This window comes from Pseudoliparis swirei, chromosome 22 (genome assembly GCF_029220125.1).
Source record: "Pseudoliparis swirei isolate HS2019 ecotype Mariana Trench chromosome 22, NWPU_hadal_v1, whole genome shotgun sequence".
NCBI classification, from domain to species: Eukaryota; Metazoa; Chordata; class Actinopteri; order Perciformes; family Liparidae; genus Pseudoliparis; species Pseudoliparis swirei.
Window position 1 is genome coordinate 9,331,710 of NC_079409.1, and position 255,567 is coordinate 9,587,276.

Genomic DNA, 255,567 nt, shown 5'->3' on the forward strand with positions numbered 1-255,567 from the left:
GACTGCACTGCTACACAACCTTTTGGTTTCCAGCAGCAGGTTTTAGATAGATAGATAGATATATACTTTATTAATCCCCAAGGGGAAATTTCCTTTACCTCTGCAACAACGATTCACGCTGTTCATCCCATGTGTAAGAGAGACAGCGGCTGGCCAGAAGAGAAAAGTGAGTCATAGTTGAATTCTGTTGCCTATTCAATAATCCTCGTCGTCATGGAAACTGCAGAGCTGACAAAAAGTATTAACCCTCTGAACCCCAGACAGATTTGGGGCGTTTTTTTGTTGTTGTTGCTCCGGTCACATGTTGCTCTCTGTGGCCTCGTGTCTCACAGCAAAATATAAGTCATGCATCTCTATGGAAACGGCACAGTCACGGCTAAAAGCAGTGAGAACAACATATTTTTGTGTGCAGTAAAGCAAAATGACCATGCCATACATCTTTATAAAAGAAAAAATGTATACGATAAATTATTTTAGAAACATTGTAAAACCATCAAATATATAAACATGTATATCAGTACCCATACATGTTGCCAGTGTTGGAAGGAATGGAGGGCTCTAGCTGTTATATTCATTTATCTCTATATATATGTACAGCCTCTACTTGCAGCCTTGTCCTCTCCTCAATGTTCAGCAGCCTGCAAATGTCACATTGTTTGTCACGTGACTGTTTCTCAGGCCAATCAATCATGGCCTCCTGGTTGGCAGAGAAGCGCATCATTTAATGTATTTTGTTTCGTTTTCAAGCCTCTGGTTTAAGCACTAGGTTTATTCGTGGCGCTTTTTAAAATGAGAAAGTAGAATCAAATATTTCTCATGAAATATCACAATCTTGAGTTTTGGTTAATGAAGTTACTAAATTACTGAAAAGAAGCAATGCATCAGTTAGGCTCAAATCAAATTTGGCTGAATCAGTTATGTTACGTATGCTCCTCATCTAGTTATTCAAATACGAGCTAACTTCAATCTGTACATATTTTCCTGGCTTTTCTGACTACAATGTGGCTCTTTTCAATGATATGGCAACTTTAGCTTATTCTTCTACAGACTGTATATTAACATGGTGTTACTAGCACGGAGGAAAAACACTTAAGATCAGGGATTAAAATCGAATTATTTGTATTTTATAAACATTCAGTGTGAAAGAAAAACAGGCTCACAAAAGGAGTTGACAAAAGCCAAAATACCCCTCTATCTACATCAAGTCTTATGCTGCGGCAGCATCTGGGAGACATCAAATTCACAGAACCTGAGACAATACAGAGAATAACTAACAGCTCTGGCTTTTTGCTCCCCTCCTCTCATTGCTGGTTTCTCTTCCTGTTATTCTGTCTCTTCTGTGAGCCTTTTCCTGTCACCTGATGCTCAGAGAAAAATAGAAAAAGGTTAGGGTGGGGTCAGCAAGGACTGTTCTGTTTTTTCCTCCGTCCACAATTTTCTTTTCATGTTTAAAAAAAACAACAACCCTCTATCACCTTACATAATGTGATGCAGCCGTCTTATGCTATAAAATTAACAGCACTTTTTCAAACGGAAGCTGACCTTTCAAAACTGACATCCCACTTTTTAAAGAGATCACATTCCCCTTTCTTCATTTACCGACTGATACTGGATAAAATATGACACTTTTGTTACTTTAGCTACCGAAAATCTTGGTTTACAGGCAAAGTGGGCACTGCAAGTGCTACGTATCAAATAAGTGCTAACTCACCGGGCCATCAAAGCTCGGCCAGTGGGTGTGCACATGGATACATTTCACTGCTGTCTGACTCATGTTGACCCAATGCTCATAGAGAGCCATCATGCTGATTAATAAGCAGTGCAGCTCTGGGAAACCACGAAATAGCGGGAAGCTAAAACAATCCCGATCCACATTAGACTCTTCCATGACCCACGATACACCTTGTGATGGCGACAGGGTTCACAGAGCACAGGGGCAGGTCCAGAAGCCAAAAGTCTGTCCGTGTAAGGTGCTCAGAAGAGATCAGTGGCTAAAAGAAACCCCAGAGGTACAAACACTGGTAAGGCAGATCTGGGCTGTGTGACTCAGCCGAGGCTTTCGGCATATGGGAGAGGGAGCGGTTTGGGGTTGTGGTTCTGGGTGCGATTCCCAATCACTCTTGGGAATTTTTAAAGAGACAAAACAAAATCCCACAGAGTCTTTTATTAAAAAACAGCAAAGTATAAACAAAAACTATATTTTAGAAATATTTACATTGAATTTGTGACAGTTAATACAAACAGTCATTCACTTTGTCTTAATTAATATAAAAGTCCACCTTTTGTCTCTTTGGGCCGAGTCAATGATTGACAGGCGTCCACAAAGCAGCGTTAAATGCCCAAATATCACTCGTCAATGAGGAAGTTGATGAGGGCCGTCCTGGGGGAGAGGATGGCTCTCTTGATGTTGCGCTCGCCAAGAAGCTTCTGTCCAAACGGGCTCTCCAGGATGAACTGCTGCACCCGCTCAGAGTCTTTAGACACCTGCAGCGGCACAGTCACTGTCCCACAGGCCTTGTTGTTTATCTGAGGGTGAGAAATAGATACTAATTGGTTGTGTCAAATGTTCCCCTTGAATCAATTCTCTATCTGGAAGCAGTTCTGACAAACCAAACTCGTCATTCCTGGGATAAAAGGCCCCAAATAACAGACTCCACCTCTCCCTCCATATATATATATAGAGAACCCTTAAAACACATAGTTAGTGGTAGGTATGGGAAGGGCACTCTGGCAATGTTCTGAAGCGAGTGCATGTGTGCACACAATAAATGTGATCTCTGGAAGTGGTTATAAAGTAATGCTGTGTGTGTGTGTGTGTGTGTGTGTGTGTGTGTGTGTGTGTGTGTGTGTGTGTGTGTACTCAGCCTTGGCTTCCCTTTTGGGGAAAACCCAAGTACGTGATTAGAGGACAGAGGGAATCGAGGTTACCTCCACAGGGCTGAGAAAACCCACAACAGAGAGCTCACAGCTCAGTCTGAAGTAAAACCAACATCATCATCATTGAGCACAAGAGTGTGAATGTGTGAGTGTGTGTGTATGTGTGTGTATGATTTAGGACACGCACACACCCCACTTTGGTTATTATTATTATGACTTTATTAATTGGTATATTCACGTTTGCTCCTGCAGCCACTAGTTTTCACTCACTCTCCACCCTTAAATCTAAAGTCTTCAGTCCATGATTACATACACAGTCTGTATTTTCTGGAGAGTCTATAATTATATATATGTGTGTGTGTGTGTGATGCTCCTTTACACATTTTCAGTGTGAGAGTGTCCACCCGCGCGTGTGTTATTAGTGGTATGCTTTAAGCTAAAGAGACAATTGTGTCAATAATTAAAATCCAGTAACTGAGCCACCGTGTTTTTTCCTAACTCACTGTTACTCTCTCACCCTCATTTCTAGACACTTTATTTCTGCCCGTGAGCTCAATCACACAAATAGCCAAAGCTCTGGGTTTGGCAGCGTCCGACAATCAGAGAGAATATCCAGCTGTGATGGGACGCTTTGGATCCGAGCATCACACACGCCAACACTGAAGGCACACACATTAATACACATGCATGCACAGACACACACTCGCGCCATGATAGCAAAAACAGTCAGCTGATTTTGTTTCACCGGATGGATTGTACTTCTGTTCTCTTGACAGAGACGAGAAGGCACAAGACACAAATGAAAAAAAAGAGTGCAAGTGTGTGAATGTGTGAATGTGTGTGTGTGTGTGTGTTCTCCTACCAGTACAGACAGCTCCACAAAGTCAGGGGCCTCCAGGTACTCAGCGTCCACAGTCGGCCACAACTGTTGCAGGACGTCTCCTCCCCGCTGGAGGAGGTGGCTGACGGGGTGTTTCACCTGGCGAAGACCTGTGAGAGACCCAGGAGGACACACATGAGAACAAAATAGAAAATATCTACTTTCACACCACTGGATGGGGAGAAAAACAAGACGTGAAGATAGACTAGAGAAAAGTGAATGGGTTATCTTTCATTGAGCAAAAAGAAATGGCTCAATGAAATTACTTTTTATGTAATTTATTTGACCAATTTCTTTTTCCTTTATTAACCCTTGTGTTGCCTTCGGGTCATTTTGACCCGATTAAATCTTTAACCCTCCCCCCGCCTTTGGGTCATTTTGACCCGATTCAATGTTTCACCCTCCTGTTACCTTTATATTTACTAACATATTTTACCCTTTGGGTTCAATTTGACGCCAGCAATTAAAACCTCCAGAAAATTATTAGAATTAATATTGTTTTCCAAGTTTAAGTGTGAGGCACTTTATGTTTGTTTGTTGACTACCGAAAGAACACCGACATTAAACATTGAATGGGGTCAAATTAACCCGAAGGCGGCAGGAGGGTGTAATATTGATTCGGGTCAAAATGACCCGAAGGCAACACAAGGGTTAAAGAAAAGGTTTCTTTTTGAAGGGTCCAACAACACCCCACCAGCCCCTGTCCTGTCATTTAAACCGGCAGGTGTTCATCCCTCTGGAGGCACAACACCCAGAGCTCCCAGCGCTGTTTTCAGTTTCGTCTGATGTATAGTGAGTCTATTTCAAGTTGTATGGCCCGTGTTTGTCTAGGATGCCATTATAAAAAAGAAAGTGTGTGATTACATCAGGGCTGGGCGTTGGCATTAGATAAGTAGCATGTATAGCTGAGGCAACTTCCTCTTACAGACATTTCACCACAAACCTCATATACTTTTGTTCATGTGTCAGTCCAACATGTAATTCATCACAAGGTGACCTCTATCTAAAGTCTAAAATAATTGAATGAATGGACAGTATAGTAAAGTGCATTTGATTATTTTACAATAATTTGCAAGTCACCAACCTGCCCAAAGTTCTGAAGCCAAGTGCGGAGCCATTGGTGCCGTCATCAAAACCAGCGCAGCCAGAGCTTCTTCAAACTCAACACTGTGCTGCACCACCTTGACCGTCGTACTCTACACACACACACACACACACACACACACACACACACACACAGAGAGAGAGAGAGAGAGCGAGAGAGTTGAGCGGTAAATGATGAATTTGAAATCTTGATCTCAAGGAGCCGGAGGGCATACTCACACCAAGTGTATTGGTAAGTCCCATCAGTCGAGAAATAGCTGCGTTAAAGAGGAAGTCCTCTGTGAAGTGAGATGTCACCTGAAAATACAGGTGATGCAGTCAGTTAGTAAAAACTATAAAGTCTGAGGCTTCGTGATCTGCTTTGGTTCCTGGGCATGTCGACCGTCTGTGTCATGGAACCATTTTGAGAAGAATTATGAGAAAAACCATCAATAAAATGATAACATCTTTAACCCTGCTAGCACACAGACTGCTATCACCAAACTGGAAACCAGCAGCGGCTCCATCCCACTCTGCTCTAACGAAAGAGGAAGACGAAAACTGAAGACGAGTTACACCATATCTGGCATCCCTTATTCGACCACTTCAATAACTGCACTAATCCTCCCCACACTGGCCTGGAATAAACCAGATTCACAAGAACACTATTAACATCAACATCCACTTTTTTATCTCACTCCATTATTCTAATTAATTAATTTATTATTAATGATACATTTTCCTGTTGCCTTTATTTTAACTGAAATAAATTACGGTATTGCAATACTGTAAAACCTTGATGTGTTTTTATTTCCGTTTACATTTTTATATTTCCTTAATGCTTGTTTAAAAAATATCTCTTCCTATATTGCTGCTGTAGGTTTCCTTTTGAAACCATAAATAAAAAAACAATGAGAGGCCCAAAAGAGGAGCCTCCTCCCGTTATCACCATGTGAACCGGCTGAAGACACACAGCATGTCCACATTTCCCTGCTTCGGCTTCTGGGAAGAAGAACCTGTTTGGGAAGGGCCTTAGGGAGCAGGCGGTCGATCACCGAGGCTTTTCTGAGGGACGGATCAAAGCACAGCCTTGGCTTTGGGGGCTTATGGCAAACAGCCAGAGGTCCTTTAAAACACCAGCCATGAGGGCTGGAGAGAGAGAGAGATAATTTAAACCTGGCAGCCAAAAGAGGCTATTTATAAAGTGTGAGAGGAGACGCAATGGATTTAAAATCAATTCCCATTGCTTTTACTTCGGGTGTTTCAGGTGGCGATAGATGTTCAGCGCTGGATGGAAAGGCAGGAACTTTGGACCGTGTACTATCGATGTGTATAAAGCTTTGCAACAGTCTATTGCAGTGAAAAAAGCTAAAACATAGTTTTTATTTTAAACTGCATATTAAAAACAACCAAAGAACTATTACTTTGGTACTAACAAGATAAATCAAATCCAATATAGCCCAAGATGACAGCTGCTGATTCACTTATGTTATTGAAGGAAGATAAGGATGTTAAATGTGGGCCCATTACTGACCCCTTCTGGTAATGACCATGGAATATGCCTACTACGAACTATTCATACACTTTGTCATACTCATTTGAATGTATTTTAACTCTAAATCTGTCCTTCTGTACACATGACATCTATTGCACCTGTCCATCCTGGAGAGGGATCCTCCTCTGTTGCTCTCCTGAAGGTTTCTTCAATTTTTTCCCCCTGAAGGGTTATTTGGGAGTTTTTCCTGATCCGATGCGAGGTTTTGGGGCAGGGATGTCTATGTGTACAGATTGTAAAGCACTCCGAGGCAAATTTGTAATTTGGGCTATACAAATAAACTGAATTGAATTGAATGACCGTAGCAATATCTAACCGTTAATTAATGTCACCGTGAGACATTTTGGGGCATTTATTCCAGCTGGTCTGAGACTCTACCTCTTGAATTGCGTAGTTCTTGTTCTCCCAGATCTTCTTTGTCTCTGCCAGCTCTTTCTTTTTCAGCAGGGAGGGGCACGGGACGTCTCCGAGCTGCCGAGCCCCCCTCAGCTTGGTTACCAGCTTCCAGAGCCGAGACTGCCATCGCAGGACACCGGGGAGGGCATCCGCTGATGTGGTGAACACACACAAACACACACACACAGACGGAAAGGATATTACAATATGACATACTGTGGGATTTACTTCACTTGTAAACAACAAACATTGGTTTCTTTGGTGGAAACAATTCATGGCATATGGATAACACTAAATCTCACACAGCCAACATGCTCTGACATGTGTTAAGGATGCCAAATAATAACACGCGGTGTTGGTGTCATCTTGCAGGGCATTTTGTCTCACTCTTGACATTCCAGAGGATGTCCTGTTCAGGGGGTGCAGCGTAAAGGGTGTAGAGTCGCACCGTGCCCACGCCGTACTGCTGCACCACCTCCTGGGGGTCCAGACCATTGTGTTTCGACTTGCTCATCTTCTCCCATGTCACCTCAACACGGCCACCGCCATGCACCACCGGCTCCTCATCTAGAATAGGGAGGTTAGGAGTCATGGGTCAAATATAGCCAAACGGAGGGTTTTTAAATATAATTGTTGTCCGACGAGCTCCTGTTCGATCACAATATGTAAAATACAATAGAAGGAACACTATTAAAGTCTAAATCAATCTGAGTCTGTGGCACTAGGATCTTCTATTGTTTCCGTTATCAATAGAGAGAAGATGAAGATCCTTGGGTGTGAAGCCAATTGTTAAATCAAAACATTTGTTGCAATGTGATTTTGTCAAGAAAAGCTAGTCATTCAACTTGGAAAAGCAACACAGCACTAAACAGAGAAGGGTTGCTTTTAGAAGCACAAAAAGGTTTTGAGGGACATTGATTTAACACACTTCAATGAAAAAACAAAAATGTAATGATTCATTTGTTTTTTTCTGGCAGAGCCACAGGGCCCTCTGTTCTCCTCTCTCATCTGTCATCTGTCCCAGATGAGTCCAGCTGGCAAACACCCTGCACACTCCATATGTGTGTACCTGTGAAGTCGATTTCTTCTCTCTTTAGGTACCGGCCGCTGTCTGCTTGTTTGAAAGTCTGGCCCTTGATCAGACCCTGGACCAGCAGCTTCCGAAAAGGCTCCCTGAAAGATCGGGGGAGGAATAGTTAACACACAGCCATGAATGTTCACAGCCAAAGCCGCTGACAGCGCCGTGCACTGTACCTGTGAGCGACAAGACCCTGATCCTTGCAGAAGTGACAGAGGAAGCGAGCGTAGTACAAGTGCATGACAGCATGCTCCTTCCCTCCGATGTACACGTCCACCGGCAGCCAGTGGTCCGCTAGGTGGCGATCAAAAGGCCTGCAGGGGAAGAGCAACGTTTAGGGGAGCTGTGTCGTAAAGCTGCCGCGGAAATTATGGTATTAAGAGATTTGTTAACAATAACAGCTAAAAAAAAGAAAAAGAAAAGTCTGAAGATGACAAGATAGTTTTTTTTTTATTATTCGGTTTAGGGAGCTTTGGTGAGCTGCTGTCGATATGAGCGTTCTATATCGTGTTGGATTATAAGACTTTTACTCATGTAGTTTTATTCCTCCAGTTCTACTTTGTTTTAATTGTTCATTTCTTTAAAATTCTATTTAATTATTTGGACTCTTATTTGTCAGACTTTATCTGATTATGGTGGTGAAATGTTTCATGTAGATGACACAGTGTAAAGCTCTTCGTAATTTGATTTTGAATGGTGATCAGGAACTGAGAATTTGACAACATGTCCTCAAACATTTTGTCACACTGGTTGTTATGCGCTTTATCTACATAAACACACACTTCCTCTAGGGGGCAGGCTGAATCTGATACACAAGGATACACAGGGATGAAATAAACAGAGGCATCCTGAAGCCTCCTCTATCTCACAGGCTTCACAACAACAACAAAAGGAATAAAGAAAACGTGGTAAAATAATATCCGTTTTAAATTTGGCAATGCAGACTTCCTCTAAACACAGCGTCTTGTGTTCACTGGTAAGTATTTGTGGAGAAAGATCTATCCGAGATGAACTGAGACCAGGCCGTTTTTCAGATTTTGAGCTGATGCGTTGAGCCTGACCGGCATGATGGTCGGTCAGTCTACTATCTCTGTGTCACCTTTTGCACCAGTCATTACTCTCCTCCACTCTCCTGTCTCTCCCGCCCGGAAAAAGGTTATGAGCTCACACGGCTGAAAATAATTTACCAAGTTGTTTGGCATTAGCCCAGGGAACTCTAATACATAACTAAAATCCCCCCACACACCACCCTTTCCCTGTTTCCTTCATCTTACTTGCTCTCTAGCTTCCTATTTTCATCGTTTTTCCTTGTGCCCATAAGGCACTAAAGGCTCAGCAGGCGAACTGAAATGCACAAATGGTGTAATTGCCTCTTCTGTTGTGCCATAATCTGTGCCGCTAAGAAAAGTGATGGGGAGACCAGCCCCCCCTCCTTTTAGAGCAGCTTTTGAGCTAGGTCAGGGCACCGGGAAATTAATCTCTTTTGTTGAGCTCAGGGTACGGCCACAATCCCAGCAGGTGACAGCCAGAGCTCCATAATCTCTAATGGCGTTTGTGTGAGTCTACACAGGCCGTACATGCATGTTTGAAAACGGGTAAGTGGGCATAATTATGTTCTTGAGTACTACTTTACAATAGTGCCTATAGACACTTATTTCAAATGGAAGTGAAGCGTGTGTTTGTGCGTGTGTGTGTGTGCGTGTGTGTGAGAGAGAGAGAGGCAAGAGAGAAACAAGAAAGTGAAGTCTCAGGAGGAAGCTGTCCATACCTGTCTGTGTTATGAGGGTCTGTGTATCTAAAGTAATACCAGGCAGAGTCCACAAACGTGTCCATGGTGTCGGTCTCCCTCCTCGCTGGGCCCTTACATCTGGGACGGAGAGACAAAGAGAGACAGCGGAGGCCGCACAAAAAAAATCTATATTAGGCCGACGAATTAGAATGCGAACAAATGAAAAAGAGGTCCGTTTGTGTGCGAAGTGAAATGGAACATTATGTGATCTGTGTGCGAGTGTGAAGCTGGCTCCATCTGGATGTGGGGGTCATGTCCCTGTGGAGAAGCCCAGCTGAGGCCAGGCTGGCACCAGAGCCCCGTCCCCGTGCCCTGACTAACAGGCTGTGCTCACAGGGAGCGAACTGGCAGGCAGAACACATAATCATGTGTTTGTGTTGGAAATGCCACCTCGTGCCGCTCTCTATTCAGGCCAAATAGCACTTGGGTACGTAGTGTGAATCTGCCAGCCTCACTTTCACAGTGATGGAGAAGAGGACATTTGCAAAGCCACGAGAAAAGAAATAATTCTTTTGTTGTTCACACGTAAAGCACGTAATGAAACGGTGAAAGCGGCTGCCTTTTACTTTATAATGAGTCTCAATAGGGTTGAAATCAGTGTCCCAGAAAGATAAACAGAAGCAAAGCTCTGAGCTTTACTAAGTGCAACAGAGCAGGTATCGTATCCTGGACCTTATGGGATGTCTCTGTTTAGTGTTACATTCATCTCACAGTTAAAAACATTTTTAATACCACACTAACACAGACACCCCCCCTCCCCTCGACCACCTACCTTACCAGTCTATAATAAGGCACTGATGAGGAGGCATGAGCTGAAGGTTGCCTAGCAACAAGGCTTAGGTGTAGCAAGGTTAATATTAGGAAGCCAAGTCTTATCAAATATGATAAAAACTCAACAATATAACAAACTATCACAACACAATTAAAACTTCTCAAAAGTTCTGCAAAAAAAATGAAGAAACTTGGCTCAAGGTAATGAGGTCTTCTACCTCCTCTCTCACAAGCGATTGGCCAATCAGGGGCTAGATTGTGGTCATTTGACAGGCAGCTGGCGGGGGCTACAGTCAGACTACTGAGGCTCAGATGAGACGAAACACAGAGCTCCGCTCTCTAAAGCTGGCCCGTCTCTAAGCCATGAAAGGAGCCCAGCAACAACAGCAGGTAACTAACTCTGAAGTGACCTCCATGCACGAGTGTAAAGCGTGAATGTGTGTTTGAGGGATCAGCCAGAACGAGTCAAAGGGCCCCGAAAACAGATGAGACCGGAGAGGCAGCTGCCCACTGCCCGACTGCTCTCTACCCGTAGGAGATAGTCCTCTTTCTGTGTGTGTGCGACACAAACTCGGTGGTTTCTCTCTCTTCACCTGCGAATTCATGGACCGACACACACTTCATGCGCACCTTCTCAGCGAGGCTTAGCCGGGGCAGGGATTCAGTTGGCAGGCCAATTGACAGTGCTTCAGACGGCCAGCGACGAGATGAGCACACAGAAAATGACTTACTCAAGGACAAATAAAACTCCAAGTCTGCCGCCCATCTCTCATCTGTGTTCCTCTCAAATTTTAATTGGACATGGTTGACGAGTGAAGAGAACAAATTTCCGCGAAGACTTGACGCAGGGGAGAGGAGATAACGGCGTCTTGACGATTATAGCCATCAATCACCGCTGATGGGGAGGAATTACAAAAGCTTTGCGGAAGTGACTGCACACAATCTGATGACTTGTGCCATCTGCGACTGAGTGGGCCGTTGTTTTAATCAACATGGTGCCATGACGATGATTAGTCTCATTCAGAGAGGGATTCCCATGTCATCGAGGGACTCGGCTGAGTATGCATTCTCAAATATGTGCACTGAGATGACTGTGTGTGTGTGTGTGTGTGTGTGTGTGTGTGTGTTTACACCTCGGCACAAAAGGTTAATGTGTGCGTGTGCGTGCAGTATTTCTGCACAGCTGCTTTATGTTAACACACATAATCATCATCATCACCATCTCATGCTGCTCCTGTCAAAGATCGTACTCATTACATCACCCCATCAGAGAAAAATTATTCATCACAAAATCCACAGGCTCGCTCTGAACGCTTGTTCCTGTAAAGCCGTCAATCTTCTCGGCCTGCGCTGACAGAGGGCTCATCTAGTCAGTGCTAGTCTCTTGAGGAAATGCAGGAAGTACGGAGGAAAGGCTTGGCTCTGGAAAGGGTTTATACTCATCATGCAGTTATCACTCCACAAAAAACACAAGGGACCGGCTCATTTCATCTCTGTAATGTCAAAAAGAGACAAAAACACCCGTCACCATTTCTGCATCCCATCTACAGCGGCAACGGGCTAAATGTGAGCTACTGATCGGCTCATGATGCCGTGCGACAGCAGCTGGCCATGAATCTGTAATTGGCTGCGAATAAGAGAAAATTATTTAAGGGATTCCCACATTCACTAGGATAAAACACTTAAAATATTTTGAGAACACAGCCATAACTCATTTTAATTTGTCAAAATCACTCATTCAAGTCAGGAATTTACAATCTCTTTGGCTATTGGTCCCCTAAAATGGAGGAAAGCCTTCTTCTGACCAGTTTTATAAGTTATCAGATAGAGTTGTGATCAACAAAATGTAAAAAATTCTGTTAACCACAGATCTCATTTCAAGCATCTAATCAAAAAGCCATAAATTTTAAAAAAACATTGCCTTTTAGACGAGCGATTTGGAAATGGAAATGGATTCATTTACAGCTTTTTGGACAAATTCCTTCGTATTGTGATAGACTGATGGTTCATCCCATCTCATACAAAGTATTTGTAAGTGCCTGCCCTTCTCCAAACAGTTTCCAATAATGTCTTCTCAGTTGATGCTGTGTAACGAACCATCTGCGCGTTCGGTTTCCTGTCACATGCAACCAGCCAACAGTTTCACACTTCCACTGATCAACAGCCAGGAAAGACTAATGAGCCAACACAGGCAGTGAAGGAGAAGACCCCAAACTCGTAAACATGAATATGAACCATGCAGGTTTCAAACTTTTAAGAAATAGATAGATAGATACTTTATTTATCCCGAGGGAAATTTAGGGATAGAAATATGGGTTTTGCAAATGTTTTGTGAGGAAAGAAATGCACTCAACACGTTTGTTAGCACTAATGGAGACGCATAAGCTGCTTGCTTTTAGTCATGCAAGCTCATGAGGGGTGAAAAAGGTGACAAGTCTGTTCATTGAGTCTGTTCCATGCGGTGTTGCCAGGTCCGCGGTTTTCCCGCGGAATTGGGCTACTTTTGAGCGGTTGCCGCGGGTTGAATTTGTTGTCCGCTGGTTCGGGTCGACCTATTTTGCATGCAAATTACATGAATATCTTTAAATAAAAATCCATATTTTAAATGAAATAATTTATTTATACCCAAATCCTACCAAACTGACTCCAGATCAGCACGTACACACATGGACATGGGACACGCCCACATACACACACTTTAAAAGCAGTGTATATGGTTTGGCACGGGCATATTTTGAGTTCTGATATTGGGCTGGTTTTATTGGCCATTGGGCTGGTTTTCTCACACAGACCTGGCAACCGTGGTTCCATGATTCTGTTCCATGAGCCTGTTCCATGATTCTGTTCCATGAGTCTGTTCCATGATTCTGTTCCATGAGTCTGTTCCATGAGTCTGTTCCATGAATCTGTTCCATGATTCTGTTCCATGAGTCTGTTCCATGAGTCTGTTCCATGAGTCTGTTCCATGATTCTGTTCCATGAGTCTGTTCCATGAGTCTGTTCCATGATTCTGTTACATGAGTCTGTTCCTTCCTCTACCTGGTTGTCAGTCACAATCCTAAAATTATAACTTCTATACGATACCTGCCATAAATATCATGATACCCGATACCAGAATACTATACCATAAATACGATACTGGTATATTTCTTTACAGTAGTAATGAAATAAAAAATGTTAAATGTTAAAGCCGAAGACGGTCTCAAAAGCTCCGCAACTTAACGCCATTATGATTAACACAAGGACTTACACTGAGAGAAAAAACGATCAGGCGTCAAAAGCTCACCTCGTCGTTGGACCCACAGGAAACCCAGGGAGGGTGACGTGGCCAAGACATCGCCAAGACTATCACACACAATATCCACTGCTGCAGGGGGTAACAAACTTTAGTACCCGGACAACCGAGGTGATGGTCCTGACCTCGCTGGATGACCAACAGACTGCTTGCGAGTTCACGAACACACACTTGGATCCTGAAGGAGAACGGATCATTTCCCCAGTGCGCCCCCCACTGTAATGTATAATAATATAAATGTACAATAATACCGTAAATATTGATATTTTGAGTGGACACAATTTTGCCCTGATGTTATAAATCTATGTTTATTGAAATAAATAATTGTATTCATATCAATAATTTGCCACGCCTGCCATATCCCAACAGCACACACAATGTTTGGACCAGTCCTAAGATTGGTTTGTTTTTTAATAAAACATGTTCTTACCTGGGACACTTGCAGTTCACCCAGTCGTGAGCAGCCTCCAGTGGCGACGCACCCTTTCCTTTGAGAGATGGCATCTTTGGTAATGTAACTGGTAACTCCTCCTCAGGGACAGCAACTGGACCACAAGACCCACAATGCACTACGGGGATGGGTGTGCCCCAGTATCTCTGCCTTGAAATCAGCCAGTCCCTGAGCTTGGAGCTGGTAAGGTGGCCGCCAACCTTCTGCTCGGAAGCCTTCAGGGTAATGGAGTCAAATGCCTGCTCTCTGGTGAGGCCTGAGAACTACAGAGAGAAGAGGACAAGAAGAGAAGCGGTACAAGAGATGCTGCAAAATCATAGCTTACTAATCCTGAGTCATTTGATCAATGCTGAGGTCATCGTCAACAGTGCAAACCTCATCAGAGTTGATCAGCGTTTGTCTCCCGTCTTCATCACTTTTCAGCACAGTTGGACACCTCAGATTCAGAGCTCTGGCCACAGACATGTCTGCCTCACTGCAGTCTGGGATACCTGTCAGACACAGATACAGCACGATTATGTAAACCAGTCAAAAGAAAATATGGACACACGCATAATTGATCTCTTGAGAGAGTAATAAAAAAAAACTCTCTAAGCATGTTGTGATGTAGTCGACTAATCACTAACAATCCCTTGGGTTGCACCTCCACTCTGGGAGACAAAGACCCACTGGTTTTTACATCATTGTGGCATCCACAGTCCCAATAATATGGGAAAGACGTATTGTAAAAACATTCATCTTCAAAATGCCAGGAGAGTTCAGGCAGCATATTAAGCACAATCAAATACACAATGTTGTTCTGTTTCTCATCTTGATTTACATCTCTCTATTTGGGTTTGGTATAGATTCAATGAGGGAAAATCCAAAAGGGATGTTTCATCTCATCAATGGGCATCCTGTGTTCCTGTTCGAGTCAGCCTCTGCCTATAATAACAGCTCAGAGATGAATACAAATGACCGGTTACAATTTCATGGTGACACAGATACACACCAATAACTCACCGATCACAGCATCCAGATAGCCATCAAACTCTTCCTTCTGAGATATGACCAGCGGAACCTCGTGGCCAGTGAAAAGGTTTTGAGCAGTGACCTCTGTGAGCGAGTCTGGAGAGCAGGAGGTGTGAGTTTGTGGTAGCTCATTACAATCATTCACCATTTAGCCAGAGAAAACATAAAGGGAGCCAATCAATGAATTGTGTCGCTGATATGAGACAAATTGGAATGTGTGTCTTTCACCTTCCGACAATACAGGAAATCATACAACAACGACGGACCCGAACACAGACGGGCATCCTAGATTCTCACCGGTGCCTGGCTGAAAGGCTTTCTCCAAAGCAGAGCGCACTGAGCTTCTACCGTGCAGCAGTCGGTGGGAGGGCAGGATGGCCAGGTAAGCCGCTCCGAACACCGTCTCCGGGGAGGAGCTGTAGGCTGACAGGGTCTCCCCTGTCTCCTCCCCGTTCACCTAGGAGATGAGAGACGATGCACGTGAGAACCCCTCTGGTCCAGATGCACAGGAGACGATTTAATGAGGCCCGCTGACTCCTGAGGCCGCCACGCAAATGGTTTATTCTGAAATATGATACCTGTATATTAAAACACATGCCAGGGTAAGTTTTAGTCATTTAAAACAAAAATATGCTGCATTAGAATTGTTGGCACAAAAGCATTGTTGCTTTTGAAATACTGAAACAATCAGTCATTTAGTTAGTGGGGAAAAAGTACATTAATTATTTAAAGTTTATTTATTTATCATGTTGAAAACTGAATTATTCAGTGGCCTTGTTTATTCTACTTTATACTTCCAAATTACTTTGATCACGAATCCCCATTCATCAACATTGAGGTTAACAGTAAATCTTAATGACACCTTTAAAAAAAATTAATCTCCAATGGATCTGGTATTTTGTTCCTTCAGCCAATCAGAGGCAGAGAGGGGCGTGGCTTCATGGAAGGCAGGACGGCCAATGGCTCTGAAAGGATGACTTGGTTTATGAATAAGAGGGCCCTTCAACATTGCACACTTCATGCTGCTATCGGTGTGTTATTCGCTGTTGTTGTTTGTCTGTTGATCAAGACATCAACAGTGGGATCCGTTTAATATTATTCATCAAAGAAATTATTATCAAATAATCTGTTAAATTGTCAGTCGGAGCCTTTAACATGCAACATGTGCTGTGCGTAGCCCTTTCATACATCATGAGGCTACAATGTCTTTAATCCTATAATTATTTATGGATGACACACTCATTCTGGGGGGTTCTGGGGTAATGAGTATATGTCATGTTGTAGAAGAGCTTCTCATACATATCTTCAGCCCCCTGGGGAGATAATTCAGCACAGAGTTCCTGTGACATTGTCTGATGATGTAATAGGAGACAAGCACTTAACGGCCCCTGGTTTACACTTTAATTATGCATTCTGCCATAGAAACACAGTATTGTATTCTTAAAGAAAGACTCAACGAAACACAAAAGCACTCTCACATCTTCAAACACTCTTTCCTCTATAAATAAGGAGATTTTGTAAAGTAAGGGACTGACTTGAATACCCATTTTTCAGTTACTTTTTCAAGGAGAACGGTGTAATAAGGGTGCTCACAGGGCTCTCAGCAGGCTTTTTGCTAAAAGACCGTTATGAAGAACCGTTAATATGGCTTTTAGAAAACTCAATAGAAACTAATTTGTGACGTCATCTATTTGGGCAAATTGCCTCTTGCCGATGAATGCCCCCGCTGGATGTGAACAACAAAGCGGACATTTTTATGTTTTGGTGCATGATTTCAAATAGAAATGCATAAATAAACAGAAAAATCCAAAGTGAAGTAAGCAATCATTGCTCGGGGACAAAGAGATGAGAAACTGAGGCTGGGAAGCGGGAGCAGCGGGGAAACACTTGGTGGAAGAAAGTTGAGACATTGAAAAGAAGTGAGAATGATGAATGAATAAAAAGAGAGAAACGGGAAGGGAGCTTGGATTCACCTTGAGCTTGAAATCGAAGTTGCAGCCGGTGCACTCTCCAATCCAGTTTGCCTGCATGGCTTTGACACCATACCACTCTGGAAGGTCTGCCAGCGCGTCCAGGAGAGGCTGGAGAAGGAAATCAATTCACAAGTTCACTTCTTTGGGCGAGTTTTAAGGGCTTATTTTCCACTTCACTGTAGAAAAGAGATCATTATGGAGAAGAAGAAAAAAAGGGGGGGGTTGTTGTCTAGGATAATGCAATTGACTTCAACTCAGTATGGCCTCTTTCAAAGCCGGGGGCCAATCTATTTTGAGAAAGCAGCGGAGCCGTCCAGGTCACATTATGCAGACAAAGAGGGATCTTTCAAAAATCCTGACCTCCACTCGCTCTACTTCCTTTGATATCACAAGGCAATCGCCTTTAAAGTGCACGCTCTCTCTCGCACACACACCACAACAGTTATTCTGCATGATTAAAGGAAGCTATGCATATCAACGAGGCTCAGGTCAAAAAGCCACAGCTGGGCTGAGGCCAGAGATGTTCAAACTCTCCATTTCCTTCCCCGTCTGTCGCAATCTATTACAAAGAAAGTCCCCCTCACTGCGCCGCTCAGCATGTAGTACCTCATCACGGCAATATCAATACAATCGTAAACACTGGCTATAGTCGTCACCAGCGTGGCCAGTTATGGATTTGCTCCGGAGTGGCAGGACGCAGAGGATCTGTGTGAACGAGACGTTCTTCGGAGGAGAAGCAGCGAAACGGAGACGTTACCGGCAGAAACAGGAACGCGACGACGGACCACTAACAGAGGCTCGAAAGAGAGAGACCGTAAACGTTCTCACTTTCCTGGATTAGAAAATATAGTTTGGCACCGATGCAGGAGTAACTGAAAGATGTACAGGAGTCTCCATGGCAACTAAGAAACGCTTGAGAGAAAAAGGATAGTATAGCATAATCAAGGATTGAATGTGTGTGTGTGTGCGTGTGTGTGAGAGAGAAAAAGAGACATCTTGTGCAATGACAACAATATTACACAATACAGCGATACAAATGGTTCAGGGATTTGAACCAGCAACCTCAGTCACAAGATGTGTGTGCGTAATGACACAAAACCCTGCGAGCAGCTCTGCTCATATCTGAGAAGCACACAGAGTCCTTTAGGCGACACTGCTGTGTAATGGACAGGTGTGCCCGAGTGTAACATGTGTGATTATGCATGAAATTGAAAACGTGACCATTCTTTTTTCTTTTTTTTTTACCCATCCTACTAATAATATGCAGTCATCTGTGTCCTGGAACAAACAATATGGTTACAATTGATGAGGAAACTATTAGTGCAACGTGGAACAATCTGACAGCTGGATAAATAATGTCTGAAGTGAATGTTGTCGAACAGACTTGAACACGTGTACGGGCAAGCAGGGAAACGCACACGCGGGAAATCAGGCCAATTACAACACGCCGCGCGGTTTCACGCGGCCCTCCTTTGGTTCCATCTGTCTTTCTCACTTCTTTTCCTTAACACCTTCCTCCCTTCCCACTTCTCTATTCGTCAGAGAAAATTATAAATGCAGGAACACATTGTCATAGCAGGCTGCTTCCACCTCCTCTCACACCTCTGACATGGACGAGCACGGTCGCCCTCGGCGCGGCGGCTAGCACTCGGCGGACGAGCTGATGTCTTAATTTAAATGAGAAAATTGGGAAAGGAATTAACAACAAGGACAATCGTGCGTTTTTGCATGTTTTAACCCGTTTATAAGAAATCACGTATCAACTATTGACGACCTTTCCTCAAAGCAAGGAGGACGTTTTTTAGATTGATTTCACACCCACCAGCAGGCTTCGGTCTTGATGTTATTTCAGCACGATGTGACACGAAGCCGGTTGATGCTCTACCTCGCTGGGCCTTTAAGCTCTTGAGGCATCAGTTTGACTAGAAACAAGTAGAGCTGAGACAACTATTTGGATATTCAGATACACTACCATTCAAAAGTTTGGGGTCATCCAGACAATTTCGTGTCTTCCATGAAAACTCACTTTTATTTATCAAATGAATTGAAAATTGAATAGAAAATATAGTCAAGACATTGACAAGGTTAGAAATAATGATTAATATTTGAAGTATTAATTTTGTTCTTCAAACTTCAAGCTCAAAGGAAGGCCAGTTGTATAGCTTATATCACCAGCATAACTGTTTTCAGCTGTGCTAACATAATTGCACAAGGGTTTTCTAATCAGATATTAGTCTTCTAAGGTGATTAGCAAACACAATGTACCATTAGAACACTGGAGTGATAGTTGATGGAAATGGGCCTCTATACACCTCTGGAGATATTTCATTAGAAACCAGACGTTTCCACCTAGAATAGTCATTTACCACATTAACAATGTATAGAGTGTATTTTTGATTAATGTTATCTTTATTGAAAAAACAGTGCTTTTCTTTGAAAAATAAAGACATTTCTAAGTGACCCCAAACTTCTGAACGGTAGTGTATATACTGTGGCAACTGCGGATCAGTGGTTCGCAGGTGCGCCTGCGGTTCGATCCCCGCCCTAGTCGATGCGTCCTTGAGCAAGACACTTAACCCTGAATTGCTCCCCGGAGCTGCGTCTACGGTGTATGCATGTAATATGATTGTAAGTCGCTTTGGATAAAAGAGTCATCGAAATGAAACGTAATGTAATTATAATGTCATTTTCAAGCAGACACTTCAATCGTTCTCTGGTTTTAGCTTCTCAAAAAGGAGAATTTTCTTCTTTATTCCGTTTGGTATCAATGCAAACTGGATGTTTTGGGGTTTTTGAATGACAGACACACAAAACATTTGAAAATGTCCCCTTGGGCTTTAGGAAATTGAGATAAGCATCTTTTTGTTTGGTAGTTGTATCAAACTAATCTGGAAAAAAAATAGTCGGATAAATCAATAATTGTAATATTCTAATAATAATTAAATAATTAGCCCTAAAAACAAGCAATAAGACAATCATACAATCCAACCAGAATGTTTCTCAACTCGGAGAAGGATGCAGCAGCTCAGTGCATCGCCGTAAAAGGTGGAGCTTCTCATCAGCCGGCCGGGCCCCTGGGGACATTACTCCGACTCCGCTGGTCTTTGGCTTTGGCTGGTTGGGAGACGCTAAGAATGATGAAGTCCAGGGGTCTGATTGCATAACGACAGGAGCAGGCCTGCAGCAGCTGCTGCTGCTGCTGCTAAAGGGTCAGCCATGATTGTTATCAGAGGAGTCCGCCGTTCAATTTGGCACACATGAAACTGCTGGCCAACCATTCAGACCGGCCACTTGTCACGTACACATATGTATACAGCTCTCTCTCTCTCTCTATCTCTCCCTCTCTCTCACACACACAAGCCATACCTTGGCATAGTTTGTAGTCTTGATGAACCATTGTGTGAGCAGCTTCTGCTCCACCAGGGCGCCAGACCTCCAGGAGCGACCATTTTCATCCACCTGCTCATCAGCCAGCACTGTCTGATCAACAGGGTCCCAGTTCACCACAGCCTGGATAACACAAACACACACACACACATTTAGATGAACACACAACCAGTCACCCACCACACACATTGAAAACGCAGAGCTTAGGAAGTAGTTTGACCATTTAATAATCAGTACAAAGGCTTATTTCAAGGTCGTCCCATTTGATTAAACATAATCAAAAGGGCTCCTACCAAGCACTCCCTTTTGCAGTTCACTCATTTTCTTCCAGGAGTAACTGGTGAGCGGCTTCAACAATTTCTGTAACGGTCAGCGACCTTAAATCCAAACCAATCATTATTCCTTTCAAAAGAAAACCAGGATCAGCACTTGAGTCCAAAGCCGTTCCTACCTCTTTCTGATAGGCCAGTCCTTCTTCAAAGAGCTTGATAAACAGATACTGAGTCCACCTGTAGTAGTCTGGTAGGCAAGTGGTCACTTCCTGTCAGGAAAAGCCAGAGCAAGTCAGCTGTGTGTGTGTGTGTGTGTGTGTGGTGTGACGCAGACGCAAGAGACATGTAAGCATCCGCTCCTGCTCACCCGTTCCCAGTTGAAGCAAAGGCCGAGGCTGTCCAGCTGCTCCCGCATGGACTGGATATTGCTGAGGAGGCGGTACACAACGGCAACGTTCAGGTTTGCATAAACAGTGAACGTTCGGAAGAACAGATGCAATGTGTCAGAGACCTTTTAGTCCACTCCTCTGGGTCGAGTCCTCTCTCAATGGCTGCATTTTCAGCTGGAAGTCCAAAAGCATCCCAACCCATCGGATTCAACACCTGTGGATGGAGTTCAGTATTAGTGGTGAAACGCTCACGTAGACAACCATGTTGATCATTTTAAGTGATTTAACAACAGCAAAGAAAATTAAACATTCCCCTTTTTCAGCTTCATTAAACGCAAACATGTTCTGCTTCTTTCAATTCCAAATGAAATATGTTGACAAAAAAAAGCTATTTTGTGATGGTTATCACAAGTTGTGATATTAAATAGACTCTTTATCAAGTACATTTGAACTGTACAACAACAACAACAATACATTTTTGAATAAAGGGGGACTTTAACAAAAAGTTACAGGATTATTGCTTACTTTATTAGATATGTGACGAGAGGATTTTATGCAAAGAGTTAAGAGTTCAATCTAAATGTGTCATTGCAGGAGGTATTTAATTCCCCCAACTGCAGCACATGTTGACCCCTATAAGAAGAGGTATCTGCTGTGATCTCAACTCCATGACATAGGGTGGTTAATGCATGAAGACCAACTTCAATTTACACGTAATTACAGCTGTTACATAATGTAAAGGCAGGTGTGAAGAAAGGTTACGCTTAGAATGGAAGATCAGGCTGCGAAAGCTTTTAACCTGCACGCCTGCAATCGCACACTAAGCTATTTTACACCGAATTTCCTAAACATCACAATCGGCTGTGACATCCTCCCTTCGTTTGCCTTCCCTCTCTCTCCTTCTGTAATTGTGCGTCCACATCGCCGTTTACCATCCACCCTCCTTAACATGAATCCTTGTCCACGTCTCCTTCACTCATCTCTTTATCCCTTTTGTGAGTCGGCTGTGTTTTTCTACTCCGAGAGAAGCGAGATGAAAGCACAGGGTGGAAGGCGTACGCAAAGTAGGAGAAGCGGAGTGACAAGGAGTCGAGGATTGGAGAGGATCATCGCGTGGACTCTAACGGGTCTGATGTTTCAGACGAATCGGTATCCTTGGTAACTGCCTCATTTGTGAAGCCGAGTACTGAATGGCATTAGGCTAAGAGCGCTCAGCACAGCGGACCATTTTGACAGCTCAAAAGGAATACAGGCACAATGAGAGCAAGGCACAGGCCGAACTGTCTGTTAATAAGGGAGCAGGGAAAAAAACATGCAGCTCATTAGGATGGATACGCTTCCATGTTGTTTATTCAGTGTAAATACTCCATTAAAGTGAGACAGTATTCATGAGGGACCGGCAGTGATGGACAGGCTGCGTCATCAAGCTCAATTCTCAAAGTTCAAAGACAAAGACAAATTATCTTTTCCCTGCCGATAGCTGCAGCTCCACTTATCCGTATATCCACACAGAGAGAGAGTGCTAGTCCGGCTCCTCGCCAACCTGTCACCGTGGAGCGGCTCACAGCACATTTCAGAGCTTGAGCGACAAGAGGCCGTGGAAGCTGGACGTGGGAGTCTGTGTACGAACACATTTATAACAATCCGTCCACTGTAATGTGGAACGAGCAGGAGCCGAGGCCGAGGCGAGAATGCGCGGCTCCAGAATCCTCGCGCCGATTACAACGGGGCCAGGGAGTGTTTTGGTGAGAGGTCCTGTGAATGCATGTGACCACCCACACAGCCCCAGCTAGAAGCTACTCTCCATCTGTGGCAGCTTTGAAATGCAACTGCAGCATGTCTCTGTTTACTCATCGCTCTTATGGATTCGGACTAGACTCTGGTGATTGCTTTAATATTCGACACTGCACAGTTTTATATTGGAGCCCATGTGCAAAAGCAACTGCAGAGCAAAGCACAAGAAAAAGAGCATTTTCGTCCAATTACCGCGGGATACCGCCCTCGTCTCTGTACTGTCAGAAAAGACTCGAAAAAACTATCCGTAATCTAACCGAGCCCAGCACCCTTTCTTTTATTGTACAGATTAAACAAACCAGTTTTAATGTGTAATTAGTGAGCTTTAGAGTTGGAATATTGAAAAAAAATGATGTCCGAGGCTTCTGCCTTCACCCAAAAACAATGAAGGTAAAAGGGATTTAGTTGTGTCCTTTTCACAACACTGAAAAACAGCAACATCAATGTGACCAAAGTAGCCATTACTCTGGATAGTCAGGAGACATCAGCTTTCATAGGAGCACCATCACACTTCCAGCACCAGCAGAGCCTTTTCACAAAGTGAGCTGTGGACAATTCAAGCCTTTTGGACAACTTGTTCAGCAATACGTGTATATAATATCTAATATTAACAGTAGTCACTTTCTTACTTTACAGTGATCAAATATCTCTTTAAAGCCCAGGAAATATCTTTAGGCTGTGACAGCTGACAGAGTACCTTCCTTAATTTACTCGTGAAGAGAGCAGACTGTGCTCAAGCAGCAGAACACGGTTTGCTTTCCGACAGACGCTGAGAAGAAGAACACTGCTGGGCAGGAAGCAGTCGGCAGTCATGTGAAACAAGAGGTTTCTGTTCGGGGAGAGGCAGACAGACGTAGAAGGGAGAAATCCACCAGGAAAATAAAAAGGAGAAGTTCGTCATCCAATCAGCCACATGTCAGACTATTGACAGGGACTCGTGAAAGGACTAAACACCGGTTGGTGTGATGTCCGGAGGTGTGTGTGTGTCTGCAGAGGGACGATCCGCCGTGAACCGCGTGTGCAGTCGAGCTTTATTGAAACAGGTTGTCAATTTACAAGAACTAGGAAAACAATTCCTTGCCTCCAACACAATCATTTTCACATGTATCTGATATTTATTAAGAATAGATTTAATAGGTCTGTGGTGCCATAAAAATGACTTGGATCACAGAGGATCATGGAAACATATAATCGGGGTTAAAACTCACAAAAGCTGTGGATTTAATGTTTTCACCCAGCAACAGACATCTAATAAAACTTGGAGACAAAAGAAGTCAGCTTTATAAAAGAAAATGCTGAAATTAATTTAAATAATCGAGCTACAATGTGAACAATGTATTTCTCCTAAAACAAGTTCCACTTGGAAATATGCAATATATTGTCATAAATCATTACACTACAGTCAGAATCAAGCACAGAACATTCGATGTTTTTCTCTGTAACTGCAAACTGAAACAGTTCTGTTCATTTAGCTCTAAAGTACTTAAATTCATTAAATTAGAAAATACTTTTTTCATTTGGCAAGTATTTAATCAACAAAGGAGAAAATAAAAATAGAAGTTACCATGTGGTTATTTAATATAGACCACTTATATTTTGAATTACCAGAAAACATGCTACATCGTGACACCGAGATATGAAATTACCTTTATCAAGAAAGAAGATGTTGGTCATATTATATATAGAAAGTAAAGTAATTAAGTATAAGAATAGAGTATTTCTTCTGTGTTCATATCAGATAGCCAATACTGTACAACATTATGTCCCAAATACAGAGATCTCTATCATCACCACATGAAAATGCCCAATGATGCGGTCCAACACAGTGGTTCATCTGTAATATCATGGGAACAGCCAGCATCTAATCATTTTCAAACCATTTAACCCAGACAGGAAAGCAGATATCTCACTATTATCCCAAAGTGCCTCTCATGATGACACATCCATTATCAGTGAAGCCGCAGAAAAGGACTCAGATGGGGGGAAGATAACGAACAATAACACAAACCCGGGCTTAACTGAAAAGTCAGAAGCTTTGAGACTGGAAACAACTTTTAAAATGCATCATATTATTGATTCAAAATCTCCACAGACAGTGAATGGGATATTGAATTTGTTGATCTATAATGTATCTATACACCGAAATAAGATGCGAGAGCAGTCGATTTATCTGGAAAACCATTCACTATCAGAGAGATTATTTGTTTATGTTACATTTATACAGTCTACATTTTTATTTGATTTCCGGTTTTAGGAAAGAACACATTATAAGACGTAGGAAGTGTTGTACAACATCTCTGACCTTCCAATTGGCTTATCATGATGGTGGAGGCTCTAATGATGCTCTAAAAACACTACAACTCACTTTATTATGGAGCATCTTGTAAATCCTACTGCTTATGCTGAACTAATGTTCATGGATTTTAGCTCATCATTTAATACCATACAGATGGAGGAAGAAAAGAAGATAACATCAGGTGAACGTTAACTCTCTGACAAACAGATCCTAAGTACAGAAGCTCCTCAAGACTGCATACTCTCTCCACTTCTTTTCATATTCCGACACATTTTCCATTTCTAAATACTTTTCCAGATTTTATTTCCTTTTCTGCTGATTTTTCCAACTACATTTGACCATCGAGAACTAATTGCATGACAGTGAGCCAGCATGCACAAGACCAGGACCCTGAAACTGAAGCAGCATAACGGAATCCAGCCGTCATTCATTGTATAGCTCGCACCTGTGCTTTTTCTCCTGTGAAAAGTCGAAGTGTTTCATAAAAACGGCCTCTAACAAATGTACTTTCATTTCTAAGCCCTAGTTTTTAAAAAAAGATTTTTAGTTGAATGCACATTGACCTTGCTTGTTTCAAGGAGGATAGCAAAGGAAATGAAAAAAACTGGGACGTACCTGATGGCCTCTCATTCTCTGGAAGTGGCCGAGAGTGTCACTAATGGTATACACTCGTACATGTCCCATGTGTAGTTGGCCTGATGGGTACGGAAACATGGAGAGGACATAAAACTTCTTCCTGTCGGAACTCTGGGGAAACAAAAAAATACACAGAGCTGTCAGAAGAAGAAAAAACTCACGAGATGTGAAAGATGTGAAAAAGACATTGATTTCACCCCCAAGATACTTGGTGCAGGGGGTTCATTTTCCATCATCAGTGTGGCTTTTGACAGACGCATCAGCCTGACGAGGTCAGGACAGGAATAATAACTCACGGCATACAGAGCGAGAGCGCTGACTGGCCTCTGGCGTGCTACTGTACGAGCCGCTCTGATTATGCCTGATTTACAGCCACAACACTTTCACCAAGGCAACACAGTGAGCGTGCTGGTTACAGCCAGCTCTACGTGATTACTGGAAACCAAAGTCATGAATTTTCCAATAAGTTAATTAGGGACCAGCGCTGTCATGAATGCACTTAATCAATGTCGGTCGGTCCCAGACAGCCGCACGATCGGCCCATTAGGATATATAATCAGCCAGAGCGCCGGGACTGAGACGAGCTATGTAGGGCGGACGCCAGTAATAGCCGAGAACACTTAATGACCTATTCATTCATTCCTCTTAAAGAAAAGGCTGAAGGTGTTTCCAATGTTTACATATACAGACTAGAATGGGCACTTGGTAGAGCGCATACCTTCGCACATCACAAGATTGCGCATTGAATTATGAACATTTTAGCATTAGTTGCATGCCAATTGGATACAAATTGACCGTGCTATGGTAAAAAGAAGATTTTGACCTTTTCATGACCTTGACCTTTGACCCGATCGATCCCAAAATCTAATCAAATGGTCCCCGGATAATAACCAATCATCCCACCAAATTTTATATGATTCGGTTTAATACTTTTTGTGTTATGCGAGTAACACGCATACAAATAAATAAATAAATACACGGCGATCAAAACATAACCTTCCGCATTTTCAATGCGAAGGTAATGATCCAGAATAGATTTATTTCACTCATTCGAAAGTGTTGACAGCCGTTGGTACCGAACGAGGGTCCGGGTTTTTATCACTCTGTACACAATCATGAAGCATGTTTTGGTTCCTGGCTGCATGTGGATTGACTGCAAATTATGCCATTATTTTAATCATCTCATAATCGTTATTCCTCCAAACATAAAAGAAAATCGAAGGAGAATTTGCAGCATTTATCAATGTTTTACGGTAAACAAATTCATATTTATTTATTTTTTATCCAAACGAAGAATCCTTAATGTTAATACAGTTTAGTCACATCTTGAAATGATTTGGGTCCTGCATAAGAAATAAAATGATTGAGTGCCACAGATCAAATCAACCCAATCTAGTGATAGATAACAATTGGTGAGGCTTTAAAACAATTAAAAAAATTCAGACCAAAAACACGACAAGCAATGGGACTTTGCAAAGTGTAATAAATGTAATAAAAGTGTTCACATTATTTCCTATTAAGAAAACGTATGTAATGGAATAATGTTCGTGACGACTTGGTATGAAATGAAAGTCCTCCGATTAAGGGATTAGGATGTATCCAGGTTTCTGAAACCACGACATGATGACTCCACACAGACATGGTACACCAGACCATGACTGTGACGTAATGGGCTTGTCAAGATGTCACCAGGCTAAAGGCTATCGGAAAGTGCATGAAAAGGCCTGCTTACCTCCTCCAGCGCATCCTTCCGCCACTGTGCCATAATTCGTGGGTGCCACCATTCTTCCACTCGGCGTCGGGTCTCTATTTTATAGTGCTTATCCCACACTCCCGTCTCACTGAACAGGGAGCGGGTGCTGGGGGACCGGAGTCGGGCTACTGGGCTCAGGCGAGCGACGCCAATTTGTCCGGACCGGAAAACACCCAGCGGATACAGAGCCAGCCTTCTCACTGACACCTGCATGGCTTCACCACCTGTAACATAGACAGAGTCAAACAAATAATCCAGGTGAGATCACCTATGAAATTATCTCACAGATATATTGCTAAAACAAGTAGTTTATTATTTATGGGGATATATTGGCAGAAAATAACCATTAGTCTGCCTTGTTGCACCACCATGTTTCTACAGTAGCCCAGAATGGACAAACTAAACACTGGCTGGAGAGGGAGGGTTAGGATGGTGACGATCTTCAACCTCTAAATCCTACTCACTCTTCCTTTCAGAATCAGAGAATTCAGACTTTCTTTCTAAAATAATTACTCCACCCAATGAATCGATCATTAAAATAGTAGGTGTTAACTTATCGATTAATCATTGATTACCTTCGCATTGAAAATGCGGAAGGTTATGTTTTGATCGCTGTGTATTTGTATGCGTGCGTGCGTGACATTCGCATAAGTAAAAAAGTATTAAACCGAATCACATGAAATTTGGTGGGATGATTGGTTATTATCCGGGGACCGTTTTATTAGATTTTGGGATCGATCGGGTCAAAGTCATGAAAAGGTCAACATCTTATTTTTACCATACCATACCTTACCATACCATACCATTTTTATCCAATTGGCAAGCAACTAATGCCAAAATGTTCATAATTCAATGCCCAATCTTGTGATATGCGAAGGTATGCGCTCTACCGAGTGCCCGTTCTAGTTAATCATTATATCGTCTTTTCACATTTAGCCACACGAAAACAACTCAATTTTTTAGTATTTGATTTTAGGAAACATCAATTTCAACAACATGCTGTTGTACATCACCGCAATACAATTTCAAAGTACAGCAAAAATACTGAATCATCATCATCCAAAACTAAATTACTGCATCTCCAACTTTATTTTCCTTTATCACCATGCTCATGTCTCAAACAGCGGTGAGGTTCAGATGTTCTGAGTTCGTGGGAGTGAACACGTGAATCCCCCTGAAGGCTCTGCAGCAGCTCGCCACGTGATTTTCTCTCACAGTCTGTGTTCTTTGCACCGCGTCACTCCCACAACTGCATGACTTTGTGAAATAAGGGGGTTTTTTCAGCATGATGCGATTACGCCCAGCTCTGGACAGGCTGTTCCTGTTAAACTCGCCCGCTCAGATGTGAGGATGACATTTTCAATCAACTGATAATTCACCAATTTCTCTGCTTCAAATCTGACATTACAGGGTATGAACTACTCTGACAGCCTCAAGACATCACCTGCATGGAAGTTCCGGCTTCCAGAATATGTTTGAGCTTATTTGCATAGAGAGGATGAAATGTGTCAAAATCAGCACATCGACAACAACCAACTCATTTATTGTGGGCCAGTTCAAAAAAGATGGAGCACAGCTGTGAGGCTAGACTTCCCTTTGGCTTGATGTAGGTCAGACAGTCAACTGCATGGAAGAATAAAACAAATTGACCTAATTTGTCTTCTATGCAACACACACACACACACAGTTTTCAAGGTAACATGAGCTATCCGCAGTCAAATGCTGCTTACCTGACCTGTCAAGAGAATATGTTCACAGCAGTGACACATCCGGATCTCAGACAGCGAGACCTTTAGAGGTGCTGTGTGGAAGAAGTGATAATCTGTACGCCCTGATACAAGCGATAAAGATGGAAAAGAAAGAGGTAAATAAAGATGAGGATTGTTGTTCATCTACAGCTGTGGGAGAACTCATTTCAATGGACTCAACTGGAATAAAAAGAGTGTCGCTCACTTAGTAAGAATCTGACCACGATGGACAGATCTTCAGGGGGATAACTCTTTCCCCTCAACCAAATTAGTGGAAAGCCATTAGAAAGTGCTCGCTCCTCTCCGCCACCCACCTGCTTGTAGGAATGTGTTTTTTCACTAAATTCTCTGGAGGATAACCAGAGCATCGCAGCAGCCAACGCTCCTCCCTCAGGCTGGGCGAGCTGAGCACTCAAGGTTGTGTTCATCTCTGACGGTGCAAGTGAGTGGGCTGAGGCGAGAGACGGAGAGAATGTTTCTATGGTGACTTGGCTCATCTATTCGAGTGTCTCCTGTGAGGAGTGACTGTAAACTGCCAACAACAAGTTGGTTCACTACAACAGAAGAATTCTTTCTCTGAACATCTGCATCATCTTATTCAGATTCTGGTGTAATACTACAGTACTTTTTGGGAAATATGCTGCATGTTGACAGCTCGGTCAAACCACTTTCTGTTGCTGAACTAACTCATTTAAATTATAATTTGGCTCATCTTGGACTGTATTATGTTGGTAAAAAAAAAAAAGTGTACGACTGCTTTATGGTCGGACTTTTAATTTAATTAAACCACTAATGCATTTGAGAAGTTTGGCCTTGAGACGGTTTGGAGGATTTGGAGAAGAAAGGATGGTTTTGGTAAAACTCAGGTATTATATTTGTGCTTGCAGCAAATAGTTTAAATACCCAGTCGTGATATTACAGCGATGTACTGTAGCGTCATCATTTTGATATTAGATATTGTCCGGGATTTTTGGTCATTATACGATCATGAAATATCTTAAAAGTTACACTTTGTGTTCTTACGTCTAAATTAGTTGTGTCTTTACGTTGTTGTAGTTGAGTGACACCATGAAGTCACAACACTACAAATAATCCTGTGTCAAAAAATTACTTTGAATAAATGAAAGAGCCGAAATGACAAGTTCTGAACATTTCAAGATAAAAATGAATTAGCAATCATGTTTATAAACGGTTTACATTTTTCCAATCAAAAGCATACAATATTGCCTAGTGAATGAAACTTCTCAAATGGCAAAGATGTGCTGCTTAGTCGGTTTTAAAGAACTGGCCTTTCCCAAATCCCTATACATGTAAATAATAGACACTCAACTATTTTAAAGACCAAATAAGAATTGAAAGGTATTCGACAGATTAACAGATAATTAAAATAATGAATAGTTGCAGCCTATAATAAATAACACCTGAAAGCACCAATGGGCATCAAAATAATATCAATATTGCAAGATCTGTTCGGAAATATCAATGCTCCTTTGCCACAGCCTACAATTAAGATAGACACTTCAACCTCTGAATCACGACAATACAGACTGCTGACATGTCAACGATATAAAAAATAAGATGTCAAGAATGTTTGTAATTTTTCACATCTTATCGGAAAAACACACGTGATTAAGGTTAAATTGTGCAGCACAAATGTAACTTGGCAACATTGGACCGCATGACTCCGTTAGGCAACATATCAATATGCTAGCATGACATTACGTGACATTATAAAGGTGTGTATCCTCTTCGCGGAGCAGCCGGTGCTCTGTGAGCCCAGCGTCCCGCTGCTGGTCCAGGTCTGTTTGTGGTGTTTAATGTCTCGTTTCCTCGTTGAAAAGCTCAGTCTGTCTGCTGGTCGAGTCACACTGGAAGTTTAAACAGCATTGAAGACAAACACCACTCTGGAGGTCCTTACCGTTTTGTTTCCTGCTCCTTTATTTCTGGGTTATGATCGTAATGACATAAATCCAATAGTCATATCATATGAAAGTCATACTTGGCTTCTAAATACGCGGTAAATGACCTGTTTCTCTGGTTCACGACTTCGGCATAGGCGCTGCCATCTTGGATTTAAATCAACTTTATCAACACGGCGTACGTTGACAAGGACAAACCATTCAAAACAATACCATCTTTCTGTCTACTCTATCTCGACATCTTCACATTTGTAACTTCTTAATCTTGAATAATATGTAAACAATATGTGTGCGTGTGCGTTTGCGTGTGTGTGTGTGTGTGTATGTGCAATTATGTGCTTCATTGTTGCTTTCAGTTATGTAAGTGAGTTATGGCTAGGAGTGTTACCTTATCACCCTTCATTCTCCTCCTGCTACTATTATTATTATTTTTTAATTAAAAACTCCAATCACATTTTCATTCCAGTAAAGTCTCTACTCACAGATACAGAACATAGTTTTCCTCAGCTGAAATAACACATTTGAATGAACATTGTTACATTCATTGTCCAGAGTCTCAGTTTCAATTTTATTATTTTTATTTAACACCTAAAATACTTTTTAAACTATATTCAAGCAACACTTTATTGTTAAACCCCTGGTGTGTTATTTTAAATAATTTGTTCTCCTCTGGGGTCAAATGTGCATCATTCATTTTGCATCTACCAAAGTAAATCATAGTCCCACATTGGGAGAATTACCATAAAATATCACTGAAAAGGATCTCAAATGTACTGCCAGCAGCACCACAACGGCAGACGTTGTACTTGATGTCTGAGAGGAGAACCTTTTCTTTGATCAACTTCCAGCATAACGTGATTGTTGACTGAGAGAACGCCTTCCCTCACTCTCATCTTCATCACACCTCTGAGGAGGAGGAAGCGGTGTCTCCTCAGAGCATCTTTTCTATACGAGCTCATGTGGCTCTCATCTTTGATCTGATGTTCATACGGAGGTGGTGAAGGAGGGAAGAAGTCAGAGCCGGGGAGGGGAGAGAAAAGAGAGGGCTCCTCGGAAAATTAGAAAATAGAGCTCCTCGGTTCCTGACGTCAGAGAGTTGGATCCGGGGCTCTGCTCAGGGCACAACAGGATGTGGCTGAAGAGGACGAATGAGAGGGGGAAATTAGTTTTTGACACAGTTGAGACACTAACGCTCTACACACAGCCAAAGATCGGTCTGCAGATGCAGAGGGAGGCTTCCTGATGAATACGTCCTACACTCACTTCCTCGTCGTTACAGTGTTTCACGGAGGACTGCAGGTGCCAGAGAATGATCTTTTATCATCTGAAATCCTGGACTCATTTGGAAAATAGGCCCCCTTCCAGATCTGGTTTTTTTTGGTGCTCCTTTCTGTTAATAATACATCTGTTTCACAAAGAGAGGGAAACCAAAGTGTGGTCACGTGGTGGATGCAATATGTGAGCTGAGGGTAAAAGAAGGTGAGCTTGAAAGTCAATTTATGTAGTCAGCCTTCAGTGAAGTGCTTTCATGTGTAGAATCAATAAAACAGTTTGAACTCAAGCAGATCTAAAGCCGTGAAAGACACTGGGAATATGACAGATGTTATACCTTCCTACTCATTTTAAACAAAGACAGATTTCAAAGCTCTGTATGTATTTGGATGAATACATGCTATAAGTACCAAATACATCCAGTCCCTTTGTTTATGTGTAATTTTATGGACAACGGGTGAAAAAAACAAGAAGAGTTTACGAAAGGAGAAAAACATCTTGGGACTCAAGCATCAGAGAAATTGGTTTGAGTTTTTCTCAATAATGTCAATATTTGTGACATTAGGGATCAATGAAAGTTATTTTTGGGGGGTCGGACTAATACATTTTTAAGGAAACCGTTTAATATTCAAGTAATATTTGAACATATTTGATCGACAGTAGCCGGGCAACATCAACCAACACAACTGCAACTGTCCTCCAATTTGATTGTTGCCAAATCCTGATTGAATGGATGATCAATAGTCAAATAAAAGTGACTATAACTATTCATATTAGTTTGATTCCAGTCAGGGACCATTGCTGCACTTTCCTGTGTGTATCTTTAATGAAATAATGTGTTGTTTGTTTGATATAGTTTCATTTTTCATTCATGATACATCCGAAAAAACAAGATAGCCATTTTCTTTTTAATCCCTATTGTTGCACAGACATTTGCATATCATCGGTTTCAATGTAAAAAGTCAGAAGAGAAAACAAATAATATCATTACCACGAATACAATGATTAATGTGCACATTGAGAAACCATCAGAAGCTAATTGAACAAAAAATGGTAACCAGGTTAACATAAACACAAAGTACCACACAGTAATCTCCTTATCAGATAGGTCTGATAAGGCTCTCCTCCAAGTCAATATTATTTTCAAAATACTTGACAAATAAGGAAAAATAATATAACTGCAGCAGAGGGAAGCACGATATCCTCGGGGAGCGTCTGAGTGAGCAACGCCAATTTATTGCCATAGAATTGTGGGATAAAACGAACCCACTGAAATAAAAAGTAGAATCAGTTCTGTGAAAGTCTCTTTATAGTTTCCAGCACTGTGTTAGCGTTCCACTTCATTTATTTCCTGATAGTTAACATTAAATAAATAAAAACCTGCATGGGATCAATCCTCAATTTAATGGCAAAGTCTTTTAATCATTTATTGTTGGTATCAATAAAGTTGTGCCTTTTTGGACCGCTATTGCGTCTCAGGTACAAGCGGCCTCTGTTGTTTTTCAAACAAATCACTTTTGAAAGCAACCAATCATCCTCCTTCTCCACCCACATCCACCTCCCCGTTCCCCCCATGACAAGCAGCCCATAGTAATCAGCCCTTCCCTCCCTCCCTTTGATGGAAGATTGCATTTCACAGGCAGAGAACCAGATGACAAACGACCACGGAGAGCAGGCCGGAGCAGCGACGCGTTAGGTTGGAAGCAGACGAAGGGAGGTGGGGGTGGCGCTAACTTGTCTTCACCTGTCCACGATGACCTTTCATGGACGGGTGTGTGATTCGCAATCCCCATCCGCTTCAATGAAAAGTAGACCGTTGGTGCCGCGGAGAAGTAATCTCACACCATCTCAGAGAACGGCGAGCAGCAGGCTGACGGGGCTCCGGCTGTGGTTCTGGGAGCCTGATGAGTGTGATGTTATTTCCAGGACCGGTCTCACGTTGACAGCCCCTTGCGTCCTTCTCTTATCTGTTCTCACGGAGGACAAAGGCCCGAGAGAGAGACATGCAAGTACAGAGGAGATGAGGAGGTTCGGATCTGGAACGAGATCTTAAATAATCTGGTCACACGTGTCTGGCAGGCAGCATCGCTCTCCATCCGAATCTTTCTTGCTCTGATTCTCTTGCACTGCTGCACAGCTTTCACTCACTGAACATGGAAAATGCAGATTCCACAACAGGCAAGCCAACACACATTTGTTACGTCTTCCCCTCTGACTCCCCATCCAATCTGCCTCATTTCAGAGCAGCTCCTTGGCAATTAATGGAACTAATTAGTGTACAACTCCTCAGATCCCTCCCCACTCTCCTAGATGCACTCAACTCTTCTGTAATTGAGGCTCGGGGGACATTCTTATTAAAATACGAGTACACTGAGTTCAAAATGAATTTACGTATGTAGTCTTGAGCATTTTAATTGCTCTCTCAAGGTTAACAGTGAGAGGATTACTTTATAGTAGTAATTTGGATGAACATTATCATTTGAACATTTTCAGTTTATGCTATACAATTGTACTCCACTACATTTAAGACAGTCAACAATGCTATTTTTAATCCACAACAGGATTTTGACACCTTGCTTAATTTCGTACAATTTACTCAGAATAAACAACACAGTAAAAAACACACTTTTTAATATTAAGGAATTGCTGATTACACGTCTATCTGTATTTTACGTCTGCTATTAGATTTTTATTTCAGAGTTTAAATAAAGTAGATTTACATTGATATATTGGTTATTTTACTTAAAGAGGCGCCACAATAATTTAGCATTGCACTTGCATAAAGATGAGACTCATAAGAGAAACTAAGGCGTGACTTTTCCTCTCTAGTACTCTTCAAATGATCACCAGAAACATCCTTCCAGAGGAGCATTTCTCCTCCTGATGAGTAAACTGAACTTTATGTGTAAGATAGGTGAAATAAAGGAGGAATACTTTATCCAGTAAACGGTATGAAAGTAAAAATGACTTGATTTGCAGTATGAGGTATTTTTGAAAATGTTTGGCATCAATGCCTGAATATGATCTGAAGAATGCTCTGTCCTTCGTCCTCCGACTTGTGTTGTTTCCTCAGAGGAGAAAGGAGAGTCAGAGACTCTGTGCTGCAGCTGTGTGAGAGAAACTCACTGACAGCCATGAACACATCATCATGATGTTTGTGTCTGCCGTATTATCGACACCGACACCAAACATGGCAATAACAATTACTTTTATGATTGTCATCAACGAAACAGAATATTTCTTCGACGCCGCACACTGTTGCCGTGGTGATGAGTCCTGGCAGTGATTGGTGCTATGACAGGCCTGCTGGAGACTTGAGGGATTCACTGAGCTCAGCTGTAAAAATAAAAAAAATGTAAAAAAAGAAGAAGAGTAGCAGGAGCGTTGAGTCTATGAGGACGTTCTCAGATCCTCAACTTCAAATGAAGTCAGGTGTCTGCGTGAGTTGGTGAGTCGGACTAATGGTGTCTGATCCAGCTCCGTCAGCCAGGAGCCACGAACAGGTCCTCCTTTTGGTTTCCTGAATAAAGAGCCACATTTTAAGAAAATGAATCTTTCATAAATTCTCCTTCGGCACAAGAGACTTTCATCTTAGTCCCATTTGCATTTTTGTCACCAAAGCAATTTACATTTTTATAGCATAAGTAATGAACACGAAAGTCATTTACATTTCCTTGCTCTGTTCACCAGTGCACTGTCTAGACTGGAGCATGTCTGAGGTGGAGGGACCCGCATTTGGAAGCGTGTGGGAGTGTTTGTGAGCAGCAGAGAGATGTCTGGATGTGCAGAAAGAGAAACAAACAATTACATGATTATTTCAAAACAAAAAACGTGAAGTAAAATATTCATAATCAAACAGAGACAAGGGGACTGAAGCTTTCAGGTGCAAATTGACACCAAAGCGTCTTTCACTTCTGATGGTCCTCACATCAAATACACAGAGGCGGGCCTCTGGAGCCAATTACACCATTTAAACATCACAGAAGAAAACAATTCATACAATGGACATTATATTACCCAGCCTGCAAAGTTGAAAGAGAATAATTCATCACGATTTTGCCTCCGGTCAATGACCTGATTCTGTTAATAGCTTATTATCTTTCCTGATGAATTATGTATACATTGTTAGAAAGAGTATTCTGGTAAAAGGCATGGCTGTTTCCTCATTAAAAGCCATACACACTATTTGAAAAGGATTACCATCAAGATGGAGCGACAGTTAAGTGATTGACATCTCCTCGGAGGAGGGAACAGTGTCTTCGGGAGGGTGGACACAATAAGAGCAACACCAATAAAATATAAAAACAATATAACAAACTTCCATTTAATGCAATGTTTTTATTAACAGAACTGTTGATTTGAATTTGAATTGTTTGACCGGTTTGTATCATGTTACAAGGCATACACGAACACGGTAGATCAAACAACCACACTCCTGGATATATATTCAAAGTGCTGGTTACAAAACGGACGTTTCTCTCATCGGTCCACTTCAACTCTGAGTTGCATAACCGTAATGTTTCCGGGGCCGGGGGTTGAGTTTAGGCCAACGCTGCTTGAAACCGTCCTCGCTCAAAATGACCCAGGTGTTCAACCACTAGTCCTGATATTTTAACTTTTATTACAACTGAGATTAACTGCAGCTGTGTCCCCAGCTGTTAATGTAATCAGACTTGCTGCTGGTGATAAAGTGTTGGATCCAAAACACAAAGAGGGGTAAGGGCCGTGAGTGTGTCCTCTTCAGCATCAGATGCAGCAGCCAGGTGATACACACTGTGTACAAACCCCTGCTGCTGCTGCTGCAGCACAGGGAGGGACATGTTTATTGATGGATCTGGCAGCCTCTGAGTAAACAATATCGCTGAGAGAAACAAATACCAACGTACAGAAAGCTCTCAGAGCAGAGAACAGATGAACAAACAAGCAGGCGGATTACGGACAGTTGGGTTTCCCTCTCTTGGATGTTTTCATATAGACCAGCGAGGCGAAACCAACGTTTTATTGGACCATCATGGTTTTTGTTTTCTATTTATTGCATCTGATATATTGCCTATACAATGTCTGTTTAGGTAAGCATCGTCTAATAAACAGTGCAGAGAGGAGTTGTTTTGAATGACAGTGATGAATGAATATTTTGCATAACATCTCTCCTCGCCTTCTTGAATTACTCCAGTTGTATCCCTAAAAGGGAAGGAAATACATTCATCTCTTAGTCGACATATACGAGAACATGTGGCCATTCATGGTGAAGAAGTGAGAGAGCATGTTGCCTTTACCTCGTCATCACCGCTGCTCTTGAGCAAGGCCCTTGAGCCCCCGCAGCCAGTGGAGCTGTCAGTGGCCAGCGTTCACGCCGGCTCAGTGATTGTATTCTGGTCACATAAAGGTTGCTTGTTAATCTTTAATGTTTGGGATGAAGATTAACTCCTGATCTTTCAGCTCTCTGGCGCAGATGACAACAGTAAAAGTCGCTGATGTGATCACTTGAAATCCCATCATGTTTGGGAGCTTATTGTGACCTTTAAAGGAATCATTGTCGATTACCAAAATTGAATTTTAAAAGTACAGCAGTTAGAAATGTGTTAAGCTTTACTTTCAGAAGGAAAACATTGTAAATATATTTCCTAGCTCATATCCATGGCTGTTAGATATACATGGCTGAGCATTTTTTATAACCTATAGGGGTGTTTCACAGGTATTTAATTGGGTTGTTCCAATATATTTTGTCTCTCCATATTTCAATTTCACACCTTTTTACACAATAAATACATAGATAAAAGATGCACTTCTATCCCACCAGACCCTGGCAGTAAGATGTTTTTGAAACAGCATGTATACCTTTATAATAATCGAATATATTGAAAGAAAATCTGAAACAGATCCGTTAAATATAAAATATACTTTTACTATTACATTAAACATGAGCAGGGCGTTGCCCCCGAACGTTTCCTGCAGGCTGTCTCACTTATTTGTGTTATTCACAGACTTTTCTCAGATAAAAAATAAAAGAAGCGATGAAGAGATCAACCACAGAGACTGGACTTTGTTTTCAAATCACTTCACTTCCTTGAGAAAGTTGCAACGAGCGCATCTGTGTGTGAGAGGACTGCTGATTGGAGGATGTGTGTCTATGGTATATGAATGTAAGTCGCTTTAAATAAACGCGTCAGCTAAATGGAGTGAACACACCGGAGGCTCTCCCCTCGCTCTCCCCTCGCCGCTCCCACCTCAAGTGACAGAGTGACGCTCAGAGAAGCTCCGAGCTGTGATGCTGGCAGCGCGCGGAACTGCCCAGCCTGCTGCTTCTCCTCCTCCTACTCCTCCTACTCCTCCTCCTCATCCTCCTCTACAGGGAGTGCGGCGCACAGTTGGAGATCAAGTGAGAAGGAGACTATCCGAAGGGAGGCGGGAGGGTGCGGGGGGGACACGGGTATGTGACAGGCTTTGGACGTTTCCAGGCACACAAGTCGGGCGGGGAATTGAATTGCATCGCGAATCTCCGTCGGAAGCGACGTTATTACAAGGAAAAAGTGGCGTTTTGAAGCACACTGCGCGCCTTGTCCGTCGCCTGTGGATCGTCACAGCACCATGCGAGCAGGTGAGACGCGCCCTGTGCCATGCTGAACGACTCTCCGACTCTCCTGCTGGCTCTCACCGCGGTGGCCGGGCTTCTCCAGCGATGTCAAGGCTGGAGCGACGAGGACCTCCTCATGCCGCCCATCAACTCCTCCAACGGGTTCCTGGCCAACCTGGAGTTGGACGTGCGCTTCTCCAAGCGGTCCGCGGAGGAGAGGGAAGCCGAAGCCGAAGCCGAAGCCTTGCCCGACGGCTCCCCGCTGCAGACTCTGTCCCAGTGCAACGTGAGCGTCCAGAGGCTGCTGCCCACCTCGCTGGTGGCCCGCTGGGACAGCAGCTTCGGCTTCCAGTGTGACGTGCTCATCTACACCACCAACAACCACGGGAGGGCTTTTTTCTCCGCGTCTTTAAACAGGGCGATCTCCCCTGTCGTCATCGAGCACCTCGGGGTCAACGGGGGTCAGCAGGAGCTGCGGCTGTGCGTGGGCTGCGGGATGTCCCGGTACCGGAGGTTTGGTCAGGGCAGGTCGAGGGGCCAGCAGGCCGGGGATCAGGTCACTTTCTGCTGCATGGATTTCAGCCTCGACGAGCTGAAGGGGGACAAAAGTTGGAGGTTGAACAGAAAGCCCATCGAGTCAACACTTGTGGCTTGTTTCATGACTTTGGTCATCATTGTGTGGAGTGTTGCTGCTCTCATATGGCCAGTCCCGATCATTGCAGGATTTCTGCCCAATGGGATGGAGCAAAGGAGAACGCGATAATTGAAATAATCTTTATTATAATTAGCCTGTGCTGCCTATACTATAATTGTAGCCATTCAACTGTTCACCTGAATGAATGATTGAGGAGCTTTGGAGACACTTTGACCCAATGTTTTAGTTTTGGGTCCTCTTTAATCCTTATTAGAGCTCCTCATCATTAGGACAACCAAGGTAAAGTATATGGATTATACTAGCCAATAGTAATCTGGGACCAACACCAATGTGTTTTGTATACCCGTGTAGGCCTTCCTATAGATTATGTCAGTGTAAACTGTGCACACTTTTCTCTTTAAACAGTGTTTGTATAGTTTTTAATCTTTCTAGAAAGTTGTTGCCTTATCCCATGTGTTGGATTTTTGCCACTGAAAACTGAACTTTAAAGTGTGCTGTCACATATATTACCTATCGTCTTGTTCAAAGTCAATGTAATACTTTTTTCCCAATACGTTCTGAAAAAATAGATGTTGTTTCTGATTGACATAGAGAGGGCTTCAATAATTATATTGTTATATTTATAATGTCAAGCTCTATAGGCGTGCTTATTTGTATTCATGTTCCAGCAGTTTCAATGAAAATAAAAATGACTATAGGCCATATCTCAGATTCTGTCTGAACTGTTCTCTGTATAGCCTGAATCAATTTACTTCAAGTGAACACAACATGCGATGTAAAGTTAAAAGGCAATGACTGTCAAACTGTGGAAAATATACTGGGGTTTCCAGTTTAATAGGTACACCAAAAACCAATACAATCAAATGCAACAGTCCTGCAATAAAAAGTATTCATGAAGGTCATAATGTTTAGTTTTACTGAAACTGTTGAAGAGAAGCATTAAATCAACTGTGTGTTAATTTTGAAGGATGTAGTCTGTGGTGCTGTTGAGCTGCATTTAATTATATTGTAGATTGATATAAATGGGATGAACCAAATAATAGAAACATCTGTCAGCATAACATAATAAATTCAACCGCTCCTCAATGAAGGTTACAAAATGATCATAAAGATGATCATGTTTTAACACGGATGAGGTAAAATTGCACAAATATTGATTTTTATTTGTTTAATGATCTCATAATTATACTATACTTTAATTATACATTTTGTTCACACATTGTATTAAATGCAGATGTGGAATTATTACCAGTACTTTAATGTCAAGGTAAAAATAAATGTTAGGTTGTTAAATTATTGCTGCATATTTAACAACATTTCAATGTTGTAGCTGGTCCAGGTAATGTTAATGTATACATGGTTCTGGAGTTTAATTTACAACAAATCATAAAAGCTCATCATAAAGCGTTTAAAATCTGTATAAGTAAAATCGTTGAGCGTGAGATCATCTCTTTGTTCCTCCTCTCTTCATGCTTTGCGCATGAATATTTGAAAAATGTATTGTTACAAATGGTTGTTTTACTACTGTATTGTTAATATTTCCTGACTCGTGGCTTTGCCCCAAGAAGACAGTTTCTCCACAGACAGCCTGCCCTTATTTCCAGTGTAAATGTGTATTACTGTGTCAGTGTATGTGATGTGGCTCGCTCATGCAGGAGAGACTTTATCAACCTCATCTATCAACGATACTGTTTGTATCCCGCTGAGCTGTGTGGACAGTTTATTATGATGAAACATTCATAGTCGATGTTTATTTGTACAAATAAGAAATTTTATATAGCCCCATGGACATTAAATTATTATTTTTAAAACACTTAATTGTCAGTTTAATAAAGTAGCTCAATTTTAACACTGTAGGCATAATCTAATTCAACAGCCCTTCAATAAATCATCCTTTCATTGGGGTGCACAAAATAACAGAAACCTCTCAGCGTAATAATATTATTTGAAGGACTGTCGAAACAGACGGCTATGAAGTGTCCCTATACATCCTGAAGTGGACAATAATAGAAACACATTCTTAAATATTTCTATACTGGGAATCTATTTGTTTGTGTTGAGTCTGTGGTAGGCCTATTATAATATAGCTATAATATGGTAGGCTACCACTGGGCTCTAGTTATATATCATAAGAACTCAGCTTTGTTGTAGTCTATTTAATACGTTAACGTTATTTAATTTCTTTTTGCAAATAGCTATCTGTCGAAATTATTCTGCAGCACACACAAAACTAAACAGTAATATTTTGCAGTTTCGGTTCCAATCGGTACCTTACCTGTCAAAATGGCCGACCTGGCCACGCCCTTGCATTACCTAGTGCTGTAACGCTGCTCACACACTCACGCGGACAGGAAGTGGAAGAGTCGATACACCACGCGCTGCCTCGAGCGTACTCGAGCAAGAAATGTGGCGTAATAAAGTCTCAGCTCTGGACGTGAAGCGATGAGATGTGTGCAGATATCCGGATGAGATTTCCCTCCGGATCCGAGAGAAGAGCCTCGTAGGGCAGCATGTCCTCCTCGGGAGTCCCGCTTCGGCTTTTACTTCTCACGTGCGTCGCCTCCACTGTGTCCGGTAAGTTACGGCTCCTTAATTATTAAACAGCAGGACGGAAACGCTGATGAGGTGAACGATCTGCCGTTTCGATATGAACACGGATGTAGTGCTCACTGATTGCGTGGAGACACGTGAATGTCTCATCAGACGTGAACAGTAGGCCTACGTCTCGGCTGTTATTATTGTGTTGATTACTGCTTATGCGGCTGATGTAGACTTGTTGGGGGACCTGGGGGACTTTAATGATTGCTTTGATTAGTCCTGTCAGAGTAAAGAGAGATGTGAGCCGGGATCAGCATGAGGACACGAATGAAAGTAAAGACCTTGTTGTTGGATCAGTGGGGAGCTTTTGTTGTTGTTGTCTTCAACATCTCGTCATCAACAAGGCTGGCAGAAGTAATCTGCTGTGTCATGTGTCAGATGATGGGTTGAGCCTGTTTTCTCCCCCATCAGACACGTGCATCCATGTCTAAATATAGAAAGAGAAATAACAGAGTGTAAACCAGGCTATGGGAGACAATCAGCCGTCAGGTGCAGCTGTGTGTCTTTAACATGGCCCTGTTTGCTTTGTGCAGGCCCGGTTAGTCATCGAGGGAGTGAAGCCCAACCGTCGGCCTCATCTCTCCACACAGTTAGTCATTGTGTTAATAATTTAGCTGGACTCGAGGGGGGGGGGGGTCATTGTGTGGTTCCATGTGACTCAACACTGAACATCTTTTTTGTTATTTTTAATCAACGTTTCGCCTTTTTCTCTTAATCACAATTTCTCGCATTGTTGTTATCCCCCGACTCCCCACAGGAGTCCTGAAGCTGACCGTCACCCCTGACAGAGGCACCGTCTTCAACATCAGCAGTAGTCAGGTCAAGGGTTGCAAAGTGTGCACGGGGGCAGGAAGCTCACGGCAATGTAGCCCGTCCCTCGTGATTAAAGACGGCCCTCCGGTCTCGATGGAGTTTGAGTGCTCCCGGCCTCAAGATGTGTTCAGCGTGGAAATTGTGCGAAGTATAGGTAAATATGGCCGTGCGGCAAAGGTGTTATTTGATTCTGCTTTTCAAGAGCTCTTTTTTATCTCCCAGGACTAATGCAGTTGGATCTGCTTGTGGTAAACTCATTCATTCATCTCTCTTCTCAGAATGTACCACAAAGTTGTGCAATGGCCACATCATCCTGGCGGCCTCCGACTCACTTCCTTTGCTGAATTTCAACCGCAAGTTCACCTGGAACCTGAAGGCATCTGCGCCGAAAGCGTTGAAAATAGATTTCAGCCCCTCGGGTATGAGACAGATCAATCCATCTGAGAGATGTCCAGACAGACAGCGCTACACCCTGCAGGCCTTCCAGACTACGGGGAGCGTGACTGTGGGGAAGTACTGCAGAACGGGCCCTGTCGGTACCGCTCAGGTGCCCAACCAGGGGAGCTTTTCTCTGGAGGTCCCAGCTGGCCAGAAACTGCCAAATAGCCGGTTTGACGTGTCTGTCGGGGAGGAAATCAAAAGTGAGCTGGTGTCTGAATGATCTCCTCTGCCCCTGTGTGGTCACACATCACGTTATTTCACCGTTTTATGTGTCCTTTTCACCCCACCTCGCAGCTCTTGCCAAAATTACCCTGATGTTACCAAAAGGGACCTCGTCCACCGAGTTGCTCTCGCCGAACTACCCGGACAGTTTTCCTGATGACGACGTGATGGAGTGGTACTTTCAGGTCCCGGATAACCAAAAGACAGCCATTCAGTTCTTGAATCTCACGCAGCCGCTTTGTCTGAAGAAGGATACCGCGATGGAGTACCACAGCAACGCGAGACGGGCGACGGTGCGGAGTCTAAAAGAGCCGCAGCCGGAAGACATGCAGGGAAAGTTCGGCCTGAAGCTGAGGAACTGCGAGATGGACAGAAGGCGTGTCGGTTCTCCGGGGCTGTCGCTGAAGCTCAGGGTGTCTTCTTCAAGAGCAAGATCAACAGGTGTGCTTTGCATTTCTTTTTTACTTTCAACCTCTGCCAAAGATGGTTACGTATTTGGCCCTCTGTAAACGTTACGGTATACCTCTTAAATATTTATAAAATGAAGTGGCAGGTAGGTCTCTTGTGGGTGATCTGGGTCTTGAAGGTGGTTGTTTTTATCCACACTGTGTATGAAGCCAACTGACGAGGGTTATTTCTGGCGATGATATAAAAAATGTTTCAACTGAGATCTTAACATTCGCTGATAAATATTCGTGGAACGTTTAGCAGCTGAAGAGACAGAGATTTGCCTCGGGAGACTAAAATATAGCTATAAATCAGTGATTTATAGGATTCAGCATGAGACAGAAACTCTTAATAATAAAGTTGCTTTCTTTCTTGCCATGTCGTCAAATATATACAAAATTGTTGCTTTAAAGTGACCACGTGCAATTGATCCCTCAAACATGTTTGGTCTGTTCTTGTCGAATCATTTCTTTCATGAAGATGTGAAATTTAAAAATGAAAGCTAATCTGAGAATGCTAATATATCCCGTTGAAGACGTTTAATAGAAAGCAACATGGTGACTGGCTCAGTGTTGGTGCAGGTTTAGCTGTGGGGTAAATAGTTTAGAGGGAGAAAGATGTCTCTTCTACATGTTGCAGCAGGCGAGCAATCATGAAATTGAGCTCATATTTATTTGCTGTTTTTCTTCATGTTACAACAAGGGTGCAGTTTCATGAGTGAGGAGTTTGATATTAAAGGATGGGTAAGTGGGCCTTGTGGCTTTAGCCCTCGGGTTTTAAGATAGAGGAGCTCTGAGATTGCTTCATGGATGACTCACAAATCACTCCACACATTTTCCATCAACGATCGGGGAATCTCGCTGAGCTCTCCAGGTCAAATCGAAATTCAAATTCCTGTTCGACACGGTTGGGCTTTGAGATGCAGCTTCACACACACATTTTCGTGTGTATGTGCTGGTGAGAGTTGGCGAACAGAATAAAATGCTAACATGTCACCGTGTTTTTATTCTGTAGTGTCGTGTAAAGTGGACGTGAGCCGAATGGAGGGCCTCACTCTTCACATCGAGAGGGTGAGACCGGCCTCCGACTGCCAGATGAAGATGAACTCTGTGCCCAAGGAGAAGATCACAGTTGCATCAAAGAGCGAGCTGACTTTCCAGGACTGCTTTCCTGAAGACGTGCATGTCACCGCCATGAGAGTCATAGGTAAATCCAGATGGAAGTGCTTAGCGGAGGCGTCCCTGGGCCTGGGAAATAAACCTGGATTCATTCTTTTAAATCTCCATACTTTATTAGATTTATAACCAGAGAATCATGTCGATCCGAAGAGTTCTTGTTTTGGGATGGGGGTCAACTGGCCCGCTGGCGTTGAGATTGCAGTGAGACACGGAGAAAATGTGATGTGGTCTTCGCAATTAATCATCTTTGATGGGACGTGTCGAGTCTTGGCCAATCAGCGTTTAAGAGCGCTCGGCAGCCCCGCCTCTTCGCAGTCAATGCGTGCAGACAGCATGACATGGAGCGGAGCTAAATCGTATTGTTTTTAACGTACGGATAACTTGTTAGTATCGATCCACCGTGCAGCATGACAGCAGTCGATGTAGCGGGCTGACATCCACGCTAACCCGAACTCCCCAAACGCTGTAGACATCTTAACGCTGATTGGCCAAGACTCGACACGTCCCATCAAAGATGTTTTATTGCGAAGATCACCACATCACATTTTCTCCGTGTCTCAGTGCAATCTCAACGCCAGCGGGCCAGTTGACCCCGCCCCCCCCACCCCAAAAGAAAAACTCTTCGGATCTACACGATTCACGTGGATGAACTATTTTGATTTGAAAACGGCTAATTTCGCCGAAAAGTGACAAGTTTGCAGGTATGCTCATGTTTTACCCATTTATTAGTATTATTAGTGTGAATTAGTGATTGGAAAGTGTTCTGTGGTCCAACCGTTGAACCCTGATATAACAAGTAGTTCAACTTATAGTGTAGGACACTTTTTCCTATTCATCTGGTTTAATCAACACGTAATCTAGTCATCATTTAGTATTGGACGTTAAAGGAGCGGTGCTTTTAGTGGTGTGCAGATAGTTAAGGTTTAAGTTGTTGTTCGCCGCTCCTCGTCAACATTACTCTGCGTAAAAGGCCGTCCCTATTGATCCGGATATATCTGTGTAACCTCAGTTTCTGTAACTAGTAGTGTGAAAATGCTTTTTTAGAGTGTCGTCGCCTCAAAGACTGCCCGAAGACGCCGGCCCGTCTGTCGGTCCCCGTGCTGCCGACCTGTCTCCCCGCCCCTCTGAGTAGTGTGACCTGGACCCTCCGTCCTCCCCCGCACGGCACAGTGGAGCTGACCTCTCCCACTGAGGCCCTCAAGCAGTCCCTCCCTGGGCAGCAGTGCAACAGCAGCATCCTTATCAAAGTGGCCGAAGACGACGGCACTCCCATCGGACACTTCTGCCCTCAGGGAGCCATACATACGGTCCAAATCCACACCAACATGTCCGTCACGGTGTCCGGCGTGGAGGGCAAAGCCCTACGGACGCCTTTCAAGCATGTGCTGAATGCCCTTTTTAAAGGGGAGATATCAGGTACCGAGCCGTGTCCGACAAGTGAAATAAACACCTGTTTTTCAGTGATATTAAATATTCTTTTCTTTCTAATCCTTTTCAGAAAGATACATATTCACGGTGTCTCCGAAGAGAGGCACTCCCGTCCTGCTGGCCACTCCTGGTTGGCCAGTAGGAATGAAGTCCTACTCCACCGTCTCCTGGATCGTCTCCGTGCCTCCGAAGATGGACGCCCATCTGATGTTCGCCAACGTCAGCCAGCCCAAGTGCAGCAACCGTCACGCGAACATCAAGGTGCAGAGGGTGGGCTTTCCGAAGGCGGAGTACAGCCGCAGGGAGGACGAGGATGCAGAGAGCGAGCTCGCCGTCTCGGGGAACTTCTACCTTAACATGTCCAACTGTATGCCGGAAAAAGGGTATTTCAGCGTTATCACCGAGGTCTCCCTGCGGAAGAGCAAGAGTAAGAGGGCCTCCTGGTTTTTAAAGGCATCTATAAGAGTGGTACTTTTAGCCTGCACACTAGATAACTATACATTAACTAGAAAATGCATTTCCTGCTGAAAATGCGTTGGAATGCTAACATCTGAAAGTTTGAAGCTGAAATATAAAAAAGAAATTGCTGAAAATAGATAAAAATGTCTGAAAATAGCTGAAATATGAAAAGAATAGCTGAAAGTATCTGCCAACAGCTGAAATAGGCTGAAAATAGCTTAAAACATATGAAACTAGAACGGGCACTCGGTAGAGCGCATACCTTCGCATATCACAAGATTGGGCATTGAATTATGAACATTTTGGCATTAGTTGCATGCCAATTGGACAAATGTATCTTGCTATGGTAAAAAAAAGATTTGGACCTTAGCTTGACCTTTGACCCGATTGATCCCAAAATCTAATCAAATGGTCCCCGGATAATAACCAATCATCCCACCAAATTCCATGTGATTCAAGAAGATTTGACCTGTTCATGACCTTTGACCCGATTGATCCCAAAATCTAATCAACTGGTCCCCGGATAATAAACAATCATCCCACCAAATTTCATGCGATTCGGTTCAATACTTTTTGAGTTTTGCGAATAACACGCATACAAATAAATAAATAAATACACGGCGATCAAAACATAACACGGCATTTTCAATGCGAAGGTAAAAAGGGAAACTTCCTGCTGAAAGTGTTGAAGCACGAAAGTATTGTGTGGAAATGTATAACTGGAAAAGATAAGCACAACTTTATCATCTCAATATTCAAAGATATGAATCACAACCCAAGAAATGTTAGAGAGGGGGAAAAGTCAGAAATGAGAACCAGAGAGAGAAATAAATAAATTAATTGAGAGACAGGAGAAAGATAAATAAAAAAATAGAGAGGGAGAACCATGGTGAAGGATAGACAAGATCTAAACACTGAGTGGATTTTCTACAAAGGCATTTGTTAAACCCTGTCAAAAAAACATGATCAAATCACCAATGAGTAGAATCAATAGAAGAAAGATTCAGCCGAACACGCCGATATGTTTGTTATTTTTGTGGGTTAAATGTGACCTGAGAAACTGAAGCTGGTTCTCCTCTGATATCTCTCTATTTATAGACACACACGCACAAATCGTTTGTGTCAGGTGTTTCACATTAGGCTAATCAGAGGCGGATCTCACACACACTCTTGTTTATCATACATTGTGAACCCCACACGCACACACAGACCAACATTTGTGCACACGTGTGTGGCCCTGTGCGTGTGTCTTTAAAGCGAGAGATATCAGAGGAGAACCAGCTTCAGAGTTTCTCAGGTCACATTTAAGCCACAAAAATAACAAACATCGGTTTAATAAATGCTTTTGTAGAAAATCCACTCTGTTTAGATCTCGTCTATCCTTCACCCTGGTTTCTCCCTCTCTTTTTTTATTTATCTTTCTCTCTCTTGTTCTCATGTCTGACTTTTCCCCCTCTCTCTCATTTCTTGGATTGTGATTCATAACTTAGAAAATTTAGAAGATAAAGTTTTGCTTATCTTTTCCAGTTATACATTTCTACCCAATATGTTTGTGCTTCAACATTTTCAGCAGGAAGTTTCCCTTTTTGATATGTTCAGATGTTTAAGCTATTTTCAGCCTATTTCAGCTGTTGGCAGCTATTTTTAGCTATGTTCAGGTTTAAAAAAAAATATTTGAGCTATTTTCAAATATTTTCAGCAATTTAGTTTTTATTTTTCAGCTTCAAGCTTTCAGATGTTAGCATGCCAACGCATTTTCAGCAGGAAATGCATTTTCTAGTTACACATGCTTTTCTGTCCAGCACCAAATATTTAACATAGATGCGGTTGCTTTTTAGAATACTTTAAGCCAAGCTAGCAGTGTGGCTACATAGATGCACAAAGACATATTTTAACTATGCATTGCCAATTTTCCAATACTTTGGTTTATAAACAAATACCTGCTAAACTAATGGTATTTTTATAAGCCTTAGCTGTACTTTGTGTTTAGCATAGACTCTAGACTTGTTTTATGACCCGAGAAACAATACAACCCCTTTTTGCCGCTTTTTTCCATGAGTCGTAAGAGGTCAATCAACATTCAGTAGCTTCTTTTTAATTGTATGGACAATATAATATTCATACACGGATTGTACAACCGAAAGTATTCAAGCGTGATTGTATCCGTTGTTGTTTTCTCTCATTTAGACCTTCTGCTGACCGTCATCCTGAGTGTGGTGGGGGCTCTGTTGGTCCTCGTTGTCGCCGTGCTGGTGGTTGTCTGTGTGGTAATCAGGTGAGTGGATCGGCTTCACGTTCTTCAAATGTTATCATTTATACTTAAATTTAGGATGTTTTCAGATTACTCTCTTGTGGAAATAATTCTGCAAGTTTATTATTTTATAATATATAACAAAGTGCTTTGTTAAACTACATGTTTGCCTCAACCTGCAAGAGATTCCCCCATCCATTTCATTTAGTATTAAACTGGTCAGCGGTAGTTTGATGGCGTATGTAACTCTTCAGCTCTCTCTCGTCTTCTCGCCTCGGCCCAACAGGAAGAAGAAGAAGAAGCTGAATCATCAAGTGTCCATCTACAATCCAAACGGCACCAGCTTCTTGCCGGGGCACAACGGCTTCCCAAAAACCCGCGAGGACAACGAGTCCCACGTGTACGCCTCCATTGAGGACACGCTGGTCTACACGGACCTGCTGAGGAAGGGGGCAGAGATGGGAGTCTATGGGGAGTTTGACTCGCACCAGCCCTTAACGGGGCACACCGACTCACAGAAGCCCCTGGTCTCGAGAGACGGCGATACAGACGACTTGCCCGTCGGGACTTACCAGCAGTTTCAGGCTCCTCCCCTTCCCGTCAGGCCCCTGAGCCACGGCCAACCCATGGTGGACAATGTGCTGTACCAGACTGACGGTGAAGAGGAACACTCTCCGAGTCTGGGGCCGCGGCTGGAGCCAGAGGGCGGGAACTGAGGAGAAGATTGGATTCAGCGTTCTGCTTTTCACTCGACCTACTTGAACTTGGAGACGTTCGTTCCCTGGCGTCCTTGTGATTACCTGCTTTGCAAGAAGCCTTTTGTTTTCTCTCGAGCGTAGTTTTGCACCACAGCCATGGCACACAAAATAACCCTGTTGAAACCCGCCTGCAGCCTTTGACCTCGTTTCATCTTCGATGAGCGCAGATCAAAATCATCCTCTCGGTTTTGCCACTTTAAACATATCTCTGGTACTTTAAGGAAATTAATATTTTTCCTCTGATAGATTTTGTACATATCCTGGTTGTTTGTGCAGGAGCAGATGTGGATGCTGTTTACATGCAGAGTTGTTCCTTGTTTCAGCATTAAACCCACACAGAGGAATCCACTGCTGTTACAATGCAGTTTTATAGCGTCATCACAACATGATGTCCGAGTGGCAGGAGATTGCCACAGCTGTGCATTTGCACCAGCGAGTAACTTTTAATTGTTTATCACCTGCTATGGAGACTTGTAGACACTGTCGCAAAACACCACACATGTGCCTTACAGAGAGGGAAATGTGATCATGTTAACACCGTCTAGGATCTTGGAGTGTTTTTTAGTTGTCCTTTAGTTAAAAAAAAAAGATTGTTTTGGTTCTTTGTTGGACCTGTTCTTTTGGGAACTTCAAGGCTGATCTGCTGCTAGTCAAGTGATGTGTTTCTGTGTTTTTTTGTTTGACGAATAAGAATCCCTAGTCAAGGACTATATATTTCAGACTAAAATCCCTGTACAAGCTTAATTGCAGTCTGTGAGCCAAACGTTATCTTTGTTGGTTGACTGAGTTGTGTTCTTGTTAAGCGGTAGCTTTTAATAGAGGGTGTAAAGGGTCTGTTCTGGGTCTGTTCTGTGTCTAGTCCTTCTACTCTGTCTACTGTGTCTTCTCTGTTTCCTTGATTGTTTCATCCCCTTCACCTGTCCTCAGCCACTCTCGTCTCGTTACCGTCTCATGTCGTACACCTGTTTTCCCTCCTATATATTGTGCCACTCTTTCCCTTGTCTGTTGCTGGATTGTTGTCTTTTTTCCCGTCGTCCTGTGTATATGTTCCCATCGTGGATCCTGCCTGTTTTCGACCCTGCCTGCCCCTTTTGGACCTTGTTGGTTTTTGTGTGGAAACATTTGCCTCATTAAAGAGCGCCTTTTTGTTAATCTACACTGACTCCTCGATTCCTCTGCGCATGAGCTCCTGCACCTCGCTACCTGTGGCGTTAGCCTTGATAGAGGGACTGTGCGAGGCATAACATTTAACATAAGTGTGATGAGTGCTTGTGTGTTGTTGTGAAGTCAGACTTAGTGGCTCGATCTAAAAGGTAATTGTACGCACAGACTCCTAACTACGCTAGGTTAGTCAGGTTGAGATTTTCTGTACAGTTTTTGACATTAAAGAAAACGACAACAGAGGATTCTAATCTTTATTTAAGATACCGATTTTAAACATTATGCCTGACTAAGAAGATGTCAAAATATTGACTTGTCTCATTTGAAAGAAAAGTGTGATTCAAGATTTTACAATCAAACTGAATAACGTGTGTTTGTCTCGTTAAGCCATGTCTCCTCCTGAAGTTCATTAAATGGACTGCAGAGGGAGACAGAGTTCCTAGCCATAAGTCCATTCTCACTCATAAGGAAATAAAGTGTTCACTGTAAAAACAATGAAGTAAGAGCCGTGTACAATGTGTCCCTGAATACTCAACAGGCTGATTGAGTTGTGATAGGACTGGGATGAGGACACGCCCTTCAATGACACACTGCTGTTGACTATCTCAGCGGATGTCCATGGAGACGTCCAAACATGTTGCTCTGATGTAACCCTCCTTTGGATGAGAAAGCCATTCAGAGTGCCAACACAGAAATGAGGTGTTCATGATGTGTGTAGGGTGGAGACAACGACTCATTGTCCTGCGCAAGTGGGGACAGATGCTTTGAGAAAAGTAGGACCAGGAAACATCTGGAGAGTGTGAGTAAATAAAGTAACATTATGCTTATAACTAAAAAATACATATTGCAAAGACGAACCATCCAGTAATTATTTTCTTGATGAATATGCTATAAGATGCTGGAGTATTCGAGAACAGAAGTTTATTTAGTGTATGTTTAGCAACAAGCATCAGTGGATCTCAAATGGGGGTACATGGATTTCAGTGTCACTATTAGATCAAAATGATGATCATTTGAGTAAGTAAGACATCGTTTAAATGTTGTATAATAACTAGAATATACTATATCATAAGGTAGACTTCTGAGTATTTATTAAATGCATTTTTCATTTAAATACTGGCATACTTAATAGTATAGTAGTACGTGACAGACCAGCTTATAGGTGCATTACCGCCACCTACTGGGCTGGAGTGGGGAGTAGTTTATATTTGGACGATGACGTTGCCACCGCAGTGCAACTCAAAAGGACAATAATTTAACAAATGTGTTAGTCACTCCTGTGAGATATATGTATTATGTTATCACAAACATTGGATCATAATAATAACGTGCTGAATTAGTATGAACACAAAGTGTGTATGATTGTAATGCATCAGCTGTTTCTCAATACCAAGTAAGCCAAGTACAGAGTTGTATACTTTGGAGTTTGGTCCCCAGACCGTCCGCGCACATCACTCGGTCAATGGTTTAAGAAATGATGCAGCCCTTTATTTTTCAATGCATTGCATAAAAGTACCCAATACTCTACATGTCTCATTCTTCTCTGCTAGAAGTATTCAATGCTCATGTGAGTGTTCATCGGCACAGCGTGGCGTTGATGTCAGAAACCAGGCCTCAGACGATGTTGAACTCGCACACAAAAGCCCTTTCAGCCCGGCAGCTCTCGTCAAACCACTTCCCTTTGGCTGTGGTGGAGAGGATGCCACAGTTCTGGCTGCGGCCTCCGTCTGGCTGCAGGGTGATCTCTGTCTCCCAGTTCTTGAAGCGCACGCCGGAGCCTGATTGGTCCACCCACTGGCCATCGGTCACCATGTCGTTGATGCCCAGCCAGATGTGCTCCTCTGGGCCGATGCTCTGGCGTACATAGTGGTAGAGCTGGTCGTTCTCGTCTCCTGTCAGAGGAGTGCTCAGGCTGCCTCCCATGGCGATGCAGTCCTCGCTGGCTGCGTGGAAAGTCTTCTTTGCCATGTCAGCCAGGAAACACTTGCCGATGACCTTGGTGCCTCGCAGACACACTGAGAGGGAATAGAGAGAGAGTGTCACTGTGGCTCGGGTGTTATGATCTCCATCAATGGAAAGATGTTGAATTATATTCTATCTTGTTGTGAGATATACGTATTGATTTCCTATTTGTGACAAACTTCCTTATTTCAGGACAAATACCTGTCTGTAAAGCCTGCTTCTCTTTCAGCAAACTCAGCTCCTGAACAATATCAGTAATCTGTTTCTTCAGCTCCTCGATTGCAGCGCTGTTTTCAGAGTCTGTTGAGTACAAAAAAGGCGGAATGTATTCAAAAGACTAATGCAGTCGGTATGGAGCTGTCACGTACAGCAGTTTAGTGTGATTATTCTCTTATGAATGGATTAAAGAAGGAAGGATATTGCTTTCATATCCGATGTCACGTTGGTGACCTACCTCTCTTTCCAGTTCTTTTCTTTGACGGGGTCTGCTGCAGCGTGCAGTGTGCCAGCAGGAGGAGGCAAAGCATCAACCAAACCCCTTGAGCTGCCATAATAACTTCGAGAAATACTTTTAAATCCACCGTTCAGAAACTGTTTTGGTTGCAGCAGCATGAGCTCCACAGCTCTGAGCGTTGGGCAGACACAGGATGTTGTGTTTTACACGCCCGGGGTGGCGGAAGTTGGAACAGAGTGGGATGAGGAAATCTAATCTGAGAGAACAAATGACGTAGGCCTACAGATGTTTTAAAGATGTTGGGGTTGCTTTTGAAACTGGTCAGCAGGGCTTTGCAGAGTTAAAGACACGTGTGTGTGTGTGTGTGTGTGCGCGTGCGTGTGTGGGTGTGGGTGCAGTTTATTTATATTTCACTTTTCACAGACAAAGTGTCATAAAGGGCAGTACAGTATACCATTTTGCAATAACAAGGGCCAAAAAATGTCAACAGTTAAAAGAGAAAAGTACAATATATACACAGCCAAAGATGGTGCCATATAATAAATAAACAGAAAAGACAAAAAGCAGGCCATTAAATATTTAAATTGACCAAATGCCTGTGTAAACACGGATGTTTTGAAATGGAGTTGTGTGTGATTGTGCTCCAACAGGCCAGATGTTTTGTGTGGTGTGTGTGTGTGTGTGTGTGTGTGTGTGTGATTGTGCTCTAACAGGCCAGATATTGGATGTATTGTGTGTGTGTGTGTGTGTTTGGGGGAGGGGGAGGTTCCCACATCTGGATCTCCTCAGTGAGTCGGGCGAGGTGCTGCTGACACGTGGCAGAGACTTATATAACTAGAATGGGCACTCAGTAGAGCGCATACCTTCGCATATCACAAGATTGGGCATTGAATTATGAACATTTTGGCATTAGTTGCATGCCAATTGGATATAAATTGACCATGCTATGGTAAAAAGATGTTGACCTTTTCATGACCTTGACCATGACCTTTGACCCGATCGATCACAAAATCGAATCAAATGGTCCCCGGATAATAACCAATCATCCCACCAAATTTCATGCGATTCGGTTTAATACTTTTTTACTTATGCGAATAACACGCATACAAATAAATAAATAAATACACGGCGATCAAAACATTACCTTCCACATTTTCAATGCGAAGGTAACAAGACTGTTGTGAATTTATATCGTGTTTACGTTTCATCCGTCTTGTCAGACTCGAGTCTTCACGACAGGGTTTCAGTGATCTCTGCCAGCACTCTCCCCTAAACTTGCCTAAAGGGTTTGTGGTCCTACGTCTTATTTTGCACTTTATACTTTATATTGATTTGTCTTGCACTTTATTAATATGTGTGACAAGGCTTTGCTTCTTCTTTATTGTTTGCATGTCTATTGTGGAATTAATTCAATACATTTAGACAAAGACAAAGATGTGATTTTTAATCAATATATTTGAAAGAAAATGTTTACAAAATAAATTAACAATGAACCAGGTTCTGCAAGTAGTCCAACAATTTGACATTCATTTAAAAGAAGTCATTTCTAATGTAAAAAAAAGGTCCAGGTAAAGGCAGTTTGTACATATACAAGGATACATACAGAATAACAAGCTGCCCTGTGCGCAGCAGGCACGTCAACGCTCACGTCTCTGATTCAGAGATCTAGTCGGCGTCACGAAGGTACAAACAGTGCATGTGTCACAATTCAGGATTCACTCAAATGCATAGTTAGTTAGTTCATTCACTTCAGTCCACGCTTCTTCACTTTGACCATCAACACTTTATCTTCCCTGGATTAATAATGGTGTTGACGTATGTAATGTTCTGCTGCTACATGCTGTGCTTATATTACAGTTTTACATTATTTTTGTGCCAACAGGTAAAGGTAACAACCTACTTTGTTATTATTCCATTATATTAAATGCATCTGTATCCCGTTCTTTCCTTCCCTTTGATCCATATCAATTGCTGCCGTTATGTTTATTTATTGGTTTCCTCCTGGGGATCAATTTGACTTTACTGTTCATACTTTACAGTTTTGCTGCTTAAAAAAAAGCTCCTTTCATATTTTTCTTTTACGGCAACTTTGATGTGCTTTGTGCATTTGTTCTTTGCTCAAAGGATAGGTCAGCACCACAGATCAATACCAAACCCTTTGCATTGAAGCTCGGATCGCTCAGTCTCCAAACGATGCAGCTTCTCTGTTGGGATATACTATCTCGGTATTTAATATAGTGTATAATAGTTAAGCTTCTTTTTCACAGTGCAAGAAAAAAGAAAGACTGAAAAAAAAGGTACATATTCACGGGAACACACGAGGTCTGCAAAATCACAAACACAAAACAAATACAGCGAAGTGAGAAAAAAAAGCAACAACAAAAAAAGTATATTTTTGAGGTAAAAGCATGCAAGAATAAATGAAGTGTGCCTTCAAAAAAACAGCAACGAGTCCTCTTCATCTTGTTGCCATGGTAAACTATCTGAAGCCTCAGCAGAGCGCTGAACGCCGCCCCTCTGGTCTATGTTGGGCAAAGCACTGGAATAACAGCAGAGATGAATATTAGCAGAGCTTTGAGTGACCGGGGATGAAGCTTCAGCATCACAATACATTTCATAAAGTGGAAAGATAAAGAAAAGGAAGCACAAAAGGAACACCTGTTATTGCTGAGGGCAAACCTATTTGTGAAGTAGGGTGGGTGAGGATAAATACTCATCATAATGATCAACAGGCTTAGACACGTGTCTTGAACGTAAACCTCAGGGTAGATAGAGCCTAAATGTGAGGGGTCAACCATGCTGCAGACAGTCACCATGGTTGGTGCGGAGTGGAAAGGAGAACGTGGGGGTCAGGCTGCACTGCAGTCCAGTGCCGGAGAGGGGGCGCTCTCCCGATGTGAGCGGCGACAACCACAACACAGTGCAAGTCACATGAGAAACCAACCTCTCCATCCAGTCGCTCACACCACAGCTAGTGAGTGCGAGGCAGCGATAAGTCAGACCACGACAAGTAGAGAAAAAACATGAAAACAGAACACGTGTGAAAGGCGGGACATGAGAAAGAGACGCACGTGTTTTCAGGTGCTTTCAGCGAGAGGCCCTGAAGGGCCAGACAGGATTTTATTATTCTTTTATGAAGCATAGGCGGATTGTCTGGCCTTCAGGCGGCTTTTGTGTGGAGTTCAATTTGCAGCTGGGACTTGCTTGATGTGGTCATTTGTTTTGTACAATTGTATTTACTGCTGCATTGTGTAACGCAGTTATACACAGGAACCGGTGAGAAAGCTCTCTGTGTTGATGTGTTCAAATACTTCTTAAATACCCAATATATATTATGATTTTAAAACTATTAATATTTGCTTGTTTTTTGTCCAATAATAAAACATATATAAGCGACAAACTTTACATTCTGTAATGTTGGTTTCAGCACCTGCTCTCGACTGCAAAGAAAAGCAGCGCAACTCTAACTTCATCAAACTAGGGAGCGATATAAAGCAGGTTTCAAGAAGATTTCACAACAAACTGAAACTCCAAACAACTCATCAGTATGTGATTAAATGGCTAAAAGTAGAGTGAGGTATTCATTATTTATACTGTAACATGTAAAACAGCCGTTGTAGTTCTTTAACTTGACGTCACCAGGACCAGAAGGGCGCAGACACACTGCCAACACGTCACAGCCCCTTATTCCACAGTGTGGAGGAGGAATATGCGGATCGCAAGAGAATAAAGAAAACACTCATTCAATAAGTAGATAGTAGTAAAGTTACATTGTTGCTATAATAGTGAATATGTGTGTGACTTAAATAAGCTGTTTCATACCCGAGAGGTGAAAAATAGAGCCTGATTTAACAAACACATCATATAAAAAAGAGCAGACTCACGCATTGTTGATATTTATCTATTTATCTATCATTATTTATTCAGGGGGACCTTATGCTTTATGATTACCTCATTTGTTATTCCCTAAAAAAAGATGCTTACGAAAAAGAAAGCAGTTGTCCGACCTGTGATGCGACACAAATAGATAAAAACAAATGTAGAACATGAAAGTTGATGTTGTGATGAAATGTTCATCTCGCCCCACGCATAGGGCCGTCACAACGAGAAGAGAAAAACGCTCACCTTTGAGAATGTAGTCCGTCAAGAGACTGGGCACCTTGTCACTGTCGTCCCTCATGGCTTGAAGGACTGCAGGAAAGCAGAAAGTGGAGGAGGAGTGAATGGATCAATCACAGCCACTAAAATACAAGCCGATGAAGAAACTCACTCTTCGTCAGGATCTGGAGGTCCTCGAGCGACGGGGGGTGCCCCTTTTTCTCATAAGGGATGACTGTGGTCAAATACTGGAAGCCGTCGTAAAACAGAGGGAGAGGGGAAGGGAAAGGCAGTTGAGATAAAGGTTTTGTGTTGGAGGTTTCTGTGGGATGACTTTCCCATCAAGGTGTAAATGTTCAGTGCAGAAAACAAGAAGAGAAATACACAGCAACCTGTCTGTCACTGCACCCGCTTCCAAAGGTTTGCCGGAAGCTGTTCTGAATGACAGAAGAGATCCCCTCCACGCTGAAGCGCTGAGGAGGACGGAAGTGGAGAAACACGACAGAAAGATACAGCGTGTAGGAAAACAAATGCAGTGGGAAATGAAATAAGCTGAAAGATATCACGTGAGACCAGAAGGACTCACTGATCCGACCGCCTTCTGGCCCTGTGGCGTCCCCGCTCCGCCTTTAAGCTTCTTCTTCTTCTTCTTCTTCTTCTTCTTCAGCAGCTCCCGGTGCTCCTTCTGTCGATTTTGTACATCGATGAGCGCAGAGATGAAGCTGTTCTTCACCTCCTTCTCAAAGTCCAGCTCGTCCCTGAGAGCCAGCTGCAGCACCAGCTCCTCCGAGAACATCCTGATGTTCGCCTCAGTCTCCTCCAGACGTTCATTCAGCTCTGCAACACTCAGGGTCCTCACCCCTGGGCCAACCACACACACACACACACACACAAACAATTAGGGTTCACACTCTTTTCTTGAGATCATTTTCAGTAACGATCTACAGCTGGATTGACAGACAGGGTTCACACCGTACACGCACATGATCATTATGTGGAAGTCTGATGGAAAAGACGTGCAGTCTATGGCTATAACTTTACAGTGACATCATCTCTTAGGCCTGCCATTGTTTTAGAGTGTTCTTGTTATCAACAAATCCCAATAAAAGATGAAAATTAATGATGCCTTAATTGCCATTCCTTGTCCGAGGCTCTCGGTCCAATGATTAATTTTCATAAAACATCCGGGCACGGTAGTTTTTAGAAAGTAAAATATAATATGTGTCTTGCTGAGTGGGTTCTCTGGTGAGTGTGTATGGCTGTGGGAAGATGTGTGTGCGTGTTGAGTCAAAACAAACTGCAGCACCAAGAGTCATCGAAAATAAAGGAGCAGGCCACCCGGTGGGACGGCGTGGCAAGTTGACACGCTTTTGGGCAACAATGGGAGTTACATCAATGCATCGTCAAGTAATTGTGAGATACCTTTGTTCTGATGACACATCACAAGAGCACGTTTCATGGCAAATTACTGCTTAAGACTTCCCGGTCAGTGGACACTCACTGGACTCGTAGTCGGGGCTCCTGGTGAACCGCTGGACTTCTAGCGAGAGCATCGAGAGGTCCGACTGAGAGTGATTGGGAGAGTCCTGCATCATCTCCTCGATCTCCTCGATAACCTGCACGGAGCACCAGCACACACATCAGAGAGGCAGCACTCGATATGAATAACCCAACACGCATCAGTTATGAGGAGGGACTCCAGCTCTCGTTCAGGAACTTGACACCGTGTGGAGTCCGGTGGCTAACGGCCCCTTACCTGCTCTGCTGTGAAGAGGGGCTCCTCTGGGAGGCAGGAGACGATGATGGAGTGCATGTCCAGCTGCTCTCTGAGCTCCTCCTCGTCCAAAAGCTCCGCCGTGACATCAGTCTTACTCTGGCCAGGAAACCGAGACGAAGGAATTTAATCATAGCGCTAAAGCCTGGCACAATTAATATTTGAGAGATGAGTGGAAAAGAGATTTGTGAGGGGAGGGGGGCTGAGGTCATGGGGAAACTGGGACAGAGACTCACAGCTTTCTTCCCCAGGTTGAATGTGGGGACATGGAGGGAGCATGTTCGAGAACGTTTCCAATCCACCGGCATCACGCGCCCAAAGTTACCGGTCAGAGCCTTCCAGAGTCTGTGAGGAACAAACAAACATGTCAATCCAAAATGCTGAACTGTATTGCGATTATTTAAGTTCAGTTGACTTGTTATAGTGAGCACTACACTCGAAAATCACGAAATGGAGGCATGGAGTTTGACATTTACCAGAGGAAGTATAACAAAAGGTGTTGTTGAACTGCATTATGGGTAATGTGAAGGTTGTGAAGGAGAGGGGGATTACTGACTGGGATAAAACCAGGAGAGGTTGAGGGCACACTTGAGAGTCCTGTGCTTGCAGTTGAGCACCTTTTATGTACATCGGTGTATGGAAACCTAACTTTTTCATACATTTCTAGTGACGTTTGTAGCAACACACCTTCAACACATTTCAGTTTCATACCCACAAATGTCACAATCAGATTAAACTGCTTTTATGTGGGAGTATAATCCTCAACAGAGCATATCAAGTGGAAAATACCATAAATTATGACATTTGAAGGCATCACAGAAGCCCAAAGCTACTGTGACATGGACAATGTTTCATGTTTGTAAAGTGTTTATTTCACTCTGCAGTTTGTTCACTAAACACATGCAATGCTGTTGTAATTATATTGTAGTTGTATGCAGTTTTAAAACAATATATATCATCATATTTAAATATAACATATTTGAATCTGATATATGACTGAGCCAATTCATATTATCAAAATATTTGCAGGTTATTTTCCTAATGATCAACTAATCAATTAATCATCTGACCGTTTGAGCTCCTAATAATCATCATCCGGGGTATTTATGCAATAACAATATTCACGAGGATAACATACAAGTTGAAACAATTACAGATATGCTTCAATCACTTACGAATCACCAGTGCCAATTTCGAATAAGTAACTAAATACAAAAATATAAATTACTTTTCAGTCCACATATCGGCCAATACCAGTTTTTTTTTTAAGCCATTGAGGGGCAGACACCGATATTATGCCGATACCAGGGCACCTGTTGCTGAACGTGTCATGAATGTAGCTTACATTCCCAGTCTGTTATTACAGAAGTAAATCAGACCGATATCTCAGTTTGAATGGCTTAACAAAAGATGGTGGCAGTGGCAGCTGTCACTATCGACCCTGCACGAACAGATCTCTAGAACAATGTATTGATCTTTCCAATGGGACGTATTTACGTCCCATTGGAAAAAACATGCCTTCATATCAATTTGAAAATGCAAGCTGCAGCATCGAGTTATAGCGTCAACATCCACATTATATATAGAAAAATAAAAAGATAAACTGTCGCCTGAAGACAGACCGGAAACAAACAAAACCTCACTCGTCTTTCTCCAGCAGCGAGTCCTCGGTCATCACATCCACGGGGGCGACCCTCTCCGTTTCGGGGCTACAATGTTGGAAGCACGCGGATAACCTCTCGTCAAACTCGTTCACCAGGTCCTCCGAGGACCGGAACGCGCCGGTGTCCCGCGGGGAGAAGCCTCCGTCCTGCAGCTCGAGCAGATCGCCATCATCCAAGAGGAGTGGCGGCGCTGCTGCTGCCGCTCCCCCCGCGGAGCCCTTCATCGCCCAGTCCGAAACCATGCTCAGGTCCCCCACGATCGGCCAGTCATCGTCGAAGTTTGCGACGGGTGCAGCCATAGCCCGGACCGGCCTAATAGCCCCGGGTTATGGGCGGATGTGCACCGAGACCTGCGGGCCTCAGCATCCTCTCTCACTACCCGCAGCGAGCCGAGCTGACCCCGGACAGTATGGCTGCACCGCCGGGCCGACTAGTGGCGGACAACCAAAGCAGAACTGCGGTCAAGCCAGCCGCCACTTCGGAAAACACAGTCAAGCCAGCCCGCACGATTTTTTTCGGTACACGTATATACCAGGCATTACGGTACGAGCGTGTGAAAACTGTCTTCAAAATAAGAGCGAACTTCCAGTGAACGTGATATGACGAAACACGCCTTTAAATACAGATATAGTGATAGATTAAACTAATTGAAGAGATGAAAAATCACGAATTGAATGAATGATGAATACAATACATAAAAGAAGGTAATTATTCCAATATTGGATGTTCTGATTTAAAATGTCAAAATAAAAGATATAGAAAATCACATTCATGCGCAAATGTGTCTAATTTCAGAATAGAATAACAAGACTGCAGTGTAATTTTTTCAAGAAAGTTACAGATTTGCTTAAAATAAAATTCAAATATTGGCATAATATTCATAATATTTTTTTCTTCTAACTTTAAATTGAATTCATTCAAAATCCGCACAGTAATATCTCATGAAAATATTCATGGGCCTAGCAGAGGTCACCATTAACAAGACTGCAGTGTAATTTTTTTCAAGAAAGTTACAGATTTGCTTAAAATAAAATTCTAATATTGCCATAATATTCATAATATTTATTTTTTGCTAACTTTAAATTGAATTTATTCAAAATCCACACAGTAATATCTCATGAAAATAATCAGGGGCCTAGCTGAGGTCACCATTAACAAGACTGCAGTGTAATTTTTTCAATAAAGTTACGGATTTGCTTAAAATAAAATTCAAATATTGGAAATATATTACTATTATTTTCTTTATGAAGTGCTTTCATTTAGAAATCAAACGTCAGAATGTCTTGATTATCTCTGGATGACACTGAGGTACTCTACCATGAATCAGAAGTGAAAATATTTTATAACTACGCACCATTCTAAATCTATTCTGAAATTAGACACATTTGCGCATGAATGTGATTTTCTTTATCTTTTATTTTGAAATTCTAAATCAGAATGTCCCAATATTGGAATAATTACTTTTTCATTTAATGTATTCATCATTCATACCATTCATGATTTTTCATCTCTTCAATTAGTTTAATCTATCACTATATCTGTATTTAAAGGCGTGTTTCGTCATATCACGTTCACCGGAAGTTCGCTCTAATTTTGAAAACAGTTTTCACACACTCACACCGTAATGCCTGGTATATACGTGTACTGAAAAAAATCATGCGGGCTGGCTTGACTGTGTTTTCCGAAGTGGCGGCTGGCTTGACCGCAGTAAAGCAGAGGGCCGTGAACGCACCGCTATTCTGCCCCAATCAGAGTGTGGATATCAATATCATGTTTCAAAAAGCAAAACATACAAACAAAATCATAGTGCCTCATCATTCATTTAATAAGTTGGTCATAAAATGCTAAATACGCTTTGACATGCGTGAGAAGTGTGTGTGACAACGAGAGACAGAAAGAGAGAGACAGAGAGAGTGGTGGAAACAGCGACCCCCTATGGATGAAGTAGGAACTACAGGCGTCGCCTCTTTCCACTATATCTGTTGTTGGCCTCGCGTTGCTCGTGGAAACGGACTCCAAACAAAGTGAAACCCCGCGAGGAGCCGACACTCAACCCAGCTTAGAGAACTACGAAGACTAAACTTCCCAAAAGCGGATCGGCCTCTCCTGCCTCCGGGACAATGAGCTCACCTTTGTCGATGCTGAAGAAAACGAAGCGCAGTCCACTGCAGGGCCCTGTGAATGAGCGATGGTGGGTTGTTGACGAGCAACACATCTAGGTGCTACTGGTCAACTGTGACGAAGTCAAATAGGAAACTTATACATTCATCTGTGTTTGACCTGCAGGGGCAGACACAAAGTGCCTCTCAGGAGGAACATGTTTAAAGGTGGGTTTCTAGCGCAGTAGGCTATTAGACTAAACATGAAGACTCTACTGTGACAGGTGACCAGAACAGCCTCATCACACTTAAAACACACGCGATACAAAAACATAGTAAAATGATGTCAAATATAAAAAATGACTATTCTAATATTATATATTGTATCATCAGATAATCCTTATGTATGTACATCACAATTACTGCACAGTGAATACCTTCAAATAGCTTCACACACATAATAATAATAATAATAATAATAATAATAATAATAATAATAATAAAATCCTCAGCTGGAACCATAACATGTTGGTATATTTGATGAAAAATTACTTGATTAATTACTAGTTAACTGATTCATATAAAATAATTGTTTCAGCTGTTGGATAATTTTATTCATATCAAAGCATCATATTTAATAAGTTATTTATACATTTATATGGTCAAATAGTTATAGTGGACTAAAAAGTACAATACGTCCCTCTAAAAGTGTCATGAAAAGATAATACTCAAGTAATGAACTGTGCCACAAATATGTATTTCAATACACTAGTAAGTGTTCTTAGTTACATGCCACCATTGATGATCATACTAGTCTGAGAAACAGATTTTGGACTTTCACATATATATTTGTTTGTTGTGTGTTTTTTGTCTCAGAATTTCAGGCATCAATGGCTGCTGCTGCTGCTGCTGATGATGATGATGATGATGATGATGAATCCTCTGATCCAACTCCTCTTCTTACCTATCACACTGCAGCCAATGATGCCACTACTTCAAAGTCAAAAGCCCGACCAAAGAAAGGTATAAGTTAATAAAACGTTTTCTATCCCAAAGTAAAGTACATCTTTTGTTTATTGTTAAACACACTTTTAGCTCACTACATCAACATATATACATTTGAAGTGCAGAGGATGCTTTTACATACTTGTAAGACTCTTTAGGTGCTCCGCCAAGCGACTTTGAGCTAATGTCTGCCATGATGCGACGGGTCAGCCTGCTGGAGCAAAACGTGACGAGCCAAGCAAAAGAGATAGAGCTCAAGGTAAAAACACGCACCTCCACCACGAGAGTTAAACTGTAAAACAGACTCCTTTCAAACACGTCTCTTTGAATTTCTTCTCAAAAGGATGAAAGGATTTCAGTGTTGGATGCCGAGCTGAGGCTTCTGACAGAACTAGGTAACACACAGACACACCTCAGTTGCTCTCCTGGTGAACAAAAAGGGTTTGTTGTGTCCACATCTCGGCTGTGTGTCCTTGATTCAGACGGCACCCACCCGAGTTGCAGCGAGATCCTCGAGAGGAGGTGCCAACAACTGCAGAGCCAAGTGTGTGAAATGGATGTAAGTTTATCTAATACAACATTGTATCATGATGTCAATGTTGCAATGATGTCATACTGAATTCTGCTGACCTTGCAGGGCTTTCTGGAAGACTATGGTTTGATCTGGGTGGGAGATGGTGAGAGTGAGCAGCCAGGTAGTCTCAATCTCATCTTTACAGCTGAAACATTTGCTCTGCACAGAGCTAGAATGTCACTGTATACTTCTTGCCGAGAAAGGATTCTTAACATGTTCTGGTATCTTTCCTCTGCAAAGACTCCCCTTTGGTCAGGGGCTTCAACATGGACTTTGACCTTGTGCTACAGAGGACCAGTGTTCTGAACATCCTGGCAGGGGAGGGAGAGTCTTTTGTCCAATCGACAGCCACGGGGGCACAGTTTGCCCAAAAGGATCCGATTCAACTGGGTCTCTACCGCAACGGCATCGTCATGTTTGAGGGTCCTTTCCGCTCCTATCAGGAGCACAGCACCCAGGTTATAGCGGGAAACCATTAAATACTTAAATCTGAATTATATTTCTGAGGTTCGAATTCTCTCTTTGGTCTTTGCAGCGATGCATGCAAGATCTGATGGACGGGTATTTTCCATCCGAGCTTCAAGAAAGGTTTCCAGACGGTGTGCCCTTTAAGGTTTGTTTAGTTTTTCTCTGGAAACAGATGTGAATATGTGGGACTTTGCTACTTGTTAAAAAATGCTTTTGTGCAGGTTCATGACAGGCGAGATCAGGATTTCATCTCCAGGACACCTTGGAGCAAGTTTCCTGGCGAAGGAAAGGCCATTCGTGATGAACCATCGAACGCTGTCGGCTCTCAATTACCCGGTCCGTCCTGCACACGTCTCACCGAATGATCAAAATCAGACCCGAGGGGGGAACTCCCCATTCTTAATCTCACCTTTTCTTCTCTCCACAGGCAGGAAGTTGAGCACAGATCAGTTCCTGAACAGGTTACCGAAAGTGGTCGTGAAGGCTGGTTGTGTGATTGACATCAGGGACTCGCTGAGGGCAGTCCTGCAGGTGAGCAAGGATCCACCTCATTCAGGATGCCGACTCACCGGAAGTGTTTGTACACACAGGTCTTGTGTTTTCAGCAGAAAGCAAATGCACGTCTGTGCTAGTGCTGAAGCTGCACTCGCCTCAGGATGCTCATGTCTAGTACTTTCACTAGGGCTCATCTGATGCACAGAGCAGCAACTCGGTGATCCTCGTAGACACACCGGCACTGCAAGTGATACAAGAGAGGTATTACAAATGTTGTCTTCCTATATATATATATATATATATATATACACACACACATAAATATATATATATATTTACACACACATAAATATATATATATATACACACACACATAAATATATATATATACACACACATAAATATATATATATATACACACACACACATATATATATATATATATATACACACACATAAATATATATATACACACACATAAATATATATAGACACACACACGCATATATATATATATATATATACACACACATATTCACATACACACGTCATTCAGTGTAAGAAACAAGCCGTATTGAATGTGTCAATCGGTGTTGAAATCATTTCCCACCTCTGCAAGCCTGTAGAAATTGCAAGTAAAAACAGGGATTATGGGGTTAAAGGAATTACTAGATTCAAGAACACACGGCGTGATGTAAGGCTGATTCAAATACTGGTTTGATGTAAAGACTGTGGAGATTACTGGAACACGAGTCTGCTAAATAGGGCACATGGACAGCTTGTGACGGGGCTGAGACATAAACATACCAAGTATGTTTAGAATTGCATGTCTGAGTTACATAATGAATATCAGATCGGTTGTTCACCGCCACCAGACTGCAGACATCCAGTCCTGTTCGGCCTTCATCTGCCCGTGATGTCATCACTCTCAAGGTGAAATCAGAAGACGGGAATCAGACGTACATCCTGAAAATGTGCTTCTCAGAAACAATGGGTGACCTGCGACAGCATCTGGACAAACGCAGGTGAGAAACCTGCCAACGTAGCTTTCCTGTAGCTTCCCTCTTTACGACATGTGACACCGGTCGCTCGTGTTATCTTGCATTAGAGGCGGCGGACTCCCTGATTATGACGTCATCAGCGCGTATCCACAGTGCCACTATGACGACGACCGCCAGACGCTGCAATCGTGTGGACTCACCACTAACGCTACTCTGCTGGTGCGAAGGAGCAAACACCCTCATCCCCCGACGGAAGTCAATAAAGTGAACCGATAAAAAGGTTTCGCATCAGTTTTCTGCGCGGCCATGACGTCATCTTGGACTCTTCGTAGAAGGAAAGCACAGGTGTTACTCACACTAACGATGGCTCAGAACGGTCCAAGAGTCCCAGCAAGTCGTTTTGATGTTATGCAACATGAATACAGAGATTGCCTTTAAAAACGGAGTTGGTGGCTGAATCAATGTAAGTGATGACAGAAACACATTTGATAACACTGACGGACAGAAACGGGCTCGAATGTGGTTCGATCATGTCATGGAAGAAGTGACAGTTAAAACACCTTTTAGTTCACATTCCGGTCATAATGTGCATCGTATTAACATTATATTTGCAACACAGAATGTACACCGTGACAACCATCCATCAATCAGCAACTTCTAATAAAGAGGTGTGAGTGTACCTGCGCACGCATGCGCAGTAAATCGCATCAAGCTACATTTTAAGACCGCCCCCTTTTTCAAAGGATTTGAATGGAACGGATTGGTTTAAATCAAACTTCCGTTTCACTCGGTCTCTAATCTGATACGTTTCACGGCTGATACAGATCCGGCATATTTAACCGTTGTTCAAGCGGGTCGTCTGGGCTTTCTGCACAGGAGGTATGAAAATACTGCATTTAAAAAACAAAATTAAATGTTGAAAATCTTTATTTCTAAAATATGCAAATACAAACAAGGACCAAAGTATGAAAATATAAACATATTTTTCCCTTTTGCAAAACATTTGAGATGTTAAGGCATTTCCAAAAGACTTTCCAATGATACATCTTGTGCTACTCAAGTTTTTAGAAGGTCCCATGAAATGTGAAATGGCTCGTCTGTACCTGGGTGTGGGATTTCTTTCTGTAGGATTTGTGTCAAGTCATTGTTGCATATATTTATATTAAAATCCCTTTCTCCACCTGTAAAGTGTCACATTTTTTTCTTTTCTGAAATGGCTTATCCTACAAACATACAACTCCATCCAGTACAATGTGATTGTTGAGTTGGGGATGAACCAGCCAACCCCCTCCCATCAGCATCGCATTACAACATGTTCCCCTTTCCCTCAATGACTGATGCCCATCTTTACACTCATCAGGCCCAACATGAAACATCAGAGCACAGGAAAATAAAATCACAATCTGAAAGACACTTCATGGGACCTTTACACAAGTTTGCTGAAACCTTTTAGCACATTAAAGAAACATATTAGGCTTTCACAGAGTTTTCAATAAAAACAATAATACTGAAGATTAATACCGTTTCTCAGTTAACCACTCTGTCAAATGCGAGTCAGCCATTATGAACCTGAAATGTACAGTAAACTATGACGGTATTCATCTACATGGAGCAGATTCTGCAAAGATCACCCAGACAGAATAGATTTAACTCGCTCTGTTTATCTTCCAAGAACAAAACAGTGGCGGGCCTCAACAAACTGTGATGTGGCCCAAAGGTATCTGCTACTTTCAGAGTCAGGGAATGTATCGACAATCCCACTGGCTAATACGCTGAGAGAAAGGTCATATTGGAAGAGTCCGCTGCAGCCCTTTGTGGTTCGTCTCACATCAATTAGCATTGCGGTTGCAAACGTGACAGAAAGGCACATGTTGGTATTCATTGAGAACGAGGCCTGCAGCGGAGAGACGCATGCACAAACATTCACAGACTTGCACGACTGCTTCGACCAGTTTCTTTGGTAATTCAACTGTTGTAGGCCCGTTGGTGTGAGAAGCCAATTTGGTATTAAACTCCCCAGTATCAAGTCTCTTACAGCACAGCAGAGTCTCATGTTACAGCGTTCACCATTGTAAATAATGGTATGTTAGTAACATTTACTTGTGAATTCAGTTAAAAGCACAGGTTAAAAAAAAAGTTTCAGTTGATTGTCAACCACTTCTTTGATAATTTCCCACGAGGAGGGGAAATTCAGATTAACATTAACACAAATGGTTATCCACGAGAATGAAACGTATAAGACTGTTTGGTTACCAACAGTATTCGTGTCATTATTTAAAAAAAAAAAAACACGCACAAGGCTTAAGGATCAAGTATTAGAGGTAAGTTATTTTCCGTTAGCCCTTGGACTGAAATAGATGAACTCTGGGGGGGGGGGGGGGGGGGGGTGCTGAGCTACAGGCAGGCTGAAAGATCAACGAACAGTCAGTCGAGAGAAGTAGAAGCGAAACCATTTGCGCTTTCCTGTGTCCTCATTTTAATAAAATTTAAAATGGAGTCCTCTTTCTGACATTCAGTAACCCGTCATCAAGACGAGCTCGTTTCAGATGCTTCAACGGCGTATGCCAGTTTCCTACATCACCCGGTTGGCAAGGTTACTGGGTAATGCAGTTTTCTCCCATGTCCTGCGCGTACCGGTCCAGTATTACGTTGCGTAGTTCCTCGACATCCCGCCGGAGTTGCTGAGCTTCAACCAGCTTCTTCTGCAGCACCTCTGGACTCATCCAGTCCTCGCCCAGCTCTGCCACTGGTGGAGGCGCTGGGAAAAACAAAATTCCATTCATGATTCACGTTGGACAATTCAATATTTCACAACACTAAACTGTATCGCGTTGAAACAAAGTTCAAGTTAAGCCGGTCTTACATGTGAGACCGAGCAGCAAGGAGAGGTTGGGATCCTGTCCCTGAGCTCTCTGCGTCAGAATGCTGCACAGGGAGCGGAGGTCCCTGAGGCAGGACGCGATCTCGACATGAAGCCTCCGTGTGAGACGAGTCCCAGCTGGCTGCGGGGCAGAGGACGCCTGGTTGGTGCTCCTCTGCTCGGGATCACTCATCTGCTCCTGCAGGGTCAGATTCTGCTCCATCAGCTCCTGGTTCTGTGCAGACAGCTGGAACACAGCAACCCCGAACAAAATGATCCAGGGAAAGTGTCGGGCCGTTTACAGGATCATTAAGCGACTCTCTGCATAACACACGGGAGCGTTTGCTTTAGTCTATCGTCTCACCTCCTTCATGGCTGTGTGGAGCTCTAACTTATTCTGCTCTTTGGCCAACACATCTTCTCTGAGGGCCTGAGAGCTGCTCTCTTCTTGAGATAGCTGATCCTCCAAAGCCTGCAGACAAACACAATTAAAAGACATTGCAAATGTTAGACATTGATTATGGAAACTATAAACTGAGCAGGAACCACCGAAGTAATTTAGACTCATTGTGAAGAGACAAACACCTGGATCTGGGTGCCAAGTTGTTCCATCATTCTGTGCTGCTTCTCAATGACCTGCAAGAGAAGAACTGAGCTTTAACACAGTGCAACCATCAACTCATAAACTGATTTATAGTCACACATAAACAGTACAACTGCAATTATAAGGACAGAGAATGAACAATTCCTGTAGCCCAATTTGGGATGGATCAATTTCAAAGTAATTCACTAGTTGTACTTGTAGGTGATGCAAGAAGGAACACAATGACATTATTGACAAATAGATCATGGGGACTAACTAGAAAAGAACACATGCTAGCTCAACATGCAAGGTTCCACTTCTGTATTAAGTGATATATTTTGCAGTAGCCCCAATTTATCAATTGTCTTTGTCATCCAAGGAGTATTCAAATAAGTCTATCCCACAAGTATGAGGTGTACCCAGAATTTTTTAAAAGAAGGTTCTTGGTGTCTGTGCACTGCAACGACTATGATGATGGAGTAATTTAGTAATGCCCCCTGACTTACTCAAATAAAGTCAAAACACAGATAAATGGATGTTTATCACCGTAAATGCCTGCCAGTGGCTTTACCGAGTCAGTTTGAGTGAGCTTTTAACCGGTTGTTGCGATGTCCTTGAACATTAAGGGTAAAGCTAGTAAAATAGTCTGTGGGACAGACTGTAAATCTCTTTCTCGCCCTGTACAAAAATTCCCTTCCCCTCCATATATTTACCACAGACCAATTTTTAGTCACATGACATGACCTGTGCGAGTCAGAGGAACTATTCTCATCTCAGGAGACAGCCGCTGCGCCGTGAAAAAATAGTTTGCGCACCGCAGCGTTGTCCTTCTCACTTTTGAGTCCAAAGCACGTTTTAACTGACAACAATGGATTTGTGAACATCCTCAAGTAACAGACCTTTTTGAGTCTCTGCTGCTCCTCTCTCAAAGAATTGTTCTCTCCTCTGAGCTTCTCCATATCAAGGGAAGGCAGTCTGGTGCCATCCTCAAGGCCCTGCTGTACCCGCTGCTGCATACTGATGAAGACAAAAATAAAAAAACACACAAGTTATTCCTGTTTTTAATTAACATGCCTACTGAGAGGATGGTACATTGTTGTTGTTGTTGTACTGTGTGCTTGTACGTACTCGGTAATGGTGGTCAGCAGGTCCCTCTCCCTGCGTTTCTGATCTTCCAGCTGCGTGTCTTTTTCTCGTAGTTGTGAGCGCGTCTTCTCTAGACAGACCTCCATTTCTCGTACCCTCTCTTGTAGCTGAGCCGCCTGCTGTTCAGCCTCTACAAGCTGAAAAACACAAACACATGTCCAGGTTTAATGATCGACACTTCGACCCAGAAACAATGGATGAAACTGAAACAGAAATGCCCTGACCTGCTTGTTCTGACTCTGGTAATCCTCCAAGGTGGGCAGGTCGGCGAGGTAGCGCTCAAGAGTCTCAATGCGCTGCTGGTTCTCTCTCTTCAGCTCGGTCTCTTTTTGACACTTCTTCTTCAGGTTGTTGATGTGTTTGTCTCGACTGCGGATCTGCACAAAGAGGCAACAGCGGTAAGTAGGATAATATGCACAAGAAGGAACAAGTAATAGGTGTTCACAACTCAAGGGGAGAACATGTGAGAAGCTGTTCCTACGGTTCCATGTTTAGATTAGATTAGATTCAACTTTATTGTCATTACACATGTACAAGTACAGAGCAACGAAATGCAGTTTGGCATCTAACCAGAAGTGCAACAGAAGTATCATAATAAATACATGATATACAGGTTATGCGGAGATATAAATATATATTTCTGGGGTTGGCCTGAAGGAAGCCACTTCAGCTCCATTCATTTGGCTTTCTCCAGCAAACACGTGTGAACTTGTTATGCAGTCATACCAAACAGTATATTTATCCATTTATGTCTTGAGCTTTAAGGGGATTTTATGAATAACAACTCAGAGTGAAGTCCCCTGTTCAGTGTTTTGTATACTGTGTCCTGTAAGATCAGCTGTTTGTACAGCTGTGGCCAGATATTCAACATTATTTGAACAGCTTCTCTTCATTACTAACAATAACAAAGTAAAGAGACAAAAAGAAGAAAAGGGCCTTGTTACATTACATTACATGTCATTTAGCAGACGCTATTTTTCGACTTACTTACAAGTGCATTTCATTTCAAGAGTACAAACTAAGAACAACAAAGGTGTGTTTTCAGTCTCCGAGGAAGATGTAGAGACTTTCTGCTGTCCTGATGTCAGTGGGGAGCGTTCCACCACACTGAGGAGCAGGACACAGCAACAGTCTGGATTTTGAGGTGATTAGCGGGAGGTGAGGCAGGCACAAGCTATTGGCTGTTGCGGGCCGAGAAGCGTGCGGTGTGTGTGTGTGACGGATATCCCGGATGGGCCGGGGGCGATCCGTCCGCACAGCACGTAACCAGATGCGAGCAGCCACCGTAACCAGTGAGGAGAGGAGGGAGTGGGTGTGGGTGAATTTCGGGAGGCCTGCAGGGGTCGATGGCCTTTAGCAGGTACAGCAGCCCAGAGGAGCTGCAGTAGTCGCGTGAAATGACCAGCCTGGATCAGAAACCTGCGCCGCCTTCTGAGTAAGAAGAGGACGATTCTGATGTTGTGCAGCATGTACCTACAGGAGCAGCGTCGTCGCAGGTAGCGATGTTGAGGCCGAGGAGTCGTCACCCGAGGTTGTTCCCGGCCGTCCGGCAGGGGCAGGCAGAGATTCGTGCCGCCACCCGTGTTTCGGATGGTGGAAGAAAGAGAGTTTGTGGGTGTCATCAGCATAGGTAGGGAGGAGCCAGCAGAAAATGACAGAGAGAGAAGAGAGAGAAGAGAAGTAGAGAAGAGGAGGAGGAGGGACCGGAACCCCAGACCCTGAGGACCCAGAGTGAGACAGGACAGATCTCAGACACACCAAGTAGTGGGTTCTAGGTGGGTCTTTAAAAGAGAGGAAGAGAGAGAGCGAGTGCAGGTGTCCTGAAGAGAGAAGAGAGGAGAAGAAGAGAAGATCAGATCTGTGCAAATGCTGCAGAAAGGTCAGGAGAGGGAGAGGGGAGGAGAGGGGCAGAGGAGAGAGAGAGGCTGCAGTGGGACAGGCCAGAGAGGTGGCCGGGCTGCCGCCTCTGTCGAGTGCCCGTGAGAGAATCCAGACTGGTGAGGGTCAAGGGAGGGAGATGGGAGTTACTGTGGAGGACACTTGGCTCAAGGAAGAGAGGAGAGAGAGAAGAAGAGACGGAGAAGAAGGAAGAAGAGAGACCGGGTCGTCAGGAGAGGGGTGACGTGGGCCTTCTCAGAGAGGCTGCAGAAGGTTAAGAGGTTGAGAGGAGAAGTTTAATGAGAGGGCTGAGGAAGGATGGAAGAGGGAGAGGTGAAGGTCAGGAGGGACAGCCTGAGTCAGGGTGGGGTGTGAGACGGGTGGGGGGTCGGAGGTGTCAGGTCAGATTGGTGAAGAAGAAAGAAGGAAGAAGAAGGATGAAGAGAAGAGGAGAAGAGTGGTGGAATGAGGTGGTTTATGAATGGGGAGAAGAAGGAAGAAGCATATGTCGGTAAAAGTGTTTGTAAAGGAATCGGACAAGTGAAAGGGAGGAGAGAGGGGGGAGAGGGAGGGGGGGGGGAGGGAGGAGGGGAGAGTTTTTGGGGTTTGAATTTTGGTCAGGTAGAAACGAGCTTTGGCTGCAGAGATAGAGAGAGAAGGAGGAGAGGAGAGATTGATGAAGAGCTTCCGCTCCGCTTGATTCGACTTTTTTCTTTTTCCGCCCGCCCGTGGCGGCTCTCAGCTCTGACGTCCAGAGTCGACAAACCACGGGAGGAGAGAGATTTCCGGTCGGTGTTTGAAAGGACAGACAGGGAAGAGAGGAGAGGTCTGCGGCAGGTTAGGATGGCAGTGAGTGAGCAGCCAGTCAGTTGAGAGAGAGCAGAGGACAAGGAGAGGGAGAGAGGAGGGACAGAGGGGCAGGCAGGTGCGCACAGGTGCAGAGAGAGGGTGAGGGGGTGGGGGTGGCGAGAGAGACATGGAGGAGTCACAGTGAGGGTTTAGGGTAGAGCAGTTTCTGTGAAAATGTAGTCAAAGGTGGTTGCCCGGCTTTGTGAGTGGGAGAGACTGAGAGGTTAAAGGAAGACAATAAGAGTAGAGATCACATGACTTTCTGTCAGAAGGATGAGCGGGGGCCGGTTCATGTTCGTTAGGAGGAGAGGTCGTCTCCGTCGAAAAATCTCCCAAAAGAAAGAGGGACGAGAGAGACACACAATGTGAAGTGGACCCGATGAGTAATGTCACCCGCAACTCAAAAAAAAGTCAGTGGGGAAGAGGAGGAAGTGGGGACAGAAAACACATGTGGTATGGGTGAGGTGATACCTCCACCACCCCTACCAGAGAGGTGGAGGGTGTGTAGGAGAGGAGAGAGCAGAGAGAGAGCAGGTAGACGTGTTGTTGTCTGCTGTCATGTGTCAGGGAAGTCAAGCGACTGCTCCACAGCAAAGCCTTGTAAAATAGATAGGCACCGATCTTGCCATTTAAAAACTCCTCAATTATATTTATTTACTTAATGCTACTTTGTGTTTCGCTAGCTTGCAACACTATGTCAGGAAGTTCTGTTAGGCAAGCACAAACCCTCTCTTCCTGTTTCTTCATCTCCTCCGCATGTCTCTCACAGGTCTCCTTCAGGCTGTCAATTAGTCGGCGTGTCTCTGCCTCAACTGCACCCAGTCGGCGCTCTGCCTCCACTTTTTCCAGAACAACACAGTCGGTGCGCTCGGTGAACTGCGCCCTCAGGAAGGCATTCTCCCTCTGGGCCTCCTGTAAAGCCACAGTGCAATAGTTAGGTTTCAAAGGTTCTTGAGGGTAAATAGTTTGTAAGACATAGGGGTTCTTAGCGTTACTAACCTGTAGCCTCAGCATACACATATCTCCATAAGAAGATCCTCGACCCAGGAGGGCTCCATGGACTTGCAGCTCGCTTTCCCTCAGACGCTGCTCCATCTGGGTCATATGCTGCTTTTGTCTGCATCACGACCAAGTTCAACCAGTCAGGAAAAACAATAAAGTCATTAACATTGCAGAAAAACTCTGTGTAAAAGCACTGTATAGGCCATGGCTTTAGGGGGACAAACACATATTTTAACTATATTAAGTCCTTTAAACAGACTCAATTGTGCAATGTCACAGTCTTAAATCAAATAAAAAGTGCATCACTCATTTTATGATTATAAAATAGTCCCAGAATGTCCCCAAATGAGCAGTAAAAAAAAAAAAAATCTAAAAACGCTTGCCTCTCAATGATGAGTTCCTTCTCCTTTAGCAGACTCTCACTGGCTTTGACCAGAGCATCCCATTTGCCAGACTCCGAGTGAACGGGCGTCGAGTACAGAGATGGGTACTGGCCCACTCCAGCACTCAAAAGCTGCATCAAAAAGACAAACGAGAGCTTCATCATGTGGGGAAAACACATGGCGGTGATGAGACGCAAAGATTAAGAAAATGTTGCATATGTTTGCAGAATGTCATTCCACCTCAATTACTATATAACGGCTTTCCTCCGACACATACTGAAAGCTCTGCTTTAGTGGAACGATCATTCTAACTTAATCTTGCAAGAAGTTATAAGTTACATTCAGATAAAATCTATGGCTCTAATCAGATTGTGTGTTTGAATATTCTGCCCAGTCTCAGTATTTCAAATAAGTAAAAAGTTTTATTAAATTGCATTAAAGAGATAACATGAATATGTCAGCACACAGAATGAGGAAGTCACTCCGGAGTGGCGCTCAGTCAGCAGATGGCGTGGGGCAACACTGCTGAAATGGTAAAGATCTGTTGTGTAAAACTAATTTAGCATGACAAGAGCTTTTTACAAACGGCAACGGGAAGCTGGGACAAGCTGCCTGGTGTTGATCAAGAAAATAATTTCTGTCATCATGTCATCATTTAATAAAATAAACCTGACGACACAAAAAAATCCTTTGTTATAGTGATTTTGCTTTTGTTTACTTACTGAAAAAATCCCCCCATAAAGTAAGACAAGCTGTCTGTATGACTGAGCAAGGAATGTTTTGCCACCCAGCAGCAGCATTGTGAGAAAAAGTTAAACTAATGTCTACGATCTACACTATGATACAAAAAGAGCAGTGAAAGTTTTGAAATGAATACAAAAGAAAACCCTCCACGTCCCCAATTTTGTGGTTTTTTTTTACCCCCAATGTAATATACACTCTTTACTTTTCGAGGATAAATGCTTACCTGCATTTGTTCCACTTGCATACGTAAACTCTCCAGTTGCTGCTTATGTTGCTGTTGTTGCTGCCAGCTGGACAGTTCACCACATCTGTCCTGCCGCAATGGCTCATATCCCTTGGAGCCGGTATGCTCCCTCAGCAGACTGAGAGGGTTGGCATAAACTCCAGCGGATCCGGCCGCACCAGGCTGACTGCCCCTCTGATTAGAGGTTTCTGCTGTGCCGGGAACCCCAGCCCTAGCTTCAGGCAGAACCTTATAGCTGTGCTCCATGCCTCCCCTGTAAGCCTCAGACACACAGTCTGGGGTGTCTCTAATCCCGGTGGCCTGTAATCGGAGTCTGACATCAGGGCATAACCCCCCCAACAGGGCCGACTGATTTAGCGTAGGTTCCACAGCAGGAGTGTCAAACCTCTGGCACTCATCCATTCGAGTGTGATCCGAGGGGAAAAGAGAGTGGTCCAGCCCATTGACGAGGCTGCGGTAACGGTTCAGGCAGTCTGGCTTTGGCCCCGCATGATTACCTCCCACATCGTCCTGAGCATCCAGGTTGGGCGAAGATACCGATTTGGAGAGAGAGGAAGACTTCGAAGTGGAGCCACTTGTGGTTCTGGAGCCAAAGGAAGACCTGTGACCCTCAGAGGACAGAGAATCCTCCTGGGCCAATGGCTGAGGCTTAGAGGCCAGGGCTCCGGCCGTGGATGGCATGACATGTGCAGTGGGTATGGGGATCTGACTGCGGATGGGCTGGAAAGGGGGGCTGCTGCTGCTGGAACTGCAGAAATCTTAAAAGAAGAAATGAAATTGGAAGTTAATCAAGAGCCAATCCCTCATCTTTCAATATACGGATAGATCTTGTTAAATCAGTGCAGAATTTCGAGAACACTACTGCAGAATATTTTCTCCATTTTCAGTCAGTGATGTAAAGTAGATGCAGCAGGGTTTATGGGTGGCCTACTTTGATGATGAGGTGTCACTACTGAAAGAATTAACTGGCTCAGACTGACCCAACCCAGGGAATAGGCTTATAATAGACTAAAACTAATGCGCAGAATAAAAGCTCTAAATTACATGATTAACTCAAACATATGTTGCTATCTAGCATTGACAAGCGTGTCTTAGTAGCCATGCCGGTGTACATCTAAAACCATTAGAATCCAGTCTTACAATATAACTTTTTTTTAAACATACAAAGAGAAGCGTCTTTCGAGTTTGCACCCAATCCCACCATTATTAAGCATGCGCAAAAATGTTAACTGACTTTATTTGAAAACCTTAGAGATCAACTTCAGAAGCACCCAACATCACCACTAACAACCTACAGATATCTCCACAAGCCCCAACACAATTTAAAGTTGCGTAACTCTGATTTTAACAGCATTACAAACCTGAAAGACCTGTTGAAGTCTGGAAACCTGGCTTTCAGTCGGACGCAACAAACATGCTTTTAGCAGTGGCATGTTTTCTACAGCTGAACTGAGGTGAGCTCAGCTGAAGAACGCTTGAAATCAAAACCAAAGTCCGTCTTGTGCATTTCTGGACAGTACCAAATCGACCGATGAAGCCAAGACTGACGAGACTGACAGCGGAGCAGCAGCCAGGCCCGGTGCCCAAAACCGTATTGTCCTGGAACAGCTAAACCAGCTTGTACCAAGTTCTGCGCAACCACACAAACAGGAATACACCGGAAAGGTTAGGGGTATCTATAGCCCACCTCTCATGTTACAGAGTGATCTGTGGGTACCGCTTATTTAAGCACCTTGCCTCCTCCCACTGTAACTTTACACACACACACGTGTACATCCAGCCAAAACAACAACTTCAATAAACTAGAAACTTTTCACAATCACAGAAGAAAATAAATAAGGTTAGAATATTATTTAAATGTCACGTTTAAAATGGGTAAAGGTAAAACTTCACACATAAACAAAAAAGCCTCGAGGCTCCACTCATCATCATGACTGGCTCGAACAAGTCTAAACCATCCAGAAGATCATTTGCTCGATGTTTGCTGAACAGACATTCTTGACATTATGACATTCACCTGCAGCTGTAAAAACGTTGCCGCGAAAATAAAAAAAACAAAGATCCTTCTTATTTATACAAAAACACAACCGTCGACCTGAAACAGCTTTAGAAATAATGCTGTTTAATCTAAGGCCCAAGTATGCCATATACATCATTGTCTACAACGGATCATTATTGGGGCTAAATTTGGGGCTAATTGTCATGTTGCTCGGCAAGGCTGTCGGATCAAGTGTCAGGACAAAGCTGAACAAGCACCAGTTGCATTCTCAACAGTAAATAAACAAGGGAGGTCTGAAGAGTTACATTCAACAACATGTCAGCAGGGCTCCAGACTGCGACCAAATGGTCGCATTTTGCGCCTAAAATTAGACACAGTGCGAGTAAATTTTTCATCAACTCGCGCATGCGCGACCAGTAAATTAGCAGATTTCTTTTTTTTGTTATTAAATATTTTTGTTGTTTACAAACTTGTTCTACACTTCAGCCCACTATAGTTAGCGGTAATGCCTGAATGACTGGTTTGCTAACCGACATTAACTCCAGAAGAAGAAGAAAGGAGACGAAAACCGAAGAAGAAGAAGGCTGGCCTGTGTGTGAGAGGGGGGGGGGGGCTAATGTGTGAAAAGAGGCGCACCGCAGCGGAGGGCCGCAGAGTGAGAGGTCCACGAGGGGATCCTCACCACCGAGCGGCGTCCCCGTCCCCCGAGTTGAATCACTGGGTCGACTCAGCCGACTCTCACATGTCTGAGCCCCTACAGACTGATGCTCACGGTAAACGCATTCGATCTGGAGCGCGCGAGGGTTTTGATAACGTTAGCGGAAGGATTTAAGTGACAACATCCGGTTTTGCAAAGTTAGCGGAAAGAACCACGTGAAAAAACATCCGTTTATCAAAATAAGATGTCGACAAATCATACACTAACATATAAAAGTAAACAATGAACTGATGTTGTATCTTTATAGATAGTTTCTGAGATTTAGCTTAAATTATGCTAACATTAAAAATGTTTACTGTACCAAGGAAGAGTTTATAAAAATTAGTCAGTCTTTTGTATGTTAAGAAAAGTCCTGTATATAGATTTCCCAAGAGTTCCAGGAAATGAATGATGCAGATGTGTTCCATACATATCTGAAATCCTACAATAGCAATCAAACAATTTTAATGTATCAATTAGGAAATTTTTCAAAGTAAAGTTCTAAATGTTTAAAGAAATCGGTAATTTCTTTAATGTTTGAGTTGCTTTATATATGTATTTCCTCATAGTCCTAGGCAATAATGCTACACAATAAATAGAATGCTTCAATCAACACCGTGATCGGTGATTGGTATTATCGGATCGGCAGATACTGATTTCAGTGATCGGTGATCGGTATTATCGGCGATCGGCAGATACTGATTTCAGTGATCGGTGATCGGCACCAAAAACCTGATCGGTGCATCTCTAGAAACCAACAAATGTTTTGATTGGCCACATCAAGTGCAACATGCACATGCTCAAGGTATGTTTCTCTTCAAATATGTTTAAACTCAATACAGTAACTTCTGAAGAGTTCTCTGTTGTGAATGTTTTGCAGTTCATGAAGGCAAACAGGCATAAGATTGTATATTGTCAAATTATTTATCAGTAATACAGTAAAATGATGGGAAAACTTTGCAAGTCGATTTATAGTGTGTCAGGGTTTTTCCTGCAGAGAAAATTTGGGCGCCTAAGCCGTTTTCAGCGCCTATGACAAATCCCGAGCGCCTAAGGCAAAAAAAAGTCTGCGTTGAAAAAACAAAAAACAACTGTGTTCATCAGGTTCATGTCAGCGAATATGTTCTCAATAGTATGTTTCAAGGAGGTGTGCTCACCTGTGTGCGCGTATCACGGCAGAGCGGCCAGCTGCTGATCACGCACTCAATAGCTCGACTGCATGAATAGAAGGTGCGCGCTACGCGCGAAATTTTTTTTTTGGGGACCACCCAAGACCCATTTTGACCCAGGAAAAAGTGCGCCCCTAAATTTTCTGCTTGCGCCCCTAACATTTTAAGTTAGGAGCGACTGTGCTCCTAGTTAAAAAAGTTAGTCTGGAGCCCTGTGTCAGTAGTATCCATAACACCTCTGTACAGTTGTGTAAAAACAAAAGATATATATATATATATATATATAAAGTGATTATTGGTACTACTGACACCAGGAGATTGTAACATACCACTGAAAGATCCACCACAACGTTTACCAAGTGGCAAAAGACAGTATGTGTCAAACGTTTCATTGCCAACACACATAGATATAACTTCATATAAAGAAACCATTGACTAGTTAAAGAATTGTTATGAACTGGCAGCATAAATACCAGATTTGTAAAGTTAAAACCGTACAATGTTGATATACATCTGATGTTTTCTCAGTCTATTATTCTTTTGTGATTCCTGTTGTCCCAGCTGGACAGCTATTACATGGAACCTCTCCGATACTGGGTGTTCATTTTTCCACTCATTGTATGTATCAGAGTACAAACACAGGTACGCCCCATCTCCAGTGATATTCAACATTTTCTCTAGAGGGAAATTCCCATTTTAAATCAATAAATGTAACTATTTTTTAAAAAGCTTGTTGACTAGATGTGACATTTCACACCACATGCAAGGTCCAGTTTCCATTTAGCTGTCCAATCCTGTCATCCCAACACACCATCCTCTTAATTAACTATAACTCCAGAGTACTGCAGCAGAGCCTCAGGGAATTTTGTCTGGGACTTTAATCTACCTCTGCACATCTCCTGAGCACCCACAGTGGAGCAACATTGTTCTCACTCATTAAATAGCCCAAGAACAACCAACAAAAACTTGAAACAGTCTTTTCAGCCTCAGCACAAATAAGGGTCAAATGATAAACAACAACTTTGCAGAAGTTATCCAGAAAAAAAGTGCAGTAAAGAATCTGTAAAGAGTACAAACTTGACCTCCAGTAACAGTCTCCAAAACAACGTTACACAACACATGCCGGGGAAGGGGAAGAACAAGTTGAAGTCATCACCTTCTGTGCTGTCAGATGCTGAGGTGCCAAGACCAGTGTCCCCGCTGTCCGCTGTCCCAGGCCGGCGGCCAAAGCGGCTTTGAAACTTCTCTGACACAGCTGGTGTCTGCCACTCCATGTCAGCAAACTGAGCTCATGGAAATTTGCAAGACAAGACAATTGGCAACAGAACAGTAAATCAACAAATTGCGAAACGATTGTTTACATTTTGACTGCATTGTGTCAACGTACCAGCGTGTTGTGGTTCGATGTATCTGTGTGAGGCTGTCATTCCATACAAGACATTGTCACCTGATTGAGATGAGGAAACAAATACATTATAAAACAGTACAGACACGTTGACGTGATAGTTTAGTTTAGTACATAATGAACTTGACAACATTATCAGGAGCCAAACTCTTGGGATATCTTGATATAGGCGAGTAAAGATGACTTCTCAGTCGTTAAGTAAACTAATCTCTGACAACCTATTCGTACGATTCGGTGAACTGTGGAAACAGATCTCGGCAGGTAACTGGGAGTATGTGATGAAGTAAACGTCCATAGCCTTGGAGACAACAGCTGTTAGCTAATGACTGATCTGCTCACCTGTCAAACTCATCTGCCCTCAACAACCTCGAGTGTTTTCTGAGTAGCAACACAAATAACAACATGAGCACATGTCGTCGTCACATAATGTGTTACACAAATATTTAGCTATATCCCGAGATGCGTCAGGAAGTTGTACATTAAGGAAAGTAAATCTAGTAATCTAAGTGCTGGTGCCGGCCTGGCGTTTGAGATGAATCCTCTTTACTCGCTAACGTTAACTTCAAAAAGGAAATTTCGAGCTATCAGCTAACGTTAGCTAATCGTAACCAACTAGCGTTAGTTAGCTAACGTTAATTGTTCAATTACATATAATACAATGTTACAAGCTAAATGTATGTAGATACATAGCTGCCTACGTCAGGGCTGCTTTAAAGCGACAGCTTATTTATGCTTTCCTCGACACACCATTAGATGTAATTGTCCTGCACCGTTACTCATTATAGCGAGCTAGTCCAACAAGCTAACCGCTAACTCATAGTTACTCCGGTGAACGTTAACGTGAAAAAGATCTGCTGACGTTACTCAAGCTAACTTATGTGTATAAACAGAGTTCAACGTTACTTCACCGTTAGTTTCCACGTAAACACAAACTGCGGCAACAAATCTCGGTTTAAAGCTGGAAACCAGAGCTGAATCTGAAACATCCGCTCCTGTTGTTCCTCCGCGAGCCAACGGAACAGACGAAGACACAACGGCCGCTTGTTTCGTGTCACGGGACCGCCCGTTGGAAAGTGACGCTTTATGTTGTCTGAGAAACCGTTTGCGGGTTTCCTGCCTGCACGGTGTGTGACTCCGCTCGGGTTACATTGGCAAAATACAGCCCGCGCACGAGGGACCCAGTGTTCCTGAGACTTCTTCAAATGTTGTTACTCGTGCAGCAAAAGAGATAACTAACTCTAGGTTGTTCTGCCTTAGAACCACAAACTACTACTGACACGCAAAACGAGCGAACCTTACAAATATGTGTCGAGTTGGCTCGAAGGACCTAGAAAATAACACTTTCAAGAGTTCAAAAGTAGAAATTGGTACCGTGGTAATTACAGTGGCACATGCTGAATATGTATTGGTTTATTGCGTAAGCGCTATATTTGTAATATAACAATATAATATAAATAGACAACACAAAACACACCAGGAAATACACATTTCCTATTTATCATATACTTACCATATACACATGGTGGAAAAAAACCCGGTTCTACCGACGGATAGTTTAGACACTTCTGCTTTTCGCAGAACAGCTTTGGATGACAACGAATATAACGTTACACAAATGCTAACATCCGATTGTGACACTGATGTATTTTCTTGGTTTCATAATATATTATGCACAACAATTAAAAGAATAATGCAATTTCATCTGCTTGCAAAAAATGTGCTGCCTGATGTATAATTAAAACAACTTTGTTATAAAGCCTCACAATCAGTGTGAAAACACACTTTTTCACAGGACTTTCTGTACTGCTGTCTGCTGAATCTCTGAGAAACACATCTTTCCAGCATGACACGTGAAGTGTAAAAGAGCCTGCAGGAAGCAGTCCAAGGGCAAAACGCCTGAGAACATGTGTTTTGTGTTTGGGCCCTGGACTTTATTGAAAACAACAAAGTTGAAGAGAACTGACATCGGTTGTGATGAAGAAATAGAAGTAATGTTAAATATTGTCTCTCTCGTCTTCAGTACCCACTTTGATCTTTAATCCCTCTTTAATCGCTCTGCTAAAATGTAAATATATTATTCATCCATCAAGTCTGGTGCTTATAAAGCGGTACATTTTTTTCTGACAACACTAGCTGTTGCTTTTCATTACACTAAATGAGAAAAACAAATGCATAAGATAATAATATATACAATAGTATATTAACACCCTTCAAAATTGGATATATAATTGCCTTTACTAATTTTGGGTTCAAAAGTTATGGTAATGTATTAACAAATTAAACCCTTTTAGACCGTGTAGTTTTTACAGCTTAGGTTCATTACTTTTGTTTGCCTTTTTGCTGTTCTATAAATCGTTTATGTGTGCTTTAGTTTTTAGGCAAGATATGCTTTTATTCTGAAATAAACACGGTCCGGAAATGCTCGACCTGTTTTAGCTCACGTCAAGAAATTGAGTGATGCGCAATGAGGATTGTGTTCATGTCAGAGGAGGTTTCAGCGAGAACCCTGTCAACAAACTCAGAGAGAGTGTGATTTATCAAGTTGGTTAAATGGACTTCCTTTGACAGGAGTCTGTTCAGGTCAAGGAGAGGGGTGAGGGTGATTTAATGCTCGCGAGTTACACTCACGTGAAGTGAACGTTTTGTTTAGCTAGCGAAGGAACGAAAATATCGGCTAACGGCTGCTACTTGGTCCACGACGGGTCTCTGAGGCCGCTGCAGAGGAGCTGACGACCCGTGCAGGCCAACTGCGGCTTCACGGTACATACGTGTCGATGGTGTCGAAAACAATCGGCCGATCATAGTACCGACAGCAATGCAGATGCTAACGTGTGCTAGTCCGCTCATGCACTCGCCTTGTAGAGGTGTTGGTTGACGGGAGAAACCCCCCGCTGTGTTTGGCACCACGTCTGTTCAGCTGACGTTACACGACACGCTGATGTTAATATTTAAATAACACACAATGAGTGTATAAGTCAGATTGCTCACCAGCTTGTACGTACCTTTGCTCTCCAACTGATGTCAATGTAACGTAAACTCTGCCTTGTGGGAAACGTCCTCATCCCGTCTGTGTTTTCAACATATTTACAGCTTATTCTCGGGGGAGAAAGAGTAGATGTCACCTGAGCTCTGACCCCCTGGAACATCCAGACCCTTCTTTATGTTTTGTGGTGAGGCCATGACTACTGTCAACATCACCCGCGATATCCTGCACCGGCAGATCAGAGTGAGTATAAACCCATTAATCAATCTACCAACGAGCTGACAAGTTGTCTCAAGCATAAAGTGGCTGGGCTCACCTGAAAAGACTCTTTGAACCAAAACGATTGTTTACATTTTGTGTTGATCATCTCTGGTGTACAACACATTGACTTGTGTCTTCAGGACAAGAGAGCGGCAGGCTTCCAAAGGTCCTATCATGTGACTGATCCTTTCATCAAAAGACTTGGACTGGAGGCTGAGCTTCAGGTGGGTGTGGATATGGGTGTGTTAGTGTGTGTGGATGAAGATGGAAAGAGTTGTGAAAAGTGAGAGAGAGAGAGAGAGAGATCAATATTTCTGTGCATTGTCATCTCTCACAGTTTCTACTGTCTGTCTCCACAGGGTCATACTGGCTGTGTGAACTGTTTGGAATGGAATGAACGAGGAGAGTAAGTCTACAAATTACAGTCTCCAACTAGGTTGGATTACTGGCTGTTTTATAACACAATATAACGATTGTATATGGTCTATTACATATGTATAACGTATTAGGTACACACTGTATACACACACTGTAAAAAATATAGCCAGCAATTGATTCAGCTCATACATTTCCTGGTATATTAGATCTTAAGCCTCGCCCCAAAGTCTACAGGTAGTAAGAGTATACAGTGATATCTCTATTGCACATATTAACGAGATTCATTCACAGTATAATATTTTAAATGGCATTAGTAGGAAAGAGCCTCATCAATGTAGCTTGACTTGCCCTGATGATTGTTTTTGTTTTCAGTTTACTTGCCTCGGGCTCAGACGATCAACATGCCATCATCTGGGATCCATTCAAACACACAAAGCTTACAACTATGCACACGGGTCATGCAGCAAATATATTCTCTGTGAAGGTAAGGGGTGGGGGGGCTGATTGAATGATGGCTGCATTGAATGGCAAGAGAGAAAGTTGGCTGAAATCATTTACAGTGGTTACATTTCCAGACACACAGATAATCTACGCGTCATAATGACATTCAAATGTATCTGGAAGTAATCTGCTGGTAAAACACATTGCTCAGCTTCACCTTACTCTGTCTTTAGTCATTAACAATATCTCTCTGTAATACAAATTCACCTCCTGTACATTAGGTGGCACTGTTGGCCACTCAATGAGTGGCTCGTTGATTGAGTGAACGCTGTTCCAGGCAGGGTTTAATTTAGTTTCCACACACAAGTCTCAACAGGGGTTTACCACTGTCGGTTCAAAACAGACGGTCAAAATACTGGAGGGGAAATGTTCGTGTCAGATAATGTGGAGGTGACATTTAAAGCTGTTAATTGGATTATAAAACATGGCATAGGATTGGGAATATCAATGTTTAATCTTTAATCTGTGGTTACTGGCATGAACCGGATCACTATGAGGTTGAAAGAGAAGCCATTGTGAAACATTTGGTTTAATGCTTATCAATTAATTCGGGTGTTTTTTGTTTGTCTGTACAGTTCCTCCCTCACTCAGGGGACAGAATTCTGATAACGGGTGCGGCCGACACAAAGGTCCATGTGCATGACCTGACGGTAAAGGAAACCATCCACATGTTTTCTGATCATACAAACAGAGTGAAACGCATTGCCACAGCACCCATGTGGCCCAATACCTTCTGGAGTGCTGCAGAGGACGGCATCATCCGGTTAGAATTAAATCCCCAAAGTCAAAAAGATATCCCCTGCCTATACCCTGCTCCAGGTAATGTGTTTACTTTCTCCTTTTTTCCGACAGACAATATGACTTGCGGGAGAGCAGTAAGCGCTCAGACGTGCTGATCGACCTGACGGAGTTCTGTGGTCAGCTGGTTGAGGCCAAGTGTCTCGCGGTGAACCCTCGGGACAACAACTACATGGCAGTGGGAGCCAACGGGCCTTTTGTTCGCCTTTATGACATCAGGATGATTAACAAGTACAGGTTGGTCAAATTTCTGATGTCATGTTATGGTAATAATTTTACTCAAAATCCCCATTCCAGGTTTTTACATGCGAATACACACAACTGGGTTTTAACCAAGTTATTTTCTTTCACAGAAAATCTTTAAACCAGAGCACATCAGCAGCTGTGCACACATTCTGTGAAAGGCAGAAGCCCATCCCAGACGGAGCTGGGCAGTATTATGTCGCAGGTACATATGGTTTAATTGTCTGGTATCAAATTAATTGAATGGGTACATCTGTATTATAATTATATAGTAATTGACATGAGGAAATATTCAGTTTGAAAGTGACTGCAGGATGTTGAATAACATTACATTCTGTGACTGCTTTAATGCTCCAGGACACCTGCCAGTGAAACTCCCAGACTACAATAATCGCCTGAGGGTTCTGGTGGCCACCTATGTCACCTTCAGCCCCGATGGCACTGAGCTACTAGTTAACATGGGGGGTGAACAGGTAATCCACTGAGAACGAACAAAGAAATGGGCAGAGGAGTTGATTATTTCTGTTTCAGCGTTTAATCATTTGCATTGTTTATTTGTCTGGTCTTCTAGGTGTATCTGTTTGACCTGACGTTCAAACAGAGGCCATACACCTTCTTACTTCCAAAAAAGTGCCAGTCATCAACAGGTAGGTCTGTGCATTATTTATTAACAACAGATCTTGATAGATAGATAGATAGATAGATAGATACTTTATTAATCCCCAAGGGGAAATTTGTCGTCACAGTAGCAGCACCAATAAACTAAACACACGAGTATAAAATATAAAATATAAAAAACAGGGATGAAAGATATAGATGTATACAAGTAAAATATAAAATACAAAATGAAGTATATACACTACCGTTCAAAAGTTTGGGGTCACCCAGACAATTTCGTGTTTTCCATGAAAACTCACTTTTATTTATCAAATGAGTTGCAAAATGTATAGAAAATATAGTCAAGACATTGACAAGGTTAGAAATAATGATTTTTATTTGAAGTATTAATTTTTTTCTTCAAACTTTGCTTTCGTCAAAGAATGCTCCTTTTGCAGCAATTACAGCATTGCAGACCTTTGGCATTCTAGCTGTTAATTTGTTGAGGTAATCTGTTGAAATGTCACCCCACGCTTCCTGAAGCACCTGCCACAAGTTGGATTGGCTTGATGGGCACTTCTTGCGGACCATACGGTCAAGCTGCTCCCACAACAGCTCAATGGGGTTGAGATCTGGTGACTGTGCTGGCCACTCCATTACAGACAGCAGACCAGCTGCCTGCTTCTTCCCTAAATAGTTCTTGCACAATGTGGAGGTGTGCTTTGGGTCATTGTTCTGTTGGAGGAGGAAATTGGCTCCAATCAAGCACTGCCCACAGGGTATGGCATGGCGTTGCAAAATGGAGTGATAGCCTTCCTTATTTAAAATCCATTTTACCTGGTACAAATCTCCCACTTTACCAGCACCAAAGCAGCCCCAGACCATCACATTACTCCACCATGCTTGAGATGGTGTCAGGCACTCTTCCAGCATCTTTTCACCTGTTCTGCGTCTCACAAATGTTCTTCTGTGTGATCCAAACACCTCAAACTTGGATTCATCTGTCCAGAACACCTTTTTCCAATCTTCCTCTGTCCAATGCCTGTGTTATTTTGCCCATACCAATCTTTTCTTTTTATTGGCCAGTCTCAGATATGGCTTTTTCTTTGCCACTCTGCCTAGAAGGCCAGCATCCCGGAGTCGCCTCTTCACTGTCGACGTTGACACTGGCGTTTTGCGTGTACCATTTAAAGAAGCTGCCAGTTGAGGACCTGTGAGGCGTCTATTTCTCAAACTAGAGACTCTAATGTACTTGTCTTCTTGCTGAGTTGTGCACCGGGGCCTCCCACTTCTCTTTCTGCTCTGGTTAGAGCCCGTTTGTGCTGTTCTCTGAAGGGAGTAGTACACACCGTTGTAGGAAATTTTCAGTTTCTTTGCAATTTCTCGCATGGAATCGCCTTCATTTCTAAGAACAAGAATAGACTGGCGAGTTTCACATGAAAGTTCTTTTTTCTGGCCATTTTGAGAGTCTTATCGAACCGACAAATGTGATGCTCCAGATAATCAACTAGCTCAAAGGAAGGCCAGTTGTATAGCTTCTCTCATCAGCAAAACAGTTTTCAGCTGTGCTAACATAATTGCACAAGGGTTTTCAAGGGTTTTCTAATCATCCATTAGTCTTCTAAGGCGATTAGCAAACACAATGTACCATTAGAACACTGGAGTGATAGTTGCTGGAAATGGGCCTCTATACACCTATGTAGATATTTCATTAAAAACAAGACGTTTCCACCTAGAATAGTCATTTACCATATTAACAATGAATAGTGTATTTCTGATTAATTTAATGTTATCTTCATTGAAAAAAACAATGCTTTTCTTTGAAAAATAAGGACATTTCTAAGTGACCCCAAACTTTTGAACGGTAGTGTATGTATATAAAATGAAACATATGTATATATATATATATATACACACACACAAACAAATATAATACAATGACTGTGCAAAGTATACAAAGTACAAATTGAATGGTGCTTCATAAAGATGCACCAAGTACTGTATCTAGAAATGTATTTGTGGTTTCTGAAACGTTTGCTTCCCAGGAGATGTAAAGAACGGAAAGACGACCAATGGCGTCTCAAACGGAATCGTCTTGCCAACCAGCCGTATTCGAATTGCTGGAAGCAAGATGCGTTCGAGGTTTGTCTGTTCACCCTGTCAATGATGGTTTCTTTGATACCGATTGGCTGTTTTAAAGGTCTGAGCATGCACACACTCGAGTTACGTTTCCTCTGCTCTCTTTGTTTTAGTTCTACCGAGCTCCCTGTTCACTTGGAGAAGATAAAGCAACAAGCTAATGATGCATTTGCACGGCAGCAGTGGACGCAGGCTATCCAGCTGTACAGTTTAGGCATTCACCAGGCCAGCTGCAACGCCATGCTGTACGGGAACCGGGCAGCAGCATACATGAAACGCAAGTGGTAAGCCTCTTTGTGTCAACGCACAGAGATGATCGTCTGAACGCTGTTATTAGAGCAGTTATCAAGTGTTTGTTTACATGTGTGATTTGCAGGGACGGAGACCATTATGACGCCCTTAGGGACTGCCTGAAGGCTCTCACTCTAAATCCTGGTCATCTGAAGGCTCATTTCAGGCTGGCACGCTGTCTGTTTGAGCTGAAGTATGTGTCTGAAGCTCTCGAGTGTCTAGATGATTTCAGAGGGAAGTTTCCAGAGCAGGCGCAAAGTAGTGCCTGTGATTCCTTGGATAAAGATATCAAGGCTGCTCTCTTCACCAAGACAGAAACAGGTAGAAAAGAGTGAACTGGAGCATGGCTGAGTTACACTAGCTCTAATTTTTTGTAACAAGTGTGTACACAGTTTGATCTTGCAATGAACATACAAACCACACTGCCACTGGGTCATTCTTTTTATTTTCAAAATCTAAAAATGCAGTTGGGAGAGTGAAGCAGAACTAAAACAAAGATGTCTGCTGTTGTGCTGTATTTGTATAGCTATGCATGTGTGGAAGTAAAATAAAACTTCTGTTCATTTGTAAATGTAACTGATCGACTCTGTGGTAATAATTTTCTGCTTTTGTTTTACGCCCTCACCAGCCGAAGATAAGAAGGACAACAGCTCCATTCGATTCCACTCCTTGAATCGGAAGGAGTCCATCCCTGAAGATGAGCTGGTGCTGAGAGAGCGCAGCTTTGACTACAAGCACAGATACTGCGGTCACTGCAATACCACCACTGATATCAAAGAGGCCAACTTCTTTGGAAGGTCAGTAGATCGCACTGGCAGTTTGCTGAGGCCTCACTAGGGGGCAGTCACGAGCTCTGTGACTCAAGACCTTCAACAGTAAAGCTACAGGGGAGAGTGAGCAAAAAGTTACTGTGAAAAGTAGCTTCCATTCATGAAACCAGTCTGTATGAACCTGTATATGCCAGGTTTTGGGATTGCGCAAAAGTTAAACAGTTCTTGGGCGGTTTAAAATATCCACTTTTAAATCACAAAGACCATTTAATTTGTGTTGAATTTCACAATGTAACACAAAGTTCAGTTCCCATCAAATGGTATACCACACTGCTCAGCTGGGTTTCGTCAGGCCGTGTGGTTTCCCTTTCTCTACAGCAAAGGCCAGTACATTGTCAGCGGCTCCGACGACGGCTCATTCTTTATCTGGGAAAAGGAGACTACCAATCTGGTGAGGATCCTGCAGGGGGATGAGTCCATCGTCAACTGCCTGCAGCCCCACCCCAACTACTGCTTCCTGGCTACGAGTGGTATTGACCCCGTGGTTCGATTGTGGAACCCTAGACCAGAGGTAAACAACTGAAACATATTTTACAAATACATTTAGTCATATTTGGACAAATCATAATGCACAGTGTGCGTCATGATTTCATTACATATTTCCAAAATCACACGGATTCTTGAAAACATCCTTCTCCATAACAGCCGATTGTGTATCCCTTTCTTACCGTGACCCTTTGGCCTCCCCTCTGCTCGTACAGACGGAGACTGAGAACGGGCGCGTGGTGGAGGACATGGAGAGTGCTGCTCAGGCGAACCAGCGGCGTATGAACGCTGATCCCTTGGAGGTCATGCTGCTCAACATGGGCTATCGCATCACAGGGCTGCGAGGCGTTGGCTCCGATGGCTCCGATGACGAAGACAGCTCAGAGGGACAAGTGCAGTGTCGGCCGAGCTAAGCAAATGGGCCGCCGTTCTAGAGAATGGACGTAGGAAGCGACGCACTCCCCCAGCTCCTGTTTGAACCTTTATTTATCCCCTCCCCCGCCCCACAATCTGACAAAACATTGACATCGCAGCACTATGCATCACCCTGCCCTGTCTATGGAGAGGACCAGTGGAGACCACCTTGGGGAGAGGAATTAATGGAGTGGAGACGCCCATCTCGCCCCCCCGTTCAAGCACCAGCCTCAGTCTCCCCCTCCACAGGGGGGGTGCGGGGGGGACACCTTTTGAGGAGTGCACCTTTCACGTCACTACTCTGTTCTTCAAGAAGTAGGAGGAGTTCGGCACTCGTCCCTCCTCAGGTTTATGTTGGAGAGACACGCAACACGCCCGCGCTCAGACGACCTATTTTCAGGTCTGTGTGGCCGCACAGTCGCAGTATCCTCCATAGAGGGTCAGATCACAGACTAGAAGACAGTGCTTTGTTGCATCTCCTGTCAGCTCCGCGGTTGGAGCTTTGAGTCTTAGTGTCTGCTCATATCAGAAAGGCTGCACACCCGAGTCATTCACCCCGGGTTGGACTTGGCCAGGTTTTCAGTGTTTATGTTTCAGAGCTTTGATCACAGGAAGCCTAGAATTAATTGTTGCTCCAATGAAATGTATTTATAAGCCCTATATAGTTTATATCTGTCAGAAAAAAACAAGGGGTTTCTTCTGCCAATTTCAATGGCCAAGGATTAATGTCTGCTTTCTTTGTTTCATTGAAACAACTGTTTGCCATTCTGTACTCCTTTTAGTCGAAAGGTTTTTCGACAATAGTTTGTTGAGATCAACAAGATGTCTGAAGAGAAACATTTGTAAAAAAAAAAAAAAAAACTTGATAATACATTGTTTTGTTTATAACTCAAGTCTCATTAATTGCAAATGTTGTTTGGCAAATTGTATTTTTGAGGATATGGCAACAGCGCGCTAACTATTTGGTGTGTGGCACTTGCAATTGTCCTCCGCTGCAGTCAGGTGTGGAGTCCTGCTTTCATGAGGCTCCTCTCACTATAGTTGTGTGGCAAAAACGGACACAGAGCCATCCCATCTGTTGCTCAGAGAACAGTTCATCGGGTCTTCTTTGTCCCAAAATAGGGTAAATATTAAGTAAAGAGTCATGCAACACTCTTTAAAACTGTGTTTTACCTTGTTTATTAATTTGAGATACTCTGATTTTCTTTGAAGAATCCTATGATAACCTTTGTTGAAAACAAAGTAAAGAATACAATTATTGAACACGGCCTGTATTCTTGTTTTTTTTATTATATTATTAATTTGTCCTTTTAAGTGTAACCGTTACACAACAGAGCAGCACTGACACATTATTAACTAAGCTCGGAAGATAAACTGTCGATGAGGCTGCTCATTCATCAGTGTCTGCTCTGCTCCCCTTTTGCTGACTTGGGCAACAAATATGAGGTCATCACAAGCTTGAGTAGTTGGGAGTGCATCTTCTGCCCCATATACTGGCAGTAATGAGGTGACCCAGCTTTGGCAGTAGTGATGAGCTCATGGCTGACTGAGTTAGGGAAACGGAGCTGTTTGTAGATGTTGGAAATCTCTCAAAATAATGTTGCCTTTAAACAACACATGAGCACATTCAACATGATAAAATAGCCATTTTTACTGTGTTCCTTGGAGTTATAACTGATTGCAGACACGTTTTTATGAATAATACAACAAATAGCCTCATAATAAATACATACAAATAAAAGCGTATAGTATAATATTGTTTTTTCTGGTAGCACTTTGACGACTGGAACCTCGTTGTACTTCAACCGGATCAAAAGGTAAACAAGCCGTAAGCACAAGTAAACGGTGTTGCGTTCATGGACCGATCGTTGTTCCGACGGAGCGCTGCCGCCTCCGCGCCACCTGGCGCCGGCTCTGCGTCACTGCCTTTCTCGTGTCACTCCAGGCAGTGATGGCGGAGGTGGACGAGACCGAGATTATGATGAACTACCAGGAAGACTTCTTGAAAGGCGACAACAAAAACAGCCGCTACCCGTACTGCATCGTCTGGACACCTATTCCCATTTTATCGTAAGAAGCCAACGCATGTTGTTGTTCCTGCTCGCTGAGCACGAGACGAAACAGCGCGTTGTTGTTGTTGTTTTTTTTTTTTGCTAACGTCAAATGAAATGAAGCAGCTTTACGTTAGCCGCTAGTTGAATCTAACGTTATTTCCTTTTAGTAAATGACTGCGATGCATTTACTTGTTTCTCATTCATTGCATGTATCGTGACTCACAATAAAGGCATCAATGTATCGCTATCTGTTGGCTGCATCCTGCAGGTGGGTGCTCCCCTTCATTGGTCACATGGGTATATGCACCTCTTCTGGAATCATACGAGATTTTGCAGGGTCATATTTTGTATCGGTGAGTATTTTTTATATGAGTTTTGTTGCTTTTTTAAACACTCAAATGATATGCAATGATCAGCTAACACACTAGTTTCTCCTCTTGTAACAGTTAGATACAAATGAACCTTCAATCTGAGATGTCATGCTGACCTGTTGAATTGTTGAGTTGCAGGCATCGAACAATTACTCCAAGCACGTGTATGTAGGATTCATTGAGTATATTTAAAATGTGTCTCTTTTTTTCTCCCTCAGGAAGACAACATGGGCTTTGGTAGACCAACCAAGTAAGTATTAATCAATGTATTGTATAATAATCGTAGTTTACACCTAATCACACATGTAAGTGAACGCATTGGTTGTTCACTAATATCGCAGGTATTGGAAGCTTGATGTGGACAAAGTCTGTGGCAACGGGGCTGCCACATGGGACAAAGCAGTGCATGATGCCTCTGAGGAGTACAAATGTAGGCCGGTAAGACGATATTTAGAGTTCCCGGCGCACCCTTTTCCACATTAATAGTCACAATGTAATAACTGTATTTTTTCTGTTTTGCTGAAGCACAATCTGTGCTTAGATAACTGCCATTCCCACGTTGCCATGGCCCTCAACCTTATGCACTACGACAACAGCACCTCTTGGAACATGGGCAACCTTTGTGCGCTGTCTCTTGTTCGTGGAAAACATGTGAAGTAAGTAATTGCAATAACACAACGAACTGTTCACACATGGAACCAGCCTCACTTTGAGGTTAGCATCTTGTTCATAGGTTAATACATTTAGCGACAGAGCATATATTTAATCTGTCTCTCTGTGTCACAACTTTAATTGGTATACAGTGCACCGCTACATTGGGTCGGAAGCTATGAAAACCATTATAATTTTATTGACGAACACACTAATACTTTAACATTTATAATATTTACCACCCATCACATTATAACTATATTCCAAACACTTTTGTGGTTGAATGTCAACGACACTTGTGGACAGAAGCAGCCTGCGTTTGAACGACCAACTAATGTTTGATCCTCTCTGTGATCGAGTTGCAGCTGGAAACGTGTCTGTATCTAACGCTCTTGCTCTTGTTTGTTTGTGCTGGTTGTATCATCACATGGGTTTGGTCAAATAAATTTTATTTTGCAAATCACAAATTTGCCTCAAAGTGCTTCACCATCTGTACAATGTGTGCCCTCTGCAACAACACACAGCCTCTATCCCTCGATGCCCTCTTTGGATGGGGACATTATATTGTGGGAAGATAGAGACACAGGTTGGGTTTCTTCGTCCAGGACAGACAGGCGTGCAGAAGGTGGCGTGTACACACAGAGAAGAGAGAAGAAGAATCGCACGCGAGCAGAGGGAAAATATGGTCGCGAACAGTTCTGGTGCCAAACGCACCCCAAGCATCTTCATCCCTAACATGTACACGTGCTGTTTTACTGGACGCGACTGAGCTTTAAGAGACACGTGGCTCAAAGAACCCCTCATCATTCTCCTCTGACCCACATTGAGAGGAGCTGTGGGCCTCGGGGAGTAAAGAGATTGGACCATGTGATACTCCCAACACACCTCGCCTGTGCTTGTCTGTCCAAAACACACAGGAGAGAGTGTTTCGCCCTCTGCCACACAAACATGTCTGAGCGTTAATGCGTCCGCTGAACGTGTTATCCTCTCTGTCTCCTTCAGCTGGGCTGCGTTCCTCAGGACCTGGCTCCCCTTCTTCATGCTCTGCGGATTCCTCGGCACCTTCATCCTGACGTTCAACCTCAAGTAGTGGAGTGAGAGGTTCCACGGGGATGGCTCATAGACTTTGGTTGTACTTTATATAGTATTATTGTCTGTTGACGTGAATGATTCAATTCAATTCAATTCAGTTTATTTGTATAGCCCAATTTCACAAATTACAAATTTGTCTCGGAGTGCTTTACAATCTGTACACATAGACATCCCTGCCCCAAAACCTCACATCGGACCAGGAAAAACTCCCAAATAACCCTTCAGGGGGAAAAAAAGGGAAGAAACCTGGAGGAGAGCAACAGAGGAGGATCCCTCTCCTAGGATGGACAGATGCAATAGATGTAATGTGTACAGAAGGACAGATTTAGAGTTAAAATACATTCAATGAATATGACAGAGTGTATGAATAGTTCATAGTAGGCATATTCCACGATGGAGACCTCCACGATCCATCAGGCAGATGGCGGTGGGGAGGAGGAGTGCGCGGAGTCTCAACAGGACAGTGGCGTAGTCATGAGCAGGAATTCCACGACCCAGACGATCCATCAGGCAGATAGGATCTATGCCGTCTCATAGGGTCCGATGACCCCATGAGACGTAAAGTCAAAAGGACTTCGGGAGAAAGCAGAGTTAGTAACGTGTGATTGAGAGATGAAAATTCATCCTTAAGGAGAGAAAAAGAGGAGATAGGTACTCAGTGCATCCTAAAACGTCCCCGGCAGCTATAAGCCTATAGCAGCATATCAAGGGGCTGGACCAGGGCAAACCTGATTCAGCCCTAACTATAAGCTCTGTCAAAGAGGAAGGTCTTAAGTCTACTCTTAAACGAGGTGACTGTGTCTGCCTCCCGGACTGAAATTGGAAGCTGGTTCCATAAAAGAGGAGCTTGATAACCAAAGGCTCTGGCTCCCATTCTACTTTTTAAGACTCTAGGAACTACAAGTAGTCCCGCATTTAGTGAGCGTAGCTCTCTAGTGGGGCAATATGGTACGACAAGCTCCTTAAGATATGATGGAGCATCACCAATCAAGGCTTTGTAGGTTAAGAGAAGAATTTTAAAAGTGATTCTTGATTTTACTGGGAGCCAGTGCAGAGCAGCTAGTGCAGGAGTGATGTGATCTCTTTTCTTAGTTTTAGTGAGAACACGAGCTGCAGCATTCTGGATCAACTGGAGGGACCTAAGAGATTTATTAGAGCAGCCTGCTAATAAGGAGTTGCAGTAATCCAGTCTCGAAGTAACGAACGCGTGAACCAATTTTTCTGCATCTTTTTGAGACAAGATGTGCCTGATTTTTGAAATATTACGTAGATGAAAGAATGCAGTCCTTGAGATTTGCTTTACGTGGGAGTTAAAGGACAAGTCCCGATCATGATGGTGATGGTATTTGTACAAAACATTATGAAGAAACAAATGAGGGACTTTCTTGTGTGTTAGTGGTGTGGCGCTCTCTGGGGGCATTGAAGCGCAAACCAATCAAACAAATCAAAATATGTTTTTTACAGTTGAATGTGTTAATGCAGTCGGTGAATAGGCTCCAGTATCTTCAAAATTCACCATCACAGTTTTTTATACGCAGTGGGCTCTGTGTTTGTGTTTCTCTTATTAAGAATTGATAATATGACGCCACAGTGGAGCAATATGGTTGAATCCGGAGATGTACTTTTTCCAAGTATAGCAGTGATGAATGTGTTTTAGCACTGGCTCATGCACATTTCCATTATGAATCGCCACCGAATAGATCAAGTATTCATCAAGTATTTGTTTCAGAGATATGAGCCGCGACCAAAGATATATGAGGAAGGACACGCATGTGAAAAATGGCGGTATTGTACCGTACAAATAAAAAGCCCTCCTTCATTCAATTGTCTTTCCTCTGGTATATAAAGACTAACATGTGAAGTGTTTTATTTAACATTTAGTGTATTATTTGCTTGTCTCCACAATTTGAATGCGTTGTGAATCTGAATGTTGGAATGTTACTGGAACTAATATACTACATTATGTATTGTTTAGTTCATGTGTTTGTATTTGAAGCTATGCACCCATAAGTCTTATTAATTATTATATACCTTTATCAGTTTGATATTTCTGTTTCTGTGACTTGTGGCAGACTGATGCAGGTCACAGGCGGTGGAAGCCCGAACCCTCCTCTGTACCTTTAAGGGACCCACGCAACTTTTTCATCCAGCAGAGTCTGCGTGATATGAACTACCATCAATTTACTGTAACCTTTATTTCCAGAGAGGAGCCGATGAGGAGGGGTTGATGCTGGAGCTCTCTTTGTCGCCTCTGCAGCATTTGATTAGCTAGTAAGAAAGAAAAGCTGTGTTTATAATTGGACGTTTTTTTTTCTGCTTTCAATTTAATCTGTATGTTTAGTTGAGTATTCTTTAGAGATGTGGGTTTTTGCTGTCCGGGTGTTTTTGGAAATCCTTCTCTCTTCACCATACCAGTGCTTGGAGTGCCCTTTTGGCTGTGAGTGTTTTGCTGTCACTCGTACAGTAAAATGTGTTTCTGAGGATCTGCTCGCAGTGCCACAGAGCACACCAGGATACGCCAAGACAGTCATCATCACAGGAAATAATATACACCAGGTTGGACCTGAGTCCTTTACAGAGATGGAGAATGTCACCAATATCATTTTAAGCAATAATCGGTGAGAATGTCAATGTGTTGTTTTTTCATTCATCTATATTGAGCCATATTTGGATAATATAAAAAAAATTATTCATGTCTATCTAATAAATAGCCCAGATAATGTTTATTTCTCTGAAGTTGTTTTGTGACAGTACATTGAGTTGTGTCCAAGCATGGAAATACGACTAAATGTCTCAGGACAGATGTTACAGTGTCCGTCATCTTCACAGGATCACAGAGATGGCGTCCCACAGCTTCTCGGCCCTCATCAACCTGCGCTCCCTGGACCTCAGTGAGAACCAATTGGCCCTCATTCACCCCGAAGCTCTCAGCATACCTGGCAGTCCTCTTCAGGAGCTCAACCTGAGGCACTCGCTGCACAACTTCACCGCCCCGACGGACCTCACCACGGCTCTGCGCTGGGGCGGTCTCGGGGGGGGCTCCTCCGCCTCGACCTCTCTGGGAACCACCTCGCCCTGCTGCCCCCGGGGATGTTCTCCCACCTGCCCAACCTGCAGCAGCTCTTCCTCACCAACAACTCTCTGGTGGCTATCTACAGTGGAACCTTCTCTGCTACGAGCCGCCTGGAACTGGTGGACCTCACACACAACGTCTTCACTACATTCAGGGCCGACGCTCTACAAGAGCTGCAGAGGCTTGGGAACATCCAAATCCTCCTCGGGGACAACCCCTACACCTGCTCCTGTGAGATCAGTCATTTGGTGGCCTGGCTGAATGAATCGAGAGCTCAGGTAGATGTGAACGCCGTACGGTGCGCCTCACCACGAGGGCTGCGTGACACCCGACTGCGAGGGCTCAGCGGCCATGCCATTGGATGTGTTGATCCAGTCCAAGGAGAGGTGTTGGACCTCACCCTGCAGACATCCTATGTCTTTCTCGGGCTGGTGCTGGGCCTTGTGGGCATGGTCTTTCTCTTCGTACTCTACCTGAATCGCAAAGGTATGAAGAAGTGGATCGTTGAGATGAGAGATGCATGGCGGGAGGTTCTGGAGGCTTATCACCACCGATGCGAGGTTGACTCGGACCCTCGGCTGAGGCACATCTCTGCGGAAAACAGTGGCAGCAGGGCACAAGGGAATTTAGGATGAGCTTTTCCCCGCCAGCTGCCAAGTGACTCTTGTATTGTCAAGCTTCCTGCAGACACACAAGTCAAACAGATGGCAACCTCTCCACCTGTGAACCTATGATTTAGAAATAAATAAAACTAGAAGCATTTGAGGCAAACTATTTTAGATGTGAATAATTAGTTAGTTGTTAGATTAACGATGTGTTTTTAGCTTCCTACACATACTGCAGCTATAACGGATACAATCCTTCCTCAAAATGCCTTTGTGTTTTCCAGGAACTTGTCTCTGTAAATTGACTTTAATATTGATTATCAGACTTTTTCTAAAAACGTAATATATAGGCTACATTGAAAATATATAGTATACTTTTATAATCCTTACACACTGTAGAATAAAAGACATAACTGGTTCATGGCATTTTACATGTATATTGACCTAAGAAACTTGAACCCATAGACACCCACAGTGTTTTATTTAATCAGGTTAATACTTTAATTACAATTACTATGTATCTGTATTGTGCCAGATTGGAACCTGTAGTTCAGTAATATTAAAATGAATATGCATGGAATAAACTGTCTGATATGCAACTCATATTTAGATGAATTCTGAATAAAAGTAACTTTTCATGCATCTGTTTTTCCTGCTTAATTGGGTCTGCAGTGCAACCACATGACACCACGCTGCACACACTCATATTGTTCTCCTGGTAAGGTGGCCCTACTATTTCAGTTCAAACAGTGGGTGATTAAGTGTTTCAGTAGAGGGAAAATAGGGCAGAATGAAAGATATTGCTTGGAAAACACCTGCTGGCTCTGCAACTGTGTGTACGTGTGTGTGTATGTGTGTGTGTGTGTGTGTGTGTGTGTGTCCAAACAAGCCCACTTGTCACATTGTCATGGAACATTTCGCCATCATTTATCACGTGGTACCAAATTAAAATCTGGCTATGGAAATATCAGAAGTTTGAATTGTGTCTTCTCTTTTTACTGTCTTTATCTCTTTACCGTCTTCTTCTCTTTTTACTGTCTTTATCTCTTTACCGTCTTCTCTTTTTACCGACTTCTTCTATGCATTTGGATTCCGCGGCTCTCTTTCTGATGTCTTCTTCCCTCCTCTTTCCTTCTTCTCCGCGTTTATATCCGCCTCGCGTGACGTCACGACTCACCTGTGGGTGGGTGTAGGATCTGGGGTTAGCTGTAGCCGCAGGTATTAGCCAAACATTGGCAGACTCACGGCAGCACAACAAGAGTTGTACGGGAAGCGCAGACGACGCGAATGAGCCGCGTCGCGTCGTTTGCTCGAAGGAAACCGACTCCAGGTGAAGCGAAGCGCGTTGTTTCGTGGAAGTTAAGTCACCTGGAACTCTGCGAGCCGTCGGAATCCGTCGTTCCTTCTCCGTGTGTCTAAAGCGCTGGAAGAAGTTTTCTCCGCGAGACTTCCGCGGTGTGCTCGCCGAACAAGTTATCTGAGATAAAAGACGACCACAAAAGTGTTTCCTCTTATGCGGTGAGTCAAATGAAAGACGTTTTAATGTTGATTGAGTGTTGGTCACACATGCACTCTGGGCCAAACGAGCCTCTGAGAGCGCGACCCAATGCAGTCGATGCCCTCCGCTTTATTTACATTCTCCGTGTTTCCAGGGAGGTTGCTTCACTGTTTACTACATCGCTCTTTTACGCAGGCTAATTGAACGTGTCATGGTGCATTTAATGATGCACGTCTGTGTTGCAACACAATGGCAGTTTTACACCTGGTTATTATTATTATTATTATCTAAGCGTGCCTCTTCCACACCAGGTCCCAGGTGTTCTGAGCCATGCCTGGCCACAGCACAGGGGCTCCCCAGGTGTCCCGCCACCACAAGCACCATGTCGCCAGCTCCAGGGCGGACAAGTACCGGCCCGCCCGGACTATATCCAGGAACAACGCGGCCAGCCAAGACGCCTACAAGGCTCCTCATGGGGAGCATATGCATGAGCACCACACTGACCACACCCGGTATTCGGAGAACAAGTATGGTCGCAACAGAGGCCAACCGCGAAACGGCACGGGTCGAGGCTCGGAGACTATAGGATTTATCCCCGGGTCAGCGGACAGCACACCGACCAGCAGACATGCCTGTGGCTCCTGCGCCTCCATGGGCTGGACTGGCTGTAAGGCTTTAATCTGCTGCGTACTGACCTGTGGATTTTACGGCAGCCGAGAGCCCTGCCTGCCCGTTAACGAGAGCTCGACGGACCACCTCCCGAAAGCAGGCAGTGAGCCTCACCCTCCTAATGGCATGGCTGTGACCAATCCCACTTGTGGCATCCCTTTGGAGTCCAGCAAGTCTCCCAAAGCCTCCAAGTTGCCCGCGAGTGACAGCTTCCGCTACCCGGATGTGCGCATCGCCGGGCAAACGGTGAGGTATCCGGTCGCCGCCCCAAAACGAACCCGCACGCCCGGCAAAGGGGAAAGCCAGCGGCCTGTGAGCAACACCAGCCTGTTATCCCGCGATGACTATGACCTGGACGACCTGAGCGACACGGGCACCGACATTGACTCTCTCATCACCAAGAAGCTGCTGGAGCTCTACGCCCTGCACCAGATTGACCAGCTGGCCAAGTGCACCTCCGACTCCTCTTTCTCCCGCAAGACCAACGAGATCAGCGAGCTCATCTACAGCATCGCTCAGGACTACAACCTGGAGGAGCAGGAGGCCGAGTGCAAGCTTGTGCACGGAGTCATCCGCATCAGCACGCGAAAGGGCAAGAGGAACAAGAGCCACCCGTCGACGGGACAGCGGCCCAATGGGAGGAGCGACGGGACTCTCCCCGACAGCGGCAACGAGACCATGACCAACACTTTTGTCAGCAGCGACTGTAAGGCTACATCAATCATCATTTATAATTACTGCTGCGTCACTCTTTATTAAATGCTGCATGACAACTCTTTTTTGTTGTTGTCCTCTCATAGTGTCTGTTGCAACGCTGCTTCTGTAGCACTAATACACCAGGTCATGACAATAATAATTGAATTTACTGAGGCAAGTTGATACAGGCCCACGGCGTCTCGTAACGCCGATTGCGCCATCGCCAAAGTGACCGTATTAATCCTAAAATGAGAGTGCTTTGATGTCTGTTGAAGCTCCTTTGTTGGCCTGTGCTCACTTTGTCTTCTCGCTACAGTTCCCGAGGTGAAAGTGTCGGAGCAGACGCCATCGGACGAGCTGGCGAGGAAAATGAGACAATACAGCGGGAGAAGTGAGTGCATTCTTGGTTTCGTGATGGTTAAGAGTTGGATGAGAGCCTTGATCACAAGTGTGTGATTAGTGGGGACACTTTCTTTATTATTTATTCGGAGCACAATATTTAACTGTGCAAATGAATAATCGGCTAGTTTGAATGCACTGTGCAGATGGAGGTCTTTAGTCATGCTCGTCACTGAGGGATAATCTCCACCCCGGTGAGTCGGTGCGCGGGGCTCAGGCCAGCTGTTGTACCCGCTCTCTACTCGACAGCAACGTGCACACCTCTTTAACCAGTGAAAGCCCCACATTCCTGCCCCTTTCTCCGCATATTATAATCCTTCGCTCATTAGCCGCCTCCCCACCCACCCCCTTAACTGCCACCTTACACCCACCCATCAATCTGCCTCATTCTCCCTTCCCGCTCAGCGGTCACGCTACACCACCCGCTCCGAGCAGCAGATCGAGTCACAATAAATATACACGCCACGTACTTCATCGTGTGATTTTAGCGAGCGGCTTCGGTTACAGATGGATTAATGCGCACCGGCCTCTCTCCCGTTGTTGTTCGGCGGCGAGGCGGTTAACAGGACGGCGTGTCCCGTTACGCCGTCTTTGAATGAGGGTACACCACATTGTGCTTCCACAACTTTCACCTCGGGACCTGGGAATGTGTCGGTGTCCCGAGTTTTACACCTGGGCATGAAATGGAACCTCCACTGTATCTGCTTTTTGTCTGTGGGCTATATTTTGTGTTTGTTTGTCAGCATATTAAATAAAGCTCCTTCTCTCACAGCGTACTCCTCCAGCACCGCCACGGCCTACTCGCCCTACCATCACAACAACGAGGCCGACTCTTCGGGCGCTCCTCTTCTGCTCTGAAGGGTGACACGGACACAGGCGTACCTGTACTGACAAGTGAAATAGCCGATCACATGGACAATGATATACTTCTGCTATTGTTGTTGTTGTTGCTGTTACTGAGTGGAGCATCTTTCTTTTTCTTTTTTTTTTTACCAGGGGTGGTGCTACTTCTGCTTTTAGTGGTCCGGCTAGTGTTTGCTATTGGAGTGCCATTTTAATCTCTTTTTTTTTTTAAAAGCTCTCCGCCAAATGACCCACCGAGGAAACGATTGATGAGTGTGTTCTTTTTAGTTTTTTTTACACGGGGAAAGACAATGCCAGTGTGTATGTATTTATATGTTTCAAGTTGTTTTTAGAAAAAGAAACATGACTACACTCCGTACAATCTCAGCAGAGAGTGCCAGAGGATAGAGACTGGTGGTAACGTAACTGTCCTCCTTCTTGTCTGTGATTGTTTGTACAAGCCATTGTGCACGTTATGTATATGTATATATGGGCCTATTGACTCCTGCCACGCAGACTCCTTGAAAGCATGTCTTGACCTGAAACGTGCATTGTTAAGCCATATTTTGATGTACATATTTTAAATGTCAATGTTACTCTCTAGGTTTTTAAACCATGTGTGGCATTAACCACAGCTTTTTTTATTCACAGATAAGTCTTGTTTTTAACAAAATAAAAAAAAGCTTGTTTATGCCTTTTTCATGTGCATTCAATAAGGAAATACAGAAGTCCTCTAGTTCATATCGTAGCTTCCACAAACTGTCAGCCCAAATCCTATTATCCAACTAGCTACTTCTCTTTATCTCGTTGGATTATTGTTGTCAAACTCATCTCCCCGAGGTCACCGCGTTGTGCCAGGAAGGCTTTTTCCGCCCTCGGCAAAAGAAATAACTTGTTTGGCGGGTTCTGACAAAAAGAAAATAATATCCTGGGCTTTGTCTTTGTCATTATTGCAAAGGAAAAAATCGTAAACTTATCCTGAACTTTAAGTCAAATACATTTTAACTATATGAAACTAATAAATAAAATTAAAAATATATATTATAGGCTTAAAAGTAGTTTGTTCCCTTACATGGTGCAACTGTCCACTTCGGCAATTATTACATACTACTATCATTGGCACCAACCAATGTGAAGACTTCAGAAGACTTGAACAGCACAATGAGGCAGACCGCTGCACTAATGCTGGGTCCTCAGGATTCTCTTGAAACACTGGATTCTACTGAAAATAGGTGGAAAGATGTTTTGCTTATTTCTAGAACAAGAATTCTACTCGACTAAACCCGGAAAACTACAAGTGAGCAATTCCTCTGAATTCTTCTGTGTCAAATGTTGAGCCTTTAGTGTGTGTGTTGCGCTGCAGTTGCCCTGTGTAACCCCGTTTCCTCTGGCTCTCTGCCCCCGCCAGCACATTCCTGTTTTACCTGTATGAGGTGTCGTGAAAAAGCTCACGGTTTCACAACTAGCATACCACAGGCTGGGGCCGATTAAAAGGCCTCGTTCAATTTGAAATATCTAGCCTGCAGATTGTGCACTGTTTTTTAAATTTTATTTGGATAGTTGATTCAGCATTCACACATTTAATCCACTTTAGTGCATTGAACACGGTGGTAATTATTTTGCGTGGTGCTTTTATTTTGTTGAACATTTGTGTATGTGACAAATGTATCAGGGTTCAGGTTTAGTTCACTCCTGAATGCTTCTGTGGAATTATAGTTTCTCGAGCGTAAATGTGTGACTTTCACTATTTTCCATGAGAGGGAGACAAAGCACACACTGAAACGACTGTGATGTAAACATGAAGGGGGATTACTTCCCTGGTATGTGGATCATGTGAAAGGTTTACCACCTTTCAGCAATGATATGATATGCAACCTTTCCCTTGCAATCAGGTGTAGTTTCATCCAACAATAACGATGACAGACTGTCGCTTACTGGGCCTGACATTTAAAAAATGACTTCAAATATGTGCAGAAAGGAAACACCTGTCACACCGGAGAACTAGTACAATGCATTTTCCCTTTTCTGAAAGCTTCTCATATTATTGAAACAACTTTTCAAATCACCCATACGTGTTTCTAGAGACAACTTTAAAATAATAATAATACAAAAAAGGAGGCTTGAGCAATACTTGGCTGCACAACATGTCGGCAATGAGGGAAATGCCAAACGAGCTGTTAGGTTGAAGATGTCCATAACAGTGTTTTTATTCGGAGTTGCACCTCGTACTAAATACCAATATTCTGTCTTGCTGTGAGTGTTTTTAAAAGATTGAAACAGATCTTCACTATTACGTTCACGTATAAAAATATATTTATTTGAAATTTCCTGTCAGTGCAGCATTTATTTACAACATTGAAGCGAACAGAAAAGACCTCCAACATCAGATACAGTGGGTTCTGTCTGGTTATGTGTTAACGGTCAAATCTTTCAACTTCAGCAGATAAAAGATTTTCAGACTGGGCCTAAAGTGACCTGAGCTTCGATGCGAGTCATTCACAGTCTCTTGTTCACCAATTCACATCCCACTTTCAGGCATTCCTCCATGTCGTGAGGAAAACATTGCTCTTCAGTCCAGCTGTCCTTGTCTATCTGCAGAAGAGCATGTCGACCAACAGCTCCAGCAGATCCGCCTGGCCGGTCACGGGCCGGAAGAAGAGTTCAGTGATGAGGCTCGGTGTGATGCTCTGCAGCATGGAGGCTGTGAGGAGGATCCGAGCAAAGCGCTCCCGGTCCCCTGGGTGAAGGATCTGGACCACCTCGCTGAGGGCATGCTGAGCTTCCTGTTGCAGGCCTTCAACAAACAGAGCTGCCTTTAAATCTGGGACATCTGTTGGGCGTAAAGGCAAGACATTAAATACTGAAACATGTACAACGCTGTGTTTGCAGTGTTCTTCCAGCAAGAGATCCACATGTTTTAATTTCTACATCCAACATCAAATGAATACATACCTGGATTAAATATTGTGATCCCTTTGAGGTATGCATACTCTTTTGGACTCAAATCCAAGCTCCAAAACGTTTTGAGGCAGGACTGGAGTTTGTTGACACCGGCCATGGTGGGCTGCTCCCTCTCCATCTCATATCGCTCCTGGCGATTTAGGAGGATCTTTTTCAGCATGCTGTCGGCCGGTGTGTCCGTCACCTCAAAGTCCACATGCTCCTGGGCCAGACCCAAAATAAAGAGCGGTGCCCAGCAGCCTTTGAGAAGTGAGAACTGGTCGTTCGGTGGCATCTGGTTGAAAGCAGGTAAGTTCTTCATGAAATGGACGGTTTTGACCAGAACTGCTGACGCCTCTTTGCAGATCTCCGATGGCCTTTTCAAGCACACTGACCGTCGCAGCTCACAGGTGCATCTATGAGCCATTGAATTGTAGTTGAAGCCGTTTTGGCGGCTTCTGCTGCTGTCCATTTGGCTCAGGATGTTGTAGAGGATAGGATTCGAAAGCGTGTCTGTGTTGGTTGTACAATGACACCCGCTATCCATTTTTATAGGCTGTAGAGAGCTGTGCAGGTAGATGTAAGAGACTTCTCAACGGATGGGCTCTGCAAGAGCGTGTGAGTACTGCTGCTTCCTCCAGTGTGCCCGTATTTATAAGGCCAACCCGCCCCGCTAAGTAGACCTTGACTTGTCAATACACTTTCTGTGAAAAACAACCATGCGCTCTGCCAGGTGACTGACGGAATAACCCTGGGAAACTGATAAGCTTTTCTCAATGAAAAGGATCTGGTGGAGTAACGCCTGGAAATTGAGAGGGTTGGGCCTTATCTTGTCGGTGTCATTAACCCAGGCAGTACCAGGCTACCAAGGACTGCAGACTGCCAGCTCACACCTGGAGAACTGGAATGAAGCCAAAGCTGAGCGGGGCCATTGACCTGTAGGTTGTGTCCTCGTGAAGTGTATCAAGTTTTGTTTTGTTTTTTAAATAAATGGGTCCTGTTGTAACCTCGGAACAGGACTGTCATTTTAAAAATAAATAAATTGGTGGTATACAATTGACCAATCTCTTTTCTTTGTTTTACTAGTTTGCCTTTGATATTGATTAAAACAAATAAAAAATGCAGTATTTTAGAAATGCTATTGAGGTCATAAGTCCCTCAAAATACCAACGACAAAGAAGAAATAATCTTTTCTTTAAATTATTTATTTCAATAATTCAGCGTATTGTTCATTTATGCTTTCTGTAAATTGAATTTACTCATAACATGTAAAACACATGAGTCTAACAGGTTTCATCGCCATGCTAGCAGCTCTTTGAAGCTGTACTCAAACACAGTGCTGCTTTGAACTAAATATTAATGTAAAAATACGGAAATACTCACAATGACAACATTAACCTCCTAATGCTGAGCAGGTTTATGCTTTTATATGTTTACCATGTTATTTTTGCACATTACCTTGCTTACATTTGGTTATCAGCACTAAACACAATGTACCATTGATAGGAATGTAATAAGGTACACATCAAAGTTGAATTGTATGATTCAACACTCATTAAGGTTATTACAATTTATCCTAAGGGGGACATAATGTCTTAAATGTAATGGCAATCCATCCAATTATGAGACAAAAAACGATCTCATTGTGGTACTAAAGGGAACGCCACGGGACCCAAAGTCTGCAGGATTCATCCTCTGGGGAACATGTGTGTCTATACTGGATGTTGAGATATTTTAATCTGGTCCAAAGCTGTAGACAAAATATAATATATAATAATGTATAAAATATAATGTAAAAAAAACCAATTTTGCATTTTCCATTGGCAACTCTTCAGTTGTGTTCTTGCTAGATTTGTAACAGTGATAACATTAGATAGAGAAATCTTTTTTAAATTCTAAAACAATTAAGGTCGGTCATGTAGAACAACATCAATAACCCTCGCATCGTTTTCACTGAATACACTTTGTATACACTTAAATACACTATACATTGCATTATTTATCTATCAATCTATTTATCTATCCATCTATCTTTCCATCTATCTATCTATCTAGAAAAAGGAACTCCAGTTCATGACATTGGGAACACACAGTTCAACGCTCCAGTGTTCATTTAAATTGGTGAACTCTAATTTGTTATCTTCCCTGTGCCTGGCACGGAGGCTTGAAGCTGATAAGCTAATGAGCTTACTTTATTGTTGTCACAAATAAACAGACTTCTCATTTTCAAAGACAAGTTGTTCTGGTTTAAACATTTAGCCCCGTGAACCAACTAAATGTTTTCCACATTGTATAGACAGCTGACTTTAAACATGACATATCATATATTTATGGGGTCACCTGCTGCACAAGCCAAGAAGCCTGAAAGCATCATTGTAGAAGACCTGAACCACAGGGCAGCGGAGTCAAGGACAGTTGAGTAAATGACTGCAATAAAGAGATTACGAGCCAGACACCACTGGCAGCACCAGCCACCGAATGTTTGTTTTACTTCATCAGTCTCTTTACTTATCCCTTCAACGAGTCATCCAGAATAGGTTACTCGCCTCCTCTTCTTTCCTTGAGTGATTTCATTAAGACAAACTTTGCTTTGTAAGACGTGACTAAATCATGATGGACTTCTGCTTCGAATGCGTGATAAAACGACGCAACGTGATCTTCTAGAACGTGACCCGTTCAGCAAAATGACTTGTAAGAAAGCCTTCGAGCTTCACGAAGCAGGCGGGCAGTTGTAAATGCTTGTGATAAGCGTTGTGTTTATAGACGTTTGGAGCAGGCAGAGACGGACACGGAGGACGGACGCTTATCTCCACCAAGACAGTAAAAATACAATGGCCTTCATATCCTGCTATATTCTGAGATCAGGCAATGAACAACGATGGACACGATGTAATTGGCTGGCACCTTCGGGTCTTGGTCTTTGAAAAAAGAGATTATTGAAATACATACAAACTATAAAATGTATTAAGACACTTGACTGTAATAACCTTATCAAGTTAACCCTTGTGTTGCCTTAGGGTCATTTTGACCCGAATCAATATTACACCCTCCCCCCGCCTATGGGTCATTTTGACCCGATTCAATGTTTCACCCTCCTGTTACCTTTATATTTACTAACATATTTTACCCTTTGGGTTCAATTTGACGCCAGCAATTAAAACCTCCAGAAAATTATTAGAATTAATATTGTTTTCCAAGTTTAAGTGTGAGGCACTTTATGTTTGTTTGTTGACAACCGAAAGAACACCGACATTAAACATTGAATGGGGTCAAATTAATCCTAAGGCGACACGAGGGTGTAATATTGATTCGGGTCTAAATGACCCTAAGGCAACACAAGGGTTAAGACTATGATAATGATAAAAAGGCCAACCGTTGCATAATTTTGACAATAATTGGTTCATCAGATCCACTGAAAGACTGTTTGCTTTTCTGGTAAAATATTGACGTTTGCTCTTCTCCTGGTTTTATTTTGTGCAGGTTATTGAACTCTCTGTTTGTACTTGACCCCGTGTCTGGCACGTATGGCACTTGACCTTGACATACTGCTAATACATGGAAGGTTCACTTACCTGACTATGTTCTCAAAATGTCATCAATCCAAAGGTGGCAGTTAGTCTGACTTCGTGGCGAGAGGTCATTTCAATCGTTGGGGGAACATTTTCTTTGATTTTCCTGGAATTTTTTTAATGTTCACATCAATTCAGATTTTTTGTTTTTTCAGGTATACCAAAAAATGTACATTATTAATTTAGAAGACAGCACACATTTAAATATAAGCTAGATCCAATCCAACAATACAACTTGAATGTTTTTTTAGGGAAATAACAATAAGAATAAATTACTGAAAAAACATTCATCATCTAATACTGGAGAGCTCAGAGTGAATACGAATGAAATGGGCCATCCTGTGTCTTTGCATTTTAAAGGTGTTTGATAAAAGGTTAAACACATCAATATAAAATGGCCATTCCAATGTTTTTTAATGTGCACAGCATGGTATTCCAAGGTATTGAAAAGCAATTCCTCTTTCTCCTTTTTGCCTTTGTTTACTATTTTTTTTCAATCACATACTCTTCTTCTAGAGTTTCACTTTTTTGTTTTTAAGGTCTGCTTTGGCATTCAAGAATGTATTGTGTTCAATAGAAGGAAGTGTTTTACATTTTCCAATGTGACCAGTGTTATCAGCACTGGTATGTGAAAACAAATGTAAACAATACTGAGTGCAAAAGTTTAATTCCAAAACTCCCGTGCAGGCACCAATGATGTGTGTCTTTTGTGACAGGGTGTCATAGTACATCTTCTCTTCCTTGCTCACTATTTTTATATGTATTTTATTTTCCAGAACAAATGGATATTTGGTGCATCAATTTGTGGAACTCTGAGTGCTTAGATAGATTCGAGAGATTAGATTAGATATTCCTTTATTAGTCCTACAGTGGGGACATTTCACGATCACAGCAGCGGGTGCACATTAGAGCATTAATACAAATAAAATATAAAAATAAAACACAATAACAATACTAAATACTAAAATACTAATACTAAAATATACAGAGGAAACAAAATATATACACAAGGCAGTGACCAAAGTGAATTTCCAGCAGAAATGACCGGACACAGCAGGGCCCTCGTGTGTATGAAATATGTGTTTAAAAGTTTGTTTATTGTATAATTATGTTAATTAGAAAATGTTGTGGTTTTAAAAATGTCCAAACATGTACGACACTTTTGATGATTAGCATGGACTTCAACAAGGCAGGGTGGCTATGACTAACGCACAATAGGTGTGTAATATGATGTGTAAAGTGATGTCAGGGTAAAGATACTCCATTCTAGTTTTACTGCCTATTACACACAATGATAAAAGCAGAGGTGAAGGCCATATAAATAGTTAGCTTGGGTTAATGAACTCTGGCTGAGTACATTTATTGATTCTCTCTCTGAACAAGGTTAAAAATGTACTGTGAAAGATGTTAGGTTTGTTAAAGGACAGCACATTGTGTCAAGTTTCCTGCTCAGTCACAGCCTTACTGCCATTTTGACTAAATCAATAGATGTGTAATTTAAAAATAAAGCCAGAAATGCTGCCTTTAAATTAGAATTTGAGTCTCACAATTACATTTTTCCGTTTAGCATTTTAACTTTGAATTGTATCAAGGATACAGGGATCACTATCAATGTTCTGATCAGTGAGTTGCTTGTTAATTGTGTTGTAGATTCCCACAGCGGACCATTAAGAAATATCTTCTAAAAATGCCAGTACTAAGGATTGAAGAATTCCCCCCCTTTGTACAGGTTTTCTTTTTTTCTCGTCAGAGAGCTTATGGTTCTGACACCACTGATGTGGTCTATAAAGTCTAGTAAGACATTGTCTTGGCTAAACTGCTCTTTGTTAATCCTTGGATGTACTTAACGATCACTCTATTCCAATCTCTGAAAAATATAATTTCCTGGATATCAGGGATATTTTGACTGCAACAACTTCATGGTGAAACAACAACAACAACAACAACAACAACAACAACGCACACAGATACAGAGGTCTAAGACCAGAGATCAGGCACGTGCACAGATAGAGCCCTAGTGGTGCTCAAGCACCAGCCCCTTTGCTCTGGATGAGTAAAGTGCCCTTTTTGCTGGAGAAACATTTTTTTTATTCATCCGTATTTAAGAATAAATGTTACTCTCTCTGTCATCAAGTCCCCCCAAATGTGTTTTATCATCCGACGGGGCATTTATTTGAGTTCTTGTGAGAATTTCGCCCTGACATGCTCCGCGACGCTCACGGGCCCCCCCTCCTCTCCCTCCCCCGCCACGCTCCTCCTCCTCCTCCACTTCCTCCTCCGCGCAGTGCTCCTCGCGCCACCAAACGGGTGCACCTCCTTCTCCTCTGACCCGCAGCATCAGACACACAGATCATGACGGTGTTTGTCCCCTGACGTTGTTTTGTGATCAACCACAACATTAACGCTGCTGAAAACATGACGTCACAACTGGTCCGACGTTTCCTAAAAAAAAATGTTATTAAACTCCGTGATTTCAAAGCCTCGTCCAGCTGTTTACTGACGTTCAGGGCGGTTTTCCTACAGGCGGTATAGGCGGCCGCCTGGGGCGCCATTCAGAGGGGCGCAAAAATGCGCCTTTTGCTGGGCAGTTTTTTGCACCCCAACTATATCTCCAACCAATATTTTGACGGCATTGCCAGGCAGAAAACAAACAAAAAACATTAAAGCTGCAAGCAGCGTCGAACGGGTCCTCGCTCATCTACGCCGGCCGGAGACTCTGGCCGGCCGGAGACTTCTCTTCTCTTCTCTTCTCTTCTCTTCTCTTCTCTTCTCTTCTCTTCTCTTCTCTTCTCTTCTCTTCTCTTCTCTTCTCTTCTCTTCTCTTCTCTTCTCTTCTCTTCTCTTCTCTTCTCTTCTCTTCTCTTCTCTTCTCTTCTCTTCTCTTCTCTTCTCTTCTCTTCTCTTCTCTTCTCTTCTCTTCTCTTCTCTTCTCTTCTCTTCTCTTCTCTTCTCTGCTGGAAATCACTGCTATATACTCTGTTTCGCTGCTCCGTGACCTCACGACTACGAGCGACGTCACCGCATCAAAGCGCAGACTGTTTCCATGGTGACTCAGTGACGTCACGGAGAATGTCTTGTCCGCGAGCGCGCGATTACAGTTTTTCTCGATTGCTTAAACACATTTTTTGAAAGCATGCCTCGTTTTCTCAAAACTCTAAACACAAATCCCAAAACCACTCACACAAAATGCAAAACCCTTTATATCTCCTGCAAAATGCAACTTTGCTTTCAAAACAGCGTTATGTGGATGTTTTGGCAACACTGAATTTTCCCAGCTGCTCCTGAACGCATCATCTCACTCTTCCGGTAAGCTCCGGTTGCCAGCAGCGAGCATGATTTCTTCTTCTCTCCCTCCCGTTCCCTCTTGCTCAGTGTGTCTCATGTATAGTTATCCCTCTGCCTCCCTTAATGATAACGATACATGCAACAAGTGTAGTTTATTTGCTAGGTTGGAGGCAGGTCTAAGTGGGTTAGATGCACGGCTCCGCGCTATCGAAGCTCAGACAGCTATGCTAGTTAGCCCGCCCTCTCCCGTAGCCGGCGCGGAGCTACAGTCAGCTGTTAGCTGTTCTCCGGTGGTGCCCGATCAGCCGGGATCGTGGGTAACTGTTCGCAGGAGTAGTAAGTCTACACAGAAGCTCGCTGTGCACCAACCACTTCACGTTTCCAACCGGTTTTCCCTGCTCAGCGACACACCCGCTGAGGAGCACATCCTGGTTATCGGGAGCTCGATAGTCAGGAACGTGAAAATAGCGAAGCCGCGGACTACCGTCGTGTGCCTCCCGGGGGCCAGAGCGGGCGACGTGGAGTCTTGTTTGAAGCTGCTGGCTAAGGACAAGCGGAGATACAGTCAGATTGTAATACACGCCGGTGGTAATGACGCCCGAGCCCGCCGCTCGGAACTCACTCAAATTAATGTGGAATCCGTGTGTGCTTATGCCAAGACGTTGTCGGACACCGTCGTTTTCTCTGGCCCTCTCCCAAATTTGCAGACAGACGAATTGTATAGCCGAATGTCGTCTTTCAACCGTTGGCTGTCGAGGTGGTGCCCAGCGAATAATGTGGGCTACGTAGACAACTGGAAGACTTTCTGGGGAAAGCCTGATCTGATGAGGAGAGACGGCATCCATCCCACGTTGGACGGAGCGCGTCTCATTTCTGCAAACATAACCAAGTTGATCAACGGACAGCCATATCTGTGACAACGAAGGGTTAATGTCATAAAGCAGAAACAGAGTAGCCCCATGCCCCTGTCATCCCTGTCACCCAGTGTCCCCCATAGCACATCCCTCCCCCGGGGCCTCCCCCCCTCTCACCCAGTCCCTCCCAGAGCTCCATAGAGACTGTGTCTGTCCCACGGCCACTTAAACTTAAATTAATTCTATCAAAAGAAAGCAGAAGAGGAGTCGTACACAATAACCTTATACAGGTTAACACCATTATTTCAGCAGTGCAACAAAACAGGACTATTAAATGTGGTCTCCTAAATATTAGATCTCTGTCATCTAAAGCTGTGTTACTAAATGATTTAATATCAGATAATCACATTGATTTATGTTGTCTAACTGAAACCTGGCTGAGCCATGAAGAATATGTCTGCCTAAATGAATCGACTCCTCCAAGTCATATTAATACTCACATTCCTCGAGGCACCGGTCGAGGAGGTGGAGTAGCAGCCATCTTTGAATCGAGCCTATTAATTAATCCTAAACCAAAATTACACTACACCTCATTTGAAAGCCTTGTTCTTAGTCTTTCACATCCAACCTGGAAAACACTACAGCCAATTCTGTTTGTGATTCTGTACCGGCCACCAGGTCCATATTCAGAGTTTATATCTGAATTCTCAGAATTTATATCAAGTTTGGTTCTTAAAACTGATAAAGTTATTATTGTTGGAGATTTTAATATCCATGTGGATGTTGATAATGATTGCCTTAGTGCTGCATTCATCTCCTTGTTGGACTCGATTGGCTTCTGTCAGAGAGTACAGAAACCCACTCACAGCTTTGGCCACACGCTTGATCTTGTTCTTACTTATGGCGTTGACATTGAGCATTTGAACGTCTTCCCACAGAATCCTCTTCTGTCAGACCACAACCTCATAACTTTTGAATTTATACTACCGGAGTGTACTCCGTTAGTCAAAAGTTTCTACACCAGATGTCTAACTGACAGTGCTGTAGCTAAATTTAAAGAAGCGATTCCTTCTGTATTTGATTCGATACCACGTCTCAATCTAACAGAGGACTCCTGGTCTAACTTTAGTCCGTCCCAGATTGATCATCTTGTTGACAGTGCCACAGGCTCTCTGAGAATGACACTGGACTTGATAGCCCCTCTGAAGAAGAAGACAGTGAGGAAGAGGAGGTTTGCTCCCTGGTATAACCCTCAGACCCGCAAACTAAAGCAAACGTCACGAAAGCTTGAAAGCATATGGCGTTCAACTAATCTGGAAGAATCCCACTTAGTTTGGCGAGATAGTCTTAAAACTTATAAGAAGGCCCTCCGTAATGCCAGAGCAGCCTATTACTCATCAGTAATAGAGAAAAATAAAGACAACCCCAGGTTTCTCTTCAGCACTGTAGCCAGGCTGACAGAGTCACAGCTCTGTGGAGCCGAGTATTCCTAGAGACCTCAGTGGTAATGACTTTATGAACTTCTTTAATGAAAAGATTTTAACTATTAGGGACAAGATTAATAATCTCTTGCCCTTAACCAGTGCCAATCTGTCCTCAAGTGGAATGGCCTTGGAAACCGCTGTATGCCCTGGTGTATATTTGGAGGGCTTTTCTCCCATCAACCGTGACCAATTATCTTCAACGGTTTCTACTTCTAACACATCTACCTGTCTCTTGGACCCCATCCCGACGAGGCTGCTTAAAGACGTGTTGCCTTTAATTGGCGGCTCTCTATTAGATATTATCAATGTGTCTCTGCTAACAGGCCACGTACCACACTCCTTCAAGGTGGCTGTTATTAAACCTCTCCTGAAGAAGCCCACTCTGGATCCAGAGGTGTTGGCTAACTACAGACCAATCTCTAACCTCCCCTTCCTCTCCAAGATCCTTGAGAAAGTGGTCGCAAATCAGTTGTGCGACTTTCTACATCATAATAGTTTATTTGAGAAATTTCAATCAGGATTTAGAAAACACCACAGCACCGAGACAGCACTGGTGAAAATTACAAATGACCTCTTAATGGCAGCAGATAAAGGACTCCTCTCTGTCCTGGTCTTGTTAGACCTTAGTGCTGCATTCGACACCATTGACCATGACATCCTGTTACAGAGACTGGAGCAGTCGATTGGCATTTCAGGCACGGCACTAATTTGGTTTAAATCCTATTTATCAGATCGATCTCAGTTTGTATTTGTAAACGATGATGCCTCGATAACCACCAACGTTAATCACGGAGTTCCACAAGGTTCTGTGCTTGGACCAATTTTATTTACCTTATACATGCTTCCTTTGGGCAATATTATCAGGAAACACTCCATAAACTTTCATTGTTATGCAGATGATACTCAACTATATCTATCGATAAAACCAGAGGAGAGCAACCAACTCGGTAAAATTCAAGCATGTCTTAAAGACATAAAAACATGGATGACCTGCAACTTCTTGATGTTAAACTCAGACAAAACCGAAGTAATTTTAATCGGCCCTGAGCACCTCAGAGATCAATTATCTGGTGATGTGGTTTCTGTAGACGGCATTGCCCTGGCATCCAACACCACTGTAAAGAATCTTGGCGTTATCTTTGATCGGGACTTGTCCTTTAACTCCCACGTAAAGCAAATCTCAAGGACTGCATTCTTTCATCTACGTAATATTTCAAAATCAGGCACATCTTGTCTCAAAAGATGCAGAAAAATTGGTTCACGATTCGTTACTTGAGACTGGATTACTGCAACTCCTTATTATCAGGCTGCTCTAATAAGTCTCTTAGGTCCCTCCAGTTGATCCAGAATGCTGCAGCTCGTGTTCTCACTAAAACTAAGAAAAGAGATCACATCACTCCTGCACTAGCTGCTCTGCACTGGCTCCCAGTAAAATCAAGAATCACTTTTAAAATTCTTCTCTTAACCTACAAAGCCTTGATTGGTGATGCTCCATCATATCTTAAGGAGCTTGTAGTACCATATTGCCCCACTAGAGAGCTACGCTCACTAAATGCGGGACTACTTGTAGTACCTAGAGTCTTAAAAAGTAGAATGGGAGCCAGAGCCTTTAGTTATCAAGCTCCTCTTTTATGGAACCAGCTTCCACCTTCAGTCCGGGAGGCAGACACAGTCACCTCGTTTAAGAGTAGACTTAAGACTTTCCTCTTTGACAGAGCTTATAGTTAGGGCTGAATCAGGTTCACCTGGTCCAGCCCCTTGATATGCGGCTATAGGCTTATAGCTGCCGGGGGACGTTTAGGATGCACTGAGTACCTATCTCCTCTTTTTTCTCTCCTTAAGGATGAATTTTCATCTCTCAATCACACGTTACTAACTCTGCTTTCTCCCCGGAGTCCTTTTGACTTCACGTCTCATGGGGTCATCGGACCCTATGAGACGGCATAGATCCTATCTGCCTGATGGATCATCGAGGTCTGGGTCGTGGAATTCCTGTTCCTGACTACGCCACTGTCCTGTTGAGACTCCGCCCACTGTTGAGACTCCGCCCACTCCTCCCCACCGCCATCTGCCTGATGGATCGTGGAGGTCTCCATCGTGGAATATGCCTACTATGAACTATTCATACACTCTGTCACATTCATTGAATGTATTTAAACTCTAAATCTGTCCTTCTGTACACATTACATCTATTGCATATGTCCATCCTGGAGAGGGATCCTCCTCTGTTGCTCTCCTGCAGGTTTCTTCCCTTTTTTCCCCCTGAAGGGTTATTTGGGAGTTTTTCCTGGTCCGATGTGAGGTTTTGGGGCAGGGATGTCTATGTGTACAGATTGTAAAGCACTCTGAGACAAATTTGTAATTTGTGAAATTGGGCTATACAAATAAACTGAATTGAATTGAATGTCACCTCAAAAGGGTATTTTGTTTTCAAATGACAAACACAGCCCATTATATGAGTAGACATTCTAAGCATCGATTGAACACTGATGTGCTCAATGGAAAACACTATGAAATGGGAAAACACCAGTATGAAGGCCTTATCAGGAGCATTATGCCTTTTCATTTCCAGTGTTACTGTATGCTTTCTCCTGTTGTAAAATATTGTGAATGTATAATGTTTTAACTCAAAATATAAAACAGCACACAAATATACAACTAAAATGTTTCTTTCTTTTTTCTAATTTTTTCACAGAACAAACAATAGAAAATAGACCACTACAGTCAACAAAAAAAGAAAGAAAAGTGTAAATAAAAAAGGACAAAAAAATACTCCTCTGCCTCTCTGGTCTCCTCTACCTTCCATGTTTTCATCCATTCTTCTTCAAATCAGGAGGTCACCTGTGGCCCATATATTGCTAAAGCCTTGATTCCAAATTGCACAACAGCCGTGGAAATGGAAGTTTTGCCAATTGAATAGCAGTGTGTTCTGTCTGAACACAAGGAGGTTTTGGCATTGATGAAGTGTGCAAAGTAGAGAGGATGGTGTTTAGTGTTTTGAAGAAAGTGTGGTTAACAATTGAAATCTGTGTCTAAAGCAGATAATTGTGCTTATAGTTTAGCAGAATTGGTTTAGGGAGTTGGCACATGAGTTACAGGTTGTGGTTATTGTGTTCTAAGTTCCAGTTTTTGTGTGGAATCAATCGAGAAAAACTGTAACATCCGCCAGCTAAATCTGCCAGTAGGTGGCGCTTTGAGTCTGTGAACATAGTCATGCATCATGTGTCCCTTCGTGAAGTGTAGACCACTTCATGTAAATTCAATGTAAAAAAAAAAAGTGATGAAAAAAGGCGGTCACATTATTTTGGGCACGACGAGGGAGTGAATGTGCACCGTTGATCAGGGGGGCGTAGCCGGAGCGTAGTTCAGCACAGATGTGACATTTTCTCAGGGATTTTGTTCTTTATTTAATGTTTGTTCATTGTTGCGATCGTTGTTCTGTTTATTTGAAAGAAATTCAGTCTTGCAGGGCAAAATAGCGTTTGAAAGTTGAAATTCCGTTTTCGTGCAAAATCGTTTTTAAATGTATTTTTTTGGGTGGGGCGGGGGGCGCCACGAGTGAAGCTCGCCTAGGGCGCCAAATGTGCTAGGGCCGCCCTTGCTGACGTTAGTTATGTTTAGAGAATAGAGAGAAGAGAGAGAGAAGAGAGAGAAAAGAGAGAGAAGAGAGAGAGAGAGAGAGAGAGAGAGAGAGAGAGAGAAGAGAGAGAGAATTCTTATTCCGTTCTATTTAACAGGGGCTAGTCTAGGATTTGCGTGGCCAGACTGAAAAAAAAATCATACGGCCTCTATTGTTCAGAGGGCCGGGTCAAATGTGGAGGCGGGCCGTATTCGGCCCGCGGGCCGGAGTTTGAGGACCACTGCTCTTGGCTGTTGATGTCTATCAAGATCGCTCATTTTGAAAATGACGTAAGAGGGCAAAACGGATCCGTATCAGACCAGCGAGGAGGGCAATACGTGGCTGGCATGACGACCCATGAGCCAATCAGAACGCTTGTACTGTTGTTGCTATATAATAATTCATCTTTATTCATAAAGAAAATGTAAGCTAGTGGTCTGATGCTGCCAGAGGAAACACAGGTCGAGGATGTATTGCATCATCAGTGTATTGCTGCTAATGCTTCAACTCTGTCAGAATTTTTTTTTAGCATTGGGTGCCCTTTTTTTTGGTTTGAGCACCTGCCCCCCAAAATGTCTGTGCACGTGCCTGCCAGAGATTATATATATTTTTATTATTATTTAGGATATATGGTTTGATATAAGAGAGGGCATACGTGCATGATTGATAAAGATATAATAGGAATCTAATCATTACTTTTGAGCAGAGATAATGTATCTTATATCAGGAGCCTTTATCTTTTACCATCGAACTCTGCTTCTCTTTGTTTGTCTTGCTGTAACATGTATGATAGTATAAAGTATACGCTATAATATATATATATATATTCGATTTTAATAGTCAAAGAGAAAACGATATAATAGTGTAATATAAAGAATATGCTATGGAGTAGCAAAGAAGTAACCACAGGGCAATAACTTGTTTCGAACGTCACAGGAAGCGGAAGTGACGTCATTTTAGACGACGTCTGCTGTCCAGAAAAGAAAACAATCATGGCGGACTCTGAAAGCGTATCTCTGGTGTATTTGGCAATAAGCAACATTCCTGTTGCCTTACGCTCCGCGGATTTGAGAAATTATTTCGGGCAGTTCATAGAAAGCGGCGGTTTCCAGTGTTTTCACTACCGACATCGACCGGAGGTCCTCAGGGAGCCCGAGCTGTCCGGGGAGCCCGTGTGTAGCGATGGCGAGGAGAGCAGCTCCAAACAGCCGGACACCGACCCGGTAACGGGCACCGGCGGCTCCCCGAAGACGTGCTGTTGCATCACCTCGCTTCGTGCTCACGATGCCGACAGACTCGTCCGGATGTATGCTGGGAATAACTGGATCGACCCGAAGGGGAACTGGCTGGCGAGACGTTGTGTTATTAGACGAGTAAAGGTTGCAGGCGACCACGGTTAGTGACGCGTTATAATCACATGCGGGTGACGGGTATCTTTCCTTAAAAAGTGTGTTGAAGATAAGTGACCAAAGCTGCAGCTGTGTAATTTTCAGTCAAAAAACTAACTTGAGTCCTCGACTAGTTTTCTAGTTCTATATCTTCCATTTGAAAACCGATCTCTCAAAAGTCAAAGTGAGAGAATGATGTCATCTATACCATGGCTTCCGTGTGTTACAGCTTTCTACAAATGGTCTTTCTTTGTTTAATAACGTGTTATTGCTGCTTGTACATCAAATTGTATTTGATCTTTTTTAAATATTCTTTCAGATGATGGGTCATTCCCCTATAAATCAAAGCACGAGCAGCGCTACCGGGTGTCCTTGACGGAGAGTTTCACAGAGGCCGACCTCAAAAGTCTATCTGAGCTGAATCCACCAGCTCTGATGCAGAATGGGAACGTAGGCACACCCGTGAAAGTGTTCCTGCAGCTCATCCAGTCTTGCCGACTTCCTCCGCGTCTCATCCGCAAGTTGGGCCTCATTTTCCCCAAGACCAGCTCCAACCGTCGTTACGGCAACGTACCGTACCAATATTGGGACAGCTGGACTCTTCCAGCCACTGAAGAGACCGTCTTAACAGCTGCTGGACATGAAATTTCAGGACCGGGCACTTTGGCTGCTCGATCCTCAAGACCGAGGCAGCTATTTGATTACACAGCAACAACAGAGACGGATGAGCCACAGGAGGAGGAGGAGGAGGAGGATGATGATGATGATGTACCGTCCTGTGCAGATGATGTGGGTGTAACTCCTTCCTATTTATGAGTAAAATGTAAAATATAAATTCACAGTTAATATATGTAAGCTGAATTGTCCCCAACACTTCTTCACGGAAGTTTGACAAGTATTCATTTTGTTGGCTTTAGGATGACGATGGCTGTGAGGAGTGGGAGCGCCACGAGGCTTTGCATGAGGACGTAACGAGCCAGGAGCGAAGCAAAGAGCGGCTGTTTGAAGAGAGAATTGAGTTGAAGTGGGAGAAGGGCGGCTCAGGCCTGGTGTTCTACACCGACGCCCAATACTGGCAGGAGGAAGAAGGAGGTAAGCAACAAAATCAATCGTGCTGTTTTCCACACTTACCAGAGGAAGCTCTTTATATGTAACTCTTAAAATATATAATAACATATGTTTAAACATAAATAAATAAATAGCATTTTATCGGATTTATGTTTACAACATTAGCCAGCATGCGTGTGGGAAGTCAAACCAAAAAAAACAAAAAAATTGTGTTTAGTTTGTATCTGACAACGTAATTCGAATAAACTAACTTTCACTTTTCGATTACAATAATAGATTTTAAAATATCAACTATTTCTGCAGAATTTGTCTAAATCTAGTCAAAGTACATTTATGATTAAAAATGTAATAATATTATCGCTACTACAACTTTAAATAGAGTGTATTTCCTTGATAACATTTATGTCGCCTGTGCTTTTCTTTTTAGATTTTGATGAACAAACGGCAGACGACTGGGATGTAGACATGAGTGTTTACTATGATAAAGGTATATTTAACGTTTGTTTTACATCCGTGATTAACTTAATTGACCCAGGGAACCAAGCTGAATTATTTCTGCAGCATCAGTTTTTCTTTAACCCAACTTCCTTTCACAGATGGAGGTGATATGGATGCCCGTGACTATCTCCGAATGCGGTATGAAAAAAGGATGAGGGAGGGTCTTGAAGATAGATCTGGACACAGTCAGTCTCTTGGCAGCTTTGAGAAGTTTACGAAGGTAACACGATGGCCTATTATTTGACTACATATTTTCTATAGTCTATAAGAGCAATTTTTTGACATTCTTCTTTTTGTTAGGGCTTTGGTCGTCGTTTGATGGAAAAGCAGGGCTGGAAGGATGGTGAAGGATTGGGAAACAGTCAGATTGGAATTCCTGACGCCCTTGAGGGTGATGGCCAACATCCCAATTGTAAAAGAGGCTTTGGGTAAGTAAAATATAACTTCTTGCATGTTTGCCAGTGAGTGGAAACTGTTTTAAGTCCTGATGCTAATGTAATTATTCGCTGCAGGTATCATGGAGAGAAACTTTTCTTACATCCTGTAAAAAAGGCCAAGACAGATTTTCATATAACTACAAAGTATGACAAACCCAAAGACATCGACGAAGGGGACACCTTGCTGAGACGTCAACCAAACACTAGTATGAAGTACAGAGGCTGGCAGCCAGGTGGCACCATTGGACCACGACGATAACAGTTACATTATTGTTATTCCACATGTTTTGTACTCGCACATTTTTGTATAATTAAAGCTTTTTTTTTACTTTTCATTCACTTGTGCTGATTTTGTCAATTTATAAGATTACAATATAATATAAAAGATTAATATCTCAAATTACTATCACACAAAAACTTGTTTTTGTATCTTAATACTTCATATTATTATGGAGCTTCATGGCGTGCATTAAGGATGCAGCGAGTTGTAGGCACAAACGTTGCTAAATTCTATCAGTCAAATAAAAAATAAAAAAATGCTTTTATTCTGACTTCTCGGTTGCGTAACCCGGATGTACTTAGTAGCGTAGCCGGTTAGCAGCCGATGTACGCATGCAAACGTACCGACGGCAGACGGTAATTATCCATCAGTACTTGTTACGTTTGCAAATTAAAAGTCTCAAACGTCGTCACAGAAAATGTCGCTAACATTAGTTCGACTTCTCTATGTCCACATAGTAACATAACTTACACATAGTTCGCGACTCCTGGTTAAGTATCGAGGTTTTGCTTTTGCAAGTAACGTTAATGGTTAAGTCGGCGTCTACGTGCTAGTATCTGACGCCGAGTGACTCCACCAGGTAACAACCTGGAGGCTGATTCCCTGCGCAGAGCATCACATGTGGACGCCCTGGTCCCGTCGAATGTGACCTCTCCAGCGACACCATGTCCAGTCACGCGGGAGCAGCGTCCTCCCTGCGCTTCGGCCAGGTGGTCATCGGACCTCCGGGCTCAGGAAAAACCACCTACTGTCGGGCCATGCAGGAGTTCCTGACTCAGCTCGGACGCAAGGTGGTCATTGTGAACATGGACCCCGCCAACGAAGGACTTCCGTATTCCTGCGCGGTGGACATCGCGGAGCTGGTGGCTCTGGATGACGTCATGGAGGGCTTGAAGCTTGGACCCAACGGCGGGCTCATCTACTCCATGGAGTACGTTGAAGTCAACATGGACTGGTTGGAGAAGAAGCTGAAGGAGCACGGTGACTGTTACTTCTTGTTTGACTGCCCTGGACAAGTGGAGCTCTACACCCACCATACTTCAGTCAAAAATATATTCGCACAGCTGTCCAAGTGCAATTTCAGGGTGAGCCTCTCAAACTATCAGGGGAGGGGAGCCATGACGTTATCTGCACAGTCCTTGTGAATGTACAATATTCCCACATTGTAGATCACAGGTCTTGTGACTCTCCCACCCGTTCTCTCCTTCTTTCAGCTGGCGGCTGTGCACCTGGTGGACTCTCACTTCTGCGCAGACCCAGCCAAGTTCATCTCTGTGCTTTGCACCTCTCTGTCCACCATGCTGCACATGGAGCTCCCCCATGTCAACATCCTCTCCAAGATAGACTTGATTGAGCAGTATGGCAAACTGGGTAAGTTAAGGGCTACCGGCTCCCTCTCAAACAAAACAAATGTTCTAGTCTCAACGATAAAGATTCATACTTGTTGATCTGAGGAATACAACTATTCGTATAACTTATTAATGTATTTTACTCCATGGTGACATTTTTCTTTATTTGTATTCTTGTGCAGCGTTCAACCTCGACTTCTACACAGAGGTCATGGACCTGACCTATCTTCTCGATCACCTCACTGCAGACCCCTTCTTTAAAAAGTTCCACCGTCTAAATGAAAAGTTGGCAGAGGTCATACAAGATTACAGCCTCGTCTCCTTTGTGCCTCTCAGTGTAAAGGTATCATTATTGTTTGATGTTTTTGAATAATTTATTGTTCTATATTTCAAAGAATGACCTTCAGGTTCAATATAGTTTACACTGCTAGTGGTACAATAAGATTATTTTACTATAATTCCAATTGAAGAATGCTTCAGTATATTGAAAGTGTAATCCGCGGGCGACTCCGGATTCAGAAAGGGAAAGGGTGGCTCGAGCTAATATAGAGGCCAGTTGTACATGGCTGTCATCAACCTTCTGAATGTAAAATAATTGAATGAAAATGACCTTTTGTATAGGTTGTATGCTGCACTAGCAGACCATCCACAAAAAGTAGAACTAGCTGAACATGTCGCACTCTAATATTAAGTCACCAAAGCCAAATGACATTTCTAAAAATCACTCTGTAGGAATGTCATCTCCTCAACAGGTAAATCATTTTTAGCATTTTAAATCTCGCACTGGATCAATTTTCTGGAGATGGATTGGAGTGCGCTGTCTGCACTTTATTCGCTCCCTGGCATTATTTCCTCATGGAGACTGATATGATGCTGTCTGTGTACCCAGAGAAAGGAGTCTAGACTGCTGTGCCATTACTGCATATGGGACTATTAATTCATACAAATGGAAGGTTGGCACTCTTGTTTCCATCATGGTAATGTCTTTTCTGCCCCCTTAAAATGATGCAGACCCTATTTTTTCCTCGGTTACTAAAGTTATTTAAAATGAAAATTTAAAAGGACAACAAAAAAAACATACTTTTGACCTTGATGAGGACGGTATGCTAAACTCTGAGCACCGGAGGAAGTTTTGGATTTGATGGCTTTACATGCATATGTAGCTTCCCTCAAAACACCAAATACCTTGATAAACGCATTCTCAGGCTGAACGAGCTGCACAGACTCATTTCCAAGAGGGCTGAGGACAAGTGAAAGCAATCAACACTGACTCTTGATAGGATCATATACTTTATGTGTGTATATATATTATATATATATACATAAACCTCTCAAATGCTTCTCTTTTCCATCTCCAGGACAAGGAGAGCATGATTCAGGTCTTACGAGCAGTCGACAATGCCAATGGCCACTGCTTTGGAGACCTGGAGGAGAGGAATCTGCAGGCCATGATGTCAGCTGCAGTGGGGGCCGACTTCCAGTTCGACTCGTATCCTTTCCTTATCTCTATGGTGACTCACGGTGACTCATCTGGTTCAAAATCAAACCTTAAGATTTACGGAAAGCGGCTGAAAGACTACGACTTGGCCTGAATCATGCTTAAAGTAACCTGATTCTTACAGTGTACATTTTAAATGTGTTGTTGTGATTTCCTTAACAGTACCTCAGTACACTTGGCGTGCAAGAGCGACATGTTGAAACCAGTGGAAAGACTGTGGAGGAGGAAATGATGGATCTGTAAATATATAAGGACTAAACTGGAGGCCTTTTTAGCCCCAGTACACCAGGGGAGTCTTTGCAGCATCCATCTAACTTGGCCTGGATTCTGAGCCTCTACAAAGGTGGCAGTTGGAGAGATGGGAACTACATGTGGGTGTTGTAGATGCGTCAAGGTTGCACCACACCTCATAAAAGTCACTGCAAGCAACACTGAGGGAAGTAAATGCAAAGCTTCTCCAGTTATCGCAGATTTTCCGTTTTCAATAAATGCCCTTATATTTTTTTGAAGTCTATCATTTAGGTTTTATTTTGTGAAATGTTTTTAGTCTCTTGAACACACAAATATCCTTTTGAGTGTATTCATCATGAAGAGGTCACATAAATAAGCACCGTTATGTGTCTTCTCTGTTGGAATGCATTAACTGGAAATAAAAGATGAATGTTGATACTCCTTGGTGGTTGTTATAGATTGCTTTTGCATACATTTAGTTATTGAGTGTTTTGGAGAAGTATGGCAAAGATTAAATGAAGGCTTTGATTTCTCACGCGTGTCCTCCTGCCATGTTCATATTGAGAGAAACGGATCAAAACAGACCCTTCCCTTGATATGTAGTGGAAGATAATATATCTTGACAATCGGCAGTGCCTCCAAGATGCTTTCACATGTGCGTGCAGTGGCTGACTAAATAACAAACACTTCATACTTTATGTTCATGTAATATTCTTACCCGTAAGGCAAATACTTTAATAAGCAGGTTGAGAACAAACGGATTTGAATTTTACATTTTAAAAACTAGGTGGGTGTCTGAACAAATGTAAGACAAAGTACTATAATGCTAAGTATAGGATAAACTATGATTCCAGTGTTTTTTATATAACTGCAACATTTGCAGAGCTTTCTGTTCTGTACAAATGGTTCTTTTGAAGCATGCAAATAAATCATGGGATACCTGATAATAGCATAACGACATAATGTCCAAAGATAATAACATAACTGCATAATGTCCAAAGGTGAATAAAAAAAAACATTGCCAACAAATCCGAAAGGATTGATGACTTTCGCCAGAGCGAGTCCTCCGCACGTGACGTACATCTTCTGTCCAGCAGGTGGCGCATGAGCTTACAAATCCCACTGCCAGATCCCCCCAAAAGTCTGCTCCAACTTTTCCAAGCAGCCGGAGCAGAAAAATTAAGTCAGGCGGGGAGAGGAAGCTACATTAAATCTGTTTCTGCACAACTGGCCCTGTGTCTGGTCTCTTGGATGGAAGACCCTCTGTCTTTATAAGAGCAACTAAAACTCACTTTTTTAACTTGGGGGGGGCGGGGGGGATTACTTTTTCCACTGCTGCCGTTGTACTCTCTTAACCGTGAAACCCAGTTTAAAACCCAACATCTGCATTATAAATGTTCCTCATTACAACCCCCTCACACACGCATTTAACACGAGGCGTGTGCGTGTGTGTACTTCCCATGCGTCGTTGTAACCATTCTAAAATAAAGCGTGATCCACTTCGCGAGCTCGCGCTGCTTTTTGAGAAAGCACATTAACCTTGTGTGGTGTGACGCGGCTGAGGAATGATATGTGCCTGCTTCTGCTCTCTGCTCTTCGTGCATTAGGGGGTGTGTCAGGCAGAGTGTTGAATTGTGTTCCAATGTTTGTACATGTGATCAAGAATGCCTTCTCACTGGTACTTCCTGCCTTTCCCCCCTGTATAAAACCCCTAGAGGTGGATGTGTGTGTGTGTGTGTGTGTGTGGGTTAAAGAGAGACTGCGTTTGTGTCTGTGTGTGTGTGTGTGTGAGTGTGCGTTAAAGAGAGACTGCGTTTGTGTGTGCGTGTGTCGTTAGTAAGACAATACTTACACCCAGCAATCTAAATCTTAATCGATGTCTAACTATTAAACGCCTCATACGTCTTAAAATACATTTAGGTTTCATGAAAACTCCCCCAGTCGAGCACACGATCATCTCATCCCCGCGCAATGCCGCGCACACACCCTGTGCGTTTTGTGGATGCCAAAACATGTCTGCTTCATTGGGATTGAAGAGAGGAGGGGGGCGAATACTCAATTTTTCTAATTGTTGGGAGACTTTGAAACTGTTCATGCATCCTCTGTCTGGTAGATAAGGTTTGTTCCTTCATCCCCCCCCTACCCCGGCATGGTTCAATGTTAGTAGGCTGAGAGAGAGAGCGAGAGAGAGAGAGAGAGCTGGAGCCTGTGCACCCATCCCCCCACACTCAGCAGAGGAGTGTTTCTGCTAGAGTGAGAGACAGACAGAGAGGAGAGAAGAGGGGGTGGTAGAGGAGAGCAGAGCAGGCAGGGGAGGGAATAAGAGGGAATGTGCATTGGTAGTCTGATTTGCTGCAAGGCTTCCTCCTTCTACTCTGGAAAAACCTGTGTGCGTTGCCTTTGCTTGCCTAAATACCACGCAGAAGCACCGGTGGGAATTCAGTAAAAACAATAGTGTGCATAGGCAGATTTCTGAGCTGAATATATTCATAGATATGATCATTAATGCTCCCTCACCCCCAAAGTCAGAATTAGAACTGTGTGTACAGGCTTCATGTGCAAGTTAGGCCAAATCCACTTGTATCATTGTATACGATTGCAGTGTGCGCAGTACAGCTTAACACTGACAGCACAGTATCCACAACTGTACTATACATGTATACACACACCAACAACATATACATACATACATGTAGATATATTTAATGAGTTTATTTCTTCACCTCTCTGTAGTGATCACTAATGGAAATCCTCAGCCATATGGATGTTTTTGTAACAAGCAATTTGACATATAGTTATATCGTTGTTGTGCGTGTGTTATTAACACAGCATGAGTCAGTTGTGAGAACATGAGACTGTCTTCATGTGGAGAAAAATATTCCACCTATGAGGGATAAAGACAATGTGGTTGTAAGAAGAAGAAAAACAGTCCAGTCCGCATCGCAGTGGATGCAGCTCGTGTTTTGCAGCCCTCCGTGTGGCTCAGTAAAATGGCTGTATGTAGCGGAGCCTCGTGTTGGTTGGGTTTGCTCCCTGCTTCTACCCGGACTCAGTAACACAACTCCCACAACAATTTCTGTCGTTTTTTTACGCATTGTATGGAGCGTCCATCATATTTCTAACCCATTTACGGAACCGGAACCGGGATGGCAGCCGGATTCGGTCCGGTATAAGGGGTGGGAATGAATCGGCACAAGGATACATGGTTATAAACAATTATTTATATTCAATGCTAGCTTTTGATTGTGACTGACTCGCCGAGAGAGGGAGATAGAGGTGGTGGGGTGGGGGGGGTGGGTATATCATGGCCGCTCAGGTCGCCACTCTTAACACTAGCCCGCCTTCCGAACTCAAAAAGCCCGATCGAGACTCCAAGGAGGAGTCGGTACCGGGGGACAAGCAGTCAGACAAAAAGCAGCCGGGCTTGGACAGCGGATCGCCGGGCCGGGGGGATCTGCAGGACGGGACCGACGGTGGAAATGCAGGGGGAGGAGGGGAACCTGAGATGAAGAACGGGAATGGGAACCCGCCCAGGGCTAACAATAATAACCAGAATGACTCCGTCGGACCGGAGGGGAATAACCATCCCGGTTTGGTGCATCACCACGGCACCGCGTTTCCTCCCTCTTCCTACGGATACAGTCAGCACTACAGTCGGGCCCCTTTTCATCAACATGGCGGACAACAAAGCCCTGGCATGGCAGCTGCTGGTCCGGTCGTGCAGTCGAGCAATATGATGGACCCGTATCAACCCAATTCCCACGAGCATGGCTTTTCAAACCACCAGTTTAACAACTACAACCCGTTCCCGAACAGGACCCCCTACCCCGGCCAAGCGTACGCCGTGAACTCCCCTCGCAGCAGCCAGGCGCCGACAGCTGGGGGGCAGCCAGCTAACGCGAAGCAGCAGCCGCCGCCAGCAGCGGGAGGACCCGCGGCGATGGCCGGCTCTTACAGTAACCAGAGATATAACATTGGGAACCCTCAGCCTACATCCACGCCGACCCTCAACAAGCTCCTGACCTCCCCCAGCTCGACGCGGGGATATCCGAACTACCCGTCTAACGACTATGGCAGCCAGGACGGCGCGAGTAAGGGACCAGCAGACATGGGCAGCAGCGGGCTGTACGGGGGGAGCAACCCGGGCTGGCAACAAAGAAGCCATCACCCGTCACCTTTGAGCCCGGGAAGTGCCGGGCAGCCACTAGTTAGAAACCAGGTAAAGTCACATTACTACAGCCACACGAAGTGGGCTCTAGCACGTCTCCTTCCCTCCTTTCCTAGCTCACAACGTAGCAGGCCAGCCATTGTCTGCTACTAGTTCGCAAAGACTCTAAAATGGCTGCCTCTCTTGTGTGTGTTTTTTTCTTCTTCCCATTACACCAGACCGTTAAATAATAATCGTTTTAAACGCATCGATACATGTATGTAACAACACGCGAGTCGTGGTTGAAGGAGATATAAGTTGTTGAATCGATGTGAGGACGTTCAGGCAGCCAAGAAGGCCTCGACTTTGAAAAGGGGCGAAAAATACTCAGCGAAGACCAACGGCTCGGTTTTTTCCTTCTAGGATGTCTTCTCTAGGCTTGCTATCTTTTTAATTAACACCGTTTTCGTCTCATTAATGTGCTTATACTGTTCAAGCATGTGTCCAGGAAACCTATTCACAAACACCCATTCATTTGTGATAGTCGCTCGCAGTCGGAATTATATCGTATTCCTGCCTGAGAAGCGACCACTTCGTGGCTCCGACATGAGGAATGTGTTGCATGTGGAATCAGCGGCTCGCGGGAGGTGAACTGCTCGCGTGGATTCGCTTTAAATCACTCAAATGGTCTGCACCATGGCGAGGAAGGGTGAACACGAAGTCACTTTCATCACATGGGAATTCACGCTAAATGAGTTTCCCCGTGCGGAGAAGCTGCAGGGCTCCTTGTGCACGTCGCCTGTGAGCAGCCAGCTCAGCCATATGAGTGAGTGATTGCAGTTTGCACTGGGATTTGAATTGTGGAGGTAAAATCCGGCTGTCAAAGCCAGGAGATAGTTGGTCTTTGGTTGACATGCTAGCTGAAATCTGATTGGCTGCTCATCCGCTGCTCATGGCCATTTCTAATTACATGTGATTCAAGGCAACAGTTGCTGATAAGAACACACTGTATTAATTCACCACAGGGTCACTAGAGGCATTGCTGTTTCACTGCTCTGCTCCATTCTTAGCCAACAGTGTAGTGTGGGAGCAACTGGGTCATGGATCATATTGTTTTAATTTGATCATTTGATGAGTATTTCCTCATATGAGAAGTACACCCAAATCAGTTTGTTAGTACTCGCATTCATGCATGCAGCATGGTTGATGGTTAATGTATAAACGCACAGCAACTGTACTCTGCATCATTAAAAATGAGAAGTACTATATCTTATATGTATCAAATCCAAATGGAAAACATACACCAGCATTACTCCAGTCATTAAATTATTACAACATAGTGACTTAAGACATCTGAAGTTCTGTTACTCTCATGTCTATGGTTTTCTTGTTATTTCGTTAGATATTACTTTTGGTTTTCTTTTATATTCACTAGTTGGACTGTTGGGCATCTTTGTTTCATATTATACATTACTACACAGTAGCAAAAGGCCACACTGACTTCTGTCTGTGAGGGTGTGTGTGTGTGTGTTGCTGCTGCTGCTGCTGTGTCTGGCATGCCACACAAGTTTGACTGTGTGACTGCAAAGAATTCCCCCCAATCCTCCCCCCAAGCCAATCAGAAAGCAGACCACATCTCTCACTGGCCCAGGGAGTTTCCTCTCTGTCTTATGCAGATTAGCCATGTGCTGCTCTTATTTATTTTACTTCATTGTCTTGGATCTGCGAAATGTCAGGTACGGCATTTTGCATACTATTTGTAAAGGACATTTGTTAAGCCGAGGACGCTCCTCTCAGCAAAGTGCACAAGTGGGAATTCACTTGATGTAATGGGATGCTTTCAGTTTTCAAGTAGACCCTCTCTTGTTTGAATTATGCTAAAATTCCCCACCTTTCAGTGCCAAATAATTTTGGTGGTGGCGAGGGAATAATTGGATCCTAAATATAAGGCACTAGCACAACACCAAGCAGACTGCATTGATGATTTAGTATCTCCTCGTTTTTTTTCCTGTGAGAAGAGGTTTATACTAACGGTTGGCTTATAAACAAGAGTATGCTTTTGTGCATTTTTCACTCTCCTGCTGTTGGGAAAGTACTTCGTTCAATTCTGGTGTCATTCATTCAGAGCCAAACTGCCTTCTCTTGGGGGGGAACAACCTACTTGGACCTGACTCAAAACAGGAGCACAGCTGGGATATGTTTAAGATTGGGCAGTCTGCCCTCCATTCAAAAGCAGATATATATAGCTCTGTTGACTTCCAAAACTATGGCAAAGTGAGGTGAGAAAAAACCCAGGGTAATGACCGTGGGAAATGAGGTGAAAAAAACCGCACAATTTCTTCATTCATTGAAGTTTGTTATTACACTTTTTGGGTTTGAAAAAGTTGTACTCTGCAGCCAAGTATTTCATGGACACACTGTAATGGCCTAATAAAGAGGGAGGCTGTGTGTCAGTTGTATCACTTGCCATTTAGATTTCTTCTATGCTTTCTGGTTGTTGACTTACTGTATTTTCTCGTGTTATTACCATGTACAGCCACCAGATCCTATGGACCCAATGGGAAAAATGAGGGGCCAACCATACGGAGCAGGCAGTCCATACAGTCAGCAGTCGCAGCAGGGGCCTCCCACAGCTCCACAACAGGGGCTCGGTTACCCTGGCCAGGGTTATGGCCCTGCAGGTCCTCAGCGATTCCCAGGGGGAATGCAAGGACGGTCCCCTGGCAGCATGGGTAGCATGCCGTATGGTCCACAGGTACTTAACATAGTTTATCTAATTTAGAAATAAGTCCATTATGAAGTGTCTTCATTTTATCAGTATTTGTGTTTCTTCAGTTTGTATGAAGACTTTGTTGTTTTTGTGTGCTCTGTGTAGATGGGATCTTATGGACAGCAAGGACCAGGAGGCTATGGCTCTCAGGGCCAGGCACCATATTACAGCCAGTCTGGCCAGACTCCTCACTCAAGCCAGCAGCAAACTCCATACTCCCAGGCCCCACCAGGACAACCGGGTGGCCAGACACCGTACCCAGGGCAAACCCACCCTCCGTCGACTTCTGCGCCGCACACCCAGGGAGGACAACCCTATCAGCAGCCCCATATTCCCCCACAGTCTCAGGGGCCACTGCCGGGCCCATCCCAAGGGTCTCCACAGTCTCAGCCCCCATACTCCCAAGCCTCAGCCCCGCAATCTGGCCAATCCCTCTACGCCCAGCAGCAGGGTCCTCCCAATCAGGCTCCGCAGCAGCCAAGTTCCCAGGAACCCCCCGGATCACAGGGCCAGTCCAACTACCCAGGATCCACACAGGGGCCTCAGCAGCCCCCCCCACAGCAACAACAGGCACAGTCTCAGCCTCCACAGCAACCACCGGGACACAGCCAACACCCACAAGGCCAGCCTGCAGCATACCCGCAGCAGAACCCGCAGAAGAACCCGCAGAAGAACCCGCAGCAGCAGCAGCAGCAGCAGCAGCAGCAGCAAGCACAACAGTCACCTTATCAGCGCTTTCCTCCACCACAACAGCAGGTACTTCCCTCAGTCTAGGATCACGTTCAACAAACTTAGTCATCTTCCTGTGTGTGTGTGTGTGTGCGTGCGTGTGTGGGTGTTGTGTCCGACTCCGGCAGTATATTTAGGCATATGTTCTGATGTCTTTTAGGAGGTATCGCAGGACTCATTTCAGTCAAACACCCCTCCATCCACTCAGCCTAAGTCTGGCCCAGAGGACAGTCAAGGCCGCCCCTCCAGCCTTCCGGTCAGTTGCTTGTTATAATACTGCTGGAACAAAACCAAAAAAAATCCTTTCACGCTGTTTTTTTCTTCTTTTTACCCTCGTGTAAGAAAGAGATTTATTTGTAGTCACGACATATTTATTTGACTACTTATCAAACAGATGACAATAGGAGGCTCATTACATTCACAATAACCCAGTTAGTGCCTAGTATCAACGTTTCTTTGTGGCTGCTGCGTTTTCTGTCCCTTGATGAGTTCAGACTGCAGCACATTAGTGGTTGTTGAGAAATGACTATTTGGAAAAGGAGCTATCTGAATAGGTACACAATTACTTTTGGTGAATTGAAATTACATGGCAGGGCTCCTGCAACATGCTGACTCAGCTCGCAACCTACAATCCCTCGTAACCACGACAACTCCTGGCACTAATGCACTCTAATTTTTTCTTTGAAAATGATAAATATGGACTAGGGCCTCTGGATGTGTGTGCGTGTGTGTGTGTATGTGTGTGGTATTTGTATGTGTGCCACAGAAAATGAATTTCAACTCTAATATTATAGCCAGCGTGTAAAATACATATTGCAGTATTAGAAAAAGTTATGCATAATTGTATACAATATTGTCTGTTTCAAAATACTGAATCTTCTGAACTTGTAAACTTATAAAATGATTAGACCATGTTTGCTGACTGACTCCTGTATGTCTTTTCAGGACCTGTCAGGGTCCATTGATGACCTGCCCACAGGCGCAGAGGGCGCCCTGAGTCCTGGCGTGAACACGTCGGGTGTGTCGAGCAGCCAGGGGGAGCAGAGTAACCAGGCTCAGTCGCCCTTCTCTCCCCACACGTCTCCCCACCTGCCAGGCATCCGAGGGCCCTCGCCGTCTCCAGCTGGCTCTCCTGCCGGCGCCAGCACACCCCGCACGGGACCACTGTCGCCCGCCAACATGCCAGGTCTCTCACACACTGAAATGACGACGATTGATTACCAGCAATGTCTGACACTTGTGATCTAGACACCCAATGATTTGTGTTGTAGGTCATAATAACTATTTTGTGTAGATTCTTTTGCCTTGCATGACAATATTTTGTCTCCATACTTTTATAAAGACCACAAACAAGAACAAAACCATTGCTTTCATCATTGATTATCATTTAACAGTTTTTAAATTTCCCCCTAAGTATCTCTAAAGTTAGAAAAACATGGAATGACTCAACTTTTATTTCTGGTTTCTTATTGTCTCTGGGTCTCATCTACACTTCAAGGTGTTACGTTATGTTGGCTGGACAGTGCTTATTCACAAAACATTCATTTCTAAAGGATGAGCCAACGAGTCTGACAGGGTTAAAATGTTAAACACAGCTTTGAGAATGGGTTGTACTTTGTCCAACATGTACTTGTTGGACAAAGGTTTGACCAGAAGACTGCCGACTACTTAGAGAGACCATATTTGTGTTAGCTGTTTTTATAACCTCAGTGATGTGAAACTCAGTACTTGTATTGTAACCTTTTTGAGCCGTCACTAACTCAACTTGAATATTATTGTTTAGTGACCCAGATGCCTCCGAGGCCATCAAGTGTGCAGTCGGATGGGAGTCTACACCCGGCAATGAGTCAGTCTCCTATGGCCCAGGACAGAGGTACGATGCAGAAAAAATGCAACGTGTTCATTATGTTAACGTGTCAAGAGTGTTTGCCATAGTTTCTGAGTCTAACCACGTTGTCCCTCTTTCTCTTTCAGGGTTCATGCAGAGAAACCCTCAGATGCCCCCTTATGGCTCCCCCCAGTCAGCCTCGGCACTGTCGCCACGCCAGTCCTCAGGGGGACAGATGCATCCCGCGATGGGCCCCTATCAGCAGAACAACTCAATGGGGGGCTATGGACAACAGGGAGGACAATATGGCCCTCAAGGTGTGTACTTTCTCATTGTCTATGTCATGGTTTTACTTGAGATATTTACTAAATTTGGAAATTCTGTAGATAAATTGTGAAATGGCTTCCAGAGGCTCAATGTTTAAGACTGGTTTCTAAAGGTGTTCCACTTAATTTACCATCCATTTGTAAAGTTTGCGGTTGTGCATATCCCATGAGACAAACCTATGGAATATATCTCCCCGGCCTCACAGGAATACCATGCTACCGTTGGTCCCTCCCTCTGACTCTGTAGCTATTTATAGCTGTGAGGCAGAGAGTCAGCTGACAGAGCAGAGCCTCCTGTCAGTAGAGCTGAGACTGTGACGAAGGCTTGTTGCTCAGGGTGCATCGCTCTTTCTGCTAGCACACTGTAGGGAAAGTCGGATTCACACAGCTCTAATGGAAAAGACGCCAGCTATAATAATTACATATTATTGTTGAACACAAATAAACATCTCGGTGTTGCAGTGTTTTTTATCAGACCCATATCCAGTTAAAGCCAAGTGATTACTTTACCTGAATATGTTCTGCTGAAATGTCATCCTTAGGTTATCCCCGGCAACCTGGCTATGGCAACATGCCCAATGCAAACTACACTGGGCCAGGCATAGGCCCAATTAACTCCATGGGAGGACAGGGTGGGGGACCGCCATATGCTGGCATTCCCCCAGGAAGGATGCCTCCTAATCAAATGGGAGCACGCCCCTATGGCCCCAATATGGGTCCGAATATGGGCCCCAACATGGCTCCGAACATGGTTACCATGCCACCCCAGATAGGCTCAGGAATGGGTCCTCCTCCAGGCATGAACAGAAAGCCCCAGGACCCCACTGCCATGCAGCATCCTGCCACCAACTCCATGCACAACAGGTTGGTTGATGATGTTCACACAAGACCTCTGATTGACTTCTCACAGATGCTGGAAAAGGAGATACGTGGACCGAACTTTGTCTTTTATGAATAATAAATGCTCCTTTATTCTCTCATCCGTCCAGGATGCCTGGTTTCCCCAACATGTCTCCAGGCATGATGGGCGCCGGCCCACCCTATGGCCCCCCCATGAACAACATGCCTGGAATGATGAACCCTCAAGGTGGATCACCTTATCCTATTGGTCCGAACATGGCCAATAACTCAAGTGGTAAGTTTTACAGAGATAACCACACCTAGCGTTATCCTCTTTTTAATGGGGTCATTTTACAGCTAATTCCAATCGTTATGATTGTGTCTAGGTATGGCCCCCAGTCCAGAGGTGAACAACAAGATGAGTAACAAAGTAGATGGGAGTGGAACGCCAAAGCCAGAGCCTAAACCGAAGGTAACCTGCCTACTACATGTTGTAATGACAGTATTTTGGAAAATCTTTGAAAGTCTGAACACTTTTGAAGTTTCAGTCCAGTTAATTCATGTTTTTTTTATCTTGCACAATACAGAAGTCCAACTCTTCCACCACAACCAATGAAAAGATAACACGGTTGTATGAGTTGGGACCAGAACCGGAAAGGAAGATGTGGGTGGACCGATATTTGGCCTTTATTGACGAGAAAGCCTTGGGCTTGACCAACCTGCCTGCTGTAGGACGCAAACCCCTCGATCTTTTCCGGCTCTATATGTCAGTCAAAGAGATCGGAAGCATGGCGCAGGTTAGTATTCTGATATAATGTATAAACATCAATGATGTCCTAAATCCCCTTTTGTAGTCTGTATTCTAAAAATGATGTCTCTGTTTGTCCCCCAGGTGAGTAAGAATAAGAAGTGGCGTGATCTGGCCACTTCCCTGAATGTGGGTACATCCAGCAGCGCTGCCAGTTCTTTGAAGAAACAGTACATCCAGTGTCTCTACGCCTTTGAGTGCAAAATTGAGCGCGGTGAGGACCCTCCTCCTGAGATTTTAACGGACAACAAAAAGAACCAACCGGCCAAGGTCCAGCCACCCTCTCCAGGTTAGAGTGCTACTCATTTAATCTTTCAACACGCTTTTAAGTGTAGTACCAATTCAGCCAACCACATCCATGCACTTTAAAATCCACAAACATGCGTAACTTGCCGAGTCATTAAAGTCCTTTACCTTGTCTGTCTGATCCTCTCTTATTTCTGAAGCGTCCCTGTCCTCCACAGCCGGGTCAGGCTCTTTGCAGGGTCCTCAGACACCCCAGTCCACCAGCAGCTCCATGGCAGAGGGGGGGGATGTAAAACCTCCCACCCCAGCCTCCACTCCTCATACCCAGATGCCCCCCATGCCACCTGGGTCCAGGTGATTGTTATTAAACACCTGTGGTTTTACCATTTGATTTGAGAAGACATTTTGATTTGATAAACTAATTTGGTTCTTCCTTTCTCTCGGTCTCTCCCTCTTCTCTCGTAAATTCCCCTCCCTCTCGCCTCTGCTTCTCTCTAGGAGCAGTGTTAACCTGCAGGACCCCTTCTCTGAAGGAAGTGACCCTGCGTTCCCTCGGAAGAACATGACGCCCAACTCGGCCTACCAGCCAGGCATGAACACGCCAGACATACAAGGGCGCATGGGCACCTACGAGCCCACCAAGGACCCCTTTGGCAACATGCGGAAAGGTGGGCACACTGAATGGACAAGAGCCAAATGGAATATCTTATCCCAGAAAGTAAAGTACTTCCATTAAGATCCATTCAGTTAGTCAGCTCATAACTTATTTTACTTGTGAATGCATTTCCAGTCGGGGAGCACTTTCTACCTGCTAGCCAAGGCCCTAACAGCGGGGCGGGGGACCAGCAGCAGCCCCCACAGCAGCAGCCACCACAGCAGCAGCCTCCATTCAACAGAGGACCGCCTGGGGCCATGGGCACAATGCCAATGGGGCCCAGACAGCAGTTTCCCTATGGACCAGGCTACGAAAGGAGGTAAGAATCATTGAATAGAAGAAAGCATTTTCAAGGTCATTGAACACAGTTCAATATAACCAACAGCTATTTTAATGATCAGTGACTCTTTAAATGTGCAGGTCAAGAAAAGTATCTGTAAAGCTAAACTTCTTAATATTATTTGACTGAAATTGTACTGCCAGGGATTTACATTGTTCTGGTACCAAATAGATAGTAAAACCAAATGCAATCTTTAAATTCAGTCAAACATATTGGAAAAAAGAGTGTGTTTGGACTGTGGAACATGTGTCACCATGTAGACATGCGAGTCCACTGTATTTAGTTTTTTATGCTGGCGCGACTGGTAGTTGCTGGCTTACGTGCCAGATACAAAATTAAAAAATCTAATTTTGTTGAGTCGATATTTAATTGCAATAAAAGTATTCATGTAAACCTTTCCTCATTTTCATGTGCGTGTCTTTTTAATGATGAGCTCAAGCATAAATGCGTATGTCTGTTATTGTTTTATCAGACCGGAGCAAGGAGTGGGCCCAGAGGGCAGCATGGGGGCCGGTGCCCCTCAGCCAAACCCGATGATACCTGCCAACGCCGACGCTGGGATCTATTCGCCAAATCGCTTCCCAACACAGCAGCCACGGTCAGTTCACATTTCACTCTTTGCCAATCTCGAAGCTATTGTCAAATGGAAACTGTTCATACGTGATATTTTTTGTTCTCTTCTCTTATTGTACAATGTAGTAGCAATTACAATTATTTCAATGTTTATTATCTTGACCAAATAACATAAACAGTAATATTTAACATTACAATACAACACTATATATTTTCTTAATGTGTAAAATATTGACTCCATATCTCTGTCTTCACAGCTTTTTGGTTTGGGCTTTTTTTTGATTTAGTTAGTTGATTTAGTATAATCTAATCAAGTGTGCTGAACGTGAAGCTGTAAACCCAAATAAGCCCTTGATAGGATATGATAGGATATTACTTTATTCATTCCCAGGGGGAAATTTGGTAAAGCAGCAGCAAACATGTTTACATATATACACAATACAAAAACATAAATTAGCAGGGCAGGACATATTACATTTAAGAATTTAAACGATATCTTTCAGTCACACATTCATCACTATAATAAGCCAAAATGTTGACTGTGTGTTTGACCATGACTTAATCCAGGGAGTTTGAGATGCATAAAGTGTTAATGTTCCAACTGACGATGCTTAATGTTTGCAGGCATGATTCCTATGGTAATCAGTATCCTGGACAGGGAACGCCCCCTACAGGCTCCTATCCAAATCAGCAGCCTGGAATGTACCCACAACAACAACAACAGCAACAACAGGTCAATGATCCTCCTTCACCGCAATAACTCTCACTATGCTCAATGCACTGTTTTCATTTTGTTTATCCGTTCCTCTGCGACTGAGCTGCTGTCATGTATTGGATTGGGTTGGCTTGAAGCAGGACACTGCTATAAAGCTGTGTGTTCATTCTTACATTTGTACTAACAATGGTGTTGAATAATCTCTCCCTGTGCCTTTCTGATGTGTAGAGTTACAAGCGTCCTGTGGAAGGAGGTTATCCTCCATCTAAACGTCATGAGACTGAGTACAGTGGGCCCTTCCATGGTGGACAACAACCGCCGCCGCCGCCGCCGCCACCACCGCCGCCACCGCCGCAGCAGCAAGGATGCGCCCCGGCACCCTCTTCAGGACAGCCGGAGTCGTACAATCAGTACAGCGGCAGTGGGCCCTTCCCTGGCTCTGATCGCCGTCCACCCGGCCCAGGCAATCAGTTTCCTTTTCCCTTCGGTCGTGAGCGTATGCCGGTACCAACGGGGCCCAACGCTCAGCCCAACATGCCCCCTCAGATGATGCAGTCAGGTCCCGAGGGTCCTCAGGGAGGTATGTGGCAGGGGCCGCGAGACATGAACTATCAGAACTACCCTAACCGGCAGGGTGGCCCCGGGGGCCCACCCCAAGGACCTGGCTACCCGGGCATGAACCGCTCAGAGGAGATGATGTCGCCAGAACAGCGCATGAATCACGATGGTCAGTGGGGGGGTCAGATGGGCCCGCGGCAGCCTACTTATGGGCCAGCTGGGCCTGGGCAACCTATGCCTCATGCAGTACAGTCCACCTACCAGTCCCTTCAGGGTGTGCAGAACCACATTCCACAGGTGTCCAGCCCGGCGTCCATGCCCCGCCCCATGGATAGCAGAACATCACCGAATAAATCTCCCTATATGCACGGAGTAATGAAGATGCAGAAGGCCGGCCCTCCAGTGCCTGCATCTCACATAGTGCCCTCTCCGATGCAGTCGCCTCTCATAAGGCGAGACATGCCTTTTCCCCCAGGCTCGATAGAAGCGTCCCATCCTGTCCTGAAACAACGCCGGAAACTCACCATGAAAGAGATCGGTACGGCTTTTTTTTGCTATTTTTGCCTAATGCTGCTTCTTCCAGCTGTATTGTCTTAAGTTGTTGCTAAGAGGGTATCCTTTCTGTTTTTTTCATGATTTTTTAGGAACCCCGGAGGCCTGGAGAGTCATGATGTCATTAAAGTCGGGGTTATTGGCTGAGAGCACGTGGGCCTTAGATACCATCAATATCCTCCTGTATGATGACAACAGTGTTTCCACCTTTGAGCTCAACATGGTGAAACTTAACTATTGTTCATAACAATACACAATATGTAATGATCATGTCTAATTTAACAAAAACTCTGCTCTTTTTTTCAGTTGCCTGGCCTACTAGAGTTGGTGGTTGAGTATTTCAGACGCTGCCTCATTGAAATCTTTGGCATTCTGCGGGAGTATGAGGTGGGAGACCCTGGCCAGAGGACACTGCTGGATCCTGATGCCTTGAAAAAAGACTGGGACAGCACGGAGGAAGACAAACTGTGGGCCGATGACATGGAACAAGAGGAAGGAGATGACGACGAAGAAGAGGAGGAACAAGAAACGGAGGCGCCAGCTCGTATAAAAGAGGAGGAAGAGCAAGCGCAGTGCTCCAAGTCTCGGGGTCAAGATGAGAAGACGGAGGACGAGGAGAGGAAGAGCCAGGGTTCGTCCTCTGATCAGACGGGCTCATTGCAACCCGTATCTGCCCACGAGAGACCCAAACAGGCCAGCAAGTTTGACAAGTTTCCCCTCAAAGTGGTACGGAAGAAAGACCCATTTGCGACCGGCCATTCCAATAATCATGGCAAACTGCAAGAGTTCGACAGCGGGTTACTTCATTGGAGCGCTGGAGGTGGAGACTCAACCGACCACATCCAGACCCACTTTGAACCGCGCAAAGACTTCGTGGAACCCCGAGAACGGATATACGTGCCCTCAAGTCTGCTAAAGCGGCGAGTCCCAGAAGAAGTGTTTCAGGAAAATATTTTTCCAACTGAGGGAGAGAAAAAGAAGAATCAAGATGAAGAAGAGACATCCCTCTCAGAGAAGGCCAGCCCCTCCCTCAGCGGCGAGGAGGAGAGGAAAACGGATTCCGAGACAAAGACGGCGGATGCAGCCGATGACAGCCAGCAGGAGGGCGACAGACCCGGTCCTGCCCTCGACGGTGTCTTCACCCAGCGGGCGCAGCAGACTGGCGTCATCCTGGAGGACGAGCCTCACAGCAAAGACGAACGGCCGCTCATTGCACTGGCCAACTGGCAGGATTCTTTAGCCCGCCGCTGCATTTGTGTCTCCAACATTGTCCGTAGCCTCTCCTTTGTGCCAGGCAATGACCACGAGATGTCCAAACATCCAGGGCTGCTGCTGCTGCTGGGACGCCTGATCCTGCTGCACCACAGGCACCCCGAGCGCAAACAAGCGCCACTCACCTACGAGAAAGATGAGGATTCAGACGAGGGAATGGGCCAAAGGGATGAGTGGTGGTGGGACTGCTTGGAGCTCCTGAGGGAGAACACACTGGTTACGTTGGCGAACATCTCGGGCCAACTGGACCTCTCCGTCTACCCCGAGAGCATATGCTTGCCTCTTCTGGAAGGTCTTCTCCACTGGGCTGTCTGCCCATCAGCAGAGGCCCAGGACCCCTTCCCCACCGTCGGCCCCCACAGTTCTTTGTCGCCTCAGAGACTGGTCCTGGAGACACTAAGCAAACTAAGCATCCAAGACAACAATGTGGACCTCATCTTGGCCACTCCGCCATTCAGTCGGTTGGAGAAGCTATACGGGAACCTGGTGCGGCTGATTGGAGACCGGAAGGTTGCGGTCTGCAGGGAGATGGCGGTGGTCCTGCTGGCCAACCTGGCCCAGGGTGATCCGATGGCGGCCCGAGGAATCGCTGTTCAGAAAGGAAGTGTGGGCAACTTGATGGGCTTCTTGGAGGACAGCCTGGCTGCCACACAGCTTCAGCAGAGCCAGAGCTCTCTACTCCACCTACAGGGGATGCACTTCGAGCCCACAAGCCCGGACATGATGCGGCGAGCGGCCCGGGCTCTGCACGCCTTAGCCAAGGTGGAGGACAACCTCTCGGAGTTCACACTACAAGAGTCCCGACTCCTTGACCTTTCAGTGTCTCCCCTCATTAACTCGCTGGTTTCTCATGTTATCTGTGATGTACTTTTTTTGATTGGCCAGTCATGACAGCTGTAGGGAGCCGTGGCTCCACATGCTGGGGTTTTTTATCCCCATTCCCCTCTTCCCTGGAAACCTGGCTTGTGTGTAACAGGGCAAGAAAAGTTCAAGTGACTGTCTTTAATTTATGAAACTCCATCAAACTCCATTCTCTGAGCCCTCCCCCGGCCGTCCTCGCTCGAGGAGGGTAATCACAGAGCTGTGGTGGATTACAAACCAGAGAGATGCCCACATAGTGACACTACTTGTAACATCATGAATGCCAACTGGATGACAGAGTCGAGAGCGCCACGTTTGGGAGACTGTTCTGCACTTGGGGGAAAAGTACTTTTTAAATAAAGATAAATAAATGAATAAAGAAATAAATAGCTGAAAAACAAAAACTGTAACCAAAGTTGCTGTCTCGTTTACAGTGAGTTTGGGGGGACACAGTGTGCCCTAGCTCTCCCCTCGAGGGCACAATGAGTCTGTAACTGGTTGAAGTTCAGAGGTGAAGCAGACTGACCAGTGGCCGACTGGTTATAGTTGCTGTCGTTGGATGTTCACCCGTCAGCCCGACAGTAGACTAAGTGCTGTCAATAGACACCTTCACCGGGGAGGCCTGTGCAGTAGATTGTAGGACATTTTCTGTGCCGTACTGCTCTTGAGTGTAAGCATTCTGTAACACACGTTTCACACAGACGCAGAAGATGCAGCTCTTCGAGTTTTGAGGTCATTTTAGTTTGGTGTTCAACAGAAAATGGCTTTCTTCCCCAAAGTATCAAGAACCTACAACACCCTTACCTCCTCTTATCCCTTGATTGTATGAATACCCTTATGAAAAGAAATCACCTCTTAGGACTGGTTTTCAACTTCAAATACAGCTTTGCTGTGGTGTATATATAATGTTGTACATTACACTTCCCTTCTCTGTGTCTGTCTCTGTCTGTGTCACTATTCTCACACTTGTTATCGGTGAGGGATTGAGGCTGACGGGAGTCCCCACTGATTAGACCCACACCTCTGGTCTCTCCACAGCTCCGTAGTACGACAGACACGGCTTAAACCTGTTATCTCCTGGTACAACAAAATAAACTAGATGAAGTACACATTTGACAATTTTTCTTCAGTCATGGATTCTGCATATTTGTATTTCAGACTATGTAGCTAAGACAACATGTAAATTCCTCCCTTTTCCGTTTTTGGCTCAATGAATATCATTTATTCAGTATGAAATCTTTATACTATATGTTCCACGTGGTAAGAATAAATGTACATTAAATCTTCGTAAGCTGTTTGATGGTTTTGTTCTTCTGAAACTGAACTCTTCTGGACGGACAAGTCAAATGAATGTTGACACAACATTGGGTCAAAAATAATTTACTGAAATGCACGCTCCTTCGCTTCAGTGCTCAGAAAACGTGTCGGGGAAACATGATCTTACTTAGTGGACTCGACTGTCACCGGTTATTACTGTCTCTATATTTCAGAAAAATAACTGCATTTAAAATGATGTAAACAGGCTACATAACATAAAGCCTCGAGGATGACCACGCAGGCGTTCTCCCTGCATTAACTTCACATGACAGAACTGCATTATGATTTATTTAAGCCAACATTTCAGCATATACCGTCATCGAGGTCCAGACAGAAACAATGAGGTAAAAAGAACAACCATAGATTTTAATGATCAGATCTCAAAGAAGCACTGACAAAAAGCCACTCTTTTTAATCCACATTTAGGAGGGTTTGTGTGAAATAGCCACCTTCAATCCAATCAGATGAGAGATTAAAAACGACAAGCAATGTCCTCACATGTTTTGAATGAGGAATACAATACCCGCACCGCTTGAAAAACCAGTCCAGGACACAGAATGGTGCGGAGCTCCGCCTGCTGGGGAGAGACGCATCATTTGCCGTCAGCTGACCAAAAGATCCGAGACACGACGCAAGATTATAAAAGGTAAGGCATTATAATCTAAACTACGATTAATCGTTTTTTGCTCCACATGTGCGGTTACGAATTACGCACGACGCAGAAACCCCACGAGGGTTCTCTTTTATCCGGGCCCAAATTTTATTTTATTTTGAAATGACCTCGATCACACCGGAAGTGAAAAGAGCCATTCGAAACGAAGCAGAGCCGCTGCTGCAGTGTGAGGATGTGAGGACAAAGATTGCACCGGAGCGAAAAACAAATGTTGATTATCGAGTTCAATAACATTGGCTCTGTTCGCCCTCTCTTAATGCGGGAAACGCAATGAAAACTAGAACATGCTGCATCTCATTCGCCGAATATTTTATTCCCTCCTATGTTTTATAGAAACTATGACGAATCCAGCAGTCACGTCTCCGTCACAGCAATGACTATGGACGTCAGAGCAGTGCTGGAGTTCGCCGCCGTCACCAGGGGCCTGTCGCTGATTTTGCAGGTAAGTTTTAACCAAACTTGAATGTTGTGACATCGTAAATATGCTAATTTATTATATATAACGTGGTTTTGTTATTAAATAATAATGTCTCTCGAGTCACCTTGGCAATTGTCCTGGGGGGGGGGGGGGGGTAAAATTAGTAGTAAGATAAAGTATTCCTACTTACAACATAACCGGCAAAGTGACTGGGTACCTTTGTGTTTTGTTTCTCAAAGACTGTTTGATGGCAGGATTTATTTTAACATTGTCGACTATTTCTCCCCCAGGCCGTCTTCAACGCGGTCATCCCTGATCACGACGCTGAAGCGTTCAGGCCCCCAAGGGCCGAGGAGCCTCTGTACTTGGACTCTGCAGTGGAGTGGTTGTTGGGGGGCCTCTCCCACTGGGATGCCGAGCATTTCCTCTTCATCGCCGAGAGAGGGTACCTTTACGAGCACAACTTTGCTTTCTTCCCCCTCTTGCCCATCATCCTCCGAGGCCTCGCAGAGACGCTGCTGTGGCCCCTGAGCGGCTGGCTGAGTGTGAGGGGTCGCCTGCTGGTGGCCGTGGCTCTGGGGAACAGTGCCCTCTTCCTGTTGAGCGTGGTCGCCCTGTACGCACTGAGCAGGATCGTCCTCCAGGACCGACGCCTGGCTCTGCTCTCCAGCCTGCTCTATTGCATCACACCCGCCAATGTCTTCATGACCGCCGGGTACTCCGAGAGCCTTTTCGCCGCGCTCACGTTTGGTGGTCTGTTCCTCCTGGAAAAAGGGTTCACCTTCCGAGCGTGCCTGACCCTCAGTATAGCCACTGCAACGCGATCCAATGGACTTGTTAACATCGGATTCCTGCTCTACCTTCCATCGCTGCAGGCTATTTGCCAGATTCGCGTATATCGAATGACGACGAAAGGCTACAGGAAAGTCTTCCACTATATTTGGGCCGTCGTCCGTGTGCTGCTCACCTCCCTCCTGGGAACTGCAATTATTGCCCTTCCCTTCTGTGCGTTCCAGTACTATGGGTATCGGACGTTTTGCACGCCGTCCGTCTCCCTGGAACGGATCCCTCCTGCTCTTCTGTCTCTGGCTGAAGTAAAGGGGTACCGGGTTCCAGATGAAAACGGTCCGCCGCCCCTCTGGTGCATGAGGCCTCTCCCCCTGCTGTATTCTCACATCCAGGATGTGTATTGGGATGTGGGCTTCCTCCGCTACTTTGAGCTGAAACAGATACCAAACTTCCTCCTGGCTCTACCCATGGCCACTCTCGGCATAATGGCGGCTTATGCATATTTTCAAGCCAACCCGGAAATGTGTCTGAGACTCGGACTGTGGGAAACGGGTGCAAGTAAAGGGCTCGACAAACCCACACCGGGACTTTTCAACTCCAGAGTGTTTGTTTATATCGTTCATTCCACAGTACTTCTGCTGTTTGGAACACTGTGCATGCATGTGCAGGTAAGGACATTATATAATGACACACACATATATATATATTAGGGCTGTCAATCGATTAAAAAAAATTAACTAATTAATCGCACATTTTGAAATTCATTAATCGCGATTAAAAGTATTTCTTTCTTCTAAAGACTAAATCTTCTAAATTAACGAGTAATCACTTCAGACAGCGTGTATTCTAGACACTTGTTTAATTGTTTTCTTTTTTAAAGACAAAACTTCACACAGAGCTGTGTTTTCAAAGAGGCTCCTACCTATAAAGTGCCAGCGAGGTATTTAATATCATGGATGATAAATTGTTTCTTCAGTGAAACATCAGATTAGTAAACAAAGGTGTATTTGAGACCCCATTGGTCCTGTCATCTTTAACATTGAACAGCAGCAGAACCAGTGGCCTTGGTAAACTGACAAATGTGTCATGTTAACCCTCTGGAGGCTGGGGGCATTTTCTCCATTTTACAAAATGTAAATTCACCTTTTAAAGGCTTTTGCATGTGACACATCCCAGTGTTTCCCCCACCATTCTATCAGGGTGAGGCCCCGCCCCCCTGTAATGTTCTCTATCGCGCCAGATTACAGCAGAAGTAATGTAAGGTTCTTTTCTTAAAGACGTCTTTGTTCTTTTATTAAACTAAACGTCTGTTGTTGGTCGTCTCTACAGCAGCATGTCATTCTGTCTCGACGTGTCGGTCACTCTTCTCGGCTCTCCGTCTCGCGCGCCGCAGAGCTCCATACCGGCGTGTCTGCGCGCGCATCGAGGCGGAGCAACAAAATAAAGTCACCTGCACCTTCCGCCCAGCGTCACCGACACGTCGCCCTCTGTTTCTCTATGAATATCGAGGAGCAGACGGGAGGAAGGAGGCGGACTGCCGCGGTTTGACACTCAGAGGAGTGCAACAACTTCAACGCACACCGGAAGTAAACAAAGTTGCGTTAAAATATTTTAGTGCGTTAATCGCGGCCAAATTAATCGCATAGATGAACGCGTTAACGCTGACACCCCTAATATATATATATACACACACACGGTGTGTAGAAGTGCAAGTCAAGATTTATGTGCGCATGTCTGTCAACTGTTAATTTCCACTCATTCCCATTTTTTTCTCTACGTTTCTAGGTTCTCACCAGATTCTTGGCTTCCTCGTCTCCCGTGCCTTTCTGGATAAGCGCTCACCTGCTCCTCCTCAATGAGCCGCTTCTTCACCGAAGGAAAACATCAAATCCCAATGTTCAGCTGCAGGCCGATTCCAGAAACAGATACAGGCACACACCTCAAAACCCCATCATTGCACTGCTGCCGCACTTTAAAAGCTGTTCTCCTACGACGCAGAGCATCCTGGGATACTTCCTCTCTTACTGGGTGCTGGGCCTGGTGCTGCATTGTAACTTCTTGCCATGGACATGACTTCAAAGATTACTCCAACCTTTTTTTAAGGCAATATGTTCATGCAGGACTGGGCAAAACACATCACATGTTAAATCTCGCACAGGTGTTTTTCAAATGCATCATCAATAGTCCATTTGAGTTATTGCAGTAGTTGTTCATTGCAACCGCATAATATTAATCTATACGTGAATGCAGTATTTTGTCAATGTGACAAAACATTACAAATTCACTAACTTCTATTTAAGTAATTTAATCCAAAGAAAAGAATAATTACTTATAATGATCTCGTCTAGTCCAACGTAGGACTTTCTGATAAAATAGCATCACATTTTTGATGCCGATTTACTCATGCAATGCATAACCAATTTGATTTGAACCTCTTGGTTAAATGACTTTGAGAAAAAAGTACAAAATGTAAAATATTTCTGAAACTTAGTTGAACACTGTTTAGTTGTAAATATTGGGAAGACTGGTTGTATAATGTAATATAGCACTGCATGTTTGGAAGAATTATTCCAAGTTATGGTTTGGGAATATTTGAATGTGAAGGAGAAACTATTTAAATAAAGTGTGTTGCTGTGAAAGAATCTTCAATTACATTTAATATTACTGTAAAACTGCTATATCGTGGGGGTTTTGGTAAAAAAGAAAAAGAAAAGTTAAACCAGAAAGTTTACCTGAATTTAAGATGAATCCAAACAACAAATGTGAATTCATGTAAATGGTTTATGTGACTGCAGACGTGTGCACCGACATCTCTTTAACACCACAAGAGGCTGCTAGAACTCCGAAGGCTATTTAGTCCACTGCCCACCTCCATCCTACAAACACCCACAAATATGTGGGGAGGGTGAGATAATGAGTTGCTATGGGCACTTAATTGTATAAAATAAACAAATGGGAAGGCAATCCAAACAAAGTATGCTCTTACAATGACCTATTGCATTCAATTGGAACACATTACTTGGTCATAATGTTTCACCTTAAATGTGTACCCTGTTGCAAAGGCTAAAGAATTAAAGATTGCAGTGTAAAGGACTTAGTTGCATCTAGTTCTGAGGCTCAGAGGCACAGAACACTGACCGTGGAGTCAAAACACTTCACACTCTGAGACCATCACCTGTTAAGCACCACCGAGCAGAGAGCACTCGCCATGGTAACGAGGGCATTGTGGTTCATTCAGGAGCTGATGGTGGTTGGTTGGTACAAAGCCAGGGGTATTAAATAAATGCTCCTCTGCACAGTCAGTCTGCAGAGACATGTGGCAAAAAGGTCAGACTGTAGATCTTTACATAGTTATGAACCAACAATGATAAGTTAAGAAACGATTAATTGTATATCATTGCCAATTTTCTGAATGCAATGTTCTACTTTATAAATACCCACCATGTAAACCCTCTAGGTAAGTGATGTAAGCATGCATGCAATGAATAGTTATATTTTCAATACGGGCTGTAACTAAACTATGGAGGTAAAACGCAGCAGCTGGAGCCACTTAAGTGGAGCCGCACGGATAATTACTTTGCACGCGCTGTTGTTGTTCCGCGTGCGGACGTTTTCTCCGTTATATGTCAGCGTCGAGTCCTGCGTGCATACGTCAACATCCACCTCGTGACGTACATTGGTAGACAGCGACACACACAAAAAGGAAAACGGAAACGCGAACTGCCACAAGAAGCTCGAGCCGTAGCCCGTCCGTGGAATTTATGGTAACGGTGATTTAATACAACCAAACAAGTCTTATTATGTATGAATGGCTTTATTGTAACTATCGAAGATGGTAGTTAAACTTGAGTCAACTTCGGAAGTGATTCGGCCCGTGAAGCTCTGCCCCGGAGGAGACAGCCCTCACTGCTCCGCCAGCTCGCGGCCGTCAGCTCCCCGGATGGACTGAACGCGCACCGGGGGCCACGTATCGACGGGCTATGACCGCATCGTGAGAGGACGGGCTCTCCATAACGCGGCCGAGAAATGAGAGTCGTTTTGTGAGTGCCTACAGCGACCTCCGAGCACCGTGTCCAGACCGTTCACGGCTCACCATGAAGAACTGCGAGTACCAGCAGATCGACCCGCGGGCGCTGTCCGTTTCGCCCATGTCGGCGCAGAGCGGCGCCGCCGAGGAGGTGAGGCCGGTGCAGCCATCGCGGAGGAAATGGGAAGTGTTCCCGGGGAAGAATAGGTTTTTCTGCGACGGACGGATTATCGTGGCCAGACAGAGTGGCGTCCTTCCCCTGACACTGGGCCTTATTGTTGTCACGTGTGGCCTTTTCTTCGCATTCGAGTGAGTATATAGCAGTGCTCTTTTGTACGTTTCTTTCTAGTGAGCCTTGAATGCAGCATTGACATGTCTATTCTAATGTGTGTGTGTAAATATATATATATATATATATGTGTGTGTATATATATATATGCTCCGGGATTAACTTTTTTTCTTTTCTGTCTCTTACAGTTGCCCTTTCCTCGTGGAGCACCTGACTGTCTTTATTCCTGTGATCGGTGCGGTTCTTTTCTTGTTTGCGGTCACCTCCCTGCTGAGAACCAGCTTTACAGACCCGGGCATCCTACCCAGGGCCACCCCGGAGGAAGCAGCAGACATAGAGAAGCAGATCGGTAAGGCACAATCTTGAGTCGCATATGCAGAACAGATGGGTAAAAGAGCTTTGCCATATGGAGGGGGAGGGAGGGAGGGAGGATATCTCTGATGGACCTCAGAGACTAGTTTACACAAAAGATCTTTTTATTTGTGTTTGAATTATGCCTTTATTATATTAATGGAATGCTTATTGGGTGAACATCACATGTGCCAGTCTCAGTGATCCCTTGCACCTTTCTATTTTAAGACACCTCAGGATCCTCTTCATATCGCCCCCCTCCACGGACCAAGGAGATTCTCATCAACCAGCAGGTGGTGAAGCTTAAATACTGCTTCACTTGTAAAATGTTCCGCCCTCCTCGGACCTCCCACTGCAGCCTCTGTGACAACTGTGTGGGTAAGGATGCGGTGGGAAGTTCCCGCTTACGCCAGCTGCACTAATTAAACTCTACAACTTACTATCATTGCCAAGAGAAACATCCCATAGCGCTTGGCTGGTCAGTTTCCAGTTGTCATCATCCAGCGCACCTTCATACGCTAATCCTAATCTGTCTGGAAGGTGCAATGGTGAAATGGAACAAAATCCCCAAAATACAATTATAAAACCGAACTCTTACCAGAGACTTAAAATGAGTTTAATGCCGGGCGACTTTGACCGAAATTAAAATAAGCTTAAATTCACATTAAAAGTTTGTATAGCAGTTTTTTTTCTTAAGTGAGCAGTTCCGTATGTGCAGGCTCTGTGCAGTCTGTCATATACCGGGTGGCCTTAAAGGCACCATGTCATCATTTGGCAAAACCAAGCCAGCTGTCGATCACACCAGGGTGATGTTTTAAGACAAATTCGGAACGTGTGAACCTAGACGAACAAATCCTGATTTAATGAACGAGTCATATTAATTCCAGGGTAAGAGTGATTGTGTTTTATAATATTGAATATACGTACAACAACGTGTTGCGTATTAAACTGTACTACTACTTTTCTTTCCAACTTATATGACCATGCCTCTCATCTCTGTGTGCGGTTTCCCCCCCTCAGAGCGCTTTGATCACCACTGCCCGTGGGTGGGGAACTGTGTGGGCAAACGCAACTACCGTTTTTTCTACAGCTTCATCATCTCTCTGTCTTTTCTGACATCGTTCATATTTGGCTGTGTCGTCACGCACATCACCCTGCGTGAGTATTCTCACAACGTCTGGAGACACAAATGCACTCGGTAGTTGTGTGACGTTCCTGTCGCGTTGCCACAAATCACTTTAACATTACTTTGTTTCTGATTTGTCCTTTTTAAATTTTTTATTTCCAGGTTCTCAAGAAGGTAAAAGCCTTGTTCAAGCCATTCAAAAGAGCCCTGCCAGATATCCTTTCTACATATCATATTTTCACTGAATGCAACCTGTTTGTGGTCAATGAGATAATATTCTAATTTAAGACTCTTTAGTGCCAAGAAATAGCACACGTCACACATTTCCTGCTGCTCTTCAGCCTAAGCCCGTGCTTAATCGGATCAGAGGGTTAACGACCGCAAAGCAGTGCTTTTAGGCGCATGGCGCTCAGAAGGTTTGTTGCCTCATGTTCTCTCTTGAGATGATGTTACCGTCTAGACAAATACAGAAGGCATCACTCCAGAGTAGTTTGATTTGTTATTCACAGACAGGGTGTGGGATAGTCTCCTCCATGGTGGATATTATGCAATTCAGAAAGAGACACACAGACTGTTGTTATTATCTCACGGAGCAGGTGCTCTAATTAGATCATTAACCGTTCTTCTGTCACCATTATGCTTTAAAGGCCTTCATGGCATTATTCGCTGGTATACAAATCACATTTAATGAGCAACATGTCCTTTTTGTGATGGATTACATGTTTTGAAACAAATGGAAAACCAGAGAGTTACTGCCTGGATGGTTGGGAAAGAGATTCATTATTTTATGCAACAACTTCCATCTGGGTCCCAGTGGTGGAATATACGGTACACCTTGAAAGCATTTTTCTATTTTTCTCTAATTCTTATATTAGAAACATGTGTGATGTGGTTGTGCGTTATTTGTAATACGATAGCTACAGAGTTAATATTAATATCCCCATATGTTATTGTGTATATTTCATTAAGTCATGACATTGAGACTTAAGGCTGTTATAGATGTCGTACTTTGTGCAGAAACTCGACAACATGGGAAACGTTAGTAGGTTATCTTGATACATTTGCATAACTACTTATTCAGACGTGCCATTTTGATTTTTATTGTCATTTTTAATTTCCATTTGTCTGAAATAATCATAGGTATTGGTGTTATCATGCCTTAACTCTTCTGTGTGCACTGTGGTGGAGTTGGTGATTTGTTTCTTCTCCATCTGGTCTATTCTGGGTCTCTCGGGCTTCCATACGTACTTAGTCGCCTCCAACCTCACAACAAATGAAGATGTAAGTACTCGTGGCCCTGTATGACACCGTTCAGTTCATGGTGCTTACAATTCATCCACTAACTCTATTCTTTCTCTGTGCAGATAAAGGGCTCTTGGTCAAGTAAAAGGTGTACAGAGGAGACTGGGAACCCGTACAGTTACAACAATATCATAACCAACTGCTGTGTGACGTTATGTGGCCCAATGCCCCCAAGGTGAGTGAAGAGCTCCCCATCTTGGAAGACTTTGGTAGTATCTGTGAAACCCATGAACATGTCCTTGATTAAGGCGTCTTGTCCATGTTAAAGTGCCCGCTAACATAATCCTCTGGTCTGTTCTCTAGTCTGATTGACAGAAGAGGTGTCGTGCCTCTTGCTGAGGCGAGCCCTGCTGCTTCGGCCACGGAGGTAGAGCTGCCCCCCTTCCTGGCCAAGAATGACTCGAACATGGTAGGATGAACCAGCTTGTGGCCCCTCCCCTAATCCTGACCGTCCCCATAGCCCCTGTGATGTTGTTCGGCTCCCCCCCCCCCACCCCCCTGTGTGCCTTTCCACTGTGTCCACTTCTTCATCCCCCAGACTTCTAACACGAGTCCCTCCCAAGTTGAGTGGCCGACATGCAGCGCTTCTGTTTTTATATCCAAGTCATTGTGTATGAAAACAAACGGCAGCACACAGGTTTTTAATTGTGAGTTAGGTAGTCAATGACTGGACTGGAACAACGTTACTCGGGCTCAGCCTCGGATGGATTGGAACGCAAAATATAAAGTTAAATTATCCACAGTAGCAACTATGACACTGGCCAACTACTACTACTGACGAGGTAATGTGCACCACCCAGCATGCCGAGACAACACTGCTGTGTTACTTTGTTCAAGCTTCAGAACAAAATGTCTTTGACACCACCTGGAACTCTTTTCTTGGATCACTGAGCAGTTAAGAATGCGTTAAAGTGGACCGAGTTTGAGGAGTTCTTAACCATTGCTGAGTCACGCCGTCGGAGCGCTGCAGATCGGTTTGTGCTGTGGGAATGTGATGAACACATGGATTGTTGCACTTTTTGATGATTGACTTGTATTTTTAATTTAAATTCAACATGTTGCTGTATCTACCTCCTAACTGTAGTACTCTTTTTGCCTTCATGTCGTGGTGACTATGTGTGCACACCAAAGACTTCATTATTGCCTTTTTAGTGTATTTTCATATTTTGTATTAGATTTATCAGCACTTTATCACAGATCATTTGACACATGTCTTGAATGCATTTGTCATTTCATATGGTCAGCATATCATTTCATAGATATATTATTAAATCCACTTGTACTTTTCCTTTTACATACATTTTTGAGTTATCTAAAGTGTACTTTAATGTGTTTTAATAAACAACATTTTTGTATGCATTTTTGAGATTTTGTTCTCTGTTTTGAATTTACTATGCCTTTTTCATTTTTTCCAGTCTTCATGTGCCGGACTGAGGTGTAGTTTTTTTTTCTCAGTTATACATTAGTGAATGTATAGATTATTTTATTATGAGCATTTGTTTTTTATGCCTAACTTCATTGCTCGATGAAAGATCTGCCACTCAAGTGTTGTATCCATTCCACCCTGCTAGGAGGAGAACTGTCAGGAGTTTTCTTTGTCCTGCACAGCCTGAAGGGCACATCTGCTTAGACGGTCCATGGTAAGCGTAGGGCTGGACATGAACCGACCACATCTCTTCACTTGCCAGCCACTGTGTGTTTATTTTTTTATTTCTGTGTGATTTAGGTTTGAAATCAGTCATTTGACCAATTATATATTTTTATTTTTTGCTGTTCATAAACAGTTGGGCAGATCTTGTGATTGATGTGGAAAGGTGCCCCTCGCTTGTCAATGTGCATGTGCCACTTTCATTCATTCTCGTCTCGTTAACATTCGCTCGCTCACTCTGTGGAATGCAGCTCGTGTTCGACGGCTGACGACTTTATTACTTGTCATCTCTGCGGTTAGCCGAGAGGTTTCCGTCTCATCTGTGGGGGTGTTTTTCATGCATGCATAACCTGTATCTCCCTCTATCGGAGCCCGAAGAAATAGGAATCTGCGTCTCCACATGCCAACCTCTCCCCGCGTTGCATCGTCTGTCTAACTCGCCACTCCTGTGCTCCTCCATTTGAGTCTCAGCGCTGTCATGGCTTTCACTGTCCTCCACTTCTCCACGACGGGCTTTAAGTGTTCTGTGCTGTGTTTACATTGCGGCTCACCCCTTCACAACGCACCCTGGTGTCGGGGACCCGGTTCCTGCAGGTTCTTGACCTCTCTTTATTTCTCCACTCTACGCAGTGCACTCGGAGCACGAAGGGTGTGCTGGAGAGGATGTTTCACTCCTTTGACTCTCGCGCCCTTTGCCCCCCTGGAACGCCAAAGAGCAGCCGTGTGGGCGTAGAGGTGTCCAGCTCGGCCACGTCCTCCGCGGAGCGCTTACCGTGTGCCGGCTGCTCGCGGCAGCACGCCCGCCGGCCGGTGGCCGCTCCTTGCCCCCCGTTCAGCAGAAGCAGCGAGAAGAGAGACTCTCTTCGTTCCGGCAACCCGGCCTTCCGCCTGGCTTCTCCCTCCCCATCGTTGAGCCGCACGACATTGATTCTGGGCGAGGGGCCCGACATTGGCGCCATCCCGATACCCTGAGTACGCCCAGTGACCATCAGGAAGTGGAAGGAGTCGCTCGACGCCGCTCCGGCGATGTGATTTGGGGCTTTTGCATCGTGGTGGTCATGCTGTGTGTTCGGTGTCTCAAGATGTCCTTCTGATGAAATGGTGAAGCGTCACTTGGAGGGTTTTTATGTTCTGCGAGTTGTATCAACAATACTACACGCGTGTCCTTCAGGAAGAAGGTCAATCTTAGTAATACTTGCAAGCACAATATAGAGATATTTTTTTAACACCTTTTTATTAACACACCCAGAACATGCCTCCACACCTTCCACTGAGCCTCAAGCCATATGCCACAGTGTTTAAGTTGCTAAAATATGATGCAACGGGGTCTTTAAATCCTGGAGTACTTACAGTGGACGTGTGGATGCTAAAATACAGAAACACAAGTTTAGATTTACTGAACTGGCAATGCACTGAATAGTGAGCCATTTCAGGATTTTCGACTCCAAAGTTGGCCTTACATCATGTTCCATACTTTCTTGTCATATTGACCCACATCATTCTGATGTCATCTGGTGGGACCAGCTTGACGGTATTCAGTTTACATGAGCAATCAGTGTGAAGAGGTGAAGTTTTCATATCATTTTTTTCATGTTTGCATTTCACGGTCTTGCTGTATTTTGTAGTCCGTTCTGCATGCTGTGTGTCGCCGATGCTCTGAAGCTAAATGGTGAATATATTTTCTTGTGAGGTGTATCACTTGTGTCCAGATATTTTTCACGTATGACTAGTGACGAAATAGTTTCTCTCCAGATTTTATACTTTCCATTCTTTTCTTGCTCCATCTCATTTGTTTAAAACTGACGTATTTAGATCAAAATCAGATTATCTGCTGCCCACCAGGGCGCGGATTGCAGTGTTTATCCCGGACGCACTGTTTCCTGTTGATGTGCTTTGCTGGGTTGCTTCCAGTGATCATCTGTTCTGTTTCTTCTTCTTTGCCTCGGGGCTCTTCGGCCGTGCGTTGCCTGTTACGAGTGTGTTGGCGGTGACAGCGCAGACTCCACGTGTGGACTGTCTCAAGCAGAGGAATGTTAATGAGGTCTCTTTACACGCTGCTTTTCACGGCTGGGACCTTTTTCCTCTTCTCACTGTATGAAACTTGACCCCTCTGGTCTGTGCTGCAGGACAATAATAGTAAATGGCAGCAGTAGGTTTGTGCCACTAGGGGGCGGCATGTGAATACAGATTGAAGCCCAGTCAGAGGACAGTTGAGTAACATGACAACCACTAAAGGCCTTTCTGATGTATTATTTATTTACTTAGTACTGGATCGTAGAAGCTGTCCATAGTTTGTGAGTTTGTGAAGAGCCACGTTGCCATAGTCAGTGGGTCGGTCATTTATCCGTCTGCATCAAGACCCCCAGGTTGTGTAGACATCTGAGTGTCACAAGCAGTGCTTGTATGTTTGTAGGATGTAACGGTGGAACTGTAACACATGGTCAATAAAAATGTTCACTTTTGTTGGTTTTTGACATTTTATTCTGATGTTATACAGACCCACTAATCGCATTGAAAACCTCTGTGTTCACTTTATTTAAACTAGAACGACTTCCAATGTCAAGCTGTAACGATGTACAGTGATCCATTCTGACAGCTCCTTCATGGAAACTATGAAGAGATGCGTTCAGACAGGCAGGGATCCAGCAACACAGAGCTCCTGCAGTGTGGACCGACGGGCAGGGAGCATGCGCCCGAGTTGGTCCATCGGGTTCTCATCTTGTTCTGTGCCAAGGGTTCTACTTTGTTACGAAGCTGGTTTGCCTGTAATTATTGAAATTGAAAACAGGAGAAAAAGAGCCGAAAGGCCAGCGATCACAACGGATGCACCGCAGCAGCTGAGGTCGGACTGTGACTTCACTCAACTGTCCCTTCTGGCTGCAGTAAAGTGAGAATGTTGTTTTTTGGTCCTCCAGAATCACTCTTTCTTTGGAAGAGGTGTCTGCATGTGGCAGCTGGTGTCTGCTGATTTGATTCGCCATGCTTTAAATGCACAATTGTGGGTTGTATACTGTGTGTGTGTGCGTATATATATATATACACACACAGTTTAAAAATAATAGTTGTATTTATTTGCCAATTTTCCTTTTAATGCTTTATAATACAAATGTTATTTTTCTGAAATGTTCACTGTTTTTAGAAGAGTTGCCAGAGGAGAAAAATATGTACATAAGTACAGGAATAAAAAGACGTGTGAAGACTAGTGCTACCGATCTGACTGTCATGGATGCATAACAGAACCACGCAGTTGTCATTACATTTGATCCCCTTAATGTATTTCCAAAGCTTTTTATGGATCTAATACATCAGTTGACTTCAAAAGACTCCTTGCTGAGGCAAGTCCGTATACCTGTATATCTTAAGCTAACATAAAACAGATGGTCAGACTCTTGGCTCAGTGTCTCGCTGGAGGCAGAAGCCCCACCGCCTCAGCAGCTGTGTTGCATTTCGACCACAGCCTTTCCATTGCCTAGAAGGCCAACACTTGTTTGCACAAGAGCAATCTGAAGATCAGTCTAAGTTAACAACACCGGCGAATGTAGGTCATCAGCGTGTTTTTTAGTTTATGTCCGCTTTGTTGACACGAGGAGTCCTCGCTGGCTGCAGGTGATTATTCGCTTTCAGGAGTGTGTCAAGCTCTTCAACCCGTAACGGTGTGGCACAGAGACCGAGATGGCCGCCCAGTCAGAGAGTATGAGTGGCCTGCTTTACTGCTAGGTTTTAGAAGAAGAGGATGTATTTTCATCAAAAAGTTTAATTAATTTGACTAAGTAGAAGGGGATCGCCTGTATAAGGCCGAACCGTCTACCCTTTTCAAGAGATAAGTGTTTATTATAGCCTACAGACTTAGCCCAGACTTCATTGTCTCATGTGACACTTTCACTTGGCTGGGTCCTTCTCTTTTTATTTTATTTTATTTTTAAACGCATGAGCAACACACAGTTATCGAACAGCCTTGAAAGCCACGCCTTTCACTTCAAACTCATCAATTCCAGCTCTTCCAAGAAAATAATCCTCTGACAATTCCCCCGCGGCTGTCATCCGCTCTGTGATTCATTGTGCTCGTTCCTCTTCAGGGAGCCACGTTGGGCCCCGCAGTCATGTGCAGTCGTGTGTCACGCTCCCACAAGTCTTTTCCTCATCGTTCGCTGGTCTAACCAGAGAACAAGTGCAGCACCTCTGTGAACAAAACAGGTGACTCACCGTCGAGGCTGCCGTCAACATCACTTGATGCTGTGATTTCGAGAGCAGAAAGTGCGTCTGTGCCGGGCAGTGGAGCTTGATATAATCAGGCCTGTCCTGAGCACAGCCAACCAGCTGCCGGGCTGCAGCTGGTGGAAACACATGAATCCTGTGGGCAACTTGCACATAGTGGTTAAGATTCAGAACACAATTAAACAGCCTGCCTTCCTGCATACTTGTGTACAGGTGGATGTATGCAACACACGTATGCGTTTGACCCCCTAACAAGGGTCAGAGCAGAGCCGCAGTTTGCGACTCATGCAAACGAGCTCAAACTAAAACACAATGAAGATTTCTCCAGAGAATATCCATGGCGACGTGCGCACGCCCGCGTGTGGAGTTTGTGCAGCACTAAACTGTGTTTGTTTACTGCTTTTCCAGGGATGTCTCTGAGTGTAACAAGGGTGGTTTGTGGCAATGTACGTGTGAACACCTAAAAAGCCGCGAAAGCCTTTTAGCACATAGAGATCATGATCGATCAGTTCAGTGTTATCCGTCGGGCGGTTCGAGTTTGATCCAGTCTGTGGAAAGATTAGAGAAGAGTCCGTGTCGGGTTACAGATCTGACGGTCAGTGAGGGGATTTCATCCAACTACGGTTGTTTTTCATAAAAGCCATAATCTTTAAATGTAGGTCTTGATTATGGCCTCTTATCTCACAATTTATCAGATAAACTATTTCCTCTATTCCAAGATACCATATCTGCAACATTTTGTATTTGATTTATACTTTATTTTTTTAACATGCAGATTAGATAAGTGAATAATCAGTCAGAAGATGTGAGATCTTGCAGTGGAAAAAGGTCGACTGTGCGTGGTGGAGTGGAAAGAGCTCCCCATGGAAACCTGAATATGTGCCATGGAGCTGAATTAGTGTACCAGGGTACCACAGGGTCAGACCTTATCACAGCAGCCATTATCATGCAGTTTGATAAGGCCTCAATCCATCTGCTTTGCAGCACATGAAAGTTACATCAACACGGATAAACATTTCTCTGTCAACATTCACCAGTGAGCATCTATCTCTCACTCACATCGGAACAGTTTCTGATCGCTGACACGTTTATCATTTAAATAATGTAAATACAAAATGTGTGCCCTACACAAGTCATTGAAAAGTGAGAATAAATACCGCTTTGAATACCTTTTTATCACGTAGTTGATATACAAATAAGATTTGTGTTGGTTAAATATTCCTGTATTCCATTGAATGACTCTAATATCACGACTGCGTGGAGCTTTGTGGCAGCCATAATGTGCAAATACAAACAGTGCAGGAATGGGGTTATGTACAGATGATGGTTAGATAGATAGATAGATATATACTTTATTAATCCCCAAGGGGAAATTTGTCGTGACAGTAGCAGCAACACACAAGAGTAAAAACAAAACACAAAATGTAAGAAACAGGGATGAAAGATATAGAAGTATACAAGTAAAATAAAAGTAAAATACAAAACAAAATATATATGTAAATATACAACACACATGCATACACAACACACAACAACACTGACAAATCAAATACACAAAATATTAAATATAGACAGAGTGCAAAAAGCAAAGTGTGTGTATGAGTGCAGAGCTAATGAAATGCAATGTGTGTGTATGTGTGTAGTGCAAACAAATGAGATGTGTGAAGTGCAGATGGTTGTGCAATAACCTGCTTTATAAAGGCCACTGGAGTTCATGTCGGACTTGGTCACGGCGCAGGTTTATAAGGCGGCACCAATAAAGGGAGAAGGTAAAAGAGGTGGTGCAATGGGACGGAGAGATAGATTGTGCTGCTGAGTCACTGGAGGGACATGACCAAACATATTTCCCAGCGTGTTTAAATTCATAACGGAGGCCACAGTGCAGTTTTTCGAGGAAAGAACAGGATACATGCTTCATGTCTCATTGCTTAAAAAGCAATTAGATATAGAGGAGAAAAGGCAGCAGATATTTTCGAGTAAAACACAAGGTACCATAGAATGTGCGAGACTTTGGGCTGGATGTTGCTGCCAATCGCTCTACACAGAATGCAACTCAGAGCAGCTTCTGGCCATGTGTGCAACACGCCTGCCTGCTGCCTGTTCTCAGTTACACTGCTACATAAATCTCAACCCTTCACCTGGAAACCTTGTGTGAATCTGTCAAAGCTACGGAAAAAAGATCCACGTTGTCTTTTATTCAACATTCACAAACACCTGCCATGAATTTGGAAAATGTCCGATCATAGGTATGTTAATCTAATTAGTGTGGTTTGCCTATTTGATATCAAAACGTGTTTGGTTGTTGCTCTTGGAAGATCCAGGCCCACTGCATGCATGATGGGATACACTTTTGACCGATCCCATAATCCTTCCAGGAGGAGGAATAAAGGAATCTGGACGACGATCTGAGAAATGTGCTGCTTATACATTTTCGATGACTTTTTCAGAGCAGTATCGGTTACTGAAGTCATGTTGCGCTGATATGATCAAGAGCTCAACAGCCATCATCTCGGAGGGAACCGCATCATTTTGCGGCTGAGCTCGACCCCAATGGTGTCCAGTGAATCCACACAGTTGCTCCCCAACGTGTTGCACTCTTTATCGCCCCTCGGGTGGAGTTATTCTCTCAGCTACTGGATAAGGAGGGGGGGTTGAGGAGCAGGATTTCTGGGAATGAAATCGGAGCTTGCTGCTAAATAGGGGTTCCCTCTCACTTCTGGTAAACGCTCCAGAGAGAGAGAGAGTGCAAAGAGCCAGTTCTCTTCTCTGGTTGCTTTCAAATATGTAATGTCCACCACAGGCACATGTGTTGAGAAAATTACAGAACAATTAACATTTTTAAGCTGTTACGGTCACACTTTGTGTACTCGGCGGTATCTGCACATCGTATGCAGCTGTCAACTTGTTCCTTTGTGCCTGTAGGGTAGTGGATCGCATTTGATCAGGGGTGAATCCCCCCAATGGAGAACTAACAAGGAACCATCCACCACTGAGAGGTGAATCCAACCAGGGTTTATTTTATTTTTGTGTGTAGTATTTGACATTATGGTATGCTAAAGGTACCCTCACTGGAATGGGTGTGGTGCAGTTGCACAACATGATTTCAACTTTAGTTAAGGAAGGACGTCCCAGTGCAAGTAGGAGGTCCCGGATATACAGGACGAGGTGAGGGTGTTTTATTATCAGGGCCGTACCGTCTACACATGCTCGTCTATAAGCAGTAGTAAGAAAATATATATTCAGCATACAGGAGATGCAGTGGAAAAGGTATGCATGACCCCCCTAGTTCTCAGTTATCACACAAGTTGAGAATTTATTGGAGAAATTTCACCATCTAAAGGAATCTCTCATCTTTCCTAGTTTGATATGGATCCATGTTTCTAAACAGCAGCAACTATTTGAGTTACATTATTTCTCTTTCAATAATGTATTTGACATAACACACAACTTCAGCCTCAACCCTCCCTCTCCCTTACATCCTTATAGAGTAAAGTGAGCTGAGCCTTACGTAATACATAGCAGAACACTATATGTGACCGTTGAGCTTTAGAGTGCTTCTACTGCAATAATCTCTCTTCTGTAAAGAAACTGTTCCAGCGATGGCATAACTATGCATCAGCAGTAGGAGGAGGTGGAACATATTGCCTCAGCTCTCAGTGCTGGGGAATCTACAAAAAAAAGACGAGAAATTCATCCTATAACACAAAACCATCTCCAAAATGACTCATAGGATCACGTCTTAACATAACCATAATCTTTGGGAAATAGTGTATACGGTTTGCTTAACAACATTGTATTTGACTTTAGGCCATTATTTTATTGCTTTTTCTCCACTAAGTATTTTTCCATTTTAGTGTGCAGGTGTGGACAGAGCTGGGAGCTGATGTATAATGCCACTTAAAGCTTGAGTGTATTTTGGTGCGTTTTTATTTTTTTCCCAGCAGTACACCGGTCGGCTGTGCCAAGCACTCCTATAATCAATCAAGCAGGCAGCGGAGAGAGTCTGACGTCAGAAGCGTGGCTGCCTGCGTAACCTCGCTCCACTGTGTCATAGATTTGTCCTCCGGAGCGATCTAAAGAAGTAAACTCAACCTCTCTTATCACACACTCTGTGGACCGCAGGTTTAGGCCCCGGAGGTCCAGCCTGACTAACCAACTCAACCCGGCTGAATAGAGACAGGCTATCTGCAGCCGTGGTGGACTGAGCCTGGCAACAGACTCTGAGAGAATTCAACTTTTCATTAATTCACAAAGTAAAATTAAACAAGCAGTGTAACGACAGCCATACTGTGTATTTGCAGCAGCTGCATCACTATTTTAGCTATTGCAATACTGTCCACAGTCACCCATGAGGCACACTCTAATAATAGCAAAGACCTGTCCAGTATAACATGTCCTTCGTGACAGATGAGGGGCGTCTTCTTGGAGAAATAATTATATCTGTCTTCGCACGCTTGGTGATTGTAACACTTGGCCGCTTGTTGTTTGGCATCATCGATTCTCAGCCAGGCTTTTAACCCTTGTGTTGCCTTTGGGTCAATTTGACCCGATTCAATGTTTCACCCTCCTGTTACCTTTATATTTACTAACATATTTTACCCTTGAGGTCAATATGACCCCAGCTATTAAAATCTCCAGAAAATTATTAGAATTAATATTGTTTTCCGAGTTTAAGTGTGAGGTACTTTATGTTTGTTTGTTGACTCCCGAAAGAACACCGACATTAAACATTGAATCGAGTCAAATTGACCCGAAGGCGACACAAGGGTTAAAACACGTCCAATCGTTTCCTCACACTTGAGAGAAAAGCCAAAGGGCCAGAGGAAAAGACAGAGACAAATATTTGACAACAAAACAAATGACTGTCTGAATTCCTTTTTCAAAAAAACAAACAGAAGAAGAAAAGTCTTAAAAGGACTTCCATTGATATTACTCACGACAATAGCAGATTGTTTCCTCATGCGTAGGAGTGGAACATACGCCTGTCTAATGCACCATTTGTTTAAGGTGTGTTTGAATACTGGCTATCTCACCGCGCCTACTAGGCTCACAGTCTCAGTTGTCATGGCTCCAGCAGGATGTCAACTCAGGGATAAACAGAGGATCCAGGGGCATTATCCTGAACTCACAAAAGGTGACATGTACACAAAGTGGTGAACACATTTGAGCAGTTATTTTTTTATTTTGTCTGATTTGCGTCAAATGCTTTAGTTCCACTGCATGAATGAATTGGCTTCACATCCGTGTGACCTCCCTCTGAGGCTGTGAGGGAACTTGAGAATGTCAAGTGGCCTGACATTTATCTCCCGTCACTGTTCCCTCGTTCCCAAGTGTTTCGCATTCAGGTAAATGCTGGTTCTGCTCGCAGGATGCACAGCTGCCACATGGAGGGTTATTTATAATCGGATGACGCAGATGTCTGACATCGGCACCTGGCAGGCCTCTCAGCTGGAGACGCCTCTGCCCAGCTGCCCGACAACCGGAGCGGATGCTGTTGCCGGGGAAACAGGATTATGTTGACATCACAGGATTTGAAGTGATCTTCTGCGGAGACTAAATCCACAGTATGCCCACGACCCAGACCTTTCGGAGGCTTGTGGAACACTGTCAACTTCCTGCTGTGTGTTGTGGACAATGATGTGAACTAAGTACACACACACACACACACGCGCACATGTGCATGTTTAGGGAAGACAATGTGCGTAAGAGTGTGTGTCGGCCGCTGCGGGTTTTATTGCTGCATCACTAAAAAACCCACACAGATCAATCATGAACTGAATTTTACTCGCTCGTTAACATTTTACAGGTGCACTAACATGCTGTGCGCACATGTATGATTTGTTAGGGATTTTATAAATGATGACATTTTGGGGTCATTTTAGAAAGAGGAAATTACTGAAGATTTCACCTGTCTTGTTCACTGACAAATGACGCACCAGCAAAAGCTTCTCACCACACAAAGAGTCATGTCTGTTATTGTGTCAGGTCCTCGATTGGAGGATATTTGGGGAAGTTAAACATATATTAGACTCCATGCAGAATAGGATCAGATATATAGAATCCTCTCGTGTTTTAACAGACTGAAAGATTTGGGACATTCATAAACTGGAGGTCACTGAATGCATCGGACAGCAGCTCAACAAAGCAATCAAAGCAAGCTAGTATGTGTGTGTGCTTCAGATGGACCACTGCGTACAGTTTTAGGCATAAAAATACATAATGTTCCATTCAGACCAGAGGAATGTCTCTGTATCTACACCAAAAACAAATAAAAAAGCACTCTGCACCACAGATAAGGAGCCAGAGTGGAAAGAGGGGGCAGTGAGGTATCTGAAAACGTAAATGGAAAGCTTAAAGGGCATCACGGGTAATCGGAGCCTTTTCAAAACCCCCTGCACAATCGTGGGCTAATTGAATGAATGATTGGGGTTGTAGACATTTTTATTTTCCCTTCGGCTGAATAAACAAACGACTCAAAGGTAAGGCCATCCTACTTTAAACAAGGCCATTTACTAAAAATGATAAGGAACTATAAGAATATGTGGCAAGCAACATTATAAACGTTTAATTGCTTGCTATCATAGTTTAAATACTCTGCGGTTGACAAACGGCTCCTGGATTTCAGGGAAATAGGTGATGGTTTTCTTAAAGTTTTCTATGGAGTCTGTTTTATGAATCAGATACTGTAAGTAAAGATTTTGAAAAAAGTTAGAAAAACACATACATTTGTATTATTATTTACAGTATTCCGTATTGGGCACACTGGAAAAACACTGTGATGTTGGTGTGGATGGAGACAAATAATAATAGTTGACTTTTTATAGAGTTTCTATGAGTCTGAGGAAAATGTTGATAGTTTAAAAGGCTTCACTTTGCATTTCCTAAATAACGCAACTCACTGCTAAATTAGCCGTGGCCTCCAAAAGCTCCCATCTACTTTGCCCCCTTATATGGCATCAGCTCAAGAATGTACTAACATTTACTCATTCCTTTAACTATAATTACAGAATAAATATTAATGCTCCAAAATCTAGTTTTTTTACCACATCAAGAAGGCAGTAGCTAAAAACAATCAGAATAAGATAAGCGAGTCTCAAACCAGCCTAGCTCAGCAGGCTAACACTAACTGACCTTTACATGGCTTATTAAAATAATTTCATTAAATATACATTTATTTAAATTTTCATTAGAATAAATCGGACAACAAACCTGACATGGATGTTTGTGGATCGGCTAATGTGTTCCCCTGTGCCATTCAGACGATGTTAAGCCTGTGGCAATGATTTATAATCAGCATTAAAAAGGGTTTTAGAATGATGTTAAACGGTTTAGCTCGGAGGAGAAATACAAACATGTAGGCCTAAGTTGTTGTGACAAATAGGAACAATACCGGTCCCAGCTGTGGAGACACTGGTACAGCTGTCTCTTTATAAGGCATGTGGAGTTCTTTGTTTGTGTTTTGCTTGTGGGTTTGTATGTATTGTAATGTTTTGTACTATCTGGACCTTGAGTCTGTAATAAAAGTGTGATGATGATGATGATGATGAACATGAATGCAGAACATGCTTTGACTTGTGACTTTGGCCCTATTGGTTCATTTCACCTGTCCAGATCTCGATACATCATTCAAATAAACATGAAATAAACATGAACACAATTCACTGTGGTCGACCCCACCATCTTTATTCATCCATGGTCACAAGTGGTAGAAATACAACTGGTGGAAAGTAGACAACGACTTCTTTAAGGGTTCATAAGCCGAGCCGTCTGTTTAGTAAAACTTGGGACAGGAACATTTAGTTTTCTGGATAATCTTGCTCGCACTAAGTAACTGTTTGCTTCTGTTAAAGTGCCAGTTTCAGCAAGGCCTCGACCTTTCTCTGAGCAAATAAAGAAGCCATCATGCAGGTTGTGTGCAGACAGCTGTAATCAGACCGCTGCCATTTTTTTTTAACCTAAAACACGAATTACCAAATTGCAGATGACTTAACGCTCATGTCTCCCATCGCTGCGGCGTGAGATCAACCAAAGATCATTTTAATCGTGATGATTGTTTGAAGGAAAACCCTGTCAGCGTGCACGGTGCACGCGGAGCAGAGCGGAGGGGGCGGAGTCTGTCTCATGCGTCACAGAAAGGGCAGGTCCTGCAGACAGGGGCGTGCATAATCAATGACCAAACGCAGCAGCCAATCACCGGGCTCATGCTAATGAGGAGGCTTTAAACCCTCTGATGAATCGGTTCTCTGCAGACTCACCGGATTGTAGCGGCACACACCGGGAAAACGGCAGCTCCCACCTCCAGCACCTCCGACTCCACACACTGTGTCCTACTTCCTCACCTCCTCAGTACTAACCGGACCTCCCTCGCCGCTGACATCCACGGGAATATCTCACTTGCGTTGAAGAGAGAGGAGCTCAGCTGAAGACGAAGCGCTCGTTCACATTCTCCTGATATCTATCTTCTTTTTCTTGTTCTTCTTCTACCTTCTCCCTGATATACTCGCCATGTCTTGCGGTGATGCGTCGGATCAGAGTCGGCGGTTCTGCGTGTTGTCTTGGGATCAGGTGCAGCGCTTGGACTCGATCCTGGGGGAGGCGGTGCCCATCCACGGCCGGGGAAACTTCCCCACTCTGTCGGTGCAACCGCGGCAGATTGTCCAGGTAACATCATCCGAATTTAACACATATGAGGTGGAATCTTCTCCAGCTGACTATCCTTCCGTCACTTGTTCATATTATCTCAGAGTGATAACGCAGGACACAATTAAATACGTACATGTACTCCCCCGACCAAACTCAGGATTTAATTTACAACATCTCGGTTATTTCGATTATTCCTGGTAGGCTACTCCTGGACTTTCATGACGTATTGCATACTTTTGTGTGTCTTTCTCTACAATGTATTCTTTTAGTGTGTTTTTAAAATTGTTTCGAAAGCAGCTGAAGGCAACTGAGACACATCTGTACATCTTGATGACTCGCAAATAAATAATGCTTAATTCTAATTTGTCAAACGACAGACTGGGCAAACTCAGATTTATGTTGGTTTGACTTTAAAATGTTTGAAACTGACACCATGGCCCCTCCAAATTTCCAGTCACTTCTACACTGTGGCTGGATCTCATTTCCCTTCTCCTGGCATGCCTCTTGATAGTTGGCTGAGTATTAATGGCAACATAAATGCCATGATGGAATTTCAGAATGAACATATAGCGTCTTCCGAAGTCCTTTCCCCCCCGTTTAATTCACACATTGATATATTCAAGTCGAGCTCAACACTCACGTGAAGCTCAGAGCTTTATACTTGTGTTTTTTGTAAAGATGAATATGCTCCATTGAGCGTGCTAGAGACTTAAATACAGGGGTTAGCCCCAAATGTGGGACTCTGTTTCTCCTGGATTTATGGAAACTTCATATCATTTTTATTCTGCTCAAATCTGCCACATATATATATTTTTACATGTCATGTAGTTGTGCCTTTTCTGTTTTGCATCACACTGTCTGTGTGTGGACCTTTGTCCCACTGCAAGGTTAGAGGGTTAAACCGGCTGCAATAACATCCACTGCAGCATCACTGAGTTCTAGAGTCCAAGACGTGACTGTAACTGCAGGTCAGATAACGATCTGTTCTCAACTTTTTCAGTGGGGAACACGATGTACCGCTGCTCCTTGCACTGTTCCCCCCCTCCCCCCACACACTTTTTATGAAATCCTTTTTTTATTTTTTCAGAAATGAGCAGGACTTGGCAACATGTGTAAAGCTAGTCGGTGCCTCCCTGTGCTTCCACAGATGGGGCCTAATCTCTCACTTGTAGTCAAGTGTGTCTGGCTACCTGTCGTCAGAGGCCAGCGGGAGGGAAGGTATCAAGTGGAGGCTAAACCCTGAGTGTGGCTCCGACTGCGCTGACCGGCCACATCGCGCATTAACGCCACAATATTATTTCTTCTGCTTGGAATTTGAACCTCATCTGCACCACTTTATGGATGCATGGTTACAATGCTATTACTGCCAAGTTATGCATTTATCATGTTATCTGTTCAAACTCTCCTGGCCGGAGGGACCTTTTATTAAATGTTTGTATGTACATGTATAGATAGCGGCAGCTTGTTATCTCATCACCATGGGGGGGGGAGTTAACAGACACTAATCTAAGCGGCCACTGCCAGTGGGGAGATTTAGGATTGTGTTTGTGTGTGACAACTATTTTGACTTCAGGTTTTACATGTTTGAACAGCAAATTTATTTCAGCCTTTGTTTGCTTTCATTAGTCTGCTACGTGCATTGGTACATTCACTGAGTAAATACCTAACCTCTTAGTTGAGTTGTTGTCGAGGCGGCTGTCGCTCAGAGATGGAGCCCGTCTTCCTCTAAATGGAAGACCGGTGGTTCGATCTTCAGCTCCTCCAGTCCGCATGCCAAAGTGTTCTTATAGGCAAGATACTCAAACCTAAATTGCTCCTGAAGGCTGAGTGAGTTGTGTGAATTGGTTAATCTGTGCGTGTGGTCAGGAGACTAGAAAGCTGCTAGATAAATGCAGTCTATTTTAGCTTCCTCTTAACTTTGCTCCCAACATTTTGAAAAACGCTAATATAGTGTTTATGGCAACTGAGCTGCATACGTTTGTCTTATTTCTGACATTTCCACGTCGTGACTGCTAGCAGTGATATTAGCACACCATGTTCAGCTGTAGATCATCCTCTAATGTGGCCGCACTGAGCCGAGACAGTTTAAACGGGTCACTGGGACAAAGAAGGCAATAGCCACTGACCTGTAAGGACCTGAGGTTGTGACGTTGAGCTGAATCTTTTTTATTTTTTAATTTTTTAAAGGCAGGCCATCAATGCTCCAGCCACTGGTGTGTACTTGCGTTTAGTTGCAGGTCAGGGTTATATGTTTTATCACTGTTTGATATGATAAGATTATCTGTTGGTGGTAGGTTGACTGTTTGAGCTCTTCAGATTAAATTCAAACTGAAGCTTGTGGTGATTAAATGGATTTTTGTATGCAGCTATATTAATCTTGCCATTACAAGGTATTGATTTCCTCTAAGCCTATGTTGAGTTTATTTGCAATAAAAAAATTATACATTTAAATGTATCTTTTTCCTCAACCAGTGTAAATGACTATTTCCCTAATGACATGCTGTGTCTGTCTCGTCTCTGTTCAGGTGGTGCGGGCGAGGCTGGAAGAGAGGGGTGTGTGCGTTAAAGACGTGAGGCTGAACGGATCCGCTGCCAGCCATGTGCTCCATCAGGACACTGGACTGGGCTATAAGGACCTGGACCTGATCTTCGCCGTGTCGCTGAAAGACGACCAGGCCTTCCGTCTGGTGAAGGACGTCGTGCTGGACTGCCTGTTTGACTTCTTGCCAGCCGGAGTCTCGAAGGAGCGCATCTCGGCGCTGACCCTCAAAGAGGCCTATGTACAGAAACTAGTGAAAGTCTGTAATGACACGGACCGCTGGAGCCTCATCTCGCTGTCCAACAACACGGGCAAAAATGTGGAGCTAAAATTTGTGGACTCTTTGCGGCGGCAGTTTGAATTCAGCGTGGACTCCTTCCAGATTTGCCTCGACTCTCTGCTGCTGTTTGACCGCTGCTCCGAGACGCCCATGTCAGAGAGCTTCCACCCCACTGTGATCGGCGAGAGTGTGTACGGGGACTTCAAGGAGGCCATGGACCACCTGTGTCAGAGGACCATAGCTACGCGCAGCCCGGAGGAAATCCGAGGTGGCGGCTTATTGAAGTACTGCCACCTGCTGGTGCGAGGGTTCACGCCCTCTTCGGAGGTGGACATGAAGCACTTGCAGCGCTACATGTGCTCGCGCTTCTTCATTGACTTCTCCGACATCGGAGAACAGCAGAGGAAACTGGAGGCCTACCTGCAGAACCACTTTTCTGGGATGGAGCACAAACGGTACGAGTGCCTGATGACTCTTCACCAAGTGGTGAACGAGAGCACCGTGTGTCTGATGGGCCACGAGCGGCGCCAGACGCTCAGCCTCATCTCCATGCTGGCGCTGAAGGTGCTGGCTGAGCAGAACGCCATCCCCACGGTAACGAATGTCACGTGCTACTACCAGCCGGCTGCGTACGTGCAGGACATCAACTTCAGTAATTACTATATTGCACACGTGCAGTCGCCGCAGCTTTACCCGTGCAGTAACTCATATCGGACGTGGCTGCCCTGTAGCTGAACTGGCTGAAGGTGGACTGAAGACGAATAAAGAATTAAAAAAAGAAAAAAATGAAACCCATTCATGCCAAATGTGACTTGACTAAAACAATCCTGTACTGCTGTACATCTGATTGAGCTGACATTTTTCTCACTCGTATTCTCTTGCAAAACATCTGTGAGATTGCTGGTCATTTCTGAGATGTAGAGATGATACCTTCTTTAGGTATAAAGTATCTTTATGAAGCTTTATGTGTAAAAAAAAAAAAAATATTATGCGGAAACAAACCTTTTTAAGCTGGTGATATTTTCATAGTCTGGCTTTATTATTATTTTTCTTATTTTAAATGACATAACTGGACCAAAGATGTATTTGTTGTTCAGAAAGGGAATGCTGTTATAATTCCAAGTGCCTAAAATGAACAATGACATGTTCTAAAACATCTGTAAAGTGAGAACTCTGCATTCAGTGTTTACTCGAGTACTCTGTCTCTCTTTTCAAGAACAGAAGCATTCATTTTTGTGAAATTAAAAATAATGGAAACTACAGTTATTTTTTGTATCGTGGTTATTTTATTTAAACCGTGGCCTAAAATCCTTGACGTTTTAACCTTTGGTTCTAAGGGCATCAGTTGGATTAAACTGGTTGCCTATACTACTTCACCATTCACAGTCAACTTGTGTATATTCTCACATGGACTTCATAAATAGCAGGTTCATTAAACCTGGACTTGGTAGTTTGAGCTGTACTTGCTAAACTGACGACGACGAGGCAGTTCATTTCCAGTAACCAGATCCCTTGAAATGCGTATATTGTCGGCTGGAGTGAGTTGCATTTGTTAAACTGGGTTGAGGATCCATTACAATCTGAGGACATGAACCATAAGGAGGCTTTTTCTAAAGCACAATGGCTTCACTCTCCTCTGCGACACTAAAGCTTTTTAACAAAGACTGGCCTGTTCTCCCACCGTTGCTCTTCTGGAAACCCAGCCCTGTTTGCTTGACTGAGTCCACATCCATGTCATTTTATTGAAGTGTTGAAGTCCAAACATCTTAAACTGGAATGATCAACTTTATTAAAAGACTAAGATGGTGGAAACGACGCAGCTCTTATAGATTACTAGCAAAGCCGTGGTTATTCATGGGCCAACATTTACATCCACCGTGCAAAGTGGGAACACACCGTTTATTTTGCCATATGTGAGGCACTCGATCTCCACATGGAGCTCTAACTAGATTTTTAAGTTGGGTGTTGAAAGATGGTATGAGAAATGTGGTGTTATTTTAGCGTGTATACACAGACTGCCTTATCTTTTGTATTAATCTCTTAAATACAGGGTTTCTGGGAACGGGCCGTACCAGAGCCAGGCTAAAGTAATGGACTTAATTTTTCCAATATGACATTCTTTTACTTTGTGTTCTATTATCTTGGAACCTCAGGGGAACCTGCAGGCCAGTGCTCTGCTGTGAGCATAATATAATTAATAGAAACTCCTACATTTTGATATTGGATCCTTCTCCAATAGCTAATAACCCCCCCCTTATATGATGTATTGGTACAACTTTCCTATCATTAAAAAGGGAACTCCGCCAATTGCACATACAAAGATGAGTTAACTTACTGGTGAATGCTACTCCACTTATAAATAGTTGTGTGATGTCTGAGCTTTCTAATGTCTGAGAGATTTTATTTATTTCTATCTCGGCTTGGCCTTGGAGACTACACATTCCTAACGGTAAGCCTGGGTTACAAACTGAGGGCAGGAGTTTGATTCATTATTTCTTCAGTAAAGTGCAAAACTAAATCAGCGGAGCGCCCCTCAAGCCATCCTGACTTGTTACAAGTTGGGGCAACTTTGGAATCTTCAGTTCACATTAGTCAGAACTTGACTTTTTGGATTCATACAAAAATCAAAATGACACGTGCCCTTATGACTCCGGGAAGTCTTGACGGCCCCAGTGGAGATGATGTCGTCTTCTATATTTTTCAACCTTTGCCGATAGTGAAAAAATACATGCATGCTCAACTTCATGACTTCTTTATGCTGCTCCATTTTTTTTTTGCAAAGGACCTAAGAGACGGCCTGTTTCCTAACCGGCTTTTCCAATACACCTTCCTCCCCTGAGATATAGTTTATGGAAACCTACAGCGATTATTAACTATAACCCATTATTCATTGTCCATATCTGCGGTTTTCCCTGATCATGATGATCCTTTCTTCCACTTTGTAGAATAACAGCAAGTTGCTTCATCAAAGGCTACAAATGTTTGGAGAGGACTCAAGGGCACAGTTCAGCGTTCAACATACTGGAAATGAGTTCTTACTGACTCGAGGCCAGAGTTTTAAATCTAACATCCTGGTGATCTGTCATGATCGCGGCTCTGCTTGTTCTGGCACTACATCCACGTCCCGTCTGTACGGTGCTCCTTTTGTGTTCGCTGTACAAGCAGATGTGAGTGTTTAGCATCTCAGGGTGTGTCCTCGCAGCTTTCTTATAATATTTGCACAAAAGTGAAACAATATTTTTATGATCAATATAACATATTTCGTTCTTTGCAAGCAAGATAACTTCACTGCCCACCAGTAAAGAAATGTTTCACTTGGATTTCACAGAAACACAAGAAGCAGTTTAACATAACAGCAGACATTTAATTTGAGCTTTAATTTGGAGAGTGTGCGTGTCGGCTGAGGTTCTGTGCACACATCTGTGTGAAAGGAAGGTGATGACAGGACAGAGACGCTGTAATGACAGAGATTTCACAATTTCTTGTCACAACAAAAATCAAACTTGCCCCGGCCCTGTATCTGTGCTATTACCTCTCTTAAAAAAGGCTTTATTCACCAAAAGGAAACGATTATAATGTCCCACTAACCCACCATCCATTGGGAGCTTTTCACTTCGGGCCTCTTCTTGGTGCATTATTTTTGCTCTATGTTGTCTCCTCCTGTTTTAAATTAAGCTGTTCTCAGGAAGCACATGACTGTGGATGTGACATCATCCAGAGGGTGCAAAGGGGAAACACATGTCTTAGTTCAACTGAATGATCGAAGCAAGCTGACATTGCAGCCTCAGCTGGAGGAGATGTGTGTGTTGCTGTGTTGCGTTGCTGTGTTGCTGGGGTACGGCTCTGAGAAATGTCCACACGTTCTTCATGAGGGGAAAGAGTCCAAACAACTGTGGCATAGTTATCTCCTGGTGTATTATAAAGAGGAAACCCCTACTTAACAATAAGCCACAAAGCCTTAGTTACTGTTGTCAGGTGAAAACCATGTAGCTCCAACATTTTAACTTAACTTAACTTGAGCACAAATCAAGGGTATTTTAAATAGCGGTGACTATAAGAGGTTGAATATATTTCTTTTCTGAATAAAAAGCCTTTAATTCTGAAGTTATTTGAAAACATGAAACTTAAAAATGTGTCTGAAACACAGAAACTTGTCTGGAAACATGAAAATGTGTCTGAAACACAGAAATTTGTCTGGAAACATGAACATGTGGAGAGAGTTCTACCTGGATGAAAACATGAACATCCGGACAGCAACAAAGTCATAAAGATTGTTAGGCCTTCAAACATTAAAGCTGTCTAAAAAATGATCTCGCCTTCAAGTAACAAAGCAGATTTACTCCAGTACTGTACAGATGTGAGGTACTTCTATGTTACATTATCCCTCTACTTCACTGCAGTGCAAAAGGAACCATTGTACTTTTCACTCCACTACTTTTATTTGACAGTAAATGTAAATGAAAGGACTTGCGCCTCCACATCGATGTTTCCATCGATGGTGTATTGGACCTGTAACCAGGTGTACGTTGGGTGGAGCTATGCTGAGTTTCACATGATATCACCAAACTCTTAGATTGATGATAACACTGAACAGACAGGGTAAGTTGTCGCGCCCAAATATGTTTAATTTCTGGTTTAGCATTGATAAAATAAGGTACCAAAATAGCCTGCAGGAGAGAAATATAATCTGTTATTTCATTTCAGAGTTCGGGGGGGTGGTGACTGCAGATCCAAACTGCTGCTGAAGGCAAAATAAAGTGTGAGAGACACTCACACAGGGAGAGCCAGCGCGGAGCATTCCTGGCATTACAGCACGCTGACAAACAATCCTAACTTTATCCAGTGAGCCTCGCCAAATGAATGGCTGCAGTGTGTCGAGTTTACCCACAGAGGGGTGCAGTGCCCGGCCCGATCCTCCACTCCTTCCCAATCCAAACACTGTCATGTCTGAGGTGCAACTGTCAACTCAGTGTCGGCATTTCTAAAGCCTGGTCTTTAGTGTTTGCACATGCAATTCGCATGCAATACTTTTTGTATTATTCATGTGATTGTCATTGTCATTATTAAAGTACCAGATGGTCTTTTTCATGATCCTAACATTTATACACCAAAAACATGGTCATAAATTCTGCAAAATACATAATGCACATGTCGGCTTCTATAAAAAAAAAAAAAAGATCAGTCAGTTGGGACTAGAAAGATTAAATAGAATAAAATAACATCCGCCTTGTTCAACTATAAAAGGGATTTTATGAGAACACAACTGTTCGACAGGCCCCACTCAAAGATCAAACGATGGCATGCTATTCTAGCGTCATACACCCACACAGCCACACATGTAACTGCATTTCAATCATTATTCTCACTCTTGTCTCTTGTAAGAACAAAAGTAATGCAGTGGAGATTGAAAGTTCATTTTTGACCCGAAAAATTATGATAACAGACAAAAATAAACGTCCGTCTGTGGTTTTATCATTTCACGTGATCTTATTGAGCTCCCCGTTGTCATGGAATTGACCATTTGCTTAACTTACTCCGTGTGTTTTTCTGCTTTCACGTAAACCGCAATCTTTGACATGTTTGCCCACCAATACCAACGCGGTTGCCATGTGAAATCCTCCTTTGGATTCTTCAACATCAGATGCACGTCATGTGGATCCCATCACCAAGACCCTTCTCACTGATGTCCCCCTCCCTTCATTCCTGCAGCAGGACAGGAAGTGCATGTTGAGAGAAGGGTCCGGTTGTGCTCTTCAGCAACACTGTTGGGGGAGAGAGGGTTGTTGAAGATGTCAACGGGGGATTTTCAACAGATGGGGGGGGGGGGGGGGACAGACACACACTCATTTGAGAGGACTCAGGTTCGATTCGATATGTGTTGTTTTACTCGGGGCCCAGTTTAACTATGTTCCACATCTCAGAGCTGCTCTTCCCCTCCTGTCGTCGGCTGCCAGTGTCTGAGGTTACCAACTCACTGATCAGCTCAATCTGGAAGTAATACATTCATGGCTTTTTGTTGATATTAATCTGACATAAATCATTAAACAGTCCATCTCTTGATGTTGTTCGAAGGTCATTGGAGCACTTTTGAGGATGGCAATCTTTCCACTCAAAACCAATAGCTTCTGTCATTTCTTCTCTGTCTGCAACTGGAATCAGATGGAAAATGAGGCCTCTTCAAAACACATAAATCAGAGATTCGTTTCGCCGGTCTACATTTCACTTCTGAAAAGCTTTTGCTCCAAACTCTCAGGGAACTGTCAAAAAAGATCATGGCAGCCTCAAGAAAACTTTTCACTTGTAATTTTCCCCTTTAATGACAGATCTAAACTTCTTTTTTTAAGTCACAGTGCTGTTATTAAATTCAAGATTGCAAACAGATTTTTAAATTTTATTGATGCCACTGCTGACAGACATTTGTGAGGGAAATTAGCAGCGTTTTAAAAGTAAGGTATCCATGCACTCAGGCCATACATTTCATAGTTGGTAGTGAACGTCAAGAGAATAATTTAATTTCAAGATCCACACAATTCACTTGAATTCAATTTAAAAAGAAATATCAGATAATTTAACCAAACCAAACATTAGGAAATCCATCCATCCGTCCATTCTCATCCGTTTAGTCTGGCGTCGGGTCGCGGAGGCAGCCGACCCAGCCGGCTGACCCAGACTTCACTCACCCGCAACCTTTTCCAGCTCATTCTTGGGGATCCCGAGGCGTTAGGAAATATATCTCTGATATGGTACAATAATTACTCCCAAAGATTAAACACTTTTCTGGTCCCGAGGACAAAGCCAATGGATTTTCCTATTAATTACTCAAATGCATATCCAAGCATAACTCTATGATCGTTAAACTGCCAGAGGAAGTGAATTAGGAGCAGACAATCACCACCGTGTGTTCCAGCTGTTCTGCTGATTATTTTTAGTGAATGTACTGTCTGTTAGTTTTTATGGTGAGATGTAAAACTGAGCAGTTTACTTTTCTCATGAAATTATTTTGTCTATCTAGCAAAAAGTTTATTGTTAATAGACGTGGCATAGGCAGGACGACCTGAGGAATAATAATAAGAAGGAGCTAGTTTCCTTCATGCGATAGGCCCAGTAACTTATCATTAACTGTTATTTCAAATATCCTGCTGAAGCGATATTTTCTTATTACTAATACCATTATATATTTCATGGTGTGTTGACTTTGGTGTCAGTCTTTTGTATGCTTTGGGTTCTATTTGGGTTATATTTTCCAGTCACTGGTTTTATCTCGATCGGCTGGAAGCGTAGCACCAGAACGTGTAGATCTGGAACAACTAGCTTTGTCCATCAACCGCAACATTGAAGACAAGCCTCAACTTTCCCTGTGGGTAAGATGATCAAATGTGGCCATTTTACAGTTAGGACATAGAGCACTTGAGGCTTGGTTGTGCTCCAGTCTAGTCAGCCTGTTTCCTTTGAGCTCACTAGTTTTTCTCTTGCAAGACTTCCTCTAATAGTTTACTTGATTGTAATGAAAACTGAATACGTATGAAATTTGTTTTTATCTAAAAGTTGCTCTCAAAGAGAAGTGCTCCTTCGAATAGTAAAGCAACCGAGGACTGTCTCCTACGGTGTTCCCCATGGCTTCATCTGAGGCCTCAATTTATTTATATAATATTTACATTTGCTTTTTTTTGAAGCCCTCAAAGTTGCAACACTGACAACTTCCAGCTTAACTTGACCTTCATTGTTCAAGTTGGGTTTCAAGATTTTCTCCAGCTTAAAGACAGAGATCCTGAAATGTCTCAAGTGGGTCTTTGTCTTTAAATGTGTGTACATCTGCCAGACATCTGGGTCCTTTTAGACGGACACATATCTTCTGATGCTTGATAGTGAAAACAAATCTGTGACCCATCTTACAGCTGCTCGACAACAAAAATAAAGTGACACCAGAGGCTGAAGGAGTTACATAGGAGTGGTACGCCCTGCTCAAGTGCAGCCACCTGTAACCTTTGGCAATCACCCAAGTAATGCAGCTCAATAACCTGCTTTTCACAGAGACATTCATGATTTGATTGGATAACATTGATTTTCCTCATCTTCAGAATCGTTTTGTCTATTTCCTGACGAGGATGGACATTCCTCTGTTGAAGTATGCATAAAGCGAGCTGTCAATCAGCAGTCAAAAATAAAGTAAAATGACACGAATAGAACATTACATTGATGTTATAACAGCAGAAAGAGAAAATACATACATTGTTGTCATATGATCTGTTCGCAGGAAGTCAGAGCAAATGGATTAAGGTCTCAGCTGAGACATTTCTTCTGCTCTGAGACCTTTTAACGTTCTGGACCCCACATAGACAGAGAGTGTCTGTGTGCAGCCAGTGACCTGAACCAGAAACACATCATCCTTTTTCCACCTGCCCCACAAGACACACACAACCCACCCACAGCAGACATGCACTTGCCTAACACATACATACACACACACACACACACACACACACACACACACACACACACACACACACACACACACACACACACACACACACACACACACACACACACACACACACATATCCTGACAGACCGAGGCCTCTTGGTCCTGACATCACCCACGCACTACCAAGTCTGCCTTTGTTGACTTTGGGGTGACCCCCAAGGCCATCAGGAGGCCTTTTAAAATATTTGTTATTGCAGCTCTTGGACATAATTCCTGATTACCTTTGGGCTGTTTGATCCTCAGGTGGTCGCAATAAATCTTCCGTGAACTTGAAACGAACACTGCAGAAAGATGTTTGCATAGCTCATGCTTCTTCTTCTTTTTAAATATTTCTTCTTCCCATAAGCAAATTTGTTTTCTTTTGTGTATTTTTTGTTTTGTGCCTGATGTGGACAACTTGTACTTTAGGACAGTTTTCTCTTAGTTGAATAAAAGAATAATTTGATTGGTTCCCAGTAGTTACTTGAGTATATAAGTTAATTACAACAAGACTTCAGAGGAGATCTTGGTACAGCTTGTACGCAAAAACCTAAAGTCACATTTCATTCACTCAGCTTTACCCTGTAAGTCCCACGTCACACACATTCATGTCTACTTAAAACACCAGAGAGCAGGCGAAACACTGCTGTGTAACGCTTTATCATGACGAAGGAACTTAATCACGGTCCTCATCTTATCTCTACCAGAGCCTCCTCAAATAGCGCAGTGTGAAGGACTCTGAGGCCTCTCAAAATACCAAAACATGATATTTGATGAATCATACATTTCTTCATGTCTAATAGTATTTTTCCATGACAGTGGCCGATTTCACTGTTTTAAGTTCCCACTATGGAGAAATTTACAGTAAATGGAAAAAAGGAGACACGAAACTGATGTTTGTTTTTTGGGGCCAAGGCTCACAGTTATGCATATACACACAAAAGATGATTTGATCCCACACAAACAAGTTATTAAACATGGTTGTGCAACATTTCAATTAAATAAACCTTCATTAGCAACAACAAACAACAACATATACATCTCTTAAAATGATTATTATTATGGATATGAACAGGTGAGGAGACAGAAAGTTTAAGCCAATGGCCGCAGCTCAAAGAAACCAAGGGACAACAACTCGAACACAAAGCAATACATCAGTCAGACAGTCCAGAATATAAAAGAAATATAATGCCTGGAGCTACACATTAGCTGTCACACACATACGTCTTCTGCATATTGCACAAAGTGCAGCTGCAGCCCGAAGCTACATCTGAGGACAGAATAACAGAGATTATAATAAAGGAAAAAGCATTTTTCTCTTCTCTTGACAAGTTGATCGCCGTCATTCTTATAGAGCTACATTCTGATCAGCTCTGCTATTTTTCTCTTAACGGTTGTGCAACAATATATTACTTTTCAGAATGTATTTCCCTGTGTCAAAATATAATTTAATTTAATATTTGATTTAAATCAGTCAACGGGAATTTTGAGTTCTTTAAAGCTATTCACATATTGTTTGGTTGAGTATCGAGTATTTATCTATAATGTGGGCCACATCACACTGCCACATCTATTATAATTTTTAGTCCTAACAATAAAATCCGATAATTAAATATTGCACTTCCATTAACAAAAAAAAGAAGGTGAAAATTGATGCAACTGAGGCCGAAACAATTTTTTGTAGACATTATATATACATTGCTCAAAACCAATAAAAGTGTCTTTATCCATGCCAGGAGGAGGTATTAAAACATGTTCACTCTTGTTACCCGTAGGTAAAATGTTCCATATGGTTTCATGTACTTCACCGCTTTTGATTGAGTTCTTGTTTTAAATTGCAAGAACCACATTGGTGTCTATTACTTCTCTCTATTACACACTTGGAAACATCTCCAATGGAGGCCAAACAAAGTCTTGATTGAACCTAAATGTGTGACATCTGTGGATTTTACAAAGTTGTGCTTCTACAAAGTCACTTCAGGCCCTGAACACAAACATCTGATTGCAACGGAAAGCAGAAATAAAATGGCTAACAAGGAAAGGAAAGGAAGATGCTGAAGGTTTTGTTCTGCGGTGCTTTAATTGGATTAGTCGGCAGTTGAGGAAATGAGAGTAAAAGGGAATTTGCACACTAACACAATCTGGGCTGCTGGCATCTGAACTTCACTTCATCAATTAGCACAGATATTATTTTGCAATGAGGGCAATTATTGAATCCTATTTTCAGTTTTTGATCGGTTGTCTGACTCGATCGTATCAAAGCACATCATTCTTTCCAGCCGCTCTTTCATCCAGCACGGTCTCGTTTGGTTCTTTATTTTAAAGGATTTCTTCCCCCTTTCAATCTCATATGCACTTGTTTGTCAGCATAATGCAGAAGCTCAAACACAAACGGAGAGAGCTCAGAGATCAAATGGCAGCCTTGGGAAGAACCACAGGCTCTTTTTGCAGACACACTATACATATGACTCAATGTCTGCCCTGTGTGCCACTGTGTAATTGATGGTTGTGGATAAGTAATAGTACATACTTCACATATCCCTTTCCAGCTTTCTTCTGCCTTTTACTGTAAATTCATCTGTGTGTTATTCACGGTGCAGTAATGAATCCTTTTCTTCATGATCTGCAGTGCAGGTGACTTCCAGTAAAGAAACTGGAATCTAAGTCACAATTGGGGTTAAATATATCTTGCTCAGGGCATAATTAAGATTTAGTTTGGTTTGTCATTTAGTTATTTTAGTTGGATTGTGTCTAACGGTGGCACCACCAGTTATTTTGGTCAAAGGCAGCCTAACTTAGTGGCAACGCCAATACAGTTTGGGATATGTCAGATTTGGTGTGTGTGTGGCAATAAATAGAGACTGAAGAGACAGCTGAAGACACAAAGATGTTCTTAAAGTCTTTGGGTGGTCCAACCTCTTCGGGAGATTCAACCTACTTTTTGCCAAACTGTGGTCATTATTAGCAGACGAACAAACCCCACCAGGCTAGGATTACCTTCCAGCCAACTGCAGATGTCTAAACAATTCTCCCACTCTGTTTTGACATGCTCCATTACAGGTTATGCATCCTGCACCAGATCCAGAAACAAATTGATAGCTAAATGAAATCATTAATTTTCTAGTCTGATGTCATCCAAATATTGCCATAATTGCCCAGGCCTGGCGTCTCTGGTCTGTGACTGTGGGAGACACCAGTGCTGGGTGAGGTGCTCGGATATAGGAAAGTAGAGCGGTGGATGTTCCCTGTGTTAACTCTATGTCTGTAAAGCATGTGTGATAAACTGTAGAGGTCATCAGGGCCGAGGGACCACTTCATTCTGTCTGCTTGGAAAGCTCAACCAACAAATGAAGGCCTTTCACTTTTCTTGTGCGTTTCCAAGCAAAGACAAGATATGACTTGATGTGGTCAGACCACGGAGGCTAATGATAGACTCAGCAGCGGCTGATCTTCAGGGTACTTCAGGGAATATGAATGCACACAGATGCAGTTATGTCACCATGTCGAGCCACCAGGAAACGTCATGGACCTATGTGCCTTGTGTCGGTCTCAAGGAATACGAATCCTTCTTTAAGGTGTCTGCTTTTCTTTATGTACATCAAGTATTCAGATCCTTTCGTAAAAATATGCAAACATACTGGGTCACAACTAAAAGTCCTGCACTCACAATTAAAAAAAGTAATGAATCTCATCAGTAGAAAAATGTGATTAAAGCTGCACTAATCAATATTTAATTCACCAAAAATGTTTTAATGTCAACGTAATGTGAATGCTAGTGGTGACAAAACTAAAAAAGAAATCTAAATTTCAGCAACTGTTGTTCCCTGTACAGAGTATTTTAGTGTCTTCAGCTCCTTGTTTAGCTCCAGTGGACCAGTACTACTACTGTAGACCACCAGAACCGAACACAGAGCTGTGCTGGACTCCGGGTGACACAAAGCTGGCTCCAAAGTAATCTATGTCCACTTTATAGAGTGTCAAGTCCCTAAATAATGAAGAGTACTGTACATATGTTAATAATGTTGGGGTTGCAGCTTGCTTCTGCTTCTGTTTTGCCGGTTTAAAGTATCATAATATGTTGTGCATTAGAGAGTTTATTTTGTCCCATGGCAGGGAAAGAGTGAGTGCGGAAGGGAGAGCAGCTCTTTTTCTTCATCCTCCGCTTCTTTTTTTCCACAGCCCCCTAGCCGAAGGGTTTCGTGCACAGAGTTCAAGGATGTTGTGGGTTGATCGCTGGTCCTTCCTCTTGGCCTGCTTCCTCTCCTATAGCGCAGGTAGCTGTCCCACTATCTCTAGCTGCCAGTCACAGGGGGACGGGTCATGCGCTGAGCCTGTTGTGTAAGAGCGTTGTAAAGAGATAACACTTTTTGCTCTCCTCCAGCTTTCAGACTGTACTTTCACCTGCGGTCATTCACACAGTTATCTTAAAATACTTGCACCACAAACAAGAGTGTCACAGTTTGTTCTTAGATTAATGGGACATGTTTCATATCTCAGAGTTTGAAATGTGAAAACACTTTACCGTCAGGTCAGAGTTTTCCAGCCAATACTGTTACATAATGACATATAATTACATTGGAGAGCACTGCTGTCTACATGAACTGTCCAAATACAATGAGTATGTTTCCAGACAGAGGAATCCAAACCAATTAAAACCTCAAAACCTTCACCCCACTGATATTTAATCTAACTTCAAAAACAGACTGTTGCGACATGCATCTCCCATGTCTTCGCTTCCCACAGCCATGGAGACTTCCAGCAGCAGGGACGTCTCAGATCTGAGCTGGAGTGGGGCTCCATTCCCAGCAGACTGTGGGAGTGACTTCATGCCTCTCAGTACTGTGAGCGCGTTTCCCCTTGAAAAGATTTGCTATGAAAACAGTCAGTAAGTGATTGCTTCCAAGAAGTTGTCAAAGATTGGATGCACCCCCCCCCCCCCCCACACACACACACACATTGGATACAAAGGACCTAGTGGAAAGCAATCACCAAGGTAATATCGAGTAATTAAGTTTTCTAAATGTTGGTTTAACTGACCTCAGCTAACTAAAGCAGCACACACGTGTGCAATTACAGGCTTGTGTTATTTTAAAATATATCGTTCCAGTTCAATAGGATCACTTCAAACGCTGACTGCGGGTCTCTGCACTCATCAGACATGATTTAATAATACATGTTCCTGCAAACAGGTTCATTGAAAGGAAGGATTATAATAAAAATATTGAAAAAGATCAATCTTTATTTAATTTCACGGGGAGCTCGGAGAATAAAGCCTGCTTCAAAACGTTGCACATATGCAATACGTGAATAGAAACAAATAGAAGCAAAAAAAGAGGTGAACGCGATATATAGTTTGTGCAAGATCAGCGTTTTGAGTTCAGGAAAACAAGTGAATTCTCCTGGATGGGGCTGTGGAGTCGTGTGGGGTAGAAGACTGACAGCCCAGCACCCTCTGGTGGCAAACACGTCAAAACCAAAATAACAGTCCCAACAGGCACACTTTTCTTTACTATTACTTTGTCCGATGTACACTTGCCAGCTGCACGCACGCACGCACACGCACGCACGCACACACACACACACACACACACACACACACACACACACACACACACACACACACACACACACACACACACACACACACACACACACACACACACACACACACACACACACACCAACGGCTCAAACAGAGTGTGTTCATCTTTGTTACCGAGTGTTTGAATAATACATCTGTAGTACATTGTGTCCCAGTGTCAAGCCGAACTTTGGCACTGTATCAACTCGCTGGTTGCAACCAAAACACAGAGCAGACATAATACGGAGCCAGGAAGAACACAGATACACATAACAGTATTCAAAGAGTTTGACTCTTTGAAATAACTTGAAACCAATCCCCTTTGAGAAGTCGACATGTGTTGCGCGTGCGACTATATTTAGTTGTTGTCATGTGGAGCGCAGGTCAGCTGTGATCCCGCAGCAGGACACGCCTCTGGACCGAATGGAGCGTGCGCGGTGCGTAAAGTCCGAGCTGCAGCGGAGCGCAACTTCTTTTGACCTAATTTCACGGTTTTTGATGAGAAGAGCTCATCGACATCGTTGATTCGTGTTTAGTCGAGTAAATGCAGCGATGATGCGAGAGGAAGATCTGATTCGGATTGCTAAAAATCTGGACAAGATGGTGTCCCGAAATAACACGGTGAGTTCATATGTTGACACCCAAAGGTGGCGCGCTTAACCTCGTGCAGTGTAGAATGGCCGCGAAGGTCTCCTTAGGAAATTAATTTCCTTCCAGGATTTACGTTGACGCTATTTAGGTTCGAATCGGTCTGTACGCACAAAGTGTGCACGTTTGTAATATGAGCCTGAACGCAACACATGTCCAACAGGTGCTTGTGTTTGCAAACATCTCACGGGACGCGTCGGTGTGCTGCGCAATGTCAGCCACGGTTTACTATCAGCGATCAGCGTCGACCACCTCTTTGCAAACTTTCTGCTCGTTGTTGTTTTGAACAGTGACTCATGCAGGAAGAAGTAAACAAGGCGGCCTGTGGGCAAGGTCGTGTGTGTGTGTGTGTGTGTGTGTGTGTGTGTGTGGGGCGGGACTGACTGACTGCAAACAGCAGAGCAACAGTTGTTTCATGGCGCTCAAATAGCATTACAGAGTAGCTCCTGTAAACGACAATATAGTAGTCAGTAAGCACTGTTACAATTCTGATTTCTAGAAAAAAGCACCAAGGGGAAGATACATGCTTAATGTATGCTGTTATATATTATTTTAATGCATAGAATCAATCTGCGTTTGTCTCAAATGCTGATGGAAACCATAATACAGAACTGTTCCCGCTTACTTATCAGAATGTGTGGGTTATATTTATAGTTTTAAATTAAGTTTGATGTTGAGTACTATTTGTGTGCAGGAGGACGCCATGGACCTGCTGAGGGAACTGAGAGGTTTCAATATGACTCTCAAACTTCTCCAGGTAGGCTCCAGAAGATCGTCCAGTGTCTAGTCTACATTATAATAACGTTATATCATTGCTTTTTAACTGTTAGTCTTACATTACCATTGTAAATACAATAACTACATGATTATTAAGGCTTGCAGTGTACATTTAAGTGTGTGTGTTTGTTTAAGGACACGAGAATCGGCATGTCTGTGAACGGCATCAGGAAGCACTCCACGGACGAGGAAGTTATTGCCCTGGCGAAGCTCCTCATTAAGGATTGGAAAAGACTTCGGGGTACTTGACTTTAATAAATGAGTAGTTATATATTTGTGCCATAAATACATCAATGCACTTAATGATTTACTGATATCCCCTCCCCCTACCACATACCCTGCAGGCTCTGAGAAACCAGCTGACGTGAACAACGGTTTGGAAGCGGCAGTGTCTCCAAACAGCTTCCCCTCTGAGACACATGGCAGGTCAGTACTGTCACAGCTGCTGCACTGAAACTCCTCAGCTTACATGATGGGCAACACAGAAGCAGATGCATTATAAAATAAGCGTGTTAAATAAAATGTTGAGTGTGGCCTAACTGCTATAATTCAATCTAAACTGACATGGAATCATGATGGAAGACTGTCACGACCCAAAAACAGGACTCAAGAGCACAACTCCAAAGTTCAGGGCAATCAAAAGGGTTTATTTAAACATAGGAAGGCCCCAAAAAAACAAAGTAGGCTACAACTTAAAGTTGCTGCTGAGCAGGAAACTAAGCTCGGGTTTAGAAAAAACAGAAAATCACAGCTTTGCTGGGAAAAAGACTTAATCAAAGTATAACCAAAATCACAACTATGCTGGAAACTGCAAACCAGGACAAAAGACTACACTAACATGAACAACAATTACTTAGACTAGACGGATCAGGACGAGACTTGAGACAAGACGATCTGACACAAGACACAGGTAGACACAGGCTTAAAATACATGAGGAAATGGGGAACAGGTGGACACAATGAGGGGTGGAGCAGGCAATCACACTAACGAGGAAACACCGGGGCAGGAAATAAAGTTTCTGAAACGAGAGAGGACAGTTACTACAAAATAAAAGCGGACATGGAAAACAGGACTAAAACCTAAAACTTAACATAACCGACGAGACATGACAAAGACGATTGGTGAAATGGTGAGATGTTTTTTTTTACACACGCCACAATGCACTACACTAGACCTACAGCATGTGTTCATGTTTATGCATTATCACATAGTAGTAAACAACTACTGCACGTGTATACAAATACCTGTCTTAAAAAGCAGCTCAGCAGCTCTGTCAAAAAATACTCATGGAATTAACGGCTGATAGAAAGTGTTGCGCCGTAGCAGCCGATCCTCGACATTAGTTTGTTTTTTGCTTTGCCGAGGACGCTTTTGAATCACTGACAGCTGTAAGTGGATTCACGTCATCACAGTGTTCACAACATTCAGGGCCGAGGAAAGTGCTTTGTAATTACAATTCAAAAGAATCCTAATCAAGCGTTAAAAGAAGCCTCATTTCATGTCAGATGTTCTCGTAACGCATCATCGAGCGCTTCCATCTGTTCAATTCAGGACGTTAGAGTTGTAGCTTAAAAGGTTTGTACACAAGAGGATGCACACTCCTGTTCCTGAGGCTGTAATTGTTATTATTTTCCAAGGTTGTCAAGTCTGCAAGTGCAAATATAGGACATTTATAAAGAGGCTTTTTTTCTTCTTCATCTGAATCACTGGATTCACTTCTAATGATTCATTCGGACTGGGTTTATTCCTCTGGGGAAGGCAGGGTTGACGTCAGTATTACCTCTTGCTTTACTGGTCCTCATCAAAGGGCCTGTTGGTTTATTTTTATTCCTGTCCAAATGGGAACTAAGTTGCACTACAACAACACACCTGACACAAGTACAACTGTTTAATGTTTGCAGGCTCTTAAAGAACAGAGGTAAAGGTGATACTTCCTTTGTTTCTGTCAGTCACAGAAGACTTGATGTCAAACCCAAACACGACTCAGATCTCGACAAGAAACCCCCCGACAAAACCAGAAAAGAAAAACATAGTGAAGAACACAAAGATGATAAAAAGCATCCGGAGGAGCCCCAAAATGAGAAACATCCCCAAGAAATCAGAAAAGAGAAGCATTTAGAAAAACAAGGCGACGCGGAGGATACTCCACTGCTGATGGATAACAAGAAACAGAAGCATCGGCGAGACCTGCAGAGCGAGAGATTCAAGCCAGAACCAGAGAGAGAAGGGTCGTCGGGAGAACCAAAGAAGAGACACATGGAAGAAGTCAAAAGGGAAAAACGCCCTGGGGAGCCCAAGAGGCACAGCTACGCAGATGACATGAAGAAGGACAAACACCGAGAGGAAAACCGGCATCGGAGGCCGATAAGCTCCCCACAATGGGAGAGAACGCCGAGTGAGCCCCAGAGAGAGAAACCCGCTGGTCTCAAACCAATATTTGAAAGGTGAGAAGGAGGTGGCTCCAAAAATGGATTCATAACACACCAAAAAACATTCCAGCAGAGCCTCAGATTTAATGAATTAATTTCAGGAGGGGAGTGATGGACGGCACTGTGCTTTACCCCACGCGCTTCCCCTCTCCCCCTCGACCTGCTCGGCCTCCTCTCCCCATCAAGCGTCCCTCTGTGGACCTGAACAAAGACAGGTCAGGATCGCATGATGGACTGAAACACGACTGCATGGCTTAACCCGTTGTGAGTCTCTTACATGCACTGACTTCTGTTCCTCCAGTTGTACACCCAGACGCATGGCCTGGCAGGTTGCCTGCTGCACTCGGTGCATGCTGTCACGGGTCAGGACTTTGCCTTTCTGCGTTGAGCACGCACAGCTTCGGGGACTCCAGAGTTGCACCGCTCTGATTTGTGCTCTTGTGGCATTTGTTCAGGAAGGACAGCAAGGACTCTTCCTCCCGACATCCTCGTCCTCTTGTTCCTCCGCCGGCCAAGCGACCTTCACTGGAAGTAAAGAAAGAGAGGTCAGGCGTGCTTTGGTGCATGTTTGAGTGAGTTTAGTGCAGAGACAATTTCTATTGAAACCCAAACGAATACACATTTTCACATCAGGAAAGCTCCACCGGACCCAAAAGCTCCAATTGCTCCTCTTCCTCTTCACCTTCATCCTCCTGCACCCAGGTTTGGGTCTGCACACCCACTGCATTGCCTGATAACGGTTGCATTATGAAGCGACTCAGATCAGCTCAACGGTGTTTTCTCATTTAGAAAAGAGCCTCGTGACCCAAACGCTCCTCTTCCTCCACTTCCTCTTCACCTTCACCCCCCACCACCTCCTCCCCTGAAGCGTCCCTCACTGGAAGGGAAAAAGGATAGGTGGGGATCAGATGAGTTCTCAGCACAGGCCGCATGTAGTCAGCCCCTTGAAGTGTCTGGAATGATTCTTTTGGAAGAAATAACGTGATTTCATTTGGAGTTTTCGACTCTGCTTTGAATCCTCGTGTTGTCTGTCACAGCAGGAAGGAGTCGTCCGACTCTAAAGCTCCTCCACAGAAGAAGACGCCAGATCCCGTGAAGAGAGACAGGTCCGGGATCTGTAAAGGATTTTGTAACCACAGACTGAATTCTCTGTTTCTGGCTAATTTTACACAAAATATCGACTCGGGACATGACTGTAATTTTATTATCTCTCCCATTGCTTAAATATCCTGATATATTAGGAAATCAATCACTTCTTTACTTTAAGATGTTGTACAGTAAGTCAGTGTAAAAAGAGCAAAAAGTCTAGATGGAGATATTTTAATGGGTTTCTTTTGCAGGAAAGACTCATCGGATAGCAAAGTGCCTAAAAAACACTCGGAGGAAGTCAAGAGTGAAAGGTTAGCCATGAGTGTGAATGCTTGTTAAGCTGTGAAACATGTCGGCTGTTTGTTTTGACTTGAACTTTTTCAAACAGCTCTGCGTCCGTTTGTAGTGCACAAGTTCACCGTTATCTACTGGAACTGTCTGTCAGATGTGTTTGAGAATCAAACAAATGTTTCCTTTTGTCAGGAAGGATTCATCTGACTCTAAACCGCCACTTCTCAAAAAGCCCAGTTTGGATGTCAAAAAGGAAAAACACAGGTGTGCAGGAGCAGGAATATGAACCCCACTGAATTTTAATCCACATAAAATGTGTGTTTTGTTTCTGTCAGTGTGTCAACTCTGTCTTTTTTGTTGCAGGAAGGAGTCCTGCGACTCCAAGCCTTGTCAGCCTGTGAAACGTCAATCAACTGACTCCAAACCTGACAGGTAGGACTGGTATGCACTACTTTAAATCTCACATATACTTGGAAAAAGAAATAAACATTGCCAATAAAGCCAGATTTACAGAATGTTCTCATTATTTACTGTAGACGGGAATCCACTGATTCAAAGAAAAGCAGCTCCCCACCAGCAAAGAAGCTGACAGTTGAAAGGTAAATGCATTTCTTTTCAAAAAAGTTTCACAGGATTGTTTCAATGTAAAGTATAAAGATGATGTCATTGACTTTATATCATAGAAGAGAGTCTCAAGGTTCGAAGACCTCTCAGGCTGGACCTCCACTGAGGAAGCCCTCTGCTGACACCATTGAAAGGTATTACAATATGATTTATGTATGCTGATGTTACTCATGATTATCTTTCTTTTTTATTACTGATTGGTGAAAATATAGGTGGCCAAAAGCACAGATACAAATCAGTGCCGTTGGTATGCATGTGTGAATCGTCCATCGTCATGTCAATTTTATAAGCTGATAATATGTTGACGTGTTAATAGAAATGACTCCTTGAACAGTGACGCATGGGATTCAGTCGACTTTTAAAAAGGGCCCCAGTTTTGTCGTGTACATTTATTCTATTACACATCTCAGATTTAATGTCAAAAATGGTCTCGAGAAGGTTAAAACAATCAAACCCCGGGCTCAGGTTGAAGAAAGTCCTGACGCTCATGTGAGGCTTCACACACTCTGCTGTGCTTTGATGTGCCCTTTTCCGCAGGAAGAGCAAAACCGATACCCCTAAAACTCCCACCACCCCGACCAGCCCCATGTCACCCAGCTTCAGTTCTGCCGGGGGCCCGCTGCCTCCTCACCTCGCTACGGGGGACTCCGTCAGAGACAAGTGCATCGACATGCTGGCGGCCGCCCTGCGCACGGCAGGTGAGGCTCAGATCACGCTTACTTACCGCAGAGGATGTGCTCTAAACACGTCCGCCATGTCACGCACATACACCTCGTAGAACTTAGCAGCGACACGCGCACAAACGTCACGGTTGGGTGCGGATTGACCGGATTTTCTTTCTCGCGTTCACAGACGACTTCAAGGATTTCAGAACCGACTGTGACAGCACGGCTGCAGAGATTGAAGATCATATCCTTCAATGTAGCTCATTATGTGCCTCTGTGGTCGGTTTGACTGATATGTTCCCAAAAAAAAGTATACACATTTTAATTCTTGCTACGATCAGATCTACCTTGACTGCACAGTCGCACATATCTACCAGGAGACAAAGGCCGTGGATATGAAATATAAAAACCGAGTCCGCAGCCGCATCAGCAACCTGAAGGACCCGAAGAACCCCGGGCTTCGCAGAAACGTCCTCGCAGGAAATATTGACTTGAGGCGCATTGCCACCATGTCTGCTGAGGTACAGAACCCTGCAGCAGCACATACAACAGCTATGAACTTCTTTCCTGGTGCCCAGATTGACTTTTCTGCCGCTCTTCTTTGTCCCGCTGCTCCATTTCATCACATTTTTGTTTTCATGTAGGAGATGGCCAGCGATGAGCTGAAACAGCTGAGGAACGTTCTCACCCAGGAGGCCATACGGGAGCACCAAATGGCCAAAACTGGTGGCACCAGCACCGACCTGCTGCAGTGCGATAATTGCAGGAAGAGCAACTGCACTTACAACCAGGTAAACACACGCTGCACATGAACACGCAGAAACAAACATAAACCTACCGGCGCCTTTTCACATGCACCCCCTGCTGTGTTGTACATCCTTATCTTAGACGGGTGTGCTGGAGTTCGTGTGTGTATTTTATTCAACTTAGCGGTGATGTGCAGTTTCGGAAAAGCAAAATGAATCGTTAGACAAAGAAAGTATGATCAAGTTTAATTAAATTATATAAAGAAGTAGTCAGAAGGGTTGTGTCCAGCCAATGACCGACTGCAAAGAAGTGGAAGAAAGATGATGGAGAGTGCTAATAATAATAATAATAATAGAAAATATTACATTTAAACTCGAGGGCCGCACTAGCTGTGATGTATAAATATGCTTTGTCTGTCAAAGGAATGGAGGACTGCAATTTAGAGTGAAGAAAATACTCTTAAAGTTAATTTCTATTCATTTTGATTCAGTCCTTTTCCATACTGCTTGTTATGTGTGTATTGTTCACAGCTTACAAAACCGTGTGTGTGTGTGTTTTAGGTGCAGACACGCAGTGCTGATGAGCCAATGACCACATTTGTTCTGTGCAATGAGTGTGGTTACCGCTGGAAGGTATGGTTTTTCCTGGTCTTTGTTTCAATAACTTTTTTGTAATGTATGTAATTTGTTTAATATTTTCTTTTTTTTCTTTTCAATTTCAGTTCTGCTGATGTCTTCCAGATGAATCCAATTTTTTCTTTCTGAGCATTTCAAACTGCACTATTTTCTATAATGGGGAGTTTTACATTATTGCAGCTTGTGGTTTTAACAGATAATTGTGTTCCAATAATTTTTACTTGAATTTTTTTAGATTTGTAAGCATGTGCTAATAATCTGGGTTTGTTTTATGTGAAGACTGAACACCAGTTTGATGACCATGGTGCTGTCATGATTGAAAAAGTATCCAGTTAATATGCTATCTATTTAAATGCATAATTCATCTGTATGATGGCTTTTAAACGTGCATTTAATTAAATAAATGGACGATCAGTCTTACTCATTTCCTGCATCATCATCAATGTCTCGTGTTAGACAGAATATTCTGTTAAGTATGGTTTAGACGCATATTTCTTATTATTTTTATGACAAGGTTTTCCTATAGTATATTCTTATCAGTATCTAGTTTTTGAAATGATTTCAATAAACTCTACGGGACAGACTGAACTGAAGAAATAAATAAAAACGGAGCATTGCATCTACAGTTTGTTATAACTACGATGTTTTAATATTCCAAGAGAGATACACATTTACATTTGAATTAATATGAAGAAAAGAATCCAAAATGAATAGCACGGATACATAATCATTCAAAGAAATATGTTTTTAATAAAAATATGGCAACAGAAGTTGGAAGTGAATCTGTTGCACCGCTGGAAACATACAGTAGATGGCAATAATTTACCATAACTCAAAATACCGGCAGGGTCAGTTCCCACAATTTAATATTTAGCTCTTCAGGTTACAAAACGCCTGTTGTTAGTGACAGCCCAGCTGGCTGCTGCTGAAGACTCACGTGAAAATATTAAAACCATTTAACAAAACAAACCTTTATCCTCAACGTTATTGAATTTCCAATATTTATGAGAAATATGTTTGTGCATTGAACAACGTGCAAATAATACTCCATCAATTCTGTGTTCCTGAAGAGATTCTACTGCACGCAGTACATCCTGCATATAAATATGAAATGTGATGGTAATGTGAGAAATCTGGTCTGTAGGAAAGGAAGAGCTTCCCGAGCGCCCTGTGGCCGAGTATCCAGCATCTGGCTTCCTGTCAGTTGAAACCACACTCATTTACTTTCTGGGCATTATTTCCACCATGATAAGTCGTCTGTTGGACTCAGGAAGCATCAACGCTGGCTGTTGGGCTACCCTGGTGCATCGGTGTGAACGTCATCCCTCTCTCATCCTGAAAGCCAAGAGGAAACAGATAAACGTAAAGGAGTTTAAAAAATAAAACCGTAGTGCTAATTCCCCTCCATCCACTGGGTCTTCGCCGTGGGGAAAAAAGAAGAAAAAAAGCACAAGCAAATACAAATGAGACCTTTGTAATTTGTGATTGTGTAACATCCTTCTCCGTGTTGGTCACTTGGAGGCAGCTGCTCTGCTCTGTGACCTCTCGTTCCCCAACAGTTGGTGGCCAGAGATGTGAGAATGTAGAAGCTGTGGAAGCAGTAACACTCTTCATACTAGCCCAAATGAATAATGCTCTCAAATAATGGAAACAATTCACGCATTTAAAACAAATAATGTATAAGATCACTTGAATTGAGCGAAAAGTAAATTGATTTGGATCGAATGTTTTTCACGTTATCATGTTTTTATTATTAGTCTTTCGAGTCTTCGCCTTGTTATCTTTTCCAACAGTGAGTACACAACACGACATGTGTCGACTTTTATGGCAATGTCGGATGTGTAGCTCGGGGGCGATCGATCTGATGGGGTCACTGCATCAGAGATGACATTTAGAAGAAGAATTTACAACCAGTTAGAGAACAAAAACGACAAAACCAAATCATGACTGTGAGACCTGCATAAAGATGGACTCCAGATAAATATCCGTGTACTTCTGCGGCATGTCAGTGGATCAAGGACACTTGATGTTGCAGTCTTTTCTCCTGAGAACACTGTCGCTCCATCACCGACAGTCACATACAGGCATCGACTCCATCTGCCTCTCAACAACCGGACCTCAGGACTTAAAGTGACTGTCAGTCAGGATTCATTTATTTCCCTGCACGGCAGAACATTTGGACATAATTACATCTCTGTCAAATAACAGCAGACATTGCTGGTTTTTCTTAACATTAACAGATGGAAGGTTAACTGTGCTCTACTTTGTCTCGAAAAGTCTAAAATTGAAGTCCCACAGGAGAGACACTAATCCTATGAATATATTCATAACTCTTGTAATCATGTGGCTCCCACAGCTCATAATGTATTCTTGTAAGTGTATTGCATTGTTGTTATTGGAGGATTCTTCCTTGTTTCTCTGCAGCGTTATGAGTCTGTAACCTCGCAGCCTCCTGTTGTTGCAGCATGCAGCCGCTCTATAAATGGAAATAAATGACTGTTGCGTGCAGTTTCCTGACGTAACGTAATCAGTCAGGCGATTAAAAGCATTAAATAGTATAATAAATGCTGTTTGAACAGTAGGAAGTGGTTGTTTCAGATGATTTATGTTCATATAATTTTGGTCACACAAAGAAAAGTCAAATAAACCAAACCCACATATCACAATTTGATAAGATGCTCGTGGCTCTGTGACGCAGCAATGACAACTCGCAGACCCCCGGCGTGAAGCAGGTCTAATGTTTACCATTTGAGTTTAGTGTGTCAGCTATTGTGAGTCACGATTGAACTCAAAGTGTAAAGGAGAGGTGCAAACATTACTGAACGCCATTATAACCTCTCAGCTTGAGTGTTTCACTGTGAGCTCAAACCAATACGACCTTTACTACTCTGTACATGGCAATTGGCCCAGTCACATGTTTTATGAAGTATATAGCGAGGGCTCCATGTGCCACCTGGGTTTGTTTATGGCTCGTCTGCCTGTCGAGTCAGCGAGACGAGCAGCGTCGACTTTGAGTCTGCTGCATGTTTGGAAAGAGACTACGACTTTCTTTCAGCTTGTGAAAATATCAAGTGCCGCCGCCTCAGTCCTCTTCCTTTTGCTCTCGAGAAAACAAAAAGCATTTTTCCACTTTAGCTCAAGAAACGCATTTGAAGTCGAGAGCACGTCAGACTGTGGAGGAACATCCCCGTCCTGGATAAACACCTGTCTCTTTGAATAATGCCCAAAATGCCATCTCCATTTCAGAGCCCTCATCAACACCATTATCATGTGTAATGAGGCTGAAGATATTCTCATGGAAATGTTGCTCCCCTCGCATCATCTGCCGGAAATTATTAAATGAACCTTCTAGACTCGACTTGAGAGGGTGAAACATTCAGACGGCAGCGTCCAAAACTGCCGGCCTGCATTCAGAATCTGAGGTTTTGGTATTGGAAGTGTTTTTTTGGTGTACGTTTGTAGTCTGAGTAGCGGTGACTCATCTGTTATTCTTTGGTTGAATGTAGGTAAACAGCCTGGATGACAATGCTTGAGCTTTTCATTGTTTCAGAATTAGCTCGTAAACGGGCTTCTTCTGAAGCGATCCAGTCGTACGCGTCGTCTCCTCCAGACTCACGTCTCAAGCTGCTAATGGGACCGTAAACAATACGCTGCACACATTAAAGAGGTCTCGATACCCGCTGGCGACACCGGATCCCCAGGAATATACCCCTCGCCCCCCCGAGGCTTATCGGTTGTCAGACCGATAGTCGGTCGGTAACAAGATGGTTTTCAAGCAGATGTTTCTATTATTTGAAAGGGAAGATGCCGTTAGTCCCTCCCTGGCCTCTGTTGTTGGAGGGACCAGCGAGGAAACCCCAGTCAGGGGGAGGAGACACGGCTGAAACGTTCTCGGCTCACTAATCTCACTGCAGTGTGATTTCTGGCGAACAACAATCTCTCAAAGAGGATCTAATGAGGGCTTTGGTTTGCAGCCGGCCTTCACCCATTGAACGCTTTGCCTCCAACATTAGTGGTTGAAGTAAAACAGGAAGCCTAGATTGCAATTAGCCACTCTGTTGCCCGCTTTTAAATCTGCTTCCGAGTCCCACATTCAACAATTCCTTTCACCGGTTGGCTCCAGCGGTGGCCTTCTCTAGACTTTATATGGATATAATGCACATGTGTTTATTGATAACACTCTACTACGGACAGTAACTACCATTGTTCTACAATGCCAAGAGTATTCATATATTCAAAATGTTGACATGGTTGAAATCAAATAAAAATGTTCTGGTTTTTTATCATGTCAATGTTTGACGCTGCTACCAATTGGAGCAAAAATTGCTGACTGACGATTATAATAAAATCACCTGGATCTTCTGCACTTCTCTGGTGTGCGCCAGCGCTTCCTTGACCCATCGGCATGATACTCTGCGCCTCATGTTTCACCACAGAGGAGATTCAATAGCCTTTAACTCAACACGATTTTAGGGTCATCAGATTTGGAGAGCGGCCTGGTGGTCGTAACGGGGACACAATTCAGCTTCTATCCGCTCACACATTGGCTTTTCCTCGTCATTAACCAAATCAGCCTCACTCACTGTTCTCACTTCATTGTGCTACGTTGTCCTGGGATACAGGCCTTTATTTCATTTTGACATGGGGTTGAGAAGGCTCTCGGTGTATTGTGAACATGTCAGTAGGGTATGTGTCACTGTCCTGCGAGTGTCAGCGAAGGCAGCAGACCTCCCAAAAGGGTTGCAAAAGGCAGAATTACGACACGGGTCTCCTCTGCTGTCTCAGGGAGAATTCATATGGAGATTCGACAGCTGTTTCCTTGACGACCACATTTTACCAACTTTGATTTTTTGTTGTTGTCATCACTGATCTGCTACCTCACACCCCTTGCATTACCTCATTTCCAGACGGTATAAATGCACTTTTCTTCTCGATGTTCTTTAATCATCTGCTCTCCGACTCATCTCTCTGCACTCCATCGTTCTGTTAGTCGGCTGAGCCACTCAATGTTTTTCCTTTCCTCTCCATATTTCACTCTCTCAACTTAGTAGCTCTTGGATTGGTGGTCATCACATTGATGATATGTAGACCTCGGCCTCAGCTTGTGTCGTACAGATGGCTGTACTCTAAAAACACACGGAGGCTTTTTAAACGTTGCTGCACTTCCAGCAGAGGAACAAGAACACGTTTTGTTTCCACAAGTCAAATCAAATTCTCATTGTTTTTGCAGGTTTCACAGAGGACACTGATAATGGGCATGTGTATAATGGCTGTGATCTGTGCCTATTTGCAGCGTTACATAAGACAATATGGTGTGAGGGATGTACCTGAAAAGTTCTGTTAGCATTAACAAAACGCAGTAAATTAACAAATGCTTTAATCCTGACAATCGTCCTGAAACACTCGCTGTTTATGGAGCTTCCACTTCATCTTCGTCTCAACCATCATTTTTTCATTGACATTCTCCTTTTCATATAAACGTTATTTAAATCCACACAACAAGCAGCTTGAATGTGGATATTGGCTCTGAATACTTCTCCCAGTATCGTTATAGTGTTTAAGTTGTCAGTAACGGGCAGCATACAGCTTGACCAGAAACTAGTTGGCTTTGTACGCTTCAAGGACAGAAGCGCTGCCGTCATACACAACCCTCAGCGGAGAATGGGATGACGAGCTCTGCTCTTGCAGAGGAGGAGCTGCCTTAGACTCTGATGTGAAGAACAACCTTTAAAAAGATAAAAAATAAAAAGTAGATGTCCATACAGAGGGCTGTGAACTGTATCTGCCTCTTGTAAGCTTAGTTTTGATCACTCGGTCATCATTACATGACATCATTGGCCCTCCCTCAGCCTCCATCAAGGGGCACTCTGCGTTTGCCTCCATGGCTCTGTGTTCATTCAGTGATTGGCCCAAGGTGTGCTACAGTTAGTTGTGTAATACATGCATGCCGTCTCTGTCTTGTCATATCTCAAATGTGCTGGCGGCCTCCTCCATACATAAATGAGAAAACAAATCAAGACCCAGCCCCAGGCAAGCTGCTGTTGCATAACTCATTGCACAACTGATCCTCTGCTCGCAATTGTCAAATCCTGCTGTGAAAGAGAAAAAAAGCGTGTTATGAAAATAACCCCTTGAGAGGGGACTGTGGGATTTTCATTTAGCAACTATAGCTACTGAATGTAAATATCTGTCAATCACAGGCTCTAAAATTATTAGCACTGCAATCAGGGAGAACTCTTCACAGTTTACACAAGGAAGGATTTATTACATCGCTTGTGGTGTTACGAAAGACAACAATGTGAAATGGATTTGGCAAGCATCAGTAAGTTTGCAATCAGAGGCACTGGTGCTGCGAGGAGAGTTTGAAGTGATAAACTATGAGTGTGACTAATTAATTTCCTTTCAATCATTCAACCAACTCTAAATAAATTCCACATTTGTAAGATATCATTTTAAATTTATTCCACGAGGAGTTGTTGTGAAAAGGATCACAAAGTCCAAGAAGAAGCCCAAACCCATTTGAGGACGCTGCAGCGCTGCACAAATATCAATGTTCCAATTTCCTCGAAGTGATTGCATAACTCAGTAGTTTACGGACTCATAAAATCCTAAGTACCTACCTTTGGCAGTTACTCTCTCTTTCAACCCTTTCATTGTCCAATTAGAGTCATGAAAACGTCAGAGGAAGAAAATCAAGATCCCAACAGAAATGTGTGGATTTAAAGCTCAAATAAGAGACTCTATGAAAACTGACTGCGGTGGGGAGCGAGGCTCAATCATACAGAATTTGTTAAAATACTAAATCCCGACTAAATTGTAAAATAAAATATGTTTTGAAGGAAACATAATGCCAACTGGATTAGATTTCAACATAATGAGAACATTTTGTGAATTAACGAGTGTGGGAAGTCACAAAAATGTTGCTGTACGTATCAATAAAATGTTCACTGACATTGAATTGAATATGTTTCCCATTGAAATAAACAATCCTGCAATACAATATCTGCCCATAGTGACGACAGCAATAATTAAATTATGGTCTGGTTTAATCCAGAAAACACCTGACGCAATGTTATTATAAACATGTCACCAAAACCATAATATTTCACGAACATGAACCAAAGTGCTTGTGTTGCCTAATGCATGCACAGGACTCAGGATCAGATTATTGTTATTAATCCAGGCAGCAATTATGTTTACAGCGACAACTTAATTGGGCAAACTGTTCAGTACCAGACAAACAATTTTCTTACAGTCCCTAAATCCTAAAATGTATTAAAATCTAACTGTAAGCAGCTTTTTCTCGCAGCCATCACACCATTTCTTATCAATAACCATGATGTAAATGCGCTATACATAACAGATATTTCTCAAGCTTGAAGAAGCTTTAAAACATCCCTGTTTTGTTGTTTATTTCACGACTATAAGAGTACATATTTTGGTGTGAAACCGATTTGCAGACCACAGCATGGCTCTTTCTGTTCTGCTTAACCCTCCTATTACCTTTGGGGTCAATTTGACCCCATTCAATGTTTAATGTCTCTAAATAAATGAATTACATCCTTTTTTTTGCTTCATATTTTCCTAAATGCTTTTCCTAATTTATTGGGGACAACTGGGAAAACATAAAATTCACATGATGATATGTTTTCAATGTCCTGGACACAACTTGTACGCATCGGTGTTCTTTGGGATCAATTTGATCCCAGGCTGTTTTTCACTGTGTAAAACATATAAGAACTAGAACGGGCACTTAGTAGAGCGCATACCTTCGCATATCACAAGATTGGGCATTGCATTATGAACATTTTGGCATTAGTTGCATGCCAATTGGATAAAAATGGACCACGCTATGGTAAAAATAAGATTTTGACCTTTTCATGACCTTGACCTTTGACCCGATTGATCCCAAAATCTAATCAAATGGTCCCCGGATAATAACCAATCATCCTACCAAATTTCATGCGATTCGGTTTAAAACTTTTTGTGTTATGCGAATAACACGCATACAAATAAATAAATAGATAAATAAATAAATAAATAAATAAATACACGGCGATCAAAACATAACCTTCCGCATTTTCAATGCGAAGGTAAATATCAACTTTTTTATTTATTTAAAAGGCTATTTAGGTAGTCAACAAACTAACATAAAGTATCTCACACTTAAACTTGGGAAACAATACTAATTCTAATCTTCTGGAGTTTTTAATTGCTGGGGTCAAATTGACCCCACGGGTAAAATATGTTAGTAAATTTGAAGATAACAGAAGGGTTAAAAACACAGAAACGTCCACGCTGCCGCGTCACGTGTTATGAAGGAAACGATGCAAGCTGTCGCCACGGCGCTTAATGGCCGTGCTGTGTTGACACTGTCCGCACACACGTTAAAAATGAATCAGGTTGATGGCTGCACAATCCCTCTGTGCCTTCAGTTCTGTTTGTGCAGTGACGGACTCTTTCTTCTTTACTCTGGGATATGTTGTGGTCATTTAGTCACAAGCATACAATAAATATTGATCAGACAAAGACATGTCTTTGACCTGTAGATAATACGGATGTCCTGTTGCCCGAGAATCACAGGCGAAAAGCTAGTGTCAGGTTGTCAGGTCTGATTTGATGGTTTCTTGTTATCACTGACATTTGTTTTGTCTATCTTCCAGTCTGTAACGTGCACAAAAGCATCAACAACGGTGAAAGATCACACTCCCACAGCTATTGATTAAAACGTGTATTTTCTGAGGCGAAACATCACATCTTTCAATGTGTGATGGGCCCATTTGAGTGTGTATATACAAACTAATAATAGTCCGTGGACTCGAAGGAAAACACAAGGTCACACCTAGAGATCGAGCGGGTCAGCCGTGGGTTCCGTACACGGCGTGGCGTGTGATTGCTGGATAGTGATGCGGCGTGACGGCACAAACCACTAGAAACCCTACAGAAGCCGAAGCGCACGTGTTTTACGGCTCCTTTCCTATTTATTACTGCATGTGCAGAGAGATACAGGAAACATGGGCAGGTAAAATGTCAAGATAGTATACTGTATTAATACTTTTCTTCTCTGACCTTTCAGAAGTTATGAAGTAAACAAGCGTGTTAAGAAAGCCGCCGTGCACCATGCATCGCAAGAAGCAACCCATGAAATATGAAGAAGAGACCGCAAGTGCAACAAGTAGCAAAGCTCAACTGATATGAGATGCTTTGTTTGGTCTTTACAAATCAAACGTGCGTCACCATCTGTGGTCCATCCTGACGCGAGGCCCCGACATGAAGCCCACTTTAAATTGTCTGCACTCTGTTTTCCCCGACATGAGTTTGATGGGTTCAGTTCGGCAGCGTAATGCTTCCCGAGGTTTCCATTGGGCTGATGAGTGATGCGAGTAATCACACTGCCTGTACGGACCGGGAGTGATTGTCCCCCGTCAGCGCCACAACAACAGCAGCAGCAGCATTTCATCCGTGTCGTGTGTCCAGGTCCATTTGTCTCTCTTTTACGACACATTCTGACCACGTCTCACATTTGTGATCCGAGTAAGATCGAGAACAACACAGCAAATTGCTCGCCGCGTCCTCTCAGTCTGCTGCCGTTACAGAGAGCACCGACACTGCACTCGTACACTCAAAGAAATGACTCATTGTATGAACTCAATTAAATTGTTGGCAGGTTTTCCATCCAATAATTATATGCAACTCCAACTCAAATTTAGCACATCAGTGCAATAAAATGTAATTAAGTTAGTCCAACTCATTTGTATCAAATACATCTAAAATAAAATAACGATATTCATTAAATTAAATTAATTTGTGTTTGTCAAACTCAAAATATAAACTAACAAAATATGCAAACTCCACTCAGAAGGAACACCCCGACTGGGAATTGAACCCACAGACCTCTGGCTTTGAGGCAACAGTGCTAGCCACTACACCACCGTACAGCCCTGGAAATGTGTTCACCTCATGTAAACAACTCATTTTCAGCTGGCGCATGCGCAAAGGGTAGTCCTCAATGAAACACATTTATTTTGAGTTGATATGCACACCATCTAACCTAAATAAATCTAATAAATGAAAGTATTCATACATTTTGTGTTACACCCATTAAATATAAATATCTATTTTTGTAATTGATTTATTTAAATGTATCAAACAATATTTAAATGTGTCACCTCGAAGAAGGGCTTGAATCGTTTTTGTGAGTGTAACCTAAATAAATCTAATAAATGAAAGTATTCATACATTTTGTGTTACACCCATTCAATATAAATATCTTCGTTTTGTAATTGATTTATTTAAATGTATCAAACAATATTTAAATGTGTCACCTCTAAGAAGGGCTTGAATCGTTTTTTTGAGTGTACAGGAAAGTATTTGTATCCCTCTTCATTAGAGGGACGGACAGATAGCCCTCTAATCTCACCCTGTATGTCGCAGCAGTAGCAGGTGTCACGTACGGTTCTCCCACACGCGTGTGACTGAACAGACACACAATTTACTTCCCGAACTGCGACGCAAGTCGTTTCGTGCCAGCGGGGCGTGCCGTGGTCCCGTTGTTGATGTTGAGCTATCGTGATCAGAGCTTTAGTGCCAGAGTCGGGTCGATCAACGCTGTCGAGACCAGAGTGTACTTCTAAGCGCCCTCTAGAGCAGTGGTTTCAAATGGAGGTATGTGGACCCCTGGGGTACGTAAAGGCCCTCCAGGGGGTACTTGAGATTTGTTTTATATCTATTTAAATGAGATCGTCCATTAAAGACGCCTTTGAAAATAGTTGTTGAATAAATATTCAATAAAATATAAGTGTAAGTTCATAAACTGAATTGCATATATTATATATTATATGCAAAATGCTGCGTATTACATCTTTTCTTTCCACCCAAAATGCTTTGCACTGGTCTTGGGGGACTCGGCTGAAAAAAAAATTCAAAGGGGGAACACAAAAGGTTGAGAACCGCTGCTCTAGAGGTGCTGTGGGCTGAATCCATTGAAACGTAGGTGAAGGGAGGTGTCTGTATAATATCACATGCAACCCCTTCGCTCACACTCACTCAAAACCACTCCACTGACATATCGGTTACATCACACCTGTTTTCTGTGTGTAAACCTCAGACTGTGTGTTCCAGGAGCTGACAGCTCTTTCATCAGAACTGCAGTTACCACTCAAATCGATGCCTTGTTGTCCTCTGCTTTGCATTTCTGACTTTGTCTGATTCCATTTGGAGACAATCTGAAGCTACTTAGCCTGAAACAACCACTTTGAGCTAAATGGACCAAAGTGGTGGACAGCGGCTGACATCGCTGCCGTGATCCATGCCGCTCATCGAGCTAAAACACTCAACATGTCGAGGGTTAGGCTCATCTGTGGATGTCCAGAAATCTAAACAGAAGCTGCACACGAACATCCTTCAACAATGAAAAACAAATGAGCTCACCAACTCCCGAAATGAGCCCAATCATTTTAATTACTGTTCTTTATCTCACAAAGACACGTGTGGTCTATCTTTAGAAGGAACAGTAAAGGGTGAGGCGTCGGAGCTTTTGTTCAGCTCTATTCTTCTGACGGACTTTGATGACGGTTACTTGAAGGAGGATTTAGTAAAGGTCACTTTGCAGAGTGCATAAAGAGTGTCACGGTGATGAACACTACGGGCACAGAGCCACAGGAGGGGTTTGATCCGGCTGTGTTCAAAACCACTATTACCCCTGAGAGGCACGCCCTCACGGACTGCAGCCGACACACGGCCAGCTGTTCCTCATGCTTTGTGACTGTTTGGCCTTAAAGGTCAAACTTCTGTGTGATTATGGACGTACGTGTCACGGTGTCGGCCGAGCAGCTCAAACGCAGAGCCCGGTTGGAAATAAACATGTTGTTGCTTCCACAGATGTAATGCCAAAAAACCACAATGAGACTTCTCAGATAGGTGTCATCAATGTGTTCGCTCACGTCGTGTAACTGATGCCAACACAGAGTGAACGTAAAGGGTAACGAGAACATTTGTACCATTCACTTCATAATACACACACTTGACGATCAAAGATCAAAAAACATCTTAAATATTTAATCGGCCTGGCTCCTGACAGCTAATTACATCACTCTTGTGGTTTAGGAAGGTCATTTCACATTCAGGGCTGTCAGTGCTCTGATGCAGCACCCAGGACACCAGGACTAGCACCTGTCGGTGGAAGGCAGGCAGCACATGGGCTCAATAAAGCGTCTAAATGAGCTGCGACAATGAGAGATGATTGGATTTGACTGATATTGTTTGATCAGCTGCTGTGTGGCATCTCAGACAATAGGCTGATATTTGAGATATGAGCCAATCAGGATGCAATGCGATAAAGTTTATATGCTTGAGCTAATTAAAGCACTTTGACGAATGGTATCCCTTTAGGCAGGGGGGGGGGATTGTGCAGGAAAACACCTCTTGCTTTGTCAAAGAGAGAGAGGGAGAAAGAGAGCGAGAGAGAGAGACAGAGAAAGAGAGAAAGAGAGAGAGAGAGAGAGAGAGAGAGGAGAGAGAGAAAGAGAGAGAGAGAGAGAGAGAGAGAGAGAGAGAGAGAGAGAGAGAGAGAGAGAGAGAGAGAGAGCGCTCATGATTATTTGCTGTTCATTTGTCGTGCGCTCCTCCGGTGTCCCTGCTCTGGACATCTCAGCCTTCTCCATGCGCCACCGTCTCACCTGAACTTGTTAAAAATGGCTCATCCTTCTTTTCGTGATGTTAACGACTCGGTCCCCGTAACTCCTCTCAACGTTACGTTCACCGAGGATGCGCTGCGCGTGTTCTCCAACAGCAGCGACAAGGCAGCAGCCAGGGACACCACACGCCTCATCATCGCCGTGTGCATCACGGGGCTCTACTCCCTCATCTGTGTGGTGGGACTGCTCGGAAACGTGCTCGTGATGTACGGGGTGGTCAGGTAAGAAACACATGTTTCACTCTGTAGCCAAAGAGAAGAGAAAAGAAGCAAGGAACACTGTCATGGTGTTTTCTAAGAATGTCAAAAACTGTCGATCATTTATGATGGTCCTTTGTATTTGCCCACAGTTTCAATGTGCCGCTCTCTCACACACCCACTCACACGGACGCGCACGCGCACACGCACACGCTTCCTATACACACATGAGGGGTGTGGGGGTGGAATAAGTACCACAGCGACGACTGTACCACCAATTCATGTATTGCAGATTCTGAGGATTCAAGTCGTGTTGATTTGTTGTTGAACTAATTAACATTGAAAGATATATGTATATATATATATATATATATATATATATATATATATATATATATATATTGCTCAGTGCTTCTCAACCTTTTTTCAGTGATGTTCCCCCCTGTGGACATTTTTTTTCAGCCAAGTAGGCTACCAGCGCAGATCATTTTTGGTTAAAAGAATTTAGTAATATACAGCATGGTGCCATCAGTGTCTGATTTTATATAGAATATATACAATTCAGATTATGATCTCACAGTTAGATTTGATTGAATATTTATTAAATAACTATTTTTAAAGATTTTATTTTAATTAATGCTAATTAAAAAAAATATATATATATATATATATATATATATATATATATGCCTGTTTTCCTGCTATCCTGACTGCCGGTTATGTGTCAGACTGAAATGTTGACCCTTGATCACTGTAAGCTTTTTGACAATAAATTGATGAATTCATCCTGCTGCTTCTGTCTGCCTTTGGGTTGAATCCTGTTTCTTCGCACTACCAATTGTGACACAATGTCATGAAATGGTTATCGTAGTTATACTGTAGTAAGTTGAAATAAAGTCCCAAACCGCCATTGTATATATAGTTTGTTAAAAAAAAGTATTATTACAGTAAGTAGCAACATAGATATATTTTATAAAATGTTATATATTTTAAATATATGTTTTTTTTAAATCCTTATATAATTTGTTGAAACATAAATTAAATTCTGACATTTTCACGAAAAATAATCTGGGTCTGTTGAAAAAATCAGGGATTGGTATGTAAAAAAAAAGTGAAAAAGTAATAGCATGATATTTCTAAATAATGTTATGAGGTCAAAAACTAAAATCAAATGAAAAGTCAAACTATAACATTAGGTCAACAAAATGATCCAGTCAGTGCGATATGTTGAAAAAAGCTTTATTGTCAATGTGGAAAATGTTTCATAAACAAATCATAGTATAGTATGTCGAAGAAAAGTCATAGTATAGTTTGTCAAATATGTATAGCATGTTTAAAAAAAGTAAAGTAAGAAGAAAAAAATCTTAAAAAGGCATTGTATAGTCTGTCAATATATGAGTTTAGTAACAAGTCAGAATATTCTGTAAAGTAAAAGATATGCTTACGGGATATAGAACAAATGAAAAAACCTCACAAAAAAACGATAATAGTCCGTTGAAAAAATGGCATAATATAGTAAACTAAGTAAAAAAGAGTAAAATATTTCCCCCAAAAAGCTTATAGCACGTTGAAGAAAGTCAGTCATGACAAAGAAAAGCAGAAGAATTCATAGTGTAGTATGTGAAAAAGAATCATAATGTAATTTCATAAAAAGTCGTTACGTCGGAAAAAGCGTTTCATAATATTCGACAAAGCAATGTCATGAGAAGTCATCACAGTATCTTAAGAAACAACAAACTAGTGTATTATAATATGTCAAAAATAAATTGTAGTATTATGTCAAAACCAAGTCACATGCCATTAAAAAAAGGTCATAGAATACAGTATGTTGTAAAATAAAACTGTTGTCTGTAAAAAAAGTCAAATGCTAGGGGTTGTATGTCATTAAAATGTCAACCAAGTTATAATATAGATTAGATTAGATTAGATTCAACTTTATTGTCATTACACATGTACAAGTACAGAGCAACGAAATGCAGTTTGGCAACTAACCAGAAGTGCAACAGAAGTATCATAATAAATACATGATATACAGGTTATAAATAATGCGGAGATATAAATATATATTTCTGGGGTTGCTAAACTAGTGCAAATATTCAGTGCATATTTACTTGATAGTGCAACAAATGGCATAAAGTGTCTACAGTGCGGATAGAGTGGTGTATGATAATCAGACGGGGGTAGAGTTCAAAAGAGTAACAGCTCTGTGGAAGAAGCTGTTACTCAGACGGCTGGTCCTTGACCATAAACTCCTGAAGCGCCTGCCTGAGTATATGCCTGATAGTATGTTAATACAATATTTAAAAACTTCATAGTGTAGTATATCTTGAAAAAAGTTCATGGTATAGTATAACTTAAAAAGTCAAATGTCATAAAAGAGTAGGAAATAATAAGTTACTACAATTTCTAAATGAATCATAGTATGGTATGCCATACCTGTCACAGTTCAGCTCCACAGCCACCTCACTGTGTCAGTCACTTCCAACTCGTCAGTCTAACTCCCTTCACCTGTTCACACACCTGCTTCTGATCACTAATCAAGTCCCTATAGGCTTCACATTGCTATATTGTGCTTCGGTTTTTTCACTCCAGATGCTCCAGCACTTGTTCACAGAGCGATCTCCTGTTGCCGACTCTGCCTGTCTCTGTTTAACCCGTTAGCTCGATTCCCGGTGAACTGACCAGCCTTCTGTTTAATTCTTACTGTTTGCTGTTTCCGGAGCTTAAAATAAAAGGTCAAAGATCCCGGAATCGTGTTTTTGCATTTGGGTTCAAATACAATCCGTGACACATAAAGATGTCATTAAAAAGTCTTAGTATAGTATATTGTAAACATCCTAAAATAGTCATTTTATGTGCATTAAAAAGTAATATAAGCAAGTCTTTGTATGTCTTAAATAGTTCTAAAAATGTCAATCTACAGATATCTCAGATATAAAAAACCTGTGCAGTATTCTAGAGACCTACATCCACTTAGGCTTCTTGCCTTTAGTGTTGTGCCGAAGACACATTTTTAAATTTATTTTAAGTCGCTATGTTTAAGGTGTTAATTGGAGATCGCCGGGAGTCACATGACCTACATCCAGGTCATGCAACAGGAGAAAGAGGCCATTGAGAGGCTAACTTACTTTGCATGTGAGAAGTACGAGAACTTGGCCGCCACCTTCCTTTTACAGAGCGGAAACACTTCAGATTAAACAGTAAATGTATTCTAACGTTATATTGCAAATAGAGGGTCAAGCAGACTCGGCATCTTCTTCGTGTCACAGCAGAAGGCAGACAGAAAAAAATTAATCTTCTTCAACAACAGTTCAGCTTGACTGTGAGTCAGAACCAGTTCAAAGTTCTCCATGCGACTCCTCTGACCCACCAGGTACACCAAGATGAAGACCGCCACCAACATCTACATCTTCAACCTGGCTCTCGCTGACGCTCTCGCCACGAGCACCCTCCCTTTCCAGAGTGCCAAGTATCTGATGAGCACGTGGCCCTTCGGGGAGGTGCTGTGCAAAGTGGTCATCGCCATCGACTACTACAACATGTTCACCAGCATCTTCACGCTCACCATGATGAGCGTGGACCGCTACATCGCCGTTTGTCATCCGGTGAGAGCCCTGGACTTCCGCACACCCGCCAAAGCCAAGCTCATCAACGTCTGCATCTGGATCCTCTCCTCTGCCGTCGGAGTCCCTGTGATGATCATGGCTGTTACCAAGGTGACAGTTACAGGTGGGACATTTCTATTGGTAAAAAGCTCACTTCTTCTGCTACTTTATTGGCAAGTGTTGATTCTGGGCTGTGATCAGGCCGTAAAAGAGAACATTTGAGCTGGGTTATTAACTTGAATTAGCTTCTCCACATGGCCCTCTGTTTAACTTCTAATTGTTTTAACTCCTCAGGAAACACTTCTTGCGAACTCACATTTCCCAGCCCCGAGTGGTACTGGGACACAGTGATGAAGATCTGCGTGTTCATCTTTGCCTTCGTGGTTCCCGTCCTGGTCATCACCGTCTGCTACGGTCTGATGATCCTGCGGCTCAAGAGTGTCCGTCTGCTCTCCGGCTCCAAAGAGAAGGACAGGAACATGCGGCGCATCACCCGCATGGTTCTGGTGATCGTGGCGGCCTTCATCGTCTGCTGGACTCCCATCCACATCTTCATCATTGTCAAGACCATGGTGAATATTGACCGCAAGAACCTCCTCGTGGTGGCCAGCTGGCATCTGTGCATCGCGTTGGGCTACACCAACAGCAGTCTCAACCCCGTGCTGTACGCCTTCCTGGATGAGAACTTCAAAAGGTGCTTTCGGGATTTCTGCCTGCCCTATCGCTCTCGCCTGGAGCAGAACAGCTTCTCCAGAGCGCGCAACAGCACCAAGGAGCCCGTGTCTGTTTGTGCTCCTGCTCCTGCACACAGGCCGCCGGCCTGACTAGGCATGGATCAGCGGGGGGGGAGACGAGTTCAGGATGACCTCCAGACGGAGGTCACACAGTTCTCCACCACAGGAGTCTGAGTCGGCAGGTGTAGGCTTTTGACCAGCTATTCACAATGACCAGGTGTGTTTTTAGGTCTCATGTGATGAAACCTGTGAGACATTCACAATGATCACACACACACCTGTGCATGGGGGGGTACACCTGTACAGTCTTGGAAAGTGTACAAAGCATTTGCACAACGCAGCCCTGTGAACAAACACGCGTACAGAGCCGTCAGAAAGTATCGGTGTCGTGGTGTGTTTTTCATTGTTTTGTCTGCGCAGTAATAAATAGGAGCTTTAAAGGGTGTTTGTAGGTCTTCACATTCATAATAAGCGAACAATGATCACATTGTCATGCAGGACATTCTAAACACACAGACATGGCCACCAAGAGGAGTCTCTTTGTGACCAAACGGTGGTCAATGTATAATTGGCAGAGTCAGTTATGTGACCCCAATTTTAATAGACCATTTGTTTTGCTTGATGAAGACAGGAATGACTCCAAAACTCCCGCGCAGCAGCAAGAAGGCACGATGGGTGCTGCTCCAGATCAACAGGGAAGATGATGCCATCTGCTTCAGAGCGGAGGCCTCGGACTTCATCGTCAGCTCAATATTACAGATGATGATTTTATGTTTGCTTGTAAAATCACTGTCTAGTCCCTAAAGTTGGGGTACTATAAAGGATGTGACACCTTCAAATGAAACCTAAGATAACTATGTTGTTGGCCACTTGTGGGCAGAGGAAATAGCCGTAAACATTTGACATATACATTACCTTTTAGGTTTGATGACAAACTTTCACATTACACATTTTAAGTCTGTTCACGTTTCTTTCATCTGCTTTGGCAGACGCCAACGAGAGCCGAGAGAGTGAACCCAGAACAGTAATGTTGTGGGCCCGAACACCAAAACAATAAGCTGCAGGACACAAGGGGAAATAATTACAGATAAAAGCCACGTGCACAATCAAGAACCATTTTAAAGGAGGCAAATTCATATTTATTACCACGGACCCATTTTTGTCATTTCTTCAATTTTCATCCACGCGATACTTCATGAAAGATCTTTGTTGAAGACGCCTTCGATAACATGACCGTACGGGCTCCGTGATTAAGCAGAGATGACTGAGGCTTCCAGGTTTTATTCACGATGAACATCGATGTTCAGCTCACTCATGGTACTCCTCTGTTTTGGTTTTTCTTGGCACCGCATTCCAAAGAATATCCTGCGACAGTGAGTCGTGACTGAATGACCTCAAACTGACATTGAGGCCAGTCTGAAGCATAGCCACAAGAAGCTTCCTATACTTTCGGTGCATATTTTGAGGGAACAGTTGAACCGATGCCTCTCATCTTGCCACTGCAGCAATGCAGATTTATTTCAAAATGCATCCATATATCAAGGATTAAGATAACGTTGTTTTGTGACAGAATATTAAGTGGTCATGTGATTTATTTTGTGCTGTCCAGCTGTTGTATCATGAAGCTACGCATAATTAATTATTAGAAAATACAATGTTATAAAACCATGTATTGACACTAAGTGCTATAAATGTCAGGTGAAGCGTTAAAGTTCTTCATTTATATTTCTGTCGCCTGTCACCACCAACGCTGCAGGATTAGAATTTGTAAATGTTTTCTGCAGTATGGTTGACAAAATGTTCAGCTGATTTAAAATATGTACCGTAAAGCCTTATTCAGCATTCTGTTCTTTCTTGCAAAAAGTTAATTTAATTGTTTTGTTGAAAAAAATGCTTGATCTTTAAATGTTTTCCCATGTTGTGTTTATCAGATACAGTATATAAAGTACCTTATTATATACGTGTAATAACTGTTTTAGTCTTTAAATAACATTCATACTATTGTCATCTGGAAAATCTCGTAATTGCTTTGAAAAACATATTGTTGTGATTAGCTTTCAGTTTTAACCCAATGTTTTGTTTTCTGTGGTTGTTACTACAGATGTAAACATTTTAACTCTTTGTAAACACAAGGGAGGCAACAAGTCCCAGGGACGAATAGAACACATCGAAAGTGGGAATGAAAGCACATTATGAAACAAGTCAGGGATGATATCGGAGTTTATGCTGATCAGATACATTGGAGAAGACATACATATATACATGGAGAGTTAGCTCACTTCACAATGTATCAATAGAAAATACAGCCATATTTTATATTTTATTATCCACAAATCCTTTGAAAAGATAAAAATCATACATGCATCAGTCGGTCTCTCAATACTGTCTCACTTCACAGCACCATTGCAACTGGTTACTCCTAAAAATCTCTCTAAAAGAGAACCCCCCCCCCCCCGAAAAAAGATAAGTGTTTACGGATGGACGGATGGAAGGATGGAGGGGTGGAAAGCAGCAGCAGATCAGTGTCTGAGGCGTCAGCTCCACATAAACTATTGTTTACATTCTCACTTTCATGAAGGAAGGTGTCGGCCGATGCATCAATGTGGCTCATTTATACAATTTAAATAGTTTTGGACAGCAAAGGAAGTCTATGGCAGAGGAATAAGATGCATCAGGATCATTTCAGTGTTGTTTTTTGTCTTTTCACACGATCTGTTGACAAGAAAAATACAAGCTGCATCCTTTTAACTGTTGTTATAGCTCCACAGGTCCAAAGCCCCAACACACATCCACATTACCACTTTCATATGTTTTTGGTATCCTCGTCTTTTAGTGGGGGGGGGGGGAAGGAATAAAATAAACCACTGTACTCTATTTTAAATTGTAATTAGAAATTGTTCATGAATGTGGATTGTGTACTCTCGACTACAAGGGCAAACATTTATGATCGAGGCGTTATCCACTGAGGAATTCTTTTGAAACCAGGTAGCACTTAAACGCCACATGCCAGTGAGGCCCACAGCAGATGTGTTACAAAAGACGACAAACGCTTTTTAAATTAGTTTGCATTCAACTTGTCTTTAATGAAATTGATTGCACATATTAAAGGGCTGAAATAATGATCTGCTTAACCCTTGTGTTGCCCTGGTGGTTTTTTGACCCCGATTCATATCCTTCCTTCCTGTCGCGCCACCTTGAGATGATTTAACCGTCAATATGACCCCAGCTATTAAAAATCTCCAGAAAATTATTAGAATTAATATTGTTTTCCAAGTTTAAGTGTGAGTACTTTTTGTTTGTTGAAAGAACTCCCTAAAGAACAATTAATTTTACATTGAATCGGGTCAAATAAGACGACAGGAGGGTTCATTCATTGAATCAATGAATCAAAACAAAATGAAGGGTTAAGAACTGATGATGACTCAAAAAACAGAAACCTTGATAAGAAAGCATCCGTCCCCCTCGAGTGTCTTTCCGATTCCTGTGGTTGTTGAAGGACGTCACCCGAAGGGTTTGAATGAGAAACATGCAGTTGGAATATCCCATGTCGAAAGAAAACAAGAACACATCGACTATTCAGACCCAGACATGGTCGAATCATGTTTGTGACCAGGTCACCAACCAGATGGGGCCATGAAGATGTCCTGTGTGCTACCGAGCATCCACTATGCTCCCCATGAAATATAAATGGCTCTGCTGATATTTTTACTGCAAAAATAGGAAACTGCAACTAAATGAATAATTTAGTCAAACACCATGAGCTGGCTCCTGACTCGGCTAGACTGCATATTGGTCTCTTTAAAAAGTGAATACAAGCGTGTTGTGCATCGGAGCAGTCAGATCAATAACACTTTTTGTCTGTTATTAGGCACGAAAACAGTTCTGAAACCTTTTGTTGGTTTTCTCTGAGAGCTCGATTGCACCGGAGCACGGTTACACACACCGAGAGTTAGAGACCGGTTCCAGAGCAACACGCAGACAGTTGGATGCTCTCATCTGTCGACCTTAAACACGGCCGCTCGTGAGAACAGTTCCTCACAATGCAGCAATGCTTCTATTCCCGTCTGAGCATCAGAAGTCCAGCAGCTTATTTTCTGCGTTCTGTTTTTCGGTTACGTGACTTCCCCACTTGCTCATTTGTCCGTACGGGAGACTGGAGAGAGGCAGTGACAGTGCTCAGTCGAAACCATTTAAACCCAAAAGGAAAGGAAGGAAAGGAAAGTAAAGACACCTCCAAGAAGAAGCTATTGAGACGATGATTGTGCAATTTGCTCCTGCTGCTCGCTGCGACAGACTCCTGCTGTGACACAGATAATCAGACCTCCTGGTTGCCTGAAGTGTTTACCAAATGACAGAAGCACAAAAAGCTTTAAAGCAGGCGCAGTTATTCTGGATGTTTCACAAGGAGGCGACTGCTTTAGTTTTCCCTGCTGAGAATCAGAAGCAGGGATTCAAACTGGGGGCCATCTGCCAGGCTGAGAGTCATCGGGGCTGTATGGAAATCATTGGGGTGCTGAACCTTATATTATATATAATTAAATGCATACGACTAGTTTAATTGTGTAACCATATTTAAATTTTAATATTCTTGATTAAAGGGGAACTCGACCGACTTTACACGTCAAATTCTGTTTCTGTTTTTTTTATACTTGATATTTTATTTCGGTATTTTTACAGAAATACAACCTTCAAAAGTAAGAATGCGTAATAATAATGAAACATAAAAATAAGTACAAATAAAGTAAAAATTAACCATTCATCTGGCTAAGAAGGGCCATAAGGAAACACAAAAATAAAAAAGTTAAAGCGGGAAAATAATTATAAATAAGTCAAATTCTGTTTCAAGGTATTTGATCATACGACTTCAAATGTGAAAAACACATGTATACAAGCTTTTTGTGGCTCACACAAACACACACACACACACCCACCCACACACACACGCACATCCAGTTTCAGCTAAGCTGTCAACCATAAAGGTTTACCGGGACCTCTGTGAGCAATTAGCACAGAATCAATATGACAGAGACATCAAGTAAATGACAAGAGAACCAATCCATCAAAGGAATGAGTCACACACCACGGTGGCCATTAAAAGGGTTTGATGCCTGCTGTCAACTGATCCGTGGAACAGACATGTAACCATGCATCAGATGAAGAGAGTGGCCCTGTTCACGAGCCCCAGCACATCTGTTGCTCCTCCGTGCGGCTCGTGAGAGGCCCTCAGCCCACTGGACAAAGAGTCCAGCCTATCAAAGCAATCCTCAGTAATTACACATGTGGTCCTCAGGCGGTGGAGTACCAGCAGCTTAACAGCAAAAGAGACTCATTTGGTTTCCTGTGCACACGCCCACAGAAGTGCACATTTTCTCATCCTCCTAATACATGTCAAAACAACAACTATTCTGCCATGGCAACAGTTAAGTACTTCATACATGTGCTACTTCATGCATCAGTAACAGCCAGGGGCATTTGTTGTTGTTATTCTGGCACAAGTAATGAACAGCAGACATGTATTTGTGTCATATACAGACACACGAAAGGAACGTGTGACAGTCCTGACATGGATCATTTGCTTGTTTCAGGTTTTACAAATGTTTCTCATCATGTCCCAGAGCAGCATTCCTCCGGTGTAACACTTGAGCTTCCATAGAGCGGTTGCTCATTTCAAGTTATTGAACAATAGGCAACATCTTAATATTTAAGTGGTTTGGTATTGCAATATTAAGGACGAAAAAATTGTTTAGGATGATGGAAAAAAAATCTAATTTAACACAAAAAGCATTATAGTGGCATTCTTACAATTTTCCATTTTTATGTAATTCCAATATTATAACAATCCCATCCATTATTTATAGACTAAAGATATATATTTGTTGTGAGGAATATTTTAGTTGTTCCACAGTGGCTTGTAAGTAGGCGTACAATTACATTTGTACATTTGCCAAGAGAACAGGACTTTCTGGTGATAGCTGAGTGGCCTAATAGGTTGATTCTTGAGGTTAAAGTCACATTTTAAAATTCTAATTACATCATCGGAGAACATTTTCCACTTTCATTGTCCAAGTCATTAAAGCAAAAATCAATCACATTTTAATCGCCTTCTTCGTATTTCTTTCTAACAGGATACATTTCCTATCGAATGTGAAGCCGTCTGTTTTTCGTGATGAACCCAAAGCCTTTCCAAAGCATTCAAATGAGCACAAACTTTGGATGTCTTCATTGAGGCGTACTTGAGAAAAAGGCACTTTGAAATGACAAGTTAATTAGGAACGCAGCCGGGAGACTTCCGGGCTGCCGCATCCCGGTCGTGACGCGCCGCTAAAAGACGATGCAGCATGTGTTCTCTCGACGTGTGAAGAAGACCGCGAAGAGGTTCCAGAACAAAATAAGAGCGTAAAAGCCTCACATGCAGCTCTGAGTGGGGAAGCCAACGGCGGTGATCCATTACGGGGGAGAACGTCGTGTCCTGGGGACGGTTCCTAAGACTCCTCGGCCTCCACTGTGATAAATTAGAGCTCACAGGTAGAATGACAAATCCTGTTGTATTTTCTGTGAGTGAAAGGAATGAATCGCCGGATGATGGCATGACTGAATTGCTGCATGCATGTTTCTCTTTGTGCTGGAAACACATGCGAGGAGTTCTGGTATTCAGGGAATTATGATTCCAATGCTCCACATGTAGGAAACTGTGAACCGGTGTCACCGCCCGATGCTTTTAGCAGCCTCTCTTCAGGTCAATCGTTTTGAAGGACAGAGGTGCAACAGTTACATTTGAATCGGTGTAAGAAATGTAACACGGTCTGCAGGTTTCTTTAAATAGTTTTTCAAAAACCATGATGAATTGCTTAAAATGTGAGTCTTAAAATCAATACATCAGTAAACTAGAACGGGCACTCGGTAGAGCGCATACCTTCGCATATCACAAGATTGGGCATTGAATTATGAACATTTTGGCATTAGTTGCATGCCAATTGGATTGGAAAAAGATGTTGACCTTTTCATGACCTTGACATTGACCTTTGACCCGATCAATCCCAAAATCTAAGCAAATGGTCTCCGGATAATAACCAATCATCCCACCAAATTTCAAGCGATTCGGTTTAATACTTTTTGAGTTATGCAAGTGACACGCATACAAATAAATAAATACACGGCGATCAAAACATAAGCTTCCGCATTTTCAATGCAACGGTAATGAGTGTCATCAGCCAGTGGGTGAGTAGAATAGTGGAAAATAAATCTTACTTAAAGAGTATATTGTGAAGAAAGCTGCAATTTTTTTGAAAACCCAGAAAATCATTTGTTTTACACGAGAGAAAAAAGAACAGTGAACATTCAAGTGGCAGAACAGAAGCATTTGAAAGGGTGAAAAACAACCACTCTTGCTTTGAAAAGACTCTCACGGCCACTGTGCAGCCATTAGTGAGGAGCAGTGGACCTTCACATGTACTCCTGACAAACAGCGATGCAGGATAAACAGGGGGAGAGGTTCACTCCGACCAATTAACTGCTTATGAAAGACACTTCAGCATTTCAAAGCTTTTTGAGAAGCTTTCTGCCACGAGGGCTTTTCACAGCCTTTATCCTCCGTCGGACCTCTTGGTGACATGAAAGCAAGACGAGCCGAGCGAGCGAGCGTGCATTTCATCCCAGATATAACACTAAAGCATGTCGCTTTGATGCGTGTACTTGTCACATCATTTGCATCCATAAGTGTTTCTAATTTACATTAATAACTGTATGGAATGTTGTTTGCATACATCAGACATAAATTAGCTTGGATGCAACTGCGCCAATCTGTTAGAAAAGCAACTTCTTGCTCACCGCTGTGCTGCTGACACAATGATGAACATGACACCGACGGCTTCGCCAACTCATTTCAAAGCCACGTGTTGGCGGTGGAGTTGTACACTGGCAGTGAGCTGGACTACTGCTTTGCAGCAATGTTGAATATTTGTATACATTTGTTTAAGTTGGTTGATTAGGAAGACAACTAATTCACTTTAGACAAGACACTTCCCCTAATTAACTATATTAAGTGCTTTCTTGATTGATTATTCAGAGCTTTTACAATATATTAATATGAGTCATGTCAACTTATTCTAGACTCCAAACCCTTCATTGTATACTATATGTGTAATAGTCATCAATAACATTAAACTCTTTGTAGCTTTAACGCAGACAGAATTAACCCAAATCCTCAATAATGGATCTAATGAAAATGTGCATGGTCAGAATGCTTCATTTTGTTTGCTGAAAGGAAAATATATATTTTAAATGTCATTCCTTATTAAAATGTGTTCCATATTGACTGAAATTGCTTTATTTACTTTTTAGGATTTTGGTTTTTAGGGTGGATTTTCTCTTTTGCAAGCACAGCAACGTTTGTGTTTACTGCATAGAAAAGCCGCAACTACAACGCTTCATTATTGCTATAAAAAGGTACTCAATACAAAAATCAGAACCTATTGAGCGTCTCCACCCAGTTCAACAGAGAAACCAACGGTGCCGACGGAGCCAACACTATTGACCTGCGGGAGAACCTCAGGGTGGACGCTACGCTTCCAGGACGCCATGATCAGCCGTAACTGCAGTATGAGCGAGTCACACGCACTAAGGCCACGCAGCCAGCTACGCAAACAAAGCCTCGAGAAAGACAACATGGCTAAACACACTCATCACAATTCCCCTGAACCAAAAGTGGATAAACCAAAAAGTTTATTATCATAAGACAAAAGATGACCAAAAACTCACTTTGGAGAAAATCAAACAAGCAAATATTTGATTTTTTTTTTTAGCATGGAATATTACTCAATTAGATCAATTAAAAAAAACAGTTGCAACATTTATTATGTTTTGGATAAGAAACGGCGTCAGAAATTAAAATTGTATCTTTATTTTCAGACAGGAAAAGCAACAAAATGCAGGAAACATTATGATGCATTACCAACATTTCTAATAGTCACAACAATTGCGTGTCCTAGGAAGACTGAACAGTAGCCTCACACATTCAACTCATTGAGTATAAATGTCCTGCCTGAACCATTATTGCTAAGAAAAATAACATTTAAAAGACTTGTTTGGGGAAGACATTAAAAGGCTAGCACTCTCATTTCCTTGACGTACATGCAGTCACATTCACAAACATCACATATACCACCTCAGTCACACAAATGACTTTTAATGAAAACACTTCAAAGTGATCAAATATGAGATTTTAAAAAGGTCTCTCATTTGTCATGAATCTGTTGAACATCGATGAACATGTTTCCTCTGACTAGGAAGAGTTCATAAAAGGACTCGAACCGCTCATACTCCCTCAGCGCAGCGCAGAAAGTCACATCAACCCCCTCCCCAGATTTAGGCATCATGAAAAAAGCCCCACCTCGAAATAATCAAAGCGTCTCTGATGGACATCAGCTCTCCTGCTTGTCTTTGACCAAAAGGACTGTGTGCTGACCTCCACTGGAGGCCATCAGTACTACGCGGTTCTCCAGCTGCTTGCCGGTCATCTTCACAGGGCTCCACTCGTCTTCCTCCTCTCCGGTGCCGAGCTGCAGGTTGGTGCCCATGCCCCAGGCATACACCGAGCCTGGAGGAAGCAGTTAGTGAAATAGACATCCTTTATTTTGTATCTTCTATTTGTTCCGCTTGCAGGAGTCAACAAACTTTTTTTCACCATCCTCCTAAAATACAACCTAAGCCACCCTCAAATTAATTTGGACCATTCTGAAATTAAAATCTTAGTTTTTCTACATTATTAGTTAACAAAATCATTCAATTTAAACATAAAAAAAAAAAAATTTGTTCAAAAAAGGTACAATTATTTATTTATTTTAAATTAAAAATAGATGTACATTGGTTTGTTAAATATAATTTGGCTCTTTGTTTTGAGTTTGATGTTGACAGTGCAGCAAAGTTAAAATAAAATACTTTTTTGATGCGTCAGAAAAGAACGAACTGGCCCAGCTGGCCGGTGCGTCTTTAAGTTGGACGAGCGGCGGTACGAGATGCACTCGTCATGGGGCGAGGCTCAGCATGTTGTCATGGGCTAAATGTGATGAGACTCATTCTCACCGTCTCTGGTGACGGCGAAGCTGACAGACGCCCCACATGTTAACCCACTGGCTGGCTCCATGCCAGCCACTGGAGTAGGCTCATGCTTTTCTTCTGTTCCTTGGCCCAGACCAAGACGACCATATTGTTCTCTGCCCAGGCTATAAACATGTCCTAAAAGATGGAGAAAGGGAGATTTGTTTGTTTGCCAAAGTACTTTATATTAAGGCGCCCGAGTCATAGGTGTCCCTTAATTGTGGAACCAACAGTTTTCCAACCAAACCACTAAAAGTCAAAGAGTTCTTACCTGTGTCATTTGTGTTTTAATATAATGTTCTTGATATATTATTTTATCGAAGAATTTCGGGTGTATTACAGAAAAAGTAATGACTCAATATGAGGTGACTTGACCGGAAACTGAGTGCTGTATATTACCAGTGCACTAAAAACATGTCTTGATGGGATCACAAAGTCTGATGAGCATACTTATATTGAATACAATTCATTGGAACTTACCCTCAGCATCAAGGCAGAGTGTGTGATGTTGTCCTCCAGAGAAATCCACCCATTGGGTGGTGGAGTTTCTGAAACATGCCAGTTTTACTGGCACAAAACAGTTCTCTGTGCTTTTATTGCCTGAATGAAAATAAACACAATAAGAAAGTGCATGAATAAGTACAAATTGTAAAACAAATGTGATCAAAAGGACTAGACATTGATGATGCCGTGCCACACTAACCTAGCTGGTGATAGTTGGAGAGACCAAATCCATAAACGGGCCCCTCTTTTGACACAGCAAAGGTGGCGTACGCCCCACAGAAGACATCTATGAAGTGAACTTTCCCTTTGACCTTCACTATCTGTGGAACCAGCAACCGGCCTGAAATCACAGGACATAGTCAGCCAGAACGCCGCAGCAAAATACATTACACATGAAAAAAGTCTATTAAGGAAATGACAGATGAATGTACATGTAGAGTCGCTTGCAGAAGCTCGCGTTACTTACCGAGGCCTTTCCTGCCTCCTCGGTCTGAAAAAAACTCAGGCACTCTTCCCAGCTGGCCCTGCTCTGCAGTACCGGATGTGTACAGATTTCCCTTCAGTGTGACCAGTACAAGGTGGTCGTTACCTGTTAAGGCATTCACACAAATTTGACGGAAACATTATGTGCGTCATGTTAACTTGTAACAAACAAAAACATAAACATAAACATATGGCACTAAAGAGGACGACTTCTTACCTGATGCAATTTTCACAACAGGTTCCGTCATGGGGACTTTGACTGGACTGGTGCAGGTTTTCATGGGCTCCAGAAGACCAATAACACCATTGTTATCCTGGGGGTAAAAAAAAAAAAAAAAAAGGGTCCCGTATTTTTATAGTTAATCCAATAGATACACAATGCTCAGGTTTGGAGTTGTGAACAGTGTAGCAGCACCGAGCAATAGATTGAGATATACAACATTGCTTTATCCACAGGTGACTAAAATGCTTCCATTAACTCTGTGGTTCTCAAACGGTTTCTGTCGCGCTCCTCTTCGGAGGAAGAAAGATGTTCGTGCCCCACCGCCCCGACAAAATTGGAACTAAATGGTCCATGCTGAAATTTAATTGAAAAACTTTGTGTTAAGCCTCCATTTGTGTTTTTTTCAAATAATAGAATAAAGAATATTGCATTCACTTATAATTAAACCAGATTGCTCCATCAGACAAAAACAAATAAAAAGTGCAATCACTGTTAAAACAATGCAAATAAAGTTGGGCATTGAATATCTTTTCACGATAATAACAACAAGTGCAACATGTGAAAAACTAAACAAGTTCAAATATGTTTCTATCTTTTCAAAACAATAACGTGCAAAAAAAAAAAAAAAATGAGTGGGGTATAATGACGCCACGTGTCTTTGTAATTCACTCGGGCTTCATACCGTCCGCTGAGCGTTCAGACATAATTCACAGGCTGGTCTCTCCTCATCTGCATCGCCTGCGGTTGATTTTCTTTTCCCTCCTGCCAAACGTTGTGCACACAACTGAGCAGCACGCGAGTGGCAAAGGAGCTCAGACGTTGCAAACGCGCTGCGCAAGCGTAACCCGTTAACGCCGTAAAAGTAACGTAAACATTTACACGTACTTTTGGAATACGTGAAGTTCTCTGCCCTGCCTGCCCCCCCCCCCTGCATCAACAACAGCGCACACTTCACTGAGGATGCCAAGTATCACCAGTCCATTAGGAAATATTTCACACGTGTGAATATTTTGATTATACTTGGCAACAAATATGTACAATACAATTTGGCACAGCTGCTTTGAGAATACATTTATGGAGAAATTACAGAGTTCAGCAATATGATTGGAGACATTCAACTTGCTACATCGCTATAATCACAATAAAAGCACTGTTTTCTTCAAAGCAGAAATAGAACAGTTCATTCCAGCACTGTCAAAAACCAAGTGGGATTGCAGAAGGCAGGCAGAGGTAATAAACATGTAATTTCCATTGTGCCATTGAGTATTAATAATGAAAGCCCAGGAGCAACCCAGCAGTAGTGATAAATAAGTAATGAGATAAAAACAATAACGAATGCGGGACGAAGGATCATCAAATTATGTCTGAATGTCTTTAAGTTTCTCTTGAATGATTAACAATGTGAAGCTGCTTTTGGCCCCAAGCATGGCATAAGCTACCAGGAGCAGAGCTTTGGTCATGTAGCCACGAGAAACTAAGATGACAGAAATGTGAAAGATGAACATGGGAAAGCTTTTACTATGGAAATATAATCTCTTATGCAGAAGCGGAACACCATTGGAGAAAAGCTTGCACAGTTAAGAAAGGAAACTGATGTGAGAATGTAGAGGAGACATAATTAATCTGTTTGCCTTTCATCCTGGATTATTTATGGCGCAGCATGTGGGGAATCTAAATCTTACAACGTTAATTAGTTGTTCCAGCAGCATCTCAGTTTAACTGGAATGACCGGAACAGTGGTTGATGACCTAAAAGCTCAGTCGAAGAACAACAACAAAAAGACATTTTAGAACGTAAGAGTAAATCTGATATCATCTGTGGGCAGGAAAAAAAGCTCATAAAGTGTTCGGTAAAAGGACTGGATCAAGAGATTGATTGACATCATGATTCAAGATGTGTGCAGTACAGTGCTTCAACAGTCAGGGGAGCTGACCAGGAACTTGTTTGACTTCAGGGACCCATCGGCGACAAAATAGAACAGATTCACATTATGATTTTTTTAAATACGGGTCAAGACAGTGAAGGATTTGAGCGGTGACATTTGAGTGAGCATCTACAGGTTTGATGGATATCGAGAGCCTGACGTGACAGAATAATGGCGATATGACTGGATTGGATATTATTAAATCAATCTGCTCTTGACCTTGTATTAACTGATAGTCATTTACTGTTCACCGTAATGGTCAAGTATATTTTTCCTACAGTTGTGTCAGATCTTTTTGCAGTTGATAGAGCTGTTTGGGGAGGCACAAGAGGGAATGTAGAGACATCTCTCACACAAACACAAGTGGCTAAAAGCAAGTAACTCACCCTGTAGGAGCCCCAGATGTACACTGTTCCATCGTCTGTGAGTGCAGCCGTGTGGCTGTCCCCTGCCGACACCTGGACCACCTTCGCCGACAATGTCACCTTTCCTGGAACCATCTCAGACCCCTCCTCTGTTGTCTCCCGACCAAGGGCACCTTCGTCATTACAGCCAAAAGTGTAAACCTTTAAAAAAAAGGAAAAAAGAAGTCAGACTCGTTAAAATGTTCACTGAATCTTCGCATTCACCATATAATAGAAAGAAGACAGTCGATTCCTTACATGGCCAGTCTCGCTGACGCAGACAGTGTGCATGCCTCCCGCAACTACTTGTAACATTTTCTCTGGCAGGGACACCAGGGCTGGCTTTTTCCTCTCAATGGTGGTCTCGCCTAGGCCCAACTGTCCAACATCCCCCTGGCCAAGAACAAGAACCTGTCCTGGGTCCTTGCCATGACTCCTGTGGGAAACTGTTAAATACAAACAACATCAACATTTCACATCAGTTGTTTATCTTATTAGTCTTACAAGGACAAACTTGACCGAAACATGACATAATAAATATAGGCATTTGACATGAGGCAACTTTTTTAAACTGTTGTGTGACATGCTTTCCTCTCATAAACTGGGTATGCATTACTATCTTAACTGAATTTTGATTTGATTCTTCAAATTAGACATCTATGGCGTACATTTAATATAAATCATATCGTCTAGCTTAGTCTAGTGTCCTTTATCGACCATTTAAACAATTCTTTTTTCTTTTTCTTTTAATAGCAATTTACCTTTAATTTTCTTGGGCGTTTTATCATCTTCAACAATAGGCTCAGACTTCCTCTTGGTGGCAGACTTTTTCGCAGGCATGACAGCAACGCTTGAGGACTTGGGGAGAAAGACACGAGATAAGATCAGTGCAACAAAACAATTAAATATATCAAGAGAAAAGCCACATGAACAAACATCCTTGTAAATTAAATATCCATGTTTTTTTGTTCAAATGCTAGTCGGGCAAAACAAGTTATTGGCGAACGATGTATATCCAAGGAAAGCTATATTGACATTTCCATAACTCACAAGCCTACTAGTGGTGACCGTAGTTGACCGACATACACAGTCGGTCCTTTATTTTGGTCTCCACATTGTGCAGGAGGTGTTGGGGTGCAACAGCTGTCGGGAAGCTGCTTCAATGGCACAGTGTCAGATCATTTCACCCCCACGGACAGGTGTGCTGCCCCCGCTTCGCTGTGCAACCAAAGGCGACTCGATAACTAATTCAAACTCGCTTATCTCCTCGTGACACACACAGAGTATGAGCGACCGGGAGCCGGCGTTATATAGAGAGCGCTCGATTTAACATTCAGCACCAGCGGCACCACGCAGGTTGAAGCATGTGTCCTTGCCAACAGTTAACGCTAGATGGCTATGTCACCCAGCGAGCTGTAGCCTACAAGGCAAAGCTTCAGTCCTCTTCTAGGTTAAGAAGACACGATGCCCTGCCGGTTACTAATGCAGTTAGAACGTCGGATATAAAACACTAGCTTCGCTGGTATTACAGCGTGCTAACGAGAGCGCGTCGACATGGCAACGCGGACGGTGGGAGCTACTTGCTAGATTGCGCCAACTTGCTAGCACCGTTAGCACGACATTCGAGGATGAATGAACATGACGTATTGATCCGACAGCGTTACGTTTACCAGCCGAAGAGACGTTTATTAATGATGGTCTTTTCCAACTAGACAACTTAGGAGCCGGTGACTCACTAACCTGTGACGTGTAGCTAGAAGTTCGAAGTTAGCAGTTTGCCTACAAGTGAACGCGCGAAGCCTGTTCCCGGTCTCGAGGTGGACACGCAGAGCACGCAGAGCACGCACGACGTCACGTTGCGGAACCCCGCGGAACCTTAAAGAGACAGCAGCCCTCAAATCTGGAGCGGTGGAGGAACGATCGACACCAAAAGTCCTGCAATAAAAATGGAGTGAATGAAATCAATTAGGTACGTTTGATTTATAATCATGAAAGTAAAAGTACTAATAATTCAGGAGAATGTCTCATGTGAGTGTTTAATAATACATTATGCTTTCAGCCTCATCCATTTTGTATTGCTTTTATTCAATGTATAGTAATATTTTTTTAAGTAATGTGATGTTCTATTAACATATTTGGTTGATAGAATATGGTCTAGTTTTTGTTCAGTCTATTGTATTCTAATTGTATTCTAATTTATGTATATCACAAAAAACTAAAAAACCCTGTGTTTATGGTCAATTCAATGTGACTATTTATGTTACGTTTGTGCAGTGCAGTGATGCAATCTGACGATTCAGTTTTTTCCGAAATGTTCATGTAATCCATATGCTGGTGTTGTTTTGCAATCTGTGCATATATATTTTGTCGTCAATTTCTCGTCTTTATTTTAACGGTGCAACTTCCTAACCTTATACTGCATAACACTTCTTTCTGTTTGCTGTTGCCTTTAATCGAACCAGATTCAAGGATATCAATCAATGTCTGCATCCCAATACTGCATTTTATTTCTTTAATTGAAATGCACATTTTATTCTATTTCTTGCTTTTTGACTGTTTAATGTTTTAATAAATGTTCTTGTTTTTAAAACTTTATTTTCTTTTGCATTGTGTTTTGATGCTTTTAGTGATTTTATGTAAAGCATTTTGCACACTACATATACACTTCCCTTGCCTTATGATACACAATGAAGAACACCAAATGGATTTCAAGTCACATTCACGAGGCATCTAAAACTCTCTCCAGGTTTAGCTACTGACAGTCAAACCATGCCACAAGGTGCCGCTGCAGCCTTGTCTTCATTTTAGTGGTTCAGAATTTCCCAGAGCTCTGTGATAATCTGGTGACATATGTGTATCCTGTCTTCTTCCAATGTAATTTGTGATTCATCTATAAAATAATGGGTGGGTGGAAAAAATGTATCTTAAAAAATCTCAACAGGGAAACCGTATTGGGTAAGAATGGTTAATTAGTAAAACAAAGTGAGTCATTGCACCCGTTGCAACCAAACTGTTCAAGGAATTGTACGCTTTTTAATTAGATCCAGATGTGACTATTTACAATTAAAAAGAAAATATGTCAGTCCATACAATTCCACATTGAATTAAAAAGGAACTTAGTTTTTACAGAAAAGGTACACTTTCATATTCCCATTATTGAAGCATTTAATCACGAACTAATATTCTGTGCTTAAAAAAATAGCAAACTATATTACTTATATATTTAAATTTTCTTTTCAAATGAAAGGAAGACAAGATATACACAAGTATCAGTTATACCTATATCAACCTGTACACAGCATAGATAACTATGTACGCTACTGGCCAGACAATACAAGATCAAACATTTCTGTTTCAAAAGGTTCCAGCCAAAATGACTCCCTGTTGACCGTTTATACAGTTTTTGTTTTGTTTTGATAAATCCCTGATCTACACGCACAGCAACTTACATTTCACTCTTAGTATAGACACTACAAGCATGACCTTATTCAAAATGGCTACAGAATGCATTGCATGTTTGATCTTTAAAGGGAAGTACAAAAACTCATAACGAAGTATAAATTAAGAGATTATCAAGATCCAATCACATTGGATTCCGTGTTGGCTAATGCAGTTGATTGCAGAAATTAGTGATATGAAAACCAGTATCCTATAGTCCTTTAGGCATTGGGTATGTTGGCACATATAGAAACCCAACAAGCCTCCTGACCGGCACTCTTTTTCTCTATCTACATTGATGCTTAAATGGCCACCTCACATTACAACCATAAATACAGGCAAGCCAAATAATAATTAAAAAAAATGTTCAAATAAAAGCCATCACTACTCATGATCAAAATTACAATATAGAATATTTTGTAATTCGATCTTTCCAAGTTTCATTTTAAGGTATAACAATAGCAGTCTTTACACAATTGATATAAAACACACAATATCCCAGAGATGTCCAGTCATAACAGAATATCCCAGTCTTCATCCTCCAGCCCGCTCTAGCTGCGGCCGTTTGGCTGTTATCTATTATTACTGTGTGGAGTATTACAAGTCATCATATTATTACTATTGTATGTTATTACATTAACAAGATGAATTAACTTTTCCATATACAGTAAAGAAGAAAAAAGGCAACACAGAATGAGGCCGCATTAAAGGTCGTCACTAGATCCAAGCCCCTGAGGGGTACCACATAACAGCAGAGTGGGTTCTCCGCCACTTCTCCACTTCATTGGCACGTGGTTCCCCCTGTTGTCCGGGAGAAATACTGCATCTGGTCCTCAGCCACCACCACCACCACTACCTCAGTTGAGTGAGAGCAATGTAGTGAGAGGGCGATGGAGGGCAAGCGAGAAGCATCGTCAGCTCCAGGCTTCCTCTGATAATCTGTTCAGTACATCCGGGGGCAGCCTCTGGCCACACAGATCTTAAGTGCTTCATTATCCGTGAAGGAGAGGGGCGGGTCTAAGGCCGATGAAACCTAAACAATACATAGGGATCTCATGAGGCATGAACAGACATTCATATTCCGTTTACATGTTACAATCCTTAAGATTTTATGAAAATCAAACTCCATATTTGATACTGGTCATTGTTGTTTTTTTCGGCAATAGACAAACAATGTATTTACATTCTGTAGGTATGTCTCTTTAATAAAGCAGTTTTTTGTTGTTAGTGGCGTGGTCCGTCATTCCCATTCTGGATAATATTTGCCCCCACATCCTCAAGGGATTCACATGTTTTTTTATGTTATCTCATCAGCCTCACAGTTTCCTGTTCACTCTCCAAATACTCCAGCGAAACGGTTTGAAGTTACTGCTCATGCTAGCTCAACATGTCTCTGCCGTTTCGTATTAAAACTGTTGAAATGAAACATGACAAAGCTTTTATTGTGAAGTAATAACCAGACACACAATGTATTTGTCAACGGGGGTTAAAGCCGGGAGCAATCTTAGGTCGACAAAAGATAATGTCAGCATTTGTCATCTATGGATGCATTTTAAACATGACAGATATGAATGGCACATGAATAGACAGTGACAGTGAGCTGTTGGATGAAGTGACACAGGAAACAGGCTGGAGAACTTCGACTTCCACGGCAACCAAGGGTCTCGCCAAATCAACCAGGACTGAAATCTGAAGGATTATGACGTCAAGATCTCTCGGATAAAAGGTATACCTGGTGTAGATTCTGCTCTCTTCGTGCACCTCCATTTCAGTGCTCTTATAATCGTTGAGCTCCTTCCGGATGGCCGCCTAGATGAATCGACAGGAAAGAGAGAGAGTCCTTAAACTTGAAGGAAACACTCTAAACATCACCTGTGATGCTAATATCATGTGAAACACAATCCTCCGCTGAGAGATTTATTGGGTTTATCGAGCGCTTGCGGGACATGACGAGTTGAACGAGCACCTTGTCAGCCGGAGTCAGCTTGGTCCACGGCTTCTCTGCTCTCCGATCGTAGTCTTGGGCATCGGTGACTTCCACGTACTCGTGGAATCTGAGGATTTTTCTTGCCTGTAGTTCCGCAACTGTGGGTCTTTGACTCAGCTACAATAAACACATGCTGTTTTAAAATCCAGCAAATACATGGTGTACCACTTGGATGCTTGCTGTGGATGCGTTGCCTCACCTTCCTGGTCAGCCGCCGCTTGATCTCTCTAACCTCAGCTTGTCTGTCAGTGTGATTTCTGGCTGAATAGAAGAGAGGGAAGAGGAAAAAAACACTAGTTGAGCTTTATTTAGATTCTGCACCAAAGCCAGGCTTGATGTGCAGCAAAGGTAAAGTAAAAGCGGTTTACAAAATTAGATAGTTAACCGTGATCCATGTTTCAACTGTCTTTTTTTTACATTCTTGCTTTCAGAGCATGTATAGAAGATTATTCTTTTGTACAATGTGAACTGGCCTGTTTAAAATGTGTCTTTTTGTACATAAACAAGAGTAAATCAGTAACTAAGTTTGGGTGTTTGTTGAAACCCACAATTTGACCAAACAAGCTAAAGAGCAGCAGAAATCCAAACTGAACTGGGCATTATAAAAGGTTGAGTAATGGAGAATAACGGTGAAAAGGAAAGAAAGAGTGGATACTAACGCTGAAGGATGTTTCTTTGCTCGAGCTCTTCGGCAGACGGTCTCTGGCTAAGTCGCCTGAATTGGGAGAAGAAAAAAAGAATCACTTTGTCATTCAGGCAGTAAGTAGGACAAAGATCCGAGGAATTATCTTTGGATTTCTTCAGTAAATACACATTCGCTTTGGTCAGTTTAAAGGATGCAAAAGAATCAGAATACGCACATTAGTGCGACGGTGTCCGTCTTTACCTCGTGAGTGCAGAGCCGATCTGTGTGCGGATGGCCTCCCACTGCTCCCGGCTCTGCCAGGTGAGGCCGGTCTGTCGTGGAGGCTGGTCGTCTCTGCCGCCCCTCTCATGGATAAACCGGTCCCTGTCGGGGGCACAGGGTCGGCTGCTCAGCTTCAGGGCCAACGTGTCCTTCCTCCTGACCTTGCTGGCTAGGGCACCTGGATAGAAGAAGCCAAGCAGGGATGCCGTCAGGTGTGAAGGAGCTCACCAAAAACATTAAAAAAGGAAGTGCTTTACAAAAGTTGGAAAACTAAAAACACGAAAATATATTTTTCATTAATATAGTTGTGCTTACTAAGTGGGGGCTCATCCTCCTCATCAGAGTCTTCATCTTTATAAAGCACAGGACCATCTGAGTCACTGTCCTCCCCATGCATGTCATTCTCTCCTCCTTCATCCTCTTCATCCTCGTCCTCACTGCTGTTGTTGTTTACCCCCGGGATGACACAAACACCGGCGTCTCCGACTAAGCACCTGCGACTCCTTGGCTCAAGCTCCGGCTGAGGGATCTCCCCATCGTACTCCTCCTCTTCCTCCTCTTCCGAGTAGTCATCTTCAGATCTAACGGAAAGAGCCAATAAATACATAAGCATTTTAGATACAAATAACATATCCTTTTGTGTGAATTTAACTCATTAAAAAGAAGCTTTTGCATTTTAACCCTTGTGTTGCCTTCGGGTCAATTTGACCCGATTCAATGTTTAACCCTCCTGTTACCTTTATATTTACTAACATATTTTACCCTTGAGGTCAATATGACCCCAGCTATTAAAATCTCCAGAAAATTATTAGAATTAATATTCTTTTCCAAGTTTAAGTGTGAGGTACTTTATGTTTGTTTGTTGACTCCCGAAAGAACACCGACATTAAACATTGAATCGGGTCAAAATGACCCGAAGGCAACACAAGGGTTAATAAAACTTGAGTTTCAACAAAATTAAAATGGATCGAACCTTGAACATTAACAGGAGCCATATCCCACCCTCATCCTTCTAGCTATACCTGGTTGTGTAATGATCAGGAGAAGATTAGCTCCAGGCTGCTCATGGCCACATGCCAGGCTGGATCTCATATAGTTATGAAACTTATAATTTTGTCATGACGAAACAGCTTTGCTTCACAATCAGTATGTATCAAGTGACTCACAGTTTTAATGGTTGGATACTGACAGGAAGTGGCCGACCACATTGATAGTCCGGAGGGGTTTCGAACAGCAGCGTGTGCGCACGCTGCGATCCGTCTGGATGAGGCTGAGCCGGGCCAGGACTAGACAGGGCTCGCTGAATCATGATGTGGAGTGGGACGGGAGCCGGGCGCTGAGGAGACTCATTGGTTGGGCTCGATGGGTCAAACAGCATTGGTATGGGTTGGGGCAGTGGGTGGGGATAGGAGTGCTGATGGTGGAGGTGGTGGCTGTGGATGTGTTGGCGGGGAGGAGACGGTGGTATGTGTGTCGGTAGGGGAGGGGAGGGAGGAGCGGCAGGCAGCTGGAAGCCCACATGGAGGTTGCTGTGGTCGTCCAGAGAAAGCGGTGAGGGGTTGATGGGATGGCTCGAGTCCTCTGTGCGTTTGGTGATGGGGGTGGTCCTCTTAGGAGGCATCGGTGGAGACGGCTTGGCCGGAACAAGACTGCCACCTCCGGGGGCTTGGGTGAAGTCACCTGCAAGAGGAAAAACAGTTAATACATCAAATCCTAAAGTCAAATAGATATCTTAGGTCTGTGAGTGAGCTGCTGGCAAGTGCTTGATTTCTAGTAAGCCACATGCATCAGCTCTGCATGTATGATGTTCCCAACATGACAGAATACACATGAACAAATATAAATACTGGGATTACATGTCTGACTGAACATTATTGCGTGCATACAGTGTGTCGGAACACATGACCGAGCCAACATGAATGCACACACTGCACCAACAAACCAGTGTGCAGCATATGCCCCATGTCACAGAGACGAAGAAGTTACATACAGCCGACATGCTCGACAGACGGATTATTAACCTGCCGGTTCACCTTGTTTATTAGCATCTTTAACCCTCCTGTCGCCTTCGGGTCAATTTGACTCGATTCAATGTTTAATGTCGGTGTTCTTTCGGGAGTCAACAAACAAACATAAAGTACCTCACACTTAAACTTGGAAAACAATATTAATTCTAATAATTTTCTGGAGATTTTAATAGCTGGGGTCATATTGACCTCAAGGGTAAAATATGTTAGTAAATATAAAGGTAACAGGAGGGTGAAACATTGAATCGGGTCAAATTGACCCGAAGGCAACACAAGGTTTAAAGTGCAAAAAGGGTCTTAAAAAAAAACTTCAATCATTGGCATAAACATGTATTTATTTGTTAAATCCTTCCTAAAACGCTGTAGAACAGCCGTAAAGCCACAACAATGTTAAAAGCCATAGCCGTGCTCCTGAGATATGATAAGAGGTCAGTGCAGTGGACGAGACTGCACTGGTTCACATCTACCTCTCTATATGAAGTCAAGCCCTTATGTTACAACCTTTGGCCCCATTCATTCATATCCAGCCATCCATCCCAGTTGAGTGAAGTGGATTAGCGCTGTAGCACAGCAGGAACCACATGCCGATGAAGAGAGTAGAACAATAAAAACATTTGACTGCGCTCCGACACAGAACTTTCCTCTCACGTACACAGAGCACCCATCATGTGCATGCGGCCCTTATATACACACCACATCCAAAGAAAAGCAATCCAGGCCAGTCGACAGGTTAAGGCATGAAGGAGGGAAATGTGTCGGCAGCGAGAAAGGACGCAACACCATGAAGAACGCAGACTCTGGGCGCACGGACACGGGCCCTCTGGCCACAGCGATGCCGGAGGGCATCCTTTTACCTGAGCGCAGGCCTCCGGCCCGCCGGCACAGGTAGACGGGCAGGGACAGGTAGACATCGTAGTCGCACTCTCGCTTCCAGCAGGACCAGTAGAGCGGAAGCTGAGCGTTCTCCCCCCCCTGCAGGGCGGAGACTAACAGGGAGGAGATGGAGGCCTTCAACTGAAGTGTTTCATGAATGTCGGTCGATGGTGGTAGTGTATGTAGCGCGCGCTATGAAGGAGGGGTGTCGTTGCCCCTAAACGGTCATCATTCGCTCATTCTCAACCACATTTTGGGAAACACTCCTGTTTGGGATTTAAAGCAGGGGGAGCGGCTCACCTGGCTCGATCCAAAGTGTGAAGCATTTAGGGGGATCCATTACATTCACGCTTTCATACGGGGCACCATGGTTCTCGTTCACGCTCGACACAAAAAGTTTCAGTTGTGGGCAATTTGCAACGTCGACGCCAAATCCTACACACTGCCCCGTTGATGCATCCACACTGCAGTGTATAAACAGCAAGTTCCGGTTGCTAAACTGACTGCAGCTTCATATTTTACAGGAAGTAGTATGTGAAGCAATGTGTACTTCCCAAAATGTCAAACAATTCCTTTAAAAAATAAAAAATGAAATAAAAATGATGAGTACCTTCATGGACAGCTTCTGCAAACAACTGCATCAACAGTCACAAACAACTGCATGTAGTGGTAGCCAGAAGCTTGTGAGGGTGAAAATGCTGTTGGTTTCAAAGTGCGAACCAATATAACCTCTAGTGACGACTAATATGACATCAAGTCATATTTGTCCTCATTTGACTAAATGTGAGAAAAGGAAATTCTCACGGCAGATCGGAACAAAAATCTGTCCCACAGACGACTGAAGGCGTTTTTTTTTTTAAAAGGTACCAAAACTCATCAGATCTACTAGCAAAGAATCAATCAAAGTAAACAGCCCTGACCGAGTATCAATGAAGGCAAGTTCCCAGATTAGACAAACACCACAGTAAACAAAAAACACCACAACTGCATTGCCTCTGTGACAGCGGCATCCCAAAGCGACAGGAGTCCCTGTTATCTTCGGAGTGTAAAAAGTCTGGGGAGAAGTTAGCAGCTAAAATAGTTCAGGCGTACTAAGGAATTAGCTTGGGAAAAGCAACGCATTTTATTAAATAACATAATTACCTGGATGTGTGTGTGTGTGTGTGTGTGTGTGTAGCTAGCTGTGTTGAGGACCGATCTCTACAGTTATGCACCGACTCATAAACGTAAATACTGTATTCACCAGCTACGTGAGCGTGAATGTAAGTGTTCATAAAGCGCACTTGAGACTGTAATGCAGGCAACACGTGATCACGTTGGTACCCGCCATCACCTTTGAACATGAACAAAAAAATCCCTATGAAGCAGAACCTACCCTGCATGGCGGAATTGCCCCTGTTCACAGGCTTGGGTGGGGGCACAGGGGGCTGCTTGGCGCCATGAGAGGTGGAGGTCGGGGCGACACACGAGGACTGCTGAGTGGACGCGCCCGCCGCGGAGATGGACCGAACAGGTTTCGGCGCCACAGCCGAGGGCGCGGAGGGAGAGCAGTACTGGTTCGTGTGGTGGTTGGATGGGGTGCGAGGAGGACCCTTGCTGCCAGGTTCAGGGGTGGATGTCATCAGCCATTTTGGAGGCATGACGGTCTGTTTAGGAGGCAGAGGTTCACGCAGAGTGTCCCGCAAGGCGTCTGGGTCAGGAACAAAGTGGCTGTCTGACTCTATGGAAACACAACAACATGGGATTATTTCACCAAAGAACTACAGAACTCTGTGCCACTGAGACATTTAAACATAAAGGTCAGCCAATGCGTTTAATCCGTTTACACAAACAATTCTACATGGCGGGCATTTAAAACGTGCATCTCATTATGAAATACTGTTCTACATGGCTGTACATGTTTCAGTGCAGGGACTGAGCATTGAGCCATTTTTCTACAACTGCAACTGCACTCAAAGTGCTCTTTGCAATAGCACTTGTTTGAGAATTATATTATCTAGGGATCAGCTGCGAAGATAAACAGAGTAGGCGGCTGCAATTACTGCCAAAGACCCACCGCCCACTGCCCACCGCAGCCCCCCACACTGCTGATGCTGCTCCCACACCATCCCTCAAAGCTGCAGCCCTGCAGTTCAGGGTTATGTATTTACAGATGAGCCTTCATCACCGTGATGTCACACAACCAAAGAGAACGTGATCCGGAGGAAAGAAGGAAGTGAGCGGAGCGAGAGAGAGAAAAAGAGGACAGAAAGCAGGAGATGTGATAAAGATAGAAAAAGAGGAAGAAAAAAAGGAAAGTACAAGGTGAGACAGAACAAAGTGAAGAGTAGGGACAGATGAAATATCTCTGTCGAAAGAGTTCTCGTTTCCTGACGTAGTTCTGCATTGGTGTTTTCAATATGGTGCATTATGTTGGATCATTTAGGTTTACTCTCCACCAACATACTTTTGTACATCGTGGTAAACACCTGTCACATAAGTTATAACTGGACATCGAAACACACTTATTTCTCAAAGTGTAATGTTTCAGTAAAATCAATTAGCTGTGAGTCTTATGACTCAACTGACAGTGTTAGCGTTAAAAGGGCAATAATAGGTTTAGTGATCGTGCCACATTAATTAGGAGAAGAGAGGACGAGCTATTCCCTCATGCTCCGGAATAAGAAGCGTAGCTGGAGCAGGGCCCCCGGGAGCTGACAGGAGCCCGTCTATATCTGGGAGGACGGCACATAAGCAGGAGTCAGTGAAAGAATACATCCCATACTATCTTAGAACATGTATGAAGGAGGTCAGATTGTAAAACACACAGCCCGTATCTTTGATCTGACCACAGCGATGAACTCTACAGTGATGTCATGAATGCAGCTTTTATAAATGGGTGGACGATCTAGAACAACCTGGCACTGACTGACCTCTGCGGGCCCTTCCCTCCTCAGCGGACGCGTGCCGAGGGAGCGTGGGCTTCCAGTCGGCTTCTGCAGGTCGACTCCTCCTGCCGTCCTCCGACGGGGCCTTCTGCAGCCCGGCCCTCTTCTGCCCGTCCTCCGGGTGGAGTCGGCCCCCTCGTCTGCACTCCTCCATCTGGCCGTGATTCTGGCCCTGCCAGACCACATTAGGCTTCCATTCACCCTCAACATGTGCACGTGACCCCACCCCTCCGCTTCTCCGCACGTCTTCGTGCAGTCCCCTGGAACCCGGAGCGCCTCGGCGTTCCCCGTCAGAGGGAGACCAAGCCCTGCGGTCGTCCGGCTGGGCGAGCCAGGCCGGGTTCATCCTAAAGTCGGACTCTGAAGGGAGTTTCCCCTGATTGCACGGACTCCTGCCACCACCGACGACGACTCCTCCACCTCCTCCGACCCCGGTGCTCACAGGCAGAGTGTGGCCATTCTTCACGTAGTGCTTCTTCGCGTTGTGTGTATCGGCATCTAAAAAAGTTACAAAAGTATTTTTCTTGTTGAGAAAACTACAAGAAACACTAAATATGTGCTCAATTTAAATTATTCAAAATCTTTCATCCCGTCAAACGTTTTTGTATTTGATTGTTCTCTTGAAGCTAAACGTAAAACAGAGGTGATGAAACACAAACTAAAAAATCTTTTTTGGTACCGTTTTATACCGGTTAATTTTCCAGGCAAAAATGTCAAATATCTGCTGGTTTTTGCTTCTCCGGTGAGGATCAGATGCTCTTCTCCATTAAATACCTACAACACCGTTTTTCATCTCGCAATTTAAAATCGACACTTTGGGCCCTGAGATAATATGATGGTCACTATTTTCTGACATCATACATTTTAAATAAAGGAACAGATTAATCAATAATGAAAATATTTAGTTGCAGCCATTTCCACAGTGAAACAAGGAAGGTCCCCGTCACCTTAAAGTCAAGTAAACAGCGTCTATGTTTGTTGGTGTGATGAAGGAGCAGCTGTAGGTTTAATAAATGGGCTTCTGGGGCAGCGGGGCCAGCATTACGCACACACCCCTCTCAAAGCCATTTTACCACAGGGCACAACTCGTTCCACTTTTCCTCAGCTCTGGAGAGTGGCATGTCATTTAAAAAAGATATTACATTACTTTAAAAAACAGCAAGGTGAAAGTAAATTTGCCTTTTTGAAAATGTGTCTCAACCTGCTGGTTCAGGGGCCAGTGTTCCTCCCATTGTGCACTGAGGACTTACAGCACTGTCCTGTGTGGGCGTGAGCCTCGGGGGCCGCTGCTGTCAGACACCGACGTGCAGAGAGACCAGACGCATCACACAAGCACTCACCGTTGTCCGGGACCTCCTTCAGCACCCCCTGTTCTATGAGCTCCTGCCGCGTCCGCCGCGTCGACATCTTTCTCTCCAGTTCTGCCGTCAATAGACAAAATTCACGTTACACAGTAATCTTCTTTTGAGGAAACGGTACTTCAGTAAAATCTGAATTCAACAGATGCAAGCTTAGAGATCCCTCCTCGACAGGATATTTTGTTAGCGGCTTATTGTCGGTGCACTGAAAACATGAGGAGAGCCAGAGGGGCATGTAGCATTCAGACAGGAACCCAAGCATTGAGGAATTTGGATGAAAGCTGAATGCAACCGATATGGCTAGTGAGAAAGGAGGGGGGGGGGGGGGTAACTCTCGCACCACGAACACAATGAGTTCACGCCACAAACCTTCTGAAGTTTCCTTGAACAGGTCGCTGCTTTTCTTCTTCCGCCACTTCCACGGCTTGAAGATCTTGCCAATGGTGGAGAACTTGCCCTTGCGCTTTGGGGGAGGGGTGCTGCCCCCCTCGCCCACCATGGTGCCGTGGTGCTGCTCAGCTTCATCATCTAAAATTTAAAAAAAGGAAGTCATTCAATATAAATCAAACTGTTTTAACAAGATGTGCGCAACCTAAATCCAAAAGGAGCACGGGAAATACGCGCACAGATCCATCAGCAGTCGCAACATTCGTCTGTGTCGACTCTCACCGAGCTCATCCACGGTCTTCGTAAAGAGGGCCGTGCTCATCATGGCTGTTATTATCTTTAGCTGTTGCTTCTCGGGGACCGAGTGTGCTTTGGCAGGGTGATGCCGAGAGCTCATAGACTCCTCCACATATCCACAGTTACCAGGAGAGGCCCGACGCTGGCGCTCAGCCAGCGTTTCTCACTGTCAAGTGCTCACATTCCTCGGCTGGATGGAGACCGAGTGCCTTATCGGCCTTTCAGCCTTTCAGCGCTCGCTGCCTCTCCAGAGAGGCTCGCACACGCGGCTGTACGCTCGCAGAATGTGGTCGTGGTCATGAATCCACGCAGGCAACAATCAAGAAGACACGCGTTTCAAAGGACACAGATAGTTACGAGATGCCATTATGGCTTAAAGCGCCCCGTTAGATGGTCAGTGGACCGGCTGACGTGATTGACAGGGTGCCGAGTTCAGAGAGTTTCAAACGGTCGCTCTTCCAAGGCTGCTGCAGCTGCTGTACTCAGCAGACATAATATTTACCAGTGGAGGGAGACTAGGGTCCGATTTAAAAAAGACACACACAGGATGTCTTTGCAACAGCAATGCCTCGCAGTCGGATTCCCACAACAAAAGGCCCATACACAACAACTCTACAGTGCTGAGGTGGCATGCAGAGCAGTCCAATCAAGAACAGCACTGCGGTTGGCAGTTTCAGTATCCTGCGAAGGGACATTTTCACATGGTGGATGGAAACGGGATTCAAACCGGTGTTGCAGCTGAAGGACAGTTTTTAACCACTACACTGCTGGTTGGGCCAAATCTGAACCGATTGTTTACATATTACGTAAACGCCTGACGTCGGTTAAAGAGTTCATAACTGCTAATTAGAAAAAATTAAGAGTTGTTATTATGCCCTTACATTTTTTGAATGTCGTCTCACACACACACACACACACACACAAGCACACGCAGACACAGACACGCACACGTCTACCTGGAAGAGGGTTGTTAAGCGTCCAGCTTCCACGGTGGCGGCACTTGAAACAGCATGCCATTGGGAAGCAGGAAGCATTCAAATAGACTATCCTGTATATATTCCAACAGAAAATGAAATGCCAGAGGGACAAGTTGTGGAGAGCTGTTGAAACTACAGCGGAGAGGCTCCGGGTTCAAGGGACATGTCCGCACCATGGAAATCCAGCTTATCTTGGCACGGTAGAAATCGGAGGATTCAGACCAGCTGCCGTAACATCCAGATCAAGCATTGCTTAAGGCAGCTTGTGATCCAGAGCTGAGGTTCTCACGCAGCGGACTGCTCCGTCCGAGCAGTGGAGCAGGGTAGGAGCCGCCTGGGCCAGGCCCGCACACTCCAAACCTCTGCAGAGCCGACGATCGCAGCGGACTCAGCGGGCGTCTATTTGGAAAAGACGAGTGACCATTTCCTTAGGCTTGCTCGTTGGCCAGGGATGGCCGATTCTAAAATGTGTCCGTCCACCGACACGAAAGAAAAGTGCAGTACATCCAATTCAGTTATCACATTAAAGAGAGCGGTGGATCCACTCAGAATTATTCCTCACAGATACAGTGAAACTCTTCCGACCGCTCTAGTGAGAAGAGGTCTGGTGTGTGTGTATGTGTGTGTGTGTGTGTGTGTGTGGTGGCACTACAGCTGTGTGTGACTGTGGGAGTGGGAGTAAAGGGTAAAAAGAGCAACAAAGAGAGAAAAAGTACAGGGGGTTATGGAAGGGGGGGGGGGGGGGGCTGGAAACACAGGGAGGAAACGGCACTCCACCCTGATTCTGTGACCGAGAACAAAGACAACCTCTTCCCCTCAACGTTAACAACAGGCCTGCTCACGGAAACGCGTCGCTGGAACGTGCAACACATTGAAACTAATTCATAATCTGACCGTTAAACATCTTGATGATACAAAAAAACATTTCCATTCAGGACAAGGCCAGGAACAGAATTGTAGTCGTCATGCTCTGTAATCAGGAGAGCCAAGATAAGGACCCAGTCAGGAAACATGGTGTGTGTGTGTGTGTGGGGGGTTCCTCTGACGTACCCTCATCCTGAAGCCACACCTACCACTCTATCAAACATCTCCCAGAGAGGGCAGATTTCCCTCTAACCTCATGATTCAATGAGTTATATCCGGCCTGGTCAGATGAGCATGTGGTTAAAAGGAGATTGTTGTTTTGAACGAGCCGGCCTGCGAGCCGAGGCATCCTGATCACTGACACGAGACACGGGGTGCAATGGTCAGGAAATACCTTCAACCTCATTACAACCCGAACACTGACCAGGCCAGATTATACATTTTAATCTACTTAACTAACAGCACACAAAGAGGCTATAAACACTGGGGTTGATTCTTGTGGGATCGTATATGCTCCAAAACCATTCAAAACCCAATAGCGTAGTAACAGGAAGTCAGATGAATACCGTTAGAGCATGACGTTTAAGGTTTTACACTCTGTAATAGGAAAGAGTCCAACAATCGACAATTAAGAATAAATCGAAATGATGTATAAGCTCTCAAAATCAGCTACAAGCTCTAGTTCCAATAATGAAATTGAAAATGTACATTTTTGGAGAAAATGACTTGCTGGTGCGCTGTAACATAAGTGCGCAGCACGCGAGTGTGTAAAAACACAGCTGAGATTCATCCACATGATCCCAGTGATTTAACATTCCTTGTGGTGGCGAGAGTGAAGGAGGCGGCTGAGAGAAAGTGGACGCTGCAAACTTGCTTACACAATCTCCAACCCTTATCTCGCCTCTACGCTATATTTCATTGAAGAACTAACGTCATGCTGCGTTTGTTGCTGTTGAGGAATGCAAGACTGTGTAAAAATACACACAGTTACTTGAGTGAGTTCAGAAACTCACCGCCATTGTTGCGTTGTTGCGGGTCCTGAGCTGGGGTCTCCGCACGAAGGCTCTGTCCCATGGTCCAGCCCCTAAGGGGCCTCTACCTGTCCTGCACCCAGAACCGTGCACGCTGCACTGGACAGCTGCACCTGCCTTCCTCCGTCCACAACGTCCCCTGGTCTCTTCTACCTCGGGTCGTTTCTTCTTCTCTGCGTTTCCCTTGTCTACCCGTCCTCTACGCCTTTCAGTTCAGTCCTCCCCTCCCCGTCCTTCCCTCCCTCCCTCCTGCAATCTCCTTAAGACCTTCCCTCCCTCCAGGAGTTGGACTCCCTCTCCCCCCTTGCTTATTGACCCTCCCTCCTTGGCTCGCAGCACAGGTCAGCATTCACTGAAAGATGCCTACCATTCCTGGGAGAAAGACAAAGTTATGTTTTCAATTTAATGTGTGCGGTATGTGGTGCAATGTGTGCCTCCAACGATGCGCGCTCAAAGCGACGTATGCAGCGGGTCTCAAGAGAACAAGGACTTTTAAAACTCTGATCCAGAAACAGAAAAGCTAGACTCCAAACCTCAGACCACAATGTATGCTTAGAAAACAATCATCTGCCTCACACATTGGTGTAAGTAAGTAAGTAAGTAAAAGTTTATTTATATAGCGCCCTTCGCAGTACGAATACACAGAGTGCTTTACAATAAAAACAGTAAAAACAGTACAACATCATCAATATCATCATGTTAAACAAAGCAGCAAGGTGCTGAAGCCAGTGCTACATCACAAATTGCGGGTGCATTACCTCCAGTACACAAGACTTTTGAGCAGTCACAAACGCAGTAGAAGAAACCAACAAACAATAAATTAAACATAGAGAGCAGAAAACCGATAACACACAGAAACCTAACCCAGAAATGCCTGTTTGTAGAGATGTGTTTTTAGCTGATTTCTGAAGCTTTTTTCGGACTGAGCTGCTCTCAACACCTGCGGAAGTGTGTTCCACAGGCGTGGGCGACTGCAGCAAAGGACCGATCGCCTTTGTTTTTAATGGTAGCGTGGCACTGCCAGGAGCCCTGGTCAGCTGACCGTAAGGACCGGCTGGGGTGTGCTGTATGATGAGGTCATGTATATAACTGGGGCGAGGCCGTGTATGGACTTAAAGGTAAAGAGAAGCACTTTGTACTGGATCCTATACTGGATTGGTAACCAGTGTAGGGCAGCCAGTATAGGGGTGATGTGACACGATTTCTTTGACCTGGTGAGTAATCTGGCAGCTGCATTTTGAACCAGTTGGAGGCGGTTTATGGATGCCTGGTTTAGACAGGTGAACAGTGAGTTGCAATAATCCAGTCTGGAGGATACAAAGGCATGTATAGCCATTTCCATCTCAGAGTGGGCGATGATGGAACGCATTTCGATGTTTCGCAGGTGGAAAAAGCAATTGCGACTCAGAGTCTTGACGTGTTTATCCAGCAGCATTGCCTGGTCAAAATGAATACCGAGGTTTTTGATGGTTGGGTGGACATTGTTTTTGAGAGGGCCCAGATGTTCTAGTACCCTGGCTCTGGTGCCATCGGAGGCGATGACCAACACCTCGGTCTTGGTTGCATTTAATTGCAGGAGGTTGTTAGCCATCCAACCCCCGATGGCGGCTAAACACTCCATCAGGATGTCAGTATGTTCTTGCCTTCCTAGCGGAGATGACAATGGGAACGGGAGCTGGAGTCATGCAGTCTGTCCAAGCCATCCCGAAATGAGTGACGCATCTAACCTGACAAATTTTTTTCTTTTTCTGTGTGTGAAGAAAAGAGCTGAAGGAAAATGTAGCATTTCAACCTGGAGAAATGAGACACAACATAAATACTTTTTAGGGAGCCGTGTAAAGGTCAAGTGTGTCTGACATGGGGCTCCCTCTCAATGTGTTTAAATGGATAATAGACAAGAAGTCCAGCAGCTAAAACATCACTTAACTTGTTAGAAAGAAAAACGATGGACCAAAAGTCAATCTGATCGTTGCTGCCGCCGTTTCTTTAGCCAACAGGAATTGCACACTAATACGATAAAACGTTTTTTTAGGACTGACAGAGGGTGTTCATCATGCCGCTCACCCCTCCTGACGCCCCAAGACTCCATTTTATGCACATCTCCAAGTCTCTGATCACAATATGAAGAGTCTTGGAGGCATTAGCATGACTTTGAAACAGGTTTTGCGAAGCAGAGCTGTCCTGTTTGGGGCTCAGAGGGGGGGGAGTGGAGAGAGAGAGAGAGAGAGAGATTTCTCTATACTACTAGACTAGAAGAAAGGAGTGAGTACAGACTGGTTCCTGGATTAAAGCTTTGATTCCTTTTTGAAGTTTGTGCGTCTTCAAAGAACCTTGTCCGACTGCTCCTCAGAGGAATCCGGAGCATTGAGCGGTTTCATCACGCCTCGACAGATCACAGTTTTTTCGGAGCGTTTGGCTGCATCTCAAGCCGTTTCTATAGATGGAGAGCTAGTGTGTTTGACAGCGTTCCTTTTCTCTCCCTGTGCCCCAAATACAGCCTCCAAACCGGGCCGGCTTCCAGGGAGAGCCGAGCCAATCCGCATGAGCCCAGAACCTGTTGGCCTGACCTGGATAACAGACTGAGGTAGAGTGTGGCACCGATGATGGTGCTGTAGAGTTATGGGTCACTGCTGCGTGTCTCATTTAAAATAGAAAATGTGTAGTTTAAAAAAAAAGTTTTGCCATATGCTTCATCAGGGATACAACATCAACGGACAGGAGAGAAACAGGACGTGATTTATTAACGTTAGTATGCTGTTCAACTACTTTTTGCAGGATACGCTTTCTTGACAAGAATTAGACGAGAAGCTCATTAATACTACTCCCATGTCTGAACGATAAATGTGAAGCTACCGCCAGCAGATACGGAGCTTAGCTTAGCACAAAGACTAGAAACGAGGGGAAACAGCTAGCATGGCTCTGTCCAAAGGTTACTAAATCCACCAGGAAGTGCAGCCTCTAAACAAAAACGAAACATGTTGTAATGGTTCTCTTATTGAACCACTAAATCACAAACAATTATAAATAGCTTCAACGGTTCTGGTCATCTATTTTGTGACCTTAAGAAAGGGCCAGACAAGCAGATTCTCCCTGGATGTGTCTTTATGCTCAGCTGCTGCAGCGTCATGGAACTGGCATTGATTGTCTCATCCGACTCTCGACCAGAACGCAAATTACCCAATTACCCAACACCTTTAATGGGAACACAACACTAACAGCCCATCCGTAGATGTTGTTCAGTCTTGAAGCACGGTAGAATTGTGTGTGGCTTTTATGATGAAGTCGCCACCGGAGGAGTTACAGTAAGTGATGGTCACTAGGGATGGTTCCCGGTATGCACATTTGGGCTTTTTAACTGCGTGTTTGTTGTTGTTTTTTGGTCCAATTACAAAAGAGAACTGGCTGACTGAAGAGCTGCAGGTGACGGTTGATTAAACCAATTTTACAATAGATCACACCGATGCCTGAGGACCTAAATGCCGACCAGAGAACAGCCCCTTAGAAACGACGCTTTCGGAGGGGGAACTGATCTTGCATCAGCCCCAAGGTTGAGAAGATGTGTGGCTGAGTGGCTCATAAAACGTACAGAGACTTGACAGACCCCGTAAACAGTGGACGTAAAGATGAGTGGATCTACAGCGCTCTCCACGGCACTTAACGAACCACAACGAGCAACTCGGTACTCACCACGATTTTCCATTACAGAGTTCGAGGAACACCAATCAACGGCTCCTGAAAAACAACAGTTTGAGATGTGAGCTGAAGTTCAACCAGTTTAGTAACAGTAGTAATTCAGTTTTTCCACAACTATGTTTGCAAGTGATGCTCCTAAAAAGATCAACACTGTGGTCTTGGAGTTATTTAATCTTAAATTCCATTCAAATTCAAAATGAGCCATAATTATTCTTTTCAGGATAAAAGTATCTAAAGCATCCAACTCAACATGACGACCTGGGAAAGATAAAACCAATAATCCCCGAAGACTTTCATTCCAAATGTAAAATCAAACCATGTGTAGTAAATACTATTTAACTGAAATAAATCACATAGAAATACAGTATTTATATCAGTATGTATAGATTTATTTCACTAGATTATCCTTTAATATACTTTTAAAAAAGTGCCAGCATTGCTTTTAGAAATGACAAGCACAGTGTTTGTCATTTTGGATACAATTAAATATATTTACCATTGACAATGTCTCCATGGCTCTTATGATTGACAATATTGCAGCTGAAATGAATTGTTTTCTTTATATTAACACATAAAGAAAACTCCCCAAAACATAATAGCTGCGTTTATTTATCTATTATTAAGATACATGTAGCATTGTATTCATTATAAATGTAGCATCATTATTTGTGTTAATATATAAAAAGGTGTAGACATACACTATAGAAAGTCATTTGTGGGACGGGGTGGTTGAGGTCCTCAGCAGCTGTTCACCAGCATGTGTTCAGGTCTCCAGCATGCTTAAGATGGCAGCTCCACCCATCTAATAAAGGAAAAACAAAAAAAGGATCAGATCAGAGCTCGTCATAAACGGAAAGCAGGAACTATCACTACAAAACCAGACGGTACGGAGATCGAGCTTCAGCCAGAAGATGAAACTAAATAATTCACAATCCGTTGGATGCATTTAAGATGCACTCGGAGGGAAAACATGATGAAGATAAATCTCAGAACACACAGTTTGAACTAATCACAGGTAAAAAGTCAAAACACTGATCGAAATGCTCCAATAATGTAATTAAACGCTTCTGTTGGCCAAGTGCATCACTTCATAGCCACAAAGGATCCATTTGAAGTATCTGAAGTGGGCAATTTATGTATGAAAAAATAAATAAAACGTTTCGCCATTGAGTGTTATAGTTACTGACTGAGCTGGAAAAGCAAATACTCAACAGGTATCATCTTTTATTTTAGAAATATTAAAGAAATACAAAAAGGTCAAAGACAGCCGAGCGACAGAGCGGTGAATAAGAGGAGGCGGAGAGCAGCGGAGCGGGGGAACAGTCAACTGGGCTTCAACTGGACAGAAGCTGCTATGAACCCAGTTTCCAGTAACACTTCAAACTGGAACACAAAAGAAAAATGAGAACATGAGTGGACTTTACTATCTTGCATCTGCTGGACCTGTTGCACATGTTCATTTATTGAGCATGGAAATATCAACGTCAGTTCAAAGAGAATAGAGGATGAGACAGGAATTCTAGGGAGGACGGGCGATAGAAAGGAGGGAATTACCCTCTTCTCAAAATGCTGAAAATCCCAAAAAATATTTTGATAACGTAATTATTCTTTCTGTAATTTTTTTCAAGCACAACAACTAAAGAATATTCTGCTGGCTCCAGCATCTGCTGCCTTTCTGTGGTTTACATTATTGTAACTGTAATATTAAAGTTATTTTAAGACATCTGCCTGGGCTCTAAAGGAATTGTAATGTGCATTGTGCACTATTTACAGGGACTTTGTAGAAATTATTGATCATTTAAACAAAACAAAAACGAAAATCAGGAATGTTAAAAAAAATCATTATTAGACTTCACAGCATCATCACACGCACGAGTCGACCATTCCATGCAATAAAAACAAAGCCACATCCTTTTGGGCAGTGGAGAAACACCCGCATGGACATTTAGAAACCAAAACAAGTAAATGAGAAAAAAGAAGCTTGTTGTAACGACCCACAAAACTCCTTTAGTTCCCCTCTCAACAGAACCAATTCTTTTCAATACAGAGTCATCCTTCTGGAGGTCTGATGGGCCTCCGTATTAGATTACATTTCTGGTTATTACTCGTCAAACTTAATTGCAGAATTATTGTCTTGTAGGCCAACATCATTTTCAACAATTGGCAAGACGGAAGCAAAAGTACCTTCAGCCTCAGTGATGGTGTCCAGACCCCTCAAGGCCCTTTGACCAGACTATTAATGGCATCAAGGATCAATGGTCGGCCCAAGGCACACGCATGAACTCAGAAACGGTATACTTATTCAAATATTGACTGTATTATAGCATTCTTCTGTGTTCCTCTTCCAGACCCATTTACTGGCAATGTCAAAGGTCAACTTCCCTATGAAAAGAAGAAGCCAGAGTAACGACATTTGGACAATAATCCGCCCTAAAACCATGTCTGATGCAGGAACATGTATCGCCTGCTGGACATCTTATACGCCTTATAAAACGGAGAATAAAGTAGTTTTCATCAACAGAAGGGAGAACCCTGACACCACTGAGAGGAGGCAGATGTCTCCGTGGTCGGAGATGAATTGTTTTACACTCCCGCCCGGTGCCACAGGCTCGGCTGCACGGCTCAGAATAATGGAGCAGAGTGGTGAGCGTTTTGCGGGATGCGGGGAAAGAGAGAATATCTTTGTTGCCTGAAAGTACGAGCGGATTCGAGGCGGCGAGGGGGTGGAGCTGCAAGGACAGAAACATTCTCCACCATTTGAGCCACAACCTCATAGATTATGTATGCAGAACACTCGCATGCGTCGCTGCATGTTAACTCCAACCAAACAAACAAGAACTGGCTGAATACATTCCACAATCACATATTTCACTTGATGTGTGTGTGTGTGTGTGTGACGCTCACAACCAGCCTCAGAATGTGCCCGTAAATAAGGGATGTTGACGTCCTGCTTCCCTTTAGAGCTGTTAACTCTCTCCCTGCCCTCCGATCAATGTGAAAGTGATGAGTCCGTCCAAACGGTGCGGGAGCCTCCGTCGCTCGGATTCTGCCGCAACACAAAATCTATTCTGAAGCTTTCGAGAGCCGCCGCGAGTCACACTTCAGTGTCGAGAGAACCGACCGAGGAAGACGAGACACACGCCGCCAATTCGTGGCAGAGACCCAACTGGAGCTGAAATATTCTGACATAAATGAGTCAGAAAGTTATCTCCCCATCTCATCACCGCTCAAACAACAATCTAGTCGGCAACACTCAACAATCAGGATGAACTACCACGTTTGAAAACTCTTCCATCGACCCCTAAGTCCTTTTCGTGGACGACGACAACTGGGATTTTGTCTTCTTCCCATCTTCTGTCCTACCAACACGCTCACCGGGAACAGGCGCCACCATTCAGGTATTCGAGAGCAGCCGCTAAAGACCGCCTCGATGTCCCCGACTGTATAATCTTGGGGCGCACACACCCTCACTACACTCAAAGAAATGACTCATTGGATGAACTCAATTAAATTGTTGGCAGGTTTTTCATCCAATAATTATATGCAACTCCAACTCAAATTTAGCACATCAGTGCAATAAAATGTAATTAAATTAGTTCAACTCATTTGTATCAAATACATCTAAAATAAAATAACGATATTCATTAAATTAAATTAATTTGTGTTTGTCCAACTCAAAATATAAACTAACTAACCAACAAAATATGCAAAATGCACACAGAAGGAACGCCCCAACTGGGAATTGAACCCACGGACCTCTGGCTGTGAGGCGACAGTGCTAGCCACTACAGCACCGTACAGCCCTGAAAGTGTCTTCACCTCATGTAAACAACTGATTCTCAGCTGGCGCATGCGCAAAGGGTAGTCCTCAATTAAACACATTTATTTTGAGTTGATATGCACACCATCTAACCTAAATAAATCTAATAAATGAAAGTATTCATACATTTTGTGTTACACCCATTAAATATAAATATCTATTTTTGTAATTGATTTATTTAAATGTATCAAACAATATTTAAATGTGTCACCTCGAAGAAGGGCTTGAATCGTTTTGTGAGTGTAACCTAAATAAATCTAATAAATGAAAGTATTCCTACATTTTGTGTTACACCCATTCAATATAAATATCTTTGTTTTGTAATTGATTTATTTAAATGTATCAAACAATATTTAAATGTGTCACCTCGAAGAAGGGCTTGAATCGTTTTTGTGAGTGTAACCTAAATAAATCTAATAAATGAAAGTATTCCTACATTTTGTGTTACACCCATTCAATATAAATATCTTTGTTTTGTAATTGATTTATTTAAATGTATCAAACAATATTTAAATGTGTCACCTCGAAGAAGGGCTTGAATCGTTTTTGTGAGTGTAACCTAAACATATCTAATAAATGAAAGTATTCCTACATTTTGTGTTACACCCATTCAATATAAATATCTTTGTTTTGTAATTGATTTATTTAAATGTATCAAACAATATTTAAATGTGTCACCTCGAATCGTTTTTTTGAGTGTAGCGCCGATTCAATGACGACGGGAGCGGAAGCGGCAGCTGGCTGGGTCATGCCATCTGAGCGCTTCCATGTCCAGAGGAAAGGTTTCAGGCAACAAGAGGCCAGTGGAGGGAAATCCGTTAATCCACACTGAAGACTTTTACGTTAAGTTACAAGTAACGCCGAGGTGGTGCGTAATGGATTCAACAGCAGTGCGTCCCGAGTCCGGTGAACTGAGCTGAAGCGTACTTACGGGTCTGCTCCGGAGAGGTGTCAGTGACAGGTGTGTAGAGCAGAAAGAAAGCTGCTGCTGTTTTGGAAAGCAAAGTCAGAGCTGCGGTCTCTCCGTTGGACCTTCCCGCAGTGTGTATCCGAGCGGCGCAGTTTCCGCACCACTCTCCAAAATGGATGGACAAGGGTGTCTGTTCCCAATCCGGGCCGAGTGAGCGTCATCACCGAGCCTGCCCCAGAAAAGCATCATTCACCACCGCGGGGACCGGTGGCCCACTTGTTCTTTCTTTTTCTTTTTTTCTCAACACAATTGGAGCCCAAAATGCTCCACGCCGTTCGCTAAACTTTTCTCCGTCAGAGTCCCTCCACCTGTGTGCAGACTGCTGCTGCACTGCGGGGACCACTTACCAACGTGCATCGTCACCACACTGAAGGGAGGAGATCGCAGACAGCAAGCTTTCACCTGGCACACGCGCTTTACCACTTTACACTCAGCATCTCCCCCTTAAAGGCTATTTACCTCACCTCCCTGCCTGATGGATGGAGGGGGGGGAGGAGGAGGGCCGAGAGCTTCGGAGGAATCTCGGGCACAGATCAGTCTCATCTGTGGTCAAACGGAGTCCATCAGGCCCAGCTGACAGCTTAACCATCAGTGGTTTCCTCTTAATGGCCTATTAAAGGATGGCACTTCCAATGGGAAGTGGAAGGAGCTACAAGCTATGAGGCAGCATTTTCTTTCCGGAAAAAAAAAAAAAGAACTTCAGGAGCTATTACGCCAAGATGAAGAGAGGAAATGCATGATCAAGAGGAAGAGGAAGCATCTGACCAGACTATTAGCCACTATTAGCCAGGCACTCTGCACTTTCCATTGGGCCATATATGTGGCCTACTAGTTTCACTCATACGCTATATTAATGTGAAAACGTGTGGGAATAAATAAAATAGTATTAACACACACACCGAAACACAAAACACACACATATATATATATATATCTGTAGGTTTTCTGGTAAAAAAAAGTGCATAAGCCTACTGTGTGAATAAACTGCTCCATTATAATGTCCTTTAAGGAGTGACTGGACCAGAACACAACATGATTGTTTTGTTCTGCTGTCTACACCATCCTAATAATTTCACTTTGATGCAAGCGCAAACTGTTCTGTGTGAGCACGAACAGTGTGTCACGTCTTTCATCTTCAACACACCGGTGACCTAATTAGATTTAAATGGACCGCAGAGTTATAATTGCATCGCCGAGATTAGCCCGACTGTTACTTGACCGCTTTCCTTTAGCCGAGGCAAGATGTCCAGTTACCTGACAGGTGGACTCGGTCTAAAGCATCGAGTTAAAACAGCCGCGACTCCCGGCAGGAGCAGGACACGCAGCCGAGTGTGTGTGTGTGTGTGTGTGTGTGTGTGTGTGTGTGTGTGTGTGTGTGTGTGTGTGTGTGAAGGCTTCCCACGTCGACCTGCCTCCCTCTGCGCCGGCGGACTCGAGATGCTGAAGAGCGACTCAGATTGGTGCGCCGTCAAAACTGGCCTCGACGAGCACTGTAACTTCCGGCCGGGCCCTTCAAAATAAAAGTAACATAACGCATTTTTGCTACATTTGTGTTTCATCATGACAATTTAAATAGACAGACGCTATTTTAGTTTTTATATATTTAGTGCTGTTGATATTTGTAACCACTTGCTCTTCACAAACATGCAGATAGCCCATTTGAAGTAGGCGACATGTCCATTTGTGCACATTTTAAATGAGCTCATTATTAGCCTGTTTTGAAGCAGAGGGCTACTATATTTAAAAGCCTCGTGTGATCCTGCGCCAGTAAAACGAAGCTGCAACTCAGAGCTTTGATTTGGACACTGACCAGTTTTCCCGATTCTAGCAGCATCCCCTTTCTGATGGCTGCAGTGCAGACAAAACAACATATGCGAGGGAAAGCGTTTCGAAAGGCCTGGAAACGTCTGTTTTTTCCCCCACATGACAAGCAAAAACGCCACACATAACTTTTACAAAAGGTGCATCCGACAGAGTCATGCGACGACTAACATCGACCCCATCTACATCCTGGAGATCACACGCATCCTTTGTTGTGCATGGACGCCTGTGCAGAGATCCGTGGAAAATGGAGTTTCAGTGGTAAAACGGCAGCAGCGAAATAAATAACAGAACAAAAGCCGTGTTAACCTAGGGCACCAGATTGTGCGGAACACCAAGATCATGACACGCTCGTGATGCCGGCTTGTTTAGTGTCGGCCAAGTTGGAGCGCAACTTAGGTTATTGTGTGCGGAGAGATGTTCCCTCCAAACGCAGTCATAGTGTCTTTACTCCCCCTGACCTCAGACATCAAGTACCGCTCTTCTGACTCCCCTTCCTGCACCTCCTCCTTTGAAATCAGTTACAGACGATTTAAAAATAGCAGCCCGGTCATTTCCTCACCTCACACTTTCCCCCTCTTCCAGCGCCCCGGTCCAAACACTTCAACGCACCTCCCGGAAACCATCCCGAGCTTGGCATCTCGGTACCGGTAGTTCTCGGTGGAAGCGGTCGCTCCTCTGTGGGCGTTGGGAACACGGCTCCTCTTTGTGTTGGAAGACTTCAGTACCCACCAGGCATTGCATAGATCTGGGCTGAGAAGGGGGTGGAGGAGCATTCCGTTATATTTTCCAACCGTGATAATCACCCCCCACACACACACACACACACACATATATATATATATATATATATATATATATATATATATATATATATATATATATATATATATATATATATACACAAGCTGAATTCTGTCATGTTCCTTTCTTAATATATTTTTTATTTCATTTTCAAAAATGTCCGAAATGACTGACAGCTGGCCAAATAAAACCACACCATGTGGTCAACTTCCTCAGTTGTGAGTATCACAAACACGCTCTCCAGTTGCATAGATCCATCCATGGCATCATTGATAAGGATTTCACTTATTGATTGGAGTTTTTCTTTTTGCAGTTTGTGTATTGTTATGATTGACAATCTGCGTTTGTTGCCCAGTGGTGGAAACATTTAGTAATTGAGGAAATGGATGTACACATTACTTGTGTATATCCATTTCCTGCTATTTCTATACTCCACTACATTTCAGAGGGATCAATTGCCTGTTTACTTTAGATACAAGTTACGTACAGCTTGTGACTAAAAATATAAAATAGAATCAACAGAAACATGATCATGTTTATGTTAAGATAAGATAGCACTTGTTATTGGTTGAATTGAACCCATCAATAAAATAATACATCCAATGTCTAATAGTGACAATATTAATAAAAATGATGTACACATCAATGCAATGTTAATTAATATCCAATTATATAATATACCTTATTCTGAAATGGACCATTCTGCATAATGAGTAATTATGTGTTTGTTATGCAACTTAAAGTAATATTTCAATCCCAACACTTTGGTTCTTTTTCTTGAGTAGAATTTTTTATGTATAGGGTTATTTCTACACTGTGGGATAAATTCTTTTAAATTATCTGAGGTTCTCCCACCAGTTGAACATCATTTAGGGTTTTAGGGCCCCAAAATAGATGCCTGCCTGTTACACTATAGACCGCCATGCTGCCCAAGAAGAGTGTTGTTCTTCTGACATAACACAACGGAGTGGAAGTTCTGGCTAGTATCGTCATGTGGAGTCACAATTACACTTATTCTTAGATTATACTGACATGAAGAAGATACATTAACTCTTCCTCAGCTTCCTAAACGAGCAAACAAAGGTTGTTGGGAGGTTCTCCCATTTAGGAAGTGCAGGTCAGTGAGTCAAAGTATTATTTTAGTTAGGATTGCAGTATTAGAAGGGGAAAAACATAACGTACATTTTGCTCTTTCGTTGTATTTTGGATACATTTAGTATATATACAAACATAAATGACTGTAAATCAGGGCAGCAAGGATTAAATAAAGTGATGTCATTAGGTGACACATGACAAATGTAGTCAAATGTTGATGTTGCTCCTACATCAACTCTAAATGCTTTGAGATTTGTTCTGTCCGAGTTTCTAGTAGCCAGAGGCCATCTAGTGGCCAGCCACAGTAACAGCATGCTGCGCCATTGATTTGGCTCCAAAACAACAGTACATGTGTTTTACCTCCATAAACACCAGAGTGTACCAGTGCAATTGAAAGATCTAGAGGTTACTTTTAGAACAAGTTCATACCCTGATGATTTATTAGACCAAAGTCTGGATCATTTGAGGTATTTCGACATCGCAAACAGTCACACAAACATGCATTTTGATCCAACAGGAAAAACCAAAAGCAGTCACATCTTTTCAACTGAGGAAGTCGATGGTACAGTTAAATACATAACAGCAGCATATCTGGAGTCTTCCTGGTTCCATAATTTAGCTGATACATATTAATAATGTTTGAAATAAATGCAGGAAAACAACCGCTTCACCCGGCTTTATCGTACATAAAGTGTTGGAAGTATTATAAAAGCTCAAACTGGTAGAATAGATATCTGAAAACTGAAATCTATGCAGAGAATAATAATAATGTTCGAAATAAGGAATTATCTCAAATACTTGTTTTAATGTTTGAGTGGGAATACAATATTAAAACAATTGTGATATGACAATGTATCATATTCTTTGGTAAATAGAGAAAACAAATCACAATGTAAAACCAAGTATCTGAAAATAATGTGACAAAATGACAATGATAATCAGATGTGTAGAATGAGAAATCCACAGCATTACAATACATATATATATACAGTGTATATAAGTGAACATTTATATTTTAAATGCACATTGTTTCTATGTAGTTTTTTTTAAATATATGTGTGTGTGTGTTTGTGTGTGTGGGTGCGTCTGCATGTGCGTGTGTGTGTGTATGTGTGTAGGCCTTAATCTAATCAACTGATAAGTTTTAAGTCTGGCTGGTATCTGTGAGTGAACTTGTTATCACTGACAACCTAAACATACATTAATAAATGAGTGTCCCACCGAGATGGCGAGAGCAACGTGAACCTTTGCCCTTTGCCCCACACTTTGTTATACAGTGTTGCACTGTGGGGATTCTTCCTGCATGGGTTAGGCTCTTCGGATGTTGACATGAACAAGACAGACAGCTGCCTGAGCCCACATAATGGAACATGACACGCTGCCCCGGTGGTAACGAATCATTGCAATGCACAGTAGAGGGTAAAACACACACTTGTTCTGCTGTGAGGGTTGGTTTATGTTTTTGACCGAAGGGTCTGCTTGTCTTTGCATACAGCCTCGTTGAAGAACCCCCCCATGGTAAATCCCCAGCAACAGCTGTGTGCACATGTGTGTGTGTGGCTGGCTGAGACGCTGGGCTATTGCTGCACTGCACATTCTTGGGCAACCGCTGTGGAATATTTGACCACTGGTGGCATCAGGATTATTTAACTCATTCGCTGACTTGATGATGAATGGGAATAAAGCTTGTCCCACTCCTTTGTTATAATAAACACTCATAAATGCTGAGGCGGGCGACCTTTGACTAAAGATGAACAAGAGGAGGACAACGTGCCTCTAACGGCCATATCATTTTTTTAAATTTAGAGCAATTATTTCAACTCACAAGCATAATATTCTTGATTTATTGCTGATGTCTTTTCCTCGCACACTCAGCTGGAAAGATTTACAATACAGAGGTTGTTCTAAGAGTGTGAACATGGTGTTAACAATCACAATTAATACCAGTTGGCTGTGAACCAAAATAATGCCTTTTAAGTGAATAAGGAAACAATTGTAGTTGATTTCCACAAGCAAGAGAATACTGTATCGCAGTGATCGAGACAAGATGAGACGTGACGCATGTATGAGTTTATCACCATCAGCCATGGTGAGAATGTGCAACTGT

At 43.3% G+C, this 255,567-nt stretch overlaps 21 protein-coding genes, 1 long non-coding RNA gene and 1 pseudogene across 51 annotated transcripts; 16 read left to right on the forward strand and 7 right to left on the reverse strand.

The window, feature by feature from the left end:
* Positions 1-2,149: 2,149 nt before the first annotated feature.
* lars2 (leucyl-tRNA synthetase 2, mitochondrial) lies at positions 2,150-31,472 on the reverse strand. The gene is made up of 21 exons (XM_056444568.1): positions 31,353-31,472; positions 27,666-27,910; positions 25,913-26,044; positions 21,330-21,421; positions 21,186-21,246; positions 20,998-21,087; positions 20,526-20,669; positions 17,160-17,267; positions 15,484-15,643; positions 15,178-15,282; positions 14,551-14,666; positions 14,155-14,438; positions 9,638-9,736; positions 8,046-8,183; positions 7,861-7,964; positions 7,179-7,358; positions 6,774-6,943; positions 5,081-5,158; positions 4,842-4,953; positions 3,740-3,867; positions 2,150-2,526 (listed from the first exon to the last, which is right to left on the reverse strand). The coding sequence occupies exons 2-21, from the start codon at positions 27,897-27,899 to the stop codon at positions 2,347-2,349; spliced, it is 2,715 nt and encodes a 904-aa protein (XP_056300543.1). The 5' UTR covers positions 27,900-27,910; positions 31,353-31,472; the 3' UTR covers positions 2,150-2,346.
* A 5,477-nt stretch (positions 31,473-36,949) lies between these two features.
* LOC130212835 (transmembrane protein 158) lies at positions 36,950-40,558 on the forward strand. The gene has a single exon (XM_056444075.1). The coding sequence runs from the start codon at positions 39,243-39,245 to the stop codon at positions 39,960-39,962; it is 720 nt and encodes a 239-aa protein (XP_056300050.1). The 5' UTR covers positions 36,950-39,242; the 3' UTR covers positions 39,963-40,558.
* A 1,543-nt stretch (positions 40,559-42,101) lies between these two features.
* Positions 42,102-51,605, forward strand: cdcp1a (CUB domain containing protein 1a). The gene is made up of 9 exons (XM_056444800.1): positions 42,102-42,428; positions 43,210-43,419; positions 43,544-43,906; positions 44,001-44,369; positions 45,390-45,581; positions 46,598-46,969; positions 47,052-47,408; positions 49,628-49,715; positions 49,978-51,605. Exons 1-9 carry the CDS (start codon positions 42,365-42,367, stop codon positions 50,405-50,407), a joined length of 2,445 nt encoding a protein of 814 aa, XP_056300775.1. The 5' UTR covers positions 42,102-42,364; the 3' UTR covers positions 50,408-51,605.
* Positions 51,606-51,850: 245 nt separating this feature from the next.
* Positions 51,851-54,234, reverse strand: clec3ba (C-type lectin domain family 3, member Ba). The gene is made up of 3 exons (XM_056444801.1): positions 54,027-54,234; positions 53,774-53,872; positions 51,851-53,625 (listed from the first exon to the last, which is right to left on the reverse strand). Exons 1-3 carry the CDS (start codon positions 54,121-54,123, stop codon positions 53,225-53,227), a joined length of 597 nt encoding a protein of 198 aa, XP_056300776.1. The 5' UTR covers positions 54,124-54,234; the 3' UTR covers positions 51,851-53,224.
* Positions 54,235-55,463: 1,229 nt separating this feature from the next.
* fez2a (fasciculation and elongation protein zeta 2a) lies at positions 55,464-62,100 on the reverse strand. Its single transcript, XM_056445003.1, has 9 exons — positions 61,542-62,100; positions 60,135-60,243; positions 59,881-59,997; positions 59,626-59,740; positions 58,711-58,985; positions 58,517-58,597; positions 58,297-58,372; positions 58,152-58,217; positions 55,464-56,565 (listed from the first exon to the last, which is right to left on the reverse strand). The coding sequence occupies exons 1-9, from the start codon at positions 61,859-61,861 to the stop codon at positions 56,549-56,551; spliced, it is 1,176 nt and encodes a 391-aa protein (XP_056300978.1). The 5' UTR covers positions 61,862-62,100; the 3' UTR covers positions 55,464-56,548.
* A 1,391-nt stretch (positions 62,101-63,491) lies between these two features.
* ubxn11 (UBX domain protein 11) lies at positions 63,492-68,018 on the forward strand. 2 transcript variants are annotated; one of them, XM_056444367.1, is made up of 14 exons: positions 63,492-63,753; positions 63,849-63,889; positions 64,538-64,684; positions 64,825-64,925; positions 65,010-65,061; positions 65,149-65,225; positions 65,304-65,361; positions 65,481-65,698; positions 65,776-65,853; positions 65,930-66,044; positions 66,136-66,239; positions 66,391-66,464; positions 67,079-67,228; positions 67,312-68,018. In XM_056444367.1, the coding sequence occupies exons 1-14, from the start codon at positions 63,683-63,685 to the stop codon at positions 67,478-67,480; spliced, it is 1,455 nt and encodes a 484-aa protein (XP_056300342.1). In that variant the 5' UTR covers positions 63,492-63,682; the 3' UTR covers positions 67,481-68,018. The 2 variants fall into 2 exon arrangements, with proteins under 2 accessions (XP_056300342.1, XP_056300341.1); XM_056444366.1 differs by having other exon boundaries at positions 65,010-65,225.
* A 95-nt stretch (positions 68,019-68,113) lies between these two features.
* On the reverse strand, positions 68,114-83,189 carry cep85 (centrosomal protein 85). 3 transcript variants are annotated; one of them, XM_056444362.1, is made up of 14 exons: positions 83,072-83,189; positions 82,146-82,205; positions 81,915-82,041; positions 76,873-77,651; positions 75,906-76,036; positions 75,520-75,637; positions 75,247-75,432; positions 72,018-72,170; positions 71,776-71,930; positions 71,547-71,664; positions 70,650-70,700; positions 70,429-70,536; positions 70,068-70,311; positions 68,114-69,962 (listed from the first exon to the last, which is right to left on the reverse strand). In XM_056444362.1, exons 3-14 carry the CDS (start codon positions 82,030-82,032, stop codon positions 69,799-69,801), a joined length of 2,325 nt encoding a protein of 774 aa, XP_056300337.1. In that variant the 5' UTR covers positions 82,033-82,041; positions 82,146-82,205; positions 83,072-83,189; the 3' UTR covers positions 68,114-69,798. The 3 variants fall into 3 exon arrangements, with proteins under 3 accessions (XP_056300337.1, XP_056300338.1, XP_056300339.1); XM_056444363.1 differs by having other exon boundaries at positions 83,067-83,189; XM_056444364.1 differs by lacking the exons at positions 81,915-82,041; positions 82,146-82,205; positions 83,072-83,189 and adding an exon at positions 78,255-78,990.
* A 1,455-nt stretch (positions 83,190-84,644) lies between these two features.
* wdtc1 (WD and tetratricopeptide repeats 1) lies at positions 84,645-93,351 on the forward strand. 2 transcript variants are annotated; one of them, XM_056444903.1, is made up of 16 exons: positions 84,645-84,923; positions 85,254-85,389; positions 85,548-85,631; positions 85,767-85,813; positions 86,158-86,269; positions 86,862-87,049; positions 87,139-87,321; positions 87,438-87,532; positions 87,685-87,800; positions 87,899-87,974; positions 89,970-90,066; positions 90,177-90,347; positions 90,440-90,675; positions 90,983-91,151; positions 91,503-91,695; positions 91,886-93,351. In XM_056444903.1, the coding sequence occupies exons 2-16, from the start codon at positions 85,324-85,326 to the stop codon at positions 92,081-92,083; spliced, it is 2,031 nt and encodes a 676-aa protein (XP_056300878.1). In that variant the 5' UTR covers positions 84,645-84,923; positions 85,254-85,323; the 3' UTR covers positions 92,084-93,351. The 2 variants fall into 2 exon arrangements, with proteins under 2 accessions (XP_056300878.1, XP_056300879.1); XM_056444904.1 differs by having other exon boundaries at positions 84,645-84,756.
* Positions 93,352-93,883: 532 nt separating this feature from the next.
* On the forward strand, positions 93,884-96,820 carry LOC130213076 (transmembrane protein 222-like). Its single transcript, XM_056444497.1, has 7 exons — positions 93,884-93,901; positions 94,030-94,154; positions 94,407-94,491; positions 94,728-94,759; positions 94,851-94,947; positions 95,035-95,165; positions 96,163-96,820. Exons 2-7 carry the CDS (start codon positions 94,036-94,038, stop codon positions 96,248-96,250), a joined length of 552 nt encoding a protein of 183 aa, XP_056300472.1. The 5' UTR covers positions 93,884-93,901; positions 94,030-94,035; the 3' UTR covers positions 96,251-96,820.
* A 115-nt stretch (positions 96,821-96,935) lies between these two features.
* Positions 96,936-100,562, forward strand: LOC130212968 (trophoblast glycoprotein-like; annotated as a pseudogene).
* A 589-nt stretch (positions 100,563-101,151) lies between these two features.
* On the forward strand, positions 101,152-104,726 carry kdf1a (keratinocyte differentiation factor 1a). The gene is made up of 4 exons (XM_056444417.1): positions 101,152-101,448; positions 101,740-102,803; positions 103,110-103,184; positions 103,965-104,726. The coding sequence occupies exons 2-4, from the start codon at positions 101,759-101,761 to the stop codon at positions 104,048-104,050; spliced, it is 1,206 nt and encodes a 401-aa protein (XP_056300392.1). The 5' UTR covers positions 101,152-101,448; positions 101,740-101,758; the 3' UTR covers positions 104,051-104,726.
* Positions 104,727-106,325: 1,599 nt separating this feature from the next.
* On the reverse strand, positions 106,326-107,715 carry nr0b2a (nuclear receptor subfamily 0, group B, member 2a). Its single transcript, XM_056444408.1, has 2 exons — positions 106,988-107,715; positions 106,326-106,865 (listed from the first exon to the last, which is right to left on the reverse strand). The coding sequence occupies exons 1-2, from the start codon at positions 107,520-107,522 to the stop codon at positions 106,624-106,626; spliced, it is 777 nt and encodes a 258-aa protein (XP_056300383.1). The 5' UTR covers positions 107,523-107,715; the 3' UTR covers positions 106,326-106,623.
* LOC130213031 (uncharacterized) lies at positions 107,199-107,910 on the forward strand. 2 transcript variants are annotated; one of them, XR_008835434.1, is made up of 3 exons: positions 107,199-107,284; positions 107,531-107,593; positions 107,827-107,910. It is a non-coding gene; the product is annotated as an uncharacterized LOC130213031 (long non-coding RNA). The 2 variants fall into 2 exon arrangements; XR_008835435.1 differs by lacking the exon at positions 107,827-107,910 and adding an exon at positions 107,709-107,800.
* Positions 107,911-120,681: 12,771 nt separating this feature from the next.
* On the forward strand, positions 120,682-123,512 carry gpatch3 (G patch domain containing 3). The gene is made up of 7 exons (XM_056444181.1): positions 120,682-121,181; positions 121,494-121,963; positions 122,092-122,266; positions 122,670-122,729; positions 122,839-122,960; positions 123,041-123,168; positions 123,253-123,512. The coding sequence occupies exons 1-7, from the start codon at positions 120,779-120,781 to the stop codon at positions 123,434-123,436; spliced, it is 1,542 nt and encodes a 513-aa protein (XP_056300156.1). The 5' UTR covers positions 120,682-120,778; the 3' UTR covers positions 123,437-123,512.
* Positions 123,513-123,744: 232 nt separating this feature from the next.
* Positions 123,745-126,976, forward strand: gpn2 (GPN-loop GTPase 2). The gene is made up of 6 exons (XM_056444079.1): positions 123,745-123,813; positions 124,038-124,542; positions 124,672-124,828; positions 124,989-125,149; positions 126,165-126,295; positions 126,475-126,976. The coding sequence occupies exons 2-6, from the start codon at positions 124,123-124,125 to the stop codon at positions 126,545-126,547; spliced, it is 942 nt and encodes a 313-aa protein (XP_056300054.1). The 5' UTR covers positions 123,745-123,813; positions 124,038-124,122; the 3' UTR covers positions 126,548-126,976.
* Positions 126,977-129,824: 2,848 nt separating this feature from the next.
* Positions 129,825-145,041, forward strand: arid1aa (AT rich interactive domain 1Aa (SWI-like)). Of its 6 annotated transcripts, none has more exons than XM_056444108.1 (20): positions 129,825-130,754; positions 133,219-133,437; positions 133,558-134,208; positions 134,342-134,437; positions 135,127-135,367; positions 135,965-136,054; positions 136,156-136,326; positions 136,878-137,199; positions 137,325-137,470; positions 137,562-137,647; positions 137,763-137,972; positions 138,068-138,272; positions 138,430-138,583; positions 138,728-138,897; positions 139,020-139,203; positions 139,697-139,822; positions 140,422-140,530; positions 140,741-141,608; positions 141,715-141,845; positions 141,929-145,041. In XM_056444108.1, the coding sequence occupies exons 1-20, from the start codon at positions 129,840-129,842 to the stop codon at positions 143,783-143,785; spliced, it is 6,951 nt and encodes a 2,316-aa protein (XP_056300083.1). In that variant the 5' UTR covers positions 129,825-129,839; the 3' UTR covers positions 143,786-145,041. The 6 variants fall into 6 exon arrangements, with proteins under 6 accessions (XP_056300083.1, XP_056300084.1, XP_056300085.1 ...); XM_056444109.1 differs by having other exon boundaries at positions 138,731-138,897; XM_056444110.1 differs by having other exon boundaries at positions 138,734-138,897.
* A 318-nt stretch (positions 145,042-145,359) lies between these two features.
* Positions 145,360-150,045, forward strand: pigv (phosphatidylinositol glycan anchor biosynthesis, class V). The gene is made up of 3 exons (XM_056444083.1): positions 145,360-146,187; positions 146,454-147,620; positions 148,738-150,045. Exons 1-3 carry the CDS (start codon positions 146,068-146,070, stop codon positions 149,023-149,025), a joined length of 1,575 nt encoding a protein of 524 aa, XP_056300058.1. The 5' UTR covers positions 145,360-146,067; the 3' UTR covers positions 149,026-150,045.
* Positions 150,046-150,661: 616 nt separating this feature from the next.
* Positions 150,662-158,157, forward strand: zdhhc18a (zinc finger DHHC-type palmitoyltransferase 18a). Of its 3 annotated transcripts, XM_056444578.1 has the most exons (11): positions 150,662-151,288; positions 151,457-151,617; positions 151,848-151,997; positions 152,640-152,777; positions 152,908-152,959; positions 153,924-154,026; positions 154,110-154,222; positions 154,351-154,456; positions 155,463-155,482; positions 155,619-155,687; positions 156,326-156,522. In XM_056444578.1, the coding sequence occupies exons 1-11, from the start codon at positions 151,047-151,049 to the stop codon at positions 156,426-156,428; spliced, it is 1,257 nt and encodes a 418-aa protein (XP_056300553.1). In that variant the 5' UTR covers positions 150,662-151,046; the 3' UTR covers positions 156,429-156,522. The 3 variants fall into 3 exon arrangements, with proteins under 3 accessions (XP_056300553.1, XP_056300551.1, XP_056300552.1); XM_056444576.1 differs by lacking the exons at positions 155,463-155,482; positions 155,619-155,687 and having other exon boundaries at positions 156,326-158,157; XM_056444577.1 differs by lacking the exons at positions 152,640-152,777; positions 155,463-155,482; positions 155,619-155,687 and having other exon boundaries at positions 156,326-158,157.
* Positions 158,158-168,158: 10,001 nt separating this feature from the next.
* tent5ba (terminal nucleotidyltransferase 5ba) lies at positions 168,159-172,634 on the forward strand. Its single transcript, XM_056443892.1, has 2 exons — positions 168,159-168,571; positions 171,079-172,634. Exons 1-2 carry the CDS (start codon positions 168,416-168,418, stop codon positions 172,105-172,107), a joined length of 1,185 nt encoding a protein of 394 aa, XP_056299867.1. The 5' UTR covers positions 168,159-168,415; the 3' UTR covers positions 172,108-172,634.
* Positions 172,635-185,715: 13,081 nt separating this feature from the next.
* tcea3 (transcription elongation factor A (SII), 3) lies at positions 185,716-193,746 on the forward strand. Of its 7 annotated transcripts, none has more exons than XM_056444489.1 (21): positions 185,716-186,035; positions 186,757-186,819; positions 186,975-187,080; positions 187,184-187,265; positions 188,742-189,284; positions 189,371-189,484; positions 189,725-189,814; positions 189,903-189,971; positions 190,059-190,166; positions 190,307-190,375; positions 190,610-190,669; positions 190,842-190,913; positions 191,013-191,081; positions 191,186-191,248; positions 191,333-191,407; positions 191,811-191,971; positions 192,126-192,181; positions 192,304-192,459; positions 192,583-192,729; positions 193,246-193,317; positions 193,407-193,746. In XM_056444489.1, the coding sequence occupies exons 1-21, from the start codon at positions 185,967-185,969 to the stop codon at positions 193,413-193,415; spliced, it is 2,253 nt and encodes a 750-aa protein (XP_056300464.1). In that variant the 5' UTR covers positions 185,716-185,966; the 3' UTR covers positions 193,416-193,746. The 7 variants fall into 7 exon arrangements, with proteins under 7 accessions (XP_056300464.1, XP_056300465.1, XP_056300466.1 ...); XM_056444490.1 differs by having other exon boundaries at positions 190,310-190,375; XM_056444491.1 differs by having other exon boundaries at positions 185,717-186,035; positions 188,790-189,284.
* A 12,233-nt stretch (positions 193,747-205,979) lies between these two features.
* oprd1b (opioid receptor, delta 1b) lies at positions 205,980-212,673 on the forward strand. The gene is made up of 3 exons (XM_056444165.1): positions 205,980-206,236; positions 209,586-209,941; positions 210,112-212,673. Exons 1-3 carry the CDS (start codon positions 206,013-206,015, stop codon positions 210,639-210,641), a joined length of 1,110 nt encoding a protein of 369 aa, XP_056300140.1. The 5' UTR covers positions 205,980-206,012; the 3' UTR covers positions 210,642-212,673.
* A 6,761-nt stretch (positions 212,674-219,434) lies between these two features.
* On the reverse strand, positions 219,435-226,034 carry rcc1 (regulator of chromosome condensation 1). Its single transcript, XM_056405860.1, has 10 exons — positions 225,925-226,034; positions 224,946-225,042; positions 224,443-224,630; positions 224,167-224,346; positions 221,851-221,947; positions 221,617-221,739; positions 221,350-221,490; positions 221,127-221,246; positions 220,632-220,784; positions 219,435-220,146 (listed from the first exon to the last, which is right to left on the reverse strand). Exons 2-10 carry the CDS (start codon positions 225,022-225,024, stop codon positions 219,971-219,973), a joined length of 1,257 nt encoding a protein of 418 aa, XP_056261835.1. The 5' UTR covers positions 225,025-225,042; positions 225,925-226,034; the 3' UTR covers positions 219,435-219,970.
* Positions 226,035-227,197: 1,163 nt separating this feature from the next.
* phactr4b (phosphatase and actin regulator 4b) lies at positions 227,198-252,256 on the reverse strand. 12 transcript variants are annotated; one of them, XM_056444464.1, is made up of 16 exons: positions 252,124-252,256; positions 245,649-245,752; positions 244,945-244,989; positions 238,071-238,229; positions 237,684-237,764; positions 236,329-236,841; positions 234,792-235,136; positions 233,398-233,529; positions 231,683-232,196; positions 230,832-231,097; positions 230,496-230,694; positions 230,269-230,324; positions 229,809-229,870; positions 229,589-229,726; positions 229,355-229,431; positions 227,198-228,655 (listed from the first exon to the last, which is right to left on the reverse strand). In XM_056444464.1, the coding sequence occupies exons 3-16, from the start codon at positions 244,955-244,957 to the stop codon at positions 228,640-228,642; spliced, it is 2,571 nt and encodes an 856-aa protein (XP_056300439.1). In that variant the 5' UTR covers positions 244,958-244,989; positions 245,649-245,752; positions 252,124-252,256; the 3' UTR covers positions 227,198-228,639. The 12 variants fall into 12 exon arrangements, with proteins under 12 accessions (XP_056300439.1, XP_056300440.1, XP_056300442.1 ...); XM_056444465.1 differs by lacking the exon at positions 252,124-252,256 and adding an exon at positions 250,995-251,069; XM_056444467.1 differs by lacking the exon at positions 252,124-252,256 and adding an exon at positions 249,702-250,259.
* Positions 252,257-255,567: the final 3,311 nt, after the last annotated feature.

Excerpts from the sequence above, each read along its gene's own strand:
- lars2 (XM_056444568.1), bottom strand. The coding sequence starts at position 27,899 with ATGCAGGTGTCAGTGAGAAGGCTGGCTCTGTATCCGCTGGGTGTTTTC. Across the intron at positions 20,670-20,997 it reads GACTGGCCTATCAGAAAGAG|GCTGTGGTGAACTGGGACCC; the intron begins GTAGGAACGGCT and ends TGTGTTATCCAG. Across the intron at positions 6,944-7,178 it reads CATCCTCTGGAATGTCAAGA|CGGATGCCCTCCCCGGTGTC; the intron begins GTGAGACAAAAT and ends TCACCACATCAG.
- LOC130212835 (XM_056444075.1), top strand. The coding sequence starts at position 39,243 with ATGCTGAACGACTCTCCGACTCTCCTGCTGGCTCTCACCGCGGTGGCC.
- cdcp1a (XM_056444800.1), top strand. The coding sequence starts at position 42,365 with ATGTCCTCCTCGGGAGTCCCGCTTCGGCTTTTACTTCTCACGTGCGTC. Across the intron at positions 42,429-43,209 it reads CGTCGCCTCCACTGTGTCCG|GAGTCCTGAAGCTGACCGTC; the intron begins GTAAGTTACGGC and ends GACTCCCCACAG. Across the intron at positions 45,582-46,597 it reads CACCGCCATGAGAGTCATAG|AGTGTCGTCGCCTCAAAGAC; the intron begins GTAAATCCAGAT and ends ATGCTTTTTTAG.
- clec3ba (XM_056444801.1), bottom strand. The coding sequence starts at position 54,123 with ATGGCAGCTCAAGGGGTTTGGTTGATGCTTTGCCTCCTCCTGCTGGCA. Across the intron at positions 53,873-54,026 it reads GAAAAGAACTGGAAAGAGAG|ACTCTGAAAACAGCGCTGCA; the intron begins GTAGGTCACCAA and ends TGTACTCAACAG. Across the intron at positions 53,626-53,773 it reads GAAGCAGGCTTTACAGACAG|TGTGTCTGCGAGGCACCAAG; the intron begins GTATTTGTCCTG and ends ATTCCCTCTCAG.
- fez2a (XM_056445003.1), bottom strand. The coding sequence starts at position 61,861 with ATGGCTGCACCCGTCGCAAACTTCGACGATGACTGGCCGATCGTGGGG. Across the intron at positions 59,998-60,134 it reads TCAACCTGGGGAAGAAAGCT|AGTAAGACTGATGTCACGGC; the intron begins GTGAGTCTCTGT and ends TTTCCTGGCCAG. Across the intron at positions 58,598-58,710 it reads GCCAGAAGGCGGTCGGATCA|CGCTTCAGCGTGGAGGGGAT; the intron begins GTGAGTCCTTCT and ends CGTCCTCCTCAG.
- ubxn11 (XM_056444366.1), top strand. The coding sequence starts at position 63,683 with ATGAGCTCACCTTTGTCGATGCTGAAGAAAACGAAGCGCAGTCCACTG. Across the intron at positions 64,685-64,824 it reads AAAAGCCCGACCAAAGAAAG|GTGCTCCGCCAAGCGACTTT; the intron begins GTATAAGTTAAT and ends AAGACTCTTTAG. Across the intron at positions 67,229-67,311 it reads CAGCATCTGGACAAACGCAG|AGGCGGCGGACTCCCTGATT; the intron begins GTGAGAAACCTG and ends ATCTTGCATTAG.
- cep85 (XM_056444362.1), bottom strand. The coding sequence starts at position 82,032 with ATGGAGTGGCAGACACCAGCTGTGTCAGAGAAGTTTCAAAGCCGCTTT. Across the intron at positions 71,665-71,775 it reads CTGCTGACCACCATTACCGA|TATGCAGCAGCGGGTACAGC; the intron begins GTACGTACAAGC and ends TGTCTTCATCAG. Across the intron at positions 70,312-70,428 it reads TCCACACAGCCATGAAGGAG|CTGTCTGCACAGAACCAGGA; the intron begins GTGAGACGATAG and ends GCTGTGTTCCAG.
- wdtc1 (XM_056444903.1), top strand. The coding sequence starts at position 85,324 with ATGTTTTGTGGTGAGGCCATGACTACTGTCAACATCACCCGCGATATC. Across the intron at positions 90,348-90,439 it reads GCATACATGAAACGCAAGTG|GGACGGAGACCATTATGACG; the intron begins GTAAGCCTCTTT and ends TGTGATTTGCAG. Across the intron at positions 90,676-90,982 it reads CTTCACCAAGACAGAAACAG|CCGAAGATAAGAAGGACAAC; the intron begins GTAGAAAAGAGT and ends CGCCCTCACCAG.
- LOC130213076 (XM_056444497.1), top strand. The coding sequence starts at position 94,036 with ATGGCGGAGGTGGACGAGACCGAGATTATGATGAACTACCAGGAAGAC. Across the intron at positions 94,760-94,850 it reads GGCTTTGGTAGACCAACCAA|GTATTGGAAGCTTGATGTGG; the intron begins GTAAGTATTAAT and ends CTAATATCGCAG. Across the intron at positions 94,948-95,034 it reads AGGAGTACAAATGTAGGCCG|CACAATCTGTGCTTAGATAA; the intron begins GTAAGACGATAT and ends GTTTTGCTGAAG.
- kdf1a (XM_056444417.1), top strand. The coding sequence starts at position 101,759 with ATGCCTGGCCACAGCACAGGGGCTCCCCAGGTGTCCCGCCACCACAAG. Across the intron at positions 102,804-103,109 it reads CACTTTTGTCAGCAGCGACT|TTCCCGAGGTGAAAGTGTCG; the intron begins GTAAGGCTACAT and ends TTCTCGCTACAG. Across the intron at positions 103,185-103,964 it reads GAGACAATACAGCGGGAGAA|CGTACTCCTCCAGCACCGCC; the intron begins GTGAGTGCATTC and ends CTTCTCTCACAG.
- nr0b2a (XM_056444408.1), bottom strand. The coding sequence starts at position 107,522 with ATGGATAGCGGGTGTCATTGTACAACCAACACAGACACGCTTTCGAAT. Across the intron at positions 106,866-106,987 it reads GATCACAATATTTAATCCAG|ATGTCCCAGATTTAAAGGCA; the intron begins GTATGTATTCAT and ends TACGCCCAACAG.
- gpatch3 (XM_056444181.1), top strand. The coding sequence starts at position 120,779 with ATGGCGGACTCTGAAAGCGTATCTCTGGTGTATTTGGCAATAAGCAAC. Across the intron at positions 121,964-122,091 it reads TACCGTCCTGTGCAGATGAT|GATGACGATGGCTGTGAGGA; the intron begins GTGGGTGTAACT and ends TGTTGGCTTTAG. Across the intron at positions 123,169-123,252 it reads AATTGTAAAAGAGGCTTTGG|GTATCATGGAGAGAAACTTT; the intron begins GTAAGTAAAATA and ends TATTCGCTGCAG.
- gpn2 (XM_056444079.1), top strand. The coding sequence starts at position 124,123 with ATGTCCAGTCACGCGGGAGCAGCGTCCTCCCTGCGCTTCGGCCAGGTG. Across the intron at positions 124,543-124,671 it reads TGTCCAAGTGCAATTTCAGG|CTGGCGGCTGTGCACCTGGT; the intron begins GTGAGCCTCTCA and ends TCCTTCTTTCAG. Across the intron at positions 124,829-124,988 it reads TGAGCAGTATGGCAAACTGG|CGTTCAACCTCGACTTCTAC; the intron begins GTAAGTTAAGGG and ends ATTCTTGTGCAG.
- arid1aa (XM_056444108.1), top strand. The coding sequence starts at position 129,840 with ATGGCCGCTCAGGTCGCCACTCTTAACACTAGCCCGCCTTCCGAACTC. Across the intron at positions 130,755-133,218 it reads AGCCACTAGTTAGAAACCAG|CCACCAGATCCTATGGACCC; the intron begins GTAAAGTCACAT and ends TACCATGTACAG. Across the intron at positions 135,368-135,964 it reads GTCGCCCGCCAACATGCCAG|TGACCCAGATGCCTCCGAGG; the intron begins GTCTCTCACACA and ends ATTATTGTTTAG.
- pigv (XM_056444083.1), top strand. The coding sequence starts at position 146,068 with ATGTTTTATAGAAACTATGACGAATCCAGCAGTCACGTCTCCGTCACA. Across the intron at positions 146,188-146,453 it reads GCCTGTCGCTGATTTTGCAG|GCCGTCTTCAACGCGGTCAT; the intron begins GTAAGTTTTAAC and ends TTTCTCCCCCAG. Across the intron at positions 147,621-148,737 it reads CACTGTGCATGCATGTGCAG|GTTCTCACCAGATTCTTGGC; the intron begins GTAAGGACATTA and ends CTACGTTTCTAG.
- zdhhc18a (XM_056444576.1), top strand. The coding sequence starts at position 151,047 with ATGAAGAACTGCGAGTACCAGCAGATCGACCCGCGGGCGCTGTCCGTT. Across the intron at positions 152,778-152,907 it reads CGTCACGCACATCACCCTGC|GTTCTCAAGAAGGTAAAAGC; the intron begins GTGAGTATTCTC and ends TTTTATTTCCAG. Across the intron at positions 152,960-153,923 it reads ATTCAAAAGAGCCCTGCCAG|TGTGGTGGAGTTGGTGATTT; the intron begins ATATCCTTTCTA and ends TTCTGTGTGCAC.
- tent5ba (XM_056443892.1), top strand. The coding sequence starts at position 168,416 with ATGTCTTGCGGTGATGCGTCGGATCAGAGTCGGCGGTTCTGCGTGTTG. Across the intron at positions 168,572-171,078 it reads AACCGCGGCAGATTGTCCAG|GTGGTGCGGGCGAGGCTGGA; the intron begins GTAACATCATCC and ends GTCTCTGTTCAG.
- tcea3 (XM_056444489.1), top strand. The coding sequence starts at position 185,967 with ATGATGCGAGAGGAAGATCTGATTCGGATTGCTAAAAATCTGGACAAG. Across the intron at positions 187,081-187,183 it reads GGATTGGAAAAGACTTCGGG|GCTCTGAGAAACCAGCTGAC; the intron begins GTACTTGACTTT and ends CATACCCTGCAG. Across the intron at positions 192,460-192,582 it reads TTGCCACCATGTCTGCTGAG|GAGATGGCCAGCGATGAGCT; the intron begins GTACAGAACCCT and ends GTTTTCATGTAG.
- oprd1b (XM_056444165.1), top strand. The coding sequence starts at position 206,013 with ATGGCTCATCCTTCTTTTCGTGATGTTAACGACTCGGTCCCCGTAACT. Across the intron at positions 206,237-209,585 it reads GTGATGTACGGGGTGGTCAG|GTACACCAAGATGAAGACCG; the intron begins GTAAGAAACACA and ends CTGACCCACCAG. Across the intron at positions 209,942-210,111 it reads TACCAAGGTGACAGTTACAG|GAAACACTTCTTGCGAACTC; the intron begins GTGGGACATTTC and ends TTAACTCCTCAG.
- rcc1 (XM_056405860.1), bottom strand. The coding sequence starts at position 225,024 with ATGCCTGCGAAAAAGTCTGCCACCAAGAGGAAGTCTGAGCCTATTGTT. Across the intron at positions 221,948-224,166 it reads ACATCTGGGGCTCCTACAGG|GATAACAATGGTGTTATTGG; the intron begins GTGAGTTACTTG and ends TTTTACCCCCAG. Across the intron at positions 220,785-221,126 it reads ACTCTGCCTTGATGCTGAGG|GACATGTTTATAGCCTGGGC; the intron begins GTAAGTTCCAAT and ends TCCATCTTTTAG.
- phactr4b (XM_056444460.1), bottom strand. The coding sequence starts at position 238,485 with ATGAGCTCTCGGCATCACCCTGCCAAAGCACACTCGGTCCCCGAGAAG. Across the intron at positions 236,842-237,683 it reads GAAGGAGGTCCCGGACAACG|ATGCCGATACACACAACGCG; the intron begins GTGAGTGCTTGT and ends TAACTTTTTTAG. Across the intron at positions 231,098-231,682 it reads AGTATCCAACCATTAAAACT|ATCTGAAGATGACTACTCGG; the intron begins GTGAGTCACTTG and ends TCTTTCCGTTAG.